The following is a 288358-nucleotide window of genomic DNA, read 5'->3' on the forward strand; positions in this document are numbered from 1 at the left end:
AAATATCCCAGTAATCAAGTGAACATCATGTATTCATCTCTTCTGCTGAGGACTCATAGGATTCACCTAACTTGAGATCAGGCTCTGGTTATCTAACTTCAGCTGTGTCTTACTCCTGAGACCCTTCCTTTCCTGATTTTGTGGGTGGAGAAGAATTTTAACTGTGTGGGTTCCAATTTTTGTTTTTAAAGACTTGTTTCCTTGTTTCTCCACACTGGCTTATGAAATTCAGCGCCTCACTGCCCTTGTGCACATGTACTCGGGTGTTCTTCTGTTGGAAAACCTGAGCTGGTGGGATGATGGTTTCTGTAACTGCCCCAAATGTGCCCCCAGGTCTGGAAAGCTCTCATGGGTTCCCCAGTTCAGGCATGTGTATGACGTTCTCCACAGCAAAGCATTTCTTAATTTTATCGGCAGAAATAAGGCTTAATATAAGTGAAAAGTGCCAGCACAAACATCTATTATGTTGAAAGCTGTAATAGAGAGAAATGTTTAACCAGGGAGGTCTTTGTTGCTTTGTATAATTGCTTGAACAGCCTTGTGCCTGCTCTTTTATCAAGGGTGAACACCAATGTTTTCTGAGCCTGTAGCTTTCTGACTGCTGATAGCTGGTATCCATGCATAAGGAAATGAATCTGCTCCAGCATCATCATCACTGAAGACAGTGATTGTACCCATGCTGTTCCCAGTCAGCTTCCTTTACACCCACCCAAATGCATGAATCCAAGCCTTTCTCAACCCTGCAATTCTTTGATCTGTGTCTGTCCAGAGTGTCAGAAGTAATGTGAAGTCTGTGTTGCAGCCTGGCAGAACAATGCACAATGATCTTCCATGGAGAGGTTGCATCTAGTATTTACAAACTGGTAAATTTCCAAGTGTTGTCTGATGTAAATATTTTGTGTTCACTTAAACAGGTTAAAAATAACTTTTAAAACTTGGAAATTATTTGCTGCCAAACTGCTATGGATATCTGATGTGACAAAAAGGATGATGGGGTTAGGTGGAAAAATAATTCTATGAGTGACTTAGGTGAGCATGCTTCAGAGAGCTCCAGAATGCCATTGTCCAAATCAGACTCCTTCTTTCTTAGATGCAACGTAAGTAAAACAGATTCCCCAGTTAAACTTCTGCTTCAGTCAGTTATTTCCTTGAAAAAAACCCGTGAATATGAGCAATTTTCATCAAGCTGGGTTTTAACTAACAGCATCTTAGACCATAGCCCAAGTGTTCCGCTCTGCACATTGGTATTTGAAGGCCACTAACATCTACAGCTTCATCTAGATGATAGTCATAACTGCACATTTTCCTTTCCCTGGATACTGAGATACCAAGAATCACAATCTAATTGCTGTAGAGCGTATGACAGGCTTAGCACCTACTTTAATTTCCAAGAGGAGAGTGATGTCCATCCAAATCACTCATACTTCAGGACCACTCACCCACAGCTCCCTTTGCTGCACTTAGCAAGTGCTGGAAGCAAGACTGTCTCATGTACCAAGGTACTCATGCACCATGTGTTTAAAAGTTTTACTCAGATTCAGAATCACAACTCCTTCTCCTTAGGTAATTTAATAAATTATAAGGGGAGAGACAGTACCAAAAGAAAGGATAAATATTGTGATATAATCTTACCTCCACTGAAATTGACAGAACTCCCACTATTGTCTGCAGGGGTGATATCTCCTCCCAGATTACCTCCACCTACTGTCTCTGATGAAACAGCTGTTTAAATCTGTGTCCTAGTAATATATTCTGCATATTGTTTTGCGGAGAAAAGAAGAAACCTCACAACTTTATAAAAGTTGTAAAGCCCGGTATGTTTATTTACGACACGCGCCGGACGCAAGTCCCCCAACAAGGCATGCGTACTTCTGAAGATCTCAGGTCGCCTTTTATCTCCTTCTCAAATGCATATGCATACAGTTTCACAATAAGTTCATACATATTCATTCCGCGTGACATTTAGCACTAGTTCTTCTTTATCAGAGGAATTCCTAGGTCTGGGGCAGATCGACTTTGCGGTAATTTGTTTTTCTTTCTCTGTCTCCTTGCTGTCTCGGCATGCGGCCTTTTCTTCAGCTTTGGCCCCACAGACCTCTCACCTCTTCTAGGCACTTCACCTAATTCAGAATGGATCCCCACTTCGTCTCATTATCTCAAATTAATCATACAATGTGACCTTTACATCTGATACTGGATCAATTAATGAATGCTTCAATTTCAGCCCTGATGAAAAGCTTGTGTAGATGAAAGATTGTTGCAGTTATAGCTATTGCCCCGAAAAAAATCTCTTATTTTCCTGTAGATTGTTGAAATGACAAGGAGAATAAAAATAAATAGTGGTATCATAGAAGGAAAACTAAACAATTATATTGCAGAAGTTAATTTACCACATTAAATAGTACCAAGAAATGAACATAGAGGTATATCTAACTAGGGAAGAGGTTTGTTTACTTGATCATGATGATCTTGTGTTACCTGAGAGTACTTCTAAAGTGCAGGGCTTGTACATGACCTGCTGTCACCCTGATGTTCAGCTGAGCCTGGGTCATACAAGGATTTTCCCTCCTCATTGTGGTTTCCCTGAGGGGAAGGTATGGTAACCAGAGCAGAGAGTGAAGCCACACTGGCTTCTAATAGTGCCTCATCACCCATGAATGAATAAAAGAGAGTCCAGGAACGGACATAAAAAAGTCTGGTTTTTATCTTCAACATTCATTACTACTTATGTGGTAATTTTTCACTGCAAAAATATTTTTAATAACATTCACACAGAAACCACAAAGAGTTAGATCATAACTTCCAATATGATTATATGGCAGTGTGGAATTTTGGACAAGGTGAAAACAACTTATCCAAAAGAGTTGTTTAGCAATTGGTCTAGGATCTTATTGCTAGAAGTGTCAGTGTATGGCATTTTAATGATTAAACTTATTTAATGATTAAAACAGAATTTATAATTGAACTACCATTTGAGCAGGAGGACAGTCCATGATTAATGGCATGGTTGGCTACTTTAGTACTGCTAAGCCACAGGCTCATAGGTAGCATCTGACTCTGCTTGCTTATATAAAATTTAGAGGAGCTTTTTTTCACATGGCAGTTCAGCGTGACTGGTTGTTGTACTAAGGTAATTTAAACCATACTATATAGCCGGGCTGCAAATTTTGACATTTCCAGTTGAGTACCCAATTAAAAAATGTGCAAAACTATAGACATGGTAAAATAACAGTGGCTGTGTACTGTGTATGGCTTATATGGACAGATGAGATGAGCACATTCTGAAGATTCCCATCGAACAAACTGAAGATGCACAGATAGCTTATTTTCTGTCTATGATCAGCTAATACAGCCTGATTTTCTCTTGTTATGTCAGTTATCTGTGCTCCTGCTCCCAGATAATTCTGGCTTTCTGAACTTTGGAACTCGGGGCCTGCATGCCAAGAGCCAAATAAATTGAAATGGTTTCCTGATTCATGGGCACAGCCCTGGTATCATGGCTGCCAGTGGATGAAGACTTTCAGACCAGTAGGATTTTCGATGATGAAACTGAAAAGAATACTGAATTTTATAATTATCTGCTGTCACACTCCTACTGGCATAACTTGTCTTGATTCATGAGGAGCATCAACAATTACACAAAATAGTTTTTCATTGCATGGTGTTGAAAAAATAATTTGATTTTGGGACAAGGAGGGAAATACTTAGAGGCATTTCTAGTTCATAAGAAATCCTTCACAAATGTGACTGAGTCTCTAAATAATTTTTAGAGCTCTAGTTGGCCTCACTGGAGTAGTCGGTTTGGACCAGATGACCTCCAGAGGTCCCTTCCAACCTTAAACATGTGGTTCTGTGATTTCATGAACCACACATCCTGAACTTATATGGCATCATATGATGGCAAAAAAAGAAAAAAAAGTCACAGACCTATGAGATAATCCACAAACTAAGGCAAAGTCAGTAGTTAATTCAAAACCAAAAGAGTTTTTCAATTGTACAGATGTTTCAGGAAAATATGAGTGAGTGGATTATTGTCACATTAACAGGGATGTTCATACTTGGTATAGCTAAAACAGTTTCATTTCTGCTGAAGAACTACTTGATGGAGTATGTCTGCCTTATTTGATGGCAGGTAAGCCAGAAAGGGAAATAAAATATAGGAAAGTGGCTCTGAAGATATTATGAGAGAATGACTGTGGGAAGGTACCACATATCTGGGTAAAGCATTATGGACTGCAATAGTGGGAAACAACCCAGGCTTGGCAAGTAGGCTGATAACATGATCTAATACGGCTTTTCCATCTGTAATGTCTCTGATCTCTAGCTGGAGAAATAAAAAATACACATTTGATATGCAACTGTTTTGTTCCAGACTTGCTTCTGTTTGGATTGTTGCATGACATATCCCTGGCTCATGCTTTTTAGAGTCCTTTCTGAGGACTGGAGGTGAAGGAGAGTGTACATTCAGGTATTGTTCCAAAAGAGTTGGGGGTTTTTTTACACACATGAAGATCCATTATCTTGGCAATGCTCCTGGAGCTTCTGCAGGTTTGTACAGGAGGCAAGGGTCTTGCACTGGTTATATGTAATATTCCTTGATTCTTGGCATTATAGGATAAGCTTTTCCAAAGATAACCTCATTCCTATCCAATTTCATATGAAAATTCAAAATAAAATCCCCAAAACAGCAGCAATATACTTATTTTAAAAAGTTGTCTGCCAGCACTCCTCTTTAAAACTTGTACTTACTGTATTTCCTGTCTCTGTCCAGCTGGGATCCAGAAATGAGTTATCCTTCTTCCCTCCCTGGAAAGAACAGACTTTCCCAGTTATGTCTCAACTGCTTATTTTTTTCTAGAGATGGAACAAGAGGGCTCAGCAGTCTCCTCACCACTCCATCTATATCTCCAACCACCATACAGGCACTTTGTAATTGTGGTCTTCATAGAAGACAGAAAACAAGTCCTACTAGGTCCTCCAGACAAATGGACCTAGGTGTCTGTAGACAGATGGATCTGTCTACCTGGATTTACTGTGGACCATGGTGACAGAGCAACAGGCAGGCACCTGAGCTTTGGGGGATTGCAGGGACACTGACAACCTTAATAGGTCATTTTCTCTATAGTCAGCAACCTGAAGAGACTGGGGTAAACTTCTGTAAATCATATCCCAAATCACTTCTGTCTGTGCCCCTGAAAACATCCCTGTCTCTTGCCAGTATTCTTTGCAGTGATGGATTTTTCTCAACTAACAAATGTGTTGCTTTAATTCTGTTTAGTGCTACAGTCACATCACACGGCTTCAATGTGGTCTTGACTCAGGCCACATCTTCCACTGGTTAGAAATACAGCTGTTCTGTGTGAAAAATACGGCTGCTGGAAAAACTGTTAGGTATTTCACTAAGAACAACATTAAAATACAATTGGACTAGCAATTGTAGAGGTATAAATGCCTGTGATCCAACCCAGACATGATTAAAACAGCCCTTAAATGTATCAGCAAGAGGCATCCTGAAATGAAGTAATATAAAGCAGGCATGCAGAAAGCAGCGCTTCTCCTATCTTAGACATCCAGTACGCCATGACCTCCTCTATTTCTTAGTGGCATTTCCCTCAGCAAGTTTTCAGATGACTGTGTGGAGCAGGTGACACAACAGAAGGATGGGATGCCAACCAGAGAACCTGGACAAACGTGAACTTCAAACATGAGAACCTCATGAGGTTTACCAACTTTAAGTGCAAAGGCTGCACCAGCATCAGTCATCGGACTAGGTGGTAAAAGATGCTGAGGACAAAGTGATGATAGTGTGAATGAATGTGCCACTGGATCTAAATACACATCCAAAATCTCTAGTTATGTTTTTACTCAGTAGTATAGATGAAAGATAAAATCAAAAGTCAAGAAATCAGAGCAGACAGGAGATGCATCAGATCAGAAAGTGAAGCAAGAATGTAACCTGACACATGAGGGCTGACGAGCATTATGATCCAAAGTTTAAGTGTTGATGCCATTCCTCTGACTTGCACATTCTATCATAGAGGTTACTTTTGTTTAACAAGGAAAATATCCATTAAAGAAAGCTTGATGTCTGTAGTATTTAAAGGGCACTAGTTAAAACAGCAAGGAAGGAAGAATTTTAATCTACCATGACATTAGGAATAAATTAGTACGGCTGTAAAGGAGACTGAAATGTCTCCTGAATAGAAACTGCTTCCACTTCTCAGTCAATAACATGCTGGGTTCCTAATGAGGTATTGTCATTCTAATTACTAATTACTTGTACCACACAGAATTATTCTCCCCATATAGAATCTCTGGCTAATCTTTTGTGTCTATCACTGAATGTTTTAATTAGTCTTGGTTAAAAAAAAATGTATATACTGAATATAATTTTTTCCATACGTTAAAAAAGGATTAATGATGTACTGTAAAACAACCCTTGGCAGTATTGAGAGGCTTACATTTTCTTGAGATGCTATAAAAAACATACCTTTGGAGGAAGGGGACACAATAAGAACCTTTGAAATCTTGGCACATGGGGTTTATGCAGAAGAGAAGTGGAGGCAAATCTTCCTTTAATGGAACATGAAGCTCTGTGCCACTATAAATCTTAAAAAAATCCCACATGATCCAATTTCATATCTTATGCTGTCACTGAGAATTCTGGAGCTCAGTACATAAAGGAATCAGCTCTTCCTCCATCTGAGTTGTGCTTAGGCTTTGGTACACATACTCAGACCTTCCATCTGGGATTAGTGTGTATTGGATCTGAACTTTAGACAGTAAAAGAATTAAATACAATAGAACTGATCTCAAAGGACAACTGTCCCTACCCACTATTTTATTAGAGTACTTTGTGGACAAAAGTGGAATTCTTGAATTTAGTTTTGTTATTCCAGGTCTTCTGAGAGACAAATGACATGAAAAGAGCATCCTACATTTACGTTGGAGATGGTCACTTGATAAGCACATTTTCAGTTGTCAAAATGGAAATGGTAAAAAAACCTTTCCTCTCATTTTTTTTTCAGATTTCATACCATTGTCTTTATAAAGGAATCAAACTATTCATTTTGTTTTACTTAGATCATCTTTCATATTTTGTGATCTTGTAGATTATTTATGTGTGCTTTCTGCTGGCAAAACTGAAAGATTTGGAAAGACTGACAGTTCAAAATTCTTCTGAATTAGTTTTCTGTTGAAGTGAAGGGGAGACGACCATCCTTTAATGCATCGAACTCCAATTTATTGATCGATCAGGCACTTTAAATAACAGTGTTAATGAACTTCATGCATATTCCAAAATCCACGTTCATGATAGGCTAACAGAGAAAACTCTAACCACTCCTTTTGTTTTACAATACCGTTAATTGTTTATACAAAACAAAACCAGTGTTCCCACTGTGATATGAAAGGTTCCCAAAACTTCCACATCTGTTCCCAGGGTGCCATCTTTTCCCAGAGAGGGTGTTTCGCTTGTTATGGGAAGACTGCCTGAGAACCTTATTGTTTATAAAGTGATGCCTGAGAGAGTCTAATTGTTTATAGAAATCAGGCTGGGAACTGCTTTTGGAACTGCTTTGCAACTACCTTTTACTTTTCTCTCACTGTATGCCTTCATCACCTTTTTCTTTAAGCCATGCTTGAACTAAACTCCCGACAGTTTTCATAAAGGATATCAAAGGAAGCAGAAGTGCTTTGAGAATTCCATCACCAACTCACCTGGACATTGCTGTTTATTAATACCTGAGAGACTATAAAGAAACACAAAGTAAAGTGAGTGCTCTATTGCTAAAGAGAATTCTAACTTGGTAATATGCTAATCCCCTGTTAAATCACATTACATTAATTTAAATTGCTCTGAGGTGAGGGGAAATAAGTAGGAGGGCAGGAGAAGTTGTAAGTTCTCCAAATTTGCTCATTGGTAAAAGACTGCCTGTGTTGACACAGAAACAGCTAAGCATATGAAAAGCAAATAAAAAGGACATGATGTTTTTCTTTCTGCATTGGGTTGTGGAAAGATTCCTGTTCAGATAGCTAGAAAAAGCCACTCTACTAAAAGAAATGTCACTGTTCATTGTAGCTGGGCAGATATCTACTGTGGTCTGAGAAGGACTGAGTGGGATGATCTATCAGGAAAACAAGTTTTCATGGAGGAGTGCCCTTAGTATATTGTTGTATTGACTTGCATTGTATTATATATTACTATTATGTTACATATTACTTATTATTAATATATTATATTGAAGACTGAAGTATGAAATGTATTTTAGTGAATACTAGATATTTAAAATGTTATCAAAGCAGAAAACTAAAGTTATGGTATGCCACAAATTCACAAATTTATTCCTAATTCAAAAGGCAAAATCCTTTTTATTCCTAATTCAAAAGGTAAAATCCTGAAAAGGTAAAGACCTACCACAGGATAGGTCTTAATCAATTTTTTGCTACCTTTTACTTTCTTCCTTTTTTCTGTCCTTTCTTTATCTGTCATTTCCATTCCATTTTCTTCCTTATCTCCTAATCTTTTTGAGCAGAGAACACAGACACATTCTTCCCCTAAAATAATCCCTGTCAATTAACATCTTACTCGACTGATAGCTCATGATAGCCCAGCATTGAAGGAAGAAGTTTAAACCCAGTGATTTAATGACAATCAAATGTCCCAGGGAGAGGTGATAGCTTCACCTTTTACATAGTCCTAAGAGCTCTGATGTTGACCTAAAAGCTATCTGGCCCTTGCCATGTTAAAAGCTGTCCTTCCATTAAAGCACTATCATAGTAGATACTGAGGTTACCTTAGTGACATGTCAGCCCAGGAAGGCTGCACAATTTATCAATCTCATTCTCAGATGGTTGTGCTGTTCAAGGAGCAGTGTTTAGGGAATGTCACTGTGGAATTAGGGAAAGTGTTCCATTGTTTAAGGAGAATGGTGCAGTTTAAGTCCATTAGCATGTGCTAAGTAAGAAGGGGAAGAATTAGTTTGCTTCTGTGAAAGCATATTTTGCAATTTCAAGTTAAATTTAAAATCTTTAAAATATTTAGAATTTGCTTTGCTATTAAAAAATATTTACAAATGAAAGCAAACACAGTTCAGCCAAATTCTTTATTGAGTATTTGTTTCAAAACAGAAGTAGAAAAACATGTTAGACAATGACTCTGATATTTTGGTCAGCAAAATTAAGGAACTTAGAACAAGTTTTTTCTACTCCATGAATAATTGTCTTTCACCTTTTCTTGATAAAGGCAGACAATTTCTATGAGTACAAAATTAGAGTGATAAAATTGACATAATTTACAGAAAACTCCACATTAGTACCAGACATTAGCAAAGCATGTTTTGATACAAAAGCTTTCAGACCTGGCCTCATTTTTTGAAGACTTTTTTCCATGCTGAGTTAACTGCTTGCATGCATTTTATTTATCACTTTTATAATCCACTTTAATAATAAAAAAACACATTTAGGGAAAAATGGGAAAACACTCAAGAATCTCAATATATTTATTGTTATAGGATTCCTTTAATGGGAATGTGATTTCTTATAAATAAAGAAGTCAACATGATCACTAATACATTGCAAGAAGCTCATAATGTTTGCTTTTTTCCTTTTTTGAAGAGCTTCCATTAACCAAGTTACTAGAAGGTATTTGGATATGCAGTGTAGGACAAAAAAACCCACGATACATTTAATATAAGGCATATTTGTTTGCTTAGAAAAGGTAACATTACTGGTATTACAAATTTAAACACATGATGAATTTTGACTTATAAAAGCATACAATACTACTGAACCAAAAGTGCTATGTTAACATCTCATATTTCCTTAGATTACTATAAAAGTCACCTGAGGTGATTATTTTTCTTTTTTCTAGAAATCATCTAATTTCACTTATACTCCTTATTTAGTGGAAATAATAATAATAAAAAAATACACTCTGTATTGATCCCTGCTCATTTTTAATCAAATCCTGCAAACACTTATTAACCAGTGGAAGAAAGAATCCTGGTTCTAACAGAAGTTTTTGGGTTTGCAGGATCCCACCCTCGATAGTGCTTACTATCAAGAGCAGTAAAAGCACCTCCAATGGATTTCTCCTAGTGAGCACTGTGCTGGCAGTGAGCATCTGCAGCTTCACATCTTTTTGTGGATTCATGGTTCAGTTTACGTTATGTCACAAAACAACGTCATTTTCTAATGTTCTCATAAAAAAAAAATCCAAAGAGTTCCTCTCAAAGACCATGTTGTTAAGTTGTAATTCTGTGAATTCTGTCTTGGCAAGGTTTTAGGAATGATCTAGTCTTGTCCTCCTTCTTGCTCCTCCTCCTGCAAAGTAGGGAAAAAACCCTTCAGTTATTACCTGTAATTATATGTAATATAGTAAGACTTTATACTGTATTTACTTTTGAAACAGACATGTGAAAAGGAAAGATGAAGCCTGGAGCTGAATATGTCTCCTTGTGCTGCCAGCTCTGAAATTAAACTGATCTTTCAGCTTCTTCATTAATCAAAATAAGATAGATTCTGAGAGTTATAAATCTTGCAGTGGAGAATCTCAGAGTGTCAGTTTCTCATTGCTAAGACTTCACTTTGATGGCTTTAATCTCATCTGAAACACTCTTTCAGTAAAACAAACAATCTAGATTGTTTTCAGATATCAGAAAAATAATTAGCAACTCCAGATTTTGTTAGGGTATTTTTAAACATACAGCTTTTTCTTTTGAAATCTGTGTTTTTAAGAGTCTTTTTTTCCCCCATCCCAACTCTTAAGACAACAGAAATAATATTTGATATGTTTTATAATGTTTAAATGTATGGCTTTTTTTACCTTGTGCCCTCCTGGTTGGTTGCGCTTTCCGTACAGGTGCTTCTAAAAAACAGAAATATTGCAGTCAGAATTTATTTGCTGGAGACTTTGAATTAGAACTCATTAGAAATATTGGAAACTCATTGCTGATTTTTGAAGTTTTTTCTTTAAAGTTTTCAGTAAATTAAGAATTTTGTTCCAGAAGCATGTTGGCTTGATCACCTGAAATATGAATGCTTACAATACAATTCCCACATTTCCCTCATGTGCAGTCCTGCATTAAATCTTAGTAACATTTTAAAAGTATTTTTGCGTTTTAAACATATGAATTAATCAATTTTCCACACTGATCTTCTACGGATGGTTACAAGGTGTAGGCAGGTGCCAGGGCACTTTGCCTATGCCCTTCACTCATGAAACACCATGTGACACTGCGTCAGTGAAGTGCAAGCTCAGGTTAAGCACAGGACTCAGTCTCAGCTTTTGGGAGCGGATGCCCAGGTCTGTTGCATTGACATTACAGGAATTATTCAAAAGCTAAATGCTTGGAACCATTACAGGATAATGTGGATATTGGCCACATATCCAGCTGGGTTTAGGCCTTGATTTATAACTGCATTGTGAGTCCACACTACGATTCCACATTTAGGGTTTGGTTACTTTTCTCAGGCTTCTGCTTTAAAAGGTGGAGCAGAGCAAGAACTATTGGATAGGTACCACCCCCATTAGATATATCCTTTTTATTTCACTTTTTCAGTGAAACTATGGACTTGCTTTCCTTTTTCTTATCAAATCTTGAGACTTTTTTTAACCAGATGTCTCCTCATTGGGAGGAAGAACATGTCACAGGCAAGAAATAGTTCTTCTGTTACCATCACAGAAATGTTACTTCAGTAATTTTTCCTTCTTTACAACCATGAAGTACTTGTATATTCACTTAACAAGCTGCAGCCAATTCTCTTTTCATCCTGATGTACAGGGTATATAAATGCATAGCCCTGAAATGAAGGCTTGGCCTCGTTTCAGCTGAGACTAAACACTGGGTATCTGCATCACCATGGCAGAAAATTCCAAGTTCTGCACTGCCCTGACAAGGACAGAATATGGTTCATCAAAAGGATGCTTTCCATACTTAGGGGCTGCCTGTACAATTATGCTTTCAGATAAACCTTGTATTTGAAGATCACACCCATCTGTCATTTTCAGGCAATAGGAGACTCCCCAGCATGCCTTGTACTACTCAGCACTGAAGCTGTACAAGCACTTTGTATAAACCTTCATTACTTGGCACAGACTTCAACATTAAAAAGGCAGAAACACAATTATTTAATTTCATTGCCCAAAAGACATATTTTTCTCCTACGTATTTATTTCAAAGGCTGACAGAAGAACATATTCTGCATTGTTAGAATTAGAAAAAGACATAAATACAAAAGAAACGCTAAGCAAATTACTTCTTAACTTTGAATGAAAATAATTAAACAGTGGTTGTTAAAGTCAAAGAACAAATTGCTGGTACAAAGTCAGAGTGAATTCTATTTGGCTCCTTTTGGACTTTTATTCCACTACGGTTTTTGAAATCAAGAGCTTCCCTCATTTAACAACAGGACAAAGGTAGAGAAATTCCAAGACCCTGTGAGATATTTACTCAACCCCAGAGGTAATATTCTCTGCACCCCACTCACTCCTTCGCAACACTGAGAAACCCTGGCAGCAACAGATCACATTTGCACTGACAAGAAATAACTCAAGTTAAAAGCAACTCACGTGGTCTTCTTCTGTATGTGCTGCTTAAAGAAAAGCAAATTTTTTATGGCTCATGTTCCTTCAAATGTTTTACCTAAGCTTAGTGGTTAGGCATTTCCTCTTGTCTACCATGCTTGTCAAATCTTTTAGTTACTTTTAGCCACAAGATAAGCCTCAACATTTTTCTTTGCAACATCAGTTAATGAATTCTTTTCCAAAACAACTATAAAACACTTCTTGCTAAAATTCTGGCTTCAGACCTAATCATTTTTATGAATAGATACTGTAAAACCTCACCTGGAATGATCACTTTGGACAAAGCAGGTCTTAGTGATACTGAATTTTTGACAAACTAACCTTCCAGATGAACTTTCTTGATTTCTCTCTCGATAATCTGTGGCTCTCCCTCAATTACTTTAGTAACCTTGGTGTACTCAGTTCCAGCTATGGTAAGCATCAAAAACAAATGAGTTAAATCTGGCATAGCATTTTTCCATGTGCAAGGAGCCCTCAGTGGAAACAGTGTCATTTTTGGGCATAGGTGTTGCAGGCTACCATGCTATTCATGCCATAAAGCATGTTACTTCTAGTGATGAGTCATTCATTGCAATCTTGGTTTGAAGTTCTGCTTCAGCAATGACTACTAATTTTAAGCAGTTCTGGATGTTTCATAAGCAGAATTAAAGCCCATATGAAATCATTCCTTTATTTAGACAGCGATAATACATATTTTTGTGTCAGTACTCAAATTCAAATGATTAGGAAATTTTCAGTAAAGAATAATTTTATGTAGACAAGAGGGCCATAAAGCATTATCACCAACAACCCTAAAGCAGCATATGTGTCTGCTTTTATTGACTAAATATACAGTAAGGTATTATCATGGCAGCCAAGGGTAACTGACTGGATAAATCATGGAAAAGATAGAGGAAAATCAAATTAAAGAAAAAGACAAATCTACCTACTTTGTCCATTCTGTAAAGCAGGATGCTTATGCAAACTAACATATAATAGCAAGGAAAATAGCAAGAATTCAAGAGATTATATTGTCTTCAAATTTCCTAGAAAGAAACTATCTCTTTTCCATACACCGATTTGCTCTAAGATGCACCTCTACAGATTACATCTATCTAATTGCATACCTCTGTATCTGAAGGTGATTACAAGAACAGTTACAATTGTTCAATTCTGGTGTCTGACCAGAATTTTACAGATAAAATTTGATCCTGATTCCTGTTGACTGGTTTAAAGCAATAGTGCAGTATATACAGGAATTTCTAACTGAAATTTTTTAATTTTCAGCTTTTCTTTTAAATAGTCAATCCAGAAATAGACATCTCCAGAGAGCAAAGCTTTTCACATAGCTGGGATAGTTAGGACAAAATGAAAAGCCCTCTGGAAGTTTCTGTTTCTGTCCAATATTATAGGTGAATTCTGGCTTAGGTCTGTAAAACAAAGATTCAGATGTTTGAAACAGACAGAATTACAGTCAATGGGGGTCATAGTCATATCTTGGCTTTTCTCTAAGACTAGCTGTGTTATCAACTAGCATATTTAAGTTTGGTGGTCAGCTGTTCAGCTGTTCAGCCAACAGGAAATTTTTTACTTGACTGAAGTTTAAGTCACATCCACACAATCGTGCTTTTGAAAGACAATGCGATTTAGTTCAGTGAACTAAATGGGGCTGCAAGTTACTTTACTGGAATACAACTTTGTAACTTACTGAAAAGTGAACATAAAATTAAATGGATTAATTTAATTTATGTCAAGAGAAGCATCTGTCCATATTTTTGAGCTTCTGACTCAGGATTAAACTAACATTTACAAAAACCGTATCACTTAAATTCTTTTTTTATTACCCATTGCTATTATAGATAGTTTCTCTAATCTACGTTAAGCAGAGAACATTCCAAATTCATAGATAAAGATTAATTTCATAAGCAGAAGTTCTTTCACTATTTTCTACAGCTACTGGTTATGTACTGCCAAAACTGTTAGAATGAAGAGAGCAAGAAGGAAAGATAACCATTCCTTGGAATGCTGTATTTGAAGAGAATTAAAGTTAATGTCTGGATATCCATCACCTGTAAGCATTTAAAGAAGATGTTAAACATGCCTTTAATTATTAACTTGAGGGCAATGAACATTCATTTCTGAAGAACTGATAAGTAAGGTGAATTTGGCCAGTTACAATATGTTCTATTTCATAGTGTTTTTCACAGATTTAAATTTGCTAAATAACATTGAATAAATCTTCATTGCTCCCCTGGGTTTTAATTCAGTAACCTTTTAAAGACTGAAAAAACCAAAATATATTATTTTTTCCTGTGATCAATGGCATGAAAAAATTGATTACTCAAGCTTTGGTTCTTACTGCCAATTCACAGATATCTGGCACTAGAATATAGTGTTCTATTTTTTTCCATTAATATTCCACTTCTATTACATCAGTCTTTAAAATGTTAATTTCAACATATCTGAGAGGGGTTCAGTTATCATAACCTGTTGCAAAATTGTTAGTTATAATTCTCTGAATTACCTCCCTGCAGAAGTCTTTTGATTTCTTCATCTTCCAGTAAATGACCATCACCTTCAATAAATTTGGTCACTTTGGTAACCTCTGATAGGATACAGGTTATGGCAAAAAAGTTGATTTACAGAAAACATTTGGCAATCCCAAAAGAGCAATATAATCATGTCATAACATTGTTCTGAATTTAAAAATTCATGTTATGTTATCAAATTTCACATAAACACCGGAAACACCATGTTATATGACAAATATAGCATGCTATATATTAGACCCAGGCAGCTTCAGCTCTAGAGCTGACTGAAATATGAAGATCAAGGACTCAAACCAGAATTTTACATTTGAAGGGTTCTGAGGGTTATTCTCTGGGTAAGATTTTGCAGAATGAACATAAATTCTTTAAACAAGGAATATCCCCTCAGTAATTACTTAAGTTACATATAGATATATGTATGTTAAAGAAATGAAATAAAACAAGCATACTAACCTTCTTCAAGGATTTTCTTTAACTTCTCTTCATTGTCTGAACCTCCTGCAGTAATTCTGGTATATTTTATTTCAGGTCCTGGAAGAAATTTTATAAGATAGTGGCTTTTATCAGATATAACAGGGTTGTCCTTTAAATTATATTTTCCTATTTCATTCCTGTGGTGATTCCATAGTTAACATGCTGTAGTCTGCTTATGTGGTAACTTTATTTTTTACCATTTCTGAAATTAAACTGAATGAGCATTAAAAACAGTAGTTAGGACTAGTCCTGAAAGTAATTAGGCAAATTGGTCATAATTAGAAAAATTACTTGCTTACATTCTTAGAGTTAGATATGATTTTAAACTCTGTTGTGTTAGATCATAGATATTTCTGCAGTCCATTATTAGTCTGAATTGACTGTTGCAAATAGACATTTTTGCTTTTATTATTACTATGAATAATTTTAAGACTTAATATTTGAGATTCCTTATCAGTTTCTACAGATTGAAAATGAGATACAGGTCCAAAATTCTGGCATTTTACATTCTATTTACCATTTCACGTGGGATATTAGTGAAACTTGAATCTGAGAATTGAGAAAATTATATTTTATTTGTCTCCCCTACAATTTTTTGCCAGAAAATAGTCCCAGGTTTATTCATAAATCACTAATGCCTGTCATTCAGTTCTTTTCATTATAGTAAAAAGTTGTATGATAATAACTTTAGCATGATTTTTTATTTCTGCCTTTCTCAAATTACTTTGGTTGAATCTCAATATTTTCTAAATAAACTGATTATTAGGACTTGCAGCTAAGTCAAAATGTTGTTATAACAGTATCTTTTCTTACAAGCTCTCTAGCAGACAGAATTTTAATGGCAGCATTCAAACTGATATTTACACAAGTTGATCAAAATTTGTCTACAGAGAACTCCATATATCACCTCCTATGCTTAAATATGCCTTGCTTCACTTATCAATTTCAGGGATGCTTAAAGAAATAGCTCTGTAATAGGTCAAATACAATTGAAATTGGCCAAGGAATTTGGGACCTTTTGTGTGAGAAAATCCAGGGATGCAGGTGCATATTGATTTTATCTAAAATCAGCTTTATCCAAGTGTCTAACTTGTGGATGCCATGTCAAGTCCCCACTTTACAGAGAAATAGAGATTTTTTTCTGAAATGGCTGTCAAGAGAGCCTGGGATGACATGCAAAAGTAGGCATCTACACATTAAACATCTATGTTTGGTAAAGTGAAACCTTCCTGGAGGTATATAGTCCAGAAGTCCAGAAAAAAGAAAAAGATTTCCTTCCAAAGCAAAGCAGAGTACAAAAATGCAATAAAAGCAGTCTTATTCTGAAATGGTAGCAAGAAGCTAGCAGAAATAGACTCCTACCAAAATATGAAAATAAAAACAAAAATAGAAGGCAAATCTCCATAGTTTTGCATGCTGTTAAAATATTGTTGCCATTTATGTATATGTGTGTGTAGGACACGTGGCCAGCTTTAAAGAGACAGTGGGAAGTATTAGGGAAATCTCATCTGTCAAGGAAATGCAGTTTAGGCACTAGGATAGAACTTAAGATATGTTACTTTTGTATGCAAAGGTGGACTTTACTAAGAATTAATATCTCAGCTTAATTTACCTTGAATAATTCTTTCTTCTGTTACTTTTTTCTCTGTCACTTCCACAGGTCGTCCATCAATGATTTTGGTGTATGTTTTAATAATTGGTTCTACAAGGATTTTTAAATTCAAGGCATTAATCAAGTGATGAACTTTCAAGTGTTCTTTTTGAGATGTGGAAACTGACTGAAGCATGGCAGGAAATACCATAGAATATTTTATGAAAAATAAAAATGTTCAGAGATAAGGAACTGAATCTACTCAAAGTTTAGGATGATTGAGTGATTTTTCCTTTAAAACCATCCTACATGTGAACATCTCAATGCCCTTAGCAAAGAGAAGGCAAGGTTTCTGACAAAATCGCCTTTTAATTACAGAATCACATACTACATATTTGATTTCAGGACAGCAATGAGCAAGCAATTCTTGACTGAGATATTTGTCAGCATGCAGAGTACTTCTAAACTGTCTTGACTGAATCTATGGAACACAAGTAGGGGAAAAAAAACCTCAATATTTTGAAATGCATGAGAATTTTAAAGTATATGATGCAATAAAATTGCAGCACTTCACAAAGTCCTTGTTAAAACAGGACAGCTGTCTAACATGAATTACCTAGATAAAGTATAAACTGAAGGGGAATAGAGAATGCTAATGCAAATTGAGTTGCTGAAAGCATACCAACCTCCATGAATCACTTTAGTTATTGTCTCCCCTTCCCTGACTATTTTGAACTCAGGTTCCCCTTCAATTAATTTAGTGAGCTGTGTGATAGATGGGTCTGTGACATAGGAAAAAAAAACAACAAGTTACAAATAGTCATAAAATACTTGTAGTATTCCATGGGGGTGAGATGAAGCTTGCATTTTCTCCCTTTACCCTAGATAAAACATATTATTGTTATAGAGGACAGTTTAAATCTGAGAGATTATTTGTGACAACATTTACAGTCTTGTATTTTCTTACAGAAGATCTTAAACAAAGATCCTGTCGTACACTTACTCTTTATTTATTTTGTGTATATGATATTTTTAACATTTGTTGACAAGTTCCAGGCAATAAACCAGATCATCAGCAGTGGAAAAGAAGTCTTTTTCTATATATATTGGTAAGAAGGTTACTGTACATCTTTGCAGATATCTTACAGCTATTGCTCCACTAGTGGTCAGCATGCAATCTACAAAGCTTTTAGTTTTTTAGTTATTTTTATTATTTGTTGCTTTGGAGTTTCTTTTATTTTTTGCTTTGAGATTTTTTTACATGGCTTTTTTTCCCTTTGTATTTAAGACTTGGCCAGTGGTTACGCAGCTTAAAAAAACCAAACAAGCAAAAAGCAAACTTTTGAGATCAGCTGGAGTGGCTGTGAGGATATTTATCAGTATTACTGGCTATCATCATCATGGGTGAGGTAATTTTGATTACACTGATCCAAATGTATTTCTGCCTGACATGCTAAAGCAGAAGATACTAGATAAATTAGGAACATAGCATCAATTAGCACTCTCTAATGAGTGTTGTGGGACTTCTTTTACTTAAGAAGTTGCTTTAAAACAAACTTTCTTTACCCCTTATTCAGAGACAGAAACTTAGCATAATCCATCTTTTTTACTTTCCTTAAAAATCCCTTAAATATTTTTATATGGATTTTTGTAGAAGTTGATTTTTCATTGATTATTTTTTCCATAATTACTGATCAGGATTTAACAACACCTTTTAAAGATGTGTGCCTCCTGTTAATTGTTGCAAACAGTCAATATAGGCAACCTTCAATAATAAAAACCAAAAATGTTTTGGGTTGTTTTTCAATAGCAAATGATTGCATCAATTAAAATTTAGAAATAAATAATTCAGATGAAATTATATGATAGAATCATAAAGATTCCCTGTTATTATAGACCTCTATTAATTTATTCTGAGTTATAAACAGCTGAACGAGCCCTCACTTCTTTTATTTTTAGTAGGTCTGAATGCAAAATATTTATAAATATTTTAAAGTAACTGCCTTACAAGACTCATTCCCTGCTTTTTTTAAACCTGGAGGAATTTTTTGCATGTTGAGAATTTATTAAAGAGCAGTTGACATGGATAAAAGTGATGAATATAAATGAAATAATGTAAAAGTTGTATTTATGAATATTTATAAATGCTTTATTTTTACTTTTCTCAATAACTGTACCTTTTAATGTGATTGATACAGCAGATGTGTGCAAACCAGAAAGTGAAGGCATAGCCAGCTATATTGCCTAGTCTAGGATCAATCCTGGATCCTTTGAATATTTTATCTGTTAAAATTTGAGTATCAGTCAGATTTAACTCTACATCTGTTTAATCTTTTTGATCCCATACCTGCCCAAGTACAAAACATGGAAGAACAACAAAAGCAGAAAACACTGAGAGGGAAAAGGCACACATCCCCCTCTAAACTTGGTGGGGAGAGATGTAATTATTTTTTTAGTGGAAATTGCCCCTGCATCATGATCTAATAGAACTGCTGGACAAAATTAGCACTTCACTTTGCCAGCTTTTATCTACAGACTGTTGTGGATTTACGTGGTTCTGATGGCATCTGCCACTCACTGTTGTTACTGAGAAAGATCAGAAGTGACAGAATTTGTTTTATTTGGTCTAGATCTGAAGCAATTGTCAGCAGAAAGGCTGCACTGGCCAGAGATCTTTTCCTAGAGTGTGTCCCAAAGCAGAAATACTGTACTGGAAATGGAAAGGAGTAACCCTTCAATACTCACTAACTTTTATTTTTTCCTATCTGGTCACTAAAATTTAGTTCTAAATTTGACTATACAAGTGCTCTGATTTTTAATATTTCATTAAATATTTCAAAAATATTTAAATTTTTCTTTTTTTTTTCTTTAAAAGACTATTTTATTTCAGGTAATTTTCAACTTCTAAACATCCTGTAAATCACCTAAACTATATACTCTGGGTTTAACAGAGCAGCAGAGGTACTTTCAGAAAGTGATTCAGCCTCACCATAGCAAGATTTCTAAATAGCTTGGATGAATTACCATATGAAGTAATCTATCCATTTATATTGCACTGTGGATCTGATTTAATGATGGAGACTAGGCAACAAAGATCAGTATATATGTTAAATGGCCTCTAATCCTAAATGTTATGAAGCACAGATATGCTCTTGAGAAAATAAGCATTTGTCACTTCTTCTGGAAGGAAATCCTCCCAGAAACACTGATTAAGCAGTCTGGATAAAATTCTTTGCATGACATTTTTTAACTGCCTTTCTCAGTTGAGAGAAAACAAATTCCCTTTCAGCATTTTTATTTCAATGGGAAACTGGATCTCATCAGCTTTACTTAAGTTATAAATCACAAGTGGTTTTAGCAGTCCCATCCCCATATTTTTTTCTCTTCAGTCCCATCACTAATCTTTAAGTCATGCTTCTATATGGAGAAATAAAAAAAAGCTAAAAATTGGGTAGATATTTTCAGGCATCCAACAGATATTGGTAGTTAGAACTGATTGAAAATTATAGCAAAATTAACCAATTTTTTTCTTCAAAGTGTAAGAAACGTATCTACTTTAAAATATCTGTTTTAATTAGAAAAAAGGGAATGTCTTAATTGAAAAAAAAAGACGATAAAATAAATGGTTTAAAAAAATATTATTAAAGATATTTTTAAATACCCATAGAAAAAGGAGAAAACTCATTTGGGGAGAAAAACCATGGGTAATCTTTTAATACAAAATATTTCAGTCAGTTCTAATTGCAATATTTGTATCTTTGCTTTTCCAGCAAAGTACTTAGCATCCTGGAGTTGCTGGGTATAAAATGCATTCCATTAAATAAATATATTCAAGGTATATTCTGAATATGTATATCAACATATGCAGAAATATATATACCACAGGCCTCATTTACCTTCCTTTGTGATGATAGGTTGGACGTTGCTTTCAATTATGTTAATTTCTGAAAATACAGAAAATGGAATATACAGTGCATTCCATTCTTACAATTTCTTTGAGGCAACCATCAGTTAGATTTGGTCTGCTCATGAGGATGTGGATAAAATCATAGATATTAATGGGTGGAAGAGCAACAGAAAAGGATCTAGAGTATGAATCTTGGTCCTGGTTATGAAATGGTGATCGACTCAGGTCACCTGCAGACAGAATCTAGTGATATGGTATTTGCCTTTTATGAAACCCATGGGTCATGCTACACGTGATGATGTATGGTACAGAACAGAGAGGGCTTATACAATTACCCACACAAACTTTTGCACAATTCCCTGACATGCCTTATGCCTAAATATTGCCCTTTTCATTTGGGAGCTGATCAGGAAACATTCAGAACTACAGGTAGAGCATCACAGAACACTTGCCCTTGGAAGATCAAGTTGTTCACCCAGGACAGACTCAAGTATTCACTGATAGTGATTTGATTCATACCCATCCACTGGAGAAGCCCACACTATAGGGGTTCCAGCCTTCCCAATCTTTCACTCAACTGAATCTACAGCTACAGCTTTCTAGGTGTCCACACTGACCTCTCTAGCCTAATTTTTGCAGGCACTGCTTCCTGTGCTACTCTCACTGGCCTTGGGAGGTAGAATCATAGAATATCTCAAGTTGGAAGAGATGCATAGGGATCATAAAGTCCTTCTTCTCCAAGGAGAAGGAAGACCAAGCCATATGACCAAGGATGCTGTCCAGAAGCTCTTTGAACTCTGTCAGGCTTGGTGCTGTGACCACTTTCCCGAGGGTCGTGTTCCCTTGACTGATCATCCTCTGGGTAAAGAACCGTTTCCTAACATCCCATCTGAAATTTCCCAAGGCAGCTCCATTCCATTTCCTCGTATCCTGTCATTGGTCACCATAAAGCCGACCAGCCCACTCTCTCCACTGCCCTTCTTGGAGAAGGCATGGGTTGAGATTAGGTCACTGTTCAGCAACGAGGTCACCCCTCTACCTTCTCTTATCCAAAATGAACAAGTCAAATGACCTCATCAACTCCTCAAAGTCTTGACCTCAAGACCTTTCACCATCTTCATCACCCTCCTCTGGACACCAGGCCCACAACTGGCTCCCAGAACTGTCCCAGCACTCGAGGTGGGGCAGCCCCAGTGCAGAGCAGAGTGGGACAATTCCCCTCCCTTGCCCGGCTGGCAATGCTGGGCCTGATGCACCCAGGACAGGCTTGGCTGCTTTGGCTGCTGGGGCACTGTTGACTCATATTCAACTTGTCATCAAGGTGAATTACTCTATTTTTTGTTCCAAGGTGTTTTAACTTCAGAATGTCCATTCCCAAGTTTCAAAAGTCTGATGGGATGGTTTCACTTTATACTGGGAAATATGGGTAGGACTCAGTCGGAATTTAATAATTTGTCTAAATTCATCTTGCCTCACAAGGTTAGAGTAGGAACTTTGTCTTCCAACAGCTTGTTTCAACATACTCTATAATAAGAAATTAAATGCACATCCTGAGAAAGGTTGTGAGGGAGCTAAAAGGGGTATTTTTTTTACATATACTCCCTAAAGAGATAATATTCTGAACAACTGTCTCCCATTCAAGCCTCATATTTGCACATATGGGAAACAGGGTCAAGAGGTACACTCTGTCCCTCTGGAAATATTTATGGAAAAAAAAGTATCTCAGCGCACAAACAATGCTGCATCCTGGAGAGTACAGTACAATGCTACATCTTAGAGAGAGATACAACTCTGTTATGCACCAAGCACTGAACCTTGGCTAAAAGTTGAAAAACAATCTTTTCCATATGTATCTTGTCTACCCCAAGAGTTTAAACAGCTTACTTCAGGGTTACTTTCCAGTCACACATCTGGAAACGGAATAATACAGTAGCACAGCAGCCAGAAACATTCTACTTTGAGTCTTTCCTTTCCTTTTCTTCATTGGCACATCATACTTTCCCAGAAATTGCTTTCTTCTTTATTGAAAAAGAGATGCACAATTCCAAATTGGAATTGGCACCATTTAAAAAGCAATATTCAACTCATCTGGAAGTATTTAAAACGAACTTACTGTAAAATGTCAGTGGAATCTCTTTGAAGGTACTGTCACGAACAAACTATAAAAACAGAAAAGCAATTTATTTAAAATTTTAAAAAAGTAGCATTTGCCTTACAGTTTCCTAGTGAATGTGGGTAAGATTCATTGCTTCATTGACCTAGTAAGGTCAATTCACTGCTTCATTGACTTTTTCTTCCTAGTAAAAATCTAGGAAAATTTGTCTAGGTTCTCTCATTCATTGTTGACGGAGAATGCAATCTCAAGAGGGTAGCTGAGAGAGACAAGGATGCCTACTTTTCTTCACAGGTTATTGATGCTGCTGGCTTTAATGGCATAAGAATTTTGTCACTAGGTATTTTTTTCAAATAAGTGATTTATTTTCAAGAGTGATAAAGTGAACTAAAGAGCAGATTTGGGCCAATTCACACTGTTGTTATCCAAATGCAAATATTTTCCAATAATTTGACATTGAAAAACATAACTGTTGAGTACAGGATATCATTCATTATTATATTTGGGTAACTGGAAGCTACTGGATGTGTTGTCTGCTGAAGAAAGAAAGGACCAGAGAATCATTTATGACTTATAATGTGCTCAGTTTCATAAATCCTGCCAGAAAGACAGAGGGATAATTACTAAAAGAATACCTTAATTTGAATGTATTTAATCAACTTCTTCAGTATTGTGAGCAGCTGATCATTTCCAACAGGCAGTTCTGACAAAAGAAGCAGGCACATAAGAGGAAATATGCAACTGTGTGCATTTTACTTTGATTTACAATGATCAGGAAATGCAGTCATTCTCAAACACTCACACAAGCTTGTACTCGATATAAATTATTCCATATCAGCAGAAAAGGTAGTCTTTGGCTAGTCTTGTCTGTCATATACTTTACTTTCATAAAATTTCAAAGTCTTGTTAAGGTTTTAACCAAGGTTCTTCCACAAAATGAGCATTGAGGTAGATTTTCTGTTTCAAATTCCACATAAGAATTGTATCTTTAAATTGATTACTTTTTTAAAGTTATTGCAGTTACTGAGCATGTAAACAGATTTAAAAGAGTGGGTACAAATTTCACGAAATAATACTCACCTGCTGGGTAGAGGAGTTTGTCAATGACATGAATGACACCATTTGTTGCCATGAGATCAGATTCTCTTGATTTCAGTTCATTAACCAGAAGAGTATCATTTACCTGGTAAAGGATCAAAAGAGAACCCAAGTTATCAGAGACGTTAGAAAACAACCCCAAACCCTATTGTAACATTTGTAGAAATGCATGCCATTCTATAATGTGGACAGACATGGAATATCAAATCTCGCTTACAAGGCTGTAGCAGAGAGAGATTTTCTAAACTTAACTGTTTTCAAGTAGAGTTTGCCTCCTTGGATGGTTTTAAGAATATTTGTTACACCAGGTTCAAAGCCACTTCCAATGAAAACTCCTTGTGTCAAGTGGTAAAGAAGAATATTCCTGAGAGCATTTTTGTCCCCTATGTAAAAATAAAAAAGTTGGAATAAAATTAAATGGTAGAGGGTTGTTCTTTGTGGAAGTGCTAAGGAATCACATACACTTGAGCTAGAACTAAACATAATATGTATGAAAGTACCATGAACACATACAATTTGAATTTGTTAAAATTATGACAAGGGAAAAAAAAGCCCAACTATATGACAAAAAGGTACTCAGAACATAATCACAAAGATCCTATGAGAAGTCTTCTACAAAAAACATAAAAGGGGTCAATGGAGCAATTAGCAGTGCTGAGTTTTTCTGTTCTTATTGAGGACAGAAGCAGCTTGGAGAAGTCAGGCAAGGGGAAACCATCCTATTTTAGGGAAGATTTCCGTATTTCAAAGTTTAACATTCCTATGTGGGATGAAAAGGAAAAAAAGTGCAATATTTTCAAGACTGTCTCAATATCTTAATAGGGCTGTCTGAGTCTATGACGGTTGAGAGTCATAGGATGGGATGCAGAAAAACCATAACATGTCCAGGAGACAGGGTACCAAGCAGAGAAACTTTAAAACACATCTGTTTGCCATTACATGGAATATTGACCATTAATACTAGAATTACATGCTGATAGTAGTTGTTATTAGGAGTTCCAGCCTTGGTGAAACTGCAATGGGAATCTTGTCTGGTTATATTCTTTTCCTGATGTCTCTTTCAATGAAAATTTTCTAGTTTTTCCCCATGTTTTGCTCTGATCACTGACACTACTGCAATTTACTTCACTACTGATATGCAATTAATTGTCTTCCTCTTCCTAGTAAAATTAGCACTGATATTTTGTCACTGGGCCATTCATGGGTAACATTAAGTTCCATAAAAGGCCTAAAAATGGCCACTCCAAAGGTTTTTGCAAAAACTATCAGATTACTTTTGTAACTATGCCACTACAGTTACTGGTGAAAATAATCCTTGGTTTGTATCTTTCTTATAGATAAAAAAATTATGAGGGCCAAGGAAAGCACTAAGTAACTGAGTCACAATGATAGAAAAAAATGGTGCATTAAGCCCCTAGAAATGCAGAAGAGCAAATAAAATTGTCTTTTTAACTACAGAATTAGTCCAATATGGTATTGGACTTGGACAACCTCAAGTTCTGATTTGAAGACAAAAATAATGGAAGGAAGCTACACTATGGAATAAGATATTGAGGAGTGAAATTTAAATTTAAATGTCAGGTTGGAGTTATTTTCCAGAAAGACATTTTCTCTAAGAAGGAAGGACATTTCTCCAAGAAGGAAATAATTAAGCGGATTCCTATGACATGCTCTATGCAAAAGGTAAACTTTTTCAGCAGACAGCTTTTGTGTGAGAAGTGCATTAGTCTCCTTTCCAATAAATTTTAATTTGTTTGTAATTCCAGGGGTTTTTTGGTCACTTACTTATCAGTATGTCCTTGTCATCATCAGTCAAACCTTTAAAGGCATCATTAGTCGGGACAAACAGAGTCCACTGTCCAGGCTGTGACAGAACATCATCTAAATCTGCAGCTTTCACCAGACTGAGGAAAATGCTGTTTACAGCAAACAGACAAACCACAAATACATTTTGTTGAAATGTAATATAATTGGGTCCAGGTACTTAGTTCTCCCATTTTTATTTCCAATACTGTTTCAATTTTCAAACACTTTCACTATTTCCCAGAAATAAAGATAGTGGAAGAGGAAAATGAGAAAAAAAAAAAAAAAAGAAAAAAAAACGAAAGGAAAAAGCAGTCTTAAGAGTAGCAGACAGAGGAAAAATTATTTGAAAAAAAACCCAAAAAAACCTGCAGCCGGGATCAGAGGAGGATTTGTTGAATACAAACCCTTGCAGATTGAACAGATAAAAGGAGGATGCAAAGGATTGTTCTTGCTGTAGGAGTATTGAGATTCTTGCAGAAAGGGACAGAAATAAGTACTGTAAAGGTATGCAATCCTGCTGCACCCATATGGAATTGTATCATTCATTAATTTAAACTCCAGAGACCATTGCATTTATAGCTCCGGATGTATCACTCAATTCCTTCTGTCCTGTTACTCCTCTCATTCTAGTGTCTTACAACCCTTTGTGCCATAAAAAGCATTCTAGCACTGAGTGTGGAAGCCTTTTCAGCATACAGCTGGAGAAATTTCTCTTCCCCCACATTTTTCTTTCCTTTTATTTTACTTGTGTAGTTAACAAACCCTTCTCTGACATCCCCGCTCTCAAAGCCCCAACAACTCACATGCTCACAGTCCAAAACTTTTTCTCAGACCAGCTGTGCTCTATATACCCTCTGCAGGAAAATCTCAGTTCTGTCAGTATTGCTACTCACCTAAAACGCTTATCATTTCTCAGCATTTCATGCAAAGTCTTTTCTGCTGGACTGATGATCTGCCTGAAGATGTGAATAAAACCATTTCTTCCTTCTTTGCTTCCTCTGACCATGCATGAATTTTCAATACATACAGCCTTATTGAAAGAGAAATAAATGTAGCTCTTTACACAATGCTAAAAATAACAACCATATGTACTTCCTACAGCCAAATTGTGTGGTCTTGCCAGGAAATTTGGCATTGCTTGAGTAAGCAGAAATTGCAAAATCTATAATAAAATAGCATGGTGCAAATATTTTAACACTTCATTTTTGTGTGTGTGTTTTTCCCTTGAGAATGTTCTTAATTAGTTTTAAAAACAAACTTTAAATATTTGTAACTAATTAAACACTCACTTTGAAATTTTATTGCTTTTTCCCAAAGAGTTCTCTGTGCAAACAAAGCTCAGATTGATCAGATTTTCATTTTTTGCTATCTTAAAAGTTGAAAGATTTTTTGCTAGATAGTCATAATGGTAAATGTTGGGGGTTTCCTCCAGCTTTGCCTTTTATTAACTTCCATTTTCATAGTTGGATGCATATTTTTAGAAAGACTCATTCACTTACTGTGCGATACACGAAGACTCTAAGTAGTTTTCCTCCAATTGTTTCCAGCTCTTGTCCATTGTACAGTTCATTGAGCCCAACTTTCACTTTTATAATGTGATTCTGCAGGATTCTTTTAAGAAGACGTTGATCCAGCCTTAAGGTGTCATCTACAAAGCAAATTAGATATTAATGTATAGTAATTTATATAGTGAATTTTTATTCAAATATAGTTAAAAGAATCTGGAAATACTGAATTTTTCTTTGAAATGCTTGAATTAAAGCATGGATAGGTCTGTGTATATAGAAGACAAGTTGTCTTGACCATTCCTCAAATTCAGTCAAGATCTTTTGACACAGCCATGATTAATTACTATAACTAATATGTCTGATGATTTATAGGTGGGCCTGCTCCATCTTCTGAATTAATGCTATATTTTGTATTAGAACTAGTCCTTTCCACATGTGCACGTAAAATCTATCCAAATTTTCTTCCTTAGTAGTAAGACTACACTCTAATTCTTTGAGAAAAGGCAAGATATCTATGCAGTCACCTCTGCAAATATACAAACACCTGTTTTACAGTATATTTACATTAGTTTCCCTCTGCTTTGATGTACTGAGAAATAATAACTTTCTTGTGTTTCCTGAGCTTAACTGGGATAGAGTAAAATTTCCTCCCTGCAGGTATATTTTAACAGAGCTGTCTTTTGGGTTTAGTATGAGTGTAATGTTGATAACATGCTGACATTTTGGTTGTTGCTGAGCAGTGCTCACCTCGAGCCAAGGACATCTCAGTGTCTCATGCTCTGTGAGTGGCCAGTGCACGAGAGGCTGGAAGGATCACGTCCAGGACAGGTGACCCAAACTTTCCAGAGGGATATTCCATGCCATAGAATGTTGTGCTCAGTATATAAACTGGGGGAACCTGGCTGGGAGGTGTCAGTCAATGGCTGAGCATAGGTCAGGGTAACTGTATCATGCATCACCTGTTTCCCTTAGGCTTTAATCATACTTTAAAACTATTATTATTATTATTGTTATTATTTTACTTTGTTAAAGTTATCAAATTGTTCTTATCTAAGCCTATGAAGTTTTATTACATTTTTTCCCCCTGATTATCCTCCCCATCCCAGAGTGGGGGAAAGAGGAGAGTGATCAAGTGGATGTGTGGTACTTAGCTGTTGGCTGGAATGAAACTACTGCATACATTTTCTGAGAATAAATAAGTTTTGAATCTAATGGAAGTAATTTAAGACTAAGGAAACTGGCAGTTTATTAATATCTTTCCATTCCTACAATCTTTCTGTGTATATTTTTTATCTTATGTTAGTGCTACTATTTTCACTAGCAAATGATATGAGTGAAAACAAGCTGTACAGTGTGGTGGTTAGGCTTGTTTTGTATTTCTACAAGGTCGAAATCTGAAAGGATGAAGTCTTTATATTTCTCTGTGATATTCTTGCAGTGAGACTTAGAACAAGTACTGGGGGTTATTTGGAAAACTGTCACATATATACTTGTTTAATTTGACAATCTTTTAGGGCTACTAACCTGAGAAAGCACCATTCAGAGGTGCCAGGAGAGTGTATTGGCCTTCTGGCCTTAGAGAAGATGCCAGTCCTAGCTGTGCCACCAGGTCTGTAAATGTAGTCTGCTGAGCACCCCCAAGCTCAATGACTTGTTTGGCTGCAAATAAAGAATTAAGAAAAGGTATTTTAACACACAATATCTTCCTATTCCTGTTTTGGATTCTCCATGCTTATCCAGAACTATATATCTGAGGGAATCTGGATAAGGTTATTGAAAATATCTTCAGTTTTCCATGCACACCACTGACCAGAATCAGGAATTAGCACTTGATCAATGAGGTGGATAACGCCATTGCTTCTCACAATATCTTTGCGTTTCACCATTTTCACTCCATTCACAGTCAGACTTTCACCATCACATCCAACTTCAACAGTGTTTCCTTCCAAGGTTTCATAGACAGCTCCCCCTGTGATGGCTTCAGAGCACTGGAGAGTATTTAATATATGGAACTTCACAAGAGCTGCAGAGAAAAGAGCAGGAATTTAACAGATGTAGGTGTTTGGACACATATACATATACGTATAATTTACATACACGATTTTAAATTAATTTCACTCACAGATACTTTATTTAAATTTAATAATACTGTAGGTCTCTAAATCACATTTTTGATTAAAACTATTTGGCATCCCTTATATTATTAAAAATGTATTGGTTATGCTACAATCTGCTTGTCACTGCATATGATATGGTCCAAAAGGACCTATGAGTACAAAACTCCATAGGCTATGCAAAGGTATGAGAGAATTTAATATTCAGATAGCCCTGGATTTCTAGGGACAGGAATGTCTATCAGACCTATGCAGCTGAACTATTAGAAAGTCAATGTGCTTATATTTTCACAGTTCCCTTTAAACTGTTTTGGAGATTAAGTTTTCAATGAATTTCTATCCTTAGGCAGGTGGAAAAATTAGAGACAGAAGAAATAACTCTTCTTACACACATGAAAGCAGAGGTGCTTCATTCCAGAGCTATAAGGATAATGCATTTTCTGCCTCCTGATCAACTCATACATATTTCTCATTTGCAAAAAAGTTTAAATACCTTCAGAGGCCACCTTGTCACCCATGATTCTTTCTAAAACTCCCCTTGGAAGTTTCTCAAAAGCTTCATTAGTAGGAGCAAAGATTGTGTAATGACCAGGTCTTCCAAGAATATCCATGACACCTGATGTAATGGCAGGAGCCTAAAATATAATTTTTTTTTTAATGCTGATTATTTGAAATATTACCAAAATACATTATATGTCTAATTTTACCTCATGCCTGCAGATACTTGGATGCTAGACTGAGATCAGTGTTTTAAAAAGAGAGATAATGAATGTTACAGAAAGATGAAAAAAAGAATCTACAGAGGAATGTTTTTAAACTGAAAACCAGAAAGTATTGGTTTTTATATTAAGTTTTTTTAAAGATATTAAATATTGTGGTTGCCTGTAACTGTCATGAACTCGATTTGAGGGATTCAGAGGATCTTCTCCACCTTTATGCCTCTCCAGTTAAAATACCTTTTTGTATTTATTAAGGAAATGGAAGATGGAAAAGAACAACAGTTATCTGCAAAGAAATGGTATATTTTTTAAAATATGCAGCATGAAATCCCATTACACTGTGCAGACACATTTTTCAGAAGATGGAAAAATTAGAAACTTAGACAATTTTTAATCATGCTTCCTCTATGCAAGAAAAATCCTTCTTATGTGTATCTACTGACTCTATGAGTTGGGTTCTGAAATTTATTTGGTGTCTTTACCATTTTAATTTATCCATTTTAAAATTGTTCTTATTTATCTAACACCAGACTTTGTAACTTCATGCTCACATTTCATTTTCTCAGTGCTTGAAGAGAAGACACTTTTTAGGTACAAGGGCACATTCCACCCTATTGATGTTGCCTTTTTAAATAGCTAGGTTTGCAATACTACCTGAAGCTCTTAATTTAATTAATTTCTTTTTCCTATTACTGAGCTAACACCTCTTACTTCCAGGTATTGTAGACAAATAAAAAAGGAATTTAAAAAACCCTCCTTAAATAAACAGAAGAGTTTTTATTTTTGTCCACTTACTCTAAATGATGAAAGCTCATCCTCAAATTCAATGAAATCTTGAATGGTATTTGCAACAGAAGTCAGGACACGATCAATGACGTGGACAACACCATTGGTAGCAATTTGGTTGCCATGGATGATCCTGGCACAGTTAACAGTAACAACCTGTTTTTGAAGAATCAAATAGTAGAAGATTAAACACTAATTTGATCACAGTCTTGGAACCTGACTCTCACAGACTGGCAATGTAGGTACTGTAAATTGTGTATTCACTGCTGTAATTCCAATTGGTTTTTTTCAAAATATGAAGTAAAGTCTTTTAAGATTTGAAAGTTTGACTAAGCTTCTGGAAAGATGGCAGCAGATTTATTCAGGTGATATTGATTTCATATTCATGTTTAATTTCTTACTGCAATTATTCTGATTTCTTATCTGGCTAATATGTTGATTGTACTGGTTCTTTTTAGCAATAACACCTGTAGACAAATAAATATTTTGTTGCATTTAAGACAAAAAAGATGAGTGACTTAACTGGGAGGTTTCTAGCATTTATAATTTTTTTTTTTTGCCTAGGCAAATAATGGATGTGTGTTTCCTACGACTTTCAATGCTCCTACCATGGACTCAAATTCAAATAAAAGAACTGCTTTAATATTATTTATAAAAAAAAAATTAATAGTAGATTTTTCTGTCAAATTTATTATGATCATGTATTTTGAACACAAAAGACTTTGTCTTATATGAAGAAAGTTCATTTTCTTTGGCACTTTGATTTTGAAACATCACAATCTTTACTCATCCTATCTTAGTGATTAGTCTACAGAGCAGACAAAAATTCTTCAAGAGAATATTTATTTTTGTCAGTGGCAGCTGACTTGGTATATGGTAAATTTTTGATAATATATTTTCTTAGTTATATAAGGAAATAAAGGCATCAAATAAATAAATGTATAAAGGGGAAAAAAGAGAATTGACTTACCCCATTGGGATAATGGTTAATAAACAATTTCTGGCCATTATACATAGACACCAGGGTCATGCCATTCTTAAGATCTTTTGTCAACATGCGCTTGTTTAACATGTGGTGGTGGAGAGAATTATACAGTTCAATATTTACATTGTCAACCAAATTCCTGTGGGTTTCCTGAAGAAGAAAAGGAATGTAATTAATTACAAGCTTCAAAACCTCCTGCCATTCAGAAAGATGTATGTATTGTTTTACCTTAGTATGTGCTTTCAACATATACTCAGCATCTGTTGGGGAAGACGACTTTGATGCCTATAAATCTGGCTCTACTTAAATCATCTTTAAGTCTGATTTGCTCACAAATGGAAGATGAGTCTTCATCACAGTCAAATAATTGAAGGATCTTTAATTCAATGTTTATTCAACTAAAATCATTACTAAAAGAAGGACACCTGAATTTCTGACAGTGTACAGCCATACATCATGCAGCTGCTGAAATTCCTAGGAGTTTCCCTAGGAAACTATGTTAAATAAATTAACAATACTAATATGTGTCATGCAAGTGCTTAAATAAGAAGCAATTACAGTTGCTTAGTACTCCTGAAAGTAAACCCAGCTTCTCTAGCTTCAGAAATGTACATTAAACATGTAGATTATTTCATTATTACCTGTATTATGTCCTTCTATGTCTAAAACTTGACATTGTTTCCAATCTAATTGTCCCACACTAGCTGCTTCAGCTAAAATGTTTAACTCACGCACGTGCGCACAGACACACACACACTTACTGAATCTAACTGGTCCCAGGCTTCATTGCTTGGTGCAAAGAAAGTGAAAGATCCTCGTCCCTCAATCTCTTGTCTCAGCTTTGACATGTCAGAGTAGCGCTGTGTGGTGGTAGCTCCCACAATACCAAGGGTACCATATACATGATCAATTGGAGCAACTGAAATAAACACGAGGAAAGAACACTGTAAACTCTTCAGTCAAATTTTCTTTCTGTCTTTTGGATGCATAATAGTTCTGAAACTGTTAAAGTCAGAATTAAAAAATATGTTTAGGTTAAAAATTTCATTGTCAAAATATTCAAAAATCATCTAAGCACATCTGCTTGCTGCTGCTTTTTGTGATTTTCTTAATGAAAAATTAGATCAAACAATACTGAATATTGTAAAGTTTCCTTTAGTTCTATTGTATTTTGTATCAACTCAACATGAAGGAGGGAGGCTATCCCACAAAAACTTCAATGGAGTGGGTTTCACTCAGTCATGATGGACCAGAATTCTTTCTGTGAGGCCTCTTACTCTTCTTCCAGTGTCTAGTTTATGCATAAACTGATTTATCCAGAGAGTAAGAATGGCCATAGTCTCACAGGTAAAACATGGCTACATGAGAACAGGATTCATCTCTCTCAATTTTAGGCATCTAGAAGTGAGATATTTGCATACAATCTAATAGTTTCTGGCTCTTTTTATGGTTATTGAAAAGAACAGGTGATTCTAATGCGTGACTGATCCTAATGTCAGCATCTGAAGGGAGATTAGTTTATCTGAACAAACTGAACTCTGCATTATTGAACATAGGATTATCTCAGTTGCAGGGATCAAAAACTATGAAATGTATTCCTTCTCATACTACTCTTTTCTGCTACAATTATTTTTTTTTCTACAAAGCAGAATTGCGTAAATAGGGGAGATGAAGAATTTCTGTCTTCATTTTCACTCTTTCTTTGATAAAGGCTATAAGACTCTTTAGGTAAATGAGATTCAAGTTTTTCAGAAAAAGGAAAATACAAAATTTAGATATGCTCCACCCTGGGTCCTGGCTTTCTGACCACATTGATATGCTTCAGACTACTCTTGGATTTGATGGGAATAGGAATTAAAGCTCTTCTTTGGCAGCTTTGGGAACTGAAGACACTATCAATTCTCACCAATCCAGAATCTGGAAGGAATTGGGAATTTCAACCTAAACTTTATGATCAAATTCAGGGCTAGGTAATTTTTAATTGTGCTTGCTGCATGCAAATGAAGCTGTACATTCTTAGGCTGTACTTCTTAAAAAGAGGCAATCATCTCTCATGCTTATCACCCTTGAAACTCTGCTGTAATTTTAATTCTTTCCATATGCCAACTTATCTATAAGAAAATAAGCTTATACCTGCAGGACATCCTCTTGTACCATCCATCTTCATATAGCCAGGACAGCACTCATATAGGACAGTTCTGTGGATTCAGACAAAAGCACCATTAAATAATATACAGGAGAAATAAACTAATTTTAGCTAAGTCTAATTTTATTTCTATTATCAATTTTTCATTGCTAGAACATACTCTCCAGCATTTCAGCCTTTTTTTGTCATTCAGCCCTTTTTATATTGATTACAAATTGGTCATATTTTACTGAATGTAACGTTTTTGAATTTAAAGAATGACTGACATCAGTAAAATAAAATCCTGGTCACAGGTTTGTGAAGGAAAAAGACAAATTTAAATTAACATAATAGAAATGAAAGTGACAGAATTACATGAGGTCACCTACATACTGGTTATAGGAATTCAGAGAAGGTCCTGTGCATTGTATGGAGATAAAAAGTGGGATAAGAGAGACCCTGTTTTCCAAGGAAGAATTTGAAGAAGCTCAGGAATGAAGGAGAGAACTAATTAAGAACAGGCATAAAACTGGTTCCAGAGAAGGAAGTCACTAAGATATGGATGGATGGACTCAAGGGAAAGTTCACAGGTAAATGTAGTAAGTAAGGATGAAAACCAGAATACAAGAAACCAAACGCAGGGTTTAAAAAGTTTGTCATCACAGCACACAGAGACTTTAACATTGCCAGGGGCCAGGAAATGTTATACAACAATACTCTAATTCTCAAGTACACATAAGCTACACATAACAGCAAAAGAGGACTGAATGATGATCCTATAATATAATGTTCATTTTAACATTGTTTCTTATAAGATATAGTGTCTTCTTAATTTTAAACAGAAATAAGAGTTCTACCATTGACCCGTTTGAAAAATCCTCCTCTTTTACAGGAAAATGCAAATTCACTAAAGTTATCACTGAAGTAATTTTGGCTCCTTGGAAGAAATTTAATACATTAAACTTCAGATGTTATTTTTCAAATTATCTTACACTGTACAGCATATGGTACACCATAATGACATTACTGTTTTACACAATATATTGATTTTTATAGATGTGGCTGATGTTGAAAATTCAAAAGTTCTGAACACTCATTCCTTGAAGCTTTTTACTGGGCCTTTAACCACAACAGTTCATTTTCAATTTGCAGAATCTTTGATGACAGCTGAATACATTTTTCTCATGTTTCATAATTTAAAGCTGACAAAAAGTTAATCACAACCACATTAAAATGAACAGCTTACTCAAATGAAAAGTTGGACTTAATATCTTCAACATCCAAACTACTTAAAGAGATTTTAAAATAGACTGGAAGAAAAATTATAATGAACAGCATGATTGGAAAAGTGAGGATATCATTCCATAAAAGACAGCAATCTGATAGAGGTGGTGAAAATTATTTCTTTTTTAAACACTGTCTTTTATTTCTCCATACTAGGAAAATATTTTTTGTCCATTCCTTCATAGGCATAAATGTACATGACATATTCACCCTTCTGCCATGTGCATATTTTCAACTGAGAAGCCATATATTGAAAGTATTTGTACAGTTGTTTTAGTACATCTCTTCCTGTAGAGCAATTCATTAAAGACTGTGTCTTGGGAATGCATGGATAGCATGGGCTAAAGATTTTTAATCTAATGATAAACCTTTTACTCTTAGTCCTTCTTGCATCCTTGCCAGAAGCTAATAATAAAAACATAATAATCTGATTATCTGTTAAAATAATGTAGCAAAATAGGAATTAAAATATTCTCCTAATTGTGTGAACTGCTTTGTCATGAGAAAATATTTTTTCCTCCCTTGGAATAGAAAATATTTCCCCCTCATCCCATGGAAAGCTATGAAAGATTGCATTAATTAGCTTTTGGAAAAGGAAAGAAGCAGCTGAGTTATAAGCATAGATTAAGACATGGCAAGATAATCCTCATACTACATCCAACAATGATACAATTAATGAAAGACAGAAAATTGGCTGAAGAACATAGGTAAGAAGAAAATGCTTCTTCAGCCAAGCATTACAAGATCAGTGACTTTTTTACCACGTATCTTGTTATGCACAGCCCAGGCTTCTTTTCAGTTAGCAAGTTCCTACTTACATTATTCATATTCCCTTACAGTTTTCTGCAATTAGAAGCTTCTTTAGCTGTGCTCAAAATGTAAGAAAGATGGATGGGAGAAAAGAGGTTTATATGGAGGATCATCCCTCAATAAAGTCAGAACCAGATAAAATTTGGTGCAAGACGCAGTTCCTCAGTATCACCTGTGTGTAGGTAGAGCACACAGGGGAAATGCCACCTCAGACCAGATCAGAAATTATCCTCATATGCATCCCTACTAGTTCAGTATAAGCCTGTGGCCAAAAGAAGGAAGAAATCAATTATTCAGCTAAGAAACCAATGATGCATTCTTGAGGTTTTGGTGGGGTTCGTTTCTTTGTCTTTGTTGGGTTTTTTTGTTGTTGTTGTTTTTGTTTTGTTTTGGTTTGTTTGTTTGTTGATTTTTTGTGGTTTTTTTATGTACAACATTGTCCTGACCTCATCCAAAAGAGTATATTCCAAAGGAAAAAGACAGAACAGCACTACCTTAATCCTTGTTATTCTTGGCTAATGGAGCCAGTTTTCAGTTTATTCAAATCAGCTCTGTGACTCATCTGTTTCTACTTCTTGCTGGCATGGAGATAAAATACTGCTGAGAAACAGTGGAAAGACTTTTGTTCCAACAAATGCTGATTTAGGAAATTTGTATGTTACACTTCCATTGTAAATGGGAATTGCACATAATGAAAACTTTCAACATTTTATAGACATAAGTTAGGGAGGACTTTTTAACATGGAGATACTGACATGAGATGAGCTGTTGTCCTTTGGATTAGCATTCTTATTGGAGAAGTCTCTTAGTTTTGTCTGTGTTTCTGGGTTTAGTATGCAGAGTATAAAACTCATAAATGGCTAAGACTAAGTTACAACAGACGCTTTATTATAACCACAAAACCCCCTAAACAACCCTCAGGAGTTCTATGACTGAACTTATTCTCACACAGATTCTTTTTCTCATCTAGCCCTGCTCTGTGAGTGCTTGTTCAATGGTAGGGGCGTTAAAAAGGAAGGGGAAGAGCAGGTGATAATTTTGTGTACACTGTCACGACCAAACCCACCCAGCCCCACTGCTCAAAGTCTTTCTCTGGTTGGCGGTATTAGACTTCTTGAGGCCATGCACAAGATTTCTGAAATATTTTACAGCTAACATTCCTCCAAATTCTGGTCATGAGGAGAACAAAGTCTCCATGTGACTTCAGTTCGATGAGTCTAAACTGCCTATTGTTTCAAACTACTTTTCCTAATGCATGAAGTTATCCATCATTGCTTCTGGAGCTTTGAAAAGTAATGAATTCCCTCAGATTCATTCTGAGAGCAGACTTTCTTTCATGGGAAGACATGACATCTATCTAGGAATAAAACCACAGAAGTAGGTTGCTTTCCAAAACTGCCTGTGAGAATATTCAGGTTCAACTCTAACCATTTTCAGGAAATACCTTTCTTCCCAATGTGTCTGCGGTAGAACAAAATTTAGTGCCAAAGTTGTCAGCAGTATGGCAGACTTTAATGAAAAGGTGAAGTATTTTGGATGACTTGCAGTGTGCCCAGAGAAGGAAAGGGGAAGTCAGTATTGCAATGCCACCTGGAGGAAAAGTAAAGATTCTGACATAAACTGTAAACAGTTTGTCCGTGAGAAAAGGAGTTTTCTAATCATACGTTTTATTAGCTCAGTCAATAGAGAACAGTTTGGAAGCAGAGCATACTTACGCTTTCTTTCCACAGATGGATTGCTGGTACCAGTTTCTGCAAGTGCTGAAGTATTTCTTTTTTGTTCCCATAACTTGCTGAAGAGCACAGACATTTGGGCTATGGGTGCGGTGAGAAACATTGTAAAAAGAAGTTTTCATACATGAAAAATTTTACATGAAATAGTAGAAAATAGTTTTCCTGTCGAGTAACAAATTAACATCTGGATTCATTTCCCAGGACAGGTGTGTTTTGAAGTAGCCACAGTGCAAGTTCTTGGGGCTGCCCAGCTGGATTCCTTGGCAAGTCCACCCTCCCTGCAGCGACACAAGCTTCCCCCTTCATTCTGGTTTGACCCTGTGTGTCTGATGGGCAGTGATCACCAGCTGTGCCCAGGCAAGTCTCGATATCCATTTCTCCCTTCCCCCTGTGAAGTGAATTACCAGACACCGGGGACCACTGAACACCATGACGCTCTTTTCATTAAAGTTTTTGTCTTTTACACATCTGTGCAGCTGCAGGTCATGGGGAGATGGGGAAGAAAAGTGCCTTGTTCTTTATGTAGAAGGAAGCCCTGTCTTCTGTAAATCAATCAGCTATTTTGATTACCAACCATTTTGAGTACCACAGGCACCTAAATAAACATTCTGGGAATTACTGGGGACCAAAGGGTAAATTGGCATGTAAATAAAAGGAGTCACAGGCTTCAGAGGAGGAATACGTGTTCCTTAGCATGGTGGTGTACAAAGATGAATTTCTTATGGTCAAATTCCATGGAGCAAGGGCATTTCATCCCTTATTTTTATACTTCTGCAATTAAAAAAATTCATCACCTCCGAAGTTAGAATATATATTTTACAACGCTGGGAAACTAGTGAGCTTCTTTATTTGAAAAGCTAAAAAAATTTGAAAAGCGTGTGTGTGTAGCAAGCAGTGGGAAGATAGGATGGTAAACAATTCTTATTCACAGAATGTTTTTTGCTTAAGAAGACTAGAGGAAAATATCTTTAGGCACATGTGTTTTCCTGACACCAGCTGTTTAAATTATTTCCATGTCTCCAAGCAGCCTGGCTTGTAAGCGTTGCCTTTTGGAAGCCCTGCTGAGCAGCTTGCTGCATTGCTCTAGTGGGAACAGAAGTTTCACAAAGGATTCCCAATGTATATTCCCACATTAGAAAATATTTAAATAGAGTTAACAGTTTTCATCAGGATGGAATAAAGAGAGCAAATACTGTGGATAGCTATCAATTCTGCAAAAATTTGAAAACACATAAAAAATTTCTGATCTCCCATTACAATACTTACAAACTGAAATTAATTTTGGTGATTCTGAATCACATTTTATACATTGAGAAGTGGTGATTTTAGATTTCTTTCCATTTTATACAGTTTAACAGTATTCTGTCTCCTTTTAAAACTCTGTGTAAAGCTTTTTATTCAGGAACAATTCTTGTAAAATGAATTTTAAAAGAAAATAATACTTGAAGGACAGTAAAAATTCATAGTGAAAAATCACATGTAATATAATGCTAGAAGAAAGGGGAGAATAAAGATTAACAAGCTTCCTTTTAAATTAGAAATAAAAGCCAGTTACTTACCCCTGGTCCCGTGCCCTTATTCGACTGTGAGTTAAAATCTTGTCATAGTGAGCAGAAGCAGCTGCTTGTTCAAAAGCAGACAACAAAAAAGGCAAAAAGGTGAATAAGAAAAAGATCTTCATCTTTAGTCCTCTGTTGCTTCTGGCAAGTCTAGAAGAGGGAACTGGCAAAGGGTCTGGAGAGCTGACAATTTATATACATGCTAGAAGGTGGTGGGAGGGGACCAGAGGATCAACCTGAAACTTTGTACCACCCCCCTTAGAACAGCAAACAGCTTCTGCTGCCAGCTTCAGTAACCTAAATCAGTACCCTAATTAACCATATAAATAATTTCTTTTAATCCCCAATTGATTAATTTTTTCCTTATTACAGAAGGCTTAACATTTTATTCTGCTGACACAACAACAGAGAGAGTTTGAGAAGTTTAGACTTTGACTTATGGTTTAGTATTTATAGCACTGAGGCATCCAGAGGTCATGATCACTGCGTGTGGTTTTATTCAAACCCAGAGGAAGATGTTGTCTGTTCCCATAAGAACTGCATTGCTTTCCTTTGTTTTCCATGTCCTCACAGTTATCAGCTATGAGCTGTTTAACTAGTGAAACTGATGAAAGTTACAAATACACTTGCCAATAACCTGAAATAGCATTTTTGTCCTGAGAAAAAAAAGCTGTATTAACACATATTCTGATTATGAAGTAGTCACTCAATCAAATGCAGTATTAATTTAAATATTCAATTTAATTCTAATGATAACAAGTACTGTTACATAATGCTTTCATTCAGAGCTTTATGTAATATATGATTACTTATCATATCAAAATCACAGAGTATCTGAACATTTGCATGTGTACCTTTCTGTACTTATTAGTCAGTCCTTCAAAGCCTCTTGGAAAATGCAATGGAAATGGAAAATCCCAATCTGAGCTGTAACTGAGGAAACTGAGGCAGAAGTGACAGGCTCCAGTCTCCCATGAAGGGATAGTCTTAAGGCTCCAGGGGCAACTGGTGTGTTGACTGCAATCTAGGAGTTTGAAATTTTCATGCCAAGGAAAAAATTCTGCCATTTATATAGATGTGTTTGCATAGCACTTCATGGTTTCTAAGATTAAGAGCAGAGACATTTGGTTAAATGTTATGTGGGCTTCTGTTCTATCATGATCTCTATATACCCAACTTGAAAAAAAGTCAAGATAGCTCATGGAAGTGTCAGCAGCTCTTGATGTACGAACTCCACGCCTGAAACCTCACTGACAGATCCACTGATGGAAGTGATGGGTCAACTCTGTGATTTCATATTACAAGCCTTAGGAGAATATCAGTGCTGTGCTCTTATTCCTATCAGAGCTTTTAATTTCTTTCTTGTCTTCATAGCAAGAAATACTCTGAGAAATATCACCTCTTAAGTGCCTCGCTGTGATATTTCAAGCTGCTAATTAGCATTAGCTGAGTAGTCTTTGCAGTTCTCAATTTAAAGGTGAAAAAAAATCAGAAGATATGCTGCAAAATTAACTTGAAATCTTCAGAAAGTCCTAGAACTGTGCCAGTAACCTGTCTTCTCGGGAGTCCATCCCTCATCTCTGAGATCTCAGCATAGCTCACGTACTTCTCTTCCACACGTACAATGTACCACCAAAAAAAAGTAGCAATTAATGCTGCTGCATGCATTGAGCTCTTGTTTACAGAGCTATCCACCACAGTTAATGATGGAGCAATCTGAGAGGGCAACCATTTTTCTTTCCATGGTTTTCCTGTTTTCTGATTAGTGACCCTACCTCAAATCTCAGAGAATCCCGTTTGTTCTCTGCATTGAGTACAGTAGACTATAGTCCAACACTTAATAACAAGCCTGGTGACATCATTATACTATATTTAATGAGGCAAGCATTAGCCAAAAATAGTAAATGCAGAGGTAAACCAAGCTGCCACCTTAGTTCTTTTCCTTCCTTCTGCTAAATGCTTTGTGCTATTATATTTCCTAAGTGATGTGATGTTGAAGATCTAATTACAAATGTTAAATATCTAACCATAAAATTGATTAAAACACTGAATGGATTTGAATTACTATCACAGTAATAGGAATAATTATTACCTAAAACAGAAAGAGTATATCCAAATAAATACCTGGAATAAGAAAAGAACACATGTTGATTTTCATCTTCCAGGACATGCAAATATTGTCAAGAAGCGAAGTCTAAGGTATCTGCTATTCTGAAGAGTTTATTGCATTTCTCTAGAGACCTCTAGTGGAGAGAAATCTGTAAAGTCATTTTCTGAAACTTGTGTTAATTGTTCACATTATGAATTTATTGTATGAGAAGCAATTAATTTTATTATTCCTAAAGAGGATTAGTTTAACTATTTGATACAAATTCTTTGTATTAAAGTATTTAGGGTTGTGAATAACTTCTTTTGCATCAAATTGAAGCAACAGAAACATCTGTCTATTAGCAATTTGTACCCAACCCATAAAAATGAAATCTCAACATGATAGCAATATGGCTCAAAAGAAGCCAGTATTAATTCTGGACTTAGTTCTCTCTGGTCATTTCCTGCAGGAATTAACAAAAAGAATTCTGCTCCTGAATCAAAATTGTTTTTGCTTTAAAGTTTAAATTTCATGTGGCACACATTGTCAAATACTTTTTCTCCTTATATTTCCATGTTTTTTTCAATAACTAAACTTATTCTATACATTATCTTTCCAGATTTTAGCAGCACAAAGGAGTTTATCAAAATAGCTTCCTGCTTTTTTCCGCATGAGTGTTATTTCATCCAGTGAGTGTGTGACACAGCATGTATATATAAACATACATGGGAATTAAATCACAGAAAGCATTGCTAGGTGTAGAAATAGCTCATAGCCATCTGAATTTAGAAGAGAAGAAATGGAGAAATGAAGAAAGGAAGACTCAAAGTTGTCATTCTGGTGATTCAGAGCTGTAGATACTAACTACTAACTACTAACTTTGATTCCTTCTATATTTTAAGGAAAGATTCATCTTCGTCTGTCCTCAAAAACTGTAAGTATCTGGTTTTAAGCAAGTCAACAGGAGCTGTAAAATCAACCTGATCTCTTAGAAGGTGCTATTTTATAGTCAAATTTTGATGGAAGAAGAAATATTCCTAAATTATAAAATATCATGTACATACTCCAGTTTCTTGATTATGAATTTATTTCTATCATTTTTATGCATAATGATTAAATTTAAAGTGTGATGTTCCTAGATGTTATTCTAAACTCAGATTTAAAGTATCTTGTATACCAATTTATGGATCTGGTTTTCTTTAGGAAATTATATTTAATGGTGATTTGTAAACCCTGGGAAGGATTGCTTCTAATCAGTCTTTCAAAAGTTTTTCGTTGTATGGACTAATCCTTCTTATGCTATTTGAGAAAAATATACAGACCCAAACCCAAAATATTCTGCTTTCTCTGTGTCAAAGTGACACTAGAAATCCCAACACATAAACTGCAATGTCCACATGGCAAACTTTTATAAAATGTAGCAGTAAAGTGTGAGTTATATGGTCTGATTCCTCAGTCCTGATCTGCATATTCAGCTCAGTTACCCTGAAAAATTAAGTAGGGATTAACCTTACTCCCAGGAAAAAGGAATGTTGATTTCTCATCCAACAGCAGGTGATGCTCTTGGCATTGGCAAACAATTGTTTTCTTCCTTAGAGAATGAGCACATCTGACAGGGCAGCCTGCAATAAAATCCAAGTTGTGCTGTAAAGCACCGTGGCAAGTGTCAGTGCAACACCGATATAAGAGCTGGGGGAGCCAATCAATAGGAGTTAAGAAGTCATTCAGGTAGCAGCAGAATGTACCAGAGGGTCCCAAAGACAAGATAGAAGTTACAAGGGTGTTTGTGTTGAGCACCACTAATTTTTTAAACTTATCCCAGAATTAGATGGTATGACGATGAACTAGACTGTGTCAACACTCTCTGTTCTTTACTGCTTAAAGGAAAAAGCACAGACAAGCAAACAAAGAAAAAGTCTGCGAGTTTGCCAGTGCCATCCAGTTTATTTAGTTAGTGAAGATGCCTCATGAACAATTTCTTTTTTTTTTGTGAGGTTGAAATGACAGCAACTTGTCAGTAATATGCAACCTAAATGGCCCAATTAAATGCTTATTTATTCTGCTGGAAAGCTTTTACAAACTTCAAAGGTCATTTAAAGTACTCTAGTGCAGGTAAAATTTATCACATGTCCAGTTAATCAAAAGGTCATTTATTGCAGTGTCTGTATTGTCATGAACACTAAGTAGTGCTCATATCCCCAGGATATGTATACTACAGAAATGGTGGCTTTTTCATCTGGTTTGAATTTTGTAATGGCTGCTGTCAAGTTAAGGCAAAATTCTAAGCTTCTTGCTGTTTACAAGCTGTATAATCCTGAATGCCGTGAGCCTTTCCTGTAACTGCCAAACTTTGAAACCTAGAACATACAAAGGCATGAATCAAAAGTGTAAGAAAGAATTTATGGATGTGGTGGTATGGTGGGTATGAGGTGCAAAAAACATGGGAAATACCAACATTTATGATGAAAGAGATCTTTTAAATTAGGCCTTTGATCAATAACACTGCAATAATAAAAGAGCAACATTTGCTTTCCTCTAAGAGTAATAGAAAATTACTTAGGAGCAGCTCGAAGAGAAACAAATACTTTCAGGTTTTATAAGGTTAAACACAAGAAAGACAGCATTCTAGAAGATGTGAAAATAAGAAACTGAGGTGTAGTGAAACTTTAAAGCTTAAATTCTTTAGTTTGAGCTTCTGTATGTATGTATGGAAGGGCAATGGATTTGACATAAAAATTATTTTTCATTATTGATTTTCTTTTTTAAGTGCACGTGACATACCAAGATAGAGATTTTGTCAATTGAAGAATGTAGTAGTGTCAGCTCAGTGTGGGAAGAGAGAAGTGATCTAAGCAACTATATGAAGTTTTTTGAGAATTATCAGATTCTCAGAGATTTCGGGAAACAGAATCATTAATGTTTTTAACAAAATCTAAAATTACTTCTTGTTCAGATATTTTTTAAATGGAAGGGATGAGAAAGCAAATGCAAGATTGATCTCTGATAAAATAATGATAAATATTAAAATATATAAAAGTTATTTTTTTCAATTTAATAATTGAAAAAACCTCAAAATTAATACAATTCTATTTACAGAGATTACTATAAAACAGAGATGACTATAAAAAGTTTGAAGTCTTGAGTTTCAAGAGCTACTGGAAAGGCACAGCTCCCCTTCAAACTGAGCAGGGAAGGATTTGACCCTGGTGTAATCCTGGGAGGGATTTTCCCACATGGTGTAAAATATCAGGCTCTCTATTTGTCTGACATTCAAGTTTGTTTACTGCACAGAACTGAGTTGAAAGTCAGAGAACCAGATCTGGACATGACAAGACATATTGCCTTCCTCCTGGCATCTATATTCCTATATATCCAGTCTGGAGACTGGGCAATTATCTGGTATCTCTTTCCTACAAACAGCTATAGTGCATGACACAAATTTTAGGACCTTCTTAGTGTGTGATTAGGATACAGTATTGTAAATATGGGGGGAAAAACCCCACAGGATGGGTTCTAAATCAAGGCTTCTCCATGTAAATATTCACTACGAAAAAGTAGTTTCTTTGAGTTGGAGAAGTTTAAGATAGGTTAACTGTTCTAGGAAACAAAATACTTCTTCCAGGAATTGAAGTATTTAATGATTTTAAGTTTTAAAAAATTTGAGTTCACCTAATATAATAAATAAATAGCTGTACTAATAAGAACTCGATGCTGAGGCATTGTCCTATACCAGTGAGACCCTGCACTGTACATAAAACAATAAGACCTCAAATGTGGCCAGATTTTATTTTTCATATGCAATGCGACAAGGTCAAAATTAAATGTTTTTGTGACAAAAAACATGTGACTGTCTTCACTGTGGATACTTTGAAATATGCAGGTTGTCTTCTGAAGGGCTAAGATAGCATGAAAATATGAGTGTCATCTTTCTAAAGCAGAACATACCAACCAGGTTGAAGAAAATCAAACCTGTTTTTAACTAGATTTCATGTAGATTCACACTTAAAGAGTGTTGCCCTAGTAGATGGATATGACTTTCAAATTTAGATTTCAATTCATCAAGTCGTGTCAGCATATTTATTGCATTTCAAAATTTTCAAAGCATGCACTGTGAGATTTGGTCTGTACTATGTATGCAGTTTTTTGCACTTTTGCACATTAGATTTGTTTTAGGTCCTTTCTGGAATATGTGACTTTTCATAAGAAGTGACACCTACCCTAGTTTTTATTATAAATGTTCAGTTTAAAGATCATGACTTGCAAGGCAAAATTAGTTAAATAAAATAATGCAGAATATAATCTCCCTCGACAAATCAGTAGATCTAATTCTGCAAGGTTAGAGAAAATTGATTTTCTCTTTGACAAGGGCACAGGTTTGAGAAAAAGATTAAGGATATCAGTATCTTATTTTGGAGAGGAAATCAAACACTTAAGTGTAATGTCAGATACACAATTATTATTTCACTGGTTCAGTGAGTTACCATAGTAATACAATCCAGTGACTTTTGAAACAACTTATTTATCTTAGTGACTGAGGGGAGGGGTAATTGTATTCAGAATGAAGCTGAATCAAAATAAGGGAATATGGTTTTTTTACCACAATTACAATGAACAGTCCATAGCTCCACAATATAAACTTATTGATTACAGATCTGTCTTTTGAAATCAGCCTCACTTCTATAGTTAAGGCATGAATGTATTGTGAAGAACCAAGAGTAATCACTTGAGTGGTCACTTTTCGTGTTGTAAGGACATGACTTTGAGTGAGTCTTACTTATTTTGTGGTGTTTGTAGAACACTATAAATTATAATTAAATGACACAGCTCATTGGTGTGATCTGGCATTAACACATAAACCGGAGAAAAAAAGGGCAATAGTTAAATTCTGACCTTGTCTGATGCATCTTTCAGTAACACAGCTCACTTGTTTAGCAGGCAGCATTTATTACAAGCAAGCATTTCACTACCAAATGAGCTCTGGCCACATTAAAGATCAATTAATAGGAGCTAGACTGTAACACTGGCTTTAGAAGTAAAAAACATGGAATAAAAGAAGCATCCATGTCATTGGAAGATCAGAGGTGTAGCAAATTAAAAATCAGGTTAATTAAAGCTCACGGAAAGATCTGTGTATAAAATGACTGGATTTCTTATGCAGATGAACAGAATTACTGTTTGGTTATTCTGTATCTGGAAAAAGATAAGTTTTATGATTTCTCATATCATGCAAAATAATAAAGTATAAGCCCAAATACTGTACAATAAATTTTGGATGCTGTATTCTTCCCTGAAGATAATTATTGCAAAAGGAGAAAAAAAGAGACCTTTTTTCTTTTTTTAGGAATGGATTTTCCTTTTCAATCATGCATAAAAATTTATACTAGATTGTTTGAGTGGTTGGTTGTATCTATACATTTTGCAGTACAAACTATACCGATAAATTACATGCTACAGATGGTACCAATTTGTCAGATCATTAAATAAATTTCAACTTCACTAAATGTGCTGCTTTTTAATGAAATGATATCTAATAAACTATTAGACACATGGCAGCCAGCTCCTTAAATACCTGTACTGCAATTTTTCTCACTTCATAGCTCCTGAGTGCTGTACAGCGTCAATATCAGGAAATTAAAATATTATGTGTCTGAATGATCCTGAGGCTATCCAAGCAAATAACCAGTGCCTACAGTCTGCATAAAACTCAGACTGCTAACATTGCTTAGTGTTTATGATGTGGAAAAGATAAGGTTTTTAGACTCTACTAATACAAAGAGAAATCAGTTTATGAGTCTAGTTAAAACTGATAAGGGACAAAATAAAAATTAACATATTCCACTAACTTTCAACAGACATCCCATTTATAGATCACTGAGTAACAAATTTCATAAAGTTATTGAGCAAATTAGAGGATGCATTCTCACACATGGGGAGAATTCCAGCTACAACTCTGTGCATCTTTAAATTATTTTGAAAGCCTGTCCCTAGAACTTCTCTGAAAAGGTGATCTATTTCAAAGTAAGGATTAGGACTACAATATGCATGGCCAAAGTTTCACCTTGAGAGACTGAAAGAGAACTTATGGAATACAGAATGCCCTGATATGGGGTCAAACCTTTGTCCAAGTGGTATAATGTTTGTCAAGAACACAGCACAGAAAAAATGTCTAATTTGGAGAGAGGTTATCTTAGACTGAATTTTTGGGTGTTTTTGCCTTTTTTTTTTTTTTCCATTTTAGAGGAAAATCTTTCTATTGAGCTATATGATCTTGATAAAGCCTGAAAAATATAAGGATTACCTCAATCAAAGAGAACATGTGATATGCATCATGTACACCCCTGCCCCTTGGAATTGAGGCATGTTGCTTTTTTCCAAACATCTATGTTTGACACAATCATTCCTTGATATGAACATGTCACAGAAGATATATGCAGCAATACTTGGTCAATATTATGTCTTATGTTACTTCACAGTGAATAATAATCCCCAGTTCCAGCTTGAGCAATACTAGATAATTCTAGCATGAGTAATTATCAGTTCCAAGGTTTCTTTTTTAGTACTAGTGTGTCTAGACTAATTTAGAGTTTCTTCCTATGTTCTGCTCACACAGACTTTAATTTAGGTATGATAATTCTCCCGTCTGTAATTAAATCCTGGAGTTAAAGAGCATAACAAGCAAAAAGTGGGAGAACAGCCCTGGGGATATTAAGACTGATCTTTCTTTCTAACAGATGGTGTAGGCATGGAGTTTAATATTGAAAAGCATAATGCTTTACTCTGTCATTTTTAGCAGTGCTTCCAAATGCTTTGACCTTTGTCACAGCATTGCTAAAAGGCACTTAAGTCCTCCTTCTGTTTCACATAGCTCCCTCTGGCAGAATAAGGATCACTGAAGTGGCAAGGAAATAAACCTACATGCACTTTAGGGATGCCTGTAAGACTTCCAGAGTAAAGAAAAAAGGCATACAATTGAGAATGAGGCTCTCAGAATGAATTATAATCACTCCATATTGTATTTAAAACTGATAGCAGACTTTTAAACTTACTGATAACATTTAATGAGAGCTGTGACTACATGTGAGGTTTTTGCCATTGCAGAGCAACTGCGCATTCATGTTGATGCCTTACTCAGACTTGCCTTGAAGTCCTGGCTGATAACATCCAAGCTGGAGGGAAAAAGTCCCTGAAGTCTTGAAGTGGGTATAGACATAAGATATGTGGCAGACAGCACAACACAGCATCTGAAGCCGTGTGTACTTGGGGGCCATGTGCCTACTGAGCTTAGGAAACTCCTCATTGCTGAAGGTTCCACCAACAATAGCTTCTGACTTTGGTCTGGTTCTTGGAAATTCACACTGAATGGCACTTCCAACGTCCAATACCTGTCTGCAGAACTCCCCTCCACAGCTAATAGTTCAGGTGGAGGTTTAATAGAAGTGGGTGTTGGAGAACCAAGCTCCTACACAGCACATTGCTGCCCTTCATCTTCAGAAAGAGCATCCTTGGGCAGAAGTGATCAAATAACAGTGGACATCTGATTATGGACCTGCAGGCTGGGCAGAGCCAGAGCAGCCAGGGGCTGCCTTCTGCCAATCACAGCTATTTCCAGCTGGCTCCAAAGTTTGGCAGCAGACAAACCCCAGGCCTTAAGTACCTGTTCAGCAAGGTAAAGGCTGGCATATATTGCGCATCCTTTTTTCTTCTTGAACATTCATAGAGAACTGTCAAAAATTTTCGTAGTATTACTTGCCTAAAAAAATTGTTTGATACCATAAGAAAAATCTGATTCTCCTGATAAAAGTTTTAGTCTTTCTTTTAATTATTTGCATTTGAAGGCAAGAGTGGATTTGTTTGGATAAATAGCAAGGTATCTTAAGGGTTTTTCTGCTCCATAAGATTTTGATTCATTTTAATTTCTCAGTACAGAGGTTCTCATGAGGGATCTTTTCAGCTGCTGCCCTGGAGCTGTATAGCTTATGAAATGAAAAAGAAAACAGGTCCATGTGTTTCAGTAAATATATCAATCAAGATATGGTGCATATTTAGTTCTCAAACATTTCTTTATTTATTTTCCCATGCAAAGAGTTCCTCTCCTTTCGTGAAATTAAGAACTTCCTTCCATGAAAGGAAATGAAATCTTGAAAATGGAGAAGCAAGTCTCACAAACACTCTGGAAGGGATGTATAATAAAAAAAGAAAATTTGGAAATGGAGTGGCTGTAAGCACGATGAAATGAGGTGCATTGAAAAAAGAACCAAAGCTTACCAAAATTTACTACACTGAAATCCCCAAATCAGGGAACGAAATGAAAAGACAGGAGAAGAATTTGATGCAATGAAATTCTTAAAGAGAAAAAAAATTCTCCAGAAAAAAAAAATCTGATACAAAGTGAAAATAAGGAAAGCCAATGGGTTGACGTGAAGTGCAGGAATATCAACTGAAGCCTGCCCAATTGAGCCTTATTGAAATCAGAGGACAAAGTTGTACAAACACTCCAGAAAGGAGACATGGTCAATCAAACATGAAATTGAAAAAAAATCCATAAAATTTGAAATGCACTGACTACAACCAACTGTACTTAGATGAATGAGGGGTACTAAAACAGACAAAAATTTGCCAAAATAATTTATTTTAAATCCCTAATATCAGGGGAAAATCTAAAGAAAGTGACAGGGATAAATGTGAATTAATGAAATTGTAAAAAAAAAGCAACCTGAAATTAAGTGAAAGCAAGAAAAGAAAATGGACTGATATGAAGTGCGAGGAAATGAACCAAACCTTTCTGCATTTATTCTCATTGGGATTTCTATTGCTTTCAGGAAATGAAGAATTTCCTTTCAGGCATGGAAATGAAATTTTGAACACAGAGATGAAACTTTCAGATACGGTCTGGAAAGGAAGTATTATCAATTAAAATGAAAGTGCAAAAATGGCATAAAATTTAGAAGTGGCTTGACCACAATCAAGTGTACAGAGAGTAAATTATGAGTAGTGAAAATGACTGAAACTTGCTAAAATTTTACTTACTGAAGTGCCCAAATGAAGAAACCAAATTAAAGGAAAAATCAGGCAAAGAAAGTGAACAAATTAAACGTGTGCAAAAAATACTGCACAAAAGTGAAAACATTAAAATGGCGTGGGATGACATGAAGCACCGGAGAATAGGCAAAGCCTTGCCAAATTGGCTGGTTTTGGGGTGTAGGGAGGGGCCTCAATGGCCATCAGAGCTGGGATTACAAGGTGGCTCTAGAGGTTTTGGTGATCTGGAGTGGGTAGGAAGCATGTGGCATGTTTTTGACGGCATGGCACATCTTTTTTTTGCAGCAGCAGCTCATGCAGGCAGGGTTAGTCATCCTCCTGCTAGTGGGGTTTTTTATTTTATGTTGGGGTTTGGTTGGTTTTCGCTTTTTTCAGCAATACTCACCAAATTTCTTCACTGGAGACGTGACTGGGCAATGGAATTGTCTGCCAGGGAGGTGCTGGAGTCACCATCCCTAGATGTGCTTAAAAAAAGACTGAACGTAGCACTCAGTGCCATGGTTTAGTTGATTAGGAGGTGTTAAGTTAGGCCATAGGTTGGACCTGATGATCTCAAAGGTCTTTTCCAACCTCGTTCCTCCTGTGATTCTGTAATTTTGACAGAATCAGCAGGTAAGTCAATAGTGTTATGCTCCCTTGGCAGTGGTGACAATGTCACAGAAGATCAATAATAAAATTCCAGGTGACCAATGAAAATACTTTAAATTGCATTTAACACTGTCTTTATGTGGGAAATAGATTTCCCATGGAAATTGTTTCTTTTCTGGTTTATTGTGAAGAATTTTTCTTTTGCAGTATTAGCATCTTGTTTCAGGTTTATAATTGCTTTTATTTGGTCTTTCATCACTTACTTCTCTTGAACATTCTGGGTAAATCTTGGCTCAGTATCATACATCTGGTTCTCTCTTCATCAGCTCCAGTGTGTGAGTGTGTGGGAATATTTAAGTTTTAAGAAGTTATTCATGTTCTGCAGAAATAGAAAACAAACAAACAAGCAAGGAAAGAAGTAGCTTCCAAAATGAAGTGCTCTTTCCCCACCATACATGGTCCTTAATGAATAAACTTTCTCAGTATTTATTTCTCTGGGGAAATATGAGCCAGATTTGGGTTAGAGTTCGACTTCCTAAAACTCTGGGTGTTCAGACCAATGTTTTGGGTTCTAAAACAGAACAAACTCTAAAAGCGTTTGTTCTGTTTTAGACAGCCTTAACTATTGAAATACTTTCTTACATGTATTTTATATTTATGTCCTATTATATTTTTTGTGTTATTGTTACTATTGTTTAGACATGACTGTCAAGGACTCTATATCATATCTATGACTGGGTAAACAAATCATTATTATAGACTCTTAAAATCAGCAGAGCACATTTCTCTGTGGCTGAAGTCCTCATGCTTCTTCCATGTGGATCTGATTTCAGATCAGAGCTGCACAATTCAAGGACAATAAATTCACCAGGGAAATAGAGAGTTTTAGATCTTGGGAAGTTACAGTCATGTAAAAATAACATCAGTAGAACCAGCCTCATATGAGGTCTCTCATAATCTCTCCTGATTTACATCTCTCAGTTAATGAAATTCTTAATAATTAATAAATAAAATTCTGGGTGTCTTACAAAGCACCCACAGAAGCAACTGTATAATTAAAAAAAAAAAAAAGGTGAAAAAAAATGTCCCTCGAATTGTACTTAATAAAAGTGAAGGGAATTAATAATGTGGATATTCGCTTCTCTAAATGTAACATATTTATACAAATATATCTCTTTCAATTTTCTTTTCTCTACTTCTTCTTCTTGATGTAGAAGTGGATTCTGTTAAATTAGTTATAGTGAAAGAATATTTCCATGCTTTTCTAGCTGCATTCATTTTGGATATGGCTGAAAAATATTATATCTGAGTACCACACGTAATTAATACAAATAAAACTATCTTTTAATCCTATGGACATAAGGTCAAAGGTGACATTTCAGTATTTGGTCTTACTTTCTGCTTTTAGAAATAGGTAGCAGAAAATGTAAGACATTTTTATTAGTGGAGTTACACATTCTCTGTAAAAACATAGTATTAGATATGGAAGATATGGAGAAGAAAAAGGGATAAAAATTATTGCACTAATGAGCATCTGTGTTGGACTTTCTGAGTTTTTCTGAATATCTTTGAATGCTTATTGTATATGAGACAAGTTGACACTTTCAGAAAATGATGCATCACCCGTCTTGTAAACTCCATTTTGTATGCTAAAAGCATAAGTCATTAACCAGAATGAGTTGTTTTGCAGCTGACATTCTCACTTGGCCACATTTAAGGAGCAGTCAGTGCTGTCCATTATATTTATGAAAGGTTAGCTCAATGCTTTCAGATGTTCTTAGGGTACTAATTAACTACAAAACCTCATGAATCTCTAAAACTGGAAAATCTCAGTGTTTTTGGTTTTTTTTGTTTGGGGTTGGAGGGTTTTGGTTTGGTTTTTTTTTTTTAATGGGGACTGGAGTTCAGGAATACAGTATTTCAATCCTCAAAGATTTGCTATTACAGGAGAAAAAAAAAATCTTTTTACTAGCCTGTTAAATTAAAACACATGGATTCCTAGAACATTATTTTATCTTGCTCACTAACCATGGACTTTTATTGCCTGTTTAAACATTTATGGAATAATTTTATTGTGAATTTAAAGGCTGAGCATAGAAAGCAAGTATAGATGGGGCTATTCCTGCTTTTTCAGTTCCATTGAATAAAAGTATGCCAGCTCTTATGAATTAACTCTTGACTCCATGTCGTGGAATATTTTGTAAGTTCTCTTAGTAATCTTCAGACTGGAACCAGCCTTTCTGGAAACACCTGTTTTACATCTTGAACATTTCCTCTGTCTCCACTGCAAGCACGGCTCTCATACTCTTAGAATGCAACACTGAGGATGCTGCCATCACGAGACTTCCTTTTGAACAAGGACATCCTCAACTGCATTGTCAAAGAAGAAAAGTGAGAGAAAAGATTCTGAAGAAGCACCATGCTGAACTTGTGTTCATTTCAACTATCAGCTATTGGAAACAGGTTTCTAGTCATAGAGCTCCCTTTTAAATGTAAAAAAGTGGCAAGAATCTCTATCAAAGGCAATTTTCCTGATATTAAGTGTCTGAAATGGAAAGTTTCATTGGCCCTTGAGTGTACCAATGTGGTACCATGGTAGAAAAATAGTAGGTTACAAAGAGCTAAAGGCCAGAATGAAAAGGCCACAGCAGTAACGAGCAGTGCAACACCTACTGCTGCACAGCACTCAGTTGTGAATGTCACAGTCAATTAAAGAGAGCAGCAAGTTTAATTGAAATGAAAATAGCATGTGGTTTAGACTACAGACAAAGAAACCTAGGGCTGAGGGGGGATGAGTACAGTCAAAGCAAACTCATCAGTAGTCAGAAAAATATATAATTAAAAGATAGCAGCTACCCAAAAGTACAAATATGAACAGTTGAAACTATTCATACGTATAAACATTTCATAGCTATATTTAGCAACGGCAGAGAATATGATTAATTTAGGAAGAGAATGACATGTTGGAGGGACCTGTGATGAAATTGTATGATGTAGTTCTCTTACGGCTCTAAAGTCATGATGGTTGAAGTTGCAGCTGGTTTTGCTCTTTTGATATTAATGAGAAATGACCTCTGTTTCATTCTTTACACTTCTACAAACAAAGCAACTTATCAAGTATTAAAGCAGTGGTTACTGAACTTGGTTTGATGTAGTTCAATGAGTTCAACTTCTTTTCATATCTGGAGGATTGAAATTCATCCTTAACTGCAGCAATTTATTTTGGAGTATATCCAACTACTTAGCCATAAACTGTCTCAAAGGATCTTTAATCTGCCCATGCTGCAGTGAATGTAGGGTCCATAATTAAAACTTAAGCTAGGGGAAGAGTTTAAACACAAAGTAAGATTTTCTCAACAGAGATTAGAGTGACTATGTTGGAAGACAGATGTGCCCAAGGACAGTTTACTCGTGTTATCAAATGGTTGCCTGATACGGGAAACAGGCAAACTTTGAGTAGGGAGTTCCATCTTCACAGGGATAAATATATAGTATTGCTATTGTTACATGCACATTTACTAACACTACTGCATTCACTACTACTATCATCACCAGCACTATTATTTACTATTGCTATTTACCAGTATTATTATTTTTGTGAGGTTACCCTATTCAGTAAAGCTTTTGGTATCTCTTAAGAGACTTTAAAATGAAGATGGATTATGTTGTTATCCAACTTGTACTGCTATATTACCGAAAGAATACTTGATACTAAATATTTTGAACTGTATTCAAAAGTTCATTGCCTCTTCACAATATTTTGACATGATTTGCTTCTTTTCTCTTTCATGCTGCTTCTCAGAATATAATGAAATATTCATCTGAGGTTTTGACAGCAATTGGAGTGTTATAGCTTGCAATATACATATAGAATTTAAGAAGAATATATAATAATTTCTTTGTGTCTTTTTCTATGCTTTATTCCTGTGAGGAAGGTAAGAAAAAATTTTCCCCCTCAAGCATCAGTCAAAGGATGCCATTAAGGAAGAAGTTCTTGCATCAAATACACTTTTGAAGAATTTTGAGTACCCAAATACCAGAAATTTCACCTTTTACAGCTCCCAACAGCTATAACTATAGATATGCATTCTTCTGGAACTAGGTACTATTTATTTACAAAAACAACTTGCATTGAGAAAGCCATAGAAGTTCTCATTAAATCCTGATCTATCAAAAAGAAAGTGCTGTGTGATATGTTTAGCTCATACCACTCAATGTAATGGTCTCAATCTATGAACGAAGAAAACGAGATTAAAACCAGCTGTAGAGCTGTGGTTACTCCTGGCAGAGGCTTGGTCTCTGGTAATATTGTACCACATACAAATATAGCTGTGGCCTGCAGCTGGTCCACAGGACCCCATAGTTTGAATCCTCTGATGTTCTCACTTCTGCAGTGCCCTTGAGGGCCACAGAAGCATGCAGAGTCAGAAGGAGCTTTTGCAATTTTGTCTTGAAGGTAAGCATACAGCACCTGGCCTCTGACTGTGAATCAATGTGAAGCACTGTCTTGAATGTATTCAAGCTGCCTCCTGTCCAGCTATGCCAAAGTGGAAGAGTCCTGCTGGGCTGTCTGTGCTCTGTTTCTCCAGGAGCTGAAGAAATGAGGAATAAAAAAAAAAAAGCTGAATAAAGGGCAGTCAGGTTTTGTCCTTACAAAAATAAAAAGATAAAAAATTTAAAAATGTTTTCTCAACATTTTAAGCAACCTAATACTGGTATTAAACCCTTTTGTACTTAGTTTTCTAGCTGCATGAAACATTTAATGATTTTAAGTTCTGCTTCAAAAAACTGTGTTTTATAGGGGTTCATATCCTGGTCCATTTGTATTCCTCCTATATTGATGCTAATGGAAGCTGCAGGAAGGGACAGGTAGGGTAGAACTTTTTATTTATTACTTTCTTTTGGGGGAGAAAATATGCTCAGCTTTGCAAAGCTTAATGATGCCTCTGCTGTGGCATTACGAGCTTTGCTCTGTGCATATCTTGATCTTTCTTGGCACAGGTGTCCTCCCAGAGGCATCCAGTGAGAAAGTGGTTTTTTTTTGGCTGCCTGCAAAGCAGTAAAAGTCCATCACCATTTCAGTTTTGGATATATTTTGGGCTCATCTGTTGTCACAGAATGAGGTGTTTATTTGGAATTACTTATAAGTTCCATCAGATCCTAATTACATCAGGTCCTTATTACTGTCAAGCTTCAATGCCTAAGAATAACATAAAAATAGAGCAAATGTTGATTTTAAGTATGCTTTATTTATTAGACTGATGTCTCAGTATTTGGATGTAAGAAAAAATGAAGGCAGCAATAGCCTCTTGCTATGCAATAAATTGTGTCCCTGTGGTTTAGTATCCTGCCCACCTGCACTGTCTCTGCTGCTCTGTCATGTATCCCTGGCTTAGACTGATGCCCAGCACAGTGGGGTCATGATGTGATGGTGTGGGCTGATATTTCACTTTACTGTGTTGGGAACTTTAGGCACAGCTGAAACAGGCTCTTATGATGCCAGAATAATAGGCACAACTCTTAGACCTGTTGTAGTTAAGTTGTTCTGATAATGGTGACGTTTGCAATGCAAATACCGTGCTCAGGCGCTTTCGGTCTGGAGTGAAACCATGTGGCTGGAATGTGTTGAAAGCTCTTTTGAGTAAGCACTGTCTGTTTTGAATTTGGCTAGAGTAAAGGGAGTAAGCTTAGGACTCAAAGGCATTACAAACCATGATGAAGAATGAAAAATTGAATGCAGTAGTGGGGAAGGACTGTTAACTGGCATGTAGAAAATTTTGTGACGATGTGACACATTTGCCTTTTGGCATCTTTGGCAAAAATGTTACAGTACAAAAAAGAACCCTCTAAAAAGTTAACCTAATACAAATGATATGAGGGTATTCCACCATTATTATTAATATTTATTTCTTTTTATACTTGTAATAATTCAGGTGCTTTCCAGACAGAAAAGCTGCAGGCTCTGCCCCAAGGAGCTTACAATCTAAAGGTGGACAAGGAGAGAGACGTGAAGGAGAGAGGGTCTACAGAGCAGTCAAGAGGCCAAGATGGAAACTAACCAAACAAATATGATTTGAACACATTCCTGCAAAGCTATACAAACTATTTTCCAATTATGACTCATATTTTCCATTTTGGTTTAACTGTATCTGCCATGACACAAACAGGTGTGGATGAAGGAAGCTTTCAGTATGTGAAATCAGAGAGAGTAGCACATGTGTAAAGTAGAGCTGGAAAACTCACCTTGAAGTATAGAGATGAGAGGGGTTTGCCTGGATTTGTAAGACACAATTCAGTACCAGGACAATTTAGATCCAGAATGACATGGCTTACATGGGATAGATTCCATCAGAAATGTAAATTCACTCTATGCATCTGGAAGTTCCCTAATACATCCCAGTATGAATTACAGAATCAACAATGGCAGGGCTGAGGAAGTTAAGAATGAAATAACAACACTTCTGTAGTATATTCTGTGGGGGAAAGAATGGTGTTGAAAGCTAGGGGTGGTTAGTGTTATGCCAGTTGTAAAATGACATTTTTAATAATGTAGAACACCAGCCAATGATTAAAAAACCCCACAATGTTTAATTTTAAAAATACTGGTTTTAACTAAGACAGTGAGTCACTCATCAGTTATGAAAAATACGATTAGGTTTTCTTTATACATTTAGTATCTATTATAAAACACCCAATCAGGTTCCCCCAAACTGTAAAATTGCCAAAGAAACTCCCTTAAGGCATGCCTTCTAAAACTTCTCAACAAATTGCCATATTTATTCAAGTACTCAGGGGAATCACTGTATGCATTTTTATTCCTGAAGTATCTTTCCCTTATCAAATCCAAGTGTGTTGTAAAGGCAGAAGCTAATAAGCAGCTGAATATTAAAGTGCATAGGTTGTCCACATGAGGAAAAATAGATGGTTGAAGAAGCAGTAGCTGTGGTGATAAAAGCTTCTTGGGGAGTAATCCATCATCAGTTTTTAGTAGGCCACAGATATTTCTTTTCCTCTAAGAAACATTTCTACAGTCTTCAAAACTTGCAAATGCATTTCTAACAACGGAATCAGGACAGTCACACTCCTCTTGCTGTGAGGGAAAAGTTGTAATTAAATAATCAAATAGACCTATTTTTCATAATTTACAGGTATTCATATTCCTTCAATAAATAAAAGAATATAATTTATCTTCTGATTCTGTATAGATTTTGACACAAGTTTCTAGCAATTTAAACAAATGATTCTAATAGCTTGACATGAATTATGCTGGCAGGAGCCACATATGATTATTATGGTGCACAGAATCTTTTAAGAACCTACAAAGTTAAATAAAAGCTTACAAGTCTCTTAAGCTACTTTTTATTTGCATAGAAAAATATTTATCATAGGAGTCAACTATCATATGAGAGAAATTCCATTTGTTGTAATTGAAAAAGATAGCTAAAAAGTTTCTGTGGGTTATTGCAACAGTACAAGAATACAAGATGCTTCCATTTATTAAAAAATGTAAAACAAATCGTGAAAGCTAAAGCAGGCTACAAAACAGAAGGTCCTCATATTTTCTTTCTCTTGACTACTATGTTACAAGATTATGTGCCACACTTGAGTACTATAAAGTGTAATTCTGCATTAGCTAATATAGTTCTTAAAACATTCCCCCCCAAAAGCACTATGCAAAATATATATATTTGTAAATGCTTCCTCCTGTAAGCATCACAACCTTGTTATCACATAGTCCCCCTGAACAATTGTTTCCTGTTTCCCATCAGAGTCAATGCTAATGTCCAAAGCCTTGCCCAGCTGATCCTGTGGAGTGGCAGGTTCTGAGCTCTGTAACTCCATTTTCTCTGTTTCTGAAGGACAAATACTCCCCTCTTCGTGTGAATCCAAAGACTCACTGGTATTTTGTGACTCAGCTAACACACATTTTTTGCCAGGATTTCGGAAGTTTAATTCACAGTTCATGATCAATTCTCCCTCTTCCAGTTCATCAGTTTTCTCACATTGTTCTTCTGCCTGTTGGCGGGAAACTTCTTCAGAAACTGTGTATATTTTATTTTTACTCTGCTCCACAGAGTTTGTTTTTGATCGTCTGTGAAACAACCCGAAATTTTTTATGTCTGTTACAAAATTCACACGCTTTTGTTTCTCCTGAGTGGACTCTGACACCATCATTGCTGAGCCATTGCTTACACTATGTCCTTCAGAGGCGATATTGGCTGACCGTGGGTGAATCATCGTTGTTATGTCAAAAAGGCTGAAGGGTTTCTTCTTCCCTTTCTTGTTTCCTTCACTCTCACCATTTTCTTCATTTTCTGACAGAGAGGCAGTGTCTTTGCTCATCTTCCCAGTCTGCAAATTAGACAGCTTGCTTCCTTTTAATAAACCCAGGACTTCAAAGCGAAAGCTGGAAATATCTTGTTTTAACTCCTAAAAGTTAGGGAAAAAGATGAAATGTCAGAACATCAAAGCTAATTTGACTTTTCTTTTGAAATAAAAAGAGAAAAAAAAAAGGGGGAAAAAAGGGCTTATGTTTGGGTCAGTAATAAACTTTACTCTCTCAATGTTGGGATACCTGGCATCTTCAAGGCTGAAGATCTTGCTCTAGGAAGCAAGTTATATGCTACCTGAATAACTGAGTGTAAGAAATATGCTTCACAGTTTTAAAATATCTTACTAAGTTACTAAAACACCTATAAAGATAAAAATAAACACATACCTTAAAATTTTCCTCTGTCAATCCTTCCTCAGTTTTGGCATCTCTTATCATTGCTGCAACATATCTTTTAACCAGATTTCTCATAACTTCCTAAAAATGCAAAGCATTGTATTAGCTTTCTTGGTATTAGTTAGTAAATATACACTCAGGCTCTGCTTGGGCTTTTCCATGCTTTAGGAACATGACAAAAACTATACAAACCTGTTTGCAAATTTGTTTTGCTATTTGATGGAAAATACTAATGCTTATTATCCTGAGAAGGGATATATTGGGTTTGACCCAAGGTATGTTTCCTGCCAGTAACATCCAGCCTGGCAGCGAGCGATGCCTCATGAGGAGAGCAAGTCTGGTGTGGTTGTACAACTTTATTTCCAGCTATTCTCTCTCAAGCCTCCTGTGCTGTGAGACACAGTGACTCTCTGAACAAAAATTATAGTTCTAGGTTTAATTGGCTGTGACAGGCTTTCTTATGCATTTTGAACTAATGTAAACTTTCAGCATTCAAAAATCCTCTCCCAAAAATCCTCTCCCACAGTAGGGAGTAAGATTCTATTTTGGGGTTTTTTTTTTTAACCTTCGGTCTGGTAGCTTCCATTGTTGTTTTCTAAGAATTCTAGAAATTATTTAGGTTGAAATAGATACCTGGAGGCTGTCTGAGTCATCTCAGGGCCATGCCCAGTCAAGTGCTGAATATCTCCATGGGTGGAGATACTGCAGCCTCCCTGAGCAACATTTTCCAGTTCTTTACTACCCTCACTGTGAAGACAATTCTCCTTACCATACAGAATTACCCTTCCTTCAACTTGTGTCCATTTTGTCTTTTGCACTGTACCTCGAAGAAAAATCTGGCTCCTTCTCTCTAACCACCCACTATGATATTTAAGGCAGGAGTTATATTTCCCCTACCTCACTGCAGGCTGAAATCTGAGCTGCTTATACGACAGTCCTCTAACCATTGGTGCCCCCTTGCTGGATCCCTTCCAGTTTGTCAGCATCTCTCTTGTAGTAGGGGCCCAGCCATGACATGCTGCTCTGGATACAGTCCCACAACGGAGAGCTGGAGGAGAAAAATCACTTCCCTCAAAAGGCCTTCTATACAGCCTCACTTATTCAGTGTAGTACATGTGTGGTATTGAGTTTACAGATAAAAGGCAAACTGCTGCTCTGTGCTCACCTTCCTCATGATTCTATAGATCCCTGTTGTACTTCCCACAGCTTCCTCTTCCTCAGGTTGGAAAAGTCACAGCTTACCTAGTTATTTCCCATATGGGATTCATTAACTACCAAGCCTACAGCTCACACCTTGTTAAACTTTTACACAACAAAAACTCAAAGTAAAGATGAAAATTATTCATTGTGAAATAATAATCTAAAAAAAGTAGAAACTGAAGAAAGAAGGATGAAAAATAATTGCTTACATACAGGGGATCTAGGCAGAGGGGTTATTAAGGAAGTTATTAATACGGCATTAAAGCTGGAGAGATGAAGAGCAGGTTCTGATGGAGCATGTCAGTTCACTGTACATATGGTCCTGATGATTCTTGGCAGGCAGGAGTTTGCTTTTTTTAAAGGCAATCCATGTTAGACTGGGCAAAATCCTGGATAGCATGTTACTGCTCCAGAAAATATCCTTTAGCTCCAAAAAGAAGATAATTGTATTCTGAAATTCTTTTGTTTGAACATCAAAAATACTAAGCTTGTTCGTTGAAGAGGAAATAAGTGCAGATTTTTATGGTTTTTCCCATTTATTTTCCTTTTCCACTTTCTCATGAAACTCTTCCATATTTTTCTTTCCTCATGCAGACATTCTGAAGTCACAGAAAAACAATTGCCCAAAGAATAAACATAGGCCTGTACCTGGTATTGATGATGTCTCCGCAAATTGTCAGCTGCACGTCTCTGAAAAATAGAAAAGAATAAAAAGATATTAATCTCTGTGGGGAAGTAAAATATTTAAGCATAGAAAACAGCAGGCCTGTGCATTATACAGTATCTAGCAAGCTGAGAGAAGAGGTTCAAAATTTGTTGAAAAATGACAGTATTTCAACAAAGCCTATAATTTGCTTTATAGAAAGGGGAAGGCTGCTGTGGGGAAGGCAAAGTTGATTTTCTACATTTTTGTCAAAATGCTTTTATTCCTGCATCAGCATGGATGTGATGGGGCAGCCAGGTCACAGGTTGCAGAGTCCCAAGGCCAATGATCTGAGAAGGAAGTGGAACAATGGATCATGTCACTCACTTGTACAGACTGAAACATATTTTACTGAATTGAAAGAAGCTTGACTCAAGTCAAGTTAGATTTTTCTTGGAGGTACACAGTGAAAGAATGGGAGTCAATGGACATGAGTTACAGAAGGGAAATTCTGCATGGAAAATCATCAACATGGTGGGATTGTAAAGTCATTGTGTAAGCAAGGCACTTGCTATGGCTCCTAATGTCTCATTTAAGGTAAAGCTAATCAAAACCTGCACTATAAAACTGTGTTAATGAGAAAAGCTCCCCCTCAGTTCTCTGTTAAAACCACTTAGTGATAGAGAGCTGTATGGAAGAAAGAAACAGCTTTCAACACAGTATGGTGTTGATAAGGAGGGAGGGTAAAAGGACAGTAACTCTGAAGAGGAGCAGCAAAAAGAAGTGTGGTAAGATGAAAGAATCGCCCAGGTTTCAAGCAGGTGAATTAAATTAAACTGCCATATCAAAGGGCTGCCCAGAAAAAGACGAGGAAAAAAGGCCGGATTTATTTATTCCCTTGACTTCCTTTTGTCCTCAATTGCATAATGAGTAACATATCCCCATCCTCTACAATAATTATTCCTAACTGGTGAAAGAAACACAGCTTTAACGTAGACTCTCATATCTGCAACTGACAAAAAAATAATGTGTCTGACCACTGATTGTATCTCTACAAAACAGAACACTTGACAGAAGCTTAAAGCAGGGGGAAAGGACATCCAAGGGACTTGTTAAAATTGACTTCAGTTGCATAGTAAGGCAGGCACAGCAAGTTATTTAATCTTTATGGTTTTTTTACTGAAAGAAATGATGAACCTTCTCCCTGTACTTGGAGTCAGTTTACACTTCAGGGTTGATTTCTTGTTTGCAATTAATTTGAGAGATGCAGTGGCTTCGTGGCTGGGCTAGCAAAAACTAATAGAAAGGGGAAAAATCATTATTTCCTAACCAGTCTGAAGAGCCTCTGTGGGGTAGGGCTTTGTACATGAAAATGCTTTCTTCAGTATTTTTCCAGATTGTGTTTCTCCATCTACGCCTCGTAAACGAGAAAATGGATATTCCTTGTGATTATGGATGGAGGGATGGGCGAGCTTGTCCATCACCAGGGCCAGAGGGGACACTGCAGCCGTGGGAAGGCTCATACCCTCACAACACCCGAACTTAGCCGGTTTTTAGGAAAAAAAAAATAAATTCAGCTTTCTTGCAGTTGGCCACACGATGGAGATGTTTCATTCTGCTGAGAGAGCACTAAGGGAGTCCATGGCTAAGAGAGCTCTCAACAACAGATCTGACTCACAGGTGAAAGGAAAAACAATTTAGGGTGTAATTGAAACACACTTCAGGTAAAGTGAATAACTCCTAAATAAAAAATGCTGATTCTTTTCTTGCACAATACTTCCTACAGCTGCTGTCTATTCTGCTGTATTTTACAGTGAAATGTGAAATAAATGCATAGGTTCAATTCTGTATCTGTAACAAAAGCTATCTAGATACCATTTATCCTTTTTTTGCAGCCAAATTGGAAACTCCCAGAAACAGAGGCTGTTGTTTTCCCCCTTAATGTAATGCCAACAAGTACAATTTGGGATAACTATGTGAAAAAATTTATGTAATAATGTGTCAGAACAGTTCTACTGCACTCAATTGTTTTCAATCCACACCACCAAGAAGCTGAAAGAAAATTAATTTAATTGTGTGTTTGCATGCACATCTACAAACCTCCTCCACAGGGAATTACACATAACCTATCAAATTTATTATCAGCAAACGTTTCTCTATCTCTCATTTAAATGTTTAGGTTCCATCTCCAGTTCCTAATCATCTTTTGCTTCCTTTTGAAAGTAGAATGAATCTTTGCCTAAACACATCTGAAAACCAGTCTATTCACTAGAAATAAAATGTCATTAACATTTATATTGTACTTATTTAGTTCTCAGCTGGCCTGCTTTTCTCTACTCAGTTATAGTCTAATTTATGGTTCAAAATTTGTTTCAAGTAACCATTGTTCAGTGTGCATGAAGAAGTTGAAAATTATGACTGGCAAAAGGATGAAAGCTTAATTTTACTAAAAATAGTAACAGGCTGGGAAACATAATTATGCATGTTGAATACAACAATGAAATTGAAGGGGATGCTGTTGTCACTTTCCAAAAGGGGGCACTAATATCCTTTAGGAAGCTTTAATAGTAGCTCCACTAGTAGTGTTAATTATTCTGATCCTCCTGTTTATGCCATTGCTAGCAATTTACACTGTTTGGAAAAAAAGATCTCTTTAGCAGACAAAAATTTAATAAAATTGTGTTACTTATTTTGATGTGTTTCATTAAAATATATTTTACAATGCAGGAATACAAATCCAATGCCTGCACTTGACCTTAAACTGCAAAGTGACAAAGAAAATGGAAATATTGTCTGAAGCTGTGGGATATATTCCTCATCTTGACTAGAAGCATCACCTTTAAAGGATTAGAACTTATCTGTGTTGACAGAGAAGATTCTCCATGAAATGATTCTTGGCTATACAAGGAACACTCCAGATTATTGATTTCCACACCAGATGGAAGGCATTATTTCTTTGCTCAACTTTCAATAACAGACATTACAGAGAAAATACAAAATGCTTACACTGACTTAGAAATAGCATCATTTTCCACTAGGTGAAAAAAGAATAGGAGAAGGGAAAAGGAGATTTTCTGTGACAAATGATAATAAAATTGTGTAGGTTGCTCAGAAAATGGCATAAAATTCTGTATAGCTAGAAAAGAGGCAACTGTTTATCTAAACATCAGATGCAAAAAAAAAATTACTGAAGCTATCTCTGGCAATCCTCTCAATTTTCACTTCTGAAATACTTAAAATTATAGATGAAACACTTTTTGGTGACTGATCAGATGTAAAGTAGAATGTAATTTGAGGAAACAGTACTGTTTGTTCTGGTGGGACTAGGATTTCTTTTCCCATATATCTTTTTTTCCTGATATACAGATGGCCAACAGCATCAGCCATAAGCCATAAGCCTTGTGCAATCAGGAAAACCTCAGCCTAATTAATAGAATTATATTACCAATCTGGCTTTTGCAAAGGTAAGTTAACAAAATTAATAGAACTGATACAGATATAGATATAGATGATACAGATATATGTGAAAAGCAGCACACAAGCATGCACTTATTTCAGAATTTTAAGTGTAGGAGATACCTGATAATAGCTGAAGAAAATGCTGCATACCTGGGATATGTCAAAATGATAGAATAAAAAAAATGTGCTGAACTCTGAGTGGTAGAGGAGCTCTGTTGGATTCACAGTGGAGCTGAAATATCAGTAAATCCCATGTACCTTCCTGGCCTTCCTTCGGCTGAAGCTGTGGCTAGAGAAGCTGCCATCAGCATGGCTGGGCACCGTGCTGCTTTGGAGAAAAAGCCTCTCCCTTGAAAAACCTCCCCCTGACTTCACCACCCACTGCTTCAGCTGTCCCTCTGCAACAAAGGACAGAAGAACCACAGAACTGACATCCAAGGAAAAGCAAATTAATTGCCTTTTTTTCAGAGGCACCTCACAATGCCACAGACCGTATTCTTGCCCATGATAGTTATATTATAAACAGCAATGTAGATGATCCTCCCAAGCAACCATGTCCTGCTTATTTTTAGTGGCATTTCTCTTCTTCCTATGGGCCAGATAAATTATTTCACTACAATGTGAGCTGTAAACTCTCCTGACCCTCAACCCTTTCTTTACACATTCTGCCTGCATATACTGAACTCTCAACTGTAAACATATATAAGTTTTACAGTGGATTCTTGATACATTTAATTTGATCCTTGACTCAGTCCTAGTTCATGATTCCTGGCTTTTTGTTATTGAGGACTTTTTGCAGAGATCATGCATAATCCTTGCCAGCTCCTTTCTATTATCTATTTTGTATAATCTAGCACTGACTCACTCTTTGGATGCACATTATTGCTTTTTCTACTGGAAAACACCATAGCACGTCACTGCTGATTAGTGCTTCCTAATAGGAAAGTTAACATTTAGAGATTTCAGAACAGAATGTTTTGAAATCTGAGCTCTGCCTTACAGACAATGTGGCATCCATCCATCCATATAGCAAATATAAGAAAATCATATTATAGCATTTTTTTACTCTTCCAAACTTGGTTGTAGAGAAGGAGACAGAATTTATAATGCAGGACTCAGTGAAAGGAATAGATCTCTGTAGCTCAGAGGCCAAAGTTATTACAGAGCAGATACAACTGAGCTGAAGTCCTCTGAGATCCCTGAACAAGAGGCAAAGAAAACTCTTAATTAACTTTTGGTTGAAAGGGCATAGAGGTCCTAAATTTACTTTGTGTTGTAGCTTGTTGGGACAATTGAAAAAGTTCTAGGAAATCAAGGCTGAGCTGTGGGTATGGGAAGTTTGTCAGAACCAGAAAGAAGTGCTCTCCCTCAGGACAAACGATGAGATCCCTGTAGTGTGCGCATTTGTTGACGGATTATTTGACCTCTTGGAGGATGTCCAGTTAACAGCACCTATCTGGTGGTTTGCACCTATCCAATGTGGAAATAAGAGCACAGAGTACATATGCATATATCATACTCCATTTTGGAGCTTGGGTGACTAACTGGGTCTGGAAATTGCAAAATGTTCCAAATTTACATAAAACTAATGGGGCTTGTGTTACGCTGAGGAATTAGCTGAAAAACTTTGTAGTTTTATGAGATGCCCATATGGTGGACTGAATCTGCCTGGTCAGCCACAGGCACTCACTTTTTTCAGGGAGCTGGAAGTGTGGTTGCCATGATGGCTCTGCTGGGAAGCTCTCTGCTTCAGAGGGGTTTCAGCTCTAATTCCAGCTAAGAATAGTTCAACTAAGAATCTAAGATTCAACTAAGAATATCTATTCTGCAGGGGAAACCAGTGATGTATATGGCCCTACTGTCCCACACGCTTTAGGGATTCCACTTTCAAATAATTAAAAAAAAATACAGGAATCAACTAAAAATGTCCCACATCTCTCCCTCATGGATGTCCTCCATCCCAAACAGATCAGTAATTAGTGGTTCACATTCAAATCATGAGGAAGCTTGGTTCAGTTCCTTCTCTTCTCACAAGAGTGCACCTTAGCCCCTGCGGTATCTTAAAGATCTTGAGAAGGAAATTTCTGTTGTCATAGCTTTTATGCTTGGGGTAAATAATTAGATATCCACTGGAGAACAGAAGTAAATCTGGGTCTCCTCAGTCCAAGATATTTGTTTTAAATGGCACCTGCTCCTTTCTTCAAACAGAAATTTCATCCTGAAGCTGAAAAGTCTTTCCCAACAAAAGCTTATTTGAAACTGAAATATATTAATTAAAAGCTCTGATGTTTAGAGATTTTGGGGGATTTTAAACAAAAAAAAAAACAAAAAGAAAATTCTTTGGAAATGTGTATTTTGGAAATATATTTTTCCAAATATTTGGAAAAATTCTCAAGTAGCTTGGTGCATAGACTCCCTATCCTTTGACCCTTTGCAGTAGCAGTTTTCCCAAATCTAAGATGTGGGTTTCTTGAAGGTGGTATTTATGTACCCTAGCAGGAGGTAGGTGCAGGAAGTAGACATGATCTTTCTGAATCCTCTTCCTCATCATGCCATTCAGCATAGAGTTGGGAGCACCCTGTATCTTTATTATTCCACTTGTCCAGGAATGAGCTTACTCCCAAATCTGCAGTTTGAGTGGGTAAGAAAAAAAAAATTCCTTATCCCAGATGGAAGGTCTGACAAGAAATATTGTCCTGAAAGTTTAGCTGGGCTGTATAAGGTTTTTCTGTCTCTGTCTCAGTTGAACAGAAATATTGTGTTAAGCAACCCTCTGCTATACACTGGCATCATACCATTAATTTTAATATCATTCTCTCAGTTTACACTAGCTAATCATCCCTACCAAATGTTTAACAAATGCCTAGAAGCATTGCCCACTCTCCCACACACATAAGTACATCACTCTCTCTCTTGACTTTTTCTTTCTAACAACATCTCATAATTTCTCCTTCTGTTGGTCTCTGCATTTACTTTTTTCACTTCCTATATTACACAGAGATGTTTTACTCTTAAGATTATTCACCATTCATGCTAGTTAATGTTCTCTTTAAAATTTCTATATGAATCATTGTTAGTCTTTCTTAAAATTTTTTTTCAGTGTGCTTCTTGTCATCCATTACTGGTTTGATTCAATATCACCCTCATGTTTGTTGGTTTTTTTTCCTGTCTGTTTCTTTCCTATATGTACTAGTATGACATCAAAATGAAACAGTTTTGCTTTCACAATTTAGATACTGGCCAACAATATCAGTATATTGCAATAAGCCTTATTTGAAGCTTTCTACAAAGAGGATGAAATCAATTTATCAGCATAGTAATTGTGAATTAGTTTTATATGTCACTTTTCCTCTTTACCATATATCTGTACATGCATGTGAACTTGTTCCTCCAAGTACTTCTAGAGATTAAACTGCATTTCAGGATATGACAGCAGAATAGGTAGGAAAAACTTATTATTCACTTACCAAGAAATAGGGAAGAAATAAAAAGAAATGGTTGATATAGAAACAGTCCATCAAATAATTGTATCATGCCCCCTGACTTCTTTGAAATGGATGGAATTTTTTTTATAAGAATCAATAGCACAAGACCATACCCCTTTCTTTTCCCCCTTACCCACATTTGTCTCTCACTTAATGCTTGTCTGAGTTCTGACAGACTTGAAACACTGATATTCATCAAATCACTATGGTATAAAGAAAATGCCATTATCCACATCTTATCTCAAACAGTATTCTTCATGCTGGAGCTGGCTAAATTCAGCCTAGTTACTGACTTGCTCATGGGAAATGAAGAAACATAACTAGAGAGAATTAGCTGTTGGTGGGTTAGGATGTTGCCTGAATATTTGCACTGACATTATGGAAAAAGTGTATCACTGACTGAGGTATCTCAAGTAGATGAAGTTAAGGGGGAAAAGTTCAAATCTGCTTTACCAACTGCATCTACCAGAGAAAGTAAGTAGCTGAGATATTACACAGGCATCTGCTGAATCCAGGTGCAGAACTATTCTTGGTCGCCTTGTGTGTCTTTTCCCCTCTTTTTTTCCCCTAGAAATGTCACTGCTAATCAGCAGTATCAGAATATGGTATGATTTCAGAATGGGATTCTGAAATAGCTCTACCTTTAAATTCAAGAAAACAAGTCCAAATAAATGCTGTCACCTTTGAATTTTTTTTAATGGGAACAGCTTTTGGTAATAATTTTATGGCAAACTCATTTCATTCCCTGTAGAGAGACAGAGAGACAGAGAATATCCCATGATGAATACTTCATATATGAATCTCTGGTTCATGGTATTCAATTATCCCTGAACTGTGAAACTTGAGCTAGAAATTAGCAACCAACACTGACAGACAAGTGTACACATTTGATCTGTTGTATTTTTTATTGCTCTTAAACTTTCTTGAACTATCTGTAGATGAAGCACAGTCATGGTTCATAATTTATTGTACAGGGATATGATGATACTTTCTCTTCAAATACATTGACATGAATGTAAAAAGTTAACATTCTCTGCTAGAATAATTGTCTAAATCATATGCATAATACTTGACAGGTCAGACACACTGTAAAGCTGAGAAAAAGTCATCTATATAGCAAAGAGGAGGACTACAGGCAGAGTAAACCACACAACTTACCCCTATTGTTCCAAAACTTTCAGGCTTTCTTCTAATTTTTTTCTTGCAAAGGTGTCTCCATAACCATTTGATCAGATACCACAAAGACTTTGGGCTTGGTATGACATTAAAAGGAGTGGGCAGAGTTCCTCCTTCTTCAAAGTAACTCATCCAGAGTTTTGTTCGAGCAAACTTCCACTCAATGTCTGCATGATCCTGCACACAAGAAACACATCATCGACATAGATATTGCTGTAATTAAGGAGGTGAAATAAGCCCCTAAAAATCTGAAAAAACTAAAGCTAGAACAACCTTGAAATCCTAATGAACTGTCTTTTTAAAATACTGCCATCTTTTGACAGTACATCTAACACAAAGTAAAGCTAAGCTACTTTACCTCAGTAAGACGTTCGATATGTAAAGTATGTATCTACTTATAAGCACTTCTGTCCTGTTACAAGCTGTTAAATTATTGAAAGTCTCTCAAAAAACAGAAGAGGTAATTACAAGCAGAGAAATACTACATTTCTAGAAGAAGCAGTTTGTTGTAATAGCAGCTCACCATTATTCTGCATAGATCAGTCTAATTATGCTGCTCTGCAGCTGCTGCAACAGGTCAGCAAGGCTCATGCATTTTCTTAGAAATTACCAGTCCCTAAAATTCACAGATAGGTTATCCAACAAATCATGAGGCTACTAAAACTATTGAGTCAAGTATCTTCTTTTTCTTACTACTTCAGAATTCAATGTTTGGAATAGGTTGGGGGGGTGGGTTTTAAACTATTTGAAATTTCATTTCTTTTGGAACCTATCTAGCATTGTAAAATCCTGAAATTTTTGGGAAAATGAAAGCTAAAGGCCATGGAAAGATGTCTAAATCCTAGCAGTTGAACAAGAAGTTTAGATCACTAATGTTAGATTTGGATAGCCAAGAACCTCAGCTACAGGTATAGTCCTGGTCATACAGTAACAAAAGCAACAATTTACAACTTGTAGGAAGAAAAGTAAGCACTAAGTTTTGGTGAGTAGTACTATGCTGTGATCTGGTTCACTAGACTCTGACAACTAGAGTTATACAAACACAGGTGGTCAGTTTTTCTTTTGTGGAAACACTTGTAATTTCCAGATTGGAAAAAAAGGCATATTTATAATCTTAAGACTGTGAAGCTTTCTTTTGTTTGCTTTCTGCATGATCATATTTGAATTATGATATGATGAATCAGTGTTTTTTTTCTCTAAGACTCCTTAATAGACACTTTAGATATAAAACTATGCCAATTGCTCTGGTAATGACAAAGACAGTTTTCATTGAAGGAGGAAGCAGGACTAAGAAAGTCCTGCTTTCTCAAAGGAAGTTGAATGAGAAGACATGACCTTTAGTTTGAATAGCTAGTGTCCTTGGAACACGGGCACCCCATTTCTGTTAACTGAATATCCATGTCAGATAAAAAAATAAAATAGCAGTCTTTCAAATGCTAATAAATATAATGTATTAAAAATGAAGCAGCAACAGAACAATCCTGGGCAGTCTTTTTCTAAGAAGAAGTCCTGCACAGTGCAGCTTGGGCAGGGCTGTAGCCCATGTCACTTGCCAGAAGCATCAGGACACCCTCCTCAACCCACGAGCTGGCTTCCTCATCTCTTCCCCATTTGGTGTTGTGGGGAAATTTCACTTTAACCAGTCCAGCTTGGGTCCGGTTTCTTGTCCTTCCAGAACAGTGCAAAAGAATCAGAGCAAATTGCAATATTTGTCCCAATGTCCTGTCTGTGAAGTGTTTTACTGCCAGAAAAATTGAATGTAGGAACAGAGAGAGGGTATATATTAGAAATTATCTAAAAATAAGAAACAACTTACAGCAATGAGTTGGTAAGAGTTATTCATCATGGCTATTAGCATGTTGAGTAGAACAACCAGAGATATTACATTATAGGTACCAAACATGGTGGCCCCAACAAATTCAGTGAATTCATGCCTCGCTTTCACGTTGGTCACATAGAGATTGATGAGTCCAAATATAGACCAGAATAATGACTGCAGCGTTTCAAATAACCTGAAAAACAAAACCCAGCTGTACAATAACTACACATTTGGTTCTCAGGTTGTTCAATTTCTCCCAAAGCACACAAGAGTTCTTGACTTGACTGAGATGAATGACATTTATCACAATATAGCCAACATAGAGGGAATATCTATCTAGTGAAACAATGGCCTAGTCTTTCAAATGTGGGCCTCTAGATATACAATACAGTCTATAAATAAGCTTGCAAGCAAAAGTCTATTTTGTTCAAATTACAGAGAGATAAATATAGTTTCAGAGATGTCAGGTTGGACACCCTCTTTTGAAGTACTTTGACCCTTTGCTTTAACTATAAGGGCTAAAATAAGGATCCAAAATAATTCAAGTATGATCGTCAAAGTAATTATTGTGTCTCGCCAGGATGTTGAAAGAAGTATGGTATCCTTATCCTCACATTATGCAATTCTGATTTGTTGAGAGCAACTGAGATAAAAATAGTTGAATAATTAGAAAGGCATTATTATCATCAGCATATGTTTTGTTTTATAAAGAAGGGAAACACACACAAAAAAATCCTGCTGCTCTCAAAAGAAATTTGTGTTTTTATACCTAAAGCAAATTATATTCCCTTAGAGAAGTTTGTACAACATCTAGGAAGCTAGTCACAATGATGAACTTTAAAAAATAATCCTCTGCAGCTAGATACATCGAAAATTTTCTCTTTTTGTTCTGTGTTCAGCTACGCTGTAGTGTCATAAGAATTGTCCTGGTTAGCTTGTTCCTTGAAAGTATGGAGCACATAAAGCATCAAATTTTGACATGACATATACCTTCTGACACTAGTACCAGTACTCCTCACTATTTCCCAGATGAATATTGCTTCCCTCAATGCTGAGATCTGAAAAATTTCTGTGTGCTTTTCTGTTCAGATCACATAAAGTTTAGACTTGCATAAGTGTTATTAATATACAACATAAATAGGCTGTGCCTGAGGAAAATTACTTGATTAAGATGATATAAAGGCTGCTATTTTTATAAAGTTATTTTCTCTAAGAAGGAAGCCATTGGTAATAAATATATTTTTTTAAAAAGCCTAAATACACAGAAGTTAATAGTTAAATAGATATTTATAGCAGTAGTTTGATGTAGGTTGAAAGATGAAAGACAAGAGAATTAGTGTTCATTTGGCAGTGTTTTGGTTCTGCAGATGAACTAAAAACTATAATGAAGTAAAATTGATTTTCAAGAGAAAAAAAAAAAGAAACCGTTTATAATAGAAATTAGAAATTTGATTGTTTGGAGTAGAGTCAGTAGAATGTGGGACTGCATGTTTTTTGTATAGCCTATCACATTTGGAAGGAATCTTCAGGTTTTAGAACACCAGACTTATTTAATGTCCACAAGTAGACATGGAAGAAATGCATAGTGACAGCTGCCTGGATGAGCAAGGTCTGAACTGGTGACTTTATGCAACTTCTAATCTCATTTATCTTCCTCTTATCTCTATTTTACCTCATATCTTTTGAGATATCTTGAATTGTACAGACTTCACTGTGGTATGAGGTGAACATTATTAGAGTGATGAAATGTTAAGTTTTTTTTATTATTAGGGTAATATTAGATGTGTTTGTCAGGACACCACTGCAATACCAACAGAAAACAGAGGTTCTTTTCTGTAGACAGTATCTAAGTCATTAAAATATTTGGGGAGAGGAGTAGGATAGAAATAAATAGCTACTTACGTTGAAAATGCATTATTCTGCTTTTCACATCGTATTCCTTTGCAGTTGCCAGGTTCATTTGTCTCATAGTAGAAGTACAGCTGGTTCAATCCATTTGCAAAAGCGAGCAGCACAAGGCAGTATATGAAGAGAAACTTCAAAATGTCCAGCAACATTCTTCCTAGAGATATCTGCAGAGGTCCCAGGTGAGAATTTGCAGTGAATAATGAGATCAAGCGCAGGGAGCTGAAGATGTTTGCAATTGCAAACAGGGCCTCAGCCACCAGGGTTGGATGCCACATGTCCCAGCTCTCCCGTGGAACTAACCCACTGTACTGAAAACAAGCAGAAGGGAAGAAATTACTCCTCTATTTTGATGCATAAACAAGCATGTCAGTTCCTTTATAAGCTGCTCAATTAATTTGCAGATATCACAATAAATTTTCACAGTAGCAAAAATTTTCACAGTTTAAAAATTCTGACACTGCAAAAGGAACAGTTTTGAGCACCTTGCTTTTTAGGATTATAGAAATTTCCAGCTGTACAAGCAGGTAAATTATTTATTTGAAGGAAAGTGCAGGGCTGACAGTGATGGATAGAAACCCACAAAAGCTCTGGCAAGTACGAAGAAAACATTCAATCACCAAGTAAGTATATCAATTAACACTAATATTGGACCAATGATGAAAAAGATGTTTATTAATGAACCATGGCAAACTGCTTATGTGTCTCATTATCAAAGAGTCTGACCCCTGAAACTGTGACTTCTGTTCAGGCTCTACCAAAAAAAAAAATATTCTTGAAGATGAAAGATATTTGAACTGAGGAATTGAGGATTAACTACTATAGCAGACTCATTATTATTTATTTGAACTCATTAATCTGTTTTATAGAACATATCAGATGAGAGAATCTATGCTAGGAAGCCTCTAAAAAGGGGATAATATAATATAAAGCAGATTTCAAAGGGAGCCTATGGTGTTATCTGTATTTACCTATTCTAGAGCTGCTGGGCATGCCCTGAGCAGTAAGGAAAGGGACTCCATGTGTCACTGGGGCCAGATGACACAACATAAACAGGCATCACAGCATTTCACCACACTCACCCTGCAAAGAAATTGATCAGTGTCAGAGTGGTTCAGAAACACCTGAGTAACATATGTTAAGTCTGTACGACCTGATCAGATGCATCCCAGAATCCTACAGAAACTGGCTGATGTAGTTTCCAAGTCTCTCTCCATCATATTTGAAAAGTTTTTTCAGTCAGGTGAAGTTCCCAGACTGGAAAGAGGAAAACATAGCACCCATTTTTAAAAAAGGGAGAAATTTAAACTTTGGTAACAGCCAACCCGTCAACCTCTCCTCTGTGCTTGGAAAGGGCAAGGAGCAGATCCTCCTAGAAGCTGTGCTAAGGCACATGGGGGACAGGGACACAATTTAAAGCACCAGCACAATTTCACCAAGGCGAAGTCCTTCCTGACCAACCAAGTGGTGCTCCATGATGGAGTGACTACATCAGTGGACAAGGGAAGGGTTGCAGATGTCATTTGTCTGGACTTGTGTAAGGCTTTTGACATGGTCCCTTGTGATAACATTCTCTCTAAATTGGTGAGAGATGGATTTGATAGGTGGGCTGTTCAGTGGATAAAGAACTGGCTGGATGAGTGCATCCATGAGTGCATGCCTGGAGGACAGGATGTCATCCAGAGGGACCAGGACCAGCTCAAGAAGTGGCCCCATGGGAACACCACGGGGTTTAACAAGACCAAGTGCAAGGCACTGCACCTGGGTCAGGGCAGCTCCCAGTATCAAGACAGTCTGGGGAGTGAAAGGATTTGGAGGAGATGGAGTTGAGGTGCTGGTAGATGAGTGCTCACAGCCCAGAAATCCAACCATATCCTGAGCTATACAAGTAGTGGGGCCAGAAGGCCAAGGGAGGGTTTTCTGTCCCTCTACTCCACTCTGGTGAGATGGCACCCGGAGTGCTGTATCCAGCTGCAGCATCCCGCATGCAGGAAAGACATGGACTGTTGGAGTTGGTCCAGAGGCATACAGTGAAAATTATCATAAAGCTGGAGCACCTCTCTTCTGAGGAAAGGCTGAGAGAGTTGTGGCTGTTCAGTTTGGAGAAAAGGTGACTTTGGGGAGATCTTGTGGCCTTCCAGTATCTAAAAGGGTATCATAGCAAAGATGGAGATAGACGTTTTACTAGGGCCTGTAGCAATAGGAATAAGCTAATGGCTTTAAACTAAAAAAGGGTAGACTTGGACTAGATATAAGGAAGAATTTTTTTATGATGAGGATGGTGAAACACTGGAACAGGTTGCCCAGAGAAGTGGTAGATAACCCATTCCTGGAAACATTCAAGGTCAGGCTGGATGAAGCTCTGAGCAGCCTGATCCAGTTGAAGATGTCTGTGCTTATTGCAAAGGCACTGGATTACATGACCTTTAAAGGTCCTTTCCAACCCATTTCATCCTATGACTCTGTGATTCTACAATCCAAACTGTGAAGGGGAACTGGACATTGCTTTGGACACCAACAGTCGGCACAGGCCCCACACCAGGGTTTCTCTAACCAACTGGTATTGCATGTGAAACTGTCCCAGTGCCTGACAGCAATCCCTGGCACAATGCCATTTACTCATATACAAGCAGCCATAGCAGCTTTGGTTTTGGATTTGGGGATGAGAACTGAAAAACTGAAAAATAGCCCATTAAAGAAATAAGAATTACTCAGCCTTACATTTTATTCACCTGTGATATTTTTTCTCTACAGTGCAATGAATTAAATCTAGACCTAAATTTCTATGCTGGAATCATAGATCAGTATTCTCTTCATTAGACTATCCCCTCCCTAATGATTATGCTCATCTACCCCATTCACTATGGCTCTCTAATCCAGTTCTGATTGATTCAAGTTCAGTGATAAAAAACAGGCAGTAGAAAATAGAATTTAGTTACTGGGGACAACACCTAAGAGATAAAACAAGAATAACAAGCAGAATAAATTATTTTCAGTGTGTCTGAGGATAGAGATGAAAATTCCTCAGCATGATTCCTATAATGGCTTTCTTAGAATAATATTTTACAGCACATTACTGCAAATTCTCATGGCATGTTACAACCCTCACAGCTGAAAACTTGCACCTTTTAAAAAACTAGGAATAATTGTCTGTACAAGCAAAGGTTGGTACTGGACAGTGCAGTAGATACTCAGATTAGGGAAAAGTACACAAGCTGTCTTGGGGCAATAAAGTAAAATACAGTCATGGAGAAACGTGAAGAACATTCAGGAAACTGGGAAGAAATGGAGTTTTTGTTAGAGAATCAAAAGCATCAAACTGCAGACATATTTTAGGTGAGGGCAAGTAGTGACAGATTCCAGGGAAATTACAGATGTGAGAGAGTTGGGAGAAATTGAAGAAAATATCCTTCAGAGAAACACATGGAACTACAGGACACTGAACAAGTATAGCACATGATATACCAAGACAAGAAGAATCAAGTTTAACAAGTCAGGTGTGGATAGCCATATCTGCACTCTGCCATCTACTCTTACAGTCAGCAAAGAGAAATGAGCAGTTCTAGAGTAGTGGGAAAGCAAATACCCCACATAGGTGAGTTGCTCTTTAAGTTTCTCTTTCTCCTCATTGATTGTCGGGGAAGGGGATAGACTGTCTTATGGCTCTAGTCTGGCAAGATGTGTCCAATGTCACATTTTCTAAAAGAAATTATGTCAAGCAGAAAGGTGAGGAAAAAGGGACCTTGTCTATGACATCCTGAATAAAGACACAAAACTGATTTGTTCGAACATTCAGAAAAGATCAAATGACCTTTAATTTGTAAAAGGGAAATCAAAGGCACAGCTGTAATGTTTCAATGTAACTGACTCTTCCTTTTCTGGGCCCAAGTGCTTCCTGCATGTTTGGATAGAATTCAAGAGGTGTCACCATCGTAAGTGGAGAGTGATGGCTGTTACTTCAGTGTTGAAGAAACATAATTTAAAAGACTGTAAATACTTGGCAGAAAAAAGTGAGAAAGGTGAAGGCCTGAGAGATAAGTTTCGAAATTGTCTGTGAAGTACACTAACTGCAAGAAGACAGCAAACAATATAAAGAAAATAATGAGTATAAGAGGTCTCTTAACAACAAACCCCTATTGAATACACTAACCAGAGCAGAGGATGCTGAAAAGGAATCTAGAAATATTGAAAAAAAACTCTACAGAACAAAGCAGCTTTCATGTGAAAAGGAAAATACAGAAGAGCAGCAAAAAGACTAGGTATACTAAAACCAGGGACAGTGAAAAAGAAAAAAAAATGTATCTTAGAGTCAAACCACATAGAATTGAAGTATTTTTTTCTCACTCATGTTTGTTGAAGTTCTTCTGTTCTACACAGGATAAATAAATTAATCTTGTTCTAAGGAGTGGAGAATGGTAAGAGAAAATATTGCAACACTGAGTTTGCTGTAAATCATGGTGTTGATACTCTGCAGTCCTCTATTTGGTGACCCTGATGAATTTCTAACCCCCCTGGAAATGCAAACACAACCTTTTGACATACAGCAAAGCCAACCACCACTTAATTTGATTAAATAACACCCATTATTGGCTCTGTGGTTGAAGGAAATTTACATGGCACATCAATGGAAAATTAAGAAGAGCAGAAAACAAATTGAGCAGCACATAAACAGCAGAGGTTCAAGGTAAATATATGATGCTTTTGCAGTGTCAGCCAGGGAATACAAGGTAATAATCCCTGATCCTTAGTCAAAGGAACTAAAATGCAAATTCAATATCTGAACCATTTGTGAGAAAAAACCTGCTGGATGATCACTGTTTTCCCATTAAAGCGAAAGGCATGAACTCTCGATCTCTTGGAAGCACCACAAGAGATCAAGGAGACATGTAGATCAGGCTACCTGAATGTTTAATGGGCTGTTGGACCTCAGTCTAAGATGACCCTCTTGTTTCTGGTCACAAAGAGACAACTTAAATAATATCCATTTCAGGAAAAGTACTTCAAATACTTTCCTGAAAAGTCATATGTAAATGTGAACTCTTCCTATTTAAAAATGTATGTGGCAATCTTTGCATTCATTATGTGGAATTTCAAGCAGCAGTAGGAAGGGGGCAGGAGGGTGGCCTAGCAGAGAGCTTTACAATGGTAATTACACTGAGGAATAAGGTCCATAATTTCTCAGGGGTGGAGAGGTGTTAATCTGCCTGTGTAAATGGACATTTAGTCTGTGAATCTGATAAAATACCAATCAAAACAATTTTACAATGCAAACATGTAACAATATGTTAGCGTCTGCAGAACTGGGGGCAGGAGAGATATACAATCTTATTTACTCCTGAAAACAGTAGACTTGACAAAGTGATCATTAAGCCAGTTAATGTTGAGATAAATAATGTACTTTAGCTACTTTTCAGAGTTCTTGCCCTGAATAGGAATTTGTTTCCCTACTAGATCTTCACATCAGAGGCTGAGGCACATTATCAGCAATATGAGATTGTATGTGATTTTTAACAGAATTGGAAACAAGCAGCACTATGTCCAATGCTCAAGTTTAGCAAGTATTTAAGAGAAAGCAAGAAGATTCTGCACACATGCACTCACCTTTACATACCAAAACAAAATACATTATATTCAAAAAACATAAAAGGAACCATTTTTTCTTAGTGCACCTAAAAACCCTTCATAAAAACAAATGTGCTGCTTAAAATCTGTCATCTTGTACTTTAAAAAAATATAACAATGTACTATAGATTATGATACTTTTATGGAGGAGAGAGCATTTTCAATGGATACACTGGATAATTTAGGAAGACCTAACATGTTGATACAGAGACAATAAACTACAGGCCATTGAAAATTATAAGATGTCATAATTTTATTTGAATACTGGCAATGAAACCAGTTACTTTGAGTTATCTTACCAGTCTCTCATCCTGAAATTATAAGCTTTGGTGAATTTTACATTACCCCATCAGCTACTCTAGATAATATCCATCTACTTAACTACTGCATCAGTAAGAGCCTTAAATGGGCAATAAACACTGTATTTTACTCTGGGAATATTTATCACACAGGAGACGCTCATAATTTCATTCAAGGGAGTTGGTTAAAATGTTTTCTTGGATGGCTGGAAGTGATCCATAGAAGATAGAATAAATCTAAGAACTGACCTTATATATTTGGTTCAATAAAGACAGAAGAGCTGTAACTTAGAAAAACCTGACTCACAATGCTTAGGAAAAGAAAATGAAAGCTTTACATTAAAATATACTGGTTACATTTGGCATCCTCTCAACGTCATCTGGCATAGTGGCAAAGAACTCTGTTGTAGGCATTTGAAGGAATGTGGCAGGGTATTAAATAACACTTATATTCCTCTGTTCACTGTCATGTGTTATCATGTGTTCCAGTTGCATAGCTTTTGTAAGCATTGTATTCACCATGATTAAAATGTACTCACTAATTTGGAGAGTAATGGATGCACATTATCCCAGATACTGTCACCTTGGAATCTGATTACTGTAAGCAGAAGCCATTTTGGAGATGAAAGGATTATAATGTCTTCTAATCAATATTATTCTGAAGTGAATAATTGACCATCTCCAATGCTTTGGAAACATCTATTTTAAATGAACTGTGTGCTTTATTTCAAGGGACAGTGAAATGACTATTTATTTTCTAGTCATTTTATTATAAAGCATTTTTGTGTGTAAAAAGGCATTTCATTAGCTTTTAAATGACACTTCACCACTCTTTGGAGCACCTTCCTCTTTCAGGCTCCAAATTTCTTCGAGTGAGAAGACTTCCAAAGGTTTGCAGCCAGAGATCCAGCACGCCAGAAACCTTTCGTCAAAGAAGGCTGATGTGTCAACACATGACCGGGGGAGTTTGTTCATCCCTGCTCCTGACTGGCTGGCACACGGAACTTTGTGAGCAGACACAAGATGATAAAAATTAGAGTTCCTAAGCTCCTCTATGCCTGTGGCAGGGCTGCAGCAAGAACAGCTGCTATTTGAGGAGAGGAAGTCATCACTGGCTACTTGATGGCTCTCTCCTTGTCCCAGTCAGAAGCATCTCGGCAGAGGAGGGACTCTCCTTCCATGCACACAGAGTGGTACTATTGCAACTATAAATTATTGCTGGCGGTGGGGAACTTGAAAAAGCTGAAGTACAATGCTGATCCCAGTGGCCAGTAAAAATGGGCTTATCTCTACTTGGATGTGGTAAGAACTCTATGACAAATGCTAAAAAATCCTTATATTTCCTTTCATATGTGGTTTCCTTGCACTATAGATCATTTTTGGCTCAAAATATCTCATTTTATGAGGAATTTCTGTCATAATATTTATTCATGTGGAATACAGACAAAATGTTCACATCATGTTCTATGCCTTTGGAAAGAAGGGCTGTTCTGCTGGAAGACACTTAAAAGAGTGGAAATATAAGACTTTTCAAAACAAGTCCATGAAAAGAACATAAAAATGAACACACACAGCCTCAAATGACTTATAATAAATTTTCAAACAAAATTAAAATCTTGCTCTTTAGTTCCCCCCACCAATTTTGACCACATATTTTGGCAGTAGTTGTGTAAAATTGTCTTAGGGGCAATAATTTCTCATTCAAAAAGTCAAAGATTAACATAGCATTATAAAATATTACAGGTAATTTTCATTTCTCAAGAATTTAACAGTATGACAGCCCAGGGCAAAATAAGAAAAGATTGCACAGGCCAAGGAGAAAAAAGCATAAAACCCAATATTTTGTTTGCTCTTATACTTGTCTAGTTTCCTGTCATTGCTGCAGAAGATTCACAGAGCACATCATACATCTCTTGAATTGCTAAGCCTCAGGACCTCCAAACACAGATAAAAGATTGAAGAAGCCTGACTTAATTTATCTTTGAAATGTTGCTGATTTTTTTTTTTACAGTTTACCTTTGAAAATGCAACGATTTTCAAGGAGATTGTTGCCAAGTACAAGGAGTTCATTACAAAATCCATGAGATTCCACCAATCGTGAATGTAGTCCTGTAGTCCACCATCCCACATCTGTTTAATTTCACCCCAGATAAAACCTGAAAATAAAACATAATTCATTAGGCATGAATATTAAGTTTTAAAAGGCTGTGACTATTCTAGACACTTAACTCATGATAGATTGATTTTCCTTACATCTAGTGTAAAGGGCAGGTGGATTAGTGCTCTAATTTACACATACAGATAGGTAAAATTTCATCTTTTTGCTATTTCCAGAATTAATTTGTCACACAAAACCCCCACAAAAAAATCTGCTTCTACAAGGACAATTTATTTGGTTTTCTTCAATCACTTTCTCATTGTATCCTAAAAAGTATAAAAAGTCTTAAAATAAGCTACCAGTGTCAACTCAGTCCTTGGCAACTGATGCAATGTATTTCAGACTGGAAAATTTATGACTGCAGGTCAATCCAACACAATTTATTTTATTTGGAACCCATAATAAGGAAGAGAATTTCTATTGTTATTGTCAATGCTGAGCTAAAGTCTCCCTTTTCCATATGAGAGAGTAGTGTCTCCAGAAGAAAGTCTTTTGTTGACACCTTCCTTTGGGACATGAAGCAATTGAAACTGTTTCCAGGTGTGCAGAGCACATGTTGTGCTAGACACAGTGAAACACAAATATTCAATCCAAGTGGAAAATCTTGCAAGTTGTCTAACATGAACTTGGTTTAACAGCTTCAGAGACAACTGTGTGGAGACTCTTTTTAATGCTATAAATATTAAAACCACTCTGAAGAAGATACTCCACATTACTGTATATTTTGTTTATAAGACAACATAGTACATTTAGATGCACATTTCATGTTATTATCTAAAGAGATTTTTTTGATAACAATACCATTGCAACTTTTAATTTTTCACAGTTAATTATTTTCTTGCAGGAATTCCTTACTTTGTGCTCATTAGAGGGGCAGAAATAATACCAATCTCTCACATATTGGTGTTGAGTAGCAGTAAATGTCTTTTTTTCACCTGCTGTTTTAGAAAATGATAAACAGATTTTGTGCAGGGGCCTATAGAGTTCTGCATTTCCTTACTATGAGCTTAATTCTCCTTAAACCATAACATTTTGTTGCAGTGGGTCTTCTGGCTGCCTGGATGGAAAACTTGTGATTTTTCTCAAGCATGATCTGTATGAAGTAATCTCTGGCCTACTCTTGTTTGAGCCATGTAGGTTTTTGAATTATTACAAATTAATTTTCCAGTGTATTGGCTTAGCGTTTCTGTCTCCTGCTTACTTTCTGAAGGAAAAGTCTCCTTCCTCACTAACTTCACCCTCAAACCTCAGACACATGGTCCCATCTGTTTTCTGTGTGTCATCACCAATAATCACAAGCCTCAGGAGTACCTGAATCACCTGATTGAACCAGCAATTTTTATTTTCACAGGATTAATTTTCAGCCATGCCACCATCACCATTTCAGCATTCTGCAGACCTGGGGTAACACACTCTGAGGAAGGATCTCGATGGGAACATGCAGACAGGAAAGCAGAATAGGCCCATTTTACTGCCTACAGCAGCCTAGACAGGCTGACTGCAACTCTATCTGTAGTGTATCAGATAAAACCAACCCAGAAAATACAGCACTGTTACCAAGTGAACACTTATTTTAACGATGCAATCAATTGTGCTGCCCAATAGCGGGAGAACGGCTGAACATGATTGCACGGCAGGGGTCAATATCCTCTAAGAGCACACTGCTCTGTGCTGCTACACTGCTGTTGGCTGCCCAAGTGCCATCACAAAGGCAACACACTTTCACAAGGCTACCAGGGCAGGCTCCTACGTGCCTGCCCATTTCAGCCATTGAAATGACTTAATCACTTACTCTTCAAAGACCTGGTCACTCGTGACATGCAATACTGACATGGTGACAGCAGATCTGCCTCCCCCTTCTCTCCACAGTCCTCTCCAACCTTCACCACACAGTCTCTGAACTTGCAAATGTCCCTGCTTGCTCTTCCACTGCCTTTTGGGCATAACTTGTTAAGACCAAACCATCATCAGGTCATAAAAGCAGCTGCTTTGTGTGCTGCTATATCCCCTCCACATTACAGACACTGCTCTGAATCACTGCTGCTCCACCTGCTTTATAGCACATAAAAATCATACAGCAGGAAAAGACCTGGCCCCAGGCTCCAAGCCAAAGTCTGTGTAACACAGATATGGCCCCTAAGTCTCAGTGTCACAGAACAGTGCCTTGCTCTTTTTCATTTAAGGAATTCTTAGAAGTTGCAGGATCTTGACATTGGCAAGACTGCCATGGCTCATAAAGCAAACAGCTGCATTGACAGAAGATTCCGAAATAAAAAGGCTTTGCAGAAATCAATACACACATTCATAGAATGAAATAAACTTTTTTGTGACTTATCAGAGTTAAGGATTGGCTTTAAAATACACTTTGAAAAGACAGCAGTAATAGGTTGGGATGCAAAATAAGATGAATGCTTTAACAAGAGGCTTTAGGTTAATTGAAGTCTTCTGCCAAGATATTCTATGGTTCACCACCAGGCAAAGATATGAACTGACACAGACTGCAGTGGGGCTGCTCTCTGTAAGCCTGTTGCTCAGCATTGTATGCTTTGATGGCACTGCCTAAAATATAATGGGATTATGTACAGATTGAAAAAGAAATGCTGACTAATGCTGCTGCACTTCATCTGTTTTGTGAGTGAAAAGCCAGACTGTTTTTCCAAGCACTTCCTGGGCTTCAGAAAATGAAATGTAATTTTAAAGTTGACATTAACAGAGAAATACTGACCTATTATAAAATAGGGAAGAGAATATATGGCTGTTGTAAATTTGATCATTTTGAATTAGAAGCACAATTAATCCAAGCGACCAGCAATTTGGAAGTCATTTGGCGGCTGAAAGTTCTGAGTATACTTTGATGTTGTAAAGATGGTGGTTCTAATTATTTTTTTGGTTCAAGACAACTTTTATGTTCATTCTGATGCATGTTCTTTTTAAGCAAATAGTAATGGAAAACTGTGAATCCCATATTTTTGCTGGCTGCAAGAGAGATGTGATAGCTTGCTCTTCTTGCCAGCCAAAGCATCTAAGTACAAACTCAATATATAAATACAGTTACTGAGATGCTACGTGACTCCAGAGAACTTGAAGCTGTGCTGATGGACAGATGGATTCTATGTTTGTGAAAGACACACAGCCCACATATGCACAGGAGAGCTGCCCACACATGTATTTTTGAAAGCAAATCTTGGTACCAAGTCCTAAGGTTGATTTCCCAAATTCACAATTGCAGGGCAACCTCACCATGACAGCTGTGATCAGAGTCTTTGCAGCTACTGGGTCTCCATGGCTAGGGATTCTTAGCAGGGCTCATCTGGAGCAATGAATGCTGGAAGAACTGGACTCTCTAGAGTTCTCTAAATCCTCCCAAGTGTGCCTCAAGGGCTGTCCTAGAAAAGTGTTCTCTGAAATCCCAGAGCCTTTATGCAGGGCTGAAGATGTCTGTAAGGCCTGGTGAGCTTACATGATGAAAGTGTTCTGAACAACAAACCTCAGGGATTCCCAGCCATGCTGTTTAGGTTTAATTTACAGCAGCCAGAGGCCTTGAAATTTTTTGTAGATCAGAATTGTATTGTTTTACAAGAAAGACGTGTCTGAGGGGAAGAAGTCAGACCACCCTTATGTCCACAGGCTCTGACACAACATGCCAATTTTCTTCTGTTACATTCACTGGGAGAATCAGGAAAAGACTTGGAAAATCTATAGGGGTTTTTTTTCTTGGGTGTATTTTTTTTAGAAAAATACATCCAGAGATCAGAGCAGAATTATTTCTGTGACCTTGTACACTTTTCTACTTGGAAGATTAAGGGATAGCTGGATAGTACCTGATTTTATTATGAAAGGAGGCTTTAGGGCATTCCCAAACATGACCTGACATGACAGAGGAGAAGATATGCAGTGACAAGACTGTCTAATAGAGGCACTGCTACAGGTAGGAAAGAGACACAGAGTCCAGGCACTGCCTGATTACTAATGTTCCAAAGCAGTAAACACTGCTGCAAACTGACAGAGCTCATGTCAGAGCTACACTTTCAGCAGCAAGGAAGCTGACATCTCGACAAAACAGAGAGGACACTGCCAGCCTGCACACAGGTATTGGGGAAAAACTGCTAAGAGAAACCAGCAAAAGACAGGGAGCAGATCTAAAACACGAGCCTTTTAGGCAGTCAGGCTGGGGACAAGTTGCTTGCCCAAGGCCCTCTTTTAGTTCCCTGGGAGGAAACAGGAATCTCCAAGGCAATAATCCTGTCATCTGCAGGTGGGTCAGTCTTCCCACTGGCTAAAAAGGAAGCCATGGAGGATCAGGCTTAATTAAAACAGATGTCTAACTTCCAGATGCCTGCATTTAGCTGAAATAATTCCACTCAGAGCAGATTTCACTATTTTAGCTGGATATTCTTTGCTATATTTTGTCTCTTTGCTCCAACTGTGTCTTTCCCAGATTTAACACCTGCCTCTTACATCCTCACCTATCCATACCATGCTGTTATCATTTATTGCCACTTGCAAGGAAATGATAAACATCATGCATCTCTTCCACCTCATTAATCAAGGATTTTAATTAAAAAGTTGAGGGTAAGACTTTCAAATACTTGCTGCATTGTTTATACCCACATATTGGAGCAGTAAAAGAGAAATAACAGCATGGATATTTTGAAACAGCCTAAGGTGACGGAGAAAAATTTTATAAACTCTTACAGTTTTAATGGGATGAAATAGATAAGTTCAGGGCAGGAATCCCACAGACCGCAAAGGGCCCTGGGAATGACAGACACCATGGAGAGGTTTTGTAAACCATTGTGAATTGTTATACATGCAAACTGATCAACTGAAACCATTTGAATTAAGTCCAATTTTCCTGAAGCAAGAAAGGAACTAAAATTGATCAGATAAAATAAATTTGGAGAAATGAAATTAATTTGTGAGTTAAACATTTTTTTTGCAGCAAAATTATCTGAACATTATTGAGAAATTAATTTGTTTCTTCTGAAGTAAACCCCATATGTCCTAAGTTCTATTCAAAGAAACAAAATGAAAATACATCTTAGAAAAACAAAAAGCACTGAAAATGTTCTTAGAAAAATAGCATCGTTCATTAAAGTTCTTATAGCACTTTTAAAAAATCCTTAAGAATTTAGTAACAGATATCACATACTGCATATGATAAATGTGCAGATACATCAATAAATATACACTGATAAGATTTGCTTTTATTTTCAACTTTTATCTATAGATTTTGATTTTGAAGTTTTATTTCCAGTCTTGAAATCTTTGGATATTAGATTCTGAAATATCTTTTCAAAAGAGTGGACTTGCTTTTCTTTTCATAAATTAAGACTGATGGCAAATTTTGCAACTTTGAGCAGGGCAGCAGCTCAATACTGTTACAAAAATTCTGTTCCTTTGGATGAAGCCTTGGGTTAAACAAAGTATGTTTTAGTGCTGGCAGACAACTTCTGCTTAGAAAACATTTTGCTTCTATTCTGTTTGATCCTTTATAGCTACCTAGAGCTGTAATTTTACTCTTAAGGAACACATCCCAGTCTCAGGCAGAAGAAACAAACAACAAAGAAATAACTTCCCTCTGAAATCCATTCAGAGGTGTTTTAGGTTCTAAGAAAAAAACTTAGACACAGCCTGTCTAAATTCCTATGTTGTACTGAAACTTGAGCAACTGCAAAAAAAAATTTCCAGCAACTGTGGAAATTCACAAAGATTTATGCCATCGCTAAAACACTGCCTTTTGTGGTTTATAATCATAATTGTGGTTAAACTCTCACTGTGAACAATAACATCAAAATTTGTCAGAGAGATATGAAAGGCAATATCCTGAACTATGTTTGGGCTCAAAAAGTTTTGTGGATCCCTTACTAACTTTGGCCTTACCTTTCCCACAAAAGGTTGGTTGCTCTGAGCTATTTTTGTTCCTTACCATTAAGTGATGGGAAGCAAGAGGTTCCTTGGGGTCAATCTTTGCATGCCAAGATCAACAACTGCCTTTTAGCATGTTTCTCGGAGAACATATTTTTGCGGGGCTGTGAAACCATTTAGCTGACAAAATCAACTTTGCTCTGCTATGTGATGTGATGTAGAGTTTTTCACAGATACAAGAAGTGAGACAAGCAGCTAATGATATAAAGCTCAGTGAAGCAAAGGAAAATCCTTCCAGGGAATTCAGTGAGCATTGAGGAGGATTGATATAGCTCTTCTGTTTTACACCTGGGCTGATGAACTGATCTCTGCTGAAGGTATATGAAGGTAACAAGAGGCACTCTGGCATAATTCAGGGGCTTCCACTGAATTTTGAATATCTGGGGCATATTAATTAACAGAGTACAACTATTTCAAGAGAACATGGGCAAAATCAAACACACACCTCTGGCTTTCCCATGGGTAAATACCTGTTTGTGAGGGGAACAACTGTGCAGTGGGTCCTGGGTCAGATCAGGTAAAAAAGTGGGAATGACATGGCCAGAGGCACCCTTAAAAGTACTTCCCAAAGAAAAAGTTAGAGCATGGTACTAATACTGCCAAGGTTGTAAGCTTGATCCCTGTATGGGCCATTCACTTAGGAGACGGTCCTTGTGGATCCCTTCCAACTCAGAATATTCTGTGATTCTGTAATGCTGTTTTCATCCACTGATGAAATTGCTGGTTCCAAAGAGCTGGAGCCAGACTTGTTCTAGAGGCGTACATTGGAAGGATGAATGATGGTTGCATGTTGTGGCATGGGATATTGCTAATAGTATCAGGAAAAAAGTCTACCAGTTGTTAGACACAGGCACTGTGAGAGAGAGAGAGACTGTGAAATATTCATCCTTGGGGAAATTAAAGATCTGAATGTACAGGAACCTGAACAATATGATCTGTCTTTCAGTTAGCCTGTGTTTAGCAGTAGTTTGGACTTAATAGCCTTTTGTGGTCATTATGTGCATTATCCTTCTTTAAAAAGAAGGTGTGTTCCTGCTTTGTCTGGGGTTGTTTTTCTGCTCTGTGCTATATATGTCACTACTGGTTATGTGCTGTTTCATCTTGCCAACCATATTACTCTCTATATCTGCTCCCTCAAACATGTCAGTTCATACTAAATGTTTAATTTTTTACGCAACACTTTCTTGACCTAATTTAGAAGATGATGCGCACTGTACTTGCCCCCTCTGTGATCAGTTATTCTGAAGTGTCTTGCTGTGCCATCAGTTTGAATGTACATTGTGCCAAGGACTGACAAGACTGTACATTCCCATACATCCCACCAGCAGTTTGCTAACCACAAATGTTTGCAATTTTGCACGGTTCCCAAACATCCACATTCTCTATAGATTCATGTACTCCAATAGTATAAACCATTCTGACAGAAAGGATGGGGAACATGTTGTTCAAGAGATACAGTAAGGCTGTATTCCTGCTCCAGGCAGGCTTTTGAACAATGCAATTAAAATGAGCATTTAAATATGACCATAAAAGAGCAAAAAACTCATCCAAAGAAATTCCCTAAAAATTTCCTTTGCTACAGTCACCCTGAAAAACTGGCAGGGAGTCTTTTAACCACAACTACTGAACTCTAAATTTTTCTAGTTGATGCCTTTCTCCCCTGAATTTCATAGCATTTGCTAGTGAAGCAAATGCCCACTGTGAGGACACTTAGTACAGTTACTGCTAGGTTTGAGGCCATGGTTTAGTGTAGAAGAACACCTATGACAAATGTACAGGGATCAACATCATCCTTACATGAGCAGCAGTCAAGGCACACTGAGGGTGAAGTAGGGTCTTGTTGGATTTCCCCTCTGAATCACTGCTATCATGCTCAGAGGACACAGCAATTCGATGGGAATATGATGATAGAAAAAGCTGTTCCTCCTTGGTTTTTTTTTTACCAAGATGATATTCTTCATTTTCCTGTTCATTTTTCAATGGTGATGGATTCTCAAGTACAGTAAATAGGCCTATGTTTCTGTAGTGTGAACTAACAGCCAGTAATAAGATGACAATTAATTTTCTTTATGAGCCAAAGCCTGTTTCTTATTTGTTTAAGTGCAAGGACAGGAGATTCTGACTCTTCTTACTGAGAATTTTTTCCACAACTGCTTCTTAAGGTTATGACAGCCTTGTAACACTGACTTACTGTTCCACAGATAATCACCACATACCGGAGCACCACTTGTGTAATCATCTAATCATGAAAAAGACAAAATTAATGCAGAAGTTTCCTCAAGAGACTTTTAAAATGTAAAGTCGATAGTCTCCATGGAAATGTAGCCCAACACAAGTTTTCCCTCTGAGCTTCCTACTCTAGTGACACTTTTAATTATGTGCTAATTATGCACATTTAGCCTTCTATTACATAGTAGTTGGCAAATGCTAATTACTATTTGCTCACTAGAGAGCTCAGGTTACTATGGACAGTTTTGAAACTTCTGAAGTTGCATGAAATACTTGTGTCCTGGATTTCATGTTGACAACAAACCTGCAACATTGAGCTCTTCTTCCTCTCTGAATATTAACAGAGATTGAGTTAAAATGCAAACTACAAGAGCTACTTGAACTAAGCAAAACCAAAAAAGTTCTGTTGTTTAAAATATTAATAGTTTTGACATGTAGTTGCTGCTGCAGGATATCCTTTCCCAAGGAAGTACTTTCCTGCAACTCATGTTGCAGGTTCCAGAGAAGAGCTATAACCCTAGAGCCACACTAGTTTTTACTTAAATAATAAATTTTTTTGTTTACATCCAGAAAATGCTAAAGTATCTGTATGTACCTCAGCTATAGTCTCCCCTGAAGAGTGCTTCATTTACTCTTTAAGGTTACTGCATAATTTTATGGTTTGAAGAGATTAGACAACAAACTAAATTGCAGCCTGGAAACAAACCTTAGCTTATTGATAGGAACTTAAGAAAAAAACTAAGTTTATTAAAAGATGACTAGACTACAGTTTTTATGTATGTGAATAGGAAAATAGCAGGGTTTGGCTGAGATTCATTCCTTTAGAAAAACAACCACCACCACTGAAAACACCAACCAAACAAAAATCCATCAAAACAAAATGAACAAAAACAACCCCCTCAACAAAAAGCAACCAAACAGAAAAACACAACATGAAAAAGACCTAAATATACAAACAAAAAAGCTGAAATAGATGTTCATCACATGCTGTGAGCTGGAACTTCCTGTGGAGATGTGTGTCTCCTTCAGTGGTACGGGGAAATCAGGTGCCAAATGAATTGCCTTAAATCATGATGGGTGAATCTGAGGCCTCGTTATTTGGCTGGGCTAAGGCACTACAGCAGCTAAAACCTGAAAGCTGAACACAGAAAATGCAAAACTGGAGCAGGAAACTGCTAGTTAGGAAACACTAGAGATCAGTGTGCAAAATGCATCATTTTGGATGCAAGAGATTTTGGAAGGCATGGCTTTTCTGAACAGCACAGTCTAGACTACAAGCTATTTAACCAGTGGTGTCAAGACATTGATCTTCATCCATGCTCTTGTTTATGGAAGTGGCTCTCTTGACTTGATCTGTACTGCTTGCAGATGAAGTGTTTGTTCAGCACTGGCATAATCCAGCCATATGAGTCTATGCTGAAAATATTAATGTTGATTTTAGAAGTGATAGTTATCTTGAACACCATAATTCTCAGGGTTAATGACTTCTTCAAACAAGTGCTTTGAGATGCTGAGTTACATAAACATCTCCCTAAGTAAACAACTATGTCAGAGGTTGAGGGCATTAGAGGTTCTTCCTCTTCCCACTGAGTGTTTTTTGGAGAGGAGCTGGTCACTAAAATTTTTGAATTGCCTTTACTACAGAAACTAGCTCTTGCCCTTCTCAAATTGTGCCTCTTTCTTTCAGCTCTATTAAAAGACACGTTAATGACAAAACCCACTTTGGCATGTTAAGGTTTGTGTGTCAGCTGTGCATTTTTTCTTATTATGCTTTATTCTCAGGATACTGTGAGTAGATCCTGACCACCTGCTACTTTGGAAGGCCAGAGAGAAAAGGTACTAATATCTCCTCTGGGCATGGCACAGCACAGAAGAACCTCCTGCTCCTCCTCAGCATTGTAGCATTTATTTCTAAGGAGGCAATGTATAAAGATAATAGGTTTTATATTAGTTTCTCATTTCTTGATGGTAAAATACAGGGAAAATTAACTGGAGGAATTTTTCTTTTAATATTTACATGTGAATCTTGCTTACAGAACTTAGTCTGACTTGTCTGTAAGAAGTATCAGTCTAGACAACCTCCCAGATTTAATAATTTCTTTGCAATAATATTAGATTTTGGCTTTTTTAAAATATATTAAAAATATTTACCCAGCCAAGGAAAACACACCTCACAGAGAAGGCTGGTGGTGAGCACTGCTGGGCTATCATAGGGAAAATCCCAAAAAGCAGTTCACCTGTGGAAGGCAGGTCCTTCTGACAGGTGCCTGACAATGAGCATAGACAGGCTTTTCAGTCCTGCATGCTTGTTTTTATAAATGAAAAGCAGATACACCTGTCTTGTGCTTCCCACAGGGCTCTTCCAAGGCACATGCAGAGGAAAAGCCACTGAATTGTTGTTCTCCAGAATAACAATCACAACCAACTAGTGTATTACAAATTCAACACTGTGTAGTAAATTATATAGGATCAATGGGGCCAAAAGCCTTGACAGTTACATTGCTCTAAAGAAACCCACATGTTTGGGAAAAATGAAAGATACACAGTGTCTTAATGAGAAGCTCTGGGAGAAGTAATGGTATCAAAATCCCACAAAAGTTTCAGAAATTTTTGTGCAGGTACCTGTCTATGTGATGACAATTTTAATGAATATACCAAACCTAAATTCTTGCAGTCAAGACTGCTGAGTCCCTCCTTCTATAATTTTATTTTAGACAAATATATTTGCCCTGACCTGGTCCAACTTGTGTTGATTCTAACAATAAGAAAAAGGGGAGAGACCACAGCACACCGAGAGAAATTACCATCTAGCAGGGTAGACAAGCAAAGTTAGGGAGCACCTAGGATAATACTAGGATCACAGGAAGGAACACTTTTAAGGGTGACATGGCCCACACAAAGCAGGCTTTCAATAATCCCAGCCCAAAATTTTTCATTGTAAACTATAAGGATAGAGAGGTAAGTTTTTTTTTCTATTATAAAAATGCTACAGAATTTTTCTATTCTTTCAGGCATAGGATATTTGGTTTGAATTGAGTGACAAATTCTTGCACTGAAAAAATATTCTGTGCACATATTTTAATGAAAATACTCACTTGAAAATGCTGATCAGCACTATTTGTAATAGGTGCATCTGTCATTTAGAAAGAAGCATACTATAGGTGACTAAGGTTAGTAATAACACTACAGAAATTAAATGATGCCTCATTTCCCAACATGAAAAATATTTCTTGTAGCAAAGGCATTCTTTTTAAAAGTAGATTAGCACATTAAAAAAATAGACACAAGAACCAGGATAATTTCTGGTCTTGAGAGAAAAAAAATATATATTTCAGGGCACTGCATAATCATAGGAAGGAATCCTTAATATCTTTTGTTTCTTCTCACTGTAATCTATCACTCTGGATTTTCAAACTCTACTGCTTGTCTACACTGTCAACTACTCTTGCTAAACACTGGAGGAGCTGGACCATCTGCCTGCTTTGGTAGGTTAATAATTCATGACAGAACTCTGCTGTATCCTGCCTCAGGAACGCCTGGCAAAACCACAGTGCTCAAAATACTTTTCACTGTATTTTCTTTAGTAATACATTTACCCAGGACCCACGGTAAAATCATCCACTCGACGATGGTTGGAGGGGGTCCCTGCATGCTGAGGTCTGACCTGTCGATGTGCTGAGAGGCAAGCAGCAGCAGGAACAGAAAAGTCAAGTACGATGCTGTGTGGCAGATAAATTTGATAAATGGCTTTCTGATGAACAGCCCCAATGGGCTTTTGGGAGCTATCAGGTAGCACACAGAGAAGACTGGGAAAAGGAGTCCTATCACAACACATGTCAACATCTTCACTGCCCAGTGTCGCCTCCGCCATCCGGGGAACTCGTCGTACCAGCGGGATGCGAGCAGCTGCTGGCAGTTGGGCTGAGCAACAAACTACAGAGAGAAGAAAGGAAGAGAGTTAGTTTCTTGCTATCTCTGTGAAGATTTTTCATTCTAAGTATCTTTAGTAGATAGAGATTAAAAACATTAAAATAAATCCACAGCCTGTGCAATCTCACTCATACTGATTGTGCAATCTCACTCATACTGATTGTACCAGTAAGACAGGGCTGGGTCAGCCTGCCTTTCCTTCAATGCCAAAAGTATAGTTAGCGCATAGAAACAAACATTTACTTTTCCCAATAAAGCTTCACTTCTGCATTGGTTGAGTACACAAGGAGACAACAGATAGCCAAACACATGGACTTCAAAACCTGACTTGAAACTGAAAAGCAAGCTCACAGATACTTCTTATTTAATCAGCAACATTTGTGGAGAATTCACAGAACATGAGGTAGAAACCAAGGAGCACAACTGAGGTCTGCAAACAATGAAACTGAATTCCACAGCCATGAACAAACTGTTCTCATTATGTTCCCTGCTAATTCTCTAAAAATCAGGTTTACATGCTTTAATACTGACAAAACTTACAGATGCATTACAAAATGTTTACACGATGTGAACTAAGCACTAGCATTCCCCCGTGTGTCACTAACCCTTGTCAGGATACACTCCTATCCTGTGCGATACTTTCTGTTACCATTATGAGTTTTTATATGATTTTTTGGAATATGATCCTCAAAACTGAATTTCACCAAAACACCCCAAAACAAGTAAATATTTAGTATTTTTCAGATAGCTTTTCAAAGAAGTATATATCAAGGTTTTTTGTCATACTTTTCTTTGATCACTAGTCCCTACTTCCCCATTGTTTTCTTTTATAAGGGTGACAGAGGAGCAGCAGACAAGAGTTGATATAAAAAGCATAGAATAGAAGCAAGATTTGTATCAAAGAGGGACAGAGCTGCATTAAAAAAAGGAAAGAAAATAAGCATTTTCCTCCTGTTACTCTGGTGGTTTGATGCTGGCTGGATGCCTGGAGCCCAGCAAACCTGCCCTATCACTCCACTCCTCAGCGGGGGAGGGGGAAAAGAGAAGATAAAAGGAAAAGCTTGCAGGTCAAGATAAGGACAGGGAGAGATCATTTACCAAGTAACATCATGGGCAAAATAGACTCAACTTGGGGCAATTAATTTATTACCCATCAAACCAAAGTAGAAAAATCAGAAATAAAATCAAATATTAAAACCAGCTTTCTCTCACCCCTTCCTTTTTCCTAGGCTCATCTTCACTCCTGAATTCTCTGTCTCTACCCCTACATGGTGCAGGGAGATGGATATGGGGGCTGTGGTCAGTTCCTCACGTTGTCTCTGCCACTCCTTTCTCCTCAGGGGGAGGACTTCTCACACTCTTTCCCTACTCCACTGTGGGGCTTCTCCCATGTGAGACAGTTTTCCACAACTTTCTACAACATGACTCCTTCCCATGGGCTGCAGTTCTTCATGAGCTGCTGCAGCTTGGATCCCTTCCATGGGGTGCAGTTCCTCAGGAGCAGACTGCTCCATGGGTTCTCCATGGAATCATAAATCCTGCCAGCAAACCTGCTCCAGCTTGGACTCCACTCTCCACAGGACCACAGGTCTTGCCAGGAGCTTGGTCCAGTGCAGGGTTCCCAGTGAGTCACAGTCTCCTTTCATGCATCCACATGTTCCTGTGTGGAGTTACCCAGGGGTGCAGGTGGATCTCTGCTCCACCATGGACCTCCATGGACAGCCTGCCATACCATGATCTTCCTCACCAGCTGCAGAGGAGTTGCCTGGAACACCTCCTCCCCTTCGTTCTCCATTGACCTGGGTGCAGAGTTGTGTTGCTCACACATTCTCACTCTCTCGTACCCGGTCTGAAATTGTTCCTGTGCACTAACTTCTTTCCTCTCCTTAGATCTGCTATCCCAGAGGCACTACCATCACCAGTGATGAGCTCAACTTTGTCGAGAAGCGTGTCCATCTTGGATATCTGGCATTGAACATGGGAGAAAGGAAGGAGTCTTCTGGCAGCATCTCACTTAAGCAGCCCAACTATCAAAATCTTGCCATACAAACCCAATACATTCACACATGTATGAGTGTATTACATATACAGTGGATTAAACCGTTGGCTGAATAGTTTGTAAAGCTATGCAGAAACTTTTTTCTCTTATTACAAAATTGTATTTTTTCACTAAATAATTTCAGATTTGAACTCGAATCAAATGCACCTATTTTGGGATCTTACATTATCTTGATAATACTTATAATGACAGGAATCAAGTTCCTTTGGGGATGAAAAACAGGTAACTCCTCAAACTGCTTGTAAAATCACTGGGATTACTACTAGTAAAAAATGCTCTTTAGATTGGAATGAAATGAGAGTCAGCATGCATTTTCCTATATATATGTCTGGATCTTGTCAGAAATCATTACCTCAGCCATATTCAAACTTGGTGTACATTAATGAAATGTCAGAGTTTTTAGTAGAGACAAATTTGCCTACCAGACACCAGCAGTGAAGCTGCCTCTGTCTGTTGTGAAAGATAAGAAAATTTACTCCTACTGTAAGGATCTTGAAAATAGCCCTAAAGAAGAGCAACAGAATGTATTCCTCCTTTAGAAAAATGCATTCTCAAGGTTTCAGGTTGTTTCTTTCAAGGCACAAATGGCTAGAATAATAGTGTATGTGGTCAGGGCAGATGATTTCAAAGTTATGCTTTTGCCAAGTTTATTTTCCCTAAAACATTTTTTAAACTTAATTAGCTTGAGTAGATACAGATAGGTGCTTTGCTTGACTACTGAAAAAATGTGAGTCATTCCTTAAGAAATATTTTTCTCTTTTTGCCCCATAGAGTGCCAGGTCCATGTTTGCTTACTCCTCTTCATAATGTCTTTCCATTACAAAAGAATGGGAAGATATTATGAAAGAAATTACAAATCCCCTCACTTGAAGTAATCAGTGCCAAGTCTTGCCTGTGCCCCCTTTCTAAACACCCTTGGCCACTCTCACAGTGTTGGGGAGCTATGTGAAGGAACAGCTGCCAGTGGCTACCAAAGCCTGGTGACAGATGTAGGGGACCTACTCCTTGCCAAGCACATCTAAAAAGGAATTAATTTTCCTGTTAGCAATGTAGAGAAAATTAAGTAAAAGGCAAGAGTTTTTCCAATGTCCAAACACTGGGCTGCCCTGGGACTGGGCAGACCAGAACTGATGCAGAGTTATCTCATGCCATGAGGAGATCCTTGATGAATGCACCATCTGGAGAATGCTCCACAGTGGGGTGGGCACTGCATTGCTTAGTTCTAATCTTTAAACAGATTAATATGCAAGTGTTAATTGCATATTAAGACTTAATGTCAGTGTTAATCGAGAAAGCATTTCTGAGCAGGTTTTAAAAAAATGCCTTGTCTTCTAATACCCATATTAGATTTTATGGTGTTGGGACTGTGTGGTTAAGGTACAATGTGTCAAGGATGGTGTTCTGAGGCACAGGAATTTTTTTAGTAAGTGCAGAAAATTTTCAAATCCCAGACACTGAAGAGACGATTTTTTAAGTAATAATTTCATAAGAAATCCACAATAACTTTTGTTGAAAATATGACAAGAGAATTCTAGCACTGGTTGGCTCCTCTAAATACGGAAGAAAACTTGCACAGACCATGCATTTAGTATGGCTGGAGTCAGAGGAAGCAGCCTTGGTAATGTGCTTTCAATTACTTGCTTGACACAAAATACATAAGAAACAACTAATGGTATGGTATGGAGCAAGCGTAAAAAATACTATGTCTGCATGTAAAGAGCCATATTGCATTTGGAAGCAGTTCTAGTGCCACAGGCAAAGGTTTATAACAGAAAACACAACACAGTTTGTTTATCTACAGATGATACAATGCATTTCTGAATGGTCTAAATATTCATGCTGGTGTGTTTTAACAACACATTGGCAAGGTTGGTTAGCAATGTCCTGAAATAACAGAAATATCTGGCTCTTCACTGAAGACTTTTCTTTTTCGTTCTGAGCTTCATTTGCCATATAATATTAACTATGAACCATTCCAAAGTATTTTTTGGATATTTGGAAAATTATCCTAAGTCTCCTGCTGAAGTTTATTTTAAAGTTTAATTTATCAATGAACTGTATGACATTATTAAAAATGTCCAAACTAATTCTCACAGATTTCATTTTTGTGGTCAAGATATTGTCTTCATATGCTGTGAAATATGGTCAGTAGTTATACCTACATTTATTACCTTAGCTAAAAAATGAAGGAAGGGTTTTAACAGGGAAAAGTTATACTCTGATGGAAGAGAAGTGTGCTCAGTGGTGATCCCTACAGTCTTGTTCTTCAGCTGCACAGGAAAGGTGAGTTTGTCCCTTCTGGTCCTTGTGGAGGACGAGGGGAAATGAGAGGAAGGCGCTGTTTTCACACTTCATACGTAAATACTTGAGAGCATACGGGGACTGCAGGCAGGGAAACCTTCCTGGGACTCACAGTAGAAATGCTGCCCATGTAGCCTGTCTCAGAGACATTACTCACAGGTAACAGTTAAATAGATCAAACAATTTAATCTGTGATGAATATATTTTATAACCAATTCCAAATTCTTATTATACTCTTAATTTATCCACTGAAAAGCCCTTCGCTACATTAAAAAAATAAGGAAAAGGTCTTAATGACAAAATTCTCCGGTCAATTCACATTTATACTATAACTATTAGAAACTTTTCTATTAGAAAGGACGAGTAGAAGGGGATGGAAGAAAGACATGCTCCAGCATAGAACAATTCCCATATAAATGGATGGCATTACATATAAGATGATCCCATATTAATGCTAAATAGACATGGAAGTCCCCTGATGAACTTGGAGATAAAAAAATTAAAAGCTATTTTGCACAAGTATTTTGTGACTAGCAGAAATAGAAATACTCTGTGACATTAATTTGCCAGTTCTGCATTGCCTATGCCAAAATATTTTCACTGCAGTATAATTTTCTTCCTTAATTGGAGAGATTGGAGGTATTCTTTTCCTATTCTTGAGTATCTTTTTTACTGTCAGTATTATATGATTTGACTTTGATATTGTTTCCACATAATTAGCAATCAGCAAGTTTATATTTTCACATTATGATGGATTCCATCAGTTTGTAATTACGCAAGGGATTTTGCTACATGATTATTCCCAATTTCACATCTTTAGTTCCTTCATAGAGGCTGCCCATATGAAAATGTACTGGTATTCACACTCTCAGTTGTCATGCTGGGAATTGGCTCTTCCCTGAGACCACTGAAAAACAGAAATTCACAGCACCAACAAAAATAATCTGGTATAAATAATAACACAGCCTGATTCTAGTTTTATCCAAGCATTTACATAACACAGATTTTAATTTTCACTTCTCATTAAATCTGTGTTTTCTAGAATACATCTTTCAGTCAATGAAATGAAGAAAAAACACAACTGATACTATTAACTCTATATGGTCTTTAAAGAAATAATAATTTTATAAATAATGTATCATCAGGTTATGTTGTTAGCTCTTTACTGTACCACAATGTTACCTACAAGTATTTATTTCATTATATTATGAAATACAAAAAGATATAAAAAACTTCCACTTGTAACAAGGTGCTCATTTTTATATTTATAAAAGCAGTCTAACAAAATCTGAGGTCCAAATTCAATTCTCATTCTGACATCAATAGGTGGTTGAGTATGTTATATAAAATAGGATGTAATTTGTCATCTAGAAATGAAAGCTGTCAAAGAAAATTTGTTTCCTTTCTGACATATACAAGGGAGTTATGCTGTAGCACCAAGAACTATCTCTGATACCATTCTCTAAAAGATTAATGACATTAATGACTTTTTTTGAGGAAGAAACAGCTGAAAACATTTATCATAGACTTTCTTATTAATACTTTTTTGAAGCCATAGCCAGATTCTCTGTTGTGCTGTGTTGCAGGGCCATTACAGGCACACTGGTAGGAAAGGTTTGCTCTGAGGTCTGCTGCTTTGTTACACACACTTCCCAATGACTGTGATCCCATTTGACAAGACTCAAGCTCAATTGCTTTTTCTTTTTCTAGAATACTTTACTTCTAATATTTTGCAAATTTTCACAGATATTTAATGAAAAGTTAACTCTTCTATTTAGCTAAACTTCAAATTCACATGTCAGTATTTTCTATCTATTGGTAGTGAAAAGCATTGGCACTAATGACAGATTCAAGTCCCAACCTCCCTAAGAAGACTCCTAAATTTGGTATATTGTTTCTCCCTTTAGAGATGTCACTGCATATTCTTTTCTATATCTTTCCCCAAAGGCTGTAATTGAGAATTTCAGTGCTTACTCTGTGAGGACTGCTTCATTAAGACAAACAACATTTAATTGCAATTTAAATGCTTTAATGTTATTGACAAGATCAGCTCTATATTTTCCTTTCCAAAAGCTAGGGACCATGTTTTGGATTCTTTTGGGTACAGTTATACTGAGAGTTTTCTGCCTCAGGCCAGAAACCCTGATTCCTGCACCAAATCCTATTCTCAGGTCCATCCCATCTAAATGTTGTGTCAGCTGGAGCAGGCCATCTCAGTAACCATGATTCCTGCTGGATGCAAACCACTGGTCAACTTTTACTCAGTTCCATCTGCAGCTGTGTCCTTAAGAGGACCAGTGAGCTCACTCTGCGTCATGGTTTAATCCCTGGCTGGCAACAAAATACCACAGAGCTGCTCACTCACCACCCCATTCCTTTCAGTGAGGTGGCGGAGAAAATTGGAAAAAAGTAAAAAACATGGATTGAAATAAGAACAGTTGAACAAAATTAATATGAAAAACAATAACAATAATAATGATAAAGAGACAGGAATAAAACCCAAGAGAGACAGGTGATGCACAATGTGGTTGCCCACCCACAGCTGAGTGCTGCCCAGCCCATCCCAGAGCACAGATTGGCCCCACCTAAGCAGCCTCCCCCAGTTTATATGCTGGGCATGACATCCTAAGGTATGGAATGTCTTTTTGGCCAGTCTGGGTCACCTGTCCTGGCCATGCTCCCTCCCAGCCTCTCGTGCACCTGGCCACTGACAGAGCACAGGACACTGAGATGTCCTTGGCTTAGGGTGAGCATGCTCAGCAACAACCAGAACATCAGTGTCATCAACATTATGGTCATACTAAACCCAAAACACAGCACTTCACCAGCTGCTAAGAGGAACATTAACTCTATCCCAGCCAAAAGCAGGACACTCGAGATCAGAGCACCAGATGACAGCACCTTGTATATGATCAGGGCAACCTGAGTCACATCAGATCCCTGTAGCAGAGAAAATTCACAGCACAGATGCCTTCATCATAAAATCCAGAGTTTACATTCCTCTTACCAAGAACAAAATACAATTCCAGGGGTTTTTATTTGAATTTTTCTATTTTGTAACTTCAAATATGAGGAGGAAGGAAACAAAAGGAAAATAGAAAAGTAAAAACTGAAATGCTTTTTCTAAAAGGATTAATGACATTGCAGCTTTGAGCATTTAAAATTTCTCATTTGCTACATCAACACAAGCAGAAGCTCTTACTTTGATTCATGACTCCTCAGTAAAATGAATCAGTACAGGAAAAAAACCTATTAAAAATCTATTAAATAAGCCAAGACTTATCTATAATTGCAGTGATTCTGATTAATTGCTTAGAAAAGGCAATGGCAACTAAAACTAGAATGCAGTTGTTAGGAACCAGCTGTGCATGAATAGCTTTGTTAGACTTCCCAGTGGTAAAGGAAAATGAATCAGTTATTGAGCTTTGGGATGATTGTGTAAAATAGCTTAAAACTTCAAAATTATGATGTTGATATAATACTTCTAGCTCCCACACTGGGAAAGTGTTAGGACCACCATAATTCACGACATTTTTTGTAGGGAAAAACAATTACAGAAACATTGTAAGTTTCTGAAGAGAAAATAAAACTTGAACTTCTGTTATACTGAATCTCTGTTCTTGCACACCTAGCTGGTGTATTTCCATGCATAGCAAGCAAATAATAAAACTGATATTTCTTAGTAAAGTCTTACATTTGAGACAGAATAACCCTGTGCAACAGTGCAAGCTAGAATTCATGGTCTAGGGAGTAACTTTGCAGAAAATGCCAAGGGACACCAGTAAGCAAGAAGATAAATATGACTGGGCACTTATTTGATTAAGTCTCTATCATTTCAATCCTATTACTCCCAAGGCACTCTTCATACACCTCTGACACCAAGTTTCCTGTCTGTACCAATAGTTTCTAAAAAGCACACTACTTCTCAAGAGAATAGAAATAGTGGCTGATCATTCTCTCAGTATTCTTTCTAACACTGAATAAACTGAGACAATAAACACATTTTGTTTATAAACTCAGAAGTTCAAGTTCATTCTACAAGACCAAAATCAATATGTATTCTAAAAAACTTCATATACCAACACAGGGAATGTAAAAAGAAAAAAAAAAAACCCACACCTCTGGACCAGTGAGCAATTAGCAATCAAAGCTTGTTTCCAGTCCAAGTCATTCTATGACTCCACTTTTCTTACATTCAAGTTGGTTTTGTGTCCTGTACTGGTAAGGGCTCCAAGCCTTAGCTGGTCAGGCAGAAGGGGTCAGGATCCAAGATAGTTACAGTTCCACTAAATGACCAGTGAGTTCCCTCACATCCAGAATATTCTACCACTTTCTCTACATCCATAGTTGCCGTATCACCGGAAGGAAAAGTTGCAAATTAAGAAACCAACCTTTCAAAATTCATGAGGGAGCTGCAAATATGTTGAAAGCAACTAAAGCACAGAACAGAGTGAGAGTTTAATTGGAGAAAAATTAGCTAAGAAAAGCTTTGAGTGAGGGATGAGTAGGAAAACAACCAGAACAGCTAGAGTCTTCCTCTGGGAATTGCCTGCTCATGTGAGAATTTCTATTGGCATCACTGGAGACTGCCCTATTCCTCATTTGCTCAGCTTGTTGCAGAGGTCAAAAAAAGGCAGTCATTCTTAGTTCCACTTCCCTTTGCTGACTGTCCTTTCAGATTGGAGCAGGGTATTGACTTATTTGAAAGAAACCTGAACATAAAAATTTCAATGCCTTCTTTTCTTCATTTTCAGGCTCTTTGACTGTTTCTGTGAAGAGAAACCTTGGATCAGTGATATTTTGTTGCACTATCAAATATTTTCTGTAAAAATAGTGGTAATCACCTCCCATTAGCACCAGGCAAATTTAGATTTTACTCTGTTAGCTTAGCTTTATGAGGTGCCATCATGCATCCTCATGTGAAAAAATGGATATTAAGCATAACTGTTCTTGACTCCATGCTCATACTGTTCTAGCCAAGAGATAAGAGAGTTGAACTCTGAGGTTTCCCAGTTTCTTTAGAAGTGACTCTTTATGATGTGAAGTTTGCGTGGAACTGAAGGGGCCAAAGTTCCCCAAAATCACTGGGAATCCAGTTCCTGGAAAGCATAACACTCATTTGAAGGCTGACTGAATATAAAATTAGAGGGAGAAAGGAAAAAATAATAACACAGACTGACTTCAAAAGCATTCAAGCTAGATAGAGAAATAAACAGAGTATTTTTCTGTTGCAAGTTCTCTATTAATGCGCAGATCTGGCTTTGCAGTTTCACAAATACTTAGGAACAGAATGTGTATAGTCACCTAATCTGCTTTTCTTTCTCTTCAAATACTTTAATGCTCTTTATCTTTAGGTTCCTCTTGTTTAACTTGGCTGTGTTTTTATCTAAGAATGTTGAGAGCTGAGAAATCAGATTAATCACCCAGTTCCTTCACAAAGACTAAACTGAAATAAAAGGTCTTTGGCAAGCATGCTCAATGAGCATTATTCTGAAACCATTTTCAGGAGAAATGCATGTGAGTCTCTAACAGATACATCAGTTTTATCAGTCAAGTGCAGCCATGTGCAGCTTCTGCAGTTTAAACACAAAATATTAATTTTAGAAAGTATTTCAGGGGAGTATAATTGCTTGCTCTAAAGTCTTGCTTTCCAAAAGCTCTTTTATACCTAACAATAGGTTGTGGTTGAAGGAAATTACCTTCTCTTGGGAACAGACCTACGAAATACTGCGCTTTCATGTAATGGGAAGATGCCTACTACCGCCATTAATGAAAATCTGTGTATCCAGCATCTGCCAGCCTGGATAAATAAGTACAGTCTTGGATAGTTCTTTCCTCTTATGAACCTCTGCAATTTGTGGCAAAACATTAGAGTTTGGGATCTCAAAAACCTGGAGTTACTCTCACTGTTGCTGTAAAGATGTCTGAACACTGCTGGTTTCTTTAACAGTGAAGAACCAGAGTGAGGAATGAATCAATAAAGAGCCAATTTTAATTGAGAATTACATAAGCATCACTTTTAAGGATGTTCAGGCATCATCTACACTAAAAAAAATCACTGTCTGAGACTGAGCATTTGACCCCACTCATCCCCACCACCTATTATCTTCTGCCTGGCACCATTTTTTATTTCTCCAGACATGTCGGTATAAGGCAAATCTGCAACTTTTTGAAGCCTGAATACAAATCCCTTAGCATCACTCAGTCATTCCATCAGGCTATGGTCTGCTTGCATTTAGCATTACAGACAACCTTTCAAAGACCAGTTCCTCACTCAATATTTTATTGATTTTTACATTATACATTTCTGTGTTAGACTGGTGTTTCTAAAACTCATTGCATGCTTCTAGTAACTAGATAACTCAGGGGATGTTTCTGTTTGGTCAGATTCCATAGCATTCTCTTGTGGAGATAAGGCCTAATACATTGGCTTGTACTACCAGGTAAAGGAATATATTTTCTTTTAAAGTTTGGAAGAAAATGGCCATTTGTTAAAAGCTAGAGGTGGAAGAAGTATATGTGGAAGTATATAAACAAAGTTTTTTTCAGTCCCTGAAGGTCTGAGGCTACATTCTTCCTTGACAAATCAAAGGCAATTTGTTCACTGCCAGAGAAATATACTTCATAGGCTGTTGTCACTGCCTGTATGTCACATGCCCTGGCCTCTGCTTTAGCAAGTCATAAAGGGTACATTTCTAAGAAAGAGATGCTCTTTAATCTTTGTGAAAGATACTAGTACTCTGAAGAAATATTTTTCTTTTTTTTTCCACTCTTCTATGATGTTTCCCGATCATATACATGAAAGCGTGATTCTTTAAAATGAAATTTATTTGAGTCAGTGAAACAATACAATTAAGAATAAAGAAACTTATTGTATAATAACACATAAGTGAGTAGAGAGGAAAAAGCCCAAGTAAACATACAAAAACCCCTGAAGCTCCTATGTGACATGCAATTTAAATTTAGATCATATGTGTACTCTTATGATCCTATATATTACATACAAGATTTAACAAAATCAGCTGGGTTGAAGACTTCTGCTGTGGTCCACAGAGGCCATTCTGTGGAGGCCACTTCTGAGATAGGAATATCTTGAGCTAATATTATCATCAGTCATCTTTTTCTCCACAAAATCCAGCCTGCATCTGTAAAGATCTCTCAGTAATACCATCAAACACTGTAGTCAGGATCAAAACATCTTCTGTACCACACAACCCTTTTAAATTTACACCCAAAATACCTACTTGCTGAGGTTGTAGTGGTGAGACTCCAGTGTCTCTTTATTACTTACTTCTGCCCACTCTATGCCAATTAGTACCAACCCTGACAGAATCCATAGCTCTCCCAAATCCAGCCCCTGTCAGCACAAAAAAAAAAAAAAAAAAAAAAAAAAAAAGGTGATTTCTTCAGCATACAAATGCTTCAGTGAGAGGCTGAGAGGAATGGCAGCCAAAAAACTCCCTACTTCATAACTAAGCTATATAGTAAGCTAAATTATATTGTAATTGGGCAGGGAAACAGCTGCAGCATTCTCTAAGACTTAACTGCAAGCTCCTTTATCGCTTCATTCTAGAACTTCAAAGATAATCCAACACCAAAGTTTTAATCTGGGGAATTTTAGAAACTCCGACTAGGGATCTGATACACAAACCCCACAATTCAACCTTGACAGTTCACAATGGTAAAACCTCACCTCCTCTTTAGAATAAAAAAGACTTGATGGCAGATGTATTATCACTACTGCTTGGGGGAAATGTCTTTCTTTCTCTGAAGTACTGAGCTTGCTAAGCTTGTTATAAACCCCAGCTTTTCCATGAAAACTGAGGGAGGATAGAAGCCAAAGGACTCAAGTCTAAGAGAATAATATTTATGTTTATATTGGCAGAATATTTATATTGGCAGTGTTACAATGGGTCAATTTACATTGATTGCATTTGTAAAGGAAGGAAAGCAGTAAGGAAGGGAACTTCTTTTCCTTAATTTTCTTTTTGAAAATTATAGGATAATAATCTTCACCTAAATGTTTTGAAGTGAATAAGCATATCTGTTGAAAAGTTGGTCTATGAAGAATAGTATAAATTTGCTAAATAATTCACTGTTTCAGTATGTTGCTCATTTCAGTACTTTTTCTTTTCTAATATAAGAATTTGTGGGTGTTTTTCTGTGAAAAGAATATCTGTAAACTGAACACTTGGCCATTCTATCTTCTGATGTAATAAATAATTTTATAGTGATCCACCCTTTTCCTTCCTCAGTCACTTGAAAATTCATATTGCTTGATTACTTGAAACTCATTGAGCTATTTGGGAAGTTAAATATCCCTGGAGTACTGCTGCAATATTAATAAGAACAAAAATACTGTTTCTGAAACCTTAAAATACATTTAGGGTTTTTCTTTATGCTTTAAGCAGAGATGCCAGGTTATATACTGGCAAACACATATGAGAAAGACTAAGGTTGCTAGATTCCTTAACACCACAGGAGAAGAAAGGCAAGTATGTGTCATGCTCTGTACATTCAGTGACAGAGACCTCCCAGCACACCGGCTACAGTGTCCCCTCAGCTCCTGCCATCAGAACACAGAAAACTCAGTCTAGAAGTCACCTCAGCGGGGAGCGAGCTCCTTCTCCTGCTTTGCATGCACGAGTGGCTTCTGCTTTATTTATTAAACTGCCTTTATCTTAACCCACGAGTTATCTTAATTTTACTCTTCTGATTCTCACCCCCATGCCACTGGGGGAGAGTGAGCAAGCAGTTGTGTGGTGCTTACTTGTCAGATGGGGTGAAAACACAACAGGTATGTTTGCTTTGGCTGAAAGTTGCACCAGAAAAGCAGGACAACCTCAAACCAACATAGCCTTAAGTGTTGATAAGGTCTTGTTTGACCATCATTCGTGCACTGTAATTTGCAGATCATACCTGGAAAGATCAGTCTGAAAAGAAAAAGTGCTCCTCTTGCCAGGCTACTTTGTCAAGGTTTAGTACAGAACAAGGTTTTTTTTTTTTTTTGATAGCCAGGTTAGGAAGACATAACCTTAATCTATTATGAAAACAATTATTTCTCTTAATTTAAGTGTTATTATGCTACTTACTTTTAATGTGATTTGACCAACACATTTTTATTGAGAATAAGGCCACATGCATTGAAAGAAAATATTTTTTCACTGTATATAAAAGCTTTATCCTTTACTTCAGCATTTTGACTGATTTTGAATAAATTCACTAGAGGTTTCAGCTTTGGAAATAATGATGAAGAAGTGTCTTAACACAAGTGCAATCTTGCAGGCTGTCATAGCTATTACAGTTCTCTCTTGCAAAATTTCCATCTGATCTTCAGCATCTTTATGTAAAATTGAGGATTTTTCCCTCATAACAAAACTCTGAAATGCAGCTTTGCATCACGCTTACTTCTCAGGCAGACCCTTAGATCATACAATGCACTAGAAGTGATTCCTGTAAACAGGTTCACCATTTCATCTTAAAGGCTTTTTTTGGGTCTCAAAGAAACAGAATATCAGGACTTAAAAAAATAGTCACTGTTAGTTATCTTCCAGAAATTATATGTCATTCTTTTTAGCCTGTATAACACATCTAGTTGTCCTTTGTCACCTCTAAAATAATTGCAAGCAAGACAGGTAGTGACAAAAATTATTTTGTTCTCAGATGGCCTGAGTTGCCTGGAAATGTCTGTCTCTTCCCATCAATGATGAAGGAACCCAAGGCTGGTGTAGTAGATAGGGTCAGGCGCTCGGAAAATCTCGTGATGTCACGGAAAGCAGCAGGATTCCTCGCCCCCTAACGCCTAGTGATAAGGGATCACCCAAGAATGTAGTCCCCCCTAACATTAGTTACTTATATAACTCCTTATAACATTAGTTATAAGGAGAGTTATAGTTATATAGTTAGTTATATAACTCCTTATATAACATTAGTTACTTAATAACTCCTTATTAACCAATTACAGTAAGGTAAGACCCCCTGACGTAGAGAAAAACTTTCCTGAGTATAAAACCCGATGAGACGGGACAATAAAGGCCTTGGACCGTCCACCATACTGGCGCCTGCGTGTGTTCTTGGCCCGAGTGACCCTGGAGAGTTTGGGTCGCCGTGCCGTTTCCTCAGAACCAGGTTGCCTTGCCTTGCATCAGAAGGCAACAACTGGTGCCGACACCCAGGATCGAACCAGTGCCCGGGGAACGGGGATTCGCCTGGAGAGAGGACGGCGGCTGCACAGCTGGCCTTGTGCAGCAGAGGGGATGCCCTTGAATCATGGAAGCAATTGCAAAGGTAGTAAGTGAAATGCATGCACAATGGGGAATTGAATGTAAGCTTAAAGATATGACTCTCGCATTGCCGAGATTGATTAAGCTGGGGGCTATAGAGAGCCCCGTGGATATTTTACACCCGGAGGTGCGGGATAATTTTACGAAAACCCTGGCTGAGGATACCATGTGTTCAGGCTCGGGGAAAGCCCTAAAATTGTGGGGCAGAGTCATCCGGGCTCTGCAAAAAGCTCGACAAGAGCAAGAAACCTGGAAAGCTGCCAGAAGCTGTTTAATAGCCATTCCGCAGCTAGGGGTGGGAGCTACGACCCAGACCACCCCAGAAAGTGATCAGATTGAAGACGGGGGTGTGCGGGGGCTAGGCGTGTCCCACCTCCCCCTGAGCCCGAGCCCAAAACCCCCGGGAGACCCCCCAACCCCCCCGCGGAGCCCGCCAGATTCCAGCCCCCCCTCGGAGCCTCTCGACAAAACCGCGGCTCCTCTACCCGTCCCCCCCCTGCCAATTGCTGACCCAGCGCAGGAGGCAGAGCAACGGGCGCAGTGTTTTTGGGGGGGGCTGGCGGAGGAGGCACGGGAAGCGGCGGGAACCGGGTCAGAAACCACCCAAATTGATAAAATCTCTCCGCCGCCGTATGGGCTCGAAGATGGCGGCCGGCTGCGTGGTCAGGGCGGAAGAGAAGAGGGGACAAAGGGCGGAAATGGAGTCAGCCTGCTTAACATCGCATGCGCGGGAGAGCGGGGAGGGGGAGCGGTCCCCGTGGTGGAGGGTGAGACCAATCAGAGCGCTCTATTCAAATTAAGCCCTTATAAGGCAAGGACCTCCCCCACAGGAGGCGGGGAGACCCCAGGGGGAGGGAACGGTCCGCCCCCCACAGGAGGGGGCGGTGTCGGAGCCCGAGAAAAAGGCAGAGCAGCCCGGAAGTGCTCGGTCATTCCACTTCCAACTCCGACTCAGACTCGAGCCGGGACGAGTCCGAGAGGGAGTTGGGGAGCTCCGATTCCGATACTAGCCTTAACAGAGGGAGAGCAGCAGCATATAAGGTCTCTAGTCACAGCGCTCCCGCATGGGTGAAGGGGTCATCAGAGAAAGACCGGACCCCACTTACAGACGAAAAATAAAGATAGCCTGCGCTGAGTACACCCCTTCAGCCAAGCTAGTGTTCCCTGTCCGTGTGGGGGGGGCAGGCGAAAACCAAAGAAGGACCTATTCTCCAGTGAATCCAAGAGTTACAGGCAATTATTAAAGCAATTGCAGACAAGGGAATTAATTCTGCCATGATTACCACACTTATTGACGGCGTTTTTGGGGGGGATGACATGCTTCCCTTTGACATCAAACAGACGTGCAGAATGATTTTTGATGGGGCAGGAATGATTGTTTTTAAAGAAGAGTGGGAGAATCAATGCACAAAGGAGCTAGCCCAGATAACGGGACCTGACCATCCACTACACAGCTCCAGTATACAGAGATTGATGGGTAGAGACCCCACTATGATCACCCCCCAGGCCCAGGCTGAGGGATTAAGGGCCCATGAAGTTATGACAACCACCCGAGCTGCCCGACAGGCCATTTGTTCTGCTTCCAAAGTAGTGGCTCACCCTGCCCCGTGGTCCACCATAAGACAGAGCGAAAGTGAGAGCTTCACTCAGTTTGTGGACAGGCTTCAGGCAGCATTAGATTCCTCCTCATTACCCTCAGAGGCTAAGGGTCCCGTGCTGGCAGACTGCCTACGCCAGCAATGCAACTCAGCCACCAAGGACATTTTAAGATCACTGCCACCTGGGGATAACATAGCCGACATGATCAGACACGTGGCAAAGGAGGAACACCTTGCTCCCATCCAAGCAGCAGTCCACACTGCAATAACCAGTGTGATGGCGTGCCTTAAGTGTGGCCAGGCAGGCCACTTGGCAGTAAACTGCCCCCAGCCAAGGCGCCGATCAGCAGCTGCTCCACCACGCCAAGGGGGATTTAGGGGACCGTGCTGGGCATGTGGGACCACCAAGCCGACAGGCAGTGCCCGAGAGACCCGCACGGGTGGAACCCAACCATCAAGGATGTTTCTGTGTGATTTTGCTGTTGGGGCTCGTTGCCAGAGGGCAAGCCAGCCCAGATCACTACCCCCATCGGCCATTCAGGTGGGTCATGCAACACCTTAGTAGTGACAAGGTGCTCAAAGAAATCGCCACACCGAATGCCCCATCCTTCGTGTTCCGCATCACCGACCTGTTTCCAGGACAACCAAAGGTAGATACCCATTCCCCACACTCCACGCACATGTACCTATCCTACTGGTGCCCAGCTCCAAACCCTGGGAAAAGCTACTGCAATCACCCAGGGTGGGGACATTGTGGGCACTGGGGCTGCGAAACCATTGTCACAGATGCCAGACCATCAGGGCCTGGGTGGGATCCACAAGAGCTTGACAAATTCTTACAATTCACCTGGGCACCCACCGGTTGCAAAACACCCCTCTTCCTCCACGGAAACTTTTATCGAAACCGCCATAAAATCCCCGAATTTTGAAAATGCGCAGACTACAACATGACAGTCTTGCAGCCACATCACCCTAGCTGGGCAACAGGCAGAACATGGACAGTAGTCCTTCAAGGGTCAAAAGAAAAGGTGAACGTGAGAATTATTAGGCTCCAACAGTCGGCACCCCGAGCGGTTGGACCCAACAAAGTGATTAAAAGCGTGCCGAAAGGGAGAAACGCGACCCACCCCAAAGCCTTGCCCACAAGGGTCGCTGATATCCCGACCGGCCATGTGGAAGCCTTTCAGATAGGCCGTTCAGCCGAGTCAGACTCAGACCCAATCCTTCGTATGTTAGAAGCTACCTTCCTATCCCTGAACGAAACTAACCCTAACCTAACCGAATCCTGTTGGCTTTGTTACGCTGTCGAACCTCCCTTTTACGAAGGAGTCGCTTTAAACACTGCCTTCAGTTACTCCACAGCAGACGGACCCAACCAATGTAGATGGGACACCCCCCGCAAAGGAATCACCCTGAGTCAAGTCACAGGCCAGGGCAGATGCTTTGGCAATGCAACCCTAGCTAGGCGGAAAGGCAACGTCTGCTCCGAAGTTGTCAAACCCAACGGGAAAAACAATAAGTGGGCAGTCCCATCCGCATCTGGGATGTGGGTTCGCCAGCGATCTGGAGTGAGTCCCTGTGTGTTCCTTGCCAAATTCGATGATTCTAACGACTTTTGTGTCCAAGTTCTGATTGTTCCTAGGGTCTTGTACCATGCAGATGAAGAAGTGTATCACCTTTTTGAGGAACCCAGCCGGCTCCACAAAAGAGAAATAGTAACAGGTATAACTATCGCAATGCTGCTGGGCCTAGGAGCAGCCGGAACGGCCACAGGAGTCTCAGCCTTGGCGACCCAGCACCGAGGACTGTCACAGCTGCAGACAACAATTGATGAGGACCTGCAGAGGATCGAGAAATCCATCTCCTTTCTAGAGAAGTCAATCTCCTCACTCTCAGACGTAGTCTTGCAGAACAGGCGAGGACTAGACCTCCTGTTCATGCAGCAAGGGGGCCTGTGTGCCGCCTTGAAGGAGGAGTGCTGCTTCTACGCAGACCACATGGGAGTCGTGAGAGACTCCATGGCAGAACTCCGAAACAGACTGGCTCAAAGACAGAAGGACAGGGAAGCCCAACAGGGTTGGTTCGAGTCCTGGTTCAATCGATCGCCATGGCTAACCACCCTAATTTCTACCCTAATAGGTCCATTGGCAATGCTACTTTTAGCTGTTACCTTCGGACCATGCCTGCTGAACAAGCTAGTCTCATTCATTCAGACCCGCCTAGAACGGGCCAACATCCTGTTCATAGGCTGGCAACAAATGTTGTGAATTTGACCAGGGAACACTGCCAGTCACAAGGTTTTCTACCCAGGTTTACCAAATCCCTTTCTTTGTCAGCAACCTCATGCCTCATCTCAGTACCTATGTATATGACTACTTCGTTCATTTGTGAAAAAGGGGGGGGAGATGTAGTAGATAGGGTCAGGCGCTCGGAAAATCTCGCGATGTCATGGAAAGCAGCAGGATTCCTCTCCTCCTAATGCCTAGTGATAAGGGATCACCCAAGAATGTAGTCCCCCCTAACATTAGTAACTTTCTACTCCTTATTAACCAATTACAGTAAGGTAAGACCCCCTGACATAGAGAAAAACTTTCCCGAGTATAAAACCTGACGAGACGGGACAATAAAGGCCTTGGACCGTCCACCATACTGGTGCCTGCGTGTGTTCTTGGCCCGAGTGACTCTGGAGAGTTTGGGTCGCTGTGCTGTTTCCTCAGAACCAGGTCGCCTTGCCTTGTATCAGAAGGCAACAGGCTGGGCTGCTGACATAGATACCGTAGTTAAAAACCTGAGGTTATGTGGAATGAGTCAGAAACTCGCAGCACAAACACACTACAGGAATGGTTTCTTCTAGTTTCTTTCTGTGTGCTGTTAAGAATGCAGAAACAAACACCCGAACTAATTATATTAATAATGTGTCAAACTATTTTTACATGATGTTACACTTTCAGCTTGTCTTAATGTCAAATGCCATGTAACGGAGTCATGTATTTTTGTAAACCTTAACAGATCTGCTAATAAATCCCTTAAGGTCAGCTATTTAGAATAACCTCTAATTTAAACAACTGCATTACCCTGATAATTAAACATTATTGTCTTTTATGCTCAGCAGGCAGAGTAAAACATGTCCTCTCCATCCACCTGAAAAACCTAACAAGCCAGACCTTGTACTTGACCAAGAGAGCATAGGCATGTTGTACTCTGTAGACCTTCAGTAATTTCTACTTTCTGAAGATCTGCATTGGTCTTTCTCTCCCACAGATGTTAAAGACCCTCACATTTATCCAATACTACTCAGGAATGAAACACACTCAAAAAATAAATGCCATGATTTGATATAATAACGTAATAACATAGCAGGTGATGCTCAACTTTGGATTTCTTTCTTCTCCTATTCATATGTATTCACCTGGCTTTTCACTGTTCTCTGAAACATTCTGCAAAACCCTTCCTTATCAAGTCCTTTCTAGTTTGCAAGTGCTCACTGACATGCGAGACTATTTTCTCCATAATAAAAGAGTTTTCAATTTCTTGAAATCTTTTCTTAAAATATCTTATTTCTGTTAAATAGAATCTCAAGAACCAACCCTGAAGAATATCATCCTATTATTTATAGAAGAAAGCCAAGTATCTCTGCAAGGAGGACTTGTTGATAGTTTTGTGTAAACATTTTCCTTCCTCTTTGAAAAATACCCTAGAAGTTCAAAGGCCAGCACTCAAAATTAAGCCCTATATAACTTTCAAAATGCAAGTTTCACTTTGTCAAACCACTGCCATATTGAGCATTTCTCCTAACTTTTCTATTTTAGTTCCTGGAGCTGAAAAGTTTAGAAATTGATATTCTCTGCTCAGCTGAATAATATATATAGACCAGATCTCTTTGGAGGCACAAGAGTGAGTTCATCTAAGAAGCATTTTTTTTTCTCATAAACCTTTTGTTTGACAATGGGTGCACATATTGATGGAGGCAATGGATGAAGACACCCTTTGCTATTTTATCTTGATAGCTAAGGTTTACACTAAATGAAGGAAGGGGTAAGGAAGGAAGGGAAAATTCCTCTGTGGACATCTGGTGGAACGAAGAGAAGATAGAAAGAATGAGCAGGCAGGCCTAAAACAAGTTTGCTTTGGCTGTCTTGTTTTATTGTTCAATAAGCACTCAATGGAGAGAGCCAGACAATGGAAAAAATGCCACTGCAACAGCATGTAGAAGCTTCAGTGTCAGAATGTTCAATTGTGCCTCAGTAACTTATTTTAAGCCAGTTAAACCTAGCACAGGAATGGATTAGTTAGTTTTTGGACAGAAGGACAGCACACTTTGTGCCATGGTCCTCAATCTATACCAGGTTTGTAGGGAAGCTTGAAGGTGAAACATCAGGGACTCCTTCAAACCAACTTCTGCCGCTGCCAGTCTCAACGGAAGGGCTGTGCACTGCTGCTTAGGGGTTTGCACTACTGTTTTTTCCTGTTTCAGGCAGATATCCTAGCAACATTTCTTATAATGAAGATGCAGAAAAGCAATTGGAATGAGAGATTTCCACTGTACTTCATGAACAGAAAGTTTCATCTTCAAGTTAATTACTTCCATCAAGTGTTTGAAATAAAAAGTCGCTGAATTTAGTTCATTAATAGTTTAACCAGAACTGTGATGAGAAGGTTGCAACCTGTGTGTAGCATATAGCATTTAAAGGTTATTGAGGACTCCTGAGACATCATTAATTACTTACTGCTGAAATTAATTTCCCCTTATGTGGGCTCTGTGCCTACAGAATTCAAAGTCTCTGTTACCACAAGGTAGAAATTGCAGTTGATGCAGTAAATTGTCTAACTTGCTTATACATTTTCAATGCCTAGTGAAGTAATTCTTCTAAATGAAGCACACTGTTTCCTTATCCATCCTTATCTGCCAGAAGCAGAGAGAGATGTCTCTGGAATGAACTTAGACATGTTATCTTGAACAGACAGGATCTCGACCTCTGTGCATACCTCTGTCTATTGACTCTATAAGGAATTTTTTTTATATATTCTAGGAAAATTGTTTCACCACTACTAAATGATGTATTAAGCAGATGTGACCTGTGATTTAGGAACATTTTTTCCTAGCAGCAGTAAGTACATCTTCCACAGGGACACCTACATCTCATTTAGTCCTGCTTGACTGTGTGACTTTCTTCTATAACAAGGTGACCTGAATGAGGGAAGGCTGTTGATATTGGCCACCTGGATTTCAGTAAAGCCTTTGACACCATTTCCCACAGTGTTCCTGCAGGAGAAACTGGAAGGTTATGGCCTGGATGGGAATACTTAAAAAACTGTTTGGATGACTGGGCCCAGAGAATGGCGGTGAATTAAATTACATCCAGTTGGTAGCTGGTCACCAGTGGTGACCCCAGTGCTCAGTGTTGGGGCCAGGCCTGTTTAGTATGTTTATCAATGATCTGGATGAGGGTATTAACTGCACTCCTAGTCAGTTTGCAGAAGACACCAAGCTGAGAAGGAGTGTTGTTCTCCTGGAGAATAGGAAGGTTCTGCAGGATCTGTAAAAGCTGGATCAATGGATTGAAGCCAACGGCATGTGGCTCAACGAGGCCAAGTGCTAGGTCTTGCACATGTGTCATGACAACCCCAGGCAGTGCTACAGGCTGGGGGCAGAGTGGTAGGAAACTGCCCAGTGGAAAAGGACCTTGGGGTGCTGTTCAACAGCAATTGAACAATTTGAACACGAGCCATGTGAGTGCCCAGGTGGCCAGGAAGGCTCTGGCCTGTATCAGCAATAGTGTGGCCAGCAGGATCAGGGCTGTGATTGACTCCCCCGTACTCAGCACTGATGAAGCCTCGAATCCTGTGTTCAGTTTTGAGCCCCTCACTACAAGAAGGACATTGAGGTGCTGCAGCCTGTCCAGAGAGGGGAAACGGAGAAGGAGAAGGGTGTGGAATATAAGTCTCATGAGGGGTGGCTGAGGGACTGGGGTTGTTTAGCCTGCAGAGTAGGAGGTTGTGGTGAGGTGGAGGTCGGTCTCTTATTCTAAGTAATGAGTGATAGAATGAGAGGGAATCACCTCAAATTTCACTGGCGAGGCTCAGATTGGATGTTGGGAAAAAATTTCTTCACCAAAAGGCTAGTCAAGAACTGGAACGGGATGCTCAGGGAAATGGTTGAGTCACTATCCCTGGAAGTGATGTCAGAAGACATGTATATGTGACACTGAGGGACATAGTTTAGTGGTGGACTCAGCAGTGCTGGTTTAATTGTTGGTATTAAAGTTTTTTTCCAACTGAAAGGATTCTATAACCAACTAGAAGAAGGCTTTGTATGTGCAGCAGATAATCTACTCACCTAATTCATACTATTTAACAATCTGTGGACTTCTTATCTATAAACATGGAGACTTTTACACGACTTACAAAGCAAACATATGACCTAGTTTAGAGTACCTGACTCTAGCATGGAAAAATGTTTGTCAAATTTTTTGAGTGCTATAGCTGAGAGTCTGCAGAAATGGGTCTTCTGGAGACATGGACCCAAAAGTGTATATATCACTCCTCTCAGTTATGCAATTCATAGACTAAACATGTCTTCCTTTGGTGTCAAAAATGTCCAAATATTATCAGAGTCTGGTTTTTGTGAGGTTTTGTTATTTTTTACATGGAGACTTCTGAGTGCACCTTTGCAGCCTTTTGACAAATACTCATATACACAGTGACTTGCTACACATGGCCACTGTGTTTCTGCTTACATTTCAGGTGTGAGCCAATTTTAAATACAGAACAATCCTTAAGATATTGTTTTTCCAAAGTCATTCCTGCTTAGAGTCAGTAGTTCATGTTTTTGCGTCTGAAAGACTTTTATGAGCAATACATTATAATTAAACATTAAAAACATTATTAAGAACATAGCAGCTTTTCATTTCAGTAGTTTAAAAGTATTTTCAAATAGTTTAGAAAATCAGTAATTCTTGCTTTCTGTCATGCCTACACTGGTTTCTGTAATAATGTGATATGGATGATATTAGCTATAAGAATTTAATTGGCAAACATGCCAAAGTCAAAGTGGATTTACAAGTAACTGCAGACAAACAAAATCCTTTATTTCATTGAAATGAAGTGTTTAGACACTGACATGAAATAACAGATTTGAAATGACTAGGCATGTTTTCATTGAAAATTTCACTGAATTTTTGACAATATTGTGAAACATTTTCATTTCACTGAGGCTGTATTTTGCATAGAAAACTAGGAAGAACTGGTGATTCCTTTTTAAAAAGTCCTCTTTTGAGCAGAAACAAACAGACGGTTTTTATTATCAAAACCAAGCAACTTTTTTTTTATCTTTCAGCATCACTTTCCTAGAAACATTGAACTGATGCAGGAAATCTGAATATCATATTATTGTATTTAGTACTTAATTTAGTTTGAAGCTGATTTCCCTGAAACATTTTCCCTGAAATTCTTTCTAATAAGGCCTGAACACTTGTTAATTCTTTAAATACATCAAATTGTTGAACCCACTCCCTTTTTCACTCTGCCCTTTGCTAGTACACATTCTGCAGCTGCTCACAACTCACAAAAAACAGGTCCTCCCCTTGGAATAGAGAGCATCTAGAGGTCCAGCTAGAGACATTTGGGAGAGTTTTAGTAGTTAAGCAGCTGCATGTCTAGTAAACTGGGAGAGAAAGTAAAATTTAGATTTTTTTTAATCAAACCTTTTAAAAAGTTAATTCAGGATTAGAAAAACTTCAGAAAACTTAGTTATGGCTTCTTTAGATACGTCTCAACATGACACATAACTCTGGATTGAAGCTAGATAAACCACACATTTACTTCAGGTTTTTTAAGATAAAAGCAGAAAAAAAGCTTATTAAAATCTTTCCAGGCTGCTAATTTGAAATGGACAGAATTTAACCTCTTTATATCCTATTTAAAAATTTACCAGAGATTGTGTATTTGTCGAGGAAGAGAAAGATTATCAGCATAACCTAAAATGGAAAAGATAAACAAAAAGGAAAAAATGAACCCAAACCAAACCAGCCAGTGCTCATTCGAGAAGTGAGAGAGAAAGGCTCAACAGTTACATATTTAAAATTTCCTATTTCTTCTGTTTTGATATGGGAATGTCTAATAACAAAGCAAAATTAGGCAATACTACCAATAATTATAAACTCATCCTGTTACTGTATTTCAGCTTATACAGCCATAGCTTAAAAGAAATGGGACATTTAGCATGAGGCAAAAATGAAACAGAGATATAAAAGACTAGTATAAGTATTTAAATCGCACTGGTTAAAATTACAGTGAAAGCAGTTGATATTGTTCCAGCCTATTAATCTCCCCTTTATTTCACATGTAAGGGAAAATTAGTAAGCATTGTAGTAAGCACTTTTTCAAATTTTTGTAGCTATATGCTTAATACCTAAACAGAACCAAAGCTAAAACAAAGTTAACTGAATAGTGAGAGAAACTGGGTTTTTGCTCTGGTATCTCTTTTGAAAACTCTGAATATATATAACAAGAAAACACACATTTTACAATGAGTGAAAAGATGACTTTTTACTAATCAATAAAGAGAGCTACTATTCTCTTTTACTTGATTGAATTGCTACACCAGAGATTTGCAATTAATTTGAACTCAGATTTGCTTGTGTACCACACAGAGGGTTTGGGATTTGCCTTCTACATCCTTATGTGGAGCTGCAGTTAATTCAGATAACATTTTCATTTGGTTCAGAAACCAGGGAAACTTATTTCTTACTGCTCATTGTGTGCTTAGAATCTACCACTATGAACTTGTGGCAACCTTCATAAAACCAAACTCTCCCTTACTTGAGACAATATCAAACAGGTAATTGGACAGCAAAATGTCTGTGCGCAGTGCAGGGTGGCAGTGTGACTTCAGGGAACTTTTTTTGTTTGCTGTTGTTTGTAGCCCAGGCAACAGTAGGTGTCAGAAACAGGCACTACAAGCTTATTTTCTTACAGTGAAATGGCACCAGTGGTGCAAAATGAACAGAAAAAAAAGGCACCTTGGATGTTCTGTCCCATGGGCTATGCTACGAAACCCCACATGTTCCGGCAGATACTCTCCTGGTTCTGCCCCATAACTCTGAACACATATTATCCACAGTCTTGCCAGACATTATCCTGCAAGGTAAACTTGAGACTATGAATCTTTCAACCTCATTAGTTATTAATAAAGAAGACTGATGATTTTATCAGGGAAGTTTCTTTGTTGATAATACACTGTAAGTTACCTCTGACCTGACTCCATGGAATGAGAATCAATATCACTGAGATGCCTTTGGACAGCACATGAATGAGAATCACAGTATTATGGCAAGTGTGAAAGGAATGGAAATGCAGAGATGAGCAACTTTCACTGTGGAGAATCTCAAATCCAATTAGCATAATGTTCTTGGTTTGTGGAAGGCCCACTTCAGCAGCAAAATGGAGAACATGGAGAGCTCTAAAAATGAATGTACATTCTCAATTTCCACAAACACAGGATTACACCAGGAGCTTGCAGAGCACTACACAAAGCACTGCCTAATCATCTGAATTTCAAGGGACTTTTTCTGTTCGTTACAAGGCATTTCTAAATCTACATTTCAAGCATCATGTCATTTTGGAAAGTCCTCAAAAACTCTGAGCTTGGTAATTTTCTTTACTCATATTTGTCAATTTTCATTTCTTTACACAATGAAAATTCTTCACCATCCACTTGTTTGTTTCCACAAGTACCCTAAATCTGCTCTTCTACACCATCCAGTGTCTTGAGATTAAACCAAGGTATGTTACCCAAAGACTACCACACCCCTTTACAGAACTTAGTTCTAATATGTTTGCTGGTTTAAAATGCCAAAATGAATCTCTGCTAATAATTTTTGGTATTATTTTCAACTTTAAAGGAAAAAAGTAATACTTAACTCCTGACCACTTAACCATAATAACGGTGTAAAAGGACACATGCCTCATTATTTTGTCACTTTTAGCTGCAATTTTTGGACTGAGATTGGACATTCTGGACAACCAGACCTGATTGCTTACTTGTGGAGCTCTGACCTCAGCCCCAGTATGGCATTAGAATGTTCTTTGGTAACAGCATGAATAAAGGCTGAGATTTTAGGGATGGGTTGTAAGATAAGAAGGAAAGGACAATGCATTCTTATCTGTTTTGCTGTTTTGTTGCATGAGAGGCATTTAAAGCAACAGAAGTAGTCATCATTAAGTCTGGCACCATCTGAAAATAATTTATAAAAGCAGTGAATATATTGCCTAAAACACTGTACTATCAAGAGCTCCTGGCTGGGTTCCAGTGCCCAAGCTGAAAGAATCCCCTGACCCTGGAGGCTGCTGGATTCCGCCGGAGGCTGTGCCTCCTGTAACATCCTTAACACAAGAAATGGAAAGAACCTGATGATGTATTTTTATCATGATCTGTATGGATCAGGACAGATAGAATCCAAGCAATTGTTATGCCTGAGGTAAGTTTCTTGAACTAAGAGCTGCACCTACCAGAATACTGTAGTAATAACCAGAAATGAAACAGCTGAACAGTTACAGAGGCTATTGTTTGCTTCAGCAACCAGTATGGAAAACACTGTGGAACACATTTAGTAAACCTTGATTTTACTTCAGTGAGAATCAAATGGTAGAGATAGTGGGAAATATTTCCAGAAATGAAAAATGTGTGTAAATCTCGGGTAGCTGGTTGTTAATTGCTGCTCCAAGTACTGTACTGAGTTCCGACATGAAAAATAGAACAGATCCACTGATTTAGAATTGTTTCACTAAATCAGTATGGCCTAATGTTTTCTACTATGAAGAATCAATTATGTAATCAGCTGTATTTTTGCAACCTGATCAGATGCAATCAGATGCAACTATAAAAACCATTTCACCCTACACATGCCTATCACTGTCTCTATCTCAAATGAAAAAAAATTCAAGTTTTGTGTTATGGTTAAAAAAAACCTAAACAAACAATGAGAGGTCAGAATTTTATTTCAATGTATAAATCCTTATGAAAACAGAAGTCCAAGCTTCAGCTTCTTATATGACTGTAAGACAGGACTGGCATTTAAAGAAATAGAAATAATGGTTGTTAAATCTGGCAAAGTACAATCTGAAAATAATTTATGAAGGCAGTGAATATGTTGCCTGAAACATTATGCTATAGAACATAAAATTATGCAATACATTTTCTGAGGGAAAAAATGCTTATTAGAAGACTTATGAAGTTAGAGTACCTTCACAGTAGCTTCTTAGGATTACTAAAATATGTTTCAAATGAACAAAAGCATCATTAAATGTTTGGTTATTATTTCTTCAAACGTTTCTAACATATTTAGCAACACATTTACTATTATATTTTGCAGAACAGAGATTTAGCAGTGATAAGATTTGACACAGAAGTTTTTTAAGCATTTTCTGTAATGAATATGAACAAATACTGAATACATTTGTCTTGCCTATAAACTTCCATAGCTCAGCTGACTTGGTATGTACTGCTTCCCAATAAGATAATACAACATATTCTGACATATCTGATATGATGACATGCAGGGATTAGGTGAAGGTTTGGAAATATCATGGGAACTGTCTTCCTAACTTATTTTTGTGTCTTGCTTCTTTTGCTTTTGCACATACAAAAGAACCAGAGTACTTTTAAAAATATATGCAGACATCCTCTGATTCCAATTGAATGTACACATTGGTGAAGCAAATGTATGAACTTTTAACTGCCATGGACACCAATACCCAGGTATTTCCATTTTGAATTTTTTATGAAAAGAGAATCTGAATGCCAACATTTTTGGGAATCATGCATGGCTATGAAACTTCAGCTTCAGTATCTGTAATAGCTACTTTTTGAAGAAACATCTCTACCGAGGTACCTCTAGAGTGTGTTTAAACACAGCTGACTTTTTCTTTCAGACACAGTCCAAGTTAATTTAAAGTATGCTTTATATATTTCTCACTCTATTACTGAAGAGCACTTCAGAGCACAACTACTGAAGAGTATGTCTATTCAGGTGTAAAAGAAAAAGAGTTTCATAGAATTTGTGCTAGAAGAGAACATTTTGAATTCTGATACTATCAAACTATAACAACTATTCAAATTCATCTAATTAAAACTATAAAAAGAACAGAAACCTAGTAGAACAAAAAAAAGATAAGCAAAAATTTGTCTCAGTTAAAAGGATGTATTTCAGGCTCTTATCTATCACATTTCTACTACTGAATACACTCAAATATTCTCCAGCACACTCACCTCTTTTTGACGGTACTTAATTGCCAGTTTCAATCTTGCAAGATCATTACCACTTTGTTCTTCTATCAAGCTATTATCATCTCTGTAATTAAGAATAATTTCCAATTCCCTGGAACTCCGTGTCTGATCCAGGAGATCTTTTGCAAATTGCTTGCACTGCCGTGACAGTTCCTCATACTCTGACTTAAACTCATTTTCGACTTTACTCAGTTCCTGCAGCTCCCAGCTCAGCTGAAAAGCGGTAAGGAAAGGATCCTCACTGGACAAAGCAATCAACGATGGGCTCGCCAGAGCCTTGTAGATATTGAGTCTGGAGCGAGAGTGGCGGAGGCTGTCCACATCTGAGCTTGAGACACATTCCACACAGTTACAGCGCACCTCGTGTGGCCTGGGCACAGACACCCCCTTCTGCACCAGGAGCTTTATGATTTCGTAATTGTTGGTGTGGGCAGCCAGAATAATAGGTGTGATATCTGGCGTAAATTCTGAAAACTGCTTGTCCAGAAGCACTGGTGGCACCTGTGAAAGAAGGCAAAAACTCTTACAGGCCCCCTCATTGAACAAGAGTTGTAGAAAATTAAGCTAGAAATGGTTTACCGGGTAATACACTTACTGCTGGATCTTTATTTATGTCCAGAGTTGAAGGAAATTCTTTAAATATAACAATTCAATTAGCTAAGGTAGTATCTTTCCAGTTAATGAATTGCTATAAACAGGGTGTGATCCTTCACAGAACCTGCTTATACATAAACAACCCATGGACAATGATTTATTGGAGCAAATTATTAGATAAACAAGGACAAGTTAGACACAAATGCTCCTCCCCAGTCCCTTGAGGTGAGGAAGATGGAAACTTTTTCTTCTCTCTCAGGTTTATCTCAGTTTCATAGGGAAGAAAATGCATGGGGGGCATAACTGTGAATCTCTGAAGAAAGCAATGACAAGGACACAGGCAAGTTAGAGTTAGAAAATAAAATGGTCAAGTAAATGAGAAGCAAATGAGTAAATGAGAAGAAAATACGCATTTTCTTAAAGAGAATTTTCTGTTGAAAATAAGGCTGTGTAGACAAACAGACTTGCTGCAAAGAGCTTAATTTCTTAAGCTCAGTTCTACATTCACCTGCACAAAGAAACATGTTCTGTTTATAGGAAAACAGGGGAGTTAGTAGAAAAAAGGTTCCCAGAGACCATTTTTAAAGCCTCTTCTGATACGCATTTCTGGATTTTTCAGTCATCTTTATCAGAAGACAGTAAGGTTTTTAATTTTAAGCTTGTCTCTTTATTTTGCACTACCAGATTCTAAAGTCTTTCCCCGGTCAAGACAATTTGTTCAATTAGTGTGACTAAGAATGTGAGTGTAATTAGCCAATGCCAATCAAAAAAATGATACTAGCATCATCACTTACAGACTGACTTTTGCCCACTCAATAACCAAGTACAAACACAATCCACAGAGCACCGCGGCGAGGTGCTCTGAGGGATGTTCTTTCAGGAGGAAGAAAAAAGGAAAACATTTGACTCAAAGTTATCTGAAGGCTAGAGAAACAGATGGCCATCGCAGGGAGGAAAAAATTTTTGATGCAAGTCTCATAACAGCACCATGACCTCACTGCCAGGTGGAAGAAGCACAAGCGGAGTGGTAGGGTAAAATGGGAGTGAAAAGTCAAGACTGGAGATCTGGCATTCAGGATTGTAATCACACATCCCTAGGGAAGCAAAACCTGCCTAGCCATAGCATATTGCTGACCTTAAGTAGCCGTGCCAGATTCTGAGAAAGTATGTGGAGTCAACAGGCAGAAATCCCTTTTCTCCCCTCTCATCCTCTCATGCACTCAGACATGGCTTGGCATCGAGTCAGGCTGGCACTGAGTTTGTTTTAGCACAGGACTGTGGGCTGACTGAGCTGGCACACCCACCCTCATGATCCCATGCAGAGGGTGCAGCTATCCTCAGAGGTGGGCGCTTACAACCAGTGGTTCTGAGCCAAGCAGCTTCTGTACATCTTCACTTCTGCTTGCTTTATTCTGAGGTACAAACAGCATAGCATGTGTAGAGAAACACTGGTTACATATTACTCATGAAGTAAGGAACCCAATTGAGAATATACTGAAGGTATATATGGATGGATGGAACACTTGGATACAAGAAAAAACAAAAGCTCTGTGTGCTGCTCCTGGTCTCAGCCCCAGAACCGCAACTATGGACATATGACTTCCCAGAGAACACTGTGGCTCTGCCCATGCTGCTCTGTCAGGTCTCTTCCAGAGTACCTCTGGGACATCTGTCACCTCCTGGCTGGAAACTGCACAGAGCCCACCTGGGCATGCCCAGGTGCCCCGACCACATCATTATTCCTGTCCAGTGTGAACTGGGCTTGAAATCCATGTATGTTTTCTCTCCTGTCTTTGGTGTCAGTGGGCGAAGTGAGACCTGTTTCCTCCCACAATTCTCACAGATTATTGCAGTCTTAGATTTGTCTTGTCATATTATATAGGAAAAAAGAGAGCACTGTGTGCACACAAACACACTGGCTATGTTCTCTAAATTAGTAGTTTGGCCAGTGATTTTGAGACTAGAACAACATGACAACAGTGGTAGAGATTCAAACTTTGCATTAGTAGAGATGAGATTTGGGTTGATCACAGAGCTGAAAAAGGTTTACAGAGAGGCATGTGTTGTGTTCTGACAGTGTCTGCTACAAGCAGTGAGATTCCTCCTTGGCCTCAGGTTTAGGGTACCAGAGAGCGAAGAAGAGAGCTGCAAGGGGAGAAAACTCAAGGTCAGAAAGCTGTAACTTCAAACTCACTGACTGCTCAGAGTATAACTCTGTCACTTCACATGTTGCTAGTTTTTTACTTTCTGACAGTACTGAAGTAACATTTGCTTCAAGCCCTGCCAGAACTGAGGGCTGTCTTAAACATATCATCAGCTGCAAGCTCTGAAAAACTAAGACACAGCTTCAAACGACATGGCATTACAGCAACTGACTTGTACATGGGGTCCATTTCCTTTCAAGCTGCTTGTTTTTTCTCATAGCTTATCAAAACCTTTCATCTTAAGCTAACTCAGATTCACGGCCAATGCACACATTTTGGAATTCATCACATCAGAATTTACCCAAATATAGAAGCATTTATTAAATCTTTTCAGCCATAACTTACAGAAACATTTAAACTTAAATGGCAAATCCTGATAAAACATCCACTTTAATTACATCATTACTTTAACCTTTGATCCTTTACCTTAAAATTACAAAAATTTTAAGATTTTGTACTAATTGAAATGAAAGAGAGAATATCGAAATAATAAAGTCAAATTATTCCCTCATCTGAAGCAAATTATTCCCACATCTGAACTTATCCTTTGAACTTATCTTTGAAGTAATGAGCACTCTCATGGCATTCAGAAAATTTCAACATCTAATGGCTGATTCAGAGTACTTGCTCTTAAGTTATCAGGCCTACAATGAATTTTACTTTCAAACTACCAAAAATATTTCCCTTTAAAGAGAACCAAGCCAAATAACCAGCACACACTGATATTAGCCACACTACTGGAAGCCTTGACAGAATACTCACAGAAAACATTTGAGTCTTCCTTAAATCCTGGAGGATGGAAAGGTACTAGGTTTTTCAGTCACTGTGACTTCTCAAGGCTCAGCAGTAGTGTAACTAATCATACATTTTGGAATAGCATGCTAAGTTTGAGGCTGCTTAAACTTGGCGAAGTCAATTTTTGCCTTCTTACACCTTGTGAAGAATTTCTACTTCAGCACTATTTACAGAGCCGAACATATATATATTTGTTATGAATGTCTATGTGATTATTAGACAAAAAAAAACCCCAAAAACCTGAACAGAAAATAAAGGATAGTTCAAAGTCTGAACACTTCAATGCTCAAGGGCATGAGATTTTTTTGTAGCATTTCTTTTCCCTGCACTCACTGTAAGTGGGAATGAGTCAGCCTGGTTTGGATATCTAACAATTCTTTTAGATACCAAGTGGAATGGTCCTCTTCAACGTGTTTATATTCCATGTATGGTCTGTGTGAAGACAAGCTCTTTTGCTATGACAGGAAGAGAAATCTAGGTTAAGTTAATGTCAGTTAGGACTGAGATGTTTTCCTGTCCCCATGAAATCAAAGGAGAGACTGATTGTTGATGATCTCTGAGACATCCAGGAAACAGAAAAATATAACAGTCAGTTGGAAAACAAAAAACATAAACTTATGTGTATCTTTTTCTCCATCTAGATTTCTCATAATAGCTCTCATTACTGCAATATCTCAACAGAGAGACTGAAAACTACAGAGTCCATTTACCTGCTGTTTAGGTGCAAGAGCTTAGAATCTATGGAAATCTATTGGCTTGGGCAAACAGATAGGTTCCCTGACTCTTGTCCTTGTTTATTTATTTGCAATTATTTTGTCTTGTGTTTGATAATGAAAGAAAATCCCACTTGGTTTTAGGCAGTTAGGGGAATAAATTTCTGAGTCATGTCCATCATGACAGTATGATTGGAGGAAAAACCTAAAGCAAAGGCAAAAAGAGAATATATGACAGATAAGATGAATACATATGTCATGCAGTACCAGGTTATATAAAGAAATCAGTATTATTAAAGTGTGTCATCAAAGTTTCAGCTGCTTTAACACTAATTCTCTATAGCCATCATCAGTCAAACATCTTGAAAATGCTTAACTGTACATTTCTGTACAGCCCACAGCACATGAGTTATCCCTATGCATACATGGTTCCATGCTTTACATTCTGGTTTGTTGAATTCTTCTCTTTGGTTTGCTATTATTGTATCATTATTGTATCACCTGAAATACATCCAGGTTAAATAAATGGAAGCAGTTACCCTGGGAAGGGTTCAAAAATTCCTCCTACTGCAACTCCTTTACCATGGACTAAGTCACCAATACACATCCAGATATACTGAATAACTTAGAGATACCATGTCAGGATAACTTGAAATCAGTTGCCACAGCACCAGAGGGGTCCTGAGACTCATGTTGAAACTATTCTCACAAGGCCACACAAACAGCAGGACTGCAGTGACGGCTCCTGATTGTCTCAAAGCGCTTTTTCCCACCCCAGGGTGCTCACTGGGCAGTGTACAGCTGGATGTGCAGTTGTACATCAAGGATGTAAGGCAGGCAAGTGGATGGAAGAGGCCAAGCTGAGCTCAGGGACAGCATCATTTCCAAGCAGTGTGTGTGACACTAGCCATGCAACACCCATCTGGTGCACTGCCATTGTCTGCCTTCCAGAGGCAACTTCCCTGGCCTCCCTGAGAAGGGCTCTACCTCTTCATTGTCCTTGAACTCATCACATTTCCCAATGATAATTGCCACACTCTTAATCTGCTAAGTGTTATCTTTCATCGGTTAAAATTCTAGTTTTATTTGTCTAGTTTTTTTCTTTTTTGTAGGAAATAGACACATAACAAGTAAAAAAGAGGGTCTTAGGTACTGAAAGCTGACTAATAACCAAATAACAGTCTAAGGACTAAATGCAAATATTTTAGTAATATTGTAAATTCTTAAGAATGCATACTTTCATAACACATACTTTCATATTCAGCATATCTGGATGTGATACTTTCATAAGATTTAATTACAAATTCTGTTCTTTAACATTTTCATACGCACATTTTACCACAAATTGTCAAGATGCTTAATGCTTGACTTCCAGATTTCTTTTCTCTGGAGTCTAATGTAATTCCAGTTGTGAATTAAAGCCAGGTAGGTATAGCAAAAAATAATAATTAAAAATCAGATACTTTTGTGTGGACATTTTTTACCAGAGTATTACAGATTTTTGTTTCTTGTCTATCTTAAAAAGTTCCTTTATTCCAGTATTTCCCTATGATCTAACAAGAAGGTTCAATCCCACTTTTATCCAGATTAAATTATTTTGATCATACTATGTGATTATGAAAATTTTAACTATTAGTTTTACAAAATGTTCCCAATATTTTCCTGTGAAAATATTATATTCCATGTCATGCCAGCATATATATATATATCTAATTTTATATAGCTGAAATTGGGTAAGGTAAACACTCCCCTTAGCATGGAGCTCAACATAATTTATTCTTCAGACACAAGCCATGTGCTAATAGCTCAAAACTTGATTGCTGTGCTTATGCTGGTACTGACCCTCAGCTAGCCAGGGCTTGTGCCTCCTAACCTGCACTGCTGGGATACAAGACAGGTATTTTTCAGAAGTACTCCATTCATCATTTTGGCCAGTTCTCCAGGATGTGTGAAAAGAGGGCATGAACAGTTAATGCCGAATGTGTTACCTTAGGAGCTTGCTTTTAGTCTGTCTCCTCCTGGTAAGAGGGGAAAGGCAACATTCTTGCCTCTATGTAAACCCTTCTCAATGTACACCACATGTCTTAATATATTGCCAAGGCTCAGGCCTAAATGCCCTCATTTGGTAATATGAATCACTGTTAGCAAAGGATCTCTTCCTCCCACTTAGAATAGTGTTTTATGTAATACCATGTCCATTTATTTTGCTGAAAATTTACTTTCAGCTTTGCTGGAACATTACTGGAACAGGGATGTCTGTAGTAACACAGAATCCCTGTCACATTTAAGGAAGCTTCAGTACTTGCCTTTTTACAAGTCTGTGAATTTTGAACAGTTAAATGTACAAGTTTGAGTTATTTTCATCTATTTTTTTTCCAGGCTCAAGCTGAGTTTACAAAACCTTGGATGTGTTTTTTTTTTTTTTATCAGCTACACTTAACCTACCCCAAAGATGTGAGTTTTCTAATGCTTGCTCATGCTCATCTTATTACATCTGAACCAATTTGTGTGTCACAAGTGTCACATCATGGACTGATCACTTCCAGTCTCCATGACAGCCACATTGCACAAAAAGCATTAATGTAACACATTAAGGAAAAGAGTTTGACCAATCTGTTTCTGAAGCTCTGCAGTGGTGGGTGGATATGTCACACCATTTCCTCACAATGTTTCTGATACTTCATACGCTCTACCTTTGTGCAGTTTAAGCCCATGAATTCTTGTTCTATGAAATGCGAATACAGAGAATACTTAATTTATTTGCTTAGTTTCTTTTTTCCAAGTTTTCATTCAAACTTTCCTTATGGGGGCTGAAACGGGATCGGTGCCTTCCAGCTTCCCACCCTTTAAGGTCCCTTCCAGCTCGGGCCATTCTGTGATTCTACAATTCTATGACCTGTGCTCATTCTGACGTCATCAGATGTGATTCTGACTTTTGAACAGTAAAACGGTATTGTCCAGTCTTTTTGTGCTAGTCTTGTTTTAATATTCCCTGCAGAACTGTTATCTTAATTGTTTTCAATTCCAAGACATACTTGGTTGATTATTTCTGCTCCACTTAGAACCTTATATTTTTTTTCTTACTGAACTCTTTTATTTTTCACAGAAATAATGACTTGCTTGCCAAAACCTGAATGCTAATTGTGTCCTGCAAAAGCCTTGAGACCCCCCCTATTGTCAGTTGTCTACAGAATTAACAGGGCCTCTATTTCATCTAAAATGTCATGAAAAATTGCACTGATAGGGATAGACCCCTGCAGAACTGCTCATTTCACCCCTCCATATGTCCTGTTTCACCAAATACTGTGGACAACTCCTGTGAGTGTGGTTTAGACTGTCTTTTGACTGACAGTTCATGAAATCTTACAAATCTCGAGCTATATGATATGTGCTGATTTTCCCCAACATACAGAACTTGCTATCTGGTGATGAATGATAATTATATTGTTATGACAAGCTTTGTTCCTGACAAATCTTGGTAGACTGTTATTCATGTCTATATTTTCTTCCAGGTGCTTACAAGCAGAATATTTGACTAATTTCTTCAGGACAGTCCCTGCTGTAAAAAACTATAAATTTCTTTTATTTGAAAAAAGAGAATATGGAATGGAAAGGGAATGCTGTAAAATTAATTGATATCAGTTTCCAGACAGAAGCAGAGGAAAAGATATTGGATTTGATAGGTTTGGACATGAAGTTGTTGGGTGGAACTGATGTCAAAGGACTTCAGTGCTTTATTTTTCTCTCTTTTTTTTTTTAAAGTTGTTTTTTATTTGTCCTCCCTGTATCTCTGAAAGAACTCTGTTCCAAAATACTGCCTGTACATCAAACTACTCATTTCCAATTAATGTTCTCCTGTGAGCATTATGAGTGAATGGATGTGCTGTTTCATCAGTCAATGCCAGTAGCTTGAGGAAGGGTGGGAAATTGCTTAAAAGTAGACACTCAATAGAAGACTGCAAGGATATTTAGAATTTGTTTTCAGCTATGGAACTTACACTTGCTCTCCCCACATAAAATTTTTAAACAGGTAAAGGAGTGTTTCTAGTAGGAGTTCTCAGCATTGCTTGACTGCTCATAATGAGGAGTGACAAGAAAAAGTTGTTTTCACTCAAGGGACAGTGATAGAAGAGAAATAAAATGGTTTGGAAAAACCATGAGAGCTGAGAAAGAAGAAAGATCCTATTATGGAAAGGATTAAAGGGGAACTTGAATTATTTATGTCCATCATGATAAAGCTCATATATACCTCTCTCAGAGTTTGCATGATGAGTGAAGTCAATACTGAAATGTCCTGAATGTTCAAAGCAGATCTAGGAGGAGGGCCTTCCTATTTGAATTTATTAAATGGATGCATAAATAATTTTCCCAAGCACAAAATGGTTCATAAAGACAAAATCATTTTAATGAACCTTAGGTCTGATATTCCATTTCCTGAGAAACTGTGTCTCTGGTTTGATTATTAAAATGTGGAGAAGCTCTTGCTTTTCCCTGTTCATTTTTCTTGTCTCAGAATGGCTCCAATAGTCAGCTAGAGTGATGGAAAGAAATTGGCTTGCTTCGACAGTAAGGTTTTCAGAGAAATGTCAGAACAAAGGAGTTCTTAGAATCTAAGCAGAATCCTTTGTTTATCCCTGAGCTTCCTAGATCTAGACACAAGAGAAACTGTCCCACTGGCTATAGAATTATAAAGATATTTTCTGAAAAAGAGCTTTTGCAGAAAAGACAGTCACAGATTGGTGGCCTCCCTTGGTATCAACAAACTGTTCAGGAGTTACAAGTGTCTCAGAGGGTGGGAATTAGCTAAATGTATTTGCAGCTGATTGCAATTATTTAACATTGCAAAGTAATTTGTGCTATCTTCATGGCTGGGAAGTAAATTTAATATTTGAGAAAATTAAAAGGGTTGTGCTCACAAAGAACAAAGTGAGGAACAGGAAAATTCATGAGACACAAAAAATGTTTTCTCTATTTAAAAAAAAGTAAGAGACAGGAATACAAAAGATTTTGGCAGAGACAAAGAAACCTGTATCTTAAGAGGATGCAGAGGAACTTCACAATAAGCTGTTTCACAACTACAATATTCCCAGTATATTTTTCAGTCGTCAGTTATTTAACAGTAGCTCTACATTTTGAACCATACTGTAAATTTCCCATACTTCACAGATGCAAAACAGAACATTTTTTCTGAAGTATACAGAGGCTCCACAACTATGCTAGGATGTTCTGGGAATGAAAGATGTACTTGAGAGGGAAAAGACAGAAAACTGAATTTTATTATAGGTTGATGATATTCTCAGCTGGCAGCTGGATTAAATTCCTTAACAATAGACATGTTAAGATCCTCCTTGCATTCAAGAATCAATTGAACAATCCTCCTGCTTAAGAGGTTTTGGAAACCTGTAAGTAAACAAGAGAAGATTCCTAGAAATAAAAATATTCCTTTTGAATTCCCACTGCAAAGAGGTCAAAGAAGACACAGGAGAGATGTGCATTATTACATTGTGCCCTACACCTGCCCTCCAGTGAGAGACCAGGGGCAGCAGAGTTAGTCAGAGGTACTTAAGGCCACATTGCTAGAAGGAAACCTTTGAAACTGATGGCAAGGGGACTGGATTGGTTCAAACCCCTTAATACTCCTTGTTTCAACTTAGGCTTCTCTTAGTATTGTGTTCCTCTTCAGTTCACCAACTGCATGGACCTTGATCTATTCAGATCTTACACACACGGTGCATCCATGCATAAAGAGTATTCTTAATGTGCTTTAGGATATGGAAATGTTAGGGGGTTTTTTTTTCTTTTGATTGTATGTAAGGATATTTTTGCTAAATTCAGGGCATGGTAGTAAGCAAAGACTTAATAAGCAAAGGTCTAAATGAGCAAGGATCAGGGAAGAGAAATTTAATCTTATCAGCCAGAGGGCTTGTACTTACAGTAAATGTCATAAAATGAGTTGGTAGCAAGTAAAATGATGGTAGACTTTTGCATTTTCTGCAAATATTCAGCTGTATCTTAGCAGTACAAAATATGAAAAGATACACTTTGAGGGTAGATATTTCAGGTTTCTTTTTTTTTTTTTTTATCTTGCCAGAAGGCCTCACAGACTCTGACAAGCCTGCAAACTTAGATAATATTTTATTACCAACTCTCTGTAGTGTTTCAGTAGCTGAGTTGAAAGGGGAACTAATTTTGCCTCCTGCCAATCTGGGGTGAAGATATGGAAGATATGGATCCTGGTACAGGCACAAGTACAATTAAAACACTTCTGTCAGTGCAGTATGTGACAAACATATCCTCTATCCAGAAAACAGTCAGTAAATTGACAAGCTAAATTGGTAGTCTCCCAAGACAAGTCAGACCCTGTTATCACATTAATGGGCTTTGTCAGTCCATTGTGACTTTTGAATTTGTTGGATTGCTCCAGCTGGGTGTTGACATGAAGAAATATTAGAAATACTAAATTCCTGCAAGTTTCCCAAAAGATATGGATGTTTGAGATCTAAAGAAAGTTATGAAGTGTAAATGCAGCTATGTTACTAGGCACCAGAGAATTCATACAAAACCAGGACATTATGAGTGTATCAGCCTCTGCAAAAGCTTTGATGAATGCTCATAACATCAAAAAGAGGAAATTACATCATGATGTATATAATTGGATGAAAATTAGATTTCATAAGTTTCACTGCTTATAGAGAAATTTGACAAGAGATGCCCTGTGACACAAGGAAAGATAATGGTGGGGCGTGGAAGACTATATATGAACAAGGTTCTTGACAGAGGTGAGCTTTCTAAATTTTCCTAGTGTTTTCCCATGGCTGAAGGTTTGAAAAGTCATTTGTTTTATAGATTATTATGTATGATTGCATTCCTGATTCCCAAAGACTAACGCTCACTTTGAAAAAGTCTGTCAAATACTACTCTTGCATTATTTAAGAAGTATCTCCACAGGCAAGTTCAAGGTAACTGCATTTGAGCATAGTGGCTCCTCATAGACAGAACTCTAAAATGGTGGCTCTTTGAAAATATTCTTCAGTGGACCATTGTTCAGTGTTGGATTGCCTGGAGGCCTCTGTCCATCAGAAACTGCTCTGCCTTGAGCTTTTTTAACAGTAGGTCATCCTGTTCCTAAAATATTTCCTGTGTTTCTGCACCGGGCACTGTCAGAAAAAGGATATGTTGCAGAAGAATATACCGGAGAGTATTTATCTTTGTATTTAAACACCTAATGGTAGCTCTATATCTGAATTGTTTTTAAGCTTCTATTATACCCAGGAAAATCTAGGGCTCATCTCAGTTGCCCACAGGCTCTGTGACGTAACTGCAAGGCCACAACACATGTCTCAGAGATATTCTAGGATGCTCCATACTTCACTTACCCACTACTTATGAGCTACTGGGCTGGGCCTCTGGTTGATGTAGTGAATGGAGTCCAGAGAAGTCTTTTCATTAGCTTACAGCAGACACTTGGTATTCGGTCAGGAAATCCTCCTGCTCATCACCGACCTTACTGGGAGCTCTCCTATCTGGCTGATATGTAAGCAGTAAATGGACTGATTCAAACAGCATTTTACTGCTTGAGACACTCTAGAGAATGAGAGAGACCTACACAGACATGACATGAGACCTACTGGAGGATGTCCCTCCTTTGCAGCACAGGCAGAGACAGGGAGGACACACCTCTGCACAGACTGAGCTCCACTGCTGCCTTGCCTTCAGCTTCAGGCATCCGAATGGGGGGCTGATTTCCAACCCCTTACACACGTGTCTCTGTATACACATGTTTTTATATAGCACATATTTATACAGAGCACAGATCTCAGTCTGGGGCCAAAATATCAAGGGCCAAAATATTAACTGTTCCCTGAATGGCTGCTCTAAGCAGAAAAGATACTGGATTTTTTTTTTTTAATATTGCTCCTTTAATGCTTATAAATTTGTCAACTTCCTAAGTTAAATTGCATCACCAAATGTACAAATAATTGGCAATAGGGATTTCTAGGCCTTAGAAGAGAAGACTACCTCAACCAAAAAAGGTTGTGTTGGTTGAACATCTCACTCTTAACAAATTTATACTACTGGCCTCAAAGCTGATTGTTAACATTTTTGCAGGCACTGAAAGACTGTTAAAATATTTAGATTTTAACTGCAATCTTTGGAGTTGATGAGTTTTCAGGAAGTGAAGGCAGGTGGATTTGATGAAAAGGATGCCTGGCATGGAGGCTTGTGAAGATGACAGTATAGGACCACTGTCTGTAGAAGGCAGAAATTTTGGACATCTTTTATTTTAATTTTAGTTCTGTCCCTATTCTGATTGTAAGTTTGGGTGAGTGCTGTAAAGAGGGGCTCAAAAAACATGAAAAGTTGGAAAAAGAAATCAGCACAGAAAATGTGACTTCTTGAAGAAAAATCTGACTTTTATGCAGACCTTATTTTTAATTACCTTTCTAAAGATATGGAGTTTCTTTTTTTCTAAAGGGTTTGATTTATTCTAGACTTTCAAATATTTTTGATAATCTGCACTCATCTCCTCATGGTAGGAAAGTACTTTCATTTCTAGCATGAGCTTCAAACAAGAAATATGAAAATGTCAGCAAATAATGACAGAAAAGTACTCAGTATTTCTGAATCTGCAACACTTCAAGTTTAGGTGGAAGTTTGGTTCACGAGCCATCTTTAAAAGAAATCTGTATTTGTTATCACCAAAATTCTTTAGATTTCTTCAAACTGCTAAACCAGAGGAATAGATTAATAGCTGGGAAAAGTAATTCTCAATAACACTACCTTCCAGGAACCTACCTAAAAGGATCCTGATAGTCAGAATTTTTCTTTATGTTGCCAATAAAAATTGGCTCATCATTTTGTACAGGTCAAGAAACTGTCATGTTTCCTCATATTTTGTAATTTGTCTTTTGGTATTGCCATGGAATATGATGATTTAGAATTTGTTACAAGGTGATGGGTGCATATTGTAGAACACATTGCCTACCTCAATATTGAAATTGCTAGCAGCTCTGTTGGATGGCACAGGCATACCAGCTTCTGGAGTATTTCCTTAGTAATTGTCACAGGTTTTTCTACTCATCCACCCACCTTACCTCTGATACATATAAACACAGACAGTTTGGGTTTATTGCCAAGACATAATGGCATTTATGTGCAACTTTTTTTGAACTTGAAAACAGCCAGCAACCTTATTCAAACCCAAGAACAAAACTTCTGTAAATTCTCATCTCCATCTCATATGCAATTAGTCAGCTCCACCCTTACTGTGCAGCTGTGCTACATGCTGTTTTCATCTGCCCAAATGGTTATATGAAAGACTGACCAGTTTTATCCATAAACGAAATATCCCCTACACAGCCTCTCCCATTCATCTGTCTATCAATATGTCAGAAAATTCTAACTAATCAGACACCACTGGGAAAAAAAATACTCAGCTACCCACTCAGGCAGCTAGCAGTGGAAAGAAACAACATTTTGCCCTCACGTTCCACTTCAAGACTGTGTACTTTCAGCCCGACAAAGAATCTCTGCAACGCCTCCTCCATACTCATTACTAGCTAGACTGTCATTAATCACAACATTCGAAAAAGACATTTAGTTCATAAACTTCTGTGGGAGACATTTTCAAAACAAAAATGATGCTTGAATCTCAACAAAGACTAGCCCACAAGAGATTGTGACTGGTATTTTGCAAAGTTAATGGAAAAAGAGGTTAAGATTAGCAAACTACCAGGCATCATGCTGTGATCATAAAATCCTTCTCTCTGTCTCCTCTTGACCAATACAACTCCCAGTTCAGTTACTAGGGGAAAATTTGAAGGAGAATTTAAAAAAAGTCAGGTTTAACATTTATGTAAAGTCTATTGTGGTCATGTTGGGCCTACAGCCTGTATAGATTCCTTGTCTTCTCCAAGGGGGCCCACTGTCACCAGGAGGAAGTACAACCCTGACATAGGAACTTTTCCACATACACACCACGGGGCTGTGTGGCAATGCAGGACTGGGAAAATGATATTCCTTGAGACTTGGAAAGAAAGCAATGGGCCAAAGCTGCCTAAATGCTCTGCACACATTAAGGGAGACTGAGACTGAAGCTGGGTTAAAAGTGCAGCTCCAAAGCAGAGCATTGGCCTCATCTCAGGACACTGGGACTCCTCAAAGGGTAATTTCAAGAAGTCCAAAGATACTGAGAGACAATAAAAGAACAGAGTGGATGATGTGGCCGCATGTAGGGAATCTCCTGGGAGATAGGAGCTCTGTCAGGCCTGATAGGAGCTCTGTCAGAAGAGCAGCATCTAAGCTGCCAGGATTTCAGGAATGGAAAATGACTCTTCAGGCTCTGTGCTACTTTCATGCTGCTTCCAGACTTTTTCCTTTTAGACTTTTTCTCTGTTTCTGGGAATGCTGCCAGACTGAAGGCACTTTGCCTGCAAAGCTGTCTAGCCTTGTTGTCCATATCCCTTCCCAGATAGCCTAGGTGAGTGCCTGAACATCCACAGAGGAGTCTGTTCCACTGGCCTAGAAACTATACTGTACAACATCCTTGACACTTCCTCACATAGGACCATTCCCTCATCCTGGCTGTTCTCTTACAGTCTTTCATTCTCTCCAGAACTACTTAGCAACTGATTAAAAAAAAAAAAAAAATCAGATGTTGAGACACATTTTGGCATAAGATCAGTCACTGTTTTTTTTTTTTCTGACGAGAATTACATCAGCAGCTTCAAGCGAAGACAACTTGTATTCTTGTCCTCTTCTTTTCTACCTTCCCACACTCCAAATAATTATCAATCAGATACATGAGTCAAGATTGATGAAATATAACTTTAGCCTTTGACAGTAAAACAATGCCATTTCTCTCCCTACCTCCCAAAAAGTCCCACAATAGCAAGCTTTCCTACCAATCAATCACCTGATAATTCCTCCTGTCCAAGAGTTTACAATGGCTGCTAGCACACCGAACAGCACATAAAAATCTCAGGATTTGCCATCTTCTTGCACATGAATTCTCACCTCACCCATCTCTTCCAGATGCCATTTTTTACAACAGCACAAACTCACAGCTTGCTGTGGTTACCTCTGCCACAAAAGGTTTACCTCCTTCCTTTCAGTTCTTTCCCTACAGATAAAGGCTAGAACGTATCATACCTAAAGTCTACCATGACCAGAGAGAATACTATAGGCCCCTCCATACTGATGAGGAAGGGCTGGGCACAGTCTGTCTAAAGAGAAAAAGGTAACCTAAATGCTGAATCTTTCAGTCTTTCAGAAACATCTCTATACTTAAAGTTTCAAAGGTCTGGGTTTTTGTCTCTTTTAATAAATATTTTTTTCCCAAATATTTAGACAATAGATTGAACTCATCCTTTCTTGGGCCATTGAGAAATTGCCAGGAAAATCTATGAAAACCAACAAAAATAGGTTGTATATGACATGCACTTGCATTTTTAGAGGCTGACACATTGACAAGCTGAAGCCGGGCTTTCTAGCTTGACTTTGGCACAGTAAGTAGAGGCAGGGCTTTTGCATAAAGTAGCTTATGATGTGACTTTACTGCTTGTCCTGGGAGAGCAAAAGGTCTCTGAGTGTTGCAGCATGTGGATATAGTTTATTTTCAGCTTCCTACTTCCAGCACTGTGCCAGTGATTTCTACTTTTCTCTGCATGTGAGCCAGGCACATATCACAGTGATCACATCCCCCCTTTTCCAAAAGTTTTCCTTCCTCTAGCAATTCCCTTGTATTTGCAAATGCCAGCCAGGCATTAGCTCAATATTTTGTTCATACATCTGCACATCTATCCCTAGAGTGTCCACCCATTAAAAACACCCTCAAGTATCACAAGACTGACATACAATAGTGAACAGAAGGCATAAAAGCACTGTCATGTGCTTTCTTCTGCTAGTCAGACAATGCTGTAAGCACTGCAGTCAGGATTCCAAGCCCTAAAGCAAGTCTGTCAGCTAATACAATGCCACATGGATTCAAGTCTAGTAACTGAGATTTCAGCTTCACTTATGTGATTTGCAGCATCCTTAGAAGGCAGCTGCACCTCTGCTTCAGTCTTCCCTGAATATACACAAATATTTAGATGGTCAACCCCCCAGCTAATGATCAATGCCTGAGTTCCATAAGCAGTAGAGTACACTATGATTTAGATAAAGGTATTAATTTTTTATGCTGCCTAGCCCCCAGCCCATCTGTGGATGCTGCATGCAATTCAACAAGACAAAAACGTTTTCTGCCGATACTAAATTTAAAAGAACAACTTTTTCCCCCCCCCTCTTAATTTGGCATTCAGCTATCCATCAGGGTAAGCAACAAGTGACTTGGCAGATAATTCAGGACATATGGCTTTGAAGAATGGTAATTTAAAAGTACTTGGACAAGTTTCCTCAACTCATTCACATTAATTTGTGCTATTCTCTTTTACTTGTGCTCTAGCAGCTGGTACAGCTAAAAAAGTATAGAAATATAATGAATATAATGCAAGTGGCAAAAATACCCCTTTCTTGTGTTGGATTAATGTATAGCGCAAAAACTTCTCTCAAAAACTGAGAAGCAGGAGGAGTCCAAAGACAATTCAGAACTGTTAAACCTACATGCCTCATCTGTAGTCACCAGGTGGCACCATATGTATCCATACATTGGTAATTAGGTTAAAACCATTGTAACCTGCGTGGTCATGGAAATGCTGAGCCCATCACACACAGCTACTAGGCAGAGCCAGCTGCTGAATGATCAATAGACTACAGAGTTTAGATCTAACTTCAACGAGATCTGAACATTGTTTTATAGTTTGTGGGTTTGGGGGGTGGGGTTTGTTTGTTTGTTTTATTGGGGTTTTGTTAGGGAGTGGGTTATTTTGAGTTTGTTTTGTTATGGTGGGTTTTTTGTTTGGTTTTTCTTTTTTTTCTTTTTTTTTTTTTTTTTTTTTTTTTTTTTTTTTTTTTTTTTTTGTTGTTGTTTCTTTTAGGAGAAAGTGTAAATTAGAGATCAGTGGCATCTCCTAATTTGGAGATGTTGCTTATAAAACTTTTCCAAAAGTGCAAAACCAGATTACTTTAACTAAATGAAATGATTCCTGGTCAGAATTAACACATTGTTACATTTTCCCCTTTTTCTTTTGCAACACTTAAAATGTTTAAAGCATTAAATTTTGGAGTATAACCAGTTCTTTTAAAAGATTCATTTCAGCAGTCCTGAAGAATTTTAGCTTTCTGTTGATACAAGAGGACATTTTCTTCTAGATTTCTGACATTGACAATGAGAACTTGAATTATATAATGAATTCTATGCTTAAAATTATTTCGTTTTACAAATATAGCTACATTATTGTATGAACTGAAGCTGAAATTAGCTATGCATCATACATAGGATATTATCTCATGAATACAAAGAAAAAATAGTGAGAGCTAATTCATTTACTTGTGAATCATATCAGGTTTTTTTCCAGAAATTCAATGTTCATAACTTTTTCACTAATTAAATATTTGGGAAACTGTTTCTTGTTCTTTGAAGTATTTAGCAAGGTGTTTTTCTTTCTATTATTAACTGTCTTGTGTAGAAATAAAACTTTTCATCAGGGACCAAAAAAAAAAAAAAAAAACCAGCAAAAAAGGGTTGACCTCACTGAATCGATGGCAAAACTCCCACTAACTTCAAGGGGCCAGGATTTCACCACACATGACCACACATTCCCTTATTCAAAGAAGGAAAACCAAACAGCCAAAGATATCATGTTACTAAAAGCACAGAGTCTGAAAATGAATCATTGTCTAAACAATATATCAAATATTTACAAACACCAGTAATCAAAAAGTAGAGTTGTAATTTGAAATAGTTTCAAAAGAAACTTGAAGGGGGAAAATAACTTGAAGGAAGAAAAAATATATAATAGAAGTACATAATTCTGAGTATTCAGATTTTACGTTTTTATTGCATTGGACTGATTTTTCAGCCAAAAGGTACTTTTTTATTATACTAAATTTATTGTGGCATTACTGCAAAAATGCCATTGGCATTTACATTCTCTTCAGCATGCCATGTTCCTAAAAATGAACCAGTGTGATTATCAGTGTATTATTACATACCTGACACCCATAGAAGCTTAATTGTTGTTGGGATCCCCAGCACATACAACAGTCAACATGTGTAAGCAACCTATCAGTTAAGAAGCCATTTTTATAAGCCCTGGCTTGCAATCAGTGCTGGTAGAGGCAACGGGCAAACCTAAACTTAAACTGACACAAAAGGAGATGTCTCTGTTCAAATGATTCATTATTATTCTTCACACTTTACAGTACAACCTCCAGCTAGTCCAACCAGGGAGACCAAGAAAGTGCAGCAGGAGCAGCACTCTTCACACCAGCCAGCAGTGGACTCTGGCACTGAAACAACATGCTTAAGCTTCACCACAGAAAAGGATCCTCTAGACTGGAGCAAAGCAGTTTGTGAATAATTTAACATGGTAGTATTTACACAAAAAGTAAGCTTAGCTTTTGTCTGCTATAGCATGATGCTCACTAATACAAGTTTGACTGTTTATGTTCAAGTATTTTCATTACAGCAGCTGTGGCCCATACAAAAATGTAGCCCTGAAAGTCTAAAGAACAGCCTGAAATTTAGGCAGCTCTTGTAAGGTGAATTTCTAGACTCCCAAGGTCACAAAGTGATTTGTGATGTCTTAAAACAAGTAACTGATAAAGACAGCAGGAGGAGCTCTCCAGAGATCTCCATTTTTCTCCATTGCCAAGGGGAGTCCAGGGAGCCAGACCAGAGATGAGACACACCTTAGGACTGCTACCATCAAATGGCATGAACTCTAGCCTGCCAATGGCAACCTCCACTATAGAGGCTGCATAACAGAGACACAGGGGTTTTAACTGATTTGGGATGGGGCTGTGCACTGATCCTTCAGGCTCCTAGTACACGGCACTGAGAAATTCCTATGCGCTGTATCCTCATCTGCACTATCAGTTCAGGAATCAAGAAATGAGACAAACATCATGTGAATATAGTTTTCTTCCCTTTCTCTGACATAAATCTGTTGTCATTTTACAGGAGCTCTGCATTTACTAGAAGAAGAAAAGGCAGGCACACACATTTGCAGGAATACCTAGTATCTCTTTCTTTCTATAACAAAGGAGCATAGAATTAATGTTATTTTGTCAGCAAAAATTATACTTTTTGCCTATTATCTGCAATTCTATCCATGGCAAGTATATTATACTGTAATTTAAGTATATTATATGCATTATGTGTAAAAGGGCTGTAATAATTTCAAGATACTTTTCATTGAAATACATTAATAGACTACCTATAACACAAGAAACCTGAAATTGATGAAAATAGAGTACAATAGAGTAACTACTTTTAAGGTTTTTCTTCTTAGAAGAGTCATAGTAATATCAGAATTTATGGGCTATGTTATCCTGCCTGCACTATTTTCTTAAAATGACAAAGATTTGCAAGAGGCTAGATACTTCCCAGAGATGTCTCAAAGCAGTTCAAGGGAAAGCAGAGTAGGTAACAGATCATGAATGAGACTATATGTAGTGATTTTTTCCTTTGAGAAAAGACAGGGAGAAAGGGAGAGAAGTTTGCACTTTTTTAGTTGTACTTCATAGGATGGATGCCTACTTGAGGCAGGACTGAAGTCTTGATAACTGGGTCGTGTCCACCAGTTTTGCCTTTCTGAGTTGGGATACGATGACCTCTACATGGATGGGTTTAAACATTCATTGACTTCTATGGGAGTTTCATAATTATTTCAAAGGGACTACATATTAATAATTAATAATAATTATTCCAAATGATTCTCTTTGGAATTATTTGATTCTTTGAATGATTAAAGATTTCCCAGCCATATCTGCAGGAATAATATTATGATTATATAGAGGGGAGTTATGGCAAAGACAAAGAGAAACTTTTAACCTAGGCCTGTAGTGACAGGAAAAAAGGCAATAGTTTTAAATTGAAAGAGGGTAGGTTTAGAATGGACAGAAGGAAGACATTTTACATTTTTTACAGTTAGGATGGTGAGACACAGGATAAGGCTACCCGGAGAAGTTCAGAATGTCCTGTCCCTGGAAGTGTTCAAGGTCAGGTTGGATGGAGCTTTGAGCAACCTTGTTTAAGGAAAGATATCTCTGCCCTTGGCAGGATGTTGGAACTAGACTTGACAGTCCTTCTGACTCAAAACAATTTCTGACTGTATGATGCATAAACATAGATGAATACAATGCATTCAGCATCAAAGGAATTGATTTTCTGATTTTAAGTACTGTGTGCAAGGATGATGTTTTGTTTTTCTTTTTCTTACCCCCTTTGCACAATTCTTCCCTTTACATTGGACCAGATTATAATCTCAGAAAACCCTGCACATACCTGCTTCTCTCCACTGGGTTTCTTGTGATTCAACAGCAGCTCCACGGCTCCAACAACCTCCTTCCGTATGGCATGCAACAGAGCATCTCCCACATACACGTTAAAACTTAAGAGCAGCTCAATGAGCTCAAGGTTCTCATTTTCAATTGCAATTAGGAGTGCAGTTCTTCCCAGGGGATCAATGCAGTTAATATTGATCTTGAAATAAATTTCTGCCTCCTCCAAGGCTTTCTTTACACTGGCGTAATCTCCTTTCTCCACGGCATTCAGGTAGGCCTTCTCTGAATGAGACAGTTCGGATTCTGCCCGCACGATGCGAAGAGGGATTCGATCTCTGTAGGGAGCATTGACGCTTCTTTTGTAGTAGAACTGGGCCATATTTTATGCCATTCTAATACTTTATCTCTGCAACATGAAAATAAAGATAAAATCAGTAATTGAGCTTGGGGTATGGTGCACCAAATTAATATTTGCTCTATGTACATATTTAAAACTCATACTAGAAAGTGATGTTGAAACATTTTTTATCAATATAACATGTAAGCAAAAGTGGAAGCCAAAACACTGCTTACTTGTAATTTACCAAGTAAAAGCATATCTGTCAGAATACCATTTGCTTATTTGCTTTTTTTAAATTTGTGGCAAACAAGAAATACAGTACAACCATAGGTTACCACCAGAAGTGTTGGTCCACTTCATCCTTAATCTCTTCATTCAGTTCTGCAAAGACTTAAAAAACAGTCACCTGTCTCAAACACTGTAAAGTCCACAGAAAGATTTTGCCATGGGAAGAGCACAGAAGGGAGTGACAGGATGGTGACCATGCCAGGTCTGACAGAGGAGAGTTCTGGTTAGCACATCCTGGTGGGTACATCCAGACACAAAATTCCCAGTGCAGCAAACTGTGTAGAGAAGCAACTGCTCATACACATATGAATGGTCAAACAAAGATCACCCCAAGTTATGGGAAAGATGGCATCTACGACCACCAATGATCACCAAAACCTCCCTCTACCTCTCAAACGTGCCTCTGTGGGTAACTTGAACTTGGACTGTAAGATAAACCACTACTGCAGGGACTTGAGATAAGATAAAGGTGGTACTATTGTCCAAGTGCTGTCTCAGACCTAGGGAGAGATTAACATAGCCTGGGGAAAAGAATGGGTCACTGACAAAGAGTGTAGAATTTACGGGCCTCAAGGAAAGGCAATTCAAAAACTGTTTTGAAATCAACTCCAATTGGGTAAAAGGCAATTCCAATGGAGAGATCTTCTCTGACATCCTACAACAACTTGTGTGTTGCTTGAGGTTTGTGTGTGGACAATTAAATACAGCTTATACCTCTTTACATCTAGTCCTGCTCAAATACCCTGACTTTTCTATGACAGGCACAGTTCAGTGATGAGCTTCCCTACTAAGATTTTGATTCAATCTCACATGCTACTAGAAAAACATTCACATAAAATGTTTTTCTAACCAGAGCTCACTAACTTATAAATTAAAACTCAGAACCTAAAAGGAAAACCAAAATCCATAGGAGATAAATTTCCAAGGACTGGTAGATAATAGCCACAGATTTGATTCTGAACTACTCAGTTCTAAACTAGAATTAATACTGAAACATAGCAGCAATAAAACAACTCCAAAGGCTTACATATAGTAAAGCATATGGTGCCTGTGGTTTTATTCTGTATACTTTATCCAAGGACTTTGCAAAAAAATTTCATTATAACAAAATTATTTTTCCTGGTTCTATCTTCCACCTGGGGAAAAAAAAAAAAAAGAAAAAAAAAGGGAAAGACGAAAGTGGGAAGAGAAAAAAATTGACCTCAAAGAACAAGGTCCACAAAAAATATTTCCCTCTGCTGTTCAACTGGAGGTTGAACACCTTATTAGAGGAAGAACTGTAGCTTTGTGTAATTTTTTCAGTTGATAATGCAAGCTGTATTAACTCACTGCTTTTTCCTCCACTTTTTTCAGTCATTAGAACAAAATCTCTGTTGAGATTCTATAGCAAGCTATAATACATATTTTTATTATTGTGAGGTTTTCATTCATCAAAAAAAAAGTCACTTAACATAGTGAGGAATATAGTAATTAATCCACTCCCACTTTTCTTAAGCAGTGCAATGAGAAATGTGTAAAGGCTGTTACTAAGTTGTTCTCTTTGTTTTCAAGAGCAGATCAGCATGGCTTGACATAGGCAGGAAAAGGTAAAGAAGATATGGGAGAGACAACTCTCTGCCACATCCATATACAGAGGCTGAGGAATTGCCAACCTTTGCAAGATGTTTCCCAGTTCTCCCTACAGAATGGTATCAGTCTACAGTCTGGACTACTAGAGGTTGCCCAGTCTGTGGATTATGTCCTGTTAATCTCAATCTAAGTAAAATAAAGCTCATATCCATTGCACAGTTCTTTACCCCTGGAACAGATATCATGTTCTTAATGCACTGTATTTTATCTCTTTGCTTTTCATTCTTTCATTTCAAAACTGCAAGTTCAATTCAAGGAGGTGAAAATTTTTATGTTCAGATCCAAATTAAGAGACATAAATATAGTTCACAAGGAGGTATCTGTAAGAAAGGTGGACTGCCATATTGCATGGATAGCCATGGACACTTTGAGTTTCACACCCCTGTTCCCAAACTCAGGTAGATTGGGTGCTGGATGTGGAAGGATGTCCTGCCTGACTCCAGCTGCCACCTGACAAAGACTTAGGTTTCAACACAGGCTCTATTTCATATGTGTCAGGCAGATGTCAAGTTAACCCACAACAATGTACGCACATTATCCAGTTTTTTAATATATACAGAGTTCCCAAGACCCTTGAAGAAAACAGAGGGACTGCAGCTGGGGGGTTAGTGCTAAAGGCTTCTCTCTCTTAAAAGGACATGAATAAAAAGATCATTGTCTCCATATTTATTTTGAGAAAAACCATGAATTAACTTGTATCAATGAAACTGGGCATGAGAAATGTTTATTCTAGAATAACAGAACACTCACCTACAGATGGGATCTATCATGATTTAATAAGAATGATTTCAGGGTTTATTGTTTCTTTGTTTTTATTTTAGGTCTGATGAAGATCTTTTGTTTGTTCACTGTAAGCCATAAGGAAAATACTTGTTGGAACTTCTTTTGTTTACCTTTTCATGATTCTTGAGAAATAGATCTAAATTTAGTTAGATACTAAACACACATTTTCATTCTTTTAAATAGCTGTCCCCCACTAATCTCTACTTGTTGCCTGAACCAATTCTTGAAAATAATTACCCATAAATAAGGTTTAGTTTTAAGTAAAAGTCTATGTTTACATGCAATTAGAAACTAGAGATTGATTGCTGATACAGGATGGTCCTGGAGGGTGATACGAACATCAAAGATAATGGTTCCATGGGTGTTTCCAAAAAGCCCTGTTTATCATTTTATCTACATGTGTAACAAATGTTACTGTGCTGTCACATATAAATGCATGCATATGACATTTACATGGAGCTGTAAGACCTAGAAACAAACCAGCAGCACTACAAAAGTTTCCAATTGATTTGAACATCTCTGCAGGAAGAAGTCTAAAGAAACAGGAGGTCAAAAACACAGGGCCAGTGCAAGAAGAATGAAAGAAAAAAAGTTATGATACAAACTTATAAAAAGTGTAATTATAGTTTCTACAGAGTTCATATTCCTGACACATAATAAAAATACTTCAGAGAAGAAATGAAGACAAAATAACTTTATATGGTGCTTCCCACTGTGCAATGGAAATATCAGCAGCACCTGAGCAGGAGAAATGGATAAAAAGAAGGAAATCATAACACTTTGACAGAATAGTGATTCTTATGAGAAAACATTTTTTTCATAACAGTCAGTTTTGTTTGCACCTGCTACAGACTACTAATTCAAATTACATGTGACTGTTTCTTTCATATGCTGTTTATCATGGAGGAATGGTAACATTCCACCTTCTTTGCAAACTTTTACCATTTCTACTCTATCATTATTTAATAATTGCATATGTACTTAGAAAAGTTGATGTTATTAATTTTGATAGTCCTAAATAAATAATTGAATTTTTTTTCTGTTGCCATATCATTGTGTATATGTACATATACATGCATATTTTAACCACAGGCACACAGATATTTCCCCATCAAAGCTCAAGAAAAACTGCAATCAGATTTCCTTGGCATTTATTCGATCATATTTGCTTCCTTTACATATATGATCATATCCTCCCTATTTTTCCAGAGGACCCTGACTTGCACTTCCTTTGCTTGCTGCCCCCTACCCCAAAACCAGGTGTGAGAGGGAAATCAGTGAGCCACCAGCAGGCACCAAGGGCCTCAGTGACAAGCCACCTGTATCACTGCTCACAGACGTACTGCAAACCTTCCAGAGACAGAGAGAGACCCCAGTGAGGACACATTTCCTTTAGCGATGGGAAGTGGGAGGGATACAGATATGCTTCTTAGTATCCACATGTGCAGCTTCTGAAATCCTCACTGACACAACCCTTCTAAAGACACTCATTTCCAACACTGACCACTGTTACACTTACTATAGTATTACAGTATATATAGATAGATAAATATAGCATTATCCTATATAGCTTCTTCTATATAATCAAAGCACACTTCTGATTCTGCTCATGAGTTTGTTTTTCAGACTATTTGCATTAATAAAAAAGCAAAAGTGAAACTTCACATGTAACTATGGCATCACCCTGCTCAGAACCAGAACATTTATGACAAGTGAATAACATGCTGATTTCTCTGATCTTCTGAAACTATTTTATATGCACTTTTCATGGCAAAGGAAACTTTCTGACATTTTTTAGCTTCATGAAAGTATGACATTTTTCCTTCTAAAATAGATCTGTGACATACCAGCTTTAATCTGACACAGAACGCTATATGACACACAGTAAAAATGATGTTCAAAGAGAATTTTGGAAAGTAAGACTAGCTCTGATAAATCCCAGTCCAAATGAAGCATAAAGTTCCTTCTCTGTCAGTCACCAGAACAGACTTTTTCATTTCAACAAGAACAAAAGAAATGCAGATAAGCCTTTGATTTCTGAACCCAGCATTAGTCCAGATACTGCCTTATAACCAAATATCTGAACAGCAACTTTAACATGCTCTAGCACTGGGATCAACTGGATAGGCTGTGTCCATACTGTTAAACATACTTCACCCCAAAACAGGTCAGCTGAATGAGAACTGTCTTCTGGGGATAATTTGGGGTCCAGGCTAACTCCTACACTGTGCCTGGAAAGTGTGTAGGAAGATAGAATTGTATTGAGCCAGCAGTTGGATTGATTCCAGGGACTGCTCAAACAACTCTGGCTGCAGGTGATGGAGTTTCACTGATCGTGCCTGCCTTCTAGCACTGTTTATTTTACACTGTTTATTTTACTGTTATAGCTGCCAATACAGTACGTAGGGTCCTTACCTGAAAGTAATTTTTCATTGTTAGTACTACAGTTCAGATTTGAAAGCTGACAATAGCAAAAGTAGCAATTTGAAATTCAAAATTTAACACTGATTCACACATGCATGACATAAACTGAATAACAGTATGGTGCACGTTCCCTATAAGGCTGTTAATTTGGAAAAGAGCTAAACCTCTCAGTTTTGCTCTGGTCTAAAATGCCCTATAATCAAAGTTTCAGTAAAGCAAAGAACATGACCTAGTATACATCTGAAGAGGATGATGGGAAGCAGGTTGCCATGTCATCTGCTTACATCTGTTCTGGCTTCACAGTCAGAAAGGCAGGTCATCAGCTGCAAAGAACAACTTTAAGCATCCAAGGTACAATGGTTATATGGTGGATTAAACACCACCAGCATTTTATATCAACATCTTAAGAGATCAAGACCAAGGAAAGTCTGAGTCTGAGACACTGAATGTGTAAACCTTTCATGAGGTGACACAGATTACTTACCTTCATGTTTTTTTGTAAAAGACAGGATGCAATTTCATAGCATTGTTTGGGGGGGGGGGGGGGGGACTGTTAAAGCATGGTGCTTCATATATAGCATAAAGATGGTCTGTAAGTTTACTTAATGCCAGATAGGAGGAAACTTTTACCTTCTAGGGCTGATGTTACACCAAATCTTAGTTGAGAATGATAGATTCTTATAACAGTGACCTTCAAAGTCTACAAGACTATTATCAGACTGGAGTTTGAGAAATATCAAAATAGAAATAAAAGACCATTGAGAGACATTAGAAATTGTTACCAGATCTTAGAGGGGTAGGATGATTTGGGGTCAAGCATAAATTATTGCAAATCTGCAAATATTTTTAAAATAAGAGATATTCAAGAACTTGGTTCTTCAAATATACCTAAACTGAGCTTAATTTCATTTACCCTGTGGGCAAAAATCTGATAGGTCACTCATGAAAAAAAAAAAAGAGCATCATTAGGTAACAGAAGTATCATTAGATGACAATATTAAATTAGTTCATCTTTCCAGTTTATTAAAACTGGAAAAAGGTACTCTTCAGAAAAATACAAGATGCATGGTTACCTCTTGCTGATGGCTAGCAGTATGCAAATGTCCTCAGGGATCCGTGGGAATGACCTTGAAGCTTGAACTATTTGTTCTTGCCCAGAAGGAAATACTGACGTGTTTAAACTGCTACCAGAGCAAAGGAGAGAAAAACTGCTTGCCCCTGACTGACATGAACTCGTTCTTTGAAATGATGGAGCATGAAAGATGCGAGTCCAGCCTACACGCAGTAGGCAGCCAGTTTAGGGTGGGAAGGACAGGAAAGGCAATAACACAGATAATGATCTTAATGAGTGACTGCAACATCCAGTTGAGTTGACCTTCCTGTCTCCTCGGCTGGTGTTATCCTCCTGGGTAAATTCAAGGAGCTCTCCAAAACAGTTTTCAAGATAAAAGTACTTCAGTGTCATCTGGCTACACAGAAGGCTGCCTTCCAGCATTTCCAACAGTAGCACTGACCCAGTGCTCTGTGGATGTGATCCTGCAGCAGCCACACTGCACGGCAACACTTCTCAGGGGACATGGGGAGTGGGCTGTCCCTGCTCATGGAAAGGGTGGGTGGTCTTTCTCCAAATGAGAAGAGGATGGGAGAAGAAACCTGTACACAATCTGTTGAGAAAAGAGGTGGGCAGAAAGGGTCTGACTGAGCAGGTGCACTTGAGGAGGAGCGAGGATGCAGATTAGGTTGGGAAATACAGGACAGGAGCATTACTTGTGGGAATTATGCTACAAGTAGCAGTGACTTTTCTGAGTTTCGGGGTATGTTTCCACACAGAACCACGTCTTCCCATGCTTCCTGTGATGAAGTACAAGGCAGCATGCACTTTGGCCGGAAAAGGGAGAGTTTGGGCAGACTGCCCAAATACTTTAGTAAAGCCTTGCTAATAAAAACACTCCTCTGTGGGTCCATTTTCAGATATACGAGCTAAGGCAGCCTGAGGATAAGTTAAAACACTTTTCAAGTATTTAGGACCAATAGAGAGCCAGCTGTGCAGAGATTTGTGTTCATACATATATCCTCACATAAGCATTTTAGTACTGGCTGCTGCCCTCAGAGTGGTATGTGTATTTTGTGGGGAGCCTTGAAAGTGGCTGAACTTAAAAAAAACCCCAATATAAATAAAGGCTAGTTAAGGAAAACTGTTCAAGTTTTGGAATTTATTGGTCTTTTTCCATCCACATCCTTAGTGGTTCTGCCCTCACACTGCTTAGAGACACTTGAGTTGGTGTATTTTAATAATTTTACTAAAAGACTGCATGAAAATAAAATCAGGAAAATTTATTATCTAAGTTCACCTACCATAGTAACCCAAAAACTCAAGTAAAAAGAATTATAATGCTCAATTAAATTGAAATCAAACTGACATCAAAGCAAAACATTTAAACTCAATAGCAATTAATGTTCCACAATTCAGTTAGTTAGACAATACAAAATGTATTTATACAGGTCTATAAGAAGATGATTACCCATTGGTAATAAACCCTAAGGAAAGAATTTGATTGAAATCAGTCAAATGTATAATTTGGTTGGTTAAGTTGTCTAACAGTGAAACTTGTTTACTATCTGGACCAAAGCCTGACAAAAATAATAGCATTTTTTTCCCTCAAGGCATTGTACACTTATGTGATGACTAACCCCTTCCTGCCCTTGTAGCAATAAAGACTTCAAAGTGACAAGCCCTATTTGCCAGAAGTCGTAAAATGACAGTTTCATGTCACTCAGGACCTTTAAATGTATAGCACAGAACATGCCCTAATGAATAACTTGACAAGGTATTACATAAGGCTTCTAAAATCCAGAATAACAGTTCCTTCCAGAAATTTGCCTGCATGGCCAAATTGTCATTTCTACATATGCCCAAATAACAATTCGGGATTAAAAGTCTCCGGCTAAATTACAACAAGAGTGAAAAATATAAATAGTAACAATAACAGAACTCTCATTGCTAGGGAGTGATGGCACCAGAAAGCTGTCATTTGGATTTCCTGGCTGACAAAAACACGTCTATTACAATGCTCTATAGATCTGTGACCCAGCAGCAATTATGTGAGACTGGTAATAGCTAAACCTCAGGAAGTTTGTATATTCTTGTGTGGGAGAATGTCAGAAGAAGGTACATCACTGCATTACAACACAAAAACTTTAAAAATAGATCACCTGAAAATCTGAACAACAAACCTATCTCCTCAACACTTCCTTATGAACTTTCTGAAGGATTATATAATGTCTCTTCTCCTCAATAATGAATCTGCTCCCAGATATAATAATTTCAGCATCTTATTCACAGAAAAAAATACATTTGACTGATAAGAAAATAGGAAATAACTGACACAGAAAACTTTCACTGTGAAAAATGCACCTTGTCAATATTTTCAACTGGCAGAAGATTAATTCAGAACTCTTTTAGCCAAGGTTTTTACTCATCTACTTTAAAAAATAATCATCCAGATTTATGTCTGGAAATAGCAAGTAAACAACTTCATTTTGAAGCACCTGTGTTATGGTTTCTTCATCTTAAGCCAGAGTGCACAAGTTCATCTAAACACAACCAAGCCTAACTTGGATTCTCATTGTAGGAATAACTCCTTGGCAAGACAACCAAATAAAAGCTGAAGAGAACAGCAAGGAACATTAATATTTCAGGAAAATGACAGGTGATTATCAGAAACCCTTTGAAACAATATTTTAACTATCAAGAAGCTCAGATGTTATGAGAGATTCACAAACTTAAGGATTACTACAAGTACCTCATCTAAACTCTGACATAAGGCAGGTTGAGGGAAAATCAGCATGGCTACCTGGTCCTGAAAAACCTCAACTGGAAAAGGCTTCCTGAGCCACCAAATCCAGCCTCTCACACAGGCAACTTCCACCAACAATCTGACTCTGAAAAGATCAGACTCCTTGTCAGAAGTAGCTGGGATCCCCCTGCTTGACCCACTGCTTCTGCGAGTGGTGGTGGACAGAGACTCACTCCTCCAGCAGGAAAATTGCCTCAGTCCTGAATAATGTTCAGCTGTTAAGGACTGCTGACAGGATTATCCTTCTTCCAGCATAGTTGGAGAAAAAGCTATCCCACTTCAGACTTCATTTGGCCAGGCTGCATAAATATGTCTCTTTACAACTCCAGCCTATTCCTTGCATGTTGGTGCCACCTGAAACACCCCAGGATGCCATATCTGTCCCCAGTTGCTCTCCTGAAAAGGAACAGGTCCCCTCTAGCTCTTATGTCACATCCCAAACCCTGGTAGCCTCAGGCAATTAATTAGAAATAGATGTCCCCAAGTGGTCAGCTGAACTGAACCTTCAGACTCCTGTGTTTGCACTACTCCTTTGCCACATCACTTTTTTTGAGCGATCAAAGTGTACTTTTTACTCCAAGACAGACTTTTCTGTTTTGTATAATTTCAGTAATTCTCCATCTCATGCTTGGATATTTTACTTGATTAAGTTCCAGACCTACAATCACCTTGTTCAAGACTACATCATAATCATCAACCTTTAATCTGCTGATAACTCATGCTCTTTTTTTCCTCAGCTGTTTTCAGTTAAAAAAAAATCTGGTAAAAGGAAAAAAATTCATTTTTCAGAATTATTCTGTAAACACCCATGTAATTTGCACTTTTAGCTAGATTAGAATAACCTTTTGTACTCTGCTTCCCGCAATACTGGAATAACTGGTCTCAAGGGCAAAGCAAAAGAAAGCTCATAATGCATGTACCTAATTCTGCAATGATGCATATATATAAGAACTTCTCTTCTTCCAGTAATCATCTTCCTCCCCAGAGCTTGAGCTTTAGTCAGTTTTCTCTACTTAGATGTATCACACAGGTCTTTGCCTCTGCTTGTTAGTAGTCAGTAAGTCTTTGACTCCATGACCCCTTGTAGTAAAAAATGTCAAATGTTCCCTGTGAACATCATGAACTTTGTATTGGAGAATTTGTTCTAAATATACCCACCACCATTTTATTTTATAAAATAGGCGGAATATAAATATGAGCATTTCCTTCCCTCCTTCCTTCCTTCCTTCCTTCCTTCCTTCCTTCCTTCCTTCCTTCCTTCCTTCCTTCCTTCCTTCCTTCCGACACTTCCTTCCGACACTTCCTTCCGACACTTCCTTCCGACACTTCCTTCCGACACTTCCTTCCGACACTTACTTCCTTCCGACACTTCCTTCCTTCCTTCCTTCCTTCCTTCCTTCCTTCCTTCCTTCCTTCCTTCCTTCCTTCCTTCCTTCCTTCCTTCCTTCCTTCCTTCCTTCCTTCCTTCCTTCCTTCCTTCCGACACTTCCTTCCTTCCGACACTTCCTTCCTTCCGACACTTCCTTCCTTCCGACACTTCCTTCCTTCCGACACTTCCTTCCTGGCAAAACAAAAGCAAATAGCAGGTGGCTAAAAAGAGAAGTTTTTTACTGTTTACTGTTTTTCCCAAGTGAGAATGACACCCACAACTGTCTCTTACTAGTGAATATAAGAGGTAAACATTTTAGGTATTAACCACATACAGTAGTGCTGGATGTGGTTAATACCTAAATTATACCTCGATGCAACTTACCTAAATTTAGACAGCCTACTAAATTTCATAACTTGGAATGTATTTGTCTTGGTCTCTTTCTAGAGCTAGCAGAAAAAGAGATGGAAAATCCTGCTGCAAGCAATTCAGTCAAATCTCCATTTCTTTCTTTTGACTGACACAGCTGGGTATGAACCTAGGCCTGAGCATGTGCATTTGAAGAATTCTCTGAACCAAAGATGTTCAGAAAGTTCATTTTGAAAAGAAAAAAACTGAAAATAAGAAATTGCTTTTGGTCAAAACCAAATGAACACAAATGTACAAAGGAAGACAGACCCTACCTTGATTAGAAATATGAGGAAATCTCCTGATATGCAGGTGTCTGTCACTATTGTAAGCCAGATACAGCAATAATGCTAGCTATGCCTGTAATACTGTAGATTATAAGACAAATTTATTTTGGAAAGGTTTCCCTTTGCAGGAAATTTATTTCTTACTCTAATACTTTTGTAAGTAACAATGCAAATACTGGCGCATAAGGGAGTGCGCCATGAGTTGTGGCACATGTTCCCTTTCAGATGCTGTGCTATATAACAACTTATCAAACCACTGCTAACCACTAGAAATCTCATTAAATGTCCTCAGATATTAAAGAAGATCACAGATATTCCAGGGGTATATATGCACAATTCACTATAACTGGCAAGGGAAGTAATACCTACCTACTTTTCCTTGAAACTGGTTGTCTGAGAGATGAAACTGACCCCAAGCTACACAAAGAAGGTGAACCTCAAATAGATATTTGGAAGCTGTGAACATTATTCCTCATTGTGCAGGTGTATCCTACACTCTCTGTGATCCCCAGCATGCTGACACTGCAGTTACACACTGAGTGTAGGAATTCCTTTCAAACTCAGGTGCTAGTGATGGAGCTTCCATTGCAATTCTGTTTTTTCTTCCAAAGATGAGAGTATATACAAAGTTGAGCATAATCCAAAGATAAAACCAGCTGCTAGTAACAAGGCTATATACTTCTAGTAACCAATGCTGATGTTCTGGCTTGAAAGTAATTATTTTATTGGCTCCATGCATCTGCTAGAGTATCATTGCAAAATACACTGTTTAAAATACTAATTTTCAGTCTAAAACTACTTATAGTTGATACGCTAGCAGATGCATGGAATCAAATACAGTGCTGGAAATCTAACGATGACTCTGTTAGAAATTCCATGCACAGGGGATGCATTAACTAAATAAGCAACAGGTTATTCTGGCCTGACAGTAACATATTTCTGAAAGAACAGCTTAACATATGTTCTTAGAGCAACATCCCCTCCAGCCATTGCTTCCCTGCCACTGAAGTTGTGTCCTCACAGGGACCTCCTGCAGTCCATGCTGCTCCCCAGGTCTCACACTACCTGCCAGGCCACCCACAGCCAGCTGTGCTGGACACTGCTCACTGCTGAAGTGAGCCAGTGCCCTGATCTTCTGGGCACTACAAACACCAGCAGTTTCTATTCAAGGAAATCTAAAATTATGCCATTCTTTCCATTGGGAGTTACAGCTTCAGACATGCAATAACCCTTAACAAATAATCAGGAACTGTTAACATAATACCACCCATCATAAAAAGAGTTGATACTAGATACTCTCTTACCAGTGGTCTGAGGAGAAAAGTCAGACAAACAACTGAAAATAATTCAATTTAAAATTAAGTTTTGTAACTAGAAAGAAGAGTCCTTTTAGGAATGATTAAGAATCAAAATGTTCAAAGTGATTTTTTTCTTACAGCAGCAAAAACTTCAGACTGTCAGATATCAGGGATAGAATGTTACTGAAATACGGGTCCCTCAGTACTCTACACTCACTGCTTAGAACAAGGGGAAAAATTAAATTGCCATTGGTACATAATGTGCTTGAGTGCTCACTTACTGCTGGTTGTGTAAGGAGAAGCTGACTGAGGTTTTAATATTGTTCACAGTAACAATTCTCATGGTAAAACAAGCTATTTGTTTTCCAGAAGTAAAACTGTTTCTAGACTAATCACACTCATTTACTTTAATACTAAGACAAATGGGACTAATTCAAGGGTAGTATAATTTAGATATTGCCTTTATAGAGTAGTTCCAAAGCCCATTGCACAGTGGCATGTCAGTGAGAACTTAATCAAGCTAATTGTCTCAAAACATAAGGTCAACTTCAAGGTAGAAATACCAGCTGTTAATTAAACTCTTCTACTCAGAAACAATTACTCAGTTTGACTGAACAAGAGTATCTGGAGCCTGCATTTTACAGATACCAGTAAGAGTGAAAAATGTCCACCATTTTTAGCAGTGGCTCAATAATTTATGGGACCTGGCTAGAAAAGAAATTGTAGCATAAAAACAACAAGAGATGGGCAGTGGATCATGCAACAGAATGTGTCCATTGGAATATGGTAAATCACATAGAATTGAGAATTACACCCAGTGGCAGTGGACCCTAAAAGTATACTCCCATTTATTTCTGAAAAGCAACCAACTGTTTGGATGAGAGCTGTGTCAAAGTGCTGTATATATTTGACAATCATTTACTGGCAAGTTTTTGGCAAGTTTTTCCTTTAGGCAATCTCATGTCCTTAGACTACTTCTTTTGGGAGAGTAAAACTGTGGGTGGCATTCAGTTCAGGGTTAAGACACCTACGTTAAATGTCTAAATGTAGATATTGGCATTTGAGATAAGTCTTCAAACTCACTCTGTTGCCGGTGGATAACCAGGATGGGATTAGTTTTCTAAACAGAGAATGACCTTTAAGATATCCTACATGCCTGAGACATCCTTGGGAACTGACCAAATAGAAAATATCCTCCTTTGTCCACAGGTAGAATCCCAGAAGGCTGCCATATCAGATGTCACTAGACACATGTCTTTTACCCAACTTTATCACAGCTTTAGTCAGTAAAAGTAGCAGCACTTGCAAAGTGCTATGACTCGCCTTAGGGATCAACATGCCAGGCAGCTCCAAGAGGTCACAGACTGTTTTCTCACCCAGCACACTCATGGACACCTGCATGAATACCCTGTGTGGGCCTGGATACAAATCCCATATGGTGAGCAGAATTCAGTTGCCTAAATATTGTCTGTAGGGCCACAAGATGATACACTGAGGTTACGGATGTGGTGTGGGTCAGGTGACAGCCATAACAGGCAGGGAAAGGGCTGCCTCTAGGGCAGCTATCATCTGCCAGGTTACGCACTGGGAGGAGCCCAGGAGCACACTGAATTTAGATGTCTGCTGGGGAAGGGAGAATGCAGACCATCTGCTTTACGGCAGCTGCAGTACCAGGGGGTTGCTGTCAAACTGCTCTCTGGCTGTGCAGTCTATAAAAAAACCATGCACAGGGACAGAGAGACAGAAAGGAGCACATCTCTTCTTCCCATGGTGTCAGAGGGTCAGAAAAAACTGAGAATTCAAGGCTGCTGGCAACATCCAGCAATGGATGGGAGATGTCTGTGCAGCTTCACCTCATTGCCTGAGTGGAGTTTGCCATGCAGTTTTTGCTACTAATAGAAAAATCAAGAATGTCTCCCATTAAATCAATATCTGAAGAGAAAATAAAGATATAAAGCATTAGCAGCCATCATTTGGCACAGATGAGGCTGTTGCAGGCACTGCTCCATTTTTGGGACAATCAAAGTTTTGCCTTGACACAAAGTGCTAACAGGCAACCAGGTGTTATCATCCCACAGCTTGATACCCTGTTACTCCACATTTGAGCAAACGTCAGAGCCCTTCTGGGCTGCCATCTGCTTATTTCCAATCTATGGCATTTGGCTCACTACTTGCCCTACTAGAAATATATATTTCTAGGGTTAAATCAGGGTTGCCAAGATTTCCCAATAATTTTCATAGATACATGATTAACATATCACATTAGAAAGGCAAAACAGCACAGAACATAAATGATGGACACATATGCATGTATTTCAGCACTTAGGAGAGAATGTTTCACAGTCCAACACACTTCACGATTCAAAATGCTTTCCAGATATTTTGCTGGTATTTCACTTTGCTATCTCACACCCCATTACTTCTAATTATACTCAACCCTGACCTATTTAAGCAAATTTTGCTAACAGCCACTCATTGGCTGTTAGCAACCACTCATCTAAGTTGTTTTCATCTATGAAAACAACCACTCATCTAAGTTGTTTTCATCTATGACATCTATCAACTAGAAAGATTTGGGGTGAACTGGCTGCATATTTGCCTTTTGCTATGGGACAACGGGCAAATCTTTCTACTGCAGTCACAACTTCTTGCTGTCACATTTTCAGGGGTGACAGCATCAGATGGCTTCAATATCACGTCTCATCCCTGAAGCACGTCTTTATCCTAACCTTTTCCTTCAAGTTCTTCAATCAACTTATTTTATCCACATCTCTCCTCCAAAAAACCCAAAAAACCCAAAAAACCAAACCTCCTTTCCCCAAAAACATCCTGCCCCGCCAAACCCAAACCAGACTAAACCAAAAATAGGAAGTATAAAGGAAATTAAGCCAGATTTCTTGAGAACACTTAGTAGGCTATCTGCAAAGCTTCAGTTTGTGTCAGGTGAGAAGGTAGAAGTGAGGAATTGAATTGGCTGGTGACCAGCTCTACTTCTACAAGTCCAGTCTGATTTGATGAGAGCAGATGAGCGACTGCTAAAATAGCTAATCTCTGCCACATTGCTTTTAATGTGCAAAGCAAGGCTGATCAAGAGCAACCACCAAAGAGGAAGCAGGAGCAGGTGTACCTGTGCCTGTGTGACATGAGCCCTGCTGTCTCAGCTATATTCAGAAAACCACCTGCTACCACACAGATCTGCATGCGACAGAACCAAGGCATAAGGAAGGCAATAGTCTGCTTATTGAGACTGGCTTTGTGCTCCTCAAAAGCATGTTGAAAACCTGAGTGGGTCACAACAGCACACTGGAGCCTGAGCATTATTTTTTCATGCTGCCATTCCTAAAGGAAGATAAGACTGCATCTGCCTCAGCAAATATCACAGTGCATTAGGAGCAGAGCTCCTTGCTGAGAGCCCTGCACTTCAGGTGATGTACCTCAGATGAGCTCTATCCTGGTCCAGCAAGCTGAGCATTAGCAGCTGGAGTGTGGCAGGAACACACCTGGAGTCGATGATCTGTCTTTGGATCCTGTAGAGAAATCCAATCCACAGGCTCCAGGCCTCTCTGCAGTGCCAAACAAAGCTTGGTAGGATGGGGAAAAGCAGGAGGGAAAAATCACTGAAAAGGGTACTTTGATGTTAGGATACTAGACTAATGTAGATGCATCTACAATAATTCAATCTCTTGTTCTCAGTTTAGAAACTTTTGTGCTGACATAAATTGCTCTGATCATTAAACACCTAAGAAAGCTCCCCTGTCCCACCGGTATTTGACAGAATTGCAGTTATTTCCAAGCATCCTGGTGGATGGTACATGAAGTTAATTTTTTTTTTAAGATACACCTAACGTAATCAAGGGAAGGGTTCAGTTACGTACATGATAGCATGAACTTTGGTGCATGACTTAAGTTCTCTCTGTGTTGAGTCCCTCTCAACCCAATCTGTTCTATGATTCTATGATTTAAACTCCACTTCTTTGTGAAAAGACCCCCAACCCACCCCCTCACACTTCTTCACAGATCTAGAGGAAATTGTTCTTCAAGTAAGACACTCAGTCTTTCTCTTGAAAGTAAAAACATTATAATCCATTTTTTACGAAAATTACCTAGGATCATTGCTTTCAAACTAGAAAGACATGTTATTCTTGATGTTCATAGAATGGATCAGTGTTCAAAGAACTTGGTCAAATCTTGAGCAAAGCATTCTGAGATTGTTTGCAGACATATATTCTAATCCCAATGCTGTTCTGAAACATAATAGTTTTCAGTATTCTTTCTGAATTTTGCCATTGAAAAAGAAATTCAAAATTGACAACAACAGAGAGAAGGGACAAGAGTATGATGACAAAATCTAGTGCTTAGAGCCTGAAAGAGCCAGTGTTCAGTTCTGCATTCAGGACTGGCTAGAAATAAAGGCACAAGAGACAAAATAGAAACTTTCTGGCAGGCCTTTCACCAAAGACAAACTTAGAATCGTAACAGAGGATTGTAATGAGAGTATGCTCAAATTTATTATATGGTCTACAAATTGAGAATATGAACTGAAAATTACAAAGTAATGTTTACCCTATCAACTTTTTTATTATCATTTGCCATAGCAAAATGTTGTTCTACCAGTGCATAATGTTATTTTTGAAAATGAATTAAAAAGAATTTAGACTTATCTTTTCTATGTATTCTATAGCACAGATCAAGTAAGCAGAATATGATAATTAAAAAAAGAAATGTAATTCTATTTTGGATGATACTACAGACTTTAAAAATTATAGGTCTTAAACTCTATCCATGTTTTGTACTGACCTCAACAAGTCAAGAGCAATTTGTCTCCAGCTGCTTCTTTTTTTTTTACCCTTCTTGATGGAAAATAAACCTCTGCAGCTGCTTTTCTAATTTTGAAACAGTTATGTATGATGGACCAACGAGTGTAGAATACTATGGGCTTTTTAACTATTCTTCAGAAATCCTGCAAGTCAACCTTGATAGTGAAATATTGCTTCATCTAACAGGATGAAACAAAATTATTTATTTATATATGGAGAAGACTCCTAGGAACAATAGTTGAGGGATTTCCAATTGCTTATGTTCATCTGCAAGTCAGAACCACCTCTGCCATCTAGGAAATTGTGAAAGTTCCTTAATTAATTACCACAAGACCTTTTTAGAAGCAAATCTGCTTAACTGTTACCACTATGCTGAGTGTGAATAAAAATGTTTTGTATATTCTTTTTCTTAAGACAATGTTCTCCACACACCACCCAAAAACGCCTAAATAGAGCTACATTGTATTTTCAGACTATTTCTGATTATTACTAAAAGAAATCTAAAAAAAGCTCCTCACATGAGAGAGAGCTTTGTTCTCAAATCCTTGCTTCAGGAGACATGGCAATATGCTAAATTGCAAGGATCATTTGGACTAAAACCATCTTCATCATGGATGTTTCCTCTGAAAATACATTCATAGCACTTGGATGTTCCACTTGCATATTTTACAACATGCAGGTGGAGAATAGAGACAAAGATGTCAGATAAAGGGGTCTGAGATATTTCCTGCTGCTTAAACAACCTTCAAAGTGAATCCTATTATGACTTTTTTAAATAGTTGGACTTTTGCAGAATAATCAAGCTTCAAGGACTATTTCATCACACTTTCAATATGAAGTTAAAGGGAAAAGGCTGTCAAGTTGCAATAAGTAAATGTACTGCAAATAATTACCATACCCTTAACACCATCACTCTCTATCTTGAACAAATCTGTTGCCAAGTGCAAAGTTCTAAGCTTTTGTCAGTCAACTGGTAAATAGTTCCAACTCCTCCACCCCAAGCTCATAAATAATAAAAAAAGTTGCTGAAATAAGATGTTCTGAATTACAACATCCACCATGGTCTAGCCAACAAATAAAACATACCTCCTCACTTATATAATTTATTTTGTTGGAATATCTAGAAGATAACACCTGAACCACAAAGCAGCCATAGTGGCTGTTGTACAAGATCCTTTGGAATGTAACAGAAAATGTAAGGAAAAGCAAAGAGAGCTACAAGTGCCCTGTATCACACGCTCTGCCAGAAACCTGGAAAAAGGTGAGACATTTTTCTGTACTCTTCCTGCTCTCTGGCCCTTAATTCACACTCAAGTGCACCCAGGGCCACCACGTCAAAGAGCATAACCGACTTATTGGTTAACATATTTGAACTGGATTGAGAAGACACAGGCAAAGAAAAAAAATCTAACCATGAAAAGATGACAGTATCAGTAAGTAAGCAATGAGTATCAGTAAGTTTGAAAGTGAAATGCATGAGAAACATATTAAAGTGACCAAGGGCAGTAGCTTTTCAAGACAGACATAAAATTGGACAATTGTGAAAGCTTCCCATGTCCTGATACTATGTCTTCACTTGCACCAAGACAAACAGTCAGCTTCATCCTTGCCCACGACAGTGAGATCATCATTTCTAACTGGCATGTAAACTGTTGTGGAGGAATTCCTCCCACCTAAGTTTAGTTGTCTAAATTTAGTTGTCCACAGTAGTCTTAGTTAAATTTAGTTGATTAACTAAGGGGAGTCCTCCTTTACAGTTAGTGTAGAGAAGCTGGCTGCTACAGATTTCTCATACGTACATCTTAGATACTTTCTTTAGGATAAGATTAATGCCTCCCAGAGACCTTGTGGGCTACAAGGGAGGCTGACGCTGATTTGTTTGGATTTAAACGTGTGTAAATGAATTAGAAAGACTTTTAGTATGTCATCCAGAAAATGGATTTAGCCTACAAATTATTTCCATGTGGGGCACATGAGTTATGAAAGGCAGCAGGAGACAGTTTAATCATGTATTAAATGGTGTTTGGATAGATGGAAATGTAGATCTGTGGTACACATATTTATAGATGTAGAGTTGTCTTGCACAATGGAATTAATATTAACCTTTATAACAAATTCAACAATTATATTTGTAAAATAAAAAGTGTGGCATGCCCATTTTTTACATTTGATAAATTATTTGTAACTTAAAACTTAAATAAAATAGGTCTTTGTTTACTTCATCTTTTAAAGTAGTTACTCTGAAGTTTGACACATTTTATCAGTTTTGTGAGACTGTAATATAGTTTCTTCAAGAAAACTTTCTTTTTGTCTTCATCTATTATAAAATGAATTTATATTAACAACTTTGACTGAAAACCCTGTAGCCATTTACGTCATGACTCTGGAAACTTATTTTTCCCTTTCTTGTTAGGTGAACATAATGTCCTTGGTACAACATGTAACTCAAAATTACAGCATCACCATATGACAATGTCAGACACGTTGGAGAACTCAGAACTAAAAGGGTACAATTCTTGGATTTTAAATCTTTCATTCATGCCACTCTGAGGGTCAGATGTCGGTGTTTTGAGTTGGTTAAGGACCGTGGAATGTTTTGCTTCTCAGCTTAGAATATTCTTCCCAAGCAGCCACAGGGTTTGTTCCGGGGCCTAAATCAAGACTCAAAACATTCCACAACCCTTTGCCTTGAAAACTGAAACATCAACGTCTGCCCCACATAAGACCCCTCCAGAAAGAGGGCACAGGGGATGAAACATCATCACAAGTATTCTTAAACATTATTTAGGAAGAGACACTTTCCACCACCACAGAACTTTTAAATCATTAATTAGATTTTAAAGCCCCATACTTTTATTAATAGGGCTTTCAGCTGGCCTGGCTTAGAAAGGACAAATTCCAGATGTCAGGTTCTGCAAATTTTGCTCTTATTTTTGCTAATTATTTGGCCATGAGAGCACCCAGAAAGCAAAATTCTCCAGACTTTCTGCTTCATTCGAGTGTGCACTACAGCTTTCAAAACCTGGTAGAGGGAAACTCTAATTTACAACCTTTATTTCACATAATTTCATACAGTTTGTCCAGGACACTTATCTTACTAGAGACAGAAGAAAGAAGTTGTTACTAGAAACAAATACTTCACTAGTACTTCTACCACCATTTCCTATTTTTAACAATTATATTTATCATTAGGCTTTGTACTTCAGATTGTTGCTTATGTTCAGAACTATTTCTTTTCTATTTTTGGATCTGATCCTTCAGCACTAAACATTTCATTCCCACACCACTGCCTTAAAGAGACAGTAAGAACACATAGGAAACTACAAAAATAAATGTTTAGAAACAGCTAACCTTGCAGCATGTAACAGAACCTCAACACCTCTAATATATCACAGCTTCTTCCTTGGGGATCCAAAAAAAGATCATGGTCAACCACGTGCCATGTATCCTTGACAATAAACTGTGAAAACAGCTGCTTAGTACTTAGTCCACTGCATATTTCCTGTTTGGTTTTAAGCACAGAAAGCTCTTCCACAGACAGCCAATTCATTGTGAGAAGCATCTAACTCTATTAAAGCAGGACAACACCACTATTGATTTTATGATGAAATTCTATTGAACAGCTAGTTTAAATTACAAGATAGCCAGTAGTGGATTGAGATCATTGATCTACAATAAGGATGAGACCAGACGGAGACAAAGGAAATGTGCTCATGTGGAAAGATGTCACTAATTCAGGACTGCAAGGGGTCAGAGAGTGATCCAGACCTCCAGAAAGGGGAATCATGTGATCCACTACAATAGCTTGAGAAGCTCAGATGCCAGCACCCAGGAAAACTAGCTGCAGAAAACTAGCAGAAAAAGGATGCAATCCACTGCAGGCTGGAGAAAGCATGGAGAAAGAAAACCTTTACTACCAGGAAGGCAGAATATAGTGGTTTAGGAGGAAAGCACCAGAACCATCACCAATTTCCTCCAGAATATTGCACCCTGGACAAAATATGCTTCATAAAGAATGTGATGTGGGCTAAGTCTCATGCATCAGGGGACCTTCCAAAATAATTCCAGTATCCCCCCACAATGATGTAATCTATACCAACAAAAGCACTTGTCTGTTGCCAAAACCACTTTTAAAAGTATGCTGTATTTACTGATGAGTATGACTTCTCTCATCCAGCTAAATGACCTAAGTATTTGAGGAAAATATTTGAAAGACATCTCTCCAAGGCTAAGCAAGAATGTGGAATGTGTGGAATGACTGAAGGCTTCTAATTAAATGTTTTCTTCCCTCTCTGGACGATGGCAAAATTCTTTACCTCTTGCCTTTAGTTGAGATTGTTGTGAGGCTTTTTTAATGAATCAGTGATATTTACTAACTGACTGCACATTGTACATCATCTCCAAATGCTCCAGTACTTATATATCACTTCTACTTCAACAGAAGAGCAGCAGAGGTTGGTCAAGTTACTGGGAAAACAATAACCTGAAAGCTCGACCGTGTGGAAATATCTAATTAAAGTTGAAGCAATAATCTCTGCTTTGCTGATTTCCTTTGTATGAAAGAAGAGAAAATCAGCAATTATGATCTAAAATAAATAGCACTCTCGGTAGCCTTTCTGAATGAAGACACTGAAGTTGTGTTGGTAGGCTAAGAGTGGATTCAGTCTTTCATTAATGTCAGGAAGCACCTATTGTCCTCATGTTGGGTGGTGGGAATGCCAGCACATGCCTGGGCAGCTCCTCCCCAGAGATCCTACCAGTGCCTAGGTAGTATATTTAGATGTCATGTGAACAGTGCTTGGACACACATCTTCTTCTCTCCTCTGTATTTTTGTCAGACCTATGTTTGCTGCTGGATTTATTTGCTGTTATTGACTCAAACATGACCTCCAGCTTGTGATATGAATATGTAGCTTCTCATGGTGTGGAGCAGGATCCAGCTGAGCTTGAAAAGAAATTGTGGAAATAAAGGGTGATTATCAATAGAATTCCAGCTTGCAGAGACTATAGCTGAGACACAGTGTTGTCAAATCTGCCAACAAAAATAAACTTCTTTCTTGGTATTTTTTTTCTCTCTTTTTCCTTCTTGGGCTTTGAAGATGGTGAAGGCCCTTGAGGGGAAGCTGAATGAGGAGTGGCTGAGCTCACTTGGTCTGTTCAGCCTGGAGGAGATTGAGGAGAGACCTCACTGCAGTTACAGCTTCCTCATGAGGGGAAGAGGAGGGGCAGGCACTGATTTCTTCTCTGTGGTGACAGAACTCAAGGGATTGGCCTGAAGATGTGTCAGGAGAGGTTTAGGTTGGATATTAGAAAAAGGTTTTTCACCCAGAGGGTGGCTGGGCACTGGAACAGCCTGCCTAGGGAAGCGGTCACAGCACCAGCCTGACAGAGTTAAGAAGCATTTGGACAGTGCTCTTGGGTGTATGAGGGCACAGGACTCTTGGGGATGGTCCTGTGCAGGGCCAGAATCCGGAATTTGATGATCCTAGTGGGACATTTCCAACTCAGAATATTCTGTGATTCTATAATTCTTCATATTATTTCAAAGTTAAAGTTTCACTAGATAATTTGTTCTTACATTTCCCAATGTAGCTACTTGTTCCACCTTGGTGTGGCTCCAGGCACGGAATATTGCTGCAGACAGAGATGCAGGAGCTATTTAATTTAACCTCTCTAAGAGATGAGGGAGTGTATAACAGATAAACTGTACTAGCTAATCTCTGCTATCTTACCCAGCACAGAAACAACCCAAGGAAATGTTCAAGAAAATAAAGCTAATGTGAACAGACTGCTGCCTGGGTACTTTCTTTGTGTCCTCCTCTCAGTACAGAAAACCTTCTACTCAGAGGCACAGAGCCCTGGGTATTTAGTTTCTTTGAAATCTCATGCAAATTTAGAGCAATTTGCATTCAGTTTGACTCTCACTACTCTGTTTATCTTTTCTATTATTTATCACAAAGTAATTTTGCAAGAAAATTTAATAATATGGAAAGACTGTGCCAGAAGCGGCAACTTTGCTCCAGCTGCCCAGAAAGCCAGCCTGAAATAAGTAATATTCAAAATAGCTGGTTAGTCTGAGTATTACTTGGCCCATCTCTTCTTTGCAGACTTCCATACTTAACATGTTTTATGTCAATAACTCATAACTCAAACTACATTAAAAATCTGTCATCACAGGAACAATTCAAACAGCTAATGAATGTACTAATCATCTCCCACTAGATAAAGACTATTAAACAAAGTGGTGCCAAAAAAAGAAAGGATGAATTCTGCATGGTGAAATACTAACAAAGTGTTTTAGTTTGGGGTCATTATTTAATGACAAACTGAGGCTTTGCAAAGAATGAAAATGCCATTTTACAATGGATTCCAAAGTTTTGAAATTGAACTGTGTTCCAAATGAGACTATTTCAATATAACTCAAGAAGATAAAATGCTGAGAGATGGAAGTGTGGGAAGAGAATAAATTCATTATTCAAATTTTTTAAAAAAATTACAATTTTGACATTAATAGTGTATTTAAATAATTTTAAGATGAAACAAAAAATCAAATAACTAAAACTTTCTGAGACATTGTTCCAAAGATAACTAAATGATTATTTCAGTATTCTAGAATAATAATTTCCCCCTGAAGCTATCTATCAAAAAAATTCTGATATCATTTTTTCTGCTAAATGCTGGATGCAATTTTAATCTGCCTTATATTTAGTATCTCTTGGTTTTACTGACTTTTATTTACACTGATTGAAAACTCAAGAATCTCACTAGCAGAATTAATTATGTTCACTATTTTTTAACTTCAGATTTCAGATGCAGTGAGGTAAACTTTTTAACTCTTCAGTTCTAAGCACACAGTATCAAATCCATGGACACAGAACAAACTGTAATATAAACTACCTGAAAAAATGTGATCACTGAAAATGCTTCTACTATACAACAGGTTGGCATTCCTACTGGAGTAGTATTTATATTTTTTATATTTATATTTGGATACTTATCAATATATTTTATATATATTATGCAAAGTAATGACATTTCTGTTATGGATTACATATTTAAAGACAAAAGTCGATTTTAATTATCTTATAAAAGATTACAATAGAGACATTAAATAGATTTTTGGATCAGAAAGTAAAGTTACAAATACAGTGTATGTGATTTCATTAAAAGCACTGACCTAGTAATTAATTCCCATAGATACCAAATTACATTAAAAGAAATTCCTGTCCCTCACATATTTCCACACTAGCTCTTGCGAGGAAGAACTTCATATTTTTTTGATAGAGTCAGAGAAATGCCACGTGGAGATTCAGGGTTCTTTATATGAAATATGCAAATGGCAGCTATAAAAGATTAAGATGATCTGCATAAAGCACCCTCAGGCTAGGCTCATTGCACCTTAATGGAACCAGATTTTTTTTTTTAACATACCACGTGCCCATGTTTAACTGAAGCCTGAAGTAAACCAAGAGCCAAATCATGCAACACTGATTCATTTCCTCAGTAGCTGTTTCACTCATGTAAAGACCCTCACACAGAGGACAGAATTAGCAAGAACCCAGATACACTGCAAAAGACACCACAGCAGCATCACTAAATGGTCTCCATAGCACAAGAAATGTTTGTTCAGCCCTTATTTAAGAGTTTACAGATTCTTGCTATGCCCTAACTGTGCAGGTCTGCCACCATCCTTTGCTGCCTGTGAGTGTCTGCCAACCATCCTGTGCTGCTCATTGCAAAATGCTTTCACAGGTGATGCTGCACCCTCTTAAGGGAAGGGAGAGCCTCCAACCCACTGAGGCCAGAGGATGCCCTCATGCTTTGAGAGAATTTAGCCAGTGCTGGACTGTTCCACTCACACAAGCTGAGAGGCTGGAGTGAAACCATTTGCAACCTCCTCCCACATCCTGGGCTCCAGACATAGAAACAAAGACTGAACTGGGGACCATACTGTCCAGGTTTGGCCAGACATGGCTTGTGTTCAACTGCATTTCTGCTCACTCAATATCTCTATATATGCAAGTCATTATATGACTTGTCTTCCTTGGGTATCTTGACCTCTACAATACAAATGAGGTTCTGATTTTCCTTGGTGTCCTGTTTCTTGTCTACAGAGGTGGGTAAAAAAATAGGTGTACTGAGGTAAGATTTATGTATTATTTTCTCTATCTTTGTGTGTCCTTATCTTTTAGGGAAAGAGACAACCACTGGGACAGGTCAAGAGTAGAACAGAACAGAACAGAATAGAACAGAACAGGAGTATTTCAGTTGAAAGAGATCTCCAACAATCATTTAGTCCAACTATCTGAACACTCCAGGGCTGACCAAATGTTAAACTATGTTATTAAGGGCATTGTGCAAATGCCTCCAAACATTCCCCACCAGCAGGAAGGCAGAGCACAAATTGCCAAGCATATTGAATTGAGAACAAGGTTTTCACACAGTTTTTGCTGACATCTGAGTGTGAAGACTACTTTTCATTTGGTTGTGTGGTTTTGGTTTGCCTGGTAAAAATTTACCTCAGTTGTACTTTGGTTTTCACTGCCTGAAGTATAGCTGAGGCAGCAGGATGATGGGAATTGCAAATCAGCTAAATGAAAGCAGGAATAATACACAATCTCAGTAAATTCAAAAGTATTTTCACAGAACATGCCAGCAAAAGACAGAAGGTTCTTCTCACAGTTATTGCGAAGAATGTTACCTTATCTAAAGGTAAGTCAAACCTTATCTAAAGGTAAAAGTTAATTAGGAATGACACAGTTTTATATTACATATCAATGATTAAACACAGAGCAAAGAGAGAAGAGCAAATCAAGAAATATTGAAAAAACTTGCAACATTTTCCTTATTTTTTTCCTAATTTGCTCCAATATTGCAGCTCAAATAAAGGTATGATTCTAATATTTTTAATTGCACAATACTTATTGGAAACACTTTGCTCTAATAAGTGACATTAGAAAAAGCTAGATGCTTCAAAGGGAAAACCTGTAGCACTCATTTTAATTTCATTCCTAATCTCTTGATTGACAGGAAATTACTTTCCAGTTTGTGATATATGGCAGTGACACTCATATACACACTGAAGTAATGTGACAGTGATGACTTCAAAGCACAGTCATTGCAAGATATAAATTCAGCAAGGTTCTACAGTCTGCTGTTACTATTCATGAAAGCATGATAAATAATGAAAGAATTATAGTACTTTGTTTTCTAGCAAGTACAATTCTGGACTTCACAGCTCCTGTGAGAAATCTTAGAAAACAGCTGTAAATAGAAACAACAAACATGCTTAATTTCAGGTCTGTCTCCAAGTGTATGGCACTGTTGTCACAGCTACAGCAGAGCCAGTGGGACATCACACCCTCCCCAGAGAGGCAGATCACTGACAGCAAACCTCACCTGAAATTGTTCCCTGACTCAGTGATTATCTCTCTTTTACAGATGAAGTCTGGGGCTGAATTTTTATTGACTTGCACTGTGGCACCAAGGCAGCTGATGGTTCAGGAAGTGGGACTGAAGTCCTGTCTATGCTGCCTGTCTTAGTGCAAGTGTGAAAGGGAATATTAGCTTTTGCTTGACTGAAAGCGTTGGTCATCATTCAGACGAAGAATCGCCCATGGATTTGCTATGTGGAGAAGGGGAGGACAAGGAAATCTGTCAAGAGCTGCCCATCAACAGCTCTGAGACCCCATGCTTCTTGTTACACCATGAAAGGGCCCTGTCCTGCTCTTCCTCCCTCACCCCTGTGGAATCTCCCAAATCACATCTCCACAAAGAATCATGGCCCTTTTGGCTCCCTTCACCCTCAAAGCCTACAAGATATTGATGAGACTATTTGCTGTATTTGGTTGCATTTAAGATCTACAGATACACTTGGGCATGCAGTGACAGGAAAAACAATTTAATACTAGCAGCAACAACAGAGGAAAGTAACTATTACCTGGGAAGATCTGCTTCTCCAACTTTAAAGATCAAATTATATTTTATTACAAGACTGCACCAGCCACACTAGATGAAATTTGCGAAACACATCATCATCTTACAAGAGGCAGCAATTCTACAGCTACCACTAAACAAGGTTATGTAGTCCAGACCGTGCCAAAGCAGCTTTAGAAAGAGAACATAAAAACAGAATTCTCCAGACTTACCAGTTATGGAAGAATTTAAAATTGCATATTTAAGACCTGTGCTTAGAATAAATATCCATCTCTCTGGGATTTTAGATGGAATATGATTTTATGAATTTTCATTATGTCTGTGCTGATGTGTCAGAATGAACTTGGGAACCATTCCTGGTTGGCTCAGAGAGGAGACACCAACTGTGGTGGACAGGGTAAAATGGTTCTCATGGCTGTGTGTGCTGCAGAGTGGAGCAGATGTGCTTGGGAGACAATTTCAGTCTGGAACACCTTGCATGATGGAGCAGCACATTTTGTTTTCCTGATAAAGGAACATGGAAGACTACCAACTACCAACTCAGATGCTAAAAGCTTTTACTCATCCTACTCAGTCAGGCTTGGATCTCTTCAAGTTTCCATGACCACAGTGCCCACAACAATTTAGCAAACAGCCACAGCACTGTCCAGAGACAAATTCTGCAAATGATCTGTAGTGAAGGAGCAGGGTTTCAGATATCTGGATCACAATTCAGGGAAACAGTGAGAGACTGAACAAGTCATGAAAAGCTCTTCAACCATGGACCTCCCTAGGACTCCTCAAAAAGTAATTATGCAGCTATGCCAACAGCATTTGATCCTACCCTAACTAGAGTTTCATCCATAAAAGCCAAATGGCACCCTAGGAGACTGTCCTACAAAGCATGATTCCCTCAGCTGCTAAAAGCACTGGCTGGAGAAAGCAACAAAAGGAAATCCCTTCCCAGCAGGGAAACATTCCTTCCTCCACTTCTCCCAAAAAGGGAAAAAAGAAAACTACATCCTTTTTCAGGCCAGTAAGCCTAATGTTCGCCAGAGTGTTTGTGTGTTTCCTATTTTATCTAAACTATGTCTGTCAAAGTGAAGGACAGGTTTTGAACAGGAGCATGGCACAAAGAGCCAGAGCCTTCTATTGCCTGCATCCTTGAGGTAAGAATGGCACACAGATTCCAGCTGTCTTTCTGAGATTCACACACAAGCAGGAGACCTCTGGCCCGAGTGAGTTACCTCAGTGCAATCTTGTGGGGCAGTGTTCATGAGACTTTGGGGAGAAATGCCAAGGGACAGTGGAACTGAAGCATTGCTGGGGACACCACAGAAAATGAACACTCTTACTTTGTTCTTCTCTGCCATCTCTTCATTTGCTTGCACGTGGCTGCAATAAGTAGGGCCAGGATTTTTTTGTCTAAAATGGAAACTGTGATAAATTAAATTTAGAGAAGGGACATCAATATGACTATAAATAGTAAACGGATTTTCACAAAACCAGTCCTACAGACAGACCTAGAAGACTGATTCAGCAAGCACTCCAGCACTTACTTAAATCTCAGTGAGGTTTAATGGGGTTTAACAGTACTCTCTAGGTTTTGCCCTACTAAGTGAAGTTGTGAATGCACAGGACATATAAAAGATTGAAAGTATTTGGCTTATGGAAGGCTTACCGTCTTGCCTAGAGTTGTACCATTTTACATGAAGAAAACCCCCAAGGAGACCACTATTTCAGGACATTTTGTTGGCTACATCCACTTAAAAACTTCCTGTTTCACTTCTACCATCACACCCTGCCCTACACAAGGATCTCAGTTAGACTGAATAATACATTCCAGAATTTAGGTACAAAATTATGTATAAGATGTCAAGAAATGTACTACATTTTCAGATCCTTGAATGCTAAGTGTATAAAGTATTCAGTGGAGAATTACTTCCTGTGCATGTGTGGCTTATTTTTGTAAGCCACCATATAAAAGCAATTTCCAATATAAATAAAAGCTAATTTCATATGAAATGCAAGCAGTGAGTGCAATTAAAAGCAAATAAAAGCGTAGTCAGTGAATCTAACTTTGGCCTCTCCAAAAAAAATAAAAATTTGTGGAATTGTTGAACTTACAGATCGCATTACAACATCTTATTTTTTTCCTCCTCCTTGAGACATTCATCCTGAACTATTAAAAGTAGAGGAGACTTTGAGATCACTGCATACATAAACTAACTCCCAAGCACCTGTTTAGGAATGAAAAATATGTTTTATTTCCAGAGGAATGGCTCATAACCTCTTCACCTCCATTCAAAGGGCCAAAAAGCCACAGATACTGTGAAACTGAATGAGAGAACTCCTGCAAGCAACTCCACATCACAGAACGATACTCACACTGATATACAGCCACAGTTGTTCCTGTGCTGGTGAGAACATGCTTATATAACATGCTTGGGAGAGACTCTTAGGAAGGGGAACAAAAGATTTCAGAATAGCTGTACTTCTGTTCAGTTACCTGGTGAGCAAAGCATCGCGCTGGAGCTCAGATACCATTGGGTGATACTGGGTGAGTCACGTTGCCCAGTGACTCACAGAATTAGGATTGTGAAACTGATTTTACCTGGGACAAGAGCTGCATACAGAAGAGATGATGCTCTCATTCCAGCTGGTGGAAAATATGCCAATATTGCCCTTGCTGAACTTTATGAAGAAGCTGCAGACTGACCTGATTCAAAACTCAAATGGAAGTCAACTTTCACATATTAGAAAGCTTTTAGGATGAAGCCATTGGACCTACTCTTATATACATCCAAAATGCACACAAACATACTGGTCTGGATCAAAAATATTTGGGCTACCTACTAAAAAAAAAAAAAAAAAAAAAGTGAGCTCTACAAATCATATCTACTGTTATTTATTGAAATTTGAAGCTTCTGTTCAGCTATGAATGTTTGTGGTAATATGACACCACTCACTGTGCCCACTTTAGAAGGCAGTATTTTGCTTTTAAACACTGCATACATTGTATGGTATTTACACATGGCTCAACTATGTTGGGATAATCCTGGATTTATCAAGAGAGGGGTGACCAGCAGGATGAGGGAGGTACTTTTGCACCTTTACTCTGCACTCCTGAAACCCTACACTGAGTGCTGCATCCAGCTCTGGGGTCCCCAGCAAAGGAAAGGCAAGGATCTGCTAGAGCAGGTCCAGAGCAGGGCTACCAAGGTGATCAGAGGGGTGGAGCTCTCTTCTATGAAGACAGGCTGAGAGAGTTGGGATTGTTCAGCCTGGAGAAGAGGAGGCTTAGGATTGACCTTTTTGCACTCTTCCAGTACTTAAAGAGAGCTCAGAAAAAAGCTGGAGAGTGATTTTTCACATGGGCAGAAAGCCACAGGACAAGAAGTAATGACTTTAAACTACAGGAGCATAGGTTTAGATTGGGTATTAGGAAGAAATTCTTCACAATGAGGTTGAGGCACTGGAACAGGTTGCTCAGAGAAGCTGTGGATGCCCCACCCTGGACGTCTTAAAGGTCAGGCTTAGATCAACCTGGACTAATAGGAAAGTGTTCTGCCCCATGGCAGTGGGGTTGGAACAAGATGATCTTTAGGGTTCCTTCCAAACCAAACAATTCTGAGATTTTATCATTATATGAATTAAACAAAAAACCCACAGAGATTTTCAAAATTACAGACCAGATGCTCTTATGAAATGTTTGAAACAATTTTGGATCTCAAGCGAAAACACGCAGAGATAAACAGATATTGGGAGGTAACTCCATGCAAGAAAAATGCTGGCCTTCTGTAACAATAGTTAATGAAATGAAGCTCTACACAAAATTAATGTCTTCTCCCAGACTACTTGGATGGTTTCAATTTCATAACCCAGCACTTCCCTTAGGAAAATAATTCCTTTTTTTAAGGCAAAATTAGGAGGTGTGTTCTGGTACTTAGTATCACCTGTCTGAACAGCACAGATGTGATTATTTTCAAATAAAGCTGTGTAAATTTTTAAACTTTTTCTCATTGCAAGCAACCTTTTCCCACATATTTAAATATGCCTTGGGCTAAAAGATCTAGAAATTTTGCCCATAAAAAGTAATTGTCTAATATTAGATTCTTTAGCTATATACAACAAGCCATGTAGTACAATTTCTAAAAGTTGGCTTCTTGGTTACACTATGACAACCATTTTGCAATTTTAAGTATTCTTTCTTAACCAAAAGTGAATAGTATTTATTGCCTATAAATGGCAGAAGTAGCACCACCCACATACTACAGTGCTTACTATACAGTTCACTGCTGTAAGTCTGCTACAGTCTCTGCTTTGGAAGTAACTCCTGGCAGTATTTTTTATATATATGGTCTTTCAGTTCTTAACTTTTCTGAGCACATACCAAAAGCACTACAAAAAATCCAGATTACAGACTCATGGAAGATGAGATCATTGAGTCCCACCATTAACTCAGCATGGGTTATGACTCTTCCTTTTGGTATTTTTTCATGGTACTGCCAGCTACATGAAATGTGCAGTCCTACCATATTAATCTGCAGTTTTTATGTCCTTTTATAAAGTATGTGAAGTTTTTCCAAGGCAGCAGTTATTATGTACACCATGCAAGTGCATAGAGGTCTGCCACTGTTTGAGTCCTGCTGGTTTCCCTGCCCTCTTCTTCCCTCTTCTCTTCCAGTCATAGCATTGACATTTATGATGACTACAAACAGACCATACTTGGCAATTGCAATATCTAGATGCCTTGCTTGGGAATATATTTCCAATGTCTGCCTCTGTGCTTTGTTCCTTCATTAGATACACTTCTAGCAGTACTAATGAAGCAGAGAGGTCTGTTTAGTCTGGCTGATAGGAATTCTCTTTTTCCCTGTTTCTTTATGACTCACTCTTGATTCTAATGCACAAGCTAATAACTTATATAATAATGATGATAATCCAAAATATATGTGTAAATATTTTCTCATCCCAAGCAGCGTCAAAATGAAAAAATGCTTACTTTTAATTTTACGCCAATGAATAACTAAAAATTTTGAATGCATATTTCTTTATTCATGTTCATAAAACTAGGTAAGACGTAACTAATCACTGACTGATCCCTCTGTTATAATGTGCTTTTATTAATAATAACTATGCCATTAGAAAATGTGATTCTTCAGGGTAAACAACATTTGCTTTGGACCACAGCAGGTGGGTACAATGGCATCAAGAAGAACAGGAAGAGACTGATTAATCAGAACTGAGACCTTTTAATTGGAGAGACATTAGGATGCAATGTAAGAAATGCAGGTTTTGAAGTAGCATAATCAGTTTAGGGGAGCTAAGCCTTGGGCTGTAGTGGGTTTGCATGACAAGATTCATGGGGGTGAGGGGAAACCTCTGGGGTTGCTTCTGTGAGAAGCTGTGAGAAGCTTCCCCCATGCCCAACAGAGCCAGGGCCAGCCAGTCCCAAATGGACCCACTCCTGTCCAGGGCCAAGCCCATCAGTGACAGTGGCCGCACCTCTGAGAGAATATATTTAGGAAGGGGAAGAATGACCACAGCAGCTGGACAGAGGAGTGAGAAGCACGGCCCTGCAGACACCAAGGTCAGTGAAGAGGAGTGGGAGAAGGTGCTCCAGGTGCTGGATCCGAGATGCCCCTGCAGCCAGTGGTGCAGACCATGGTGAAGCAGCTGTGCTGCTCCACAGCCCTGGGAGGTCCATCAGGGTGCAAGAGACCCACCTGCAGTCCATGGAGAAGACCCACATGGCGGTGGGTGGATGTGAACAAAGGAGGCAGTGACCCTGGGGGAAGCCTGCACTGGAGCAGGCTCCTGGCAGGACGAGTGGTCCCATGAAGAGGTGAGCCCACACTGGAGCAGGTTTCCAGGCAGGACTTGTGACCCTGTGAGGGACCCACACTGGAGCAGCCCTTTCCTGTAGGACTGTACCCCATGGAAAGGACCCGTGCTGGGGTAGCACATGAAGGACTGCAGCCTGGGTAAGGACACAAGTGAGCCAATGCAGGCTGAGTCCTTCTCTGTCTGAAAGAGTAATGCAAATGTGTGACATCCCAAGGGTTTGAAAAGTTGTCAGAGGGTGCGATCTGTGTCAGTAACATCAGGATGATGAGCACTGCTGGAATCAAGTGAACATTTCAATCCCATATAAAAACATATCAAGAGCAGAATTAGCTTTTCAGTGCAGTTGCTGAGCAAAGAACCCAGCAACAAGACAAAATGAGAAACACAAAGTGGTGCTCAGTTCAGATTATACAGTGACATGAGATACAGACTTTGTGGCAATTCTGAACTACAAGATTATCATCTCTAATGCTCTGTCACAGAGAAGCACGACAGAATCAACTTATTTTTGTATTGTTTGTAATTAAAAATCCACTATAGTACAGTGAAACACCTTCAAATTTAATAGTTCCTCAAAGTCTGGAAATGTATTGACCATGGGCTTTCTGCCTACTCAGGCTTGCCTCCACTTTGGCTGCTCATATACAATAACAAAGATAACACCGTTCAGTGCTAAGGAATTTACATCACCCTTTGGCATGAGCTTTCAAACATTACTCTGGTGAAAATGAGAACTGTACAAGTCATGGCTGGGTTATGTTTCTGTCACTGCCAGCTCAGGGGAACCTGATTATAAATACATAATTATAAATAGTAAATTTTCAGGTAGATGTTAGAAAAATGAAATTAAATGATGACTCCTTTTCCCAACAGACAAACTGGAAATACAACTGAATAGTTAACCTTTTGCTAAAGAATCTCTTGATTTATTTTCTGTGGATGTCTTGAAGAGAAACATGTACACTTAAATTATAAACTTCAAGTCTGAAGAAAAAGAGGGATTTTTACTTTGTGATATGTGTAATTAGAGTGAGAAAGACAGAAAAGAACAGTGGATTCTGCATGGCTCAGTGAGTAGTCTCCCAACTCTTATTTTCAGTATTATGTGACTCAGTAAATTCCTATTCTCTTAAATTCTACAGTTCCACAGCCTGAGATACATTTTTAACAAACTCAGAACAACAAGTTCAGCTGGGCAGAGGCTGTGAAAATCCAAGTGAATAACAAAAGTTCTTCCACAATTTCCATTAGATCCATATGCTACAGTGAGTAATAAGCAGAATTTTAACACATGTACAGGAACTAAAGGATTGATTAGCAGCATTTCTACAAGGTAATGATTCAGGTTTTGCAGCACTGTTTGATCTTCATTTCAATTAGCAGAACAGAAGTTATGCTCCCAGCATTGAAATAGACTGACATAAACAAAACACAAGACATTTTATAAATCTTCCTTTCTTGTCTATGCATAAATGAGTTATAACCAGTTACATGCCTCAGCTACCTCTGCCAAGTTGGCTTCAGGAAAAGAAAGAGTACTCTGTAACTCTTATTTTATAAAAAGGGACAAGACAAACACTTTGGAGTCATGGTTCCCAAAAGCTGAGATGAATTTTCTCTAATCACCATGCCCATTTCCTGTCAAACAGAATTTGCTTCACTCATACTAATGCAAATGTGTGTCTGTAGTTTCAGGGTGGCATACAGGATTGAACGTGCACTTCTAGGCTCCTTATCTCAAAAAAAGGAGCCAGTAGTACTGGAAAACCTTCAGACAAGAGCAGCAGAATGATTAAATCTCCAGAAGACCTTCCAGAAGCAGAATGACTAAATAAGGTGCAAATCTTCACTCTGTGAAAGGAGAACAGATGGAAGATGTAATGCAGGTCTGTGTTATTATTGATGTCAAGAAAAGGACAGACATGGATTATTTGTTCATTGGCTTTTCAGGTATGAAATCCAGAAGCAATCAAACAGGCAATAAGAGTCAGGTTCAAGTAAAAGTAAGAGCTGATGAGACTTCAAGCAACTACTTGAGGAATTCATTGCTGAAAGATTGTGAAGATGCTAAAATATTCTGTGGGCTACATAGAAGATTGCATGACTTGGTGAAACAGAAACCCACAGAGGATCAAAAAACACAGAGAAACTGTTTTTTGGCAAAGAAAGGCCCTGCTGAGTCCTACAGCAAGTGAAGGTACTCTGTTGCTGTACTTCTGTCTATAGATACACTTTTTTGCCACTGTTAAACACATGCTACAGGGCTTTAAAAAATCCAGATGCAGGCAGTAAGACTGTGGCTGTATTCAAATGAGTTGAAAAAATTTCCTAAAACATCAACACAGCTTATTTTCTTCATTTAAGTTATTATCCTCCAGATTGTAATCCACTACAGTTTACAAGTTCATTGTGCTACTTCGCACAAGTAATGGGATTTACATATCTGATACTCAGGAAATCAACACTTTTTCAAGAAGAAGTACCAACACAATTTTTACAGAAAAATACACAAATTATCAAGATCACTTGACACTTCAAATGGTAGTGTTTCACTTTCAATTGATTTTATTTGGAGAAAAAAAAAAAGAAGATTGTTTTCATTGCCTAGTTCCATGTATTTGTTCCAGTACAGTATATTCATTTTCAGGGATCTGTTCCAACTCTTCCTTTGTTTGGAGTCTCTCCTACTTGACTGCCAAGACACCGTGTAGCTCTTGGTCTGTGTCGCTTCTTATTCAACAGCTAGAGAAAATTAAATACCCTTAAGAATCTTATACCACCCAAATACATGAGTCATTTGATTCTCAAAAGCTGCCAGGGCTGCTACAGTTCAGCAATTACATCCACAATACTACATAGCTGACTTCTGGTGTCACTCAGATAGTGTTATTTAAGGCTCCAGTGATATTATCATACTTTGTTTTCTCTGTGCTTTCCCAGGAAATTTTAAGCACGTTATCATGTCCCTTTTGATTTCTTTCTAGTGAAGTCTCCAAAATGGTATATGGTAAAATGTTCCATCCTCTACTGCCAACAGCCTAGCTAGGCAGTTTGTCCCACCGCTCACAGTGTCCCTCAATCTTGACTGTTGCTAAAATATCAAAGGCATTACAACTGTTCAGTAGTTTAAGTAATAACACAGCTGAAGTCAGTGGCAAAGCAAACTTTGACTTAGCTAGGTAGGCTGGGGTTGAGGAAATTATAAATAAGTTAATTACTATAGGATTTCTGTTTAAATGTACCTGATACTATAGGTCAGAAGGCAATGAAGAGTTAACACGTGTATAAGTACAACAGTACTGCTACACTACAGGTGCAATAGCTATACTTACTGTATAGCCTAAAAACTGCTGTTTCTCAAATTACTAGTATCTCTTTCACTAACTGGCACTAGGAAATGACAGATAAAGTGATTTTTGTACCTTTTTGAATCACTGTGATAGAGCTTTACTGTACTATTCAATCTAAAATCTTCTATTTGTAGTGATCCCTTTCTCCATCAGCAAACCATAGTTTTATCTACTCAAAAAACCTCTTAGAAATCTTTCCAGTACTCTTCTATTCCCTGGCGTGCTTCCTCCTACTCTGTGTGTTTTACTTGAACAGTTTCTTAATTTTTTGTAATTAAACAGCTGTTAAACCTTCTTTCAAACAGGTGTTAATTACTATCGCTTTCTGATTACATCTCTAATCCAGTTTATATCTTTAATCCTGTCGCAACATCTTTCCTTTTTCTAATATTTTTAAAATTAAAAAATCATATCTATCTTGAAATAGATATTATGGATATGTTCTCTCCTTGGTTTTAGCATTACAGCAAAATTGCAGTCATGGTTTGGACCACTACTGAAACCCCATAAGGTGAGAGAGGAAAATGGGAAAGATGAGGGTTTCAGTTGCTACAATTTTTGAAGCTTCAGCCCACTAATTAGGAACAGATCCACTGTCAGTAGTCCAGAGATAATAAGGTATGATGAATTGGGATCTTTTGCTTAATAAATGGCTTTCAGAGGTTGTTACTGTCTCTTGTATACTTGAATAAAGTTATTTACCTGAAGAAGATTATTCAGTTTATTTGTACTGGCATTCGAGGCTTAGACATCTGGAGAAGAAACCCCAATTCCCTCAGGTTTGTCTATCATCCACCACTAGGACAGACCTGGTACAGTTTAGGGGGTTTTGTACAACACAGAAAATAATTATGATCAGTAAAATTGAATATATGATTATAAAATAACAAAGAGATAAGCACCAGGCTGCTAAAGGCAAGAACTATGAAAACTTATCTGTGAAAATCCAACACCCAAGCAATGAAGACATGAGCTGCTTCATGGACCTTAGCAAACATCAGTGTGGACTTTATCTGTTCTTCAGAGCAGCTGCTACTGGCTTCACTTAAGCTTGGAAATCTATTTTGTGTGCAGCTTTTGGCCATCTTCATTTCTGACCTGGCAGTCCAAGTCAAATCCTTACATTTCATTAATTTTGTCTTGGTAGCACTTAGCACTTACCCTTGTTTGATCAAGGAATTTTCCAGTTCTACTCCATAAGTTAGCAGCTAGCACTGAAAGGAACTGGATAAATTATCTGCAGATGACAGATAACAATAATCAATGACTCAGAAGAAATTCAACTTTTCTGTGTGACAGTTCTGAAAACTTTAAAATATTCTTTTAAATGCATGAGACCTAGAAACGAAAAGTAATTTCTTTGGACCAGCTAGTGACTAACTCAAACATGGTTACCTAGAGAAGTCTAACAGATTGGCTGGCTTTGATCTCTCCAGTACTTTTACACTCAGCCACCCTGTGCAGCTGCTTCATAGGTCCAGGCAAAAAAAGAGCACAACTTACTCAGTGTTTTGTAGACAGGCGAGTGCAGAGATGATCAAGAGGTTTAAGACAAAAAGATGGAATCTTGGTTATGTGTTTCCTGGTTTTATCAACAAAAGAGGTTCCTCAGGGATTTCAAGTTACTGTTTTCCTGAATCAATCAACAAGGACCGTATACAGGTGAATGTCCCAGGGCAACTAAAATTGTCAGGCCAGGATGCCGTTTTCTACCTTGGGTTAAAAGATATCCACTGCTTACCCTGAAACCTCCTTTTTCACTGTGATGGTATCCTCCTCCTCTATCCGCACAATGGTTCTTGCACTCAGATGAGGAGATCACAAAACACAGCCTTCTGCCACTGTACTGACTCCTTGTGAAACATCCAGCAGGATCCTGAGGGATCACCTCACAGAATCATAAAAAGATTTGGGTTGGAAGGGATATCAAAGATTGGGCATACACAGCTTCTCTGGGCTACGTTTTGGTTTTTTTTTTTAATATTATGCACACTTTGGTCTTCATACTCAAAAGCAGGTTTCCAAGGAGGTCTAGAAACCATGTAGCACAAGTGTATTCCGCCTCATTTCAGATGCTTTCCCTGCCATGCGCAGTTCACCTAAGGATCAGTTTAAAATGTTATTGTTAGACTTTCATTAATCTGATTAATAGACTGCTGTGCTTTTAATTGCATGAGTTATAACTTGTACATAAAAGTGTACCAAAAAAATTCCTTCTCGATAATAAACAAAATGAAAGATAATAGATTAGTCCTAGTTGAGCTGTATTTGCTACCAGACTTGAGAAAAAAATTCCTTTATAGGAGCTGTGTCTAAGTTTGCATAGTGTCAGAGCTGTCATCTCCACCGACAGAAGTCACTGGCTTTTAAGAAGCCTCCACTTCCTAGGAGTCTCTAAATTCCCAAGAAAAGTAACTGCCTCTGAACTTTCCATGTCCTGGTAGGCTGCCATTAAGTTAAGAGCTCGTCTCTGTTTGGGGTGGCAAAGAAGCCATACTTGGCCAAGAGCTGGACTCAGTTTTTAAATCTTATGAACAAGTGTAGAGAGATAAATACTCCCAGGCAACGAGATACTGATATAACTCTGTGTGTCCTCTCAACACAGACACTTTAATAGGCTATATTAGGCTGTATCAGGCTGTATTCCTGAACTCTGGGTAGCTCTTCTCTTCCAGTCACCAAAGCAAATATTAACTTTTCATGTGTGTCAGTTACACAGCGCACATAAATATTTTCTCTACATGTAAATATACATGTGTTCTTCTCTTATGTGTGTGTATAAAACTCTATATGCATATACATACAAAACTGTAAAGATCCATAAATGTGAATATTTTGGCAGAGAATACAATTGGAGCATCCATAATCTTGGAAATCATCCATCACAATACAATCCATCACAATACAAAGTCTGGTTTCACAGTTGACATAAGTAGATAAAATGTTAAACCCGTGTTACCTTATGTTCAGTGAAATCTATGGGATTCACTGGAGGTATGAATAACAGCTTGAATATAATGAATATATAATTGCACACTACAGTTCTGCTTATTGTAGAGACATCCAAGACTGATATTTTTTCATTTTATGTGCTCTAGCCTTGAAACAGAAATAGGTTTTTGGCAATTCTATAAAATCCTGTTCAGAATGGCTCCTGAATGTTTTACAAAAGATTAAAAAAGAAGTTTGGTTTTAAAACTGTACGTGTCATTTCCTAGTTGATTTTCACTCTTAAAGTCAATTTCCCAGCAACGGAAAGATTCAGGAATTCTTATAATCAGACACAGTGAGATTTTAGACCTTGTCAAGTACAGAAGTATATTTAAAACAAAGATTCACTGCCCTCTCCATCAATATTCCATATATATGAGTCTCTAAACTGCAACAGAAAAAGGTATTTAGACACAGAATGGAGAAAATTTGATATTACACAGGACAGATGCTGGCTGCAACCATGGCAATAATTACAAACAGATTAATGTTTAAGGACTACATATTTTTCTAAAATACTCAACAATGAAAAGATTTTGGATTAGATTCTCCACAACTTGTAATTGCACTGACTGCATTAGAGTGGAAAAGTAAACACAATGTATTTTTCATAAACTCCTAAATTATTGAGAAGAAACAAGAAGATGCCAGAGCACTACAATTCTCTTGAAATTAAAGGGACAAATTTTCTAAAATTACATCATCTTTACATATGTAGGATTGATGAGAAGGCACAATTGTTTTATTTTGTATTTTGTAAAATTTCACATACTAGTGGTGCAATTTCAAATTACTTTGACCATTACCACCATCCTAAATTCACTTGTGATCTTAGTATTTCCCTAAGACCAAAGAGCACACATAGTTGCTATGTCCAACAAATAAGTGCAAAAATAAATGAAAAAGCACAAATCTTTTGGGATTTTAGGAACATTTACAATATGCAAAAGTGGCTGAGAGAGTTTTTGAACATGGCATCTTTGGCTACAAAATGACCTTCTTAAATGACAGCTACTTGTAAAACAAAAGTATGTCATAAAAGGAGTTTTCTCAGGGAGTTATGGCAAAGGAATGGGAGATATTTTGAACAATGAGCTGAACATCCAAACCAAAGTCATACTTCCAAGGGAGAATGCAAACACGCAAAGTACAAACATATTTGATGTATTTCTAACACCTGAGAAATTGCTAAAGAGATGTTAGTTAGTGCTTCATTGATATTTTTCTTTGTTGTCGTATATAAAATGTTCACCTGAACTTTCAAATTGTACTCTTAAATCTGGATTAAGGAAAATGTGAAAATGTCCCATACTGAGAAGAGGAATGAAGCCAATGCTTAACAGGAAGCACCTTCTGAAGCTGCTTTTAGTAGAACACCACTTGAATACTTTCTTAAATTAAGGTTAAATCAGAAGGAAGCATCTTATTTTTTAAAATTAAATCCATCATGCTCTGGCCATAAAACTTTGCTATCATGGGTGGCGGATTGGATTAGCTAATTTTTACTGTAGGCTTTGTTTTTCAGCAATGGGTTTAAGTAAAGAGTGTTAAAATAACAGTAAGTAGGCAATTCAGTAAGAAAACACTAATGGAGTAAGATGGGTAAAGTGACATGTTTCCCCAGTACACAGGTCAACCAACCCATCATGTTTCCAAAAGAAAATCAAGCCCTTAAAGGTGTCTATTATCTAACTGTCACCAGGAGTATCATGGGGAAGATGAGCATGAGCTGACCTACTTGAGTGTGCTAATGTCTCCCAAGAGTCGTGGTCTTCATTGTCCTTTATTTCCCATTGCTCTGAAATGGCAACACTTACCTTTTGTTTTGAAACATCAACTTATTTCTATCCTCCTCAAAGTCCCACTCTTGCCCTTGCAATGTGCCAAATTCAGCAAACCTTGGTTTCAGCAAAAGCCTGGTTGTAGATTGTCACTGAGAAGAATCACTAATCAGCAATGATTCTTTCTGAAAATAAGGATCCTGACATGTGGAGTTTGGGTAGTACAAGACACCATGTCCTAAATTACTTGCTTCTTGGGAGTTAATAGCAGTGCCCTGAAGAACTTCAAAGGCTCTGAGGACTAACCAAAATAAGAGTTCCTTGAACATATCTCATCAGACAGACCGACGGACCCACACACAGGTACTGCTGGCCCAAACCTCTGCTCAGGAACAGATGATTGCTTCTTTCCCGCAGACCTTGGTGCCATTATAGCCAAATGAGTTCCTCTTCAGTCTCATCCAGAGCTCACCTACAGCTTTGGGACTTAATGTACTGAGCAAGTGAGTTGGAAATCTGAAGTTAATAAGAGACACGGATGAATGCACAGGAGCACATCAATTAAGGCAACACTGGTGAAACCCCCCACTAAGGGTGCTAAGCAAGGAAATACCCTGCTGTGAGAGTATGCCTCTTTAACAAAATAAAAGACAGAACAGATAGATGACATAAATCCAGATCCTAGGCACTGGAGAATCTTTTAAACTATAAAAACCTCTGAAGCTAAATCCTGTCTGCACTTAATCCAAAGGAATTCTTCAGATGGAAAAAAGTCCCCACTTGACCTAAAGCCAGCACAAGCAGTAGCAAAAGGAGGGTGGTTTCTAGGAAATGAGCGCACAGTGGGGATGAATGAGAAATCCTTCTTTGATCCTAACCCATCCTTATAAAATCCAGCTTGTGCAGTCAAGCTAGTTCAGTCAGTCAGTGCAGCTCTGAGGATGGACTAGTGGCCAAGAACCAAAATACAACCCAGCTCACCGAGCATCCCCTGCTTCCCTCCTCTGTGGGCAAATCATACTGAAAAGAAGGGACTTTCAAACCCCTGTTCAATCTGCTTGGTTTAAGTATTTTGAAAAAAAAAAAGTAAATTTTTAATACAAAAAAAAAAAGAAAAACAGAAAGAGTTATGTGGAAGTTTAGTGCTACATAAAGACACTGCAGCAAAATAAATGTAATCATCTCAAATCACATCAGTATTTGGTAAAACTGGCCTCAGTGCATAAACAAATATGCTCAAATTTATTATCACTAAGTTAAACAACCATGAATAAAATATTTTTATGTAAGTGGACAGACCAAAACATTATTTTGTAATTGCTCTGTAGGAAGCATGATGCCTTCTGTGAGAAAATACAAGAGTAGTTACAGACTAGGAGTTAGTGCAAATACCTGCCTACGTCATCAAGTTGAAATATGTGATCTCTGTGTCATAGGTACCAGGTTCCTTAACAGATTAAAAAAATTAGTGCAACACATTCTTCATATTAGACTTAGGAAACTTGATTAATCATTATGTGACACAATAAAGTACTCCAATTTAAAACATGCAAAAAATAAAGCCGAGACACATATTCACTAAGCCAGGAATCCAAAACACTGACATCCAAGGCTGGTTTGTCATCCCAATTTTCCTTCATTACAAATGGGAAGAAATGCACTCCCTGCAGAGGGCAATTAATTTCCTTCAAGATATGTCATATGAATCACCCTGTGAAGTTACCAAGTTCTTTCTAAAGGCTATACAGACTCAGAGGTCTGATGCTACGGTGTCTACAAAAATTCAAAGACAAACAGTTAGTTACAGCCTTTGGAATGACAGATTTGTAGCTAAGAGGCTTAAGGCAAATTAGACAACTGTTCCGTAGGCAACATGGATTTGGTTTTATTCATGGCCAAAATTCCAGCTGCAGGGTATCTGCTAGCTAGTTAAAGCCACTATAGGGAAAGCTTATGTGGTGTTGCAGGTATAAATGCACTACAGAACACACCACATTTGAAAAACAAATTCACTGTGCCAGAATAAACAAATCCAAGGGACTGACTGCAGCTCTCATAACTTTAAATCATTATCATCAGAAAGGAATGGCCAGTACCTCTCCCAACCTAAAAAAAAAAAAAAGTTGTCAATATAAACAAAACACAAATGAAATATTTCACCTATTTTTCAGTGGAAGACAGGCAGGATCTATTCAGTAATCAGTGCTGAAGTGCAGCAGAAGGATTGCTTTTGAAGTGTTTAATAATAATGAGCATTTCCACATGAACATCAGTTAAAACTATTTCATCACTGAGAGATAATTTCTGTATTCAGTGGACTAAGGTAAACTGTGGTGCTGGCAATGCTGAGAACATCTGAAGAAAGAATCTGTGCTTGCTTTCCCTTGCTCCACAGATACAATGTGTTCTCTCTGGAAAAGTCACCTTGCTCTTGGAGGAGGCAGGATGTGAGCACCCAGAACTGTGTGCTCCTCCTTTGCAAGAGTCCAGCTGACACTCCCATTTCCCTTGGCAAAACTAGAAGCTGTATTTCAGCTACTCAACCCATCCACAAACTCCTAAAATTTTTGACAACAGACAACAGGATGTTTAAATTTTGTTGCAAACATCTGTTATTGTTATTATGTCAGCATCAATATCAGGAAAGTCAACAGGATCTTAAGATGCTTTAGAAGAAAACCAGTGTCTATTTAATGTCTCCTCTGAAACTGTTTGCTTGTTTGTTTGGGTTTTTGACACCACTAGGGTAAGGTTCATCTTGCCTTACTTCACCTGTGTGAAATCAAACAACAATCAGCAACAATAAATACCGTATTTCTTTCCACTCAGGTATAAATTGGATGGATCAGTTGCTTATGGGAGGCTTCTGTCTCTCCAGTGACTATACAAACAATGTAGGTGGATGGTGTTCACAACTACAGTCAAATTTGTGGGAGCCAGGTGAAAAAAAACTCACAGGCCTTCACTGCTAAAATCCCTTTTTAGAGCTTTTCAAAATTTGCTATTAAAATATTTTTGATTGAAATTAGTATATAGAAATGCACTATGGGTAACCTCAAATCAGACACAATATGACCCTCCATCTTCTGCTATAATCATATTGTTCATTCCCTTATTTAAAGGAAGTAAATTGGTCTGGTTTACTTTTTATAATGGAAATGAGAATAGCAAATCAATGCATAGAACACAATACTTATTGGCAAAGATAAATTTAAAGTATATGAATTTCTAGAGGAAAAAAATATAGAAGAAAATATCATTTTCACTGAATGTAAATTTGGTACTCTATCTTCTTAGTCTAGTACTCACTGGCTTGACATCAAACTGCTAATCAGGTAAAAAGCATCTGTGTGCTAGGGAATAGTACAGATTTCATCTTCAAATCTTTGATATTCTTCAGGGCACTACAGAAGGATCACTGGTGAAAGTTTATCCATTAATTTAACAAACATAGAACAGCATTGATTCTACTAGAACTGCTAACCTAGTACCCTGATGTGAGTGGGTACTTTAATTAAATGATGGTTAGAAGAAGAAGAATGATGGTTAGAAGAAGAATTTGAATTCTCAGTTAATCTCATTGAGAGTCAACTGCAGGAAGGTCCTTGCAGGCAGAATGCCTCCATCTCCCTAGGAGATGTGAGATGTAAGGAGGAGTGAGGCTCTCAGGCCAGGCCAACTTCTCACCACACATTTTGGGCTGGATACAGAGCTGCATTAATGCCCCATTCATGCTTTACGACCTGGGTCAACAATCACCCCCACTACTTAACCACCACTGAGAGAGCTTCTGGGTTCTTTGGCAGCAGCTGCTGCTCTATGACAGACATGACAACGAGACACTAGAGCTGAAAAGTGTCAAAAATTTTAGTTATTAAGTAGTTATAATTTAAGTAGTTATTATAGAGAGTTTGCATAAGACTCTACGTTTTGAAAAATTCTGTGAAAGGAAACTGGATTGCAGAGGTGGCAGCTGGCAAACTTCCAGAAGATTTGAGTTCATGCTATTTACAGATTTTATAAGTTAGTAAAGCAGCTTGGAGCACGTGCATGTGTATGCATGGTTTTGGGGTTTTTTAAAAATGCGCATTTTAGTCTGATTATAGCAACCATTTATCCTGTATCTACTGACCTCTGTGCTTTTTCAACCTTTATGAAGCACTATCACAGCCTGCTCTGCACCAGTTGGGATTCAGCAAGTCTATCTTTAGAAGGAAGGTTCCTTGTCTTGGCGTTTGCTGCATGGTTAACAAAGAGAGACAGTCACCTGTGGAGGACGCTTGTTCTGTTATAAAAGAGATGACAAAATACAGAGGATGGTTTACTCTCTGCTTCAGCCCTTCTCTTTCCAGGAAAGGGAGAGAGACACTCCAGGTTCACCCTGACAGCTGGCAAACAGGTATTCCATGTCAGTTCGGGGTTATCAAATGTAGCCACAACAGGTTAGCCTGCATGCTACAAGATCTCCCTAGGTGCCAGCTCTCAACCAACTGATCCGTGCTTTGCCAGACTGGCTGGCACCTTCTGATACCAGTGTTAAGGACATGAGGAGCCCAGGACTTCCCTTGCCACTAGGGTCTTGGGTATGAATGTGGGTACCATAAGCTTTCTGATTCACTGGGCCAAGGAAGGACGTACTTGTGGTCCTTAACACTGGTATCAGAACCGCTCCAAAAAAACAAAACCAAATGCAAAGATCTTGCTTATAACAGAAAACCAGCGTATGCTGAGCTAGGACTGGAAGAGCTTAAGGGCACCACCACATGATCAGGGGCTGTCCATGCAGCAGTGGTGGAATGGAGGCCTTTGCCTCCTGAGGAAAGGCTGATTGATCCTCAGAAGTTTCCAACGATTTGTGGAAAGCATCTCTAGAAGAATCCCATAACCTCTTCCCCTGAAAAGCCCAGTAAAAAGTCTTTCTCCATTTACTGTTCCCCTTTCTACCCACTGCAAAATATACCAGATAATACAACATTCCAATGGTTCATCTGACACAAGTATGTCAGAAGCTTTTGAAATTAATATATCAAGCACATACTCAGTGACCAAGAAATTGCAGAAACTGTCATGGACTTCAGAGATTAGATTGGCTGATTCATAATCTTAGACAAACGTACAATTCACTCAAATTCAAGGAAGTTCTCCTGTATCACTTCAGCCCATATTTAGTGAAAAATATCTTAGCTGTAAAAAAAAAGGAACTTTTATCCAAGGTTCTCCTTAGTTTTTGTCTCACATCAGTCAATATGTCCGTTAAACCAAAACAGACATTTGAAGTGAGAAGAAAAACCTCAAATGAAACCAAAATAGCCCACAGCTCCAAGAAGAACATGATATAATAGTGAAGTCATTTATTTGTTACTTTAGTCTCTGTGGCACACTAAAACCCTTTTAATTCCTTTGAAAACTTTACTGTGCAAAGAAATTGTCTTATTTTTAGTTGCTCCTCTTTTGACACTCTTAAATTCTATTTGACTGAAAGGTAATTCCCCTTTGAAGGACTTCTGCATGCACATCTATTACAGAAAGATTTAATTTGCTCAGCCTTCCCCTGCATTCGCTTAAAAAAATGATATTCATTAATATGTATTTAGTCAGGAGAATTTTTTTTCCAGCAACAAATCAGAGTGGACATGAGGATCCTGGCACCATTGTTGCTGGTGTTACACTGACACTATGCTACACTACTTAAACTAGTGTCAGTGTAATAAAGCTTATCCTTCTCAGTGATTCAGGACTTCTAAACCAAATGGTTTCTGGAATTTTGTTTCTTCACAAAACATGGTGATGGAAGACTGATTTACACACAAAGTTTTACCTTCAACCTTCCTTCAGTAATTAAGAACATTATATTTGATAAAGTAACGAGAACATAACCCAACACAACTTAAAACTGAATAGAAAAAGTAATGATAAATCTGACACTCATAAAGCCATTAAATGTCTGAATAGAACAATGCTCCATCTATTTTTACTTGCTTTTTCTTTAAACAGGTTATAACAGTCTTTTCTTCCTGCTTCTATTCTGCCTTTCCGTAAGGTAAGTTAAGGGGACTTAGTCATCATTTTCAAAATTAATTCAGTCCCTTTTAACACTGACTACCACACCACCAGAGGCAAGCACAGATGCCACATAGGATTTTCCTTGTTGGTTTTGCCATCTTACTCCAGTGAATCAAATCCCAGAAAAAGCTGACAGATTAAACAGTGTACTGATATGGAGACAGGTCTCAGGTCTTTGGAGGAGCAGTCATGCACATTTTTCCTTGTCATTTAAGTCAGGCAACAAACACACATACACAAAAAGGTGAAGCTAATCCCTTAACTGTTTTTTCTACATGTGTCCTTCAATATATACTTGGTGGTCTCTCCACACTGAAAAATTGCACGCCCACTGTCACCAAGAGTAGAACCGCATTGGTTAGGACCCAACATTTTCAGTAGATAAGCAAAGCTATCTCAAAAAGATAATCAAAATTATACCAGGTCTGTAGTGACCTCAATTTCACTTAAATTTCAGCTAGCAGTATTTGCCTCTAAATAGCATGAGATAAGAAGAAATGGAATTTTTTTCTGGAGCTATTTTAAGAGCAATGACTGCTATACATAGAGTCAGAGTAAGTGGCTGAAGTTAAATTTAAAAGACAGACATATTTTTATTTTCCTGTTTCCAAATAGAGTCTCATCTGTTCCTAAGTCAGAATAACAGAGGCAAAAAGAGAAAAAAACCCCACAGTAAAGAATGCCATCCTCCTGCAAACAAGACCAAGTCCTTTCAGTGTAGAAGGCAACACCAAAGGAAAACCATGTTTGGCTTCAGCTATTTTGATATTGAAGGATAAAGCTTATTTCTGAGTCTTGTATAAAAAGGGGGAGTAAATTCAGGTCTTCCAGAATTTTTGCTATTCTAAAACAGGTCAAAAGCACTCTTACTGGTGTGGGGTTCTTACTGGTGCCTGGGTTCCCTAACTGTACACAAAACTATTGCTTAAGTGAATCAGGTTAATTTATGGAAAATTCAGTATGCTTGCATAGAAAGCCTTCCTAAGCTATCCAGGTGGGGGCTTTGAAGCAAGCAACATAAACACTGAAATGTTCCATGTCACTGCAATACAATCAAATTTGAAATTTCAAGCAAAGTGGACTTAAAGGTACTGTGATACTTATATTTAGTTGTGTAGAACTTAAACTATGTCCCACTCTGTCTATTCTGCATTCCAAAGAAAATCTCAACGTGCACTGTTTCTCTAGAACTACCTATTTCTCAGAAGAAACCAACATGCATCTCGGTTACCTATGGTTTTTTCTTTTTTTTTTGCTTTTGTGGAGCACTCATGCTCTGTAACAAAAACACATCAGAGAAGGTGTTTTTATTTACTTCCACCTGAAAGGTGTTATAATGTTGGAAGAGCCATCTCACAAGTCATGCGTAGAGAAATCTAAAATTCCGTTGCCATGCTAACAGGAAGTCACGCAACTAAGTCCAGTAAAACAAAAGTGCATAAATGACACTTTCTGGTAAAAACAGAGAAATATTAGATTAACAAGTCTGTAGGTTTTGACAACTGTAGCCACAACTATAGCTGCGTGTCTCGGTAGAGTGCTGAATTTCTGTCGGCATTTAAACCTCCAGAGCATCAGCTGCTTCTTCCCAAGAGGACCACAGCTTCTCTCCCATCACCTCAGGCGCCAGGCCCTTGCCGTATAAACCCCACAAGGGGATGAACCCACCAGTCCCTTCCTCTGCTCCAGGAGCCGCCCCATGTCCCACTTCACCCTGCTCAGCTCCTGCCGCCTGCACCTCGCCGTCCTCCGGGTCCCTCCTGGGGGCTGGCAGGACCCCCGCTTTCCCTGGAGGGCTCCTGGGGACCGCGGCGGCGGCGAGCGAGCTGCCCTCGGGCAGAGCCGCCACGGGGACACCGCAGCTGGGCCGCCACCGCCGTGGGGACCGGGGGCGCTCCGCGGCGCGGCTCCCGCACCCACCCGTGTGCGCGACATGCGAACTCCCGCCCGGTGCTGCTCTCAGCGCCGGGAGCAGCCGGGGGGGAGCGTGGGGCGGGTGCGGAGCGCGGTGCGGATGCGGAGCCTCCTCCTGCCCCGCGGAGCGGCCCCCGCCCGCTGCCTCCGGCCCCTTGGCGCTCCGCGGTGCTGCAGGTGTCACCCAGCAACCGAAGGATGCCGCTCCCCACGGCAGCGGCTGCCAGGGAAAAATACCTTTATTACATACAAGAGGAAGAAGAGATCCTAATACTCCTCTGGACAATCACCAAGGGCCAAGGGCGTGCACGATCTTGCTTTAGGCTTCTTGCGTCGGCGCAAAAAGTTACCTTAGATACTCATAGGCACTTCTTTTTGCAGAGGGTCAAAAAGGTAATCAAAGGCTCAGAAAGAGGACAGGTCAAAGTTGATGAGAACTTACTTGGTTTAGGTGCTTGCGTTGACAGCCGGCATCTTCCAACAGCAGTTCCAACAGGTCACATTTTCCCATGGAAGTTGTACCTTTTTCAATCCCGTTTGCAAATTAAATCCCTTCAGAACGTGTTTGTTTTGTTTCACTGGCTGCCGTCCGTCTCAGGCACTATCCACATTTTTTACTTTATTTTCTCCATATTTGCCAGACATGCAGGCACTCTCGGACGCACGGCACGAGTCAGCGGGTGCCCATCACCTCCGGCCGGGGGGACCGCGCCTGCCGCCGGGTTCCGCTGCAACAGATGAGAGGCAGGTTCTTCCCCGGTTGCTTAGCGCGGCGTCTCCTTATTCCCCCGGGAAGCCTCATGCCGGCTGCGGAAAGTAAGAGCTCCTCCCGGCGCGGCGGTCCCCTCCGGAGCGCGGGCTGCGCGGCGCGGGGAGGGGGGAAAGGCACCCCGATACCGGCGGAAGGAGCGCGGACGGGCACGCGCCGGGTCGCTCCGTCCTCGCCGCTGCGCCGTCTCCCGAGCCGGCCGCAGGCTGCGCCTCGGCGGGCGCTGTCCCGCCGCCCCCCGCCCGCCTGCCCGCCCGCCCGGCCGCCGCCCCCGCCGCGCTCTGCCCGCGCCGTGCCCGCGCCCCCCTGCGGCCGCGCCGCGCACCGCGCCGGCTCCGCGGGGCTCCGCGCACGCCGAGGCCGCCCCGGGCGCTCCGCGGGCTCACCGGAGGCCGGCCCGGGCACGGGGAGGAGCGAGAAGGCGTCCGCCGGGCGCTGGAGCGGGGCTCGCCGGCCAGCCGAGAACGCGCACCGCTCGGGACCGCTCGGAGGCGGACGCAGCAAGGAGCAGCCTCGACTCCGCGGAAAGTTCGCTGTTACATCGCTCCGCATCCGGGAAAGCCCTGAGCCGCTCCATGCAGCCGCGGCGGGGCTCTGTGAGTCCGCCTCCGCGGGGGCCGAGCCCGGCGCGCTCCGAGCCCGAAGCCGAGGTTAAGAGGTTCGCTCCAGGTAGCTCGCCCGACGCTCCTTCCCGAGGCGCAGCAAAGGCTCTGCCCTGGTTCCGCCACTCGGCGCAGCCTCCCGCCGGTGGTCCCTGCCCTGCGCCGCCCCACCTCGCCGGGTGCCCCTGGGTCAGCCCGGCCTGGACGTTAACGGGACCGAGCCGCGGCCAAGACTGGTAATAGAGGAGCAGAGGGAATGAGGCTGCTCAACCCCCAGCTCCTCGCTTGACTTTTCCTTTCCATAAAAATTTGTGACTGAACTTAAATGCGTGAGCTTAGAAATAGTAGGGAAAAGATACAACGTGCAGAGACAGAGATGCATAACAGAACATCCATGTCTTTGGACATGTTTGTTTGTTTGTTTGTTTTGGGATAATATAATAATACAAAACAACAACAATAGTTATTGTTATTTGCGGTCTGTCAGGACTCAGCCCCGCGTTGGGGTCTGGACACGATGCGCGCAGGGGCCGCCTGCCACCATGTGCAGAGTGTGCCGTGCCCGGGCGAACATCCTTCCACTCTGGCTCACTCCTGCCCCCCGGGAGGCTGGCTCCCGCCGGGCAGCATGCCACCGGGTTCGCGCTTTGCCTGTCTCTTTGGATGAATAGCTTCCACCTGGGGGCTCCGAGACAGAAGCGGGGTGAAATAAGCCCAGGGCAGCACCGGGCAGGGCTGAGTCTCAGCGGGGCGTGCAGTGCAGCGCAGGCAGCCCAGCCGCCAGGAGCCCCTTGGCTTCCTGCACTGCCGGGACGGGAGCTGGATTTCACCTGCCTCCCTGGAGAACACCGAGGAGTGAAGCGCTTGCCAAAGCAGGCAAGCCTGAAAATGTCACCACAGCAAGTGTGAAGGAAATGCCAGCCACAGCACGCACTGTGAGAACGAGCACCAGACCACCAGACCTCCACGGGTAGCAGAGGTGATGCAATTAATCTGCATTAAGCTGTGCAGTGAAAATGCCAGATGGATTCTGCTCTGGGACTTCCACATTTGCAGCATCAAGTCTCTGTGTTGGACTGCTGTGTGAACCACTGGCACATGTATTTTAGACGTGCCCCAAGTTAGGCACTGCTGGGATTTCAGCAGAAGCATAGTGCCTTTGGGGACCTGCTCAGAAAGCAGCCTCATCCCACCGGGCAGTGTGCAGTACAGGCAGTACAGGTCTCTGTGGGTCTCTATCTAAGACACACCAGTGGAACACGTGAGATCAACTCGTGTCAGCTCAAATACAGATCAAATACCAAAAGCAGCTGCTTGGAAAGCTGAGCCAGTCATTCTAGTAAGCATACATGGATGTATGCAAATGTTTGTGTAGACCCATACATGCATATCCACACAAAGGCAAGGAGAGAGGGCTGGGTAAATAGAGGCACACGTGAGGACCAGAGAGCCTGCAATGGCTGCTCCATCATATTTCATTGGAATTGGAAATGTGAGCACATCAAAATGTTATTGGAACATTTGTACCTCTCGTGCAGGCTACCAACAGCACTGGTGTTGCTCTGTGTTGCTACAGATAGGAAGTGTAATCACAGTTTACTTTCAGAGACATTTCCCAGAGCAGAGTGCTTTTTCCCCCATAAATTTCTTTATTAGATCATGAGACGCCAACTTCTTTTTGGAGTGTAATATTTAATTTTTCACAAGTAAAACCCTCCATAATTAACAGTATTTCCTGTGCCTTTTATGCATATTGTGACATTTCTACTCTGCAGGGGTGAGTGCAACATGGCACTATCAATGTGTTTTACGTTTTCTGGCATTTTACGTATCATAACCCATTAGCAGTCTCCCGTGGGTCTTCCCAAGCTTATAATTTCTTATTAAACTAATGTTCAGATGAAATCTCTGTGGCATTCCTCAGATGAGAATTAAGTAAACAGAATTTTACCTCTGTTTCAGGACAGTAGAGTCAAGATCCTTGCAACATTTTGAGTGTATGCTAGTACGTTTTATTCCCAACATGTAGCTAGCTGCCAAATGTTGCTCAGCAGTAACTACTGTGGCCACAAGAGAGAAGTAAAGGGGGAAAATTAAACATTCTGTGAAACCCGTGTCATGTATTGAGGTTTTAGGGGTGATAAAAAGCATGATTTGGCCTTCCTTTAAGCATGATTTGGCTCATAGTGTCATGCCAAAATAAGTTCCCCTTAGGACCTTCTCCATTTCTACCTCCCATGTTACATCCTCCTTAGAACATCAACTAACACATGCCCAGGTGCTGATAATTTTCAATTCAGCCAAATTTTATATATCCAAAAAACCAATCAGATTGGGATTTACCCTTCTCTCTGCAGTTTGTGCAAAAATCAGTAGGACATATCTCTTGGTTTTATTTCATTAACAGAAAAACAGAAGATTAAAGACAGCTTGAAAAATAAGATAGAGTTGGAGGATTTTGGAAATAATAATTGATTTCAATTTCTAATATCAGTGAGTACAGGTAAGAGCAACAGCAGCAGCTGTGATTCAGTATAAGTTTACCAAAATCAGGTAAGCTGACTTGGCTCATTATCTTTAAAGAAGAAAGGAAAAAGCAATGCAGAAATTTTAACCATATTTGCTCATTTGGTACCAGGTAAAAGGTTTTTTTATGTCTCAGCTCCTTTTCTTTATGTGCTAATAAAAGCTTTTCTTACAAGCATGGACATTTAAGAGATTATGAAATTTTCTCCAAGATGGAGATTATATGCGAAATAAAGAATCTTATACTAATTATTCAAATAATTGTACTAATTATTCAAAATAATTGTATTCAATTTATTAACAATTATTTGTATTTTTTATTAAATTGGAATAATGGAGAATGATTTTTCTCAGACTTATTATTCTCATTTAATTTTAAATATGCTTCTACCAATTTATTGCTCGTTAGAAATGATGTAAAATCGTGCAGTACAAAAGTATCTCTTGTTTCAGTTTATATTTTTTTCTATGTTTGTTTTGGAGACTACACTAAGAATAAGGCTTATAATTTTTTTCTCTGTATTAATCTAATTCATGAAGTCTGTAACAAGTTAATTTCATTAATTCTATTATTACAGACCCTGCAGTTCTCCCAGACAGAACTCTGCAAGCAGCAAATGGTTCTTGCCAACCCACACCAAGCATTCCATGCTATTAAGTCTTTTCTTCCACATAACTCAGTGTATTGCCTATGTACTTAAATACCATTGAACAAAACTCAAGTTTCTGAGACTTGAGAAAGAGATATTCTGTTTATTGACTGATAGAAGATTGTGGATTCTGTGAGAGAAGGTGGGGAATCCCAGTCAAAATCTTTCATTTTCTATGAAACATTTATTGGCAGAGATATCATTCTTGTGGAGGTTTAGTGGGGCAAAAGGGTTGTGACTGAAGAGAGAGACATGCGAGCAAAGGAAGAAGAGAAAATGATTGATTCAGGGATGTGAGTAAATAGTAACACTTTCTTTTAAACAAGCAAGTACTGACCTCAGCTGTAGGACTCTTTCACTCAGTTTGTTTTTCTGTGCTAGACTAGAATCTTGAAGTATATTTCTTTTGTGTTTGTCTTTGGTTGGCTTGTTGTTTTGGGGTGGAGTTTTGTTTCTGTTTGTTTGTTTTCATTAAAAGGAAAAAATTAAAAAATGGAAGCAAACACAAGTGAACGACTAGAAAAAATATGCAATATTAATGTTTGATATTTTCTCAACCTTAATTTCGGGTCATGACAAGCAAGTTCTTGTCTGACTTATTCTCAAGACTTTTGAGTTATTCAGGTAAGAAGATATTTGGGGTTTGTATTTTAATACAGGGAAGAAAGTGGCTTAGGTTTATTGACACTTAAATTGCTATTTAATTTTATTATTGCAGTTTACATTGGAAATATGCAGAATTCTATGTAGATTCCCTTTTTATTACTACTTAAATCTCAACAATTCATATTTTTGGTGGAAAGCAAGCAATTAAACTTCTTTTATCTGCCTACATTTGTCAGTTTCACAGAATTCACATCTGTTATTTTTACTGACATGCTACAAGCTCTTTCTCCTTTCTTCTAACCAGAGTTTTTTGAATGATTTCAGCTTGTTTTTCTTACATCAGAAGTGGAACTTGGTGCAATAAGGTTCACTGCTTTCTTTTGCAATTTTTTAATGAATAGTAGAACAACATTACTGAAGTTTTTGGTGTTTTTCAAAGTAATTTAATTTTTGTCCTCTATGATTATTTTCATATCTGTGCTTCCCAGTAAGCTCTTAGTTTCTGTCAGAATTCTCGGCTGTTACATTTTGGGGTTTTTCTGGCACAGTCTTTCAGTGTCAGGGTTTTAGGAAGGAAAGGTCTAATGAATCAAACCCTGTGCTGGAGTGGGATGTGGCTCCAGACTAGAGACATCTAAATTTAGGTGTACACATTTGAATTTCTAAGTGTCCTAAGCTCCCTGTAGAGCCAATGGAAATTTATTCAACACAATGATGGGATTGTAGAGAAAAGTTCAGCTTTGAATGTGCATTTTGACTTCTGGTTGAGCTCCATCGTGTCTAAGCATTCTACTGAACAGGACAAACCCCAAAGCAGAGGTGCCTTGTGCTGTTTGAGGTTCCTAAGACTGTCCAAGATGCTTGCAAAAGGTGAACAGATAGTTTTTGACCTGCCTTGAATTGCCTTGCCAAGGAAATTGCCTTATAGGTTTTCTGTATGTTTCTGTATGTTAGACCAAATATTCTGTGAAATTTTACAGGTTTTGGACACCTATACACAGCCACCTGAATCCACACTACATCCCTTTAGGCTCTAATAGGAGATCAAATCTCACATATAAACAACACTGGCATGATAGACACACAGATGTTTGAATCTTCATCCTTAGAATAACACAGCAAAAGCCTTAAGACAGCAAAGTTTGTTGAAAAAGAGTAGAAAGTAAACCTAAGGAATGATCTCCTTCTCATTTTTCTGAAAGAGCTGAAACCTTTACCTGCTTTTATGGGGGTGGTATCCTGGTAAAGGACCTGAAATCTTGGAAACAAGTGGCATATTTGAATCAAGAGAAAACAAAACAAGAGGCAGGGTTCCAGGGAAGCTAGCCAGGGATTTTAGGTATCTTTAAGTATGTGGAATAAACAGAAAGAACGAAATGTCTTGCTACACAAACAAAGCTATAACTTAATCAGCAAGACAGAGACTTTGTAGGATAAATCAAAGGATTGGAGTGTTGATAGAGAGCAGTACAAGCTGTTCAAGAAAGAAAGGCTGGGAAAAGGGGAAGGCAACATTGCATTACCAAGAATGTGTTTATGATTTGTTAAAGAGAAGGCAGATGCATCAAACATCTCTAAGGGAACCAAAAACAAGGTTTCAAAAGATTGGTCTACCTCAAATCAATGTGGAGAATATTGAACATCTCAAACACACACAAGAAGGAGACATTTCTTGGAGCTGTTGTTTTACATCTTTAAGTGGTAGAGTTTATACCTAGATTTTATTTTCTCTTAATGGTGTGAAACAGCTGAGAAAGACAAGATGAAGGCCTCTAAATCTGGTAAAATTGAATTTGAAATAACAGGATAGAGAACAGCAGAGAACAGCACTTCAAAAAAAGAAGGTGGTGACACACTTAGATGACTGGTAGGAAAAGTCTGATGATTTTAATGGAAGCAGTATTGGCAAGAAAGCTAGTAGACATTCAGAATGTATTACCAGGAGTGTAACATGTGAGAAACTTGTTTTGCTCTAGGCGAGCAGAAGTTTGCATCAACTTCAAACCTCATGTTTGACAGAGGTGTAAAAAAGAACCTCCTGCAGGGAGCCTAGAGGTCAGCATCATGGATAATGGAGTAATGTGATCTTTCAGGAATATTTCAGCTGGTCTTGTTCTGCCTAAGAAAAGATACCTTTAAGTTATGTCATATAGTTTATAGTTGGGAAAAGAGAAGTACTAAAAAGACAGCTAACATATTCATCAGAAGCAGAAGTAGTAATCAATTTTTCATTTTAGCAAGGAATACCTAAACTACACATAAGTAGGATGTTCCTAACTATAAAAAGTGTTAAATACTGGGAGATTTCACATCTCCTAGTTGTAGAAAGTTGTGGAATCCATATCTTGAAACATATGAACCTTTTTCTAAGAGTGGGGGTTTTTCCTGCTTAAGGATTCTCTAAGTGTCTGAAATGAGATATTTTTTCTCCAAAACTTAGTGCACCCCTTTTTATCAATGGTATTTTGGGAAACTGAGTTTTCATGCTGTTAAGAGAGACATGCAGCCAATCTGTTTGCACTCTCAGATGCCATTTGAACAGCGTGATTCAACTTCGGAAGCATATGTAGCTTAAGAGACCAAATACAGATTCTGTCCTGGCCTCGACATTGAAAAGGGTGATTTCTTCCCTTTGGACAGAGTTCTGTAAAAGCCAGGAGGGTACCAGTGCATTCCAGTGCAGGAATTTGGCTTGTGTCCATTGTGGTTTAAAACAATGGACCTCAAATGAGGAATTCAACTGCCTTTCATAGACAATCATTTAGATTTCTTAGGGTTCCCCAAAAGTCTAAGTAGGCGTAACCCCAGCCTAACAGTAGGTCTGCACCCACCCAAAGAGCAGGAGGGATATTCCACTGTCCAGGAGCTTCACAGAGCCTATAAAGACACCAGGAAACCCATCCTGAAGGTGCTTTTTTGGTAGTTTTATTGCTTCCATATTTTCTTCCAACTAGCATTGTGATAAAGCATACACATTTTTTTCCTTAACCTCTACTTGGAACTCTGTTTTAAATTCAAATCACAAATTACCCAAGCTTTCAAAAAAACATAATTAGTCTTCTCTCTCCACCAGACAAATACATCAGTAATGCTTTTAACATCTGAGAAAGGGAGAAGTTTTTTAAATTGTGTGGCTTTTACAGTATATTAATGATCTGGCTCATAAAAAGGCAGAATGACAACAGTTCAGCTTGGTGGTGGGTTGTGTTGAAAGTGTGTAGAACCTGAGAGCATTTAAAATTCACTCATTTTGCAGACAGGCTCTAGAGCAAGTAGGGGATGGCAGATAGTCAGGCTTGAGTCATCACTTCTCTTCCTGCCTTGTAAATACTTCTTTTGTGCTGTTCCTGAGACTCAGTTTTCTTCCTTATGATATGGCAACCCTCTTTCTTTATCACTCCAATATGACTGTGCACTCAGGATCCAGGAAGAAATCATAAATGCCTGTAAAACCATTAAAGACCCTGTAAGTAGGAACAACAGTGACCATAAGAGGTTTGCTTAGAATGGAGGCTGCACTGATTCTGCATTTTGGATAAAAATAGTTGATCTCTTTTTTAAAAACTGTTTTCATTAATGTAAAGTGTTGGAAGTGGATTATTTATATATATAAAAGATTGCTTGTAATAAGACTTGCTATGCATATTGAGACTCACTAATAAGAATAATGGCTATGTATATCTGTTATGGTGTGTTGATGACATTGAGAGAGGCAAAGGGTATCAAGAAGATATCAAAGGATGTTTCAAGATTGAAGTTGCTTTCCTTTAACAGTTGACAACAATTTCTGTTGCCATACCTTCTTTGTTTTTATATAGCTAGGCAAAAATAAAGAGAATTGACTCATGTTTTTATTGTTACCATTTTAGAGGGCTCTGGTAGCTTTCTGATTTTTTTTTCTTTTGTCTGTGTGATGACAGCACAGTATGAAATTGGCTTCCTGAATTTTAAAGTGCTTAATGCATCACTCTAAGTGATGTTAAACTATGACAGAAACTTACTTCACTTTTGATTATGTGTGACAGAAATGCAACATAATTTGTTGCATAGATTTCCAGAACATTATCATGCTTAATGATTAATTCTGAGAGACCGAGCCTCTATTTATCCTAAAATAAACAGATACCATTCTATTCCCCCGTTATTCCAGTGTGTTGTGTCCATAGTTATTAGCTGAGGAGAAGTGGCAGAAGCTGGTCAGGGCAGAGGGAAGAGCAAGCACGCTGAGGGTATGGCTGTGTTGCCGTACCGTTCAGCCCTGAGGTGTGGAGTTTTGGGGCGCTGGTTTTCTGTGGTGTTTTCCAGCCAAGAAAAAGCCACTGGATGGTGCTGTGGAGACAATTTGCAGTCATGGCACAGACCTGCAAGGTGCCCAGCCTCTTAGGCTTCAGTGAGGCTTGAGGGAGGCTCACACAAAGAATTAAATTTACCCTTCCCTTTCTTTTATTTATTTTCTGACACGCTTTATAGAATTCCAGGGTAAATTCTAAGTCAATGAATAACAGTCAGCTGCAATCTTCTTACAAAACATACATCCTATTTGTGTGTGTGTGTGTGTGTGTATGAACTTTTTATCGAAGGAAACTGGTCAAGACTTTAGGTAGGTTCAGTATCTTTTTCTGGCACTGCACTCACAATAATATAGCCATAAAGCTGTTTGATTTATTTTATGATAGTGGTGCATGTCATCTCTCTGGGCATTTTATGCAGGTACGTATTTTGTGTGTAAAAACAGGGAGAGAGAAAGCTTTAGCCTCTTATCTCTTAATGACTGGCTCCATGGGAGGGAGAGGAAACAGCTTTGCTCTGTCTGTGCCCTGCCTCTGGTCACTGCTGCCCTTGCTGTGGGCAGGGTGATTGATCTACACAGGATGAATTTCCTTTCCATCAGCGCTGTGGTGGGACCACTATGCGGGATCAAGAAAGTAGAGATCTATTACAGTCAGACCCCAAAACCTCTGTGCCGCAGGATAATTCAGCACTTGCTGCTTAGATCCTGCTTTAATGGGTGCCTTCTGTGCAGGTTCTAAGAACTCCAGTGAGATCCACATCAGCAGGTGTTAAACACTACAGTGTTTACACATTGGCACACTGCAGCTGATGCAGACAAAGTGCTGAGGCAAAGGCTGCTCACAGATGGGACTCATCTCCCTGTAGGAAAGCCATTTTCTCCTCAATCACTACCAAGACTGAACACGGCACTTTGCCCTCTGTAAACATCTGCAGAGAAGCTCATCCTCATAGCCCACAGAGACACAACTGGCCATGGCCTCCAGGGAAAGGATAAGTAAGCAATATTGCAATTTGGAAGGAGGAATTTACAAACATTGTGTCCATGAGTGTATGAAACAAACTGAGTTATATCATCTCAGCTGCATCCTTGAATTCAAGTTTGCTCGATAAGCTAATTTCTTTCATTTTCTAAGGGTTACAATCACTGGTGCTCAGACATCAGAGGGAGAGAGAAAAATATTGAAATAACTATTTCATTTCTTTGAAAAATATTGAAATAGGTATTTAATTTCTTTGAAATTAATTGTTTGTTCAAGATAAGTTCCATAATGTTTCTGTGCACTAGCTCCAGTTAGTTCCAGATCACTCTTGAGTATTTAGATTTTGCAAATACTCCATTGCATTCTCCTAAATTCACCAAATCTCTGAAAATGTATGACTATGACTATGGTAAGGGGAATGAGCATGCAGATAAACACAGAGAAGGATGAAACATTTTATTTATCAGAAGACAGATAATGAGGATATATTTCTAATAGTCATTCAACTTTACTCATGATGTTTCTCTGGAGGAGAGAATATTTGGAACAGCTGGTCAGATAATATAAAGTAGAGCTTAAAAGTCATTAGCAATGCGACTGAAGTTATACATGTTTCTGGTGTAAAAAATGGTAATAAATAAGTGAATTTAGTGATATTAGGATCATTTGTGCAATAGAATAGTGTGTATTTGTGTAAACAAGCACAACTCTTGACAATATTGACTCATAAAATCTAACAATAATTTTGCTCAGTAGGACTTAATGGAAAAGAACTTACAGACATGGGAAAATAAGAATATGAAAATCCAAAAGCTTTACCAATAATTGCTTTCAGGAGTTTGGTTGACAACATATTCATTTTAAAATACAATCTAATGCTGGCATTTTCACTGAGATTATGCACTTTTCACCACTGCTACCCAATGACTTTGCCTAAATACAAAATGTAGTATTTAGTGACTTGCTAGAAATCTTTTTTCTCCCCACTCTCTTAGATAATTTTGTGGGTGGAAATACTTCTCTGTATTATTGTAGTATTTGTGCAAGTGGCTGTCAAGATTTTACAGAATTTTTAGGTTTATTATACATGTTAAAATTTATGAATAGTTTTTTAAAACTAATGAGATTGCTTGAAAAAAATCAGATTTTCTAATCACTGAGATTCTGTGCCTGTTAGACCATTTTCTTCCATGTAATAATTCTATGTCTACAGAGACCTTTCTCTCTGCTAAAATATTTGTATTTGTCATCATTTAATTTTAATGTCAAATCCCTTTATAATTTAAGGACCATTTCATCTGTCACTCCTATGCTTTCTTACTTCACACATGAATAAAGTACATTTTTCATGCTTTGTCTCCTAAACAATGGTTGCCAAAACAGGCAATATCAACAATCTAAAATGTTAAATTTGAAAGTAATTTTTAAAATATAATTATAATGATGCTCTAACGTCTTGTTTCTATCTGGAAAATATACCAAGGTCTGATGGCTCATGAAATTAATGTATTTAGTTCAGAGGAAGTAAATCTTTAAAACGTAGCCTGCTGCATGATTAGTCTTAATAAAGAAATAATTTGCATAGAGTAAAAGGGAAAACACAACACCATTATCTTTAAATAGACAGATTTAGTAAAGAATATATGGTTAGATTACTGAAGAAATCCTACGGGAGGGGAATGGTGTAGCAATGCTTTTCATGGAGCACAGCCATATACGTCTCCCACTTGTTCTTCCCGCTTTCTCTGCCCCATGACAGGACAGCACCGGTGCCAGGTAGCACTGATTTTGATTTGTGGTATAGACAGGAAACAAGACCACACTGATGATGAGAAAGTGTCCTTAATTATTATTCTGATGTGGCAAACATCACTGGCTTCATTATTGTTTTTCAGCCATGAGTAAGGGCTGCTGGAGCCAGGAGGTGTGTGACAGCTCCGAGAGAAACGATACCTCAGGTTTTAGCTTTTATATTTTTCAGATTCTGTACCTCTTTGATGTGTACTTCTGAGCTTCATATTAGGGGATAGGCAGTCTTCACAGAGTAGGTAGACAAAACAATTCCTTCTCTAGCTGGGGACCAAGAACAAATGATCCAAATTTTAGGCCCAAGAGCATAAACAATGGCAGAATGAAGAGATAAAAACAAGAAGGATGGGACTTCATAACCTAAAGCTGTAACTGGACAATTAACACCAATATGCTAATAGACCAGAACTTATAAATGTAAGAGACCTCGTGACTAATTGTCCATTTTATGACTATTTTGTGTCCATCTTGGGTGTGGCCCTGGCTGGGCTCTTGTGCTGCGCACAGTGTATCCATTGAGGCCTTCTAATAAATATCTACTTTATTACTTTATTCTTTAAGTCTGTCTAGCCTCTGTTCTAGGTCAGCCTTCACAAGGCATCAGATAAATACTCTTCATTGTTATCTGACCAAGCTATACACTTCCATTAACATAAGTCAGTTCAAGTATTTCTTGTATCTTCATAAGGGTGGGGTTTGGGTAACAAATGTCTCTTGTGTTGATACGCAGGCAGCCTGAGATATTCAAGAGATTTCTCCTTTGCCTCCTTTTTATCTCATGTTCAGACAGACTTTACATCAGCTTAATGGCAGAGATAGTTGTAGCTCTGCCCCCTTGCTAAAACATTGCCAGTCATCATCCAAGCACCAGGAAGTGACAGTCAAACAGCTGAATAGGTCTGAAATAATTTCTGGATCCCTTAGGATTCCTGTATGGCAGCACATACCCACGGAGGCTGTGCCAGCTCAGCAGGGTAGGTTTCTCCATCCACAGCCCCCAGCCTAGCTGGCAGCAGGTCCCTGTCCCTTTGGGGGCCTCAGGGCAGGCATGGGCACAGGGATCTGCTGCTTGGGTCCCTCTCCAGCATTCCCAGACAGCTCTCGGCTCAGCGTGGGGCTTCCACACAGACCACCATCCTAGCTACACCCTCCTATTTCCTAGCAGAGAAAATATCTTCTATGTATAGAACTCATCCAAATTTCCCTCTATTTCCCTCTCCTAATTCTAAAAAAAAACCCTCTCATGCACTGTGGGCAGTGTATGCCATACTGTAGTTGTTTTTCCACCAAAAGATGCTAGAAAGGAACTATTTTAGAAGCCCAAAATGTTTTATTAATAACCCTGTTAGGAGCACTAAATGATGTGACATGCCTGAACTTCCCTGGATTTTTAATTCTCGATTTAAACATTATATGGAGAATTAATTTTTAAAAGGAATTATTCATTTTTTTTCTTTGCAGTCATATCCTCTCTCACAATTTATCTGGATTGTACTAGAAATGTAAAAGCTGTTTAAATGAAGAAATTTTTCAGCAGAAGCAGAACCAGTAATTCTGGAAGTCAAACTCAGCTGACCTTCCTAGGTATGCTCCAAAAATTCTCATTAATTTTGCTTTGTTTGACATGTTGCTTTGAAGTATTTCTTCAGTTATATTTTCAGAAATGTTTTTCAAAGCTACTGAAGCTCACATGAAGGTTTGGAGGAAGTTAGCTGAATACAGAATTGCTTCCCATAGGAAGTTAACTCTATATTGCCCATGGATTTTTAATTTTTTTTATTTCTTGGCAAGAAATGGCCTCAGTTGCCATCTGCTGCACCTTGCCAGATTCATATGAGAAATAAATCTTCTGTGATAGCAGGACATGATTGGCAATTTTCTGTCTATTGCCTGTAAAATCATGTGGCTAATGAAATAGAGATCCATCTTGGAAAATGACAGAAGCTGAAGAAAAAACAGATAGTCTTCCTTTCTGTGATTAATGACTCAACATAATAATGAGACAGTGTTTCAGTTGCAGCCTTGTCTCTAATGTCTTGGTGTCTCATATGAAATACTCCAGTTAAAAGCAGTAAATGGATATGCTTCTTTTTTTTTTCTACTTTCTATCTTTTTCTCATTAATCTTCATTAGGGAACCTCCAACCCATGATTTAGAATGACCCAGACACTAAAAAATGTGTTTCCCAGACTAGTACCCAATCTGCTTGAGCACATGGGTGACATCAAACTACTTGTAAGGGTCTTGCTCACAAATAGCCTTGTCTTTACAATGGAGTTTGGAAAGGTTTCATCTCATGTCAATAAAGACACACAGAGTGCATCTGCATTTTAAAAGAGAGGGCACAATCACAGAATCTGTGCATATACTGGCAAACCTAAACTATGGTAATTGTTTTTTTTACTTGTTTGGGGTTTGCTTTAGTTCTGAGATTTTGGATTTTTTTTTCTTATTTGTCATCCTCCCCCTCCATCTTCCATACAAAGCATCAAAAACGTTCAGAGGACTGTGCCTCAGTACTATTTTTAATGGTGAGAACCAGAGGTGTAAAATGAATACCCAGGGCTGTGCCATGCAGTCGTGGGTGGGTGTTTGCAGAGCAATCTCCCAGACCATGCTGGGACAGTGGCAGTGAGGGGTGAGAGGGCCAGGACAGGTGTCACCACGCCTGCCCTGCCATGCTGAGTTTTGCTGTGGGAGGAACATGCAGAAAATAAACTGCAACATAAAAGAGCTCTAATGTTATATGTCAAATATGTGGAGAGAGACCCAGGAGTGCAATAAAGGGCTAAAATTTTTGACTGTGCAGAAATAGCCAGAGCTTCACAGCTGCTATGTAAAAGCTGCTATGTCTTTTCCTCCTATTGTTTTTAAAGCCATATAACCATGGTGCAAAATATACTAAATTAAGAAAGTAAGGGAATGAGCTTGAACACTGAACATCAAGTGTTCACACAGTTTATGGCTTTTTTCCAGACCCTTCTAGTTAGATATGAAACTAGCAACACCAAATGCCAGTGAGTGTTTATTGACCCTCTCACTTGCACATTTAATTCTGTATTCTTCACAGGGAAGTGCCTATTGTAAGAAAGCTATTTATATGTTGATCTATTACAGCAATATGAGATGAATAAATGAATTTTCTTGGTGTGAATGAGCATAGTTTGGCTATAATAACAATGTTTATGTGCTCTACAGTGTATATTTACTGATGTTCATTTTTTTACAATCATTTGCTCTTGTTCTTTTTTGGACTTGATTAGTGCTGAAATTTCTTGATTCAGAGTATATTTTAGTGCTCATTTATTGAAATTCAGAACAAATATACTGGTTGTTTATTTCTTAATAGATTTTTTCTTTTCCTGAAGGCAAAATTCTACTAAGTCACTTGACAAATATGCTCAAAAAAAAACTCATGGAAACGCCTCATTTTCCTGAAAATAGATTTTATAAGGCTTTAGAGAGCCAACAGTAAACTTCATTTATTTAATGTTGGAGTCAACAATATCCCCTGCAAGATATTCATATAGATCTATTTTTGCATAAGTAATCTTTATCAACATGAAAGTAATTACTAACATTTTAAAGCACATTTTGGTCTATGATTAACTGGTTTTTTATATCCTACTTTGTGTAGATTAATATTAAAATTTTATGCATCCATAATCTTTGATTTATTTTTTAATTATTTAAAGATTAAAGTAATTCAGGTCAGACTTTGTGTGTCATGTTTGTACATTATAAGTGGCGATTGTAAGTATTTACACATAATTGTGTTAAATAATTTATATATTAATTTATTTATTTATAAAGCTGCCTATCATATTCATTATAGCTCTTGTAAGAGGGTCCTAGAGCCACCACAGGAGCCCTGTGCACTCCTTCAGAGTCTGGTCTCTGGTCTCATCAGCTGTACATTTGTGGAGTAATGCCAATTTAAAAATACAATGAAAGACAGGAGGATAAATGAACTGGGAAAGCTGTTGCAGCAGTCAGCATGTCAGCAACTGGGTTAAATTAGAGCCTTGCTGAGGACAGTGAGAAGGCTGAGGCAATATCTCCTAACTACAAATACTATTATTTAATAGTATTATGCAGAGGGAACTGAGGCCTTTCACTCAAATGTGGTAGAGAGCATAATCCAGTCACTCTTAATAATTTATTTAGCTCAGCACAAAGAAAAAACATTATGACAGAAGCTTGGAAAGAATAAGTGATCATCATCTAGCCCCAGGCAAATTGTATAGAACACAACAGGGCTGTCTGGCAGACAATATCAGCCCCAAGGCTGTTTCAGGGGAAAAGTGAAAACTACAGTAAATAACATACTGAGAAAGAGAAAAAGAAAAGAAGGAACTGGTGATATCTTGCAAAACCAAGACTGGATAAAAACTGTAGAGTTTCTGGTCAATGTTTTATTAAACAGAACTACATACCATAGTAATGAAAATTTTAAAGGTATTTCTTAAATGATGAAAATTTTAAAGATATTTCTTAAATGATGAAAGGTATTTCTAATGAAATAGAAACAAGTTCTCAGATGCACAGGCAGGCAGCTCGCTCGAGGATGAAATGGTAAGCAGCACTGAGAGAAAGACTCTAAATTTTATAGCTGAGCTGCTCTCAGGAATAATATTTCTTTTATTTTCTAATCATTTTTTGATGTGCAATAATTCCTAGTTTTGTAGAATTGCAGAGTTGAGTTCAATTTCCTTCTAACAATCAGCTTTTCTAAATTTTCTAGTGATGAAAATTTTGAGCACTGACAGCAGTAACAAGAGGCCTTTGCCTCCATGTCTTACCTGCAGGGGCTGAGGTAAGATCTGAGTGGTGTTTTTTAAGAAATAGAAAGGAATCCTCTTGTTCAAAGCTTTTTACATACAAAGGGTCATCATCCATAAACTTAAGCCTGTGTGAAGTAGCATCTCAATACATATTTAGAATGAAATTTTTGAAGGCAATCAGCCAAACCTGAAGGGGACATCACAGTGAGCATGGTTTCTCTCTAGGTAACTCATGCCCAGAGTTCAGTGTTCTCCCCAGTCCCTTGTGCAACACCAGGCACATGGCACTGCCTGCCCTCGTGGCACTGGCCTGCCCTTTGTGGATCAGGTTGTTTCTTAATGAATGCACTTTTGTCATTGACCCAAGCATGAGTTACACCAGTCTGTTAACTCTGTTTCTAGTCTGCTGACTGGTGAAGCATGGTGCTTTTCATTCTGGTACAGGCAGGGTGCTGCAATGAACTATATCCCTGAAGACTGCTGATGAAGATCATATTCAAAGAATCTCCATGGCTGTTTTGCTAAAGATTTCTGGAAATGCATTGTATCTTTCAAAATATTGGGTCTACGTGTTTTGCTATTGCCATGGGCAAGGATCTCTGCAGAAGCTAATTTCTCTTTGAAGAAAAAAAATGAAAGATTTTCTTAACACGTCTATGACTGCAGCTGTTTTTTTGGCCTTCTGCCCCTTTACTCTAAAAAAAAAAACTAAAATAATGAATTGAGGAATGCATTCATTTATTAAGCATGATTTCCATCGTTCCATTTGGAAGCATTTGCTTATCACCACTCTGTTTATTTAAAGTAGAGACATTACTGAACACTGTTGATTTTTTTTTTGAAATTACTTTTATTTTATATTTGGTGAAAAAATTCCAGAACTAAATATAACAATATTAGTTGAAGAATAAGAAATCCTTCATTTACAAAGGTGAGGGGAGGGAAGCAAAACAAAGCAACAAAATACTCTGTTTTATCTTTCATAGAATATATACTGCTTTCACATGTTAATGAAATTCTTGCTTCTGTACAAAAATTCACTGAGAAAAAAAAACATTTCTTACCAATAAAATAGTAATGTCTGTATTAAAACAGGAGCTAAACAGTCATTAAACAGAACATAACAGTAATATGCGACTGAGTAAGGCGAGAAGAATCTCACTCAACTGAACCTCAAAGATATTTGAGGTATGAAGAGTGCAATTATCCAATCAGGTCTGTCATCCCACCGCTATGAACAGTTCCACTGATGGGAGTTTTTACAACAGTGAGCCCTACATCTGCTTGTTTTTCAAACATTGGTGCTTTCACTCCGTAAACCAGCAGGAATTTATCTTCACATTTGCGTGATGTGAGGGTCCTTTTCCTATCTCTGATATTCCAAAGTATCCTGTGAGCTGTGGAGCTCATAGAGTATTCTATGAGCTGTGTTCATCTTGCCTGTTGCAAGATGAAATAGATTGCACAGCCACGGTAGAAAAACCTAAACCTCTTCTTGTTGAGGTAATTATGGGTCATCAAAACAAATTTGTAATGATCCAGGATCCACTGATGGTGCTCCTCATCCAAGAGAATGGTGAAGGCAAAGGCGGCTTAATTCACCCCATCTGAAAGTTTTCCTAAATTGCACTAGTATTACACTTTCCCAAAGAAAAAGAGAATTCGTATGATGGTTAGAAATTAGGGTATTCAAATTTTCACAAAATGGGTTCTTTGCTAGAGACAGAAGACACAGAAGCCAATGAATTAAGTTTACTTGCAACAAAATCCTCTCCAAATTTGCTCATCTGAGTTTCTGAAGGAAAAGTAGGACCAAGTGAAAAAAGACAGACACACATACTGGAATAACTGGAATTCCACACTCCTCTTTCCAACACTAATGATACCAATGGAAAATACACGTGAACTGGCAGAAACTGGTTCACATCCAAAGTCTTGAAAACTTCAATACTCATTACCAGAGTTGTATGACAAGCATCAAATGGCTTCCTAAACTTCATGTAGTTTTTTTCTTTTGCTCCTCAGGCTCACTATGGGAGTTTTTGCTTCATAAAGCTCTTTACACTCAAAGGAAAACATAGGGTAATATTTTATGTTCCCATATAAAACTAGAGAGCTTTGTAAGGTTTCCAGTGGAAACCACAACGCCTCCCTGACATATCCTCCCCTGGTAGCAGCAGGTGTCATACTTTGTGGATTATTTAAATTGCGTTGGAAGGTTATGGTTAGCACCCAGCATGAGCACAGAGAAAAGGAACAAAAGAGTTTCAATAACTTATTAAAACTGCTATTTCAACTTATACACAGAAAAGAAAAAAAAAACCTCCTGAAGTCTCTCAGTAACTATTGGCAAGTCAATGCACTTTAACAGAGATCAACAAAGCACACCTTGTTATATTCTGTGACTTACTGAGAGAGAAGTTCTTACCAGGCTGGTAATAATTATTATGACTTCATCTTGGTGACTGTGGTAGGTAAGTTTAAATATTCTGTTTCTAAATTTGCAGTCAAATGACAGGAATGTATATTTGAATTGGTGATAAAAGTATATCTCAATATCAGCAATAGTGGCTTAGAAATCTAATTCTTTCCTAAGAGTCATTATTTAAAAAATCCAAAACAATCACTCAGGACTTCTCTGTCATTCAGTCTTGATTTTGTTTGGTCTGTGAAAGGTTGAAGTTTCAGATTCTTCCATGCTCTGGTGTTCCCCTCTGCTGTTGACAAAAACCGCAGGGGAGGAAAAGACTAGCGAAAGAACAAATCCTAAATCATTGAAATCGTTATTTTATTTCTTATGATGAAATTAGGTGTGGTTCTCATTTCATTCTGAATACTGTGAATAAGGAATACAAATATTCCTCAGATCTCCAAGATGAATGTTTACCTACTAGGAGGCAGATGGAATAAATAACACTGAGAAGTGTATATATTTTGCATTTAATTAGTATCAAACCCAAAGTCAAAATGAAATTATTTTTCCTGCCCATGTTATGTCTTATCAGGAGCTACGCCAGTTATCTAGCTGATTACATTAGCATGAATCCACATAAGTAATTTGACATTTAGGTCATTGTTTTGTAGCTGGGAAAAAGTTCAATGTTGAAGCTCAATACATATATTGCAATAAAAATGGAGGACTAGGAAGCTCGGCAAGAGGCAATGCAATTCATCGTAGATTTAAGAGAGAATTAAGTATATACTATGATGATGCCCTTCAAAATATTTGCTTAATTAGTTCTTGAAAACACAGTTTTATTTGAATTTGTGATGCAGTTTGCTTAAGTGCTTTAGCTAGCCTCAAATCAGAAAGATTTTTTACTAATTTTAATAATATTTATTCTAAATCAGATTTACTGAGAAGTAAGTTGGTACAGCTTATCCTGACCATAAGGAACACAACAGATGGAATAACCCATCATCATTTTCTCTTCAAAGACATATTCACGTCTTCTGGTTGTTTTTCCAAGTCACACAAAATTACAACCCATCCATGCTTTGTTCAGGTATCTTGCTTTCTTACCTATTGTTCTTTTCTCTTTCTGTCTCTTGTTTGTCTTCCTTACCAAGAGACCTATGCCTGTCTTATGTATTTTGTTCACCTTTTAATTGTATAGGATTCTTTGTATTTTTCATTAGGTACTTCATTTTTCCTTGATTCTCTCACAACAGGTTTTTCTGTGCAGCCTTAGGACTCTCTCAATAGACTGACACCAAACTTGACAAAACTGGTAATACATCAACAAAGGGTGGGGATGCTGCTGGTGTGTGACCCTGAAGAGATTTAATTAAGCCACTCTGGGATTCACTGGGCTGTTCAGTGGGGTCCCCACAACACGGCTCTGGTTGGGTGTTAAGGGTCTTGACTTCCCTGGCACCAATAGATTGATCAAATGTCAAATATAAAGAGTTCAAGGAAACTCCCCCCTTTGACATGATTCTTCCCTCCAAAATCTGCTTGCTCACCTGAACCATTTTGTCCTTTGGAACACCATCTCAGCTCTCAACATTTTCATGAACTTTTGGAAAATTGCTGTTTAGGGGTTTCTTTCTCCTTGTTTACAATCGCAAACAGTTCTGCTGGAACTTCTTTCATGTGAATTGCTGTCTGTCTTCATATTCTTAATCATTTCCTCAGAATCAGATCTAAACCAGCAAAAGCCTGATCCATTTTTTCAGCTTCTGCATGAAGTGTCTTGTCCAACCCTTTAGAGAAGGTTTTGGTTCATTCTGTTCCAGGTGTTGATGGTCACAAGTATTTTAACCCCCTCAAATTCAGATACAATCAACTACCATCCTATCCTGAAATAAAAATAATGTATTTGCAAAGGTGTTGAGTACAAGAGTTTTATTAAAATAAGCTTTTTTTTTTTCTATTACTTTTGTGCTAGAAAAATCTACAATACCATACTTTCTGTAGAGTCTGATACAAAGACCATAGAGGCTAACAGACTTTTTTACTGACACAAATCTTCTTGAAGTAGATTCAGGACTACACTACTTGCTTTTGCACTATCCTGTAAAAATGCTTTTATTCCACTAACTAATAGAAAAATCAGTGTTCTAACAGTCAGAGGAATACGCAACAGTGGTAAGAGCTGCAGTTAGCAAAGCAGGAGAATATTACTTTTTGTGAACTCATCACTTGAATGAGTGTGAATTGCATAATATTGGCTTAAAACTAGAGATCTGATATTTTCAAATTAATGACAAAACAGTGTGGTAATTTGTTCCTAATTGTTTCCTTAAATATATAAAGCAATGAAAAAGTAAAACAATGGAAAAAAACCAATGAAAATCATACTGTTTGAGTTTAAAAATACCTCCCTTAAATTAAATTGATTCAAAGTCCATTTTGTAATTTTTTTTGTTGGGGCTTATTTGTGGTTTTTTGGGGTTTTTTGGGGGGGTTGGTTTGTTTTTTGGCTTTTTATTTGGAAAGTAGAAAGCATTGATATGGATATGAAACATCTCTTGCAGGTCTTTTGAAATAAGTGTTGGGTGCTTTTTTAAATTCCAATTACTTGAAAGTTATGACCATATAAACCTGCAAGGTCCTATCTCTCTTAAAATAGTGAATGAGCTAAAGGGATTTCATGCCCTGTAGGATTTGTGGAAGCACAGCTGAGGATGCAGAATGTACTGGAAATAAGTTGCCATGGAAAGGGGATTCAGGTAAGTGTAAAAAAATTGGTTTACACTTGTTCTGCCTCTGCAAAAGCACTCTGCATAGTTCAGCAAATTTCAAATCAATTCTGTCATATTTTCTTCTTGAATTCTACATCTACATTTTGTAGTTGAAAAACAAACCTGAACAACCAAGCCCTCCATGTTCCTAGTGGAAACTGACATTTGATTAAGTTTATTTTTCTTAAAACCAGACACGCTTCCATGAAAAGTTTCAATTAAAAAAATTTGGAGTTCTTCATATAGGAACCTCATATAAACTCGCTGAAAATGTATATTTCCATTTAGAAATGCTTCTGTCCTAGAAGATACAGTGTGATTTCCTGCTATCACTACTTTCTCCTTCTGGTTGTGTTCCCCAGGCAGACTCAGCCTTCAATGATTCACTAAAGATAGAAGTCCCGGGAGCAGGAGGCAATAGTGCATTACAGAAAAACCTATTCTAGCCAGGGAATCTGTCATATGGAGGATGGCAATAACAGAAAGCATTTGAACTGCTTCTACTATCAGGCTGAGGTAAAAGCTGTCACACTCTTTCTGTATTAAAGAGTCTGTTTTCAAATTTTTAAGTATTTTCATCACTTGATTTTCCAATTAAACATAAACGGTTGTTCTGAGGGGGAACAACAGCTGTCATCAATATCGGCTGAAACAAAATTTCTACTTTTGAATGTTTTATCCATACAGTGGATGAAGCCCAAATACATAGCAGCTATGGTAATCCAGCTCTAATTATACATTTTAGAAGGCATGAGAATATTTTTTAGATAGCATGTCATTGCCATCTAAGATGAAATCCAAGCATTACAAAGTAGAATGTCAAAGCAGACATTTCTGTAGGTAGCTGAGAGGTGATTTCTCCATTTGAATTAGTTCTTCATATTGATAGCCATGAGATTTAGAATTCAGGAGGAAAAGTATAATATTTAACTTTTCAAACTGTGCAACAACTCCCATAAACCAAAATTACAGCCAAAGAGCCAATGCTGAGAGCTTTTTTATGACCCTATGAAACCAGTATGTTTGCCTATTTATAATAACACTGTGAAATATGAACCTAAAATGTGTCTGATTAAATTGAGTTGAAAACACGGTAAAATTCCATTAGAAGGGATCTGTTAATATACTCTAACTGAGGAGCTTTGTCTAAGCCTGATTTTAGAAACCTTATAAAAAACAGGCCATAGCAAAATTGTTGGTGGAAAATGATTGGTGGAAAGCGACAGCCAAGATAAAAAGTCCCTCTTGGACTTAGAATGTGAAATAGGAGTGTCATTGTCTGGCTTTCCCTATTTGATGGGGAATACTCTAAGTTTCTAGTGCATTAAGTATCACTTCCGCACTTCAGTTATAAACCAAATATCTGTTTTATTTGTTGACCTCCACAAAAGAGAGTGATAATGATGAAGAACAGCTCCCAACAAAGAGGGAGCCTTATAATTTAAAATTGGTGGCGCAGGATCATTAACTACATGTCTGCAAAGTATAAGCAACAAGAAAACAGAAAAAGGACAGATACATCTATATCTGCTTTGCTTTTTTAGGTCTGCAAACTGTGTAATTTGCATGTTGTCAAGGCCATTGTTAGAATAGCAATAAAACAAATAATGCATTTTATTTCCAATACTGCTTTAACAGATGCCATCCAGAAACCTCTCTGTCAGAGACAACTCCAGGGGTTTCTGAAACTGCTGTCAGGAGACTATAACAGAATGAAAAGCTCTATTGATAATTTCCCTCCAGTCTGACAGCACTACCCTGCTGCCCTTGGGGTGGATTTGCATTGTTACCTTTCTTGATTACAAGAATACATCTTCATGTACTTCTTAGTAGTAGCAGTGATGCTCGTAGTAGTATTGTGATTCCTGGAGGTCGAAACTAGATTCTCTGCTGATGCCTAAGGAATTGATTGCCTCTCTCTTGAAGAATAACTCAGAGATTATATTCACATTGGAGCAAAACACACAATTATGCTTCATTTTGTCATAACAATGTCCACCTCAATAGAACTAGTGCTCAAAACAATAACAATAATGATGTTCACTATTGATTTCAGCATACACTAGCAGTGTAGGCATGTATCCAGGACTTTTTCTATGCTTCCAGAGATTTCACTGATGTCTGTGCCATCATGCCTGTATTAAAGTTGACTGGAGTACGGTTTCCTGAACACAGGTAGATCAATCAAATGTATTGGAGAATAAAAGAATGAATAAATATTAACTCATCAGCATGATGAAAGTCATTATAGAAAACCTGTTAACTATTTTTCCTCATTTTGGCAGACATATTGGCAGAGAAGATTTCGGGAAGGGATCTAGGAAAGATAATAAAGCAGTGTGATTGCATGCAGCTGGATTTGTTATTCAGACTGTCTTTTTTTTGGACTGTGACACACTGTAGGAGTCCTGTATACAACAATATGTAACAATAAAACCCAAAAATACCGAAAAGTTTAAATAATTGAGTATGGAAAAATCACTTATTTAACAGTGATATTTCAAATTATATCTAATGCAAAATATGGTTTTTTGCCTGTCACTGACACAAGGAGTCAGTCCTCTTAGTGAGATATTCACTCATGCAAGGAGAAAAACAGGAAAGCATACACAATGCTTTAAAATCTTATTCTGGATGTACAGTAGAAGTAAATGTACATTTCATCGTCAGAAGACAAAATGTAATGATTCGTTATCCCTTGCTGTTTCTGAGAAGTACAAATAAAAGTCTGATCTCATCAGCTACGTCTCTAAATCAAACATATTGCTATAGCCTCTTGATTTTTCTTTCTCTACTTTCAGTTTCTTCTGAAGCAGATTTATGCTCTTTATGTCTACAGTTTAATCAGGCTGTGTAGAAAGAAATTCCTTCTCAAAATGCTTGCAAATGTAGATTGACCTTCAGCAATAATCCATTGAAAGAATAACTCTTTCCATATCATGATGCTGTGTTCTCCTAATATTGTTGCTTATCTGTGTTTTCCCCTTAAAACTGCCAAGCAGCCTATTGGAGGTTTATCACATCTCCCATATGCAGTGAAAAATAAATTTGGAGCATGAAGTTGAGCCTCTCTTTTATTTGTAGCAGGTGTTGGCTCACTAGCACTTTTAAATTTAGTCCATCCTGACTATGAGAACAAAATGTTTCAAATTGGCCTGGTTCTGATTTAAAAAGCACTGTTTACATCTGAATTGGGAGATAAAACCAAGGGGTTTTACAACTTTAAAATTAAAGGAATGGCTTTAAAAGGTTTCAGGAAGATATCTTCTAGGGCAATACTCATATGCCAATGACCGTGTGCTGGGCAAATTGTTAAACACAGACGGTTGTATTTCTCAGCCCATTAAAATTTTCAAGACTTCAAAAACATTCCCATTTCTCATCCAGATTAAAAAAAAAAAAAATTATCTCCAAGTTTTCCACAAAGAAGTAGATATGAACTGAGTCCTAAGTGCTCAAATCTCTGTGGTTGTGGAATTCTGCATCCCAAATAATTGTCTTTACCCTGAGATTCATTGGTGTTCAGGGCATGGTTTTCCTTCCTTCCTTCCTTCCTTCCTTCCTTCCTTCCTTCCTTCCTTCCTTCCTTCCTTCCTTCCTTCCTTCCTTCCTTCCTTCCTTCCTTCCTTCCTTCCTTCCGACACTTCCTTCCTTCCTTCCGACACTTCCTTCCTTCCTTCCGACACTTCCTTCCGACACTTCCTTCCGACACTTCCTTCCGACACTTCCTTCCTTCCTTCCGACACTTCCTTCCTTCCTTCCTTCCTTCCTTCCTTCCTTCCTTCCTTCCTTCCTTCCTTCCTTCCTTCCGACACTTCCTTCCTTCCGACACTTCCTTCCTTCCGACACTTCCTTCCTTCCTTCCGACACTTCCTTCCTTCCTTCCTTCCTTCCTTCCTTCCTTCCTTCCTTCCTTCCTTCCTTCCTTCCTTCCTTCCGACACTTCCTTCCTTCCGACACTTCCTTCCTTCCGACACTTCCTTCCTTCCTTCCGACACTTCCTTCCGACACTTCCTTCCGACACTTCCTTCCGACACTTCCTTCCGACACTTCCTTCCTTCCTTCCGACACTTCCTTCCGACACTTCCTTCCGACACTTCCTTCCGACACTTCCTTCCTTCCATCTTTAGACTGTCACCTCAAACCTGATGGATACAGCTTTTGTTCAATCACTGTTTTATCACCAGAAATCTTAGAACAGGAAACACTTAAAGAAATTCCAGTGTGTGTGTGCATCATAAAGCAGTCAGGGCTGGGGTGTGGGTTTGCACATTGTCTATAGGCCACCTTACCAGGGCAGGAGTCACTGCCCTGCTCCCTGCTTTGATGGCATCCCATACCAGCTGGCACTGTCTCAGTCTCAGCTAATTTTTCCTGGCAACCCTGGACAACAAAGATTTAGTCAGGGCAGTATTTTACTGACAGGGCTCACATTGTACCTAGCCAGTCAGTAAAGCTGAAAGTCCTAGCAAAACAGGTTGGAGGGAGACGTTGTAAGGAAATGTCATGTAAGAGTATGCTTGTGAGATTCACATTCTCTGAACCTGAGAAGCAGTGAGAAAAGCAGAGTGGAGAATGATCAAAACAGTTCTTATCTCATTTGCTGTGCCTGTGCTTGTGCAAAAGTAGAATGCAACATGGAGATTGTTTACCCAAAGTTTTGGTGTTTTGCTTCCTTGGCCTATCAGGGCCAAGCCCGTGTGCAGACTGTCGGTCAGCAGACAGGCACAAGATTCTGCTCAGTTGAGTTGAGTGCTTGTGCTGATTCAGTTTAGATGTAGTGTAATATTGTATGGAATAATATAGTATAATAAAGTAATTAATTAGCCCTCTGATATCATAGAGTCCTCCACATAATTTCTTCCTGCCATGGGCATTGCCATGAATCCGATACCTGCTCCCCATAGATGCACTTGAACATAAACAGAGATTAAGTTAGGTCACACAGCCTGTCATAATTTTTCCATGATGTACAGGCTCATCTTTTTCAGTGTCAATCCAGTTTAAAAGGTAACCAACCATATCCCATTAAGTTTAGTTCAGTTTCCTGGTTGCCTGCCTATCTGTTGGCAGATGGGGAAGGAAGGGCAAGGAAAATTCAGTGATGCACTTCCCCAGTACAACCAATGCAATCCCAAGTGTTGGTGCCCACCTGATTCAACGAGAAGCCTTTGAGAGAAGTTCCTCTCAGAGGAGGGGGCTGAGAGTGCAATGTTGAGAGTAAAGTGATGTCTCATTTCATCGTCTGGTAAACTTCCTAAGAAAGTTGATTTAATGAAGAAAATCTGTTGAAAGAAGCACTTGGAGGATGAAAAGCGTGCAATACTAGGTACAACTACCACTAATAGTTAACAGGAATGGGGCGAATTTGGGCCTTCCTCTCTCTGTCTCTGTGCATCTCCACTTCTTCTTTCTGCCACCATCTGGTAAAGAAGGGCAGCCACTCTCCTACAAATGAGGAGAAATGTTTTACTTAGATCTCAGAAGGGCAAAAGCTCAACAGCTGTTGTGTAGGCTGGAATGGTGCTTGTAAGAGACAAGCTGTGATGTGGGCAAAACACTTCTAGTCTTTTCTTCATTCTTTAGACTCTTTTTTCAGATCTTTAAAGAAATTTATAGATTTGTCTAGATCTATTCTTCAGGCAGTGTGCTGTGTTCTCACAGTGCAATATACTATTACTATAATGCTGTTCTGCACTATGAACTAAGGTATATAGCATGATAGCTCTGAATTCAATCTGAATTAAATCTGAATTTCATTGATTCATATGCTTTCCTGTCTGTGGGAAGTTGGTGTTGTCCAGATCCAATGCTGAATTTGTCTTGAAAGCTGGTTTTATGTTAGAATGATAAGTTCTGCCACAAGGAAATTGAGCATCTCCTGCTAGTCACATAGATTGCTCTTGTACTTAGTGACTGGTGGATGAGGCAACACACCCTGGAATTGTGGTCTCTGAGTACAGTAAATAATGGGATGTCTCTGCCTTGGAGACTGAGATGTGAGATGTTATCAGAGCATGCACATCCAAATTAGGAAAGGTTCTCACTTCTATTACACAGCCATGATTTAAAAACCTCCAGTATCTGCAATCTCTTGCTTCCTTGAACTCAACTTCTAGCTGGATTTATCTGTATTTCCATTTGCACTTAATTTTCTTTTCATAGAGATACACTACTCTAATTTTAAATGTTAATACAAGGCATTGAAATGATGAGTAAAATATAGTATAGGGTACAAAGTGTCAAAAACAAATATATGGATGGAAAAATGCATTGTTTTAATGTTTAAGACCAATACAGACAAATACAAAATTAGATCATAATGCTCTGCAAAATGTAAACTAATGCTTTCAGCCAGGCTGAAAGTTTCAGTCTTGGAAGAGTCCCTTCTAATAAAGTGATTAACTTTAGGAAGGTTACCAGAATGAAGCCCTTAATTAAATTAGACAACACTAGACATAATAATGTTTAAAAAACCTTCTGAACACATGTGCTTTCTTCTCCTTTATAGACATTTGAAGGAAGTCAGTATTTTAACACTGTAATTACATCATGTAACTATTTTGTTTCCAAATGTAAATATTAACCCCTCAAACTCACTTTCATGCATCCATAATATCATGCAATCTGATTTCAGTGCCACAGTTATATTTAAGTTTAGTTAAAACTTGATGACTTCTCACATTTCACAATACAGTAAATTTCTAAATACTTTTTCTCCCAAAATGAGTCTTTACAATAAATTTTAGTGCTAATTCTAATGGCAAACTAGGTTCTGGAATAAAAATGATCCATGCTTCTAAAAGGAATATAAATATTTCCTTTTCACTGTGCAAATTAATCAATTTCTCCAAGTTTAATAGTTTTCCAAACATGCAAATACTTCAAATTATTCATGGTTAGATCAGATTTATTTTCTCACTTCCTGGCAGAACAGACGAAGAAGCAGAACATTTATTTATCATTGTGAATAAATTTAACATCAGAAGATTATTTATCAGATTTTTTGATCTTCAATTATACATGAAGGATTAAAAAAGACTGATTCAGAATACAGTTTATTCTTAAACAGTGTAAAATCAAAGATGCTAGTTTAGACATATGGCAGATTGTCTTCATATCTGAAAATGAGTAATATGGGAACAATTATTTTCTGTAAAATGATAATATCATATTCAGTTATTAATTATCTTTTTTGTATGCCATGTAGCACCAAATATATAAAATTAGAGGTAAGAAATGGTAAAAAGTACTATATCAGCTTAGGTCAGCCAATGTATTGATCATTTATTGAGTTGCATAAGTTTAGTTTTGATGCATGTATCAGTAACCTTCAGTATTTATATCTACCAAATCTTTCACACAAGAAATTTTTTTTTATTACACTAACTGATGCAGTTAGAAAAACAAACAAATTTTTTTGGCGCAAAGTCCCATCTTTGAGTTGTAAATGAAAAAACAAAATCATAACAAAACAAAACAAATGACAACAAAAAAAGAAAAAACATGAAACCAAGCCAAAAAAAAGAACCAACCAAAATAAGCCCATTCCAAACTCCTAAAATTAATGAAATATTGTCTCCTCTTTGGAACAGATGTACTGTAATCAGAAAGCCTTTGTGCCTGTCACAGCTTTCTACAATTTACAAAGTCTGAAGTTAGGCAAGGTGTACTGTGAATTTCATTCACAGGGTAATGTTGATAATGCTACATGATTTCCTACCATATTTATCAAAGGCAAAAACATTTCTATCAATATGATACTGGCTCTGTTTCACCTCACAGTGCCCCTTTTCTATATAGTATTAATCCTGAAAAAGGGGAAAAAAGGGTTATCCATTTTCACCATAAAAACCCATCCTTCCTGATGGCTGCAGCAGCTCAAATGCATTAAATCTTTGATTTTCATCTCCTTCCAAAAAAATTCATCTAGACAACAGAATAGATTTCTAGCAAAGCTAATCCATTATATTTAGGAAAACAAATCCTTTTCAGAGTAAAAAGAAATCCATTTTCACATTATGGTGAATTTATTTGGCTCCTGGAGAGGTCTAGTGAAGATGAGGTATGAGGCAATGAAAGGAAGATGACCATATCCTATAAAATATGCCAAGTTAGAGACATCATAGGCCTTGAAATAGTTATGTATGCTAATGGCCATTAATCAGCTTAGCCAAACTGTGATCCTGTGGGGAAAACAGTATGATCAGTGGTAGACCTGAAAAAACAGATTAGCTGTTTAAGCAAAATGGAATGAACTTCTTTAAATTTTTATTTTAAAGGCCCAAAGGTTGAATTTTACTTTGACAAATACCAGTTGTAGCATTCTCCTCAGCGAAAAAAAGATGGTGCTTTCCCTCCAGCACCAATCTTCCAGTGGGCAGCCCCTCATGTTTGCTTTCTGAAAGCTTTTCCTCCTCCAGCTCAAGGAACAACACAGGAAACAGAACAGATTATTGCCTTTGCTTACATGTCCTCACATGTATTCTGACAAATAGGTTCCCAAAATGCCTAAACTTCCCCCTACTTTTATTGAAGTAAGATTTACTTAAAAATCAAGGACTTGATTTAGTTTTTACCTTTCTGTGAGAAGAGTTGCAATTACTCACAGGAGCTTATGAGTACGGAACTCGTAGAACTGAGTGTGAGTATGGGTTTGAATCTGGCGTGAAAATCATATCTTCTGAGACTGGGCTTGCTTTTTCTCATTGGAAATGTGTCTGTCCTTTACACTTGTAAGATTTAGATTTAATCAGAGGCAGAATAGCCAAAAAGGAATGGAGGTAAGAAAATTAGTCTTGTGAAGAACACCTTAAAAGAGGGAGCATAGTGAGGATCGCTTGATCACTTCAGCAGCATGAATTTTCAGTGTCAAAAAGGCATCTAAAGTAATGGTCCTGCAGCAATCCAGACTGAAAACACAAAGACTCAGAGAATCAGCAAATGTAACTAACTTGCAACTGGACCAGTTGTCCTTAATTTCTGGTGGTGTCTTATCTCATAGATCAATAGAATAAATGCTGCACACCGCTTTTGACATCCACTGATGTGCTATGTCCCTTGCAGACTCACATTAACATTATTTACCATTTTTGTTTCTCCTTTGATAGTGACCAAGGAAAAAAAATTAGGTTTTTTTCCTTGGTTTACTACTGTTTGCTCCTTAGGGCAGTATGATCACTTTTACACAAGAAATTCCATTTTTTTCTGACATTAAAAATTGCTATGGCTATAGTAGATGATGACTCTAATGGGTAATGGATTTTAGCCTGTAAATCTAATTCTTTTAATATAGTTAACCTTTTTATTTGAGTCTACACGTACTCAAGAAACACCAGCATTTTAAGTTATAACCTTGCTGTTAACTTTAAACCCTGGACATTTTAAGAGTAAAAAACCTCAAAATATAGGTTCTGAAACTCTTCTCCATGAAAAGAAATTCCACTCCATCCAGGTAGGCATGTAAATCCAGGAATGAGCTGAATCCACTGCTCATATCTTGATATCTTGCAGACCCACATGCTGGAACAGGCTCCCCAGGGAAGTGGTCACAGCACCAAGCCTGACAGAACTTAAGGAACATTGGACAATGTCCTCAGGCACATGGTGTGACTCTTGGGATGTCTGGTTCCCTTCCAAGACAGCATATTTTGTGACGCGACTTTTGTCACTTTGTCACTTTATCACTTTATTGTGATATGGACCCAGAATTATGCTTCTTTTTTTTTTTTTTTTTTTGAGAAGAGGAAATACACCTTAAGTTAAAAGTTAATTGTTAATATTTTAAAAATTATTACATTTCATTACAGTCTAATTCAAGAATGGTTGCTAATCCAAGAGTAATTTTTGGAGATAGGAAAATATTACATCTTATGCAGAAAGAGCCCAGTAATTATAATAATTCAGTTAAAATCATTGTGAAGGTACTTCTTATTTTCTATGCCTTTTCCTGATTTTCTGCTCACTCTTCCTCTGCTCCTCAGTGTCATAAACTTGCTGGTCTCATCCTAGTGTTGGCAGTGAGGATGTTGCAGGAAATTTTCAGCATCTACAGTCCTTGATGGGAAGAATGGGATGCCCATGTTGACAGTTTCTTCTTCCTCACTCTAGGATCCATACAGGATCATTTTTGTGTGCTTGGTAATACACTTTTACACCATGATCTTTCTTGCCTGGTGTGCAGCTCTGTCTCACCTGAGTTTATTAGTGACTACTTTGTTCTCTGTGTAGCCCCCTTCACTTGAAATCCAGTCCTATGTTTCTGTAAGTGACCACTTGAGGGTGTTTATAGCCATGAGGCCTCCAGTGCCTCCACGGCCCCATCTCCTACCATCCCATTCCCATAACCCCCTGACACATCCTTCATCTCCACTTCTCAAGTCCTCTGCTCTGATATTGGGCTTATATTTCTCTATAGTGCAGGATAAAATTCCTGGGAAAACCCCAGATAGATAATCACTACTGGAGGAGTTGCAACACTACTGCCGAGTTGCAACTTCACTGTCAAATACCCGCCTTGGAAAGAACAACCCTGAGGCAGTGCTGGCTGTGGTGGCAAGAGACAGTAGCAGTAGGTCCCCACAACTTCACTATCCCCAGATGTTTCTTCTGTTGAAGGAAGGGGATGGGGAGGAGGGGACTGTCCTCAGAAATCAGAATTATAGGCAGCAACTTCTGCCTTCTCCTTCACTGGGGCCACAGGTCAGGCAATGATTGTGTTGGAAGAGCATGGAGCTGTGGACTGGGGTGGATCATGTGAGGGGAAGATGGCACAGAAACAGCAGGCCGCCTTGGACTGAAATGTTGATGTTTCCACACCATGGAATTCAGCAGAAAGTACTCCTTGGAGATTAAAGAATAGGCAGAGATCTCAAAGGCTCTCAGTTTTGTGTGCCTTTATACCTTGAAGTAGACAGAGGATGCAAAAAAGGCATCATGAAGTGCTGAGAGATGAAAGAGCAAAAAGCCTCTTTTTCTGGAAGATTTTACAGACCCAGTTATTGTGCACAGAGGACACAATGAGCTGTGTGCTACCAACAAGCTTGTGAGCCTGATTTTTGTCATGAAGCACTTGTATTTCAAAGAATAAAAACCAGAGCACAGCAAGCACATAAATATCCAGAGTGGGTGAGATGGGTGAACAACTTTGGCTTGTTCCACCAGGTGTAGTAACAAAAATAGAGAGTGTGTAATCTTCTGGAAAGAGTTGCTGGAAATTTCTATTTATTGACTGTCCTTCCCTTTTGATCTTCTTTTCTCTGCCTTCTTTCTATCCTTTTTACCAAAAGATTTTCCTTTTCTTAGAGCAATTTGCAGAAGGCAGCATTCACCCTGAATCACTGGATGGTGGGAGCTGAGCTGTATGAAAGATTCAGGCTGGCAGAGTGTTTTTTAAAAAATTAATCTGAAGTGAGAAAATTTAAAGTGGGGGGGGGGGCAGGGAACGCAATCAGCAATAAGTGGCAACGTTTTTTTTCTTTTTTCCATCAGAATTTTGTTTCACAAGGCATAATGATTTCTTTGGTCTTGTTCTAGTGTAAAGAAGGTAAAAATAAAGCCAACTGATAATTTCCCATGAGCCAGAAATACAGTTCTCTCCCATTTCATTCTTAAATTTAAATTATACTGATCTAGCCCCCAGCAAATTATCACCTTGAAAGTAGTAGCATTGTTCATTCAAGAGGTGGTTTTTTTTTTCAAGACACGTAGAAATATCATAGTTATTTTGTTTCTGACATTCTCATTTCTTCTGCTTTCCTTGTTTGTATTGTATTGTGTTTCTGAGGGTTTTTTAGTTAAATAGATTTCCAGAACCATCTGAGCAAAACCAAAAATACTGTATTGCACCCTAAAGAGATTATTGACTCCACAGGTATGCAATTTAAAAAATAATTTTATTTGAAATTCCATTATAAATGCTTCCATGATTCCTAAACATTCTCAAACTTGTTGCTTTTCAAAGTTTTACTCTCTTCAATTTAAAACAGATATCTTAGAAGTTACAACCCAGGCTGTTTCTAGAGACTACAGGAGAGCTCTGCACAAAATATGTATTTTATTTTCAGAAATTTAAAATCCTCTCCTTTTCTCTCTATTTAAGTTTTCTGGCAGTGGAGAAATTCTAATGCCAGTATATTTTCCATTGTAATCTAGATGAATGCTCTTTACTAAAACAACATAAAATTTGGGGAAAGGGTTTGAACATTATCTAGCAACAAACTTCAAATTCGAATGTAATTTAATCCATAAATATGTTTTATTTTGTAAAATTTTTAGCAAGAATAAATTTTTAATTTTTATAGTCAGAGAGTTTCAAATTCATATTTCAAAATGGAATATTATTTTAGAAAATTACTTACATGCAGCTAGAAAATGCAATGGAAAAGATCTTAAATCACATTTGGATGTGTAAGTTTGAGGTTTCTTATTTTTTCACTGGAAAAAGCACTGTTTTCTTGAGTGATACTGAAATTATGGCCAGCTGGTGTATATCTACTGATGGACAGAATACATAGGGTTTGCCTCCTTGGGCTGCATCTCCAGCTGTTCCAGTATGAGGAAAAGTCTTGAGAACCTGCCTCCAAATTTGATCATCACTCTGCAATATTACCCTGTCCAGAGGGTCACTCTTCATTGGCTTGAAAAATGTTGAAGCAGAATTAAACTGTCACCTAATGCAAGAGGAACAGCAGAGTTCAAACTTAGAAGTCCTCCTAGACTCAGTTTTAAACAATCAGAATTTATAAACTCTTTTGTTAACTGGTATTTTAATTAAAAATCAATGTTTCTTAAAGGGCATACAATATCAAGACCCAGAAAATTACACTTTCTGTTTAGCAATAATTAAAAAATAATTGAAGTCCCAAGTGAGTACCAGTCTGGCAACGCAAACATCAGAATAATGTATTTTCTATATTACTTATCTTCATTTTTCCTGATATTCCAGTCAACATGACATGTTTTTGTGAAAGCCAGTGATAAGATCAGTGTACTAATGCATGTAAAAAGTAATCAGGAAAAGAAAAACTTTCAGATGTTGAGCCTAGGTTTTAGGGAAGAGGTCACCATCATCCAAAATACCTCTTAGACATTTTTGTCCAAGTGTTTGAATTTGTAACATCTATTGTCCCCTTGGAAATGTCTTTTACACCCTCAAGTACAAAAAAATTCCTTTTTTTTTTTTCAAGAAGTGACTTATTTTGTACATGAGAACAATATTCAATAATAAAGCAGCTTAAGGTTACTTTGATAATTTGAGGCTGTTCCAAGATATGAATGTATAAACTTTTGACTCCTAAAAAATCTAGAGATTCCATTTTTCTGAGTTCACTTCCTAAACTTATATTTTCACAAGGAATTGAGTTAATCATTTAGGCAGAGTGTCAGGTGGGCTAGTTAAAAATGATAGCTAATAAATCTCTGCTGGATATACCATTTCCAGACCAAATAAAAAATCTCAAGGGCTGACATAAAAATGGTCACTGAGACGCAGGGGAATGTAAGTCTGTGGATAGGATACCATTGCCAGGCACAGCCTTTGTCAGCTTAAAATACAAAGAAAATCCAGGTTTTGATTGCATTACTTTGCAGCAGTTGATTGTACAGAGGCAAATGGCACTTTCAGAGTACGGTTAAAATAATCTGGGAATAAAAATCTGCTCTGTGTGCTGTAGTTGTTAAGATAATCTGGGAATTAAAACCTGGTCTGTAACAACATAAAGATTGGGAAGAGATCCAATGAGAATATGGAATCTAAATATGCCAGTGTGGAAGTGCAGTGATCACACTAAAACCACTGCAGGTCTGGCTTTTGAAGACTGGTGGCTGCTGACGGTGGGGCAGCTGGACAGCTTTGCTTCTCAGGTCCTCTTGCTGCCTTAACTATGCCCGTTGACTCTTGTGAAATGTCTCTGCAAATGCCACAGTTTGAAGGGTGTAGTTTCAAAATCAATGCTGCTTTGCTTTAAAAATATCCTGTAAAATTCCATGTCAGAGGAAAAGTTTCAGTAACAATTCCTCTGTCTTCACTGGGGTGGCAGACAGGTCAGGTTACAAACCCAGAGTAAGTCATCCTTGCTGCTGTGTCAGAACTATTCACATGTATCTTATGAGTTAGGGGCTCATCATTTTGCACTGCTATTTTTGTACACAGCACATGATATGGCTAACTGTCTTCTAATCTTCTGGAAGTGCATTCAGGGCTTTAGATCTTGTACAGTATACAGTAACATGAAAAATTGTTTTCATTAGGAGATTTGGCACACAGGGAGGCTGCTTTGAAGTCTGGTTCTGTAACAAATCTTGCATAAACCCTGTTGTTCAGATGTTGAATACTTATTAGTGATCCTTTTGCTGTGATAGACTTCCATATTATTCCAGTTTGGATAATGTGTTACCCTGAGGAAGACATTTAAACCACAAATACTGTTGGCTGCATGTCATAGACTTCTCAGACATAGCAGAAAAAAAACAAAAACAAAACCAAGAAAACCCCCACAACATTTCAAGGGAAACAGATGCAACTGACAAAAATACAAGAATTTTAAAAACTGCTAGAACTTTATGGCCTCAGCTATTCAAATTTTATTCTAAATATCTACTTACAAGTTACATGTTGTCCACTGAAACAGATATCCCAGGAAACTGATTGCCCTGCAGAAATGCTCCTAGCTGACAAAGAGTTGCGAATTTATTCCATGTTTATGACTTAAAATGTTAGAGACAGTGTTGAAGTGAGGGGAGAACGACTATCTTTTAATGCATCGAACTCCGATTTATTGATTGATCAGTCACTTTAAATAACAGTGTTAATTAACTTCATGCATATTCTAAAATCTAAGTTTACAATAAGCTAACAAAAAAAAACTCTAACTACTCTTTTTGTTTTACAATACCAATAATTGTTTACACAAAACAAAACTAGTGTTCTCACTGTAATATGAAAAGTTCTCAAAACTTCTACATCTATTCTCAGAGTGCCATCTTTTCCCAGAGAAAGTGTTACACTTGTTATGAGAAAACTACCTGAAAACTTTATTGTTTATACAATGATACCTGAGTCTAATTGTTTATAGTAATCAAGCTAAAAACTGCTTTTAAAACTACTTCACAACTACCTTTTACTTTTCTCTCAATTGCATAACTTCATAACCTTTTTCTTTAAGCCATACTTGAACTAAACTCCCAACAAGACAGTAGGAAAAAAAAAGAATAAATCTGTTTTGACAGAAAATTCTAGTCTTTTGAGCCTGAAATGTTTACTTTCTACCATGTCAGGTTGGAAGTATTTTTATCTGGATCCTTAATGAACTTACCTACAAAAAACTTTGTGTTTTCAGTGTTTCTAGTCTGTGTGAAGCCATTTGGCATGTTTGCTTTGGAAATGAAAATTAATTGCTTTAAAACTGTGGAGTCAGTATGTTCCTAAACCTATAATAGTCTGACAGAATGACAGGGTTTTGACACTGGCATAGCTACAGATTATTCCAGGACTGACAGCCTGAAAATACTGAGGCATGAAAAAAACATATCTGAGTGAGGGGCTAAGCCCCAGCCCCATCTAACATCAGAGCCTCCAAGTACAAGGGATCCTGGAACTGCTTCAAACTTGGTTTCCCAGAGAAAATAACTTTCTTTTTTCCCTAATTCTTTCAGTGCTGCTGCTCTCAGCTGTTAAAAGCGTACTGTGGATGTGGGCCCTGCAAGTAGCTGTGCCTTAGGAGTGGATGCAAAAGCACACACACTGTACGATACTTCTGTTATCCTATTTCTTATATGGCAAAATAAGACAATACCAAACCCATCACCCCCCAAAAAAACCATCTTCCATGATAGAAATATTCAATCTCCTTCCCCAGTGCTTCTTGCCAAGACAGAAATGTCTGTGACAGGACAAAATAGCTACTAGTTGACATAGCATGCTGTGCTCCCGGAGATGTGGTTATAAAGAGGTGCTCTTGGGCAAATGCAGGGCTGGCTCACTCTTTGGGTAACACAGCTCATGGAATGTCAAAGGTGGTGGCTCTGGATGCAAAGTCTCAGCCCCTGGTTGAACTGAGTATTTTTGGAACATTTGAAAGCATTGTTTTGACTAATACACTTAAGAACTTAAGAGGAAACATCACTGACAAGCAACATGGACTGACGTGAACTCTGCTCTGGGATGTTCATAATCAGTCTCCTGCACTTCAAACAATGCCCCCAGATCCCAAAGAGTTTTATATCTCTGTAATGCTTTTGCAATGTAATGGCTTAGATTGAAGATAAAATAAATGAGGCCAGTAGGTTTTGATTATGTTGTGCTAGATTGAAATTCCAAAAAACATGCCCTAAATTATGAAAGCCCTCCTGACCACAATAAAAAATTGCTCAGTCGATTGGGTCTGGGATAGCAAAAAATAAGGACTTTTTTTTTTTTTGTATATGACCCATCCTAATGAACCTGATTTGTTTGGCAGTCTGGCTAACACATGGATTCTCATGTCTCCAGCTCCTTTGTCAGGAAGCCTGTGGATGAATGTTTCTGATTTGAACCCACTTTCATGGGGAAGGAAACACCCACACTCACAAATATTTGGGATGCTTTGAGGTAATGTTTTAAAGTGCTGAGCAATTATGTTTGCACCACATGAAGAAAGACCCTGAGTAACCTTTTCTTGCTGGGTTACTGCATAACTAACAGATTTCAGCCACCTACACCTTTACCACCTACACCAGATGAGCATTTTATATATGCCTGAAAAACAGGTTTCTGTCCCACTCTTCTCTTTTACCACTGCCTTTTCTTTCTTAACTACTACTTGTTAGGAAGTTAGCAAAAAACTCTCAACATCTAAAACAGGTTACTTAAGTTTTCTTTCAAGTTTTCATTCAAGCTCAGTTAGGAAAAATGGCTCATTTAAAAAAAAAAAATGAAAATAGTAAAGCTGAGGTTAAAAAAGTACCAAAAATATCCTGTGAAATGAATGATTGTATCTGGGCAAATAGATAATTAGGGTGTATGAGGCCTTATTTTTTGAACATCTGAAGTGTAGGTGGATTTGCGGAAACAAAGCATTAAAGCTCAATTTACATTTATTTTATTGTCTTTGCACACTTGTCTCAGTTTCCTGTGGTGCCAGCCATCTGTCCAAGCCCATGTGTTTGATAGGGCATGTCATGGTATGCCACAAGGACCTTGAGTACCCTCCTGTTTAGCCCAAATCTCAAACTCTAAGTTCTACATGCAATTTTATTTTATGTTTGTCATATGCCTGGGTGCGAGTCCAAGTCAAATATAATACATGAAGGCATGCTGTCCTTCAAGGAATGACAATCCCTTATATTTAAAATAAAGACATAGTGCCAAGAATGCAGCTAAAAAAAGATGTATGTAAAAGACAGAGAGTGCAGCTCTGGGCCTGGATTCATGGACCATTTTGGAGACTGAGGTGTTGGCTGTTGCTATGGCAGGGAAATGTTTGCACAACAAAATTTAGGTACTTGGTAAAATAGGATAGTCTGCATGGCAGGATGTCTTAGCAGGTCTATAATAAAAATTGGAACCATAAAGCATGCAAACTAAAGGTTTTGAAGTTAGGTGTAGCGAATTAATTTTCAATAATAACTTCTACAACCCTTTAGCAATTGCATTTGTATTTCTGTTGCTTATTTTCAAAATACATAAGTTTTGGAATAGAGACACCACTGAATTAGAATGATCTCCAAATGGTGAGAAGGAAGAGTATATTGAGAGTACTGCAGATCACAAGATATTTTCTGATTCCTCTTCACAGGTTCTATATGACCTTGGGTAAGTGTCTGAATGTTGGATGGTAAGAAGATTTTTAAATATTTTCGAGAATAAATGTGCTTGCATCCATTGTCCAACTTTATTGATTCACTGCTGCTTAAAAAGCTCAATTAAGAGTTTCTAGAATGAAACACTGGCTGTGTATAATATCATCTGGAACATTTCACAAGATTTTTAGATGACTTTCACTTTTAAAAATGTTCACGTTCTAATTTTCAGTATGGGTTGGATGTAGTTATAACTTTGGCAACTGGATTGAAGTACCCATTATCCATGTTTTACTCTCTGTATAGGTACTTAAGGGAAGTCTTTATCACTTCTTCTAGAGTTTCACACTTACTCTAGAGTTTTTTATATTCTAAATAGCTTCATCTTCCAGAGTGCCATTACAAGGCATGACTTTTGGTTTCTCAGTTTCCAGATTGTCAAACAGACCTCATAAATTGTGACCAGTATATGTGGATATGGTGACAGTCATAGCCCTGTCAGTACAAAGGAAGTGTAGTCACAAAAATCCTACTTGGTACTGTATATTGGTCTTACAGATATCCTGCAAGAGGTTCAGCTGTTGCCCCTGCATCTCTCCAGAACCCTCTCAAGGGACAATGGTTCTCCCCATTGCCAACAGGCAGAAGTTCTACTGTTTTCTCAATGACACCTATTTTCCAGATATTATACTGCCACTGATGGAATAAAGAAGCTTGTTGTCTGCTTCCACTCATCAGATGAAGCTATCCAATTTTTTTATTGGGAACTTATCCTTTCCTTTTTATTTACTATTTTTCAAAAATATCTGCCATCAGCATACTTGATCAGTTTGCTTTGTTTGGCTTTATTCTAAGTTGTTCAGAAGAGCTAATGTTTCATAAATCTTATGAAAGAGCTTTATGTTTCATAAAGCTAAGAATCAACTCCTGTGGATCCTTGTAGTCTCTATGAAATGCACTGGCTGATTCCCATTCGTTTTGAAATATGCCATGTCTATTTTTAATACAATCTTGGTGTCTCATATCATACCATATCATTTTAGTTCTTAATCAAAATGTCAAGCAATACTTAGTCATGATCATTACAGAAGTGATGGTTTGTTACACCACCATCCATTACCTTCATGAACCAAACTGGGATCATTAACAGAGCAAACTACTTGGAAAAAATCTAACGGGTTTTCCTGAAGCATTAATCATTTTCCTATTTGTTCATTAACAAAGTGTCAGCCATTCCCGTATTTACTGATGCTGGTCAAATTGGTCTATTTTTAGGTACTCTGTTTGAGCAACACTGTGAGGGCATCATTACCCCTTTTCTGCAATCTCCACTTAAGTAAGTAAACACCATTGTCTCCAAGTCTGTGTTGGACATCTCTGCCACTCTCTCTGTGGGTATGAAGGAAGTTTCTGGTAGCTTCTCTCTGAAGCCACCCATGTGAAAACCCACACTACCAAAATCTTGTCAGGCAAACCCAATACAAACATGAATGAAATTATGAAGTTGGAGTGCTGCAAAGAACTGAGTCACATTGAGACACAGACTGGGGCTCTCATAGCATAACTTCAGCTACATAAAATTTAAACATATCTTCTAAAACAGCCATTCATGCCTTGTTTATTACTCACAAGGTGTGACCAGAGATTTCATCCCACAGATGCTGAACAGTTGAGGCTGGCTCAGCTGTCTTTTGTGGGTGGCCATCTGGCTCCAAGCTATCCAAGGAAATTAGGTTAAACTGGGTGAATAACACTTATCTGGCTAAAGACAGTTGAAATAGACTCCATGCAACATGGTTGATGCAGGGAAAACTGCAGTACAAAACAAATTTTTCAACATTCCTCACAACCTGTAAAAAAATATAATCATTACACAGTTCTTTTCTGTTGAAGCAGTAGTGTACTGAAATAAAGTAACAGTGTCTGTTAAAATGTTACCTTCATTCCACATGAAGGTTTTTTAATTAGCTTTTTATAGAAAGCAACCCTTAGAGAAATGCCGATTATTGTACAGTGCTTCTCTCTAAGAAGAACAAATCATTCCTCCTAAACAAAATCAATATATATTTATAATCATTGTATGCTTATTTGATTGTATGACTGTGTGTCAGGGTTTTTATTAAAAGGAAGGTAGTATGCATTTGAAATTCTTAACTGAACATATTAGTTTACATATAAGTCTGCATGTGCTTATTCAGAGATTGCCCCTCAGGAAAAGGCCCTCATACTCCAAAAGCAGAGTCTTGACTCTCTTTCTCCTTATTCTATGAAAGTGCAGTCCTGCTTCCCAAAAGAAAGTTCCCTTGTTTTTTAAATCCCTCTCTCTCATCATACCAAGCACACTGTCTAGCACTCTGAGACAGAGGAAAACAGCGAGACTGAGCCCAATTCACTCCCAGCAGAGAGGAGAAGGGAGCTGACACCCTTGATTAGTCATTGCCATCTCCCTGCTGCTATCAACACAATGCAGCACCTGTGGCAAGGAGCCGAGTGCCCCTTTATGCTTCCCACTTGATGCACACATTCATTGCATTCACACATTCCGAATGTGATCTTTGTTGAGTAAGGAGTTATGTGCAGTAATGAGACATGTCCAGTAATGAGGAGTGAATTTTTTCCTTACTGAAATGTTATCTGTTTAAAAAAGAAAGAAAAAAAGAAAAAAAAATCTTTCTGGCAGAGAAGAAATTGCAGATCTTTAAATACTCCAGCGCTATTAAAAATCTTAGACCTCAGCAAATGATTGACAATATTTCAACAACAGGGAAGTGGTGACTAGGAACTTGTCTGTGAAAACAGATGGTGCTTGACACTTCTCTGGAAGAACCTGTCAGCCCCTTTAGAACATCGGGTCATCTATGAAGTATAAAAAGAGAATATTCTTGCCCTAAAGTGTTTACTATGCAACTTTTAAAAAGCATTTGTGTATTAATTGCCATGGGAGAAGTCCAGACTTACAGAAGGTGTGAGTGGTGCAGCAGTCTAAAGAGAGCCTTGTTCTGGACTCAGCTGGCACTTTGCTGCATATTTGTGTGCATGTACAGGCAGGGAAACACACCAACATAGGTACTTTAGCAAAGAAGGTTAGGACTAACCTGACTTGTCTTGTAGGTGTTTGGTGCTGGTTTGGATGTCCTCTTTGATTTAAGATACCTTGAAAATGACAGGAATTTACAGGCAGCTTACAACTTTCTCCAGTTTCAGGTGGAAGTTGCCAGGCTCTCCCTACAGTGCCTAAATGACAGTAGACACATGTATTTGTGTGCCTGAATCCCACCCCACATACTGTAGTGTGGAATGTAAACTGTTGTCTTCTGCTTTATGTATTCACTTTGAGACATATGTCATGATGACCAAAAATCAGAAAATCTAGTGTTTTGTCTGTTTGGAACAGTTTTACTTCTGGGTTTATTTTATGGGTTTCTCTCTCATTAATTTCATCTGATCAAAATGTGCTTCAGTTTGCTGCCTTCACTAATGAGTCACCTTGTTTCTACTGTGGCTTGCTCACTCACTGAAATGTGGGAAGAGATGTGCTACATGCAATAAATTCAGTTGGCTTCATACACCAGCTTTGGTGTACAAGACTGTGAATGAAAGAACTTCAAGTTCATTTTTGCTTTTGCTTTGCACATTTACAAAGGGAAGTGATTGAAAATGGTGACTAACAAGTTCTTAATTAAAAATCACTGTAAAACCAGACCTGACACCCCTAAGAGAAAAAAACCCTTAATCTATGTAGAAAATATATACAGCTAAGAAGGTGAAGAAACTTAGAAACTAATTGCCCAGTAACCGATTTGCTCCAACAATTCACTCTAAAGTGTCCTTGTAAGCATGTTCTTTGTACTTTGAAAACAAACTTTTTTTTTTATTGGGGTACATGTTATCACATTGATTTGCAGAAGTGAGTATGAATTGAGTCCCTATCTGTTTTTCTATTTTTAGTTATTTTTATTTTGGTTTTTGTTTGTTTTTGTTTTTGTTTTATTGTTTTTCATCCTTTTTTTCTCTCTATAATAGCATTATTGACAAATTTGCCATGGGATATTTTAATAGGATCATATTATTAGTCTACATTTCTAGGAGTGACTCTCTGTTCAGGAGTCACTCCTGATTGCCAGTTTACAGCTAAGCAATGAAAGATTGGAGCATGGGAATGTTCCTAGAGTTCCGGGAGAGGCTTGATCTTTTTTGTGGCTTAAAATTTAGGTTGGGAACCAGGCCTGTACTGTATATTTTTTACCCCTTCCTTTCTTGAAGTTTTCAATTTTGACCCTTTTATTTGAAATTTCATTTGACCCACTTCAACAGCAGATAGAACTTCTATCTTAATTGTACCTTGAGAGGAGCATTTCCACATTTATCCCTGTCAGGGTTCAGTAGTCTCTGACCAGGAGGAGGCTTCAGTGTTTATTATCAAATCTACTCATTTGGTGTACTTGTGATTTTGATATAACAGAGTGTTGCAGCAATGTACTGAAAGCATAAGAGAAGAATGATACAGCATTGTGTACTGGTTGAATCACAGAACAGCCCTGTTCCTCATTACCGGTCCCTGTGTGCTCACTGTCAGGATGCTGAGCATCCCCAGCCCCTAGGAAAGGATCCATGCATGGATTAAAGCCAGAATGAGCTGCCTTCCAATTCTGTTCTAGTAGGTGACCAGATTTTGTACTTTATGTTGGGCTGAGGCATGTGTTTGTCCTCCCAGCCCTGGCACACTGGTCTGGGTAGCTCAGGAAGACATAATTGTCTGTTAATTATCTCAGGGAACCTGATGATTCAACAGTGCAGCTGTCTTATCTAAAAACATTGCCCTTCATTTCCCCTGGTGTTGAGATAAGCTCAGCTTTCTTTATGGTGCTTTTTTATCTGAGCTTATTGGGGTTTTTGCCTCATCTCTGAACATTCCTCCACTGTCGAGGTGTGTTGGTCAAGCCTAGCATGCAAAAGCTGTTTTCTCCAATGTATAAATTTGAAATATACTTTCCCAAAAAAAGCATTGCATACAGAATAAATATTACACCTCAGGTTTTTCTTCTACAATAACACCATCAAAACTGCAGAACACAGCTACTTTTACCTGATGACCCTTTTTATTATTACTATAGTAAATTGTTAGTCTTCTGCAAATCTTCTGAAAAGTTTTTGTTTGTTTGTTTTAAATCTTTTAGGGATTACATTCTGATTTAAAAGAGAAAAATCTAATTGTCTTGAAAAGGTGGGTACCTGAGAATCCATAATCAGCACAGAAGGAAGACAGGGAGTCAACACAGATAGTTGGCTTTGAAATGTACTGCAGGAAATGATGCTTTTCAACAGCTGAGACATATAGTAAAGAAAATCATATAGAGAGGTCATTGCTCATGTGAAACAAGTGGCTAAGAGTATGCAAATTACAAGTCCTCTCTTTTACCCCTCAGATCAGATTTTTACTCTTTCTTTTTTTAAGCAGTGAGTTCAGAGTAACAGAAAGTATTATTTCTCCAGGCCCTTTTCCTCCAGAAAAAATCCTTTCTGAAGAAAACATGCAATATGATGTTTCACATTTTACAAGTTAGGACAGCATTACTCTAAATTGGCCACTTCTACATTTTTTTCCAAGTTATTCACATAATAATGTATAGGTTATGAAATAATTTATAAATTTATTTCAGTGATCACTATATTTATCCAAAGTATATGTCCAGGTTTGCCTTTATGTAAAGGCTTATATATGGGGCAACATCTCTGCAGTGTCTGAGTAAGACAATGACATCCAAAAAAAATGAGGTACAGGAAGTACTTCTGAATGAAGAGAATTAAGAGACTCACCCAGATAGTCAAAAGCTATGTCCACAGGAGTAAATTAAATATGCTTGAGAATATTTCAATGCAAATTTATTAAAGTTGATTCAGTCAGATGGAGAATAAAGTTAGTCTTATTCTGGAACTGTACATCGTATTTCTGAGCCTCTGTTTCGACTCTAGGTCTAAACTTGGCTGCCCACCTTCCCCAACTCTTGGAACGCCTTTACAAAAGTCTCTTCATGTGTGAGTAAGGTGGTATCTTGCAAGTTTCTATCCTCCCTAATCTCTTTCCAAACACTTCTACAGGCCATTTTCAGGCACTTCCAAGGAAATTAAGGATCATTTTATAGGACCTGAGTCTGAACCATTAAATCATCTTCCACCTGCTCATTGTCTGTTGAATGACTGCTAATGGTGTGATGCTTAGTTTGGTTCTGGGTCATTACTGGTGAATCTTTGAAAGCCATGAAAGTGACCTTCTGTTGCCATCAGAAAGGCAAGCAGAATTGGACTGATAAAAGTAATGAAGAGCCTTTTGTGAAGACTTTCCTTTTCTTAGCTGGAGAAACAGAGTTATTCATCCCACTATTTTAATGTTTTCAAAATTCATATTTCTAGATTAATTTCCTTAATTTGCAGCCCAAAAAGGAGACAGTGTTATGCTCGTATGTGAGAAATGACAACAATTGATATCTCTTGGAGCGAGCTGTAATTTTTCAGTGATTCTCTGGTCTCTCCTTAATTTCCATAATTTAGGAAACTGTAAGGAAAATCAGGTTTATTCTACTTGGCTGGTCTCATTATGGTTTATTTTCTCCTTTTAATTTAAGGAACATGTTGACCTACTTCTTTCATTAGATAACCTAAGTTCTTTGCCTCTAATTTTGGATAACTAGTGAATCCCTTAAATGTATTTTCCAGCAAGTTAAACTAAGGAGGTAGTCTTCTATGTATCTGATGTGCTGATGATATAGAGATGTATTAATCTCTATATCAAGTATATAGAGATGCAGATATATTAGTAGGTATATATTATATTGTATAAATAATATATTAATATAATAATATTATTATAACATACCAACACCATATATCATATATAATATAATAGATTATATTATATATAGTAATGAATATAATATATAGTTTAATTAATATATTATTAATATAATACAGGTCTTATATTAATAGTTATATGTAAGATGCCAACTTGGATTGTTAGGCTTCAGAGAATACTTATCATTCCTATATAATACTGTGAGTATGACATACAATAATGTGTAATAACTGTGATTAATTTCTCGTATTTTAGTTGCAGAGATCTACACATGGGACAATTCTCTCATCAATATCCCATACTTGATAAAAATGGGCATTCCTTAGAGGTGATTCACCTGGTCCATTTCAAATGTCAGCTTGAGGAAGAGGTTAATAACGCCCTGCTAGGACTGACTTCTCTCTACTGCCAACATGAGTACATTACTTCCAAGACAGACCCCTGCATGGTAAACATCAGCATTATACCAGACTTCTACTTCATTCTTCCTTATCTAGAGCTGTAGCATTTATTTATAAGTGTTGTACAAGCCTGGGGACCATTTGTCTCCAAGCTGGTGCTGGGCTTGGGGCTTTGTGCCCACGGCTTTGCTCTGTGGTTGTGCCAGCAAGGAAGAGCAAGGATATAAGTGACTGAAAATGGTCCCAGTTCCCAGATTGCATGTGGGCCTAGTGACTGCCTTATGTCTATTTTGCTGTCCTTTGTCTGTCTTTGTTGCTACAAGCTCTCTTAAATACACTCTAAACTTGAATGCTTCTTAACTCCATATCCTCAGTTTCAAAGGGTCTGATTTATGAGCCTTGTGAGCTTTTGTGCAAAAAAAAGATTTTACAAAGTGGGAATACATATTCTGCAAGACGGATAAAAGTTTTAATTGTAATTTTTTGCTCCAGCCTACATAAACTATACCTCAAACACAAGATAGCACAAGGTGCAGATTTGTTCCATGCAACAACAATTTATTTATAGATTTTTCTGACCAGTGAATAAACAGTCTGAGATGAACTTTTTTTAATGAAAAGTTTGTCACATTCTCATATGCTGTGAACTGAAGGCTACGTTATTTTACCTTGACTAAGTGTATAACCATACAATTAATGCCATAGTTATCGACAATATTTTTTAAATCCAGATTTATTTTTTTTAGGATATAATCAAGACAGTGTAAATATGAATTAGAATAAGACAGAATTCCCTCTTTCTCTCAACTGCCCTTAGAATTGTAAGTTCTTTGCAATGAAATACTGTAGATCAGGAGTTTAGCACTGAAGGCCCACTTCATCATGTCAGGACTTCCTAAAGATGGATTTGATGAAGCAAATAAAATACCAGTTATCTTTTTTAGAAAAAAAAAAAAAAAAGAAGACAGAAAAACAAAATCAAATGTTTTGCTCAATGAATAGTCACTTGAAAGTGCTGGATCAACAGATGGACTTGGGGTTTTTAAAGGTTTTTCCAACTAGACGATTCTATGATGCTATGATATTTAATGTTCAGTGCATCATCTCACTTTTCATTTCTTTTCCTTTTTTTTTAAATGAGCATTTCTGTTTGAAATGTTCTTTATTCCAAAGTCTTCTAATTATACTCACTCACATTTTCAGCAAAATTAGCTTCTATCAAAAGTAGTAAGATTAAATATTTCATCAGAGAAGGTCCTTTGGACCCTGGTAATTTTCTTTGTGTCCAAATTATTTGAGTTTATGCAGTGTATTTTTATTCTGAGGAAAAGCAAGGCAATTTTCATGTTGAAAATAATAGTAGGCCAGAGTCATGGGAGAGGGGCACACCATAAACTTATACTCTTCTGGAGAATGTGATCATCCTTAGAAAATTAGAGAAAGACATGAGCATGGCTCATGATCCAAAAGGAAAACTTATAATTAAAAATAAATTTCAACATAATCAATGATGGATTAGTGAAAAAGGAATAGACAGCATCCTCACACCTCAAATGCATCATGGAAGAAATTTCTTCCTCTCCAGTACTACATGCAAATATATATTTGGAAATTTCATATTCTTTTTGTTAAGAACCATTTGAGTTTCCACACATATTTAAACAGTGAAGATGACTGGATGATGGACAGCAACCTGTTTCTTTTGAACATCAGGCTCCCTTGTGAGCACTGATATGATGTGGGTGCTGAAATTTAATTAAAATGCCTATTAAGAAGAAATCTTTAGAAATATCTTGTCTTCAGTAGGTAGATATTTAATTTATTTTTAAAATGTTGGTATAGCTGTGCAAAGCAGAGCTTTCTTCTTTAGAAAGATGAATATGAATGAAATCCTCTCCTTTTGTTTTCTAGTGAAAGCATACTGCTGATAACGCTTTTAACTCAGATTTTATCATTAGCCCATTGCCATCAGCAGATATAAAAGCACAGAAATTTCACAGTAAGTTCTGAGTCACCAAGTTCAACTCTGTGTCATAGACAAACTGAACAGACAACAATAAATGTATGATGTTCTGTTTAAAACTAGCTGCATTAAGTGCTTTGCATTGCACTTGAGGAAAGAGCCTCACTTTTGGACTCCTAAGAGACTCCTTTTTCTAAATTCATATGTAAACTTACTAATGGTCCCCAGATAAGTTGCATATTTTAAAGCTATTCCTTACCTTGATTTGCCTTGTCCTTAGATGTGCAGCAAGCACTGCTGTGACTGAGTTGCACCTATGTGGCAAGGTTTTGGTGGGAGGTGCTGCAGGGGTGGCTCCTGAGAGAAGGCACCAGAGGCTCCAAGACAGACCCACAGCTGGCCAAGGCCGAGTCCGTCAGCGGTGTTGGCAGAACCTTGCATGTGATAACATATTTAAAGAAAGGATGAATAATTCTGGAAGAGAGGAGATAGAAAACGTGAATAAAAGAACTCCACCAAAGGAGAAGGAGGCACCAGTGCAGAGACTGCCCTGCAGACTGTGGTGACAACCACGGTGAGGCAGCTGCGCCTCTGCAGTCCATGGAAAAGATCTCCTACCAGTGCATGTAGATCTGTCCTTTAGGAAACTGCAGCTTGTCAGAGTTTGCACTAGAGAAGACACCTGGTAGGACCTATTGACCAGTGGAGAGGGGGAGTCCATGCTGGAGCAGCTGTTCCTGAAGGATTGCACCCTGTGGAAGGGACCCATGCTGGAGCAGTTCATGAAGAACGGCATCCTGTGGGAAGGACTCACACTAGATGAGTTTATAGGATTGTCTCCCATGAAATGAGGGGAAGAAGAAGAGGGGACATGAAGTGTTACAAACTGACCACAACCCCCGTTCTCTCTCCCCCTGCGCTTCTCACATGAAGAAGGTAGAAGAATTGGGAATGAAGTTGAACCTGGGACAAAGCAAGAGGAGGAGGGAAGATATTTTACAATTATTCTTGTTTCTCATTATCCCGTTTTTTTTTGATTGGCAATCAACTGAATTGATTTCTTCAAGCTGAGTCTGTTTTGCCCATGGTGTTAATTACGGAGTGACCTCCCTTTCCCTATCTTGACCCATGAGTTTTTGGGTCTTCTTTTCCCCTGCATCCTTTTGATGGAAGGGGAGTGACAGAGCAGCTTGATGAACCCTTCCCAGGGTCAACCCACCACAGTTCTTTGTGTTGCACAATAGGGAACTCTTTGGAATTGATTATAAGAATAATAATTGGGAAAGGTAATGGGCAAAACATGGACTGAACAATACCAGAGGGCAAAATCATTGTTAGGAATTTTATTTGCAGCTGTAGTGAAGGGATTGGGGGTGGAGTGTTTGTGGATTGTCTGTATTTGTCAGTGTTGAAATGGTGTTTTAATTTTTGGTTGCATTTTTAAGAAACTGAGGTCTTCAAAAACCTAAATGATTTCATATAAATTTAATTAATTGTTAGCAGTGGACAGCCAGCAGGCAACAGGTGCTGAAATACCTTTACCAGTCCATGAAGAAAGTAAAGTACTTCCAAAGTGCTCTTTTTTTAGGCCTTTTTTGGGTACCTAGCCTTGTGTAATTTTCTTTGCAGGCCTTTTGTTCCAATCCTCTTGGGCTTTTATTGCCTTTATGGCTTTTTTTGAGATACTGCCTTCTACAGCATCTGGTCTGCATCATATGTATACATTTTTCCTTTAAGTTCTCAGGAGTCACTTTCAGCTGCAAGCAGCATAATAGTTATGTTGTTGTATGCAAGTTATCTCGTTGCTATAAATAAAAACTTGAATTTATACCTTAAAAAACCAGAATTTCTAGATCCAACGGTAACCACAGTGTTGATCTTTACTATTGAATATTTATGTTTCTCTTTCTTGAGCCATTTTGGGGGTTTTGACTGTAGAAAGAGATCTTTTTTTACTAAATCTAATTTATTTAAATGGAAGAAGTTAATTCCATCAGCTTCTGATCAGCCTTAATTAATGATCACTTCAAAATGTAGCTCAGCGTGTAGGCTCAAAATGTAATTTAAACTCTAGTGTCCTCTTTGAAAAATCTTTTTCTTTCCTAAGGTGTACCTGTATCCTGGATTTTTTTTTTTAGTCACTCTTGTAAATGACTAAATTTATCAGCACCATAATTTAACATTGGAAGTATTTTTTCTTCAGCAAAATCTGAAAGCTTGCACTATAACTACATTTGAAAGTAGATTTGTTATTTCTCCAGACCGTTTTTTTCATCCCATAGATTAGTGTTTAATTGAAGAGATGATTGGAAAACAGAGTACATTAATAAAATGTAACCTCTACTTCCTAATTTATTAAAGTTCAAGACAAGTTCTCTGCAATAGTGCATGTCTATTGCAGAGCAATAAAAAACTTTAAAAGCCCAAAAAGTATTTTCCTATGATCAAGTTAAAAGCCTGTATGTGATTTTGGACTTGGTATTTCCTTAAAAAAAAAAAAATTACCAAAGTTACAGATATTGACTGGAATTTTGGCCACACAATAAGTCCTGCTTGAACCATTTTTTCACAGGTACTTTTAGTGGGGTCTTTATTAAAAAAAAAAAATCCTCATTGGCAATAGTTCTCTATAATCTCTTTTCATCTCTCACTTTTACTCTCAGCTTGGTCCCAGCACTCCCACTGCACCTGCAGTGCTGGTACCTTATTGTCATGCAGAATTCCAGCTAAATTACTGGAGTTCTGCATTGAAGCAAAGACCCATTCCTATGAAGCTCTCTCAGGTTTCTCAGACAATACCTGGAAATAGCCAAGAGTTAAGCAGATGAGGAGCAAGTTCTAAGAGGCAGTTAACTGCTATTTTTTAGTACTGGAATCTGTTTTGACTATGTTTGATTTGTTGTGTACACATATCCTTTATATCTCATCGCATGGTCTCCACTTGTGAATCACCTAAGAGTTAAGTGCTGCCTTGGCATCTGTAGTAATCCAGGGCTTCAGGAGTGGTGTGGCACAAATGTCATGGTTGCATTTGCACTGAGCAAGGATGTGGGAGGGATTTGTGCTAACTGGGTGCTGCTGTCTTGTCTTGGCTGCTTGCTGTCTGCAGTGTATTGCACTGATAGCTGCAGATGACTTATCTTACAGAAACATTCACATCACAGCACTCGAGATAGGACAGAAATAGTTCAGTGCTTCTGGCCCAGCAAGCTCCTTAAGTACTGAGATAAGCAAAGGGGAGGTGATGTCTTCCTATTCCATAAGCAGCAGCAACAATTAAGAAAATCTTCTTTTTCTCACAAAGGTGTGAACCCACTAATGCAAAACCCTTTCATATTATACTACCTGAAGTAAAACCTGCATATTTTTCCATGCTCCACATCATGTCCATAATCCTTCCTTTCTACTCTGTGTGTCTCCTAACAGCATCAGCTGCCATTTCATCAGCTCCTGCTGTCACTTGTTCCTGATCCCTTTTCTTGTTCTCCTGAGCAGAGGACCTCCCAACAGCCATCGTCTGCCTTGATTTCCCTCTAACATGATGTGGTAACTTCACCATATTAAAAAAAGCTGCAAAATGTGGATTGTTTCAACCAGACTATAAAGAGTGTCTTAGATGATGAAAAAGTACATCAGGAAACTGTGAAAATCTTTATGAGGTCATGCCATATATGTAAAATGAGGAGAACAGGAATGTGAGAATAGAGCCCCAAAGGAAAAGCAGTGTTACAACTGACTGTGCTGTATTTTCAAAAGCATTTTACTCACTGTGAGTGCAGAAACTGCTAAAGGCTTTTTTTCTTAATCTATTTAGAGAAATTATATTGGGATGATGATGATGATGAAGAAAATCTAAACAAAGATAAATACAGGTGTTTTACATCAACTTCTATTTCAGTAGTAATATTACTGTGGCTAATACTGGAATTTTCAGATGAAAATTGAGGAGGCTGATTTTTCAGCATGGCATATTTTGGCAGATATCTAGCATTAGAAATAGAAAGGAAAACCTGTAAAAACATATTTTCAGGATCTAGTTGCACCAATTAAGAACATTATTTAGTTCTGTAACTATGATTTTACAGGTGATATTTACTGCTTCTATCTATTCACTTCAAACATAAATGCTGACAGACTGTATAAGCATGTGCTTGTCATTTCTCTGACTAGTTTATTCTTCATGGAAAGTTTCTTACTAAGATTTGTGTAAAGATGATCTGACACTAAAATAAGAAAAACAAGTTTCAGAAATTAATTTAAACAAAGACTTCAAAACAAAGCCACTCAACTAAATCTTACATTTTGAGTGAGGTCATTATCTGAAATCTTGTTTTATTCATAACTAGACAAGAAAAATAATTAGGATTTTGTCAACCTACTTTTATCATTTGGCTTTAAAAAGTACTGAGGTTCTACAAGCTGGAATTTTAAGTACCTAAAGCAACTCTTTCATTTTTAGTTTTCACAATCCTAAACGCACAAATGCATTCAGGAAGTTTTTAGAAAGAAGAAAAGTTTAAAAAGAAATGAAGCTTGATATGGCCATCTTCTATTTCCATTCTTGTTATCCATCACTTGATGAATTTGGCCAAGAGCAGATGTCTCCTAAAAAGACCCACTTCAGGACACAGCTGAACCTGTCAGCCAAGCTGGTGGTGTCTCTGGAAAACTGTATTTTAGAAAGGGCAAAATGCCAGACAGCACCTATTTTGTAACAATGCTTCTGTTTCTTTTTATCTCATGGATTATCCTACCTAACAGATTACTGATATTGCAATGCAAATATTTTTAAAAAACTATAAAACTTGCAAAAAAATTATGTTACATCCTAGGAGTCTTTTGGGAAGTAGTGGTACGAACTGGGGACACAGATGTTTTCCTTGCAACCTTTCTGCATGAACTCTGATTCAGAGCTTGCACAACTCTTCCACAATGGGACACCAACAGAAACTCCCTTTTTTCTCTAGCCTGTTGCCATAAGACTGATATTCTTGGGAACATTTTCTATCATTCTTGGTTGAAATATATTTCTCATTATTGTAATTTAGATAGCCTTTGATTAGATTGTAATTTGAATCACTATGGTAATTTGGATAGCCTTGACCTGCTTTCTGGAATAAAGATGAATGTGAAAATTATAATCACAGAATCTGCATCACAGAGAAAGCTAGCTTTATAGCCACTGCAACTAACAGAGCTGGAGCTCTGGCAGGTTTGTAACTTAGAGTTAAAATTCCTCATATGCACTAAGGTGTGAACTAGATCAAAGCCTTCCCTGCAGCTGGATTCATCATGACTTTTCTGTTTCAAGAATAACATTGGGGTTTTCACTCTGCTACTCTTAGAGTCCCACAAATAATATGTAAGGGAAAAAACAAACTCTTCCTTCTGGTTCTGGCTCTTTCAAATTGAAGTTTTTTTATTTATTTCATAACTTAATGTCACTTGCCAATCTTCCATCACCTGCCTCCTTATCCAAACTGTGGATGATAAACAGGCAGAATTCTCACATTGTGACAGGCATGGGTTTTGATTCTCCTCTGTCAGCCAAGATTCTCATATCAAGTTTATAATTTTTCATCGCTGAAACTGAGAACACTTCAAAAATATGGATGATGCAAGAAGTTCATGAAAAGATGCTGGACAAGTTTCTGAAATTATATGTAACCATCTAAAAGAATTTCACAAAGGTATTAATAAAATTACTATGTGTGCTAGATATGCTTCACTGTGGTCCAGAAGCTTCCAGTAGGATTTTTTTGACTCTGTGTGCATTCCCATGTATGTGACAATGGGGTGAGAAGGGAGGGCTTAAGTCAGGTGACATGAAGAGTGAACCTCTCTGTAATAGCAGAGAGGCTGTCATGGGGAATTTGCCTTGTGTGGCAAGGTTTTGTTAGCTGGGGTACTGCAGGGGTGGCCCCTGTGAGAATAGACCAGGGCCCCATCGGTCACAGCCAGTGCCAGCCCACTCCATCAGAGCCACCACAGGACACGGCTGAGCCCATCAGTGCAGCTGGTGGCACTGCTGCAAGAGCATATTTCAGAAAGGGTAAAAACCCTGCACAGCAGCTGTTAGAGAGGAGTGAGAAAAATATGAGAGAAAGAACCCTGCAGGTACCAAGGTCAGAGAAGGACAAGGACAAGGACAAGGTGCTTCAGGCCCCAGAGCAGAGATTATCCCACAGCCTTTAGAGGAGTTAATCTCCACGCTCCAGTCCATGGACGACTCCATGCTGTAGCAGGTGGATATGCTCTGAAAAATGGTGCACCCCATGAAGAGGGCATGCATGAACATAGAGAGGAGCCCACAAAGAAACAGGTTTTCTGTCATGATCTGTGACCCATGGGGAGCATACACTAAAGCAATATGTGAAGGACTGTGTAAAGTGGGAAGAATCTCACACTTCAGTTGGGGAAAAATATAAGAAATAAAAAATAGCAGAGAGGAAATGCTGAGACAACAACTCCCCTTCCACATCCCACTGTGCCAGTCTGCAGTGTGCAGAAGAGTTAAGGAACAAAGGAGTGAATTTGAGCCTGGGAAAAAGTGGGGATTAGGTGGAAGATTTTGAGTTTTGTATTTGCATTTTATTATCCTACACTGGTTTTAATTGGCAATAAATTAAATTAATCTCCCCCAAGTTGAATCTGTTTTGCCCATGATGATAATTAATAAGTGATCTTTCTGTCTTTATCTCAACCAATTTTTTATCCTATTTTCTCCTCTCTATCCTATTGAGCAGGGAGAGGGATATAGTTACTGGATGGGTGTCTGGCAGCTAGGCAAAGTCCAGTACAGAGAGACAATCATGAGTTAGTGAAATAAATAAGTTTTGATCACATCCTCCTCTCCAGGAGACATTGCCATAATTTGGTTGTCATCACCTCACTGTTCAGAGCTGTGCATTTGCAAAGACGGAGTGCACTTAGGAAATGCTGAGGGTTTCTAAAAAGAGAGGAAGTTTCCCAGCACTGTGATCCCTTGAAAATAGGTGTCTAAACTGTGACCTCTGTCAAGGGTGCTTGGATTGCTACTTAAGGACAACTTATAGTGGTACAGAAAATAGGGTAGCTGCATAGTCATTGTATCTGAATTGGTAGTTATATGCCAGTGGGAGGGAAGTCAAATCCTCCAAGTAAAACCAGCTGGGTGCAGTTTTGAAATGTGTTCTCAAACAGAAGTGCTGACATAAGGCAAATTTCACAAGTAGAACTAACTGTAGGACTAACTCTCACTCATAGTGGATGAAATTTCAAAGCAAAAAGTTTAAAGAAATAGACATAAATGGAGATAAAAGTCAAGACAATGTATTTTCTTTTAGTCTGTACCTCTTATCATTATTGTCCCTGAAGAGATGTAAGAAACCTTATACCTTACATGTGCAAACACTGATACACCTTTCAGGAAGCTTGACAGGAAGATATGTCTGCACTTTTCTAAACATAACCAAAGCTGGTATTCTTAGCTTTTTCATTCTTATCACTTAATTCCCAGTTGGTTTTTTCTACTGCCTGCTCTGACTGCTGCAATCCTTACAGTTTCAGCACAAGAGTCATACTTCCCTCTGCTTCATAAGAGTGGACAAAAGTTGTCAACAGCCGATATAAAACAGCTTATCAATATTGTCAACAGCTTGTCAACATAAAAACTAAATAAAAATGAATCAAAAAATTTAAACTAACATTTCCCACAGATTTTGTACACATTTAAGGGTTTCCAAATGAAAAAGTAATTGAGAATGAAAAAAATCTGATTGAAATATGCCTCGCTTAGGTTTTCTGTTGGTTTGCAGTGAAAATAAGCCCTTGCAGGAAAAAAAAGACAAAACTATTTTGATTCAAGCTTCTGCAAGTATCCCCAGGTCTTTCTCTGCAAGCTGCTTCTCTTCAGATGGACCCCAGCCTGCTTGTTGCATGAAGTTATTATAAAACGTATTTAAGTAAGAGAGCTCTGTCTGTTACTTTTTTATTGTGAGGTTGATCAAATGCTGACACAGCTAACCCAGAGATGTTTTGGAATATCCCCCTTGGAGATATTTAGAAACCATCTAGACATGGTCCTGTGCTGAGTAGCCCCTGTTAGAGCAGGTGATTTGGACCAGGTGACCTCCAGAGTCTCCTTCCAACCTCATCCGTTCTGAGATTCCGTAAACTGCAAACATTTGATCTTCTGGATATGCACTATTTCTGTATCAGTGGGACATGTTTACTGAAGAAAATGTAAATAACCTCATATTTGTGTGACAAGATTATTCTTTGTTAAGAGAGGGATCCTTGATCACCGGGTTCTGAGATATGTGCTTCTCTCAGGAGCTTTCACTCTGTTAATGTGTGTTTCATCTACACTTTCAGGACATTTTTCAAGATGAGTAAACTGAATTTTGTATAAAAGCAGCTTCACATTTACCAGTGCTTCAATGCAAATACTTTTTAAGTCCCTGAAAATTCAAATATTAAATGAATTGAAAATCATGTGAAGAAAATAACCATGAGCTAGTCGAATATTTTTCTCATTTTTGTTTCCATTTCAATCACTGTAACATCTTGTTCTTTCCCATTCAGAATGCTAGTTTGGCTTTGTCAGAGAAAAGCACTTCCCCATTGCCATTACAGGACCTGTTTTTACTGCTTGCCAATCATGTTCTAACATAAACTGTGCATAACTAATCATAATTTTAGATAACTATAATTTACATTTAACCAGAGGAGTTCTGAAAGACCTGGTTTAATTTTCCTGAGTTATATTTTGTTTTTCTCTCCAGCTGTTGAAGCAACACCTCCTAGTTTTATATTGGAAATGAAGTTTTATTTTGGATGTGTGCGTGAAAACTAAAAATCATTTTTTGCAGATGAGTAGAATCACCATTTCTGTTAATTCATGAAAATAAGAAATGTTGGGATAAACCATTAAAGAAACAGAGGGAAATTTATCCATGTCTTAGAAATCATTGTACCATAGCAAAAAGAGTATTTAATTTTCATTGTTTATAAATTCCAGCCAGATTCCAAACTTATGAATTCACAACTGTGGGAAACTGCATTTTTGGGACCTCTCAGGTCACCAGGGGTTAGAAAGAGTGGCACTGCTATGATTTCACAGTGCTGACTAATTAGAAATCAAAGACTAACTGAATAAAAGTCTCCCGCATCAGACTCAGAGTGAGTCAGCGAGTGATTTTTGAAGGTAGAGACGACAACAGCTTTCCCAGGAGTCTTCCTGGCCTCTGTGGTAAGTGTGTGTTTATAGTTTAGGGTGGTACAACAGAAAATTGAGTGAGATCCTGCCCTGTGGTTAGTTCATGTGTGCAGGTCATGGAAACTCAAGACTTTTACTGGGCAGGCAGAGAGATGTTAAACATATAGATGAAATTAATTATTTTCATCATTCATGATGCAATATTGGAAATGGAAATTTGCTATCTGGAAAAGTACTAAAGAATAACAACATTCTACTATTGCAACCTTAACTACATTTATAATAAGAAAGGTAAAAGTTGGTCTTTCAGTTCACTTCCTGCAACTGCTTCCTATTTTCCTGTCAATATCATCCCATAGCTCATAAAACTCTCCATATGAGTCAATAATTGATGCATCTGCTTTTTATTTGGCCAGACCCACAAGACGTAGAGCACAGTGTCCTGTGTACCTGTGAGAATTTGTACTGAGGGTCTCAAAGACTGAGGCAGAGAGAGGGGCTAAGACACTATATATACAGCCAGTGTTCATATATTGCAAATAATGTAAGGGAATGGCTTAAGGATCTGTATTCCTATTACACTCAATATGTCTACTAAACACACTGGATTGACCTATAATATTTTGAGTATATCACACAGGAAATTATTGCTTGCCTTCCTTGTTCAATTTATTTCTGATAAATAATTCATTTGAGCAATTAGTTTTGAATACTTACTCTCTTGGTATGAGAACATTGACTAAGTTACAAGGCGAACAATTTCTTTGGAGTGTAAGCTGAGATGAGTAAGAGAAATGCAAGTATAGTAAAATATCTGAATCCTAACAGGGACTGGGTGGATTGCTGTCTCTTAACATTTCAGGTGTGTGTGTGTGGGGGCGGAGGGAAAGGGGCAGGTGGGGCCTTGCCTTTGGGGTATCCCAGCCCTGCCATGGCCATCAGACCCTGGGATACTGAAGGCAATGCTCTACACCTCTGGAATCCCATTCTAGCCCTAGAATGGCCAGATGTCTTGAAGTCCTACCTGGGAAAGGCTCAGGAAAGCCAAAAGGTATTTAACCCAGGACATGTAGTGAGCATGTCTTAACCCTACCTCAGCTTGGAATTTCTATCAACTGAACACTGCTGGAACAAGACTTGTTCTTTTCTGTCTCTTTCCTGTCTTTCTCTCTTTCTCTTTCCTCTTTAAATTCGCTCATCTAGAAGTTTTGACCTTCTTAAAATTGGACAGCCTTGGAGGCTAATTTGAATAGGCAAAGTTAATGCTTTGAGAAATATTTTATGTGTTTTAAACTTTTGCCAAAGTTGTACGATTTTTTGAAGTTTCCAGTAAAGTTTCTTGTTGTTTTGACCTCTTTAGAATATCTTGTCAATAATTCTGCCTTGCATCTCACTCAGAGTACATGAACAACCCCAAGCCCTTTTTAAGAGTCTCATTTAGTGTGTTTTCTGGGGCCTTACAAAGGCACCCATGCATATCTGATGAGAAGACCAAGAAGGTCAAATAATGAACAGATAAGTGTCAGTCCTTGTGGGAGACTGGAAATGTCATCAGATTAGTTATGTGATTTTGCATATATAAACTCAGCTGAAAATAGCTGCATTTGAAATATCACTGGGACTCTTGAGAATTATTCTAATATCCTTCCAGCATGTGGTTTAACAATACATATAATTTTCACTGTTCTTAGGAAGCTTTTGTATACTAGCTAGGCAGATGTGCAAAAACCTTTTGAAGAGTCACCATTTGCATTTCCAAACTTTATGACTCTTTCATATGTATTTCTTCAGAATACCTGAGCGCACCATGAGAGTGAGGGAATTGGATATGGCAGGTACAGGAGTTACTTGGCTATTTGCTTTGCGCACAAATGATCATGAGCACAGGCAGGCAGCAGGGCTAACAGAATGCAGGAGATTACTCTCAGTGCTACGATTTTGCAAAATCAATCTCAGACACTAAATGCTTAGGACCTTCATGATATCAAACTAAATGAAAAACAGCAATTCTGATTTCTCCACAGTCACTTCGCCCAAGTGGATCTCAGCCCTCCAAGTGCACACCTGCACTTAGGAGCTCTGCACAGAGGTCTACAGACATTATCAGGCGTTTCCTTAGCAACAGGAGACGTGTAGGCTATCCAAACTGCTTTTCCTGCACCAGGTTTCCTTGGCAGCAAGGATAATGCTTAGAAAGGAAAAAAAAAAGGGACAGACCAATTCCAATACGTGAGTGAATTTCCGCAGTTTGCCTGTGCAGCCCAGGCTGCAAAATGTTGTGCTTATTGAAATCTTATTTTTTTCTAAACATCTATATGGATCTGAACTTTTCTTTGCTAAGACTGACAGAGAAGGTGCAGGGATGGCAGTGTGTGTCTGGCCAAAGGAGTGCCACACTGTCACAGCCATCTGTGGTCCCAAGAGATTTGCATGCCTGCAAATGCAGCATCTTCCCCTGCAGGTCCAATGGACACGGTGGCCTAGGGGAAGCTGCTTGCATGAGTTGTGTGCTGCCAGAAAGCTCAGGAGGAGTCAAGCAATTAATGAAGGATAGTGCTTTAATCAGTGAAGTTTCTCTGACAAGCAGAGGTTGACCTTCACTACCAACATCACAAACTGTTTAGTCACAAACCAACCTGCACTCACCACGCTTGTAAGGTCAAGGAAGATACAGTACAGGGCTGCTGTTGCTGCCACTGGCTATAAATTTACCCACAGTGCAGGTTGCTAGGGTATATTCCATCTATCACATAAAGAAAAAGGTATGTCCAGCTCCTTGACAAGGCAGATTAACCCCTGGATTGTTGTATGGTACACAGAATCAGGAATAAATGTACCAAGCCAACTAGCCTACAACATGTGGGTATTTAGCCAAAAGACTCCATCTGAATTGTAAACTGTTTCAGAGGTATTGGAATTTAATTTAAATCTAAAATACACACATTGCTTCATCTAACAGATGAAATTTTATAATTTATTTCTCAAGTAAAACATAAAATGGAAAATCTATCCTTCTTATTATTTGTATGTTTGTATTTGACTTAGGGCAGCAATACTGTCTGAAATGTCAAGTGATGAGACACCCTAGAAGAAAGAATAATGGAAGAAAGCTTGATGACTAAGGATACAAAGGAGTTTTCTGGAAGTAGTTTTTTGTATTTGTACAGAAGCTTAGTGGCTTAAGGGGCAGATTTTCATTTATAAATGAAAGAAAATGGATTATATATATAACCTATATGTTTATATATCTATATATAAACACAAAATGCTCAAATTATAATTTATATTAGAAATACAATATTAGCTTAAAAACAAAGAAAGATCAGAAAACTATGTAAACCAATACAAATATTCCAAAAGAGATGAGATCATTCTTACTGGGATTTTTTAGAAATCACAAGAGTTTAATGGGAGGTCTTACCAATGTTTTTTATGAACTTGGATCTGTTCCCATGAATTATCTGGACATAGATAAGAAAACTAATTTCTTCAGAAGTACACAAAGACTTCTTTGATAACCATTCTAGATTTTCCATTTGCCCCTTAATAATGGGTTTCTGTCCCAGACTACTGCTACCCTCTTCCTAATCACTAAAGCTTGCTCAAACCTCCAGGAATACTTCCAATGTTTGAACAGGTGCCTAAGCCATGCAGCTGCTGAGCCACATTGCTAACCAGAGATGACAGCACGTATCTGTCACAAGTGAGGTCCTAGTTCAGTCAAACAGTACAGCTGCCTGAACAAGATGGGCACCACAGTCCCAAAAAAATTCATGGTCCTCATTAGACCCACTTAATAATTTGCTCTCAAAACAATTTCTTGTAAGTGCATGTGCTGTCTCTTGACTTACACCTTTTTTGTCTCCATTTTTGTTGATCTGAACAGTTGAACAATATTAATAATGGCTTCTATAAGCATCTGTGGGGGTTGATGCATTTTGGGGTCCTGTCAAAATCCTGGTTTTATCAGACAGCTATATTGGGACACCTATTCAAAGCAAAGTTTTTAAAATCCTTTCAGTGTCTCATAAGAATGCACTAAGGTGAAAAACAAATGCATTTACTAACTATACTGTTTCCTGCTTAAATATCTCTAGCATTATTTATTTTAATGTTTTGTCTTTTTGAAAACTAATATGAAGGCAGCATAAGGAAATTGTATAGCTATTTGTCTTCAGGGTTCTATGAGCCAAAGAACATATTTTATATGCACTCTGATGTGTCAGGATTATTTAAATCACCAGGAGAACTAATGAGTAGGTCTTTGAATGTCCTGTCATTCAGCCGAACTTTAAAACTGGAAATTAGTGACATAATTTCTGTGGCACATGAGTGGTAAAGAGAAACTAAAGGGAAAGACTTCTTTTACTTCAACTGCAGTAGAGTTATGATCTCTTAAAACATCCCTTTAGTCCAGAACATCCTTGATTACCATGTAGAGTCAGCTATTTATCTCTTTTTGGGCTATTTTGCAGCAGTGCAAAAACTATTTGTACAGCCTTAGACTAATTTTGGATGAGGTATGTGATAATGCCTAAGCCCACAGAGTGCAATTTTAAAATATATGTTAATGTTCCAAAATGTGAAAATGTCATTATGGAGATAAGTATGAATAAAGAATAAAATCCTTTAGACATAGCCTATTGTTAAGATAGGCATCCAGACAGATGCACTCAGCAGTCAAAATATAACCATATTTTGAATATAAAAAAAATTTATTGCAGTGCTGTACTTTGTTTTAATTCACAAGGTTTTGGGTGAAACCGAGTACCACCACAAGGAACAACTGGCAGACATGACCAGTCACGCACCTTTGGAATGTAAATGTTACAAAACTGATTCTGATCACTGACCATTTCATCTTCCTGGACATTAAGTTAATGATTCTGCTGTTTCTTTATGTATCAGCTGGAGCTTGTTGAACAAGCTTTCTTTCCTATTGTGACAAGGTTTCCTCGGAAACCTCAAACTGTTAATGATGACTTTGTTGAAATTTTCTACTCCCTCTATTACAATGTTATATGCTGGTTAGCAGCTTTGCAACGTGATTTTATTCCAGATAGTAACAGTAAAATAAACAGAGATTTACTGAAGAACTGAGGTAACTGTGGCACTTCAATTTAAGCTTGATCACTATTCCTGTACTCCTACTCAAATGCCCTGCTTGGGAATTTTGGGCAGTTCGCTGCTACACAAACAGAATTACAATATTGCATTTAGTTCTGTGCTTCTGAACAGCCTTCTTGAGGTTTTCTTGCGTAAAGAACACCCCACTAGCAGGACATGCTTTTAGAGACAAATTTTTCTCTGAACTTATCACTGAAAGCAAAATAGAAGGCATCAGGAAACCTAGTGCGTATTTTCTTTTTCTGTATCTGTCTGCTGCAGCAGTGGAAAATTTATTTGATTTACTATGGGTCAGGTATCACTGAGTACCTTTGCTACACATGGACACTCAAGGTATTTTTATCTATTTATCTATTCTTAACATTGGCTATCCTGCAATTCTCAATACTGAATGCAGACCCTATACATATAAATAAAGGACATGCTGTGGCACATTTAGCAGCCTCCTGACATGCTTCATCAAACTCAAGCTGGGCAGGCACATTCTTAATCAGGCAGGGAACAGCCATCGGCCTCTGCCCTTCTGTGCAGATCCAGATGAGCCTCCCTGGCAGCAACCAGCCACTCTCAAAATTGCTGCTTCCCTTTCCTATCAGCTGGGTTGCTTGGTCTTCACTATTATGGTAGTAGGTTTTTCACAGAATCACTAGGTTGGAAGAGATCTTCAAGATCATTGAGTCCAACCCATGTCCTAACACCTCAACTAAACCATGGCACTGAGTGCCACATCCAGTCTTTTTTTAAACACATCCTGGGATTCCACCATCTCCCTGGGCTGATAATTCCAAAATTTTATCGTTCTTTCCATAAAAAACTTTTTCCTACATTTCCTATATTTCTCTTGGTGCAGCTTAAGCCTGTGTCCTCTGGTTCTGTTAGTTGCTGCCTGGTGAAAGAGACCAACCCCTCCTGGCTACAGCCACCTTTCAGGGAGTTGTAGAGAGTGATAAGGTCATCTCTGAGTCTCCTTTTCTCCAGGCTGAGCCACCCAGCTCCCTCAGTCATTCCTCACAGGGCTTGTGTTCCAAGCCCCTCACCAGCCTCACTGCTCTCCTCTGGACATGCTCCAGTGTCTCAAGGTCCTTCCCAAACTGAGGGGCCAGAACTGGACACAGCACTCGAGCTGTGGCCTTACCAGTGCCGAGTACAGTGGGAGAATGACCTCCCTGGTCCTGCTGGCCACACCATTCCTGATACTGGCCAGGATGCCATTGGCCTTCTTGGCCCCCAGGGTACACTGCTGGCTCATGTTCATCCAGCTGTCAGCCACTACCACCAGGTCTCTTTCTGCCTGGGCACTGTCCAGCCACACAATCCCCAGCCTATAACGTTGCAGAGGGTTATTGTGGCCAAAATGCAGGACTTGGCACTTGAATTTATTAAACATCATCTTATAGGACTCTGCCCATCCAACCAACAGTTCCAGGTCTCTCTGCAGAGCCCTCCTACCCTCCAAAAGATCGACACACACTCCCAGCTTAGTGTCACCTGCAAATTTACTAATGAAAACACAGAAGGTTTTACTTGTCTTCTATATTTAATGGCTGAGGAATACATGCTTCTTTCCTTAATAGTTGCTGATGCTGAAGGTTATAAGTGAGACAGCAAAGGCAGCTTTAAGCAAGCTAGCGAGGGTGGGTCTTAACAAGTGTGTTCAGGTACTGGAACAAGCTACCCAGGGAAGTAGATACCTCATCAAGCCTGACAGAGTATATTTTTCGAGATTTTTTGGAGATATTTTTCAAGAGTGCTCTTCAGCTCATGGTGTTATTTTTGGGGCTGTCCTGTGCAGGGCCAGGAGTTGTACTTCAATGATCTGTGCGGGTGCGGGTCTCTTCCAACTCAGAATACCCAATAATTCTATTTCAACTGTGTGAAAGTCTCAGAAACATTAAACAAAAGATTGTAACCATTTATAGGCATAAAGGGAATAAAAAGCAGCCTTTCTTGCCTAAACCACACCTAACAATAACAGTTCCAGCTGTCCTAAAATATTTTATTGCTAGCTCACAGTCTGGCAGATTTGTGGGACTTGTGTAGTCTGTAGAAAAGTCATCATAGTGGGGGTGGGAAGACATAGCAAGCATCTCAGTGGATGCACGGTATGTTGCTGTTGGATTGCTATTTGTTTTCAAGCAAACAGATGACTGACAGGAAAAATCTGAACTTATCCCTCTGCTCATTTCTTGTAGCTCTGTTGCTTCATTTTAGCTTATTTCAGGTTGTCTCCAGAGAGGCTACTGCCATCTTTAGTCTGTCCCTGTCGTGAAGTACTGGGTTCTGCTGCACAGGGTGGGCAGAACAAAGAGCATGCCCATGAGAAGCTGTAGCTCTGACCCTAGGCTAATAATGCTGGTGTGGGTCTGCCAGCAGAGGAGGGCTCTACAGGGAACAGCCTTCAGTGATAGCCTCTACTGTGTCCAGAGCATTGCTGTACCATCTAAAAGCAGCAAAAACATGATGAACAATCCGTGGACCAGCTCCAGAATGGAGATCTTTCTGGGACAATAAAGAAGGGATGTTTCAGTAAGACTTAAATGCATCCCAGTATCTATTGTCTTCTTCACAGGGAATAATTGGATATAATATGGATATCTGCTTTTCAGGGCTCACAAAGGTACAAATACAGAGTGAGAAGGTGAAGCTCAGAACGAGCCGAAGGATCGTCAGGAAGCTTTGTATTAATTTAATATAGGCCCTGCAGAGACCCGCAAGAAATAATGTCTAACAAAGAAGTTTAATATCTCTCGTGCTGACTAAATCAAAGCCCTAGATAAAAAAAGCAGAAAACTTAATTTTCAGTAATCAAAGTCTTTCTAGGTGAAGCAGAAGAATGACAGGAGAGTGACAGGAGAGCAACAAAGACTTCAGGAGGAGAAGGAGAGAATATTTGTATTTAAAATATTTGTTCTAATTATAGCATGAAATAGGGAATGTGGGTGGCATTCACAGCTCCTGGTAGAAGCAGGTGGGCAGAGAAGGAGGATTTTTTTCATTTTCTTATGTCTGTGAAATGGTGACTTAAAACAGGAACTGGGGTGGGCAAGCACTGATGGAGATTCAAGAAAAGAGCAATTTATTGAAGGGCAGCTTTAAAATATGATCACCATCTTCAAGATATGCTGGAGTAGGGAACTCTTTATAAAAAGAGAACAAATTACTTACGTCAAACTTCCTGTTTTATTTTCAATGCAAATTTTATTTTAAGGTAAAGTAACTGGTTTCTGAAGCTGCCTCACACTGCTGAGCACTCCCTAATAATTTCACTAATTGAATACACACACAATTATTATGTGATAGAGTGGACATTACAGAGAAGAAGTCTTTTGCTAAAATCTTCTTGAGAATTACCATAGAATTTTTCTTACAGAAACTGATTTTTTGGGGCTTATGGTATGCCCAGGAGCCACCCGGAAAATGCTAACTGATAACATTTCCAAAATATCTTCCTGAATAATTTTGCTGGTTTTTTATGGGTTTTGTTTTGTTATTGAGTGATGTTTGTTCCTTCCAGATTCTCCATTTATTGATTTTGTTAAGAACCCTCACGCAATTAACAGCATACTTGGATATAATAATATGGAACTCAGAGGTATGAGAATTTTCAAAAGAGAAGATTCCTCATAGAAACCTTAAGAAAAAGGTTTTTGGTCAGTTAAATAAGGATCTCTCTCACAGTGAGCCTTTCACTGCGTTGTCTCAGTAAGTGGAGACTTGTGAGCGCGTGGAAAGAAGGATTGAGAGGTTTGAAGGAAGAACTGGGGAAAATAGTGCAAATGCTTTTTACAGTTGTTATGATTCTGTAATGCTGTTAATGAGCTTTCTTCATAAAGATGTGCTCAGATTTATCGACTTGGGTCTTTCTGTACTTCATGAAAGTCAGCATGTGGTATAACCAAAGAAACACAGAACATGGGAAAACAAAGTACTGGGAAATATTTCACTTGTTTCAAAAAATGATGACATCAGGGAAGACAGGTATGGTACAAAGACTCATTAATTTTGATATATTGATTTCTGTGTGGCTAATAGCTGGTATTGACTCAAAATTAATACATTTTTATGTAATTTCTCCTGCAGTGTGATCAGGCTTTAAATGGAAATGTTTTTGCACTCCACCTTAGATGTCTAAGAATCTTTTTTTGCTGGTATAAGGTTAGCCCCAAGAAGAAAAGCGGTGTGTAAAATTCCACATAGAAAATGTTAACGGATGGAATCTGCCCAAAGAAATATGCATTGCCTTCCTAGCAGAATGGTTTTCTTCAGAGAACAGTCAGTATTTTCATAACATGTAATCAATACCTTTTTCTGAATGTTTGGATTTGACAGTCCCCCTGACAAAATATTGATTTTCCTCTGCTGAAGTATATATTCACTAGGAATGATGATAAAATCCTAGGAAAATGCATAATCAATTTGCTTAATCAGCAGGTTTGATACAGTGCATTTTGGAAATACTGAGTTAATTTACTCATATACACTTCGTGTTTCCTTTTGTTCTGGTTCTATATGCTAAAATAAAGAGAAATTTGTTCACCTTAATGGTTTCCATCTAACTTTTCTTTTTTTATACTTCAGCAGATCCATTAAGAAAATACATGCTGTACAAGGAAATTTTTCAGAGATGCTGAAAAATTTCTCAGGCCTGAATCCTTGGTAGCACTTAGATCTGTCAGAGCTCAGCATGAGTTATGTACTTATTGCTTTAGACAGTCTGGGTCTTAGCCCTTTCTGTGATAAAATGTTCCAGTGCTGTAGCAAATAGCAATAATCACTCACCAAAAAAATTGATGGTGGCAGAACAGAGAGAAAAGTAAACTAGTCAGTAGGCAGGCCTTAGCTGTAATGGTAGTTACTTTTATGTGTTTTCATGCATATTTAATATAGTCAGTTGTGTGCGCTTGCTTTTGAAGTATTTTTACAAAAGCATAAGTGAAAATATTGTCGAAACAAGTATTTCTAGACCACTTTCACTCTTATGTCTTGAAGTATTGGCACAACACTTATATGTATCAGAGAAATTTTAGTTTCTCGTCCAGACAGTATCTCTCAGAAGAGCAAATACCAGCAGTTGCAAACCTGGAACATCCATCTGGAAGATGCATATATATTTTTGTCAGGTGTACAAACAAAGAAATGTTCAGCTTAGCAAATTGTGTGAAATTAAATTTATCTTCCTTGAATGCTCAAGAACTATCTCATAATTTTGTGAAACTGTAATGTTGAAAAGCTTTTCATATCTGGAGTTAATTAAAGGAACCTAGCTGTGAAGTTACAGAAGCCAATACTCTACAACTATTTCTTATAGTATTTTCAATATACCCCATTTGTGTCATGATTTCAGTTTGCCCTGAATATGAAAACTATGTCAAAATGGTTAAGAAAACAAAGAACTTGTATGCAATTTTTGGGTGTACACAGCTGAAATATTCTATTAAATATGTGTACCTGTAAGGTCCTTAGGTGAAGCTTATATTGTCTCTTTGTCCTTTCCTCTGTGTTTGAATGTCCCAAGCACCCTTTTTTCAGATATATCATCATCATCATCATCATCATCACTTAAATTAATGACAATTAACAAATATGTTTTGATCTAGCTTTGATTGGATGTCTCCAGTTGACAGGAAATTGGCAAATGTAACACCCATCTACAAAAAGGGTCAGAAGGATGACTGGGAGAAATGCAGGCCTGTCAGCCTGACCCCAGTACAAGGGAAAGGTCATGGAGCAGATCACCCTGAGTGCCATCACATGGCATGTGCAGGACAACCAGGGGATCATGCCCAGTCAGCACAGGAGTGAAAGGCAAGTCTTGACAGATCAATCTGATTTCTTTCTGTGACAGGATGATCCACTTAGCGTACGAGGGACAGGCTGTGGATGTTGTCTACCTAGACATCAGTAAAGGTTTTGACATCATCTCACACAGCACTCTCCTGGAGAAGCTGGCAGCCTGTGGCTTGGGCAGGTGCACTCTTCACTGGGAAAAAACCAATCTGAAGGCCAGGCCCAGAGGGTGGTGGTGAGTGCAGTCACATCCAGTTGGAAGCTGGCAACCCCAGAGCTCAGTATTGGGCCAGCTCAATTTAACAACTTTATTGATAATTTGGATGGGGGGATGGAATTCACCCTCAGTTATTTTGTAGAGGACACCAAATTGGTTGGGAGATTGTTCTACTGGAAGGCAGGGTCTAGCAAGAGATCTTGACAGATCTGCATCACTGAGCTAAGGCCAATGGTATGAGGTGCAACAAGGCCCAGTGCCAGGTCCCACACTTGGGTCACAACAACCCCAGGCAGGGCGACAGGCTGGGGGCAGAGGGGTTGGAAATCTGCCCAGTGGAAAAGGAGCTGGGGGTGCTCTTCAACAGCAGCTGAACATAAGTCAGCAGTGCGTCCAGGTGGCCAAGAGGGCCAATGCCATCCTGGCCTGTATCAGCACTGTGGCCAGCAGGACCAGGGCAGGATTGTCCCCATACTTGGCACTGATGAGGCCACATGTTGAATCCTGTGTTCAGTTTTGTGCCCCTCACTATGAGAAGGACACTGAGGTGCTGGAGCATGTCCAGAGGAGGGCAGTGGAACTGGTGAAGGGTCTAGAGCACAAGCCCAGTGAGGGGTGGCTGAGTGAGCGGGGAATGTTTTGCCTGGAGAAAAGAAGGCACAGGAGGGATCTTATTGCTCTCTACCTGAGAAGAAGTAAATATCAATCTATTAACAAGGTTAGATTAACAGTAAAAACAAGTGAAACAAATTCCAGATATTGACAGTTCTTTGTTCTTGCTGAATTTGAAATTTTGTACAGGTTTCCCATTCCCTCTAATGTAGTGTTCAAGTATTGAGAGCTGCTGAACTGAAAAGCTGCATTAAAGTAGTTTAAGCATTTAATTGTTATGCATATCCTTTAATGTTGTTGTCATGGAATCTGAAATCTTATTGAGTTAGGACAAGTCCCACAATTTTATGTATTTTATTTTTTTTTCATGAAACATAATGAGAATAGCTCAACAGCAAGACAACATTCTCTACGGCATGGTGTCTATTTGCATTTAACAATTAGAGTTGGGCTGCTTGATCAAAAACTCTCTACTACCCCAAATTATTCAGAATTCTTTGCTCTCTGAAAACTGTTTCTTTTCACTCCATACAAACAGAAACTGGGGTTTGTGGGATGGTGCCTAACCTATACCAAATTTCAGAGAGATTATGTAAAAGCTTATTCTTTCACTGCAGATTGTATGGGCTATAACACCTCTTTGCCCTGTGCAGACTCATAGTACTTTAAAGTTTGTTTGAAACTCCTGCAGAGGGCTTACCTAAGTATAAATAGGATAAAGAAAAATCTCTCTGAGGGTGCATTTTCAGTGTGATAGTAGAGGTAATCATTCTGATCCTATAAACATCTAACAGGGTTGTTTATAAAACCATTCCCCTATCTAACACTTGCTTTAAAAGCGCCTAGAGGACTGCCCTTAAATATTGTGACATTTAATCCTACTTCCAGACAAAAGAAGCAGGATCTTAGCCACAGTTTGTAAGCAGAACTGAGTGTAGCTCATGGAGGTGAGGTAACTGCAGGCATGGGGAAAAAATTTGCTGCATTTAAAAAATAAATCTAATTTTGTGTATCCTTAATATTCCTATCACCTGAACTCACATGGTGAACTTTGTAGCTAATAAGGAGAACCAGCCAGTGGAGTTTCATCAGGGCTAAACTTAGAGATTGGTTTTATTTTAGGATTAGAAAATACATAATTTTTTACCATGTCTATGTATTAAGGGTAGGATATAGCCACCAAGCTAGGGTGTCACAGCTGAGTGCCCTTGATAGCCTGAATTTCAGAGCTTACTGAACAGTGCTCTCATATTACTCTTTTCTATTTCTGCTCAATTTTTGTTTGTTTGAATTTTTTGGAATTCTTTTGCACATTTACACACAATAACTCAAGTTTTAGAATTTCAGCCAATAGATGTTTAGATGTTTAGCTTTGAAACACAGTAAAATGAGACCTGTGATCATTTCTCCCCTTCTGTTGCATACCACACCAGTATATTACATTTTATCTTTCAAAGTAATTATTTTGGAGAGAAGATTTTAGGATGCTTTTTTTATCTGATGTGGTGGGTTGACTGTGGTGGACGGCAGGTGCCCACCAAATTCACAGAATCACTACTCCTTATCTGCACAGAAGAGAGAAATTACAAAAGAAATCTCATGGGTCAAGATAAGGGCAAGGAGAGATCACTCACAGATTACTCACAGGAAAAACAAAATTGACTCAGGGAAATAAGTTTCATTTTTTGCCAATCAGATCAGAGTAGGGTAATAAGAAATAACATTAAATCGTAAAAAAAAAAAAAAATAAAACCAAACCAGCATCCTTCCTTTCTTCCTTGGCTTAACTTTGCTCCTGAATTCTCTATCTCCTCCCCATCAATGGCTCAGCAGAACAGGGAATGGGCACTGCAGTCAGTTCATCACATACTGTCTTTGCACCTCCTTGCTCCCCAGAGGCAGACTCTCCACACTATTCCCCTGCTCTAGGGTCTGGTCCTTTCCATGGGAAACATTCCTCCACGAACTGCTGCAGTTTGAGTCCTTCCCATGGGTTGCAGTTTATTGTGAACTGCTCCAGCTTGGATTCCCCATGGAGTCACAAGTCCTGCAGGCAAACCTGCTCCAGAGAGAGTTTCCCATGGGGTCACAGCCCCCTTCAGGCATCCACAAGTTCCAGTGTGGGGTCCCCACCATAGGCAGCAGGTAGACACCCACTCTGCCACGGACCTCCAAGGTGGTAACCATGTCTTCATTGCTTCTGACTACAGCTTCCCTGCTAATTACACAACATTTTGCAAAAGTGCACAGTGTTTCTGACATTCATGCTGCAACTGTTCTTTGAACATATCACAAGAGGTTTTGTCATCCTTGACTCCCTACTGTTAGAAAGCATTAACAGCTGCTAGGCACTTTCAAAGCTGATCTAATATAACTTTGTCTTCTTTTGATAAGTTCAAGGATTGTGCAAGCTCCTTGGTTAGTATAGGAGAGATCTTTTTCCAACCTGTCACTCAAGGCTATATGACATGAGGAAAGATTCTGTAATCCTTATGCTGAATTTTAGTGATTTATATGCAACTACTCTTCTGAGTAGTCCCAAATAGCTCAACAGTATGTTTGAGTAAATGGTGTAAGGATTAAATGATCTGGATGAAAATATCTCTTCTTACATACATACATTTGCAAGTTACTTAATAATAGTACATTATCTGAAAATTTTATATTCAACTTTTATTCTCTATTTAAAAATTCAACTCTGAAAATTTACAAAGTATTTTTCATTTCACTCTGAGATTAGCAGGTTGACTTTTAAATCAGGACCTAGGTATTTCCTCCATACCTCAAGACCGTGTCCCCACTGACTGTTCTGTGATGGGAGTGTTCATGCTGCTTAGGCATGAGAGTAACTTCTTCCTCCAGCCCCAACTAGAGGTTTGAGTTCAGCACCACTCAGAATTGAGACCACCAAGTTAAATTGCTAATTCTTTTGGTTCAGTGGCAAACACCTTCTTCAAGACATTTTAAAAATAAGGTGATGAAAACAACAAAATCTGTTGCTCACAAATTTAGATTACTTGGAGTGTTCACAAGTACCCAGAATCCCATTCAAAGTCTCAAGACACTTTTTCCTTTCTTATACACATAGTCCTTAAGGAATACTGACATCTGCTGTCAATATGGGACTGGAATCAGCCTGGTAGGAGGTTTTGTCTAACTTACTACATTCTGCACCTCAGACGACCCCAAGTTTCTCTGTGGTTCAGAGTCCGTTATTTCTCCTGAAACAAAACATGCCAGCTGTTAGTAGAAATGAGTATGACTTGGGGAGTAATATGAAAACAATTTGGAACAGTTTCCTTTGTTGTCATTGACTGAGGACTACCTGAGAATTGGTAATGATCAGATAGAATTTTGTGTTTATGTCTAGTTAATGGCTCATACAAGGAGCCATTTAGATTTTGCAGTCTCTTTTTAGACTAAAGTAAATGTTCACAAAATCACATCAAAATCAGGAAGTTATCAGGAATAAACAAGAAGAGAATCAACATGCAGATTTTTCTAGGTTTTGTTAAGTTAAAATAAATGAATAGATGAATGGATAAACATAAAAAAATAAAGACAATAAGTAAAATAAAAGTTCAGGATATTGTCAGGGCTCTGTTTTGAATGCCTCCATTTCTGCTGATTAAAGATACATACTTTAAATTACTTACATATAAATAAGAATCTTCTTGTATAGTGTCACCATTCTTATTTGCTCACTAAGCTTTTTGTGGGATTTAGCTTTGGGCAGTTTGGTTAAGCATCTAGACAAAGGTCATCTGGGATTTCCTGACACTGGAGTATGATAGACTGCTTCAACAAGATGTCTACAATAGAGTTGAAGATCTTTTGCTGAATATGCCCAGTTTCCTACTTTTCTCTCTACTGTAATGCCTATAACTAAGTGAAATGAGTTTTGAATGAAAACTGACATTATGGCTTGGCAGTCTGAACATGTAACTCTATCCAGAGGTAGGAATGGTCTTGCTCTTTAGGTCTTGTTGGCTGAGTGTATCATAAAGTGAAATAATCATGTTTGGTTACTGGGTTGCTAATCATTAAGTTATTATATATTGCTTTTACTAAAAATTATTCATGTAAACATTTATTTTTCTAAATGACAAATATTTCCAAGTCATTTGTCAACTGTTCACTTGCCTTATCACGCACCTTGACATGTGTCTTAAGTGAAAAGTATTTCATACTAGAAGACAATCATGTAAGACCAGATTTGGGTGCATTGGCAGTAGGAAGGCCAGTAATTCCTCTTGTAATATAAATAATTGAAATAATTTTGCTAAGGTAGTACAGATTTCATATATATATGTGTATATATATATATATATATATATATATATATATATGTAATACTTGTTTGGTTTTTTTAAGGATCATGAAATTATGAACATCTATTTGATTTGCCTTTATTTTTCCTTTAAAGTATTCCATACCTTATAAATTTTTCATGTGTTTCAGTTATAGGAAGCCCAGGTTCATCCTACATTAAAAACAAAAAGCAAGAATAATGCAAGCAAAAAATATGTAGTCACTGAGTTTTATTAATCCATCATTTGGTTCTTCAATCAATAATTACAATAAACCTTTTAAATTTAATTTTACATTATTTTTCTTGACAGAAAGACTAGCTATATTGAAAAATAAATAAATCAATAAATCAGAGGAGATTGAATTATTATTAACACATAGAGGGGAGTGAAAAAAAAAAAAAGCCACACATTCATTTTTAGTTTAACAAGCCAGATTGTGATCTACCTTTATTATTCTTGAAACATCACAAAATGTTCCCCCTCAGATGAAATCTTGATTGGTATTGGCATTGGAAAATCTCCTCTCTCTGGTGTTCTGTGTCTCCTACTCTCTGCTTATTACATGCCTCTGTGTGCAAAGTTCAGTTCTGTCCCATTAGGTTCCACCTGAGGACAAAGGTGTCCATGTGAGCTTGAGCCTAGGAGGTCAATCATATCTTGGGCATCCAAAGTGGGCAGCAGGTCAGGGGAAGGGATTCTGCCCCTCTGCTCTGCTCTGGTGACCTGAGTATGTATGAATGCAGTGTTCTCCTGGGACTTAGAGTCTGTCAGCACAGAAAGTCTAAAATTCTCAGCATCCAGAATTCCAACACATCCCCATATGGGTTTCCCAGTGCATGAGAGACATGGGAAAGGCCTGTTGGAGGGGGACCAGAGGAGGGACACAAAAGTATCCAGAAGGCTGAAACCCTCTCCTATGAGGAAAAGTTGGGAGAGTTGGGGTTTTTAAGCCTGGAAGCCTCCAGGGATACCACATTGCAGCCTTCCAGTACCCAAAGGGGGCCTGTAAGAAAGGTAGGAACAAACTTTTTAGCAGACCTGCAATTGATAGGACAAAGGGCAATGGTTTTAAAGTGGAAGAGGCCAGGTTTAGACTGAACACAAGGAAGAAATTTTTACAGTGAGTATAGTGCAGCAGAAAAACAGGTTGCCTGGAGATGCTGTGCATGCCTCATGTCTGAAAGTGTTAAAAGTGTTAAAAATGTTAAAAGTAAGATTGGGTGGGGCTTTGGTGCGACCCGGTCCAGTGAAGATGTCTGTATCCATGGCAGGGCGTTGGGCTAGGTGATCCTTAAAGCTCCCTTACAACCCAAAATAATTTCATGGTTCTGTGGATATCTTAATGTAAAAATGAAGGAAAAATAGACTGGGGAGATAATTTTGTCATCATGAAAAGAGCCACAATCACGTTACCTGGAGTGGTGGGCAGAACTCTACAGAGCTGTAGAAATGTCTGGCATTACCTTAGTGAAGAAAGGTGATAGTGTTCCATAAGAGACTTGTTTCATTGTTTCAGAAAGATGTTTTCCATCAGATTTTTTCCATTCCTTGTGAAGCCTTTTTTTTTCTGTGATGCAGGCAGCTTGAGTAATTCTATAACACATTCATTTTCTCAATTATGCACCTCAAAGGCTGAGCACTGAGATAAAGAAATGGCCAGCAATGTCAAAGACAAGTATTGAAAGTGTGAGAATAGAAGAACCACCTCTTCTTTGTAGGCTGAGGAAAAATATGATAGAAGTGAGGAAAAGCATCATACATATGTGGGAGTACAGTAACAGTTGCATATGTCTGAAAAGAATGGACTGACAAGAAAGTGAAAAAACTGAATTATACAAAGAGTACTGCAGGGAAAAAAATATTAGTATTAGGGAGTAGAGGAGTCAAAGCATTGAGCATTTGTAGAAGAACAAGAAGACGAAGATTGATGTTTAAAAAGTTGAGGATAAAAGAGGAAGGTACAGGTTGCAGATAGGTGGTTATCACAGTTAGGTAATCCACAGGTCTTCTGTGGTTGCACCTCTATTTGTAAATTAAACAGTGTCTAGGAACTTTCCTGGGCGCTAGAAATACTAGTCTATACATTAGAATTATTTAAATGGCCTTTGAAATGGCTTTAATGCATTTCCTAGTCCAGTAGCTTACCATACATCAAGCACCGTTCTCAGTAGTCTATCTTCATGTACACACCCTGTTTTGGAGACAAAAATATTTCATCAAGTCTGTATGAAGTGCTTTGCTGCAGATTCCTGAGCATATTTCTTTTACCACTATAGATATAACCAATCAATCTTGTTCTGAAGAGTAGCAGAGGCTACAAGTCATTGTTTTTCTTCCAAAACCCTGAAAAATTTAGATTTAGCCACAGGTAGACACACAGAAAGGAGCCAGGAGAGAAGTTCCCTGAGAAAAACCTAAATAGTGATGGCATATACACTGCAATCTGCTTTGCCAAATGTCACAAAAAAAGAGTTACAGTTTCCCAAATGTCAGAGGGAAATGATGCAAATGCTCTGGTGTAAAGACTATGCAGTTGGACTAGATGATTGCTGTAGGTCCCTTCAAAGTGAACCATTCTGATGTAATGGACACTGAAGAGGCAGCCCTACAGTCATGCAAAATTATCCTTCCACCCTAAGCAAGTAAAATGCGGTTCTTTTCCCTCCTCATTATTCCAGAACTTTATTTCTTTCAAACCCTTCAATTTTATCACTGTGGAGAGTCTCACATGCTGTGTGTACACTTACAAGGACCCTAGGAATAGGGGACTGTGCATGAAACCACTTTTTGCTTTATTCTTTTCTATATAACTTCGCCTGCAGTTTTCAGCAGCTCTTTCACGTAGGCATAAAGGAAGGCTGAGTCAAAGAATTAAATGCATTTTATTCTTCACAGCATGTAAAGCATGTGATTAAAAAGAAAAGGGCCTATTTGAGGTCAGAGATTGCAGAGGAAAACAGCATTTACCCTCAGCCCACAAAAGGTCCTGATTTTGATTGACTTAATTTGAACCCCTAAGGTTCTGGGGGAGAAGAAGAGTTCAGTTTCCTTTGTTTTGTTTTGGGGGTTTTTAAAGAACTAGTTCCCACAGCGTCATTTTGAATATTACAGACCAAAAGTTAAAAAGCCTTTTTCAAAGACTCTATTTGTTCCACAATAAAAATATTTAAGCATTCAAAGCTCAATTAGCTCTACACTTTTAAAGTATTTTCTAAAAGGGCTCTTTACAAGAGCTAAAGAAGTACTCTTTTCCTCTTTTTACACCAGGATTATCCTATTCACCTCAAGGAATTTACAGACAAGGTATGTAGAAAAATATATGAGAGGAGAATTTTAATTTAGCTGTTTACCCTAGATTACAAAATCCTGTTTTGCACAGACTCCTAGATCTCCCCATTTTTGTAAGACAGGATAAGCAGGCATATCCTTAGACGTTGAGATAGTTCTAAAAAAAAGTTAGGCAAGGATCTCCATATACTTAGACTCACAAAAAAATTTAGGTTGCAAAAGACCTTCTGGATCATCAAAGTCAGCTGTTAACCTAGCATTGACTAGTCCACCACTAAACCACTGTGTCCCTCAGTGCCACATCTACACATCTACACATCTCTTAAATACCTTCAGGGATGGTGACTCTACCACTTCCCTGGGAAGCCTTTTCCAATGCTTGATAACCCTCTCCATGAAGAAACTTTTCCTGATAAAGTCTGAACCATCCCTGTAGGCTGTTTCTGTCCTATTACTTGATACTTGGGAGAAGAAACAAACGCCCACTGAAAGGCTACAACCTTTCCAGAAGAAAGCAATATGGTCTCCTCTGCAATTCCTTTTCTCCAGCCACTCCTCATAAGATCTCTGCTCAAGACCCTTCATCTGTGTTGCCCTCCTCTGGACATGCTCCACTGCCTCAATGTCCTTCTTGTACTGAGGGCCCCAAACCTGAATGCAGGATTTGAGGTGTGGCTTCACCAGTGCTCAGTGCAGGGGCACAATCCCTGCCCTGCTCCTGCTGGCCACACAATTCCTGACACAGGCCAGGATGCCATTGGTCTTCTTGGCCACCTGGACACACTGTGGGCTCATGTTCAGCTGCTGTTGACCCACGGCTCCGAGTCCTTTTCTGCTGGGCAGCTTTCCAGCACCTCTTCCCCTAGCCTGTGGCACTACCTGGGGCTGTTATGGCCAATATACTTGTTACCCTGTGTGTGCAGAATTAAATGCATCAATTCAGAACATTTTACAATGTAAATGTTGGACAAGGCTGATAGGGAGCAAATGAAGAAAAACAGCTTTGCTTACAAAACTCAAGATGTTGTAGTCATCTTCTCCCTGAGGATCATATTTCCCATCATTCAGCAGCATAGGTTCTTAGGACACCTATTCAATTTATCTGTTAAATTAACTTATTTAGGCAATATAATGATCAGTAAATGGTGGAAATTTGCAAATCAGATTATATTATGCACTGGAGCATAGCCAACCCTCAGGATCTCCCTCCCTTCTAATACACAATCACCTTGCACTAGCAGCACCACAGTGCTTTCCACAGTTTTGTTGCTTTATTCCTCTAATCACTGAAACCTCTCTGCAAGCACAATGGTTAATTTACAAATTGGGGTTATATGGTCAGATTGCGCATTTTTCCTCTTCTCCTCTCAAGAGGTCCTTAACCAACCTTGGACCTTGAGTCTACTGGGTTCAGGTGTGTACCCCACAAGGTGAGACATATTTCATGGCAAAAATTTCTATTTAATTTATGAGACTCTGTACTGAAATGCCTTTTAATATTTATTTATTATATCCCTAAAACTTATTAAATTTTCTAATGAAAAAGATGAAGAAAGGTGTCTTGAAAGCATAATTTTAGAAAAGAAGCAGAAAAAATAACCTAGGAGATTGAGTTGTATCTTTTTTAGTATGCCATTGGAAGTTTTCTATATAAAGTCCATTTATCTGAATGATAAATGGACATTTTAGGTAGATTTGTTTCATTTTGTACTATTGCAGTTCCAGTAGGAAATAATTTTCTGTTGCTCATGCCTTATAGCTCCTGAAACAGCTAAGGACATATTGTAATAAAAGATTTCATGCCACACACCTCTAAACAGGTGTCAGCAGGGGCAGTTTCCAAAGTAAGGAAAGCAAAAACAGGGCAAGGGCTTTTATGCCATGACTAAATGAATTTTTAGGCAAAGTGTTTTAAAAGCATGAGGGCAGCTGAGTGCTGAGTAAATTTGCATTTGAAAATGTACCCATTTATTCTCTTCCTTCAGTTCTTCAGATACAATGAGTCAGGCCAAATGTTGACGTAAATGAAATCCAGGCTACTCAATTCATAACATCCCACAGGTGAAGGCTGTGCTAAGCCAACAGTGCTGGGAAGTTAATTAGAAGCTGGATCTGGCAAATACTTAGTCATAATTTCTCCAGGAAAATAATGGATTGGAGGGCTCAAAATAGCATGGACAGATGTTGTCTTCTGGATCAAGTGTGAGATTTTGGCCCATTTCAACGGCTCCTTATTTGTCACCTTTTGGAGATTTCCCATTTTGTAGCTTTTCTGATCTCAAGGGCTGCATAGAAGTGGTTTCTAATGTGCACCAGGCATGCCCAAAAGAGGAATGGGAACATTAAAATTCCATCAAAGCCAAGGGTTTGTTTTCCCTCCCTAGATCTGCCAGGTAAATTCACACACTTTTTACAATGCATGCATATATATATATATATATATATATATATATATGTATATATAGTGAATGTTTTACAATTTTGCAAGGGAACAAAACAATGGGGGCACTACTGGGGTAGTTTTGCACCATGACCTTAAAAACGTAACTTTCTTGTACATGCGTTCTCATTTGAAAAGCTCTGAGAAGGGATTAAGAAAACAACTCTCATCAAATGAGTATATCAATGATTATTATCATTGACAGGACAAGCTGGTTAACACTGAACATACCAAAATCACGACTAATTTTCATTTTAACATCTTCCTTTTGGGAAAGAAATGAAAAAAAAAATCACTTCATCCACTTGAAAGAAATTTCCTTTTCAAAAATTTTAAATCACAAAAGTGTAATCATAACTATACATCCCAAAAATAAAAACAGTGATTTAGGGGATCTTTCTCACCGGAAGTGCACCATCACTTATATGTAAAGTTTGTAATTAAAAAGATTTTTTTGAAGAAGCTGGAGCTCAGAAGATCATCTAGTGATGCCTTACAGTCCAAAAATTGCTAATATATATTACTGAAAATCTATTTTTACTATATTGTGTCCATATTGCTTTAAAATAAAGACATTCATTTTGGTATAGAACAGTACTGAAATTGTAGTGATACTGTCATGTTATCTCTTAAGAAAGAAAGCTTATTTTTATTTGTAGTGCAAAATGCTCTATTCAGTAGACTGGTTATTTACATAGTTGGAATGGTGCAGTGAGAGAGAAATATTAAATTTCTTTACAAAAGGAATCACAAATAGACCTTGTACACAATTTTTTGTATAAATACAATATTCCTACCTCTTTTGGGATAGAAGGAGGAGAAAAAAATATAAGGTCACCACATTTCTAAGAGGATTTTCAGAACAAATTTTTTAGGATATCTGCTAATGATCTGACCAATAGGAAACAATATCTGTCATAATAACTTGCCCATCAATTAACAAATAGTCATAGAATAATTATTTCAATTTTAGATCAAGGTTTGAAAGGGTATTTGGGTTTTGAACTCCATTTGGAGGAAAAAACTGGTTTTTTAACTTTCACTAGTCAAAAGTCAAGACTTTAGTGAAGACACTAGTCAGGACACTCAATCACAGATCTAAGCAGTAATTGCAGGTAACATTTGCATGAATTGTCAATACCTCACTGAAAGTGGGTGAGCAACCCCTTCACTGAGCATCCTGTGCTAGGCACTGGCAACTCCTAGGGTAGGGAAGACTTTCTTTAACTTCACAGTTCTAAAAGTTGGTGTGAAAAACCCACATAAATCCTTGTTTCTTAATGGTCTACCATAATGCAGAAGCCAGAATAGAAAAGGAATGATAGAAATGTTTTCCACATGCTTGGGATAGAGTGTTTTGTTTCCATAGGCATAAGGAAAGACTTTCTGAAATTTTTACATAGCCTAATGTTTTGAAGGATGATTCTTCATACAAATTAGATGCTGGAGTTATCATCAAGATTCATCAGGTAATCTGAATGGAAACAGAATAAATTGAGACAAAGGGTCCTAAGTTCTTCTCAGAAAAAAGAACTTTTCTGTCAGTGCACATGCCAAAAAGTTGGTGTTACAATAATGAACATTACTTAACACTGGAGCATATTTAAATTATTCCATTTCTGCTAAGTTTGGTTTTAAATACTCACCATGTGTACAACGGATCTCTTTCAATATTCCACTACTTCACTAGAGATGGCTTGTAGAAATATGCAGTAAAATGTTACTACTTATAAATGAAAACTACTTATTTGGTTATTGCAGTTTGGTAGTGAAATTTGTGTCAATTTTGAACACAGGATGGACTTATTTTAAGAGAGGCTCAGCATCTCTTTAGAGGCTCAGATGCTCTTTAGTGCCTACAAGGACTGCATTAATGATAGCTGCCTACTTAAAAAAATGTTGGAGGACTGTGAAGCATTACTTATATTTAGGTTTTAACTTTTACCAGAAATATGCGGGTGATACAAAGGAAAAGATGTACTAAAGATATCACAGAACAAGTTTAGATTTTCTGATGAGGTTGGAGAGTCTAGATCACTTTGTTTTAGATGGATTTCTGTCAGAAATTATTTAGGTATATCCTGATGGGTTGGATGGCATTACCTGTAGTACTTATATTCCCTGCAGCTTTATAATTCTACAGTTAATAGAATAAACATTTGAGGTTGGAATAAGAGTAGAATTGTCCAGTTTCCTCAGCAAGGCCAGATTAGGTAGCACAACTAGAATAGTTTTCTAACATTTAATGGTTTAATTTGGAAATGATGACATTTCATCCCAGTATACTGAAGGATCTGGCTGATGCTGTTGGGACCTCTCAGTTATCTATCAATGGTCTTGGGAATATGCCGTGGTTCCAGATGACTGGAAACTAGCAAATGTTATTAGAATCTTCAAAGGGCAAGAAACAAGACCTTGGTAATTATAAGCCTGTCAGTCTCACTTCAGTGACTGGTAAAATCATGGAGAAGATTGTTGGGGGAATTATGGAAAAGCACTTGAAAGACAATGCAGTCATCACTCAAAGTTAGTGTAGGTTCATGAAGGCAAAATCATGCTTCACTAACTTAATTTACTTTTATGATGAGGTTACCTGAATAATGGATAGAGACAGTTTTTTTGTTTTGTTTTGTTTTGCTTGTTGCTGTTGTTGGTTGGTTGGTTTTGTTTTTGTTTGTTTGGGTTTTGGTTTTTTGTTGTTTTTTGTTTGTTTTTTTGTAAAGTATTTTTATAATCTCTCTTTATATCCTTCTATAAAACTATCCAGTCATATATACAATAAAATGCACGACCAATTGGCTGAAGAGCTGGACCCAAAAAGTGTTGGGAGGCATGGGTTAAAAAGCAGAAGTTGGTGAAGAGATTAGAAATTGTCCAAGTGACCTTGCAATTGAGAATAACTCTTGATTAGTCGTGTAAACAGCAGGGCAGGGATCTTCTAGCATGGACCCTGTTTAACAGATCCTGTGTCTCTACTTGTGAGCCTCTGCCCAGGTGTTGCTTTACCTTGTTAACAAGACAACAAAAATAAATTTACTCTATCCATTCTAGCCACAAATTTGTGGTTGTCCCAGCTGCCTGCCTGTGTTGACTCACAAAAAGAGCTGCAGTAAATAAGGCAACTTTTGGTTGGTGGGCAGTCACTAGTGGTGCTCTCCAGAGCTCAAATTTATGGCAAGCTCCCAACAGCATTTTTATCAGACCTGGATGCTGGAATCTAATGCACACTAAGTTTGTCAACTAAGCTAAATTAGGAGGACTTATTGACTTTCTCAAGGGTAGAGAGGCCCTTACAGAGAGACCTTCATGGATTAAAGGGCTGGGAAGTCACAAACCACAGGAATTTTAACAAGTGCAAGTGCAGGATCCTGCATGTGGGATGATGTAATCCTGGATGTAGGTATAAACTGAGGGCAAAAGACTGGAGTGCAGCCCTGCAGAAAGTTCTGGCAAGCTCAGTACGAGTCAACCATGTGCCCTGATGGCCAAAGGGCCAACTGTATCCTGTGGTGTGTTAGGTACAGTTTAGCAAACCAGCTGGAAGAAGTGATTTTAGCATCATAATCAGCATTGTTGCAGCCTCACCTCAAGTACTGAGTGAATCTTGGTTTCCAAAATACAGGATGGATATAAAAATATAAGAATGTACTCAAATTTTCAAGTTGCCTTGTGGGGAGTCAATTATCCTTGTGGATCCTTTCAAACTCAGGATATTCTTCAATTCTATGAATCCTGGAAATTTGGGTAGGATAGAAAACATTTTTCAAGGAAACATAAAAAAATAATGAATACTTTAAAGTGAAAGTATGTATTTCAATTCTGGAACAAACAGCATCGTTTATTGCCTGAATTTTTCACTACATGTTTTTGAAAATTTTAAACATATGTATGTTTAGAAAAGTGCATTTATCAAATGCTTAAGTGTATTAATTAGGTACCTCTTCCAACCTCATGTTGTGAGAATGATATGAACTACTTTTATGCATCTGGAATGGATATTTGATAAAAAATTAAAAGGCACAAAATCCCCACAACTTAAAGCCACACCCTACTTAGTTTCTATTAATAGTAAGTTAAATATATATCTCTGTATTAGAATAGATTTCAATTTCTTTTTTAATGTTCAATTTTCTTATACAAAGTCTTAAAGCAGATCTCATTCTTAGTTTATTTATTCTTTAAATTTATTGTCAGAATTCTTTTTATTGTACTCACCTAGATACAATTTAGGTTTGTGATTTACTGTCAAATACATTATTTAGAATTTTGTGCTTTGCAGGGTAATGGTGTAGAGTTTATATCAAAACATTTATTGTGTTGACTTCACTGTATTTTCCTCAGTATTATATATTTCAATCTCTTTTTAAGTATGCATGAATATATGCATAAAATCTTTAGAAATATTCTTTTTTACTATCTTATTTGACAAGTGTTTCTTATGAAAAATTCAATTTAGGTGACTGAAAGGGATTTTAAGGAAGAAGGGATTTATTTATACTCATAAAAATAACAATTCACTTCCCCCTCCAACATTAATTATGTTTTGTAGTGCACCTACTTTGAAGATAAAAGATTTCGAGTGCTATATTTCATTTTTTTCTTATTTAACTTTACTTTTGGGTGATCTTACTGAGTTCTGGTTATAGTGTAATAAGTATTTTCTAACCCATGTAAATGAATGATACATCAAAATAAAATCATAGTTGTTTGAAAAAGAACTTATTATGACTTGTGTGCCTTAATGGGCTGGTCAAGATTTGAAGCACCATTGTGTATGCTTTTAATTAAAGCTGCAAAATATGGTTTTTAATTAAGCTCCATTAGGATAGATTTAACGTTAACAACCTGTTGAGACAGTTCCCCTGTGATATATCACAGAAGTGAGTAAAAATACTGCCTTACATGAAAAAGGATGTTCTAGAGAACAGTGCAATGGGAAAGCTTAATGATTAATGCCTACCATTAAGATATACCCATTATCTGCATATAGCCCATCCTTCTTCCAGTAGACCCTGAAGACCTATTCAACCCACCTGAGCATATTCTCAAACAAATCTGTTTGTAACATGAAGATAATTCATTTCCAGACAACAGGAGCAGAGAAGATGGCCTAGCAGAGAGTCAGCAGCTGTTTCTCTAGACAAACGAAGCAACTTGCCAGCTTAGAAAAGTTTTATTGCTTTATCGCATTGGCAGAGTTTTCTGTTTCTGCCACAGAGTTCATTTGCCCACAAACACCTCAGATCTGGCTAGGCTAATGAAAGCTCCAAACCTCTTAAAATATAGAAAGCCCTTACACTACATCCCAACTGACTCTACAATGAAAATCCAATAAAACTAGAAACATGGATACTTGGATACACAAGTATCCAAACATATATTTCTTCTCATCTTATTACCTGGGAGGAAAGACAGACCCCTGCCCCACTACACCCTCCTTTTAGGTAGTTATAGAGAGCAGTGAAGTCTCCCCTCTTTTAGCCTAGTCACGAGGAAAAATAACGGGAAACTGCCTAATAAACTCTTTTTCTTTTGCTTGAGTGAATTTTGTTTCATCTGTAAAGGGATGTTCATTCTCTATTTGTGAACAAGTACTCTGAATCAATCAATTTCTTTTGTGTGAAAAAGAAATTATTGCTTTTGACAAAATGCATTATAATTTTGTAATTTTTTGCATAAATTTCCATTGCATGCTCACATACAATATTTATGTTTTGTATTATGAGACATTCTTTAAAGATTTTATTTAATATTGCTTAAATTTGCAGCAAAACTTTATAAGCAGTCAAAAATAAATTTATCTTATTGACTTACCTGCATATCAGTCCCCCATCAGGAAAAAGCAGCTACACTTTAGAGGTAATTAAAATATTATAATTACATTCTTCATACTTGTCATCATCTATTTTCACCTCTGCATCTGTAGTGCTTTGTGAAATGCCCTTTTCCATCCAGATGTTTGCTAGACTGAATGCTTAAGTAATGAAGCATTATTCAAGCATTAGTTTTAATGCAGTTAAAAATACTTTTGGAATTGATTTATTTCAATATTCACCTAAAGTGGCAACAGAGGAGAGGAAGAAAGGAAATGAAGTGATTAATTATATGCACTTCAGAGGTGAAAGCTCCTATTTTCTCCATCTAATTGTTGCTTCCACAAAATTCAGAAAAGGCTCTTAAACTGGATTAACACAAAGACACATTTCTGACTAAATAAAGCTTTTTATGGTCTTTCTGACATTTTATACTTTTCTGCTAATGCAAGCAGTCCAGTGCTCATGGGTGTGCTATGCCCGGGTTGGAATTCGGGCATGTCTCTTTTATGAGTACAAAACTGGGTTTTTTTAAATATCTGTGATGAAGATATCAAAATATTGGATAGTCTTTCTAAATTTCCTGGATTTACAGTATAGCAACAGAAGATACAGTAATTTCATTTCAAATTAAGAGTTAAAAATGGGTTTTATGACAGTGTTTCTATATCAGAAGTATTATGTTGATTCAATGGGGTAACTACACTGTGAGTTATTTTTTCCCAAATGTAGGTAAGTTATAGAAGTTGGAGAGAGCTCCTTTAATGCAGGAGAGTAGGAAAGAGTAGTTCTTTGCTACGGAAGAGTGAGAAAAAACATTTTGAAATCAGGCTGATTTCTTCCTGATATATCTTTTGTTGTGACAAGGGATAATTTTGAAATTATCTGGCATTTAGTTTTGATTGCCAAGGACCAAAGAACAAAACTTCAACAAAAATATAATAAAAAAGCTTATTTCTGTGAATTTCTGTCTGTGTGTATTTCTCAGGAAGTGGTTCAGCCATTTTGTACACATGCACTGATACCCCTGAAGGTTGTCAGGCACTGGAGAAATTGGCAGCCTGAATAAAAGTCCTCAAAAACAGCACATCAAATTTCTTGCTCTTATTTTCTGATTAAAATCCAACAGAAACGCAATATTCTTTGAGGTGCCATTGTGACTAAGGGAGAAAAAATGCCATTGAGAAAAAGGTTATGGTGAAACAGCACCATGCTTTTACAGGTTCTGTTAAAGAACCAACCTGAGGTGAGCCAAGGCAGAACTCTAAATCAACAATTGCCATCAGATGGTAGATGAAAATGGAGTTAAAAACTGAAGATATTTTCACTGACATATAAATGAAGGTTTCTAAGCAATAAAGTAGGATCTTGCACCCACATGGACAATAGGGCAATGGCCTCTCTACAGTTAATCAGGTCTGGCTGCCTTGGAACTGGTGGGTGGGACACCAATTTTCCTATTCCTATAATATATGATAGTCAGGGCTGTGAGGAAACATTTTATTTGCCTAGGTATTCATCCATGGACCTTTCTTGTGCAGCTTTAAATGTATTCCTTTTCTTTTTAAATGAATCAAAGGTTGTTCTTTTAAAACCGTATCTGAAATGTTGCAGCTGCCCTTCGCACAGTAACTTGGGTATTATAGCACTTAGAAAAGATGGGCAGAGCAGCACGGATTCCCTCTGTGTTATTTCTAGTCCCTTTTGCTTCCTCCTCAGTGTTTGATCTCCTCACCAAGCTAGCTAGCCCAGAAAGATTTTCCTTACTTTCCTCTGAAACTGAGACACTTCTTATAAATATTACTATGGACAGAGAAGAGATCATGGTATAAGGAGGACATGGACCTGCTGGAGTGAGTCCCAAGGAGGACCACAGAGATGAACAGAGGGATGTAACAGGTCTCCTATGTAGGCAGGCTGACAGAATTGGGTTTTTTCAGCCTGGAGAAGGCTCTGGGAAGACCTTTTAACATCCTTTGAGCACCTAAAAAGGACCCTCAAAAGACCTGTAGAGGACCTTTTTACATGTAGGACATGTAGTGATAGGGCAAGGAGTAATGGCTTTAAATGACCAGAAGAGGGGTTTTGATTAAATATTAGAAAGAAATTTTTTACTGTGAGGATGGGGAGACATTGGCAGTTTGCCCAGAGAAGGTGTGAATGTCCCATCTCCAGAAGTGTTCAAGGCCAGGTTAGACTGGGCTTTGAATGACTTGGTCAAGTGGAAGGAGTCCATGGGACACCAAGGGAGGTTGGAACTAGATGAGCTTTAAGGTCTCTTCCAAGCCACACCATTACAGAATTTTATGATTTTATAATCCTATGAGACAACATTATCCTGTGATTCAGCTGATTCCCGTAAGAGACTCACAGTTCTTTTCCTATCTTGAAGGTCCAAAGATATTTTATGATTGGATACCATGTACTAAGCATGAATTAAACACTCAACGGCACAATCACTGTGTCAAACTGAGGCACATATAGAACCAGACCATGGCATCTGGTCGCAAAAATAGATGATAATACAGTTTTTTAACCATCTCTGGAGTTAAACAGATGTAGCTTAGCAGATCTCAGGATCAATAAAGCACTAAATTCTTCCAAGACTTTCTTAAGGTGCATAAATCCTTTTATGGATCTGACCCTTGGCTTCATGCATATTTCTTTCAAAATCCATTTATTTATAGCTGTCCATTATGGCACATGACATAGGGCACCATTTGCTCAGATGGACATACACTTAGTATTTTCCCACTTTGACCTGGGGAGGAGAGAGGGGCACAAAGTGTTCTAGAAGTTTATAAATGCTGCAGACAAAGTAAAATTCATGTGATGTGCAGGCAAAACTGGTGGTTTATTTCTTCCATACACTTCAAGAGTCTATTTTAAAAGAATTAATCTATTGCCTGTTTCTTGGAAATTCTTCCCATGAATTAGGTTTTGAATGTTAAAAAATTAGTTTTATATAAATTTGAAGAATAGTGAGCTTAAAAATAGTCACAGTCATATATTCAGGTCTGTAATGTGGAACAGTAGGTTACTGTTGCTTTTTTACCCTTTATTATAATAAAGTGTTTTATTTTGCTGCTTCAAATATCCCTTGCAGTACTGGTACCAATAAAGGTGCAATAATGTAATGGCTCATGGCAGAGATAATATTTATAATTGAAAGGGAGTAGTTTATCTTTGGAACCAACACTTTAAAAAATGCAAATGTATAGATAATATGACTAATTATGTTTATACGGATTTCATGTTTTCAGATTTATTACATTTTTCTTCCTTATAATAAATCCAGATAAATATTATGCCTACTAGATTTTTCATGGGACAAGAGGGATCTCATCCATAAGAAAAATATCTTTCTCACTTCCCTCCAAAACTCTGGTGGAGTGCATCCTGTAAATCAACAAATTTTTAACCTCAGATTTAGAATATGGATTGGAAATCAAGATTCAAAATTGCAATTCCTTTTCACATTTTTCTTCAGGAAATGTTTATTGTAAAATAATTGCCAGACCATTTTTAAGACTGCCTCTATATATGGTATATGCTCCTTCTCTTGCATAGTCTTGACCCAAACCCCCTGATTTTCCAGAACATTCAAACAAAACACATCCCGAAATGATCACAGACTGAGAGGTGATCAGGATAATGTCACTACAAACTTGGAATGCCATTAACGCAAAGAAGTTAATACCACTTTGAACTAAACATTCAGATTAAACAATGAAATGTATGAAAGACAAATTATTTGAATAAAAGAAACTACTGAAAATATCACCATGAGCATGAATAAACATCAGATATTTGCCATGTTGTTTTTTTGAGCCCCACAATTACACAATGATCTCTTTCAGCTTCCATACTGTTCATAGCATTTTCTCCAGTGATCATTCTTAAGGCACAATAGTTTTTTTTGACCTCATAGACATTCTGTTCTGTGCTGGTTTTCCACCCACCCTTCCCTGGTAGCTAACTGCACAGCAGCCCACTCTCAGCAGCTCTTTTCACAGACAAAATATAGATCTTGTAATTGCAACACAGCTTCAATTTCCTTGGACTTGTCGTATATTTATCTGAAAAATTCACTGCAGTAGTTATCAGAATCTTTACTTTTACACTTAAAAGTATTAGATCATCATAAAATCACAGAATGGTTTGGGTTAGAAGGCACATTAAAGACCCTCTAGTTCCAATCCCTCTGACATGGGCAGGAACATCTTCCACTACACCAGGTTTCTCAAAGCACTGTCCAACCTGACCATGAACACTTCCAGGGATGGAGCATCCACAGTTTCTCTGGATAACCTGTGGCAGTATCTCACCACCTTCACAATAAAAAATTCCTTCCATATATCTAAAACTACCCTCTGTCAGTTTAAAGCCATTCCCCCTTCACCTAGTCAAGCTTCAAGCTTCTTATCTACCAACACCCCAAGATCAACATTTTCTCTTGATTTCACTGACCTATGCTTTTCCTAGACGGACCACACCTTTCTATAGGAGTTTTCTGCCCTCTAAGTTACTTCTAGCACATAACAACTTCTTCATTTGCTAGATGAACAGCAACATGTTCATCTAGCAAATGAACAAGAAATGTTCATTTCTTGAATTATCTAAAAAAAAATATTCAAAAGCATACATATATTATTTGATTAATCACTCTGAGATCAGTTCTAAAATGCTTATTTTAGAATATGGAGCAAAAATATTAGACCAAAACCAGAGTTTTTTGGTTTTGTTTTTGGTTTTTTTTTAAATACTCTGAAAATACAGAGTATTTTAAAAAAAAATAATTCTGAAAACATGTATTTTCAAATGTTCTGAAAATACAGATATTACAGAAAATATGTAAATTTTAATTCTAAAAACATATTTCTCCTCACCGCTCATTCAGACCTCACCCCTCTAACCCCAAAACCATGAAGACAACAGCATACAGACAATTTCTGAATCTTCCAATGGGGTATGTTATTACAAAGATACCTCTTTATAGTCCCAGTGCATCCTCACACACTGTTAAAAATCCTTCATTTATTACTCTGAATCACAACATGCAGCAGCAAAAAGACCTCCCACAATCTAAAAAGATTATCTTTCTCGGGATGTTTGGACTACATGTCAAAAATGTTTTATCATATAGTATATTCAGAATAAACAATGGATTGTACCTTCAAGATATAAGATAGAGGGGATGAGAAGTCCAAAACCAAAAGCACAGAGTTCAACAGCCAATCAGTAAATCACGAGCTACAAACGTTCATGATCCAGTCAGTACAATTATTTTTCAAAGAAATATTTGTTTAAACTATCATGTAGTACTTCTATTTATATACATTGATTTTATTTCTACAGGCTATTTGCAGATTCTTTTCCTCATGCTGGGGTGGGTTTGTTTAAACACCCATTTCTCACTAATATATTTTAAATCAAAGTTTGTGTCAAAGAAATATTCAGATGTTACTATATAATGCATGTATTACTGCATGTTACACTCATTTCTATTTCAGTCGATCAAGGAAGCCCAAGCACTTTGCTATTTATAAGGAACATAAGTTCAAGAATCAAAAGAGTATAGTTATTCATGGCAGTTAATTTCTGTGATTTCTGGTGTGTCTAAATTCAGGACTGTGATTCCAACAACATACTGCCAACCAGCACATTTTCAAAGACATTCAATATATATTTAATAATATTAATCAGATTAATTATCTACTGATTTATTAATAATTAGGTATGTCATTAAAAATAAAAAAGGAAACCATTCTTCTCTTGGTGAGTCAAAATATGCACTAAGGGTGTGTGTTACAATTGCAAAATCACTTCGCTTGCCTTGTTCTGGGTCAGATGATCAGCTGATGAAAAATAAATTCCAGGACATATTCCACATAAGACACAATATTCCACATAATTGAAGACATAAACCTTTGTTCTGTGATTCCTAGGTTTTGCACAGTCATGCAGAACACTTGCTCTCATGTTCTCTCTCTCTGTAAACAGAATTTACCACTATCTAAATCACAGAGCTTTTTTTTATATTCAAAACCAAACTAAAAAAAAAAAAACCTTTAGAAATCAAGATATTTGGGATTATATTAGATCTGTGCTGAATGTTTACATGAACTACTAAATAGTTTAAACTCCCACACCTTAGAATATACAACAAAACATAAAGGGTCAATCTCAAAAAAAATGCTATTAAAAAAATAAGGATATTAAATCAATAATTATTTTCTTTTTCAATTTTTCTTAAAAAATGTTTAATATTCATGATAGAAATGAAAGAACCTGACCAGATATTAGATCTTATATCCTCCAGCCCTGCCCAGACAGCCATGTGTGCAAACAGGGTCACACAGAGTGAAAGCTGCCCACCACTGCCATTTGATTTTGAGAGCATCACACCAGAACTCAAACAGAAAAAGTATCAGCATTCCTTTACTGACTACATTGTTCTGCTTCTGGGTGCATAGACATGCACTGAAAGACCAGACTATTGGATCTGATTCAACATTATAATAAAGAAAAATCTAGAGGATTTTGTGCTTTTTGGGGGGAGTACTGTTTTTGGTGGGGTTTTTTACCCATTTTCCTTTTTTTCTTTCTTTCATTTATAATATCTGTTCTGATTTTTCATAGATCCATTATCTTTACATGCTAGGACTTCTGTTTTCTAATATTCTTCATCATTTTGACTGAGTGCCTTATAGCCTTTGTCAGACAAAAGCAGCAAGAGTGTGTTAAACAACAAGGTCAAATAAAAACAAGCATACAGAGATGATCAAGTCAAAAACTTGTGGGTGAAAATCTTGGATGAAATGCAAAAAATGTGTGATTCATTAGGCTTTTTGAGCTTGTGCTGGTAACAGATGCTTGACTAGACAAGAAGGAACAGAAGCACTGAGAGGCCAATGATGAGCAGTGATGGACTTTGAAAATTCAGCCTGGTTCATGTCTTACTTTGGCACATATCAGGGACATTTCACTGCAGGTGATGGAGCAGTCTTACTGAAATCTGCATGAGATCAGTTTGTTCTCTACTACATCATTTGCTGGGTTTGTAAAACACATGTAAACAAGTCCTGAAAAAAACCTGCACCATAACGTCTCTGCTAATATTTTTTTCAGATAAATTAATTAATTTCTCAGATACTGAAAATCAAACTAATCTGACATGATTCGTGAAAGTTTAGTTCCTATTACTAGAAGTCATAGTCCACTAGCAACTTAAATATTTACTTAAAAATGCAAGTTTTTCCTTGAAACACTGAAAATAATGGAATAATGGTTGATCAAAACCCTGTAGTTGAACAACTGATTTTGACAGGACTGGAAAAGCAAGTGTTAAAGATTCTTTTTCTTCAGAGCTAAATGGCTTTGATAATTAGAAATAATTACATAATTTTATTTTGCTCTTTGCCAAAGATATGATTGTCTTAAAAAATGACTAATTGTGACAGTTAGAATGATTACACTCTGGTATGTTTACCAAGTTGTGAATTTTTTTCTTAAATGCTTTTTATGTTTTGAGAAACAGATTTCTACAGGATTCTAAGTGTAAGGATTTCCTAATTTTTAAGCAATTGTGGGCACCATTCTTACAGAATCTAGGCTTGTTGGAGTTGGGGACATAATTGTAGAAAACTGCTGGTTTTACTCCTAAAGATGCACAGTGAATAAATGAGAAAAGAAAACATGGAAATCTGAAATTTTTTTGGTCAAATATTCTCACTGAAACTGCTCAGGTATTTTTTCCATTCAGACTTCAATGTGACTATATTCCAGCTGCAGTGGTCAGTGGCTTTTTTCCCTAGTGAAAGGGTAGCACAGTGTATCTTAGAATGTGAAACCATTTCCGTTGTAGATATAAAGTTGATTTCACTTGGGAAAAAAAAAGGATATTTTCCTTTGTCTTCAACAGATGCTTTCTAGCTCTGACAATTCCTGTATGGATACACACCCAGCAATCTAATAAACCACAGAAATGCATTACTATCCTCAACTATTTGATGTCTTCCTACTTCAGATCAGATCTATAATTTATAAAGGACTTCAGTTAATTCCAGGCAGTAGGCTCCTGTTTCACATTTCAAATACCTCATAATTTAATTTATAAGAAATCAGCAGCGCTGAAAAATGACTAGTTAGGAAAAGAAACTGGAGTGCACAGCATGGCATGGCAGGAACTAGCACAGATCCCACAATTTTTTACTTGTTATGTGTTTATTTTTTTCTGTTAACTTTGCATGTCAGATCGGTAATTATGTGTTAGAAGAGAACATTAGGCCATTCATCCAGGGTAAGCATGATCACTGATGACAACATGTCAGAGAGACAGAATGTGTTGACAGTGACAAATCCCCAGAAGTCTACTTTTCAGTCACAATTCATTAAATCACATTCAACAGTCCATTAAATAGAGAGATATTTAACTTAAAGCTGGTAATAGGAAAGCATGTGTTTCTGTCTGTGTACAGAAGCATACTTTTAAAGCAGAAATCAAACCTCAGGAAAAAGATACATGAATTTGGTTGTTGTGTAACATAATTCTTATTTTGAGGTAATTAATTTAAACAATAAAATAATTTTGAATGGAATTGTTGGAGGGAGTCCAAATGAGAGCTGCTAAGATGATCAGAGGGCTGGAGCACCTCTCAAATGTAGATAGCTGGGAAAGTTGGAGCTTTTAAGCCAAGAGAAGAAAAGGCTCTTGAGAAACCTTGTAGTATTTTAAAATACCTGAAGGGAGCCTGCAAGGGCGAGGCACAGGGTCTTCTTAAAAGGGCATACAGTGATAGCACAAGGAATAATAACATTAATCTGGAAGAGGGTAAGTTTAGATTATATATTAGGAAGAGATTCTTTAATGTGAGGATGGTGAGGCATGGGCACAGATTGCCGAGAGAAGCTGTGAATGCCCCATCCCTGCAAATGTTCCAGGCCAGGTGTCCTTGAGCAAACTGGTTTAGTGGAAGGTGTCCCTGCCCCTGGCAAGGGGTTTGATCTTTAAGGTCCCTTCAAATCCAAACCATTCTGTGATTCTGTGGATGTTTCATTTAGTAAAGATAGAACAGCAAAAAATAACATTCACAATGCAAATATTTACAGTATGGTGTAGTAAAATATAATGGGTTTCATTTCAACTCTACTTTAAACAGCTTTCATTCAAAATCATGTAATGCTATTTTCAGAGACATTTGGTCATTGTGAACCATTCAGACATCTTTTATAAACATTTTTATGCAAATGTTCGCTATGGGGTAAAAATATCCTGATGTGATATTATTGTTAATGAAAGTGACAGCATACTAAGCAAAATGTAATGAAAGAAAAGTTTGAGAAGCAAAATCTCAATGCAGCTTGTAGTGGAACAGTCATTTGTACATATTTGCATTATAAAATTGTCTGTATAGAATATGAAGCAGAGCTAAGCTTAATTTAATTATCCTTTAATTTCTCAAGCAGCTTACTGGACACCTAATAGTGCTTTCTGAAGCTTTGATTTTTCTTCCCATTACACATCTACTTCAAATGTAGAAGATTCCTCAAACCAGGTACATCAGCATGGTTTCATCTCGTATTCAACTCTGGAAGAAGCATAATTCCTCTTGAGGTTTGTTGTAATGTAGATTCCTGAGCTACTTGACCTGAATGAAATACAGCCTTTCAGCCAGCATGAATTGCAGCACTTATGTTCACTTCCAAGAAGAAAAGCACAGGCTGCAGCCTGGAGATCTCTGTGCTGCCTAGCA

General features: G+C 37.9%; 2 protein-coding genes across 16 annotated transcripts; both read right to left on the bottom strand.

Annotated features, from left to right (window-relative positions):
- Positions 1-9090: 9090 nt before the first annotated feature.
- On the bottom strand, positions 9091-39935 carry POSTN (periostin). 15 transcript variants are annotated; one of them, XM_058824716.1, is made up of 24 exons: positions 39727-39935; positions 38150-38248; positions 34349-34413; positions 32977-33134; positions 32201-32365; positions 31240-31386; positions 30219-30360; positions 29422-29634; positions 29136-29270; positions 27603-27751; positions 26997-27133; positions 26083-26213; positions 24550-24680; positions 24280-24382; positions 23835-23902; positions 23200-23245; positions 21076-21123; positions 17866-17961; positions 17201-17290; positions 15568-15645; positions 15090-15170; positions 12908-12994; positions 10826-10867; positions 9091-10323 (listed from the first exon to the last, which is right to left on the bottom strand). In XM_058824716.1, exons 1-24 carry the CDS (start codon positions 39846-39848, stop codon positions 10283-10285), a joined length of 2574 nt encoding a protein of 857 aa, XP_058680699.1. In that variant the 5' UTR covers positions 39849-39935; the 3' UTR covers positions 9091-10282. The 15 variants fall into 15 exon arrangements, with proteins under 15 accessions (XP_058680699.1, XP_058680700.1, XP_058680685.1 ...); XM_058824718.1 differs by lacking the exon at positions 12908-12994 and adding an exon at positions 12572-12591 and having other exon boundaries at positions 10294-10323; XM_058824717.1 differs by lacking the exon at positions 21076-21123.
- Positions 39936-59155: 19220 nt separating this feature from the next.
- TRPC4 (transient receptor potential cation channel subfamily C member 4) lies at positions 59156-193232 on the bottom strand. The gene is made up of 11 exons (XM_058824892.1): positions 193052-193232; positions 143247-143651; positions 122533-123051; positions 93690-94026; positions 81795-81934; positions 73855-74168; positions 71950-72145; positions 70116-70310; positions 62019-62060; positions 60162-60251; positions 59156-59872 (listed from the first exon to the last, which is right to left on the bottom strand). The coding sequence occupies exons 2-11, from the start codon at positions 143622-143624 to the stop codon at positions 59156-59158; spliced, it is 2928 nt and encodes a 975-aa protein (XP_058680875.1). The 5' UTR covers positions 143625-143651; positions 193052-193232.
- Positions 193233-288358: the final 95126 nt, after the last annotated feature.

Source organism: Ammospiza caudacuta, chromosome 2, assembly GCF_027887145.1.
Source record: "Ammospiza caudacuta isolate bAmmCau1 chromosome 2, bAmmCau1.pri, whole genome shotgun sequence".
NCBI classification, from domain to species: Eukaryota; Metazoa; Chordata; class Aves; order Passeriformes; family Passerellidae; genus Ammospiza; species Ammospiza caudacuta.

What these genes read in the sequence shown, in the direction of transcription:
- POSTN (XM_058824716.1), bottom strand. Translation starts at nt 39,848, where the DNA reads ATGAAGATCTTTTTCTTATTCACCTTTTTGCCTTTTTTGTTGTCTGCT. An exon ending in ATGAGCTTTCATCATTTAGA is followed by an intron (nt 30,361 to 31,239) that starts GTAAGTGGACAA and finishes ATTATATTTTAG; the next exon opens with GCTCCTGCCATTACATCAGG. An exon ending in TCTGAATGGTGCTTTCTCAG is followed by an intron (nt 27,752 to 29,135) that starts GTTAGTAGCCCT and finishes TTTGCTTTGTAG; the next exon opens with ATGACACCTTAAGGCTGGAT.
- TRPC4 (XM_058824892.1), bottom strand. Translation starts at nt 143,624, where the DNA reads ATGGCCCAGTTCTACTACAAAAGAAGCGTCAATGCTCCCTACAGAGAT. An exon ending in AACCCAGTGGAGAGAAGCAG is followed by an intron (nt 123,052 to 143,246) that starts GTATGTGCAGGG and finishes CTTCTTTCACAG; the next exon opens with GTGCCACCAGTGCTTCTGGA. An exon ending in CAGAATAATGCATTTTCAAC is followed by an intron (nt 72,146 to 73,854) that starts GTAAGTAGCTAT and finishes TTTGTTTTTCAG; the next exon opens with GTTATTTGAAACGCTGCAGT.